This window comes from Thamnophis elegans, chromosome 11 (assembly GCF_009769535.1).
Source record: "Thamnophis elegans isolate rThaEle1 chromosome 11, rThaEle1.pri, whole genome shotgun sequence".
In the NCBI taxonomy this organism is placed as follows: Eukaryota; Metazoa; Chordata; class Lepidosauria; order Squamata; family Colubridae; genus Thamnophis; species Thamnophis elegans.
The window spans coordinates 11,247,883-11,536,240 of NC_045551.1; the positions used below are offsets into that span (position 1 = coordinate 11,247,883).

The window sequence follows — 288,358 nt, forward strand, 5'->3', positions numbered from 1 at the left end:
GCCGCTGGTGGGCTCCGCGTCGACGGGGCGGCTACTGGGAGCGGCTGCACCTCTCGCCCAACCGCCGGTGCCGGGAACGTGGGCGGGCTCCCCAACTGCCGCGGCGCTGGAACGATCTTAACCAATACATTTTTATGTTTGTTTATTAGTCATATGCGTAGAATTTCTCCTTATTTTCGGTTCAGTGTTTTAGTGTTCACTGTTTTTAGAATAGTGTAATTTTAATTTTGCTAACAATTTGAATGTAGGCCCCTCTTGATCTTGAGGCCCTAGGCTGAAGCCCTGTTAGCCTATAGGAAAATCCGGCCCTGTGCACATGCCCTCCCACTGCACATGTGTGCCCCCTGCATGCGTGCCACCCCCTGTGCATGTGCACATGGCCATCTTGCATGTGCCCCTCCCCCCCACATGCATGGCAGAGACCCAAAGATGAGCAGGCCGGTGGGAGGTGCGCGCATGCGTGGCAGAACTGAACTGGGGTGATGGCTCATGTGCCATCAGAGATGATGCTGGCACGTATGGCACACGTGCCATAGGTTCGCCATCAGAGGTCTATAGAATAGAATGGATTAATCTCTGGAATTAAATCTAGATGAGACAATAGCACTGACAGTGTTAGCCTAGTCATGGTTCTACCCTGAAGAATGTATAAAATAGCAGACAGGAATCCGATTTTTACACTACAGAAAGTTGCATGAGATAATCAGAATCCAGTTTTACTATTCAAGGTGTCTTCATTGTATTGTTTTTCTGACTGGTTTAGCTGAAGCGCCAGAGCTGAAGGAGGGGAAGCAGGGCTGTTGGGGAGAGGGAATACCCTTTCAACAAATGTGCAAGCAATTAAAAAAAGTTCATTCTCTCACTTCTTGTTCAGGAATGACTGAAGAATTTTCCTCCTTTCCCAGTCCAATAGCAAATTAAAAGCTTCGGATTTTTCCATCCTTAGACTTTCCGATTGCACTTCTCAGTTTCAAAGATACATTAACATTTATTTAAAGCTTCTCAGTTTAAAATACTATGTTTGGTAATACCTAGATGTAGTGAAAATTCATTTGTCATTTGTGGAAATAAATATTTCAACTATAAATCTTTCTGGCTGAATTTTTAGTGCACAATAGCATGCAAATAGGACAGAGCAGAGCAGACATATGTGAAATCCACATGGCCATGTAGAAACAGCTCAATCCATACAGCCTGCTTAGTTACAGATTCCTTTGGAAGTTACAGTTTGGCTTTGATTGCTCCTGCCTTGCTTTGTAGGCGAATGTGGAGAACGTGTGATTCCACCAATTTAGCTGCTGCCACTCTCATAACCACTTGACCTTTGACGGGCTTACATTCCAACCTTTTCCCCCCTCCCTTTTACCAAGGTTTCTTGCAGTTTAAAAATGCTGGGATCTGAAGACTCATGTAAATCGGATTCATGTTAGTCTCACAGAATTACACACACACACACCAGAGGTGGGTTCCTACCAGTTCGCACCTGTTCAGTAGAACTGGTTCGTCAAATCTACCGAACCGGTTAGAAGAGGTTCCACCAGTGGACCCGGAAAGCAGGCCACACCTACAGAAGAGGTTCCAACATTTTTTGAAACCCACCATTCACACACACACACACACACACACACACACACACACAGACTCACACAGAGAGAGAAAGAGAAAGGAAGGAAGAAAGAAAGAAATAAAAAAGTGAGAGAGAGATGAAAGAAAAAAAGGAAAAAGGGACAGAGAGACAAAAGGAAGGAGAGAGAGAGAGAGAGAGAGAGAGAGAGAATACATGGCCAGCAAGCCACTCCCACTAGGTCACATGGCCGTCAAGCCACTCCCACAAAGGAGGCCACACCCACAGAGTAGGTTCAAAAAAAATTGAAACCCACCACACACACACACACACACACACACACACACTGCTTTGTGAAGAAATAAAAAACCAAGACATGGTAAAACTGTGATAGCCGTTATTTTTGTAGTTATTTTTTTTTAATTACACTAGACATCATACATAACCTTTTATCTCGTTCCTGGTGCAGAGTTCAAAAAAAGAAAGCACCTTCAATAACCAATGTGCAAAGATAAAGTTTAATTAGTTAATCATTACGCTTTGGGGGAGGGGTTCAAATTCTTAAGTTGAGAATGAAGGATACTAATTGAATCTGAATCTGAACTCCATGCTATGGCAGAGTTAATTGTGGCAATCATACGAGTGGTGGGTTGCCAATTTCTTTACTACCGGTTCAGGCATGCTCCCATGCGCACGCAACGCTTCTGTGCATGCACAGAGCCTCCCACCACCGCTACTATCGGTTTGCCCAATCCGGGCCAAACAGGGAGCAACCCACCTCTGAATCACACCAACATATTTCCATGTCAGATTTGCACTAAGCTAGCTGCTGGATTTGCAATTTAATGCCTGACTGTAACATAATATCATAAAAAGACTGTTTCAGTTGCAGGAATTGCTGATTTTTCTCACATATTCATGCCACATTTACTTTGCTAGTTTTTACCTGTATTGTCCTATAAATAAGTGATTAAGGATCTCCAGAACATCTTTGAGGCTATATCAGAAAGCCAAACAACTGGCTGTGTGTTAATTGCAGATTTCTTAAATCTGAAGCATTCCCTGGAAAAACTGGAGCTCTACTGTTAAAAAAAAAAAATTAATCCCCTTGAGGGGATCCATAAAACCAGGGGTAAGGTTGTATAAAATTGATCAATATGTCTAACATAGAGAAAGACGCTTATCAGGAAAGCCAGACAGGATGCAGTTACACATATGTGCTTATAAAAAGGATACTTTTTTTTAAAGTATCTATATGATATCTTTAAGTATCTATATGATATATACAATGAAAAATAGAAGCTACCATATATGAATGAAGTTCTTTAAGAACAAAATAATAATTTAGCATGTGTTGTTGAAATGAGCCAAGCAAATGGAAACAGAAGAGAATAGAAAGTTGGATCAACTGGGAATGAGAACAAATGATAACGGATTTAAGCTAAAGCAAGAACTGTGACTTTAGCAATAGCAATAGCAGTTAGACTTATATACCGCTTCATAGGGCTTTCAGCCCTCTCTAAGCGGTTTACAGAGTCAGCATATCGCCCCCACAGTCTGGGTCCTCATTTCACCCACCTAGGAAGGTTGGAAGGCTGAGTCAACCTTGAGCCGGTGAGATTAGAACTGCTGTGTGGGAATCTACCCCATAATTGGCTGGGTGAAATTAGCTGGGATCAATAGGATAGGATAGAATATCTGGATCAATTCTATCTGGATCAGAAGGATCCCAGTGAACATTTGCCAAAGAGCCATATGGAAAGAACAGTCCTGGGAAAGCTTTAGATAAGGAAGCCGAATTCATTTCGGGTGTCTATGTGAATAGCAATACACAGATACACACAGAGATGAGAGGCCTCTATTATCTGAGATATAAACACACAGAATTAGCCTTGCATCCTCTTGCCGCCTCGTGTAACAAATCAGTCATTCCCATATGCTTAATGTAGCTCTCTGTATACAATTCCATACTTCCTACCTCCCTTATCAAAGAGTACCTTTTGTCCCTCCTCCCTGCCCTTTCTGCCAGAATGTGTAATCAAGAAGTGATTTGTAACATACTGTGAGATGCTTTGTTTGTATTAAACTGCTGACTAGCTTTCTTTGAACTTTCCTAATAAAGGGGCGCTCTAAAAGAATAGAGACTTGCCATTTTCACCCAGTCTGCAGTGTGTGTGTGTCTCATTGCCAAAGCAGCCTAGGAATTAGAGATTCGTGAAGTGGTCCATCGGATTGTGAGAATGCTTGTACTGCTGTAGATAACAGTCAGTTGAAGCGGCCTGCAGTACTGCACCCTAACCACTGCACCACCTCGGCTCTTTGACTATTTAGTGGAGGGGGAGCCATCCCAGATAGAACTCCACAAAAGAAAGCCACGGCAAAATAAAATGTGATTGCAGTAACAATTATACAGTCTATGATCGTCATCTAATTTGCTGCTCAGTTCCATGAACTCTCTTCATGAGGTGGTGTTAATTTTTAGGTAGGGAAAAATCACCTTTTTTGGCCCATGCACCAATGTATACATTCATGGAATATTTTCTATCAGAAATAGAATAAGTTAGAGAAGGCCATCTGATTTAACTATTATACCAAAATTGACCCATGATGTGTCAGTTCTGAGCATCACTCCAGAACAGGGCATTTTTAAGCTAAAGAGAGTGAATCCCTATCTTTTCCATATGCACACACATTTTAAGAGAAAGTAATGGGAATACTTTTGATTCTTAGCAGTGGTGGGTTTCAAAAAATTTTGGAACCTCTTCTGTAGGTGTGGCCTGCTTTCCGGGTCCACTGGTGGAACCTCTTCTAACCGGTTCGGTAGATTTGACAAACCGGTTCTACCGAATAGGTGTGAACTGGTAGGAACCCACCTCTGGTTCTTAGTAAGAGTAACTACTAGTTTTCATAGATGATACTGAAAATGCATTTCTGAATTTCTTCATGTTTCAGCTGTCTATATGAAAGGAACAATAATATTTTTTTAATGTTGATGACACACCAACCTTATAAGATGCCAGTGGGGGAAAGAATCATTTTTCTTCCCAACTTGTTTCTTACTCTTCTAAGGAATAGGAAGTTGGGGTTCTGCTGCCTGGGCTCAGGGAGAGGGCCAAAGACATGGACAAGCATGGGTTTAGGATGCATGTCTGTGGATAATACTTAAGAGTTACAAGACCTGGCATGTGCAGGGGAAAGGAAAGTTTGAAAGAACTGGATCCTCTTGTTGCCAAAATCAAATCAAATGATCTTGGAGAATAGTGGTCAGGAAACAGAAAAGGGGCCAATTCCTATAACAACCTGTTGTGGCCCAGCAGGTGCCGTTGGAGCTGCCACCAGACTCCGACAGCGAGGGGCCCTTTGAGTCAGCCAACTCCGAGCAGGGCGCAGAGAGGCTGGTTGGCCACCAGGAGGCACCTGAGCCTTGGACCAGTGTGGAGGAGACAAGGGAGAATGAGCCGGAGGCCAGTAGTGAGTTGTTACTACTAGGTGTCAGGAACAATTACGCAATTACAGGAGGTGATCGTACTCAGCTGGTGGTCATTAGGCTCCTCTCCAGACTATAAAAAGCTACTTGTACACATGGTCCTCTTTGCAGAAGTCAATGCAGGATTGAATGTCGGAGGACATTACTGTGAGCTTGGCAGGCTGGATTGCTGCCAAGCCTTATCTGTGTTTATTGCTGCCTGAGTTTGTCTGAGTTGCTGCCAAGGTCCTTATCTGTTTGTTCTGCTTGGCTTTCAGCCACCGAGGTTTTGGTGTCTTGCTATTAAAGTACATTCCAGTTAAGCTTGTCTCGGCATTCATTACTGGATGGAGGAGGGGGTCAGAGCACAACCTAAAATAGCCAATAAGACATCTCAGCCTCAGTTTGAAGCTTGTTTTTTTTTGCTTTGTGCCACCCAAAATTGTCTTAGTTGGGATGGGCTGCTACACAAATTTGATTAATAAATAAATAAATTGCCAGTCCTCTTGATGAACTATCATAGGCTTATAGGATAAGCTTGTAAGGTAGGGAAAATTCTACTTTTAAGCCCAATGCAGTGCATTGGGGATAAGGCAAAAGCAACATCAGGAAGATATGTCTTAGCAGGACATCTTTGTGTTGAAGTAGCATAATATGAAGGTAAATCCTGAAGCTACCAGATATGGAACAAATCTGAGTAGCTTGTATAAGGCAGAAAAATCTATACCTTTGCTGCCATCTGGTGGTGGTTCAGATTTTTGTAGCCCACATTTGGTTTCTTGCTTTTAAATAGCCATGTCTATGTAAATAAATACTTCTTTCCCTTGTAAACTACTATGTACATAAAATGAATTATATTTTCTATCACTGATAAAACCTATATTAGGATAATAATGTTGCTTCCTACCACCACTGCTCCAATAGTGCCTATTTTTACATAAGCACGGGGCAGTTAGTAGTAAATAAATGGTTATAGCAGTAGTAGACAGAAAAGACATATATAAAAGATAGAAGTTAGGCTGATAGGAGTTAGAATTTTAAAATGGGGCTTAGAGTAAGAGTTCCTATTTTCAACTGGGAAATGAAAAGAGACATAAAATGAAAATATGAGACTGTTGTGACTCAGCAGATGTCTGCTGTGAGTCTTTTCGGGATACAAGATTCATTATGCAGCTGGGGCTTGTTAGGGGCAGGTTTGGAGATAAAAGGACGGATGCTGCCACATCCTAGTCACAGGAGTCAACGTTCATTCGTGCGTTCCTTGTTTGGTACAACATTGCTTGATCATCAATCGTGATTTATGGAAGATACACTTGGATAAGTGCTTTCTGTTTCTTGTAACCCTGATTCAAGGCTACACTTGGAGAAGTGCCTTGCTTGTAAGAGTTGTTTTGTATTCTGTTATCTCATTAGAGACTGTATTTATGTTATTTTTGGGCTCGAAGCCAGTTTGAACTGAGAACTGATAAAGAAAGTTCCTTTTAAGTTTATTCGTCTTGCCGTTTGCTAAGAGCCGTGAAGTGGGGACAGAACATGAGACTAAATATCCCTTACTGAATTCATGGAGGGAAGAATGAATAGCAAGTACTGGCTAAACTTGGATGTATGCTATCTGAATTATTCTTATTCCAATTTTGTGGAAGCATCTTATGACACTGCCACATGAGTAGTACAAAAATACATAAGTGTAAAAGAAAATTTTAATTTACATGCTATTCTCTCTCGCTCGGGGTGTGTGTGTGAGAGAGAGAGAGACAGAGACAGAGCGAGAGACAGAGAGAGACAGAGAGAGAATTATTGCAACTTAAATAGAAACATGTTATACAATGTATCATAATCGGGAGACTGAAATATTTGCTTAATCTCCTATCCATTGTTTATTGCTAGTGGACAATTTCACCTCAGCTCTTCCTTTGTAGGGTTATGTTATCATTAAAAATAAAAGGACTATAAATAAATAAAAAGAAGGATAGGTGGAGAAATTTCAGGGTGGCTCTGGATTGCTCCACAAAGGCTGTGGTCAAGACAAGAATAGTTTGGGGAGATGGCAAAAAATACTCTGAATTTTTAATTTTCAAACAAAAAGAAAAAAAAATACAAGAGTAATTATGACCAGGACCACAATACAGGTTTGTATAGTGTGTGTTAGTTATATCAATTTCTGGATTTCTGCTTGTCATTTGTATCCTAGTTACCTTCCAAGTGGACTACTGTAATGTGTTCTATATTAGGCTGCCCTTGAAGAATATCCAGAAGCTTCAGCTGGTGCAAAATACAGTGGTATGGGCAGTTGTGTGTATTTATAGATCAGCACACAAGTTGTGTTAGTCGCCAGCCTGCATCGGGATCCAATTCAGGGTGCTGGGTTTAATTTTTAAAGCTTGATGAAGGAGGAGGCAGGCCTTCTTTGTTGTGTCACTCACTTTATAAAACATCTTCCCCCACTCCCGAAATGAGACTGGCATCATCCCTCTTGATTTTTTTGGAAATCCCTCAGACTCTGGTTATGCCATGCCATCAGGCCTGGGAGCCTCAAGGAACCAGCAAGGTACTGAAGTGGCTCCATTGTTCTTAATATCTGCTGTCCTCTCTTAGCCTTTGTGTATTTTGATTTTTTAAATGCATTTCTTAACTGTTTTGTCATTTTATTCTATACCACCCTGAGTCTTTGAGAGATAGGCAACCATGTAAATTTGATGAATGAATGGATAACTGTTGTGGCCCAGCAGGAGCCGTTGAAGCTGCCACCAGACTCCGACAGCGAGGGGCCCTATGAGTCGGCTCTGGAGGATGTGGAGGACCCTGGACAGGGTTCCGACTCCAAGCAGGGTGCAGAGAGGCTGGTTGGCCACCAGGAGGCCCCTGAGCCTTGGACCAGTAGGGAGGAGACAAGGGAGAGTGAGCTGAACACCAGCAGTGAGTTGTTCCTGGATGCACGCCATCGAAGAGCTAATAGGCATCAGGAACAGTTGCGCAGTTACAGGAGGTAATTGCACTCAGCTGGTGGTCATTAGGCTCCTCTCCAGACTATAAAAAGACTGCTTGTGCATACGCCCTCTTGCAGAAGTCAACGCAGGAATTAATGTCGGATAACATTATTGTGAGCCTGGCAGGCTGGATTGCTCCCACGGCTCATCTGTGCTGGATTGCTGCCCAAGCTTGTCTGTGCCAGTTTGTTGCCAAGGACCTGTCTGTCTGTTAATTAAATGCCATAACTTATCTTTGGCTCGGAGTGTGTGTTGGTGTGGGACGAGGGGGGTCAGAACAGATAACTATACAAATAAAAATAAATAAACAGGCAGGCAAGGCTAGATTCAAATTGCACAGGTGTCCAGTGAAAATTAAATGCAAGACAAATTTTCCAGCAGCAGGGAAGCATGAGGCAGTCCCCTGATCCCAGTGCTGTGCTTGGAATAATGAGGCTCTTTTGGCCTGGATTCACAGCTTTGCCTGCAGAGGCTCTGCCACAATTCTTTAAAGCATCAGAGTGAAATGTTGATCAATGCGTAGCTTTCCCAGCCCCCATCTACCTAGCCTCAATCAACACCGACAACAAAGGAAAAACCCTGCTGAACAAAAGTATAGATTCATCCTAACTACTTTGAAGAAAATAGCTTTCCTTGCAGGATGAATCTGGCCCTTGGAATTTGGATTTAACACCCAGGGGCTGCAAATCAATGCCAAAATGGAAAGTTGCCCTGTTGTAGATAAAGACACTTTACGAAACCATTCTGTGTGGAAGTGGGAGGTGAAATGCCTGGGTGTCTTAAGCAGAAACATAAATAAACCAAATATTTTGCAGGGTTTTGTAATTATATTTAATGCAGCACCTTGAAACTAGCTCTGCATTTCTGGGCTACATGGACTTAGAAGAAGGCATGCTTGAAATAATCACTATCGGTATTTTAATACTTCATTCTTTTCCCCCCAATGCCAATCAATATGCACAGAATGAATGTTTTAGAGGGGTAAGGAAGTATTCCTCCTTCTGATGTGGACTGTACCCATCTCATTAGAACCAATCAGCCAAGCTGAAAAAGTACGAAATGTCTTTCCAAGATAGCTAAGGAAACTAATCAGATCCAATAGGCATAAATCAATGGGCTCCTTCCAAGGGCATTACATGGCCATGGAGAAAACAATCCTCAGCCAATTAATATTGCCACTCCAGATGCTCCTCCAGATTGTCACGGTACTTAACAATTATAATTATTGCCATCATTATTTTGAGCAATTAATTTTTAATTTTAAAGACTGAGAATCAAGCAACAGGTTGCTGGGCCAGACAGTTGACAGCCTAAAACTGAGCGTTCACAAAAGTTTGAAAATTACTAAAGTAAGGGCGAAATGGAAGAGCCTGCATTCGGAATGTAGTAGGGACTGAGAGATTGCGCTAGAGCAATGGCTGAGAGAATCTGGCACAGCTCACGCTCCTTTTCCACAGATGGTCTCAGATTCAGTTGCTGCTTGTCCTGACTGAAGAAAGGCGGGGCAAGAAAGCTACTCAGCATCAGCAGCAGCCTAGAGCCTGACCTCTGTATAAAGGCAGAGTGGCTGGTTTGACCCAGTGGTGGGCTTCAAAATTGTTCGAACCTACTCTTGTGGGAGTGGTTTGCCGCCCATGTGACCGGATGGGAGTGGCTTGCCACCCATGTGACCGGATATGAAGATGCCGGCGACACTTGTCAGACCCATCTTAAATTACCTCACACGCAGCACTGGTATGCATAAGAATATGATGTAAACTTGTTTTTTAAAAGGCATCTTTGGTTTGCATTAAAACAACGTCAACACACGCAATGTTCTGATTGGACCACAAACGCAGTAGTCATCCTTACCTTTCACAGAGGCACTGAGTTTTATAAATATGAGCATGATAGCGTAGAATAATCATATCCAAGGACCAGTGATGGGTTTCAAAAAATTTTGGAACCTCTTCTGTAGGTGTGGCCTGCTTTCCGGGTCCACTGGTGGAACCTCTTCTAACCGGTTCGGTAGATTTGACGAACCGGTTCTACCGAATGGGTGCGAACTGGTAGGAACCCACCTCTGGTTTGACCAGATGGGAAGCTTCTGCGCAGTTTTAAGATTATGAAGCACTTTGAAAATGGGAAAAGTCACAAATAGTAGTGGCTGCAAGAGTTCAGTCACCTTTGTTTTACTGCGGATTAGAAAAATCTTTTGTACGGACAGACGTTGTTAAATTTACATGTTTTCACATGCTCACGGGGGATTGGTTGCCCAAACCCCGGGAAGTTTAAACTACTGTCATTGGCCAGCTGGGCTTCCAGAGTTCCTTAATTTACATGTTTTCACATGCTCACCAGGATTGGTTGCCCAAACCCCGGGAAGTTAAACTAGTATCATTGGCCAGCTGGTCTGCTAGAGCTCCTTAAAAGGCAAGCTCCAGCAGCCCAGCCGGCAGAGCACAGTCACTTACTCTTGCAATAAAAAGTGCTAAAACTCACTCGTGCCTCACGCCTGCTGCTTCTCGCCGATCTAACACTGGTGACAAAGGACAAAGGGACCTGAAAACCCTCGTTGGACAAGCAACCATTTCGCACAAGGACTAAGACGCCACACCACAGCACAAGATGGCATTGCAAGCATCCCCTGCACCAGCGATCTTCAACCCGCAGACGGAGGACTGGCACACATACATGAGGTGATTCCGGATGTTCCTAGAAGCCAACGACTACCAGGACTGGCCGGACAATAGGAAGCGGGCATTATTCCTAACTTACTGCGGAACGAAAATCTATAAGATGGCACAGATGTTGATTGCCCCAGCAGACGTAGAGATTGTCTCATGGACAATCCTGCAATGTGCCATGGAAGACCACTACGCACCATTTGTCACCCCCATGGTGAGCCAGAATGAGTTTTACCACCGGCGCCAATGGGAAGGAGAGACGGTGAATGATTTCGTGGCCAGCCTCAGAGAAATCGCGACCTGGTGTGAATTAATCAACCCAGAAGAAATGATGAAGGACCGGATCATCTTAGGAATGAGAGGCCTCTCTTTGCAAAAGAAACTGCTAATCAGAAGGGAAGTCTCATTCAAGGACGTGGTAGAGGAAGCCCAGGCAGCTGAGTTATCAGATAACTCGGCAGCGAACATAAGGAAAACCAGTGGGGTATACCAAACATTCAGGGAACCCAACTGGGCATCTGAAGTTCTGGAGTACGATGATGAAGGGGATGATGCCGACGCCATCCCAGAGAGGAGACAAAGTGCAAGGGACATAGAGGGCAGACAGCCATGTTGCCTGGGCTGCATGGGATTCCATTCAAGAGCAGCGTGCCATTTCCGGGAAGTAATCTGCCACAGATGCCAGCGGAAAGGACACATTGCCAAGGTGTGTAGAGCATCCCAGCCCACCCCATCCCATCCAAGACCCACGGCTCCACAGGGGAGACAAAACAAGCCATGACCCGGCCAACAGCGGAATAGGTGGAGAGAGGAACAGTACCAAGCCAAGAGGGAGATCCATCATATCACTGTGGGTCACTCAGATGCCTACGAAGGGGAAAAGTTCCATGCCACAGTGACCATTGAAGGGGGCCATGCAGGATGGAGCTGGACACAGGATCAAATTTTACAATCATGTCCTTACAGACCATTAAGAAATTGAACCCAACAACCAGCAAGAATCTCCTTAAGCCACCAAACGTCCAGCTTAACGACTACCAGGGGAACAGGATCCAAGTCCTAGGAAGAATGGAGGTCAAGATGATGTTCCATGAATTCCAGGGCCATCTACCCCTCACGGTCATCGCCAGCCACTGACCATCCCTACTGGGAGTGGAATGGTTCAAGCCCTGAGGCTAGACATCACCGGCCTGCATCAAATCTCAATCCACAACCTGGATCGGCTACTGGCAGAGTTCATGGATGTCTTCAATGGGGGCCTAGGTAAAGATACGGGGAAACCCATTTCATTTAACCTAGATCCCCATGTAACCCCCATCAGACTCAAACCCCAAAGGGTCCCCATGCTCTACAGCCCAAGGTGGATGAGCAATTGGACAACTAATTGCCCAAGGAATCCTCATGCCGTCCGACCACGCGGTATGGGAAACCCCAATAATCACCCCTGTGAAGCCAGATGGTTCCGTCCACCTCTGCGCAGATTACAAGTGTATGCTGAGCAAAGTGCGTACCAGTGCCAGTTATGCAACATCAGTTGCATTTCCTAGAAAGCGGGAAAATATTCGCCAAACTGGACCTGGCTCAGGCATACCAAAGATTGCCTGTGGATGAAGCCACTCCAGAAGCACAGGCAATTGTGACCCACAGGGGACCTTTCAAATGCACCAGACTTTAATTTGGAGTCAGCGTAGTCCCGGGACTGTTTCAGTGTTTAATGGAGCGGCTACTGCAAGGAATCCTGGGGGTGGTGCCATACTTTGATGAGGTATTCATCTCAGGATACTCCATAGAGCAGCTGATGGAACGTGTGTGGAGGTTCAAGTAGGGACTTAAAGTGAACCCAAAGAAATGTAAAAATTGGTGTGATCTCAGAGTTCCTGAGATACCTCATAGATGGGTCTGGCATCCATCCCACCAACAGCAAAATAAAGGTCATTAGAAATACCCCCACCCAAGGAACAAGACAGATCTCCAAGCCTTCTTAGGACTATTGAACTTTTATAGTATTTTTTACAACAGAAGGCCACCGTTGCTGAGTCGCTGCACAAGCTCCTGGGAAAGACAGTGCATGGACCTGGGGACAGAAGGAATACCAGCCTTCACAGCGGTAAAAGAGTTCCTATCCTCCAGTTCAACCATACTTTGCCAGTTTGGATCAGCTGTGATGCCTCCCCCTTCGGATTCAGAGTTGGTTCTCAGCTATCGCCTACCAGATGGATTAGAGGCTCCCATAGCCTATTACTCCAAGACCTTGTCCTCGGCTGAACGCAACTACAACCAGATTGACAAGGAAGCCTTCGCTACACATCACAGAGATCAAGAGTTTCCATGAGTATGTGTATGGCAGACATTTCAAACTCATCACAGACCATAAGCCACTGCGGGGGCTCTTCACCGAGAATCAACAAACTCCGCCATACATGTCCCCAAGGATGACCAAATGGCCATTTTCCTCATGGCGTATGACTATGAGCTGATCCACTGCCCAGGGAAGGACATCAGCCATGGTGATGCACTCAGGCGTTGCCCGTTACCAGAGCTGATGGAAGAGCCCACCCCCACTGCCATGGTACTGCTAATCGATGTTGACCCAGCCAGCCCAGTCACTGCCATGGACATCACCAAGCACACCAAAGGAAAAGAGGTTGCAAAAGGTTCTGAACTGGGGTGTTGAGGGGTGGCCACAGGAGAAGCTGAGTGAGGAGTTCCAGAGCTACCAGAGTAAGCAAGCACAACTATCAACTGTCAAGGGTTGCTTGTTGTGGGGGAGAGAGTCATCGTACCCCAGAGGCTGCGGAGGCGAGCCATGGAAGCCCTCCACGAGGGTCACCCGGGGATAGAACAGATGAAGGCACTAGCCCAGAGCTACATCTGGTGGCCCAATATGGATAAGGACATCACGGAGTAGGTACCACTTGCAGATCCTGCCAGGAGACACAACCATCCCCACCCCAGGCTCCTGTGTGAGAGTGGGAAGCAGCCAAGGGACCGTAGTCACACATCCATATCGACTTCGTGGGACCAGTGGAAGGGCAGACATTCCTGATTGTGGTGGATGCTTATTCCAAATGGTTAGAGGTTGTTATCATGCAATCAACCATGGCAGAAGCCACCATCAGAGCTCTCTGGAAACTTTTCATGACCCACAACCTACCTGACACCCTGGTCTCCGACAATGGCCCACAACTGACTGCCAAGACGATGGAGGCATTCCTCTCAGAGCAAGGGATCCAACATGTTCTCATTGCCACATTCAATCCAGCGAGCAATGGACAGGCTGAGCGAATGGTGAGGCTCACAAAAGAAACCCTCATCCAAATGGGACGAGGAAGCTGGCAGGAAAAGGTCGACCAATTCCTTTCACCCAACATATCACCCCCCCATGCAACCACCAATAAAAACCCAGCAGAGCTGTTGATGGGGAGAAGACTGAGGTCCAGACTCAATCAATACACCCAGACTACCTTCCAGAGAACCTCCTGGATTCCGCTCGACCAACCTGGGAGTTCACCATAAACGACCAGGCATTCACCCACAACTACGCCTGGTACCCGACTTGGCTGGCAGGCCGAATCGTGGCCATTACCGGGCTGAAGTCATACCGAGTGAGCTAGAGGACAGACGAATCAGGAGGAGGCACATTGAACAGCTCCAACACTGCCTGGGGATGCTGAACTGAGGAACCAGGGTGATTGGACCGCACCTGCCAGCTCAGATCTCCTGGAGAACTTCAGATCTCCACCTCACGGAGCATGCTCAACTGCCATCCGGGAAGCAGATGGGCAGGAACCGGCCCCACCAAGCCAAGAGATCGAGAGATGACCGTCCAACCCGAGCCGCAAACATGTAGCTTGCGTCCGAAGCCATCCCGCGAAGAAATGGCATCTCGTGAGCCGAAGGAACCAGGTCGGAGCTCGACTCACGGGCTGAGGAGCTCCAGAAGATTCCTTCCCAGGCAGCCGGAGCAACAGCAGGCTCGACCGCACTGGCCGAGCTCCCAGGACAAATGATCTATGCAGGTCAAGTAGGAGACCGGTGCGCCCCACCTACCTGAAAGACTATGTCACCTATTTAGGTGGGGATTGGACATTGTTCATTCTAGGAGGGGAGGGTTGTATGTGCGGATGTACGTTGTTAATATTTACATGTTTTCACATACTCATCGGAGATTGGTTGCTCAAACCCCGGAAGTTTAAACTACTGTCATTGGCCAGCTGGTCTGCCGGAGCTCCTTAAAAGGTGAGCTCCAGCAATCCAGCCGCCAGAGCGCAGTCACTTACTCTTGCAATAAAAAGTGGTGAAAACTCACTCGCGCCTCGTGCCTGCTGCTTCTCGACGATCTAACAACTGGCATGGATTACAAATGGATCCCTGTTGCAGGCTTACTTGTACCTTTCCACTTTATGCAATGTTACTCCCATGCATAGAAACACTGTCTTGATCTTTGTCATAAGATTTTCTTAGGAGCTGCTTGTAACAATATGTTGCTGTGCTTTATTGCAGGTCTTCCTAAAACATTGCTTCCCAAGGCTGGTGTAGAAGTTCCCACTCCTTCTCAAGAAAATGAGGGCGGATGGTGAAAATGTGATGCTAAGAAATGTTTTGGTTAGCCTCAATGTACTGCTGTTGGCGTCCATCTTCAGACCCTTTGAATGCCACCTGGAAGTGATGACAGAGAGAGTTAAAAAACAGGTGACTGATGAAGAAGGCAGCTTTGCCAACTCCACATCCCCTATGAAAGAGCAACCCATGGTCTTCAGCCATATATACAACATTAATGTGCCTCTGGACAGCCTCTGCTCCTCATCTCTAGAGGCCTCATCTGACCCAGAGGTGAGTTCGGAAGATGACCGGATGACGGAATACACCGAGCAGACCTCAGACAGTGAGAGCCAGGTCACCTTCACCCACAAGATAAACCTCCCAAACAGACTTGCAAGTGTGCCGCCTCCTCCCGGGACATACAGGAGCTGCTGAGCAGGATTGAGATGCTGGAAAGGGAGGTGTCTATACTCCGAGACCAATGCAACTCCAATTGCTGTCAAGAAAATGCAGCCACAGGTAGTAACTAATCCCATGAGGTCCTCCTAGCAGCTAAGAAATGTCAAAGGTGAAAGAATGAACTTGGAGTCATTTGCTTGAAGCTCGAACCACCAAATACTCCTGCTGCTTCCAAATTTCAGAGTTTCACGTTTGGCAGTCTTGATATTCTTTTTAGCTTTACTCTTTACTAGTAGGATTAGGTTCATGTTTAAGTTTTACTGTGTCCAACTCTGTTGTTCTTTCCTTACACTTTATTTTTTCTTTCTATAAAAAATAATTGGTTCACTGACAAATGCGCGCTTGACAAAAGCGCGCCGACGAAACCACGGCGAGAAACCACAAGGTCGAAATCACGTCAATCAATGCGTGCAGAAGTGCGCTGACAACAGCGCGCCGGACAAAAGCGCACCTTCAACAAACAACTAATAACAACCTAATAACCCTAACCCTAATCCTAACCCTAATCCTAACCCTAATCCTAACCCTAATCCTAACCTAATCCTAACCCTAATCCTAACCTAAACGTAACCCTAAACTAACGCTAAACCTAACCCTAAACCTAACCTGAACCTAACCCTAAACCTAACCTGAACCTAACCCTAAACTAACCCTGCACCTAACCTAAACCTAACCCTGAACCTAACCCTGAACCTAACCCCTGAACCTGAACCTGAACCTAACCCTGAACCTAACCCTGAACTAACCCTGACCTAACCCTGAACCTAACCCTGAACCTAACTCTGAACCTAACCCTGAACCTAACCCTGAACCTAACCCTGAACCTAACCCTCACCCTAACCCTAACCCTAACCCTAACCCTAACCCTAACCCTAACCCTAACCCTAACCCTAACCCTAACCCTAACCTAACCCTAACCCTAACCCTGAACCTAACCCTAAACCTAACCCTAAACCTAACCCTGAACCTAACCCTAACCCTGAACCTAACCCTGAACCTAACCCTAACCCTAACCCTGAACCTAACCCTAAACCTAACCCTGAACCTAACCCTAAACCTAACCCTGAACCTAACCCTAACCCTGAACCTAACCCTGAACCTAACCCTGAACCTAACCCTGAACCTAACCCTGAACCTAACCCGAACCTAACCCTGAACCTCCCTAACCCTAACCTAAACCCTGAACCTAACCCTAACCTAACCCTAACCCTAACCCTAACCCTAACCCTAACCCTAACCCTAACCCTAACCCTAACCCTAACCCTAACCCTAACCCCCCTAACCCTAACCCTAACTAACCCTAACCCTAACCCTAACCCTAACCCTAACCCTAACCCTAACCCTAACCCTAACCCTAACCCTAACCCTAACCCTAACCCTAACCTAACCCTAACCCTGAACCTAACCCTAACCTAACCCTAAACCTAACCCTGAACCTAACCCTAACCCTGAACCTAACCCTGAACCTAACCCTGAACCTAACCCTAAACCTAACCCTGAACCTAACCCTAACCCTAACCCTAACCCTGAACCTAACCCTGAACCTAACCCTGAACCTAACCCTGACCTAACCCTAACCCTAACCCTAACCCTAACCCTAACCCTAACCCTAACCCTTACCTTAACTTAAATCACGCTTTTGTGGGCGTGGTTTTGTTGGCGCATTGTTGTGGGCACGTTTATGACATCGCGGTTTTCTCAGCGCAATTTTGTCGGTGCACTTTTGTCGTGCACGCATTTGTCAGGTCACGAAAATAATTATCTGTCTCTGTTCCACTCCTTTTACTACTAGGCGCACAGGTTAATGAACCTTTTTTTCAGAGGGTACAGGTTCACTTCAAAAGGTTTGTGGGAAGAGGTTTGCCTCTGGTAGCATCCCTGTCCAAAATTGCTGTTGATAGGCAGGCATCATTCCTCTGAGAATGCCCCTGAAGTATTGCTTGAAAGTATCCAATGGTTACCATTCTGTGCCTTCCCCAACCCATCTCAAATAAAGCTATTTCCTGATTATTCTAAGGAAAAGTTTACATCGTCAAGAAAATCTGCACTATGGCTGCATCTCCCGTGACAAAATTAAGTAATAAAGACTTCACCAAATCCTTTCCTATTCCTAAGTGTGAGCTTCTATTTTAAAAAGACAAGGAGAAAAAGAAAGTTTAAGAGAATCATCCCCAGAGTTTGAGAAAGTACATTAAAATGTTGATGCATAAGCAACCTAACAATTTTGAAACAAGGAGTCAATTACTCCCAAATTTTAAGGAAACCAAAGTTAGAACAGGAAATATAATCAAAATAACAAGTTGTATACTGCCATCTCTGTGGCATCATAAAAGGAGACTAAGCCGCTTTATGGCTTCCAAAAAATGAAAGTAGTATAAATAAGAGCCCTTTTCTCCCTCATGCAACTATGTATACAAAGCATCAAGTGAAGGGAATTCATTCAATCTTACCCTTTTCTTATGGTTACTATACCTGAACTGAAAAAATCCAGATGACCACTAGAAAGCAGGGAAGAGATGCAGAAACTCTTTACTGCCATCTAGTGGTTTTCTAGATTTTTCAACCTAGCTATGATATCATTCATTCATTCATTCATTCATTCATTCATTCATTCATTCATTCATTGTGCTAATTTACGCTACCTAAGCATTAAAAACATAAGCATACATACGAAAGTAATACAAAGATGCTGGACTCCATTATCATCCAATTACCTCCCAAAGACCCATTAGATCACACAGGGTCGGCCTCCTCCGGGTTCCGTCTACCAGCCAATGCCACCTGGCTACTACCCGGAGGAGGGCCTTCTCTGTGGCAGCTCCGGCCCTCTGGAATGAACTCCCCGCAGAGATTCGGACCCTCACCTCTCTCCAGGCCTTCCGAAAAGCCGTCAAAACCTGGCTTTGCCGGCAGGACCTGGGGTTGATGAGTTCCCCTCCCCCCTCTCGACCTGTGTGGTTGTGTGATTCTTGGCTATTTTAATTACTTGTATTGTGTTCTATGTTTCCCTTTTCCCCCTTTGAGTTGTTCGCCGCCGTGAGTCCCTCCCAGAGAAGGGCGGCATGCAAATAAAATAAATCTAAATCTAAATCATCCTGACTTTAGAGATTGAAGGAAGAATCAGATTTTTAAAGGCTTCTAGAAAGCCAACCAAGTCAGGGCAATTCAAATCTCAGAGAGAAGCTGTTCTTCAGTGACAGAAAGCCACTTTTTCCAAGGTCCAGTGGTGGGATTCAGCCAGTTCGCACCTATTCGGGAGAACCGGTTGGTAACTTTCTAAGCAGTTCGGAGAACCAGTTGTTGGAAGAAATCTTTTGTTTTTCCCCACTTTACAGGGCTAATCCTGTAAGGAAGGCAGGAAGGAAACATTCTGGTGTTGTTTCTAGCCTAATCTTTATTGCCCTGCTTACAGAAACTGCCTCTCCAGTTAACCCTTATTACCATTGTAACAACTAAGGCGAAGTGCCCATCGACCTGAGTGACAGTGACTTGGCCACACCCACATTATGAGAGATCGCCTCCTGCCAGTCACCTCCCAGAGACCTATAAGATCGCACAGACTAGGCCTCCTCCGGATTCCATCTGCCGGTCAATGTCAGCTGGCGACCCCCCGGGGAAGGGCCTTCTCTGTTGCTGCTCCGGCCCTATGGACGATCTTCCCGTTGAGATCCGGACCCTTACTACCCTTCCGGCCTTCCGCAAAGCGACTAAGACCGGGCTGTTCCGGCAGGCCGGGGGCTGTTGATGTATCCAGCCCCATACTAAGTTATGAATGTTGTTCAATTTTTAATGTTTTTTATTTTTTTGTATGTCCCCCCCTCCCTTTTTTACTTGTAAGCTGCCCTGAGTCTCTTTGAGAGCGGGCGGCATACAAATTAAATAAATAAATAAATAAATAAATAAATAATCACATGACCACCAATCCCCGCCTATCCAGCTGGTCATTAGGGCAGAGAACTGGTTGGTAAATTATTTGAATCCCACCACTGTCCAGGTCCAATGGGATGGCACTGTTTTCCGAAGGGATCTTGCCAGATCTGATGGGATAGACAGAAACTAGCATTCATTTTTTTGTGGCTTCCTTAAATTGAAATGAGAAGATAGATGGGCAGCTCTTCTCAAAAGTAGGGTCCTCTATGAGTATGTGTTCTCTGTGCAATATAAAATCCTGGATAAATGTAAAAAATAGGTGTATAATGGTGAACGATGGGCAGGAAACCTAGCCTCATTCTCCCCTTTCATGTGATGAAAATGAACTTCTGAAAAGAGCCAAGGAATGCAGCAATTTTCACATCTGTGCCATTGAGACACACAATCATGTATCTGATTACTAACAGCCTTCCATCATTTGTGATAATGTAACAAGGAAGGCACATATTTAAAATCCCTGTGACATTCCATCATGCAAACTAAAATGCAATCAACAGCAACAACTTTTTCAATGGAAGCAAAACTGTTCATGTGGGTTCTTTCTGAATTGCAAATGGCAAAGCTTTGTGGAATTCATTGGAAACCTATCCGTTTAGTCATTCAAAAGACATAGTTCACTTGGTGAACTCTACAAATCTGTTCTTCAAAACCAAATAAAAAGCAGGCCATTGTGCTAAGATGTTATTGAGAAGAGCTGTTGGCATAATGAATCTCAGTACCAAAAAGAAAATATGCTAGATAGGAGAAAATGTCATCAAAGAAAGAAGATATATATATAGATTTAGATGATATAGAGATAGAGATGGAGATGGAGATGGAGATGGAGATGGAGATGGAGATGGAGATGGAGATGGAGATGGAGATAGAGATAGAGATAGAGATAGAGATAGAGATAGAGATAGAGATAGAGATAGAGATAGAGATAGAAATAGAAATAGAAATAGAGATAGATGGATGGATGGATGGATGGATGGATGGATGGATGGATGGATGGATGGATGATAGATGGATGGATGATAGGTAGGTAGGTAGGTAGGTAGGTATTGTGTCACAATCCCTGGTATGCCCAAATATGGGAGGAAGTATACTGTTTCCTTTCTCTGTCTATCGGCTCATCACAAGAGACCATCCAGACAGAAAGCCATTATTTTTACTGTTGCCTTTGTTACATTTGTGTTGCATCCCTTTATTTATTTATCAGCACAAATGCAACACACACACACACACACACACACACACATATACATATAAATGAGTAAGAAGAAAGAAAATAGAAAAGAAACAAAAATGAAACATTTATAAAGTGGCTTCTGTTCTTTTTGACAGAAAGTATAAATGCATTTATATTTTACCCCCTCTCTTTAAGGTTACATCATAATTTCCTTTTTTTCCCATAAGCTACCCTTTCTAATCTTTAAATCCATAAATCACAAGTTCCATTTTCTCTTTTTTTCAGCAAAAGGTCCAAGATGTTTCACATCACTGATAAATGCACTTGTTGATCTTTTTTAATCAAATAAGTTTACATTGCCCTCTCTGCTAGTTCTGTCATCTTCACCAACCATTCCTCCCTTGTGTGTATTTCAAAGTCTTTCCATTTTGCTGGTATAATAATCTTGCAGCAGTAATTGTATTTAAGAATAAACTTCCATGGCTCTTTTCTAATTGACTGTCCCTTAATCCCAGCAAGAAAAATTCTTTCATTTTCCATTTCCGTTCTTTGTTAACATCTTTTTCTTTTGTTTGTTAATTTTAAAACCAACTAACATCACTAAATCCTTTAATTTTTCCATTTCTTCTAGAGCAGTGTTTCTCAACCTTGGCGACTTTAAGTCCTGTTCTAGAGGATCTTCCAATATTATTACCAGGTCATCAGTAAATGCCCTTAAAAGGTTTCTCTTTAAATATTGACTCCAGCAATTTTCTCGTATTCAATGCTTCCAGCTTTCATTTAGATTGGGAAATTGAGTCTTTTCCAGTGCACTGAGGGAAGAAAGGAATAATAATGGACATCTGGATTCTAAAAATGAGCCATGTGGCAGAAGCTGTGATTCTGACACTGAACACAGCTGAGACAAGAGAGGACGGACAGTACCTCTCTTGTTAGAATATTAGAAGAATATACCTGAAAGTAACTGGGTCAAGGAAGGTTAAGACTTCAACTGAAAACACAGGGGAAATGGAGATGGAGTGAAGAACCTGGGCTGATCAAGCCTCTTAGTAATTTATAGTAATATCCTGAAGGTTCTGTAGGTGTGGCCTGCTTTCTGGATCCACTGGTGGAACTTCTTCTAACCGGTTCAGTAGATTTGACGAACCGGTTCTACCGAATAGGTGCGAACTGGTAGGAACACACTCTGCCTGAAGAGAGCATCTATGCAATATGACTATAGAGCTATCCTTCCTATATTTAGAAAGGGTAGCTCAAAAGGGAGGCAACAATGGGTGAGATACTCCAGAGACCCATCTCCTCCCAAACCTGCATTGATCTTAAAGGGTTAAATTTAGGAATCCCAAACTGAACACTCAGGAATATTTATCTACAGGCAAAGGCCTCTGGGCAATAGGAGGTTGGCAGGGAAAACCAACAAAAGAGAAGTTATATTTCCAGTTCTATTACATTTGTTTAATTTTCCCCATGAGGAGTAGCGGTACAACTGAGCTGGCTCCAATCAATCATATACATAGCTATAGCCTGAACTTAACAATCAAAGTGTAAGATCTATAAAATCATTTTATATGCACATTAGTATGAATGGCAAATGCAAAAACACAACTCTTTAAAAGACTAAAAAAAAAAAACCAGTAAAAGTCGATAAACAAAGATATCTAAAACTATCATTCAAAAATATAGCCCCAGAGTGTTAATTTATAACTGACACAATGTGTACCAGTGATGGGATTCAAATAATTTACCAACCAGTTCTCTGCCATAATGACCAGCTGGGTAGGCGGGGCTCGGTGGTCATGTGATCATGTGGGCATGGCCAAGTCAATGTCACTCAGGTCGATGGGTGCTTCGACTTAGTTGTTACAATGGTAATAAGGGTTAACGGAGAGGCAGTTTCTGTAAGCAGGGAAATAAAGATTAGGCTAGAAACAACACCAGAATGTTTCCTTCCTGCCTTCCTTACAGGATTAGCCCTGTAAAATGGGAAAAAACAAAATAAGATTTCTTCCAACAACCAGTTCTCTGAACTACTTAGAAAGTTACCAACCGAATAGGTGCGAACTGGCTGAATCCCACCACTGATGTGGAGGCACATATATTAAAACATTTGAATGAATAAATATGGTTTGGTTGGGCCCTGAAAGAGCAAGAAGGGAAGACTAAGTGAACTTTCCTAAGAGGACATTTCACAATATGGAACCACCACTGAAAATGCCTGTCATCTCAAAATATAGGCTCAAAATATAGACACATTCAGAGCAAGGCCTTTAATGAAGTCCTTGGAGTTATTTTCCTTACCAGGAAGTGATTGATAAGAAAAAAAAACTAGTGTTTTAATTGAGTTGTTTATGTTGCAATCTTCTATTTCAAACCCCATTTGTTCCTTCAAAAGCTAAACAGGACTCAAATTTGTGGAGATTTAGTTTCTTTTTAATATAAATTCAGATTATCCAGGAAAAAAATATTTAAAGCAAATCAAATTTAAAAAAAAACAACTGAATGTAATCTATAAAGTGTATAAAATGCAAGGGGAGTTATTAGGTGAAAGTATGGACTACCTTTGAAAAGCCAGTGTCGAAATGTCTCAGCTAGAGACTCTGCTGTTCGAATTTCACACTGACAATTTTTTTCTGAATGGAGATGTTTTATGCTTTCCTTCCAGGGCTACCAATGGTAGAGCATTAAAGCAAGCAAGGGAGAAAGTTCTATAATGGGAGTGAAGAAACTTCCTTGTAGTAGGGAAGAAAAACAAGATAGCAGTTTTGCAATTCCAGAGGATTCCTGGTACACAGGGATGTGTTTGTGAGGAGAAAAAAAGATTTAAGAAAATTAGATTGTAAAACAAATCACTCAAAGATCAATTAACCTTGAAGTCCACAGAAATATTGGAGTAATTGAACTATGAAAATGAAAGGTAAAAAAAAAAATAGCTGACAGCAGAAAGAAAGAAGGAAAATTGTGGGGAGAGGCAATTGTACCACAAAAGCAAGATACGAGGACTACTTACCTGCAGATGGATATTGAGGAAGAGAGGGTGCACCAAGAGATTAGGGCTCATCCTACTGAATATGGACTACAAAAATGTAGGTGACAACTAAAAAGTAACAACAAAGATAGTTTCCCTACTATCTAATGTCATCCAGAGTTTTGAATTTTTGCAACCCCGATAAGGAAGTTCTATTAAAACTGTTCTCTATTGTTCAGTATGCAGTGCAGTGGTGGGATTCAGCCAGTTCGCACCTATTCGGGAGAACTGGTTGGTAACTTTCTAAGCAGTTCTAAGAACCAGTTGTTGGAAGAAACCTCCTTTTGTTTTTTCCCACTTTATAGGGCTAATCCTGTAAGGAAGGCAGGAAGGAAACATTCTGGTGTTGTTTCTAGCCTCATCTTTATTGCCCTGCTTACAGAAACTGTCCTCTCCGGTTAACCCTCATTACCATTGTAACAACTAAGGCGAAGCGCCCATCGACCTGAGTGACATTGACTTGGCCATGATCACATGATCACATGACCACCGAGCCCCACCTACCCAGCTGGTCATTAGGGCAGAGAACTGGCTGGTAAATTATTTGAAACCCACCACTGATGTACTGGGATTAGGAAGAAGGAGATAAAAGAGACTCCTTTCTCTCCATCCACTTACACTTCACCCCCAAAACACATAGTACAGTAAAGGAATCAGCAGTATTTAGTTGTGAACCTGTTAGGAAGAAGAAAGGGGGATAATGTATGTTTCCTTCCCACACAGCATCTTCTCCTTCCTTCCACGTGGGAGGAGAATATTTGTTAAGGGATGACACAATACTGTCCTATGTCATCAGCTGTCAACCTTTTTTTTCTCTCCGTCTCACCATGTAATACAAAGTTGAGAAGCTGGATCCAACCATTGCATCTTTTCTTTATCACAGGTAGATTCTTGCTGCTTGCCAGAATTGATTGAGCAGCAGGAAGCCATTTGCCATGAGTAGCATTTCAATTGTGCAAATTCTCAGATTAGAAACCCTGGGGAGTCTGATAAATCAAGATGTGCTCACAGTTTGGCAGTATGTTCCATCTCTTTTAAGGACAATTCTTCTACCTATCTTTGGCAAATGACTTTTCCAATTTTGTTGAAAGTTACCATTTGCAATAGTTTCACTTTTATGCGCTCATAGATATATACCAAATAGTAAATGGTGGTTTTGAAACAGTGGTGGGATTCAAATAATTTAACAACCGGTTCTCTGCCCTAATGACCAGCAGAGTAGGTGGGGCTTGGTGGTCCTGATACTAGGTGGGCATGGCCAACTCAACATCACTCACGTTGATGGGCACTTCACCTTAGCTGTTAGAATGTAATAAGGGTTAACAGGAGAGGCATTTTCTGTAAGCAGGGCAATAAAGATTAGGCTAGAAACAACACAGAATGTTTCCTTCCTGCCTTCCTTATAGGATTAGCCCTGTAAAGTGGAAAAAAAACAAAATGAGATTTCTTCTAACAACCGGTTCTCCGAACTGCTTAGAAAGTTACCAACTGGTTCTCCCGAATAGGTGCGAACTGGCTGAATCCCACCACTGTTTTGAAAGTATGAAGAAGAAGTACATTTTTTTATTATTTTGCAGAGTATTACTGCTGTTTAATGATGACATTATAGCATTAGCACTTAGATTTATATACCGCTCCATAGTGCTTTACAGCCTTCTCTGAACATCTTACAGTGTCAGCATATTACCCCCACAATCTGGCTCCTCATTTTACCAATCTTGGAAGGATGGAAGGCTGAGTCAACCTTGAGAATCAAACTCCTGGCAGTCAGCAGAATTAGCTTGCAATACTTCATTCTAACCACTGTGCCATAGGATTCTTATGTGGTAGGCATTATGTAATACACAAAGACTGTACAGGTGCAATAAAACCCTTAGGCTCTAAGTCTTGAGTAGTTGCCAGAATCACGTTGGTTAGAAGAGCGACCATAGAAATTGAAATAAATACATAAACCAAAAAAAAACGCTTTAATAATATAGACAGCATTTCCATTGCAAAATTGGACATTGCATCATTAAATGTTTATAGTGAGATTGTACATACAGACCAGGATATGCATGCTGAGTAGAGTTAAGCCATTGGAATGACAATGAATATGCTGTGCATAAGAATGGATTGCTCCAGCAATGGTTCTTAGAAGGAGGATGTTCTTTGAAATATTAGAGAGTGTGCAAACTCAGCTTAAAAATCTATCCAAAAACATATTAGGATGCTTTCATGTTTTTTCCCCCCTTTTTCTATGTAAAATTCTTTCAGATGTTCTTTTCCTGCTGGCAGTAAAAAGTGGGAGGACCTCCTTAAGGCTCAACAGGTTACACAAAAGATCATGGTGGGCCACCGCAGAACCAGAGACTTGTCTACTTGGGATTTATTCTAAATGTTTGGGGATAGTTTTAATCTTGATTAAGTATGGGATTGAGGATTTAGATTTGAGCCTAAATTTGGGGGGGGGGAAGATGGAGGATTTTAATGAAACCTTTGATAACTCCCCCCCCAAAGTACAAGTTTGTTCTGATGGAGTACTTATGCAAAGTATCTGTCAAGGCGGCCTCCCTCAGTAACCAAGAAAGAAACCACTCAACTCCATTTTGCAGAATTAAGAGTACTTTTACTGGTCGTGAGTAGATAGCAGCTAAGCAAAGCAAGATCTAGGCAAAAGCGTGCGTAATCATAGATATCAATAGGTGACCCAACCCCCTCCCCTTGGTAACCCCATCCCATGGTCCAATCCAGCACATCCCTCAGGTGTCATGTGGGAGACATCTTCAAAAAGCATCATCAGGTTGGTATGCCGGACAGTTGGCTTTGGCGGCAAATCCTTATCTGCAGCATAGCGAGTAGATGGTGAGAACAAACTCCCCTTTAACAAGTCACTCCTGTACTGAATACTTCCCCACCCAAATACCATGCCCCCCCTCCCCGTTTCAATGGCAGCCGAAAGCAAGCAGCAAAACAGAGGCTGACAGTATCCATTAAGAGTGACAATTGATCTATAGCTATCCAAAGTTAGAAGGAAAACAATTGCAATTTTACTAAAAGATCTCCCACACCTCGGGAGACTGGGGGGATAGTATTCATAATAAAATCTCAAAAATACAGGTAGTTCTCGACTTACAACCGTTTGTTCAGTGCCCATACAGAGTTGCAATGGCACTGAAGAAAGTGACTTATGACCATTTTCCACCCTTATGACGATTGCAGCATCCCCGTGGTCACGTGATTTACATTCAGATGCTTGACAACTTGGCTTATACCTACGACCTTTTGCAGTGCCCCGGGGAGTCATGTGACCTTTCGCAACTTCCGACGAGCAAACTCAAGGGGGAAACCAGATTCACTTCCCAACCATGTTACTAATTTAACAATTGCACTGATTGGCTTAACCAATGTGGAAGAAAAGTTGTAAAATGGGTGGGGGGGGAACTCATTTAACAAATTTCTCACTTGGCAACCTAAATTTTGGGCTCAATCGTGGTCATAAGTCGAGGACTATCTGTATACATTTTACTGCCACCCCCTTCCACCCCCATCCCAAATTATCACGTATAAACTTGATATTAATACCACCAATATATGGTTTTGGAGGAGGAACCTCTGTTATCACAACTGTGGATTGGATTTAACAGAGCTGCAGTTTGCTGGGAACGGGGAAAAATCTCTTTGGCTTTTGGTGTAGAAGAAATACTTTTCACCCGCCAGGATTTTCCCAATCTCCCTGTAGCCAATTCCTTAACTTCTCTTTTCCCATTTATTTGATGCAGCAGCACTGTTAAATGTTGCCATCCTGCAAACACCAGGACATTAAGTGGCCTGTAATTGCATGTCTCGGGGCCACTTTTCCCTCTGATGGATGCTATTCAGTGTGCCCACGAGTGACCATCTGGTGGCCGAAACACCCGCTGGATATGGAGTTTCTAGGCCACCTGGATTCCATTCGAAGAACACAAACATCATGATGAATCACATTTCTTGGGCTTCTTAGCACCCGAGATGATGCTGCTCAAACAAAGAAAAACTGTGAGATATGCTCGGAAAATTAATACCAGGAGGAAAAACTTTCAATAAATAGTTTCAGAACATTTCCCAAACTCCATGGAATTTAAAACACAGCATCTGCAAAGGCCACAAAGCAAGAAGGGGTTTCAAGTGTTGCAAAATACTTTGCAGATTGCTCATGCTCTGATCTCTCTCTCTCTCTCTCTCTCTCTCTCTCCTCTCTCCTCTCTCCCTCTCCCTCTCCCGCTCCCTCCCTCCCTCCCTCCCTCCCCCAATAAATAGTTGAAAGTTTTAATGCAACAGAGTTGTAAGCTAGACAGGTTTATATTTTAGCCCAGGTAATACTTAATCTTGGAGTATCACAAAGAGAAAGTAGATAATATATACAGCAGTGGTGGGATTCAGCCAGTTCGAACCGGTGGGGTAACTTTCTAAGGAGTTCGGAGAACCGGTTGTTGGAAGAAATCTTATTAGTTTTTTTTCCCACTTTACAGGGCTACTCCTGTAAGGAAGGCAGGAAGGAAACATTCTGGTGTTGTTTCCAGCTAATCTTTATTGACCTGCTTACAGAAACTGCCTCTCCGGTTAACCCTTATTAGATTGTAACAGCTAAGGCGAAGTGTCCATCGACCTGAGTGACCTTGAGTTGGCCACACCCACCCAGTCACATGACCACCAAGCCCCGACCTACCCAGATGGTCATTAGGGCAGAGAACCGGTTGTTAAATTATTTGAAGCCCACCACTGATATATGGTATATATGGCAGAGCATGTTTTGATATTTTTAAGGCTTTTCTGTTATCTACTTTCTCTTTATGATGCTCCAAGCTCAGATTATAAACCTGTCTAGCTTACACCTCTGTTGCATTAAAACTTTCAACTATTTATTGGGGGAGGGAGGGAGGGAGGGTGAGATAGAGAAAGAGATCAGAGCATGCGCAATCTGCAAAGTATTTATGCAGCACTTGAAACCCTTCTTGCTTTGTGGCCTTTGCAGATGCTGTGTTTTAAATTCCATGGAGTTTGGGAAATATTCTGGAAGGTCCATAGCATGACATGATAACATCTGAATAACTTTATTTCCCAAGACCCTCTAGCACCTAAGTATTGTCAGGGACAATAGTGTTCCATACTTATTTGTAATGTTTCATTAAATGGTTTCCAGGACTCGCAACTTTACCTAATCAACCCAGATGTTCTTAGGAACCTCAAAGCCTTAGTCCAGTGATGGCTGGGTCAGCATCATTGCAGGCATCTGTCATCCTCTCATTTTCTTTCTCATTCCTTGCCTTTATTAAGGAAACTCCTTCCTCCATTAATGCCAGGAAAATGTAGAATTATTTGCCATGTTTATTCCTTACTGCAACGCTTCATTAGAATCACTGTGGGGGATTCTAAATGGAGAGAAGTAGCCAATCACATTTTGGGAGCCTGAGGTGGTGCAGTGGTTAAATGCAGCACTGCAGGCTACTTCAGCTGACTGCAGTTCAGCAGTTCGGCTGTTCAAATCTCACCGGCTCAGGGTTGACTCAGCCTTCCATCCTTCCGAGGTGGGTAAAATGAGGACCCGGCTTGTTGTTGGGGGCAATATGCTAGACTCTGTAAACCGCTTAGAGAGGGCTGAAAGCCCTATGAAGCGGTATATAAGTCTAACTGCTATTGCTATTGCTATTGGGGGGGGCAAAGGGGAGGAGGGACTATGAATTTAATAGAGGCATCAATTGCAGTTGTTGAAGATACCCCAATATATCCCGCTTTGAGCTGAGTTGATATGGTCTTTATTCATTATTAAGAAGGTATGAAGTGTGCCAAGGATATAGCACTAATAATTGTTTTTACAATTCCAGGGCAGCTGGATTACATCCCCCATTGTGGGAGTCACGGTAACTTTAGCCTGAAACCTGTGGGTGCATCTGCGATGAAGGCTGGGCTGGGAAGAATTGCTCTGAGCCTCTCTGTCCCCTCGGCTGTTCTAGCCGGGTGGTGTGCATTGATGGCCAGTGTCTTTGCGACAGCGATTATAGTGGGGAGGATTGCTCCGAGGCACGTTGCCCAACGGACTGCAGCTCCCGGGACTCTGCGTGGATGGAGAATGTATCTGTGAAGAAGGCTTTGCCGGAGAGACTGTAACGAGCTCAGATGCCCGGAGGACTGCTCAGGGAAGGGAGTCTGTGCCAATGGGACTTGCATCTGCCAAGAGGGCTACGTAGGGGAAGACTGCGGCAGTTGAGGTGCCTCAACGCTTGCAGTGGGCGTGGATTCTGCCAGAAGGCCTGTGCTCTTGCGAGGAAGGTTACCAAGGACGGGATTGTTCAGCAGGTACGTTAGAATGTAAGATAATGGATAAATGTGGACCTCAAAGGACCCCTTAGCAAATTTCAAGCCTTTGTCATTTTAGAACATGATGAGTAGATAGATAGATAGATAGATAGATAGATAGATAGATAGATAGATAGATATATATATTAATATAGATAGATATATAAGATAGGATATAGATATAGTATAGATATAGATATAGATATAGATATAGATATAGATATAGATATAGATATAGATAGATATAGGATATAGATATAGATATAGATATGATATAGATATAGATATAGATATAGATATAGATATAGATAGATATAGAGAGATTAGATAGAGAGAAAGAGAGAAAGAGAAAGAGAAAGAGAATAGAGATGGATGATGGATGGATGGATGGATGGATGGATATAGATATAAGTAGATATAGATATAGAGAAAGAGATAGAGAAGAGATGATAGATGATAGATAGATAGAGTATAATAGATAGATATATAGATAGAGATAGAAGATAGATAGATAGATAGATAGATATAGAGATAAGATGATAGAGATAGAGATAGAGATAGAGACAGAGACAGAGACAGAGACAGAGACAGAGACAGAGACAGAGACAAAAATAGCTAGATAGCTAGAAAGCTAGAAAGCTAGAAAGCTAGAAAGCTAGCTAGCTAGACAGACAGACAGACAGACAGACAGACAGATTTAAAGGAGCATAAAAATTACTAATGCAGAATTATGCAAATATGCCCAATTCTTCCCCCAATAAAATAGTGGAGCCTGCTGTTCTCAAATACTGTCAATAAAATATGTAAATACTATTATTACACCCTTCTTCTTTTCTACATAAAATAGTAAATTTCTACTCTTGTTTAAAAAAGAATCAAGCTGACCTTGTGTATGAAGGTGTCATTAGGTGGTGGAAGGAAGAAGTGAGCCATTAAGGAGAGACTTGGACAAGGGTTTAATACTCTAGGGATAGAAGGAAGCAGGTAACTCCAATAATCCATCATGGATTTGTTTAGTATGACTTGCAACTATTTCTTGACCTAGCCTATCTCAAAGGGCTGACGGCTTTGCTCTTCTCTGTTCTACTTTATTGAAAGTCTGGAAAGAAGTGGCTAGCAAAACCAGAGGAGGGGAGAGATGGAGGGTAGGAAAGGAAGCCAGAAACAAATGTTAATCAAGAGTGCAAGCCATGGCAATAACAAGGACTTCAGGAGATGCTGGCAGGTGACCAGAGGAAAGAGCAGCGATCCATGATTCCCACAACTTCCAGCAATCTCTAATCATATTTGCAGCAAGTCACTGGATCTTACCATCAAGATAATCTAGTTGTCTTTGAAACCACTTGAATATCGTAGCTGGTGCAAAATGCTTGTTAACCTGCTTGCTAACTGGCACTTGTTGCCATGACCTGTGAAACTTGCATTAGTTGCCAGTGCGTTTTTGGATACAATCCAAATGCTTTCATCTATAAAGTCCTACATGCAGTTACTAGCCAAAACACCTTTTCCCAAAATCAATCTCTCTGATTCATTTCTTCCCAGGAAAAACTGCTAGTATTTCCCATTTCAGGAAGCAATTGGGTGTAAAAACACAGAAATGCTGTTTTTTTTTTTAGTTATGGCCTCAGTCCCGTGGAATAACTCCCTTTAGAAATTAGACTAGCAGTTTTTTGAACATCTTCCAGAAACTAATGAAAACAGAGTCCCTTCTGGAGGATAGGATGTTTATTGTTTTAATTGTTGTTGCTTCATTTTTAATTTTTATTAACTTAATTAGTTTGTTTTGTGGACATTATAATCATTATCTCTCTTTAATTGTTAATCACCAAGAAACCCTGTAGATTACAGTAATATGACATGTAATAAATAAATGAATCATAAATATCTATGATAGAACAGTTGTAGAAGAACAAAGGATTTTTATTCCAACTTTTAAAAGCATCAAATCAGAGGTGGGTTCCTACCATTTCGCACCTATTCGGTAGAACCGGTTCGTCAAATCTACCGAACCGGTTAGAAGAGGTTCCACCAGTGGACCCGGAAAGCAGGCCACACCTACAGAAGAGGCTCCAAAAAATTTTGAAACCCACCACTTGGTCCTTGGATATGATTATTCTACACTATCATGCTCATATTTATAAAACTCAGTGCCTCTGTGAAAGGTAAGGGATGACTACTGCGTTTGTGGTGCAATCAGAACATTGCGTGTGTTGAAGTTGTTTTAACGCAAACCAAAGATGCCTTTTAAAAAACAAGTTTACATCATATCCTTATGCATGCCAGTGCTGTGTGTGAGGTAATCTAAGGTGGTTCTGACAAGTGTCGTCGGCATCTTCATATCCGGTCACATGGGCGGCAAGCCACTCCCATCCAGTCACATGGGTGGCAAGCCACTCCCACAAAGGAGGCCACACCCACAGAGTAGGTTCAAACAATTTTTGAAACCCACCACTGCATCAAATCCACTTATAATCTGTCCCTGTATTTCTGATAATCAGCAAGGATTACTCAGTGGGTCAGAGGTACTAAGACTGAACAGGCATTTTTGGAAGAGTCCTACATGTTCTAGCTTCCTGTAGAGATGCCATGGGAAGTAGCACACCTTTTGGTTTCAGAAGACCACTCAGATCTGGGATGCATTTTCCTTAGTTTGTTTTTGTTTTAGAACTTGCAGTAACTGCATGGCCAACTCATGGCATTTGGTATGATAAGCTTAGGTCAAGCGCAGGACTGAACACTTCGCTTGTGGATAATTTCTTGCCATTCTTCAGTTAAGTAATACAGTGCCCTCCCCTCCCTTTCTCCCTCCTTCCCTCTCTCTCTCTTTCTCTCTCCCTCCCTCCTGCAGTGGTGGGTTGCATTTTTTTAGAACCTCTTCAATAGGTGTGGCCTGCTTTGTGGGAGTGGTTTGCCAGCCATGTGACTGAATGGGAGTGGCTTGGCAGTCGGTGCGACTGGGTGGGCGTGGGCAACTTATAAAATGTGGTGAAACTCACTTAACAACGCTCTTGCTTAGCAACCAAAATGTTGGCTCAGAAACTCTGGCATTGAAGCACGCAAGTCTTAAGCTGTCAAGTTACAAGACCCCTTGCACCCCTAACCCTTTAGAAAAAAAACTCCCAGGGGTGTTCAAACTTGACAGCTTTAAGACTTGTGGACTTCAACTCCCAGAATTCCTCCTCCAGTCATGTTGGCTCAGGAACTCTGGCACTGAAGTGTGCAAGTCTTAAAGCTCCCAAGTTACAAGACCCTTGCACCCCTAACCCTTTAGAAAAATACGCCAGGGGTTTTCAAACTTGACAGCTTTAAGACTTGTGGAATTCAACTCCCAGAATTCCTCCTCCAGTTCATGTTGGCTCAGGAACTCTGGCACTGAAGTGTGCAAGTCTTAAAGCTGCCAAGTTACAGACCCTTGCACACCCTAACCCTTTAGGAAAAACCCCAGGGATGTTCAAACTTGACAGCTTTAAGACTTTAAGGTTAGATAGGACTCTTAGGGTGGCGTGGCAATTGGTGAGCCAGCCAATCAGTGGGAAGTGGGCGGGGCAAACGTGGTGCAGACGGGTGAGGGAGGGAGCTGGAACCGGTTCTACATGGCACGGTAGATTTGTGAACCTCCTCTATAGAAGAGGTTAGAACTGGCAGAAACCCATCTCTGCCCCTCCCCGCTCTCTCTCTTCTTTTTCCCAAAAGAGCAGGAGGGCTGTTATCCAATGTGTTTTTCTACTTTTGCTTCGAGGAGAAGGCTATTTAAACAATAGGAGAAAAGTGCTGTTTCACATTTCTCATTTCAAATAGTAAGCTTAATAAGGATGAGAAGAGTCCTTGAGAGATCACTCCTTCCTAACCCAAGGCAATTTCATCTTGCTAAATAAATTGTCCAAAGGGAGTGAAGCAGAAGAGGCATGTCCAGAACAGCATCTTCCTGCTAACATTTTCCAGAAGTCTGCCTCTTCCCTTTTTGCAGAGGAAGATAACAGGTTGGAAGGGACCTAGAAGGTCTTCTAGTCCAACCATCTTCAAGCAGAAGACTTATATATCATTCAGACAATGGCAGTCCAGTCTTTTCATGAAAACATCCAGTGGGGAGCACATCTATAATTTCGGAAGGCAAGCCACTGCACTGATAATTTCTCCTGTCAGGTTGGAACTCTCTTTGATGATCTTTCATCCATTACTCCTTGCCCTACCTTCAGGTGCTTTGGATTATGGGTTCTCCTCCTGTTCTTTGTGACAACCCCTCAAGTGTTGGAAAACAGCTATCATGTCACCCCTAGTCTTTCTCTTTCTTAGACTAGACATACCCAGTTCCATTAACTGCTCATCATAGGATTTACCCTGGAACCCCCTTATCATCTTTGTTGCTCTTCACTGCAGGCTTTCTAGGGCCTCAGCATCATGTTTATATGGTGGTGACCAGAACTGGAAGAAATATTCCAAATGTGGGTTCATTGATGCAGTATAGAGAGATATTTCCTGTGATCTTGGGCTATCCAGTGGTTGGGGTTTCAAAAAATTTCGAACTACTCTGTGGGTGTGGCCTCCTTTGTGGGAGTGGCTTGCCGGCCATGTGTTCTCTCTCTGTCTCTCTGTCTCTGTCTTGTCTTGCTCTGTCCTGTCTCTGTCTCTGTCTCTCTCTCTCTCTCTCTATCTCTCTCTCTCTCTCTCCTTCTTTGTCTCTCTGTCCCTTTTTCCTTTTTTTTTCTCTCTCTCTCATTTTTCTTGTCTTTTTTCTTTTTCTTTATTTTCTTTCTTCCTTTCTCTCTCCATCTCCCCCCCTCTCTCTTCGCTCTCTCTCCTCTTCCTTCCTTTGTCTCTCTGTCCCCTTTTCTTTTTTTCTTACATCTCTCTCACTTCTTTTTTTTTTTCTTTTCTTTTTTTCTTTCGTCCTTTCTCTCTCTCTCTTCTTCTTTCTCTCTCTCTCTTTCCTTCCTTTTGTCTCTCTGTCCTCTGTTTTCCTTTTTTCCTTTCATCTCACTCACTTTTTCTTTCTTTTTTTCTTTATTTCCTTCTTCCTTTCTCTCTCTCTCTCTCGTTCTCTCTCTCTCTTTCCTTCTTTTGTCTCTCTGTCCCTTTTCCTTTTTTTCTTTCTTTCATCTCTCTCTAACTTTTTCTTTCTTTTTTTCTTTTTTTTTCTTCTTTTCTTCATTTCTCTTCTCTCTCTATGTGAGTCTGTGAGATAGAGATAGAGGAGAGAGAGAGAGAGAGAGAGATTGAGAGGGTGGTGGGTTTCAAAACATTTTGGAACCTCTTCTGTAGGTGTGGCCTGCTTTCCGGGTCCACTGGTGGAACCTCTTCTAACAGGTTCGGTAAATTTGACGAACCGGTTCTACCGAATAGGTGCAAACTGGTAGGAACCACCTCTGGTGCTATCCTTGAAACAGCCTAGACCTGCATTGGTTTTTTCGACAGCTGCAGCAGACTGCTGACTCATTTTTAAATGGTCCATCAGGACCTCTAGATCCCTTTCACAGACACAACTGTTTAGTTATGTACCCCCTTTCTATACCTGTGCATTTGGTTTTTCTTGCCAAGACCTTACTTTTCTCACCACTGAATTGCCCTTGTTGGATAAGACCCAGTGTTCAAGCTGTCAAGATCCTTCTGTATCTTGAAGCTATCTTGAGGCTATTCCTCCCACTTGGTATCATCTGCAAATGTGATGAGTTCCCTTGATCTTGTTAGCATTAGTGTATAAGCATCTGACTCCTTCTTGATGACCCTGCATTGCTTCCTAGGTCTCCTGCTTTCTATATGGGTTCCTCTTCTTTCTCACTACACAATATTTTGAGATTTATGCTTGGGATTAGGTCCTAAAGATTGGTCTCCCTCCCCTTCCAGATTTACTTTAAAGACATTTGGATAAGCTGAGTCATTTGTTTGTTTTCCAAACATGTTCTTCCTGAGTCCTGATTCTTGTGAGGTGTAGCGCAGTGGGCCGAGGTGGCGCAGTGGTTAGGGTGCAGTACTGCAGGCCACTTCAGCTGACTGTTATCTGCAGTTCAGCGATTCTAACTCACCGGCTCAAGGTTGACTCAGCCTTCCATTCTTCGAGGTGGGTGAAATGAGGACCCAGACTATGTGGGCAATATGCTGACTTTGTAAACCGCTTAGAGAGGGCTGAAAGCCCTATGAAGCGTATATAAGTCTAACTGCTATTGCTATTGCTATTGCTAGCCCATCATCTGCCAGAAGCTCTACATATAAGTAATTTAAATCATGATCTATGAATCTAAGGATCATGTCCCTGATCATTCCACAAATCATACAATCTTTTACATTGTGACATGTTTGAGGCATCTCTCTTGTTTCACATAGGCTGGCTGGAGAACTGCTATCCCTTATTGGCGGCAAGGAACAGTGGCCCCATTCATTCAATATATTTTTTTGTTGTTTGTTCCCAAAGGGAATTCTCCGATGAGTGGCTTGATATTCTCAGTGAACGGTTCAATGTTTGAGATGCTTGTGGCACTCACATGATGGATAAGTGTTCTTACAAGTACACCTTTTATGCATAGAAGATTAGCATGTCAAAATGGGCTAAGTCCCCCTTTCTACCATCCAATATTCTGGAGAGTTTGGAATAATTGTGCGGAGTGGACCGTTAAGTCCATTTTACTCAATCCATGCTTGCTGCAGAAGTCCCAAGGCTAGATGCATTATGAAAGCAAAGACGTGGGAGTTCAGTTTCTGGTTTCTTCCTTTTAAGGGCAGTAGTACAGCTATCTACTAATTATACAGTAACAACAAGCTTCACAACCTGATTTTGGCAAATCGGGTTGCTACAACAAAACAGCTGTTTGGTTTCCAAGCAAGTTATTACCTGTATATAAAGAATACTGAGAAACCTATTGTTATTATTGGAACAGAGGTAGGGCTATAAGTATAATAATATGTCTGTTAGTCTAAGCAATGTCCATTGAGTTTACCACTAGACTTTACTACTAAGCAAATGGGCATAGGATTGCTACAGTACTTAAGAAACAGAGTGGAAAGTTCCTTCCTATCCCTTTACTCCATGTTTCATTGCATTCACTCCAGTTGAAGCCAAGGCTGCTATCACAGCCTTATGATGCCAGCAAGAGCTTCAAAGGCTTCCAAAAAATCTCATCCCTATCCATATTGATGTTAGTTACCTGTTGTGGCCCAGCAGGAGCCGTTGGAGCTGCCACCAGACTCCGACAGCGAGGGTCCTATGAGCTGGCTCTGGAGGATGTGGAGGACTCTGGACAGGGTTCCGACTCTGAGCAGGGTGCAGAGAGACTGGTTGGGCACCAGGTGGCCTGAGCCTTGGACCAGTGGGGAGGAGACAAGGGAGAGTGATCCAGAAGCTAGCAGTGAGTTGTTCCTGGATGCCCGGAATCGACGAGCTAATAGGCTTCAGGAACAGTTATGCAAGTACAGGAGGTAATTGCACTCAGCTGGTGGTCATTAGGCTCCTCTCCAGACTATAAAAAGACTGTTGTGCACACGCTCCTCTGCAGAAGTCAATGCATTGACTAAAGAGGACTTTTGTAACTAGCTTGGCAGGCTGGATTGCTGCCAAGGTCCTTATGTGTTTGTTATGCTTGGCTTTCAGCAACGAGGTTTTGGTTTCTTGCTATTAAAGTACATCCAGTTAAGCTTGTCTCGGCTTTCGTTACGGGACGGAGGAGGAGGTTTAGAACAGTTACCCTAGATGGGTTTCTTTCCTTATGAACTAAATTTGCCTTATTGTTCCCAGTGCCTCACCCCAAAGGGAAATAAGAATATACTAAACCATGCCATCATCCAACAAAGAGCACAGTCAAGGTTAAGAGCTAATGTGATAGAAGTAATTTCCTCTGGCTAATTAAAAGGCTTGGGTGTATTTCTATATTGACTCTGACATGTTGATATTTTACTTCCTTCACCAGTGAGGTAGAATCATGAAAGGCAACCTCTCTGTATTATTGTTTGCAGCAGGAACGTATTCTTCTCAAATGCCCTCTGCTTATTAAAGTTAATTCTTATTGTACTAAATGATTTCTAAAATAAAGAGGACTTACATATATTTGCATATCTCCTAAATATAGAGACAAAGCCTTTTTGGCTTAGCAAGCTTTTTTTTTCTGTATCAATTTTACAGCCTCAGCCATGCGTTTGAACTGTTCCATTTAAGTGAAAATAAAGCCTCAACACACTTCATGTATAAACTGGCAAGTTAAATAATACAAAGGCATGGAAATTTCAATTCTACTTATTCCACATCCTAGCAAACAGCCTTCGCAATATGCTATCTGATCTCTCTCTTAGCACTGGGACTTTCACACACAAGATACTCGATGTAGAAGGCTTCTTACTTAATTCCAAAGATCTTCCTTCCTTCACTGAGCCGAGGTGGTGCAGTGGTTAAATGCAGCACTGCAGGCTACTTCAGCTGACTGCAGTTCTGCAGTTCGGCTGTTCAAATCTCACCGGCTCAGGGTTGACTCAGCCTTCCATCCTTCCGAGGTGGGTAAAATGAGGACCCGGATTGTTGTTGGGGCAATATGCTGACTCTGTAAACCACTTAGAGAGGGCTGAAAGCCCTATGAAGCGGTATATAGTCTAACTGCTATTGCTATTGCTTCTAGTGATACTGTATTTTATACTGTTAGCCTTCACTTAATTACCATTCATTAGCAACTGTTTGAAATTATGATAGCACTGAAAAAGATACTTAGACCCAGTGGTGGGTTTCAAAAATTGTTCGAACCTACTCTGTGGGTGTGGCCTCCTTTGTGGGAGTAGCTTACTGCCCATGTGACCGGATGGGAGTGGCTTGCCGCCCATGTGACCAGATATGAAGATGCCAATGACACTTGTCAGAACCACCTTAAATTACCTCACACACAGCACTGGCATGCATAAGAATATGATGTAAACTTGTTTTTTAAAAGGCATCTTTGGTTTGCGTTAAAACAACTTCAACACACGCAATGTTCTGATTGCATTACAAACGCAGTAGTCATCCTTACCTTTCACAGAGGCACTGAGTTGTATAAATATGAGCATGATAGTGTAGAATAATCATATCCAAGGACCAGTGGTGGGTTTCAAAAAATTTTGGAACCTCTTCTGTAGGTGTGGCCTGCTTTCCGGGTCCATTGGTGAACCTCTTCTAACCCATTCGGTAGATTTGATGAACCGGTTCTACCGAACTGGTGCAAACTGGTAGGAACCCACCTCTGTTATGACCACACTTACAGTTGTCACAGCATGCCTGAAATCATGTTATTGTGATTGGGGGCTGGCAACTGTCCCACATTTACATTTAGATTCCCAAAATTCTGAACTTTCACTTTAAAAAAGCATGCTTCTGATCTTCATAGCTACCAAAGATAGCTTTAAAAGATCAGTTATTATCATTCTATTTGAATCTGATTCTGGATGGGGAATTGTGTGTGCAAGCACATCTTACCATATGAAGCTGCCTTGCACCCTTAACAAATAATTGAAAGATGTGAACAAGGACTGCAAAGGCAGCATAGCTCGCTTTCCAAAGTGTCACAAACAATGAAAGACAGAGACAGAAACAAAGCTAGTCATAAACTGATGCAGCTGTAATATTTTGAAATCCTGGAATGTTTATATATTATACTATGTAAAAGAAAATATGCGTGTAAAATACTGCACATATGCATATAACAATGGAATGCTGGAAAGAGCATGGCAATGGAGAATGGCATTGTTGGTTAAACTCAAAGCCACCCCAAAAGAATACTGTGCAAAGAAGAAACACAATTTATGGGACTTTTATTTGGACCTAAATGGATTGTCTGTTAGAAGAAATTTCTATGGCAAGATACAATATAAGCTATGAATTAAAATAGGATTTCCCAAGTCCCAAATCTACCTGAAAAGTCCTCCCATGAGCAGGACATACAAACACATAACACTGATACTTAACTTTAACTAAGCTTAAACCTGCTTTGTGCAATGCATTTGTTTAATCGATATCTGTTGTGGCTCGCAGGAGCATTTGGAGCTACTATAGACTCTGACAGCGAGGGGCCCTATGAGTCAGGCCTGGAAGAGGCGGAGGGCCCTGGACAGGGTTCTGACTCCAAGCAGGCTCAGAGAGACTAGTTGGCCCCCAGGTAATGACTGAGCCTTGGATCAGTGGGGAGGAGACAAGAGAGGCTGACACAGAAACCTCCTGTGAGTTGTTTCGGGATGCACGCAGGAGAAGGGCTGACTGACGTAAGGAACAATTGAGGACTCACAGGAGATGTAATGAGCAGCTGTTGCGTTAGGGTCTCCTCCTGCAGATAAAAGTGACTGATGGTGCCACGCCCTGGTTGCAGAAGTCAACGTTCTCCGTTCGTGTGCAACCATCGAGAAAAAGCATTTGGATAAGTGACATGATTTATATAATCCTGTTTTGTAGTAGTTTATGAGTGAGGACTTTTGCCAGAGCATTTATCTGTGTTTAATTTGGCCTCGCAGCCAGCAAGAGCCGGGACTGATAAAAAAAACATTCCTTTGAACGTTCTGTTTGGCTTTCGTTTCTGAACGGACAAGGTGGGGGTCAGAACAGATATCTAAGTGAATTTAATAAAATAAAATGCCCTTGCAAAGACCTTGCATCAAGAGATTTCATCAGAGAAGAGGAATTGGTGGCTCCATTAAAATATATAGATGAAGGCAAATCCATATTGATTGTAGGAACATGTACAAATAATGGTTCACTGACAAAAGGGCGAACGACAAAACCGCGCTGACTAAACCGCTGTGACAAAACCACGTGTTCTAAAGCGCTCCGACGAATGAGCGCTGAATCGCGCCCACAACAGCGCAGCGACAGAAGCGCACTGTAAAACTAAACCTAACCCTAACCCTAAACCTAACCCTAAACGTAACGCTAAATGTAACGTTAAACCTAACCCTAAACCTAACCCTAAACCTAACCCTAACCCTAAACGTAACGCTAAACCTAACCCTAAACCTAACCCTAACCCTAACCCTAACCCTAACCCTAACCCTAACCCTAACCCTAACCCTAACCCTAAACCTAAACCTAAACCTAAACCTAAACCTAAACCTAACCTAAACCTAAACCTAACCTAAACCTAAACCTAAACCTAACCTTAAACCTAACCCTAAACCTAACCCTTACCTTAAGTTAAATCGGCTTTCTGCCAATGCACTGTTGTAAAGCGCCCTTCTGTCTCCGCGCTGTTGTCGCCGCGCTGATGATGTCGCGGTTTTAGCAATGCGGTTTAGTCAGGCGCGGTTTTGTCGTTCGCCCTTTTGTCGGGTCACGCAAATAATGTTGCCATTGTGCCATTTGACTTAGAAATATTTTCCATTGAATTCAAGAGATATACTCCCAAAGTAAGGTGCTCAGTATCGGAATCTCAGTGAGTTGGACAAAAGGGGAAACAGATGTCGAAGAGGAGTTTGAGGAGATTGGTGAATCACATTTGAAAATTGTCTCCTTCTGTCTCTCCTCCCCACCTCCAGTTGCTCCTCCCGAGAGTCTGCAAGTGGCTGCAGTCAGAGACCAATCAATTGACCTGGAATGGGATGGCCCAATGGCTGTGACTGAATATGTCATTTCCTACCAGCCAGCTGTGCCAGGGGCTTGCAGCTCCAGCAACGGGTACCGGGTGACTGGAGCACTGTCACTCTGAAGGAGTTGGAGCCAGGCCTGACATACAACATCAGCATCTATGCTGTTATCAGTGAAGTGCTCAGTGCCCCGGTTGGAGTCAAGGTAGCCACCCGTAAGTATTCTCCACCCTAATTCTGCAGCCTGGATTGCCATTTCAGATTTCACAGTCACTCACGCCCTTGTGACCTCAAGACTGGACTACTGTAATGCGCTCTACATGGGGCAGCCCTTGAAGAGCATTCGGAGACTTCAGCTTGTCCAGAATGCAGCCGCGCGAGCGATTGTGGGTGCACCTCGGTACACCCACGTTACACCTATCCTCGCGAGCTGCACTGGCTGCCTATTGGTCTCCAGACACACTTCAATGTGCTAGTCGTTACTTATAAAGCCCTACATGGTATTGGACCTGGGTACTTGAGAGACCGCCTCCTGCCAATCACCTCCCAAAGACCTATTAGATCCCACAGACTAGGCCTCCTCCGAATTCCATCCACCGGCCAGTGTCGACTGTCGACCACCCGGAGGAGGGCCTTCTCTGTGGCTGTTCCGGCCCTCTGGAACAATCTCCCCGTGGAGATTCGGACCCTCACCATCCTTCAGACTTTCCGCAAAGCTGTCAAGACCTGGCTGTTCCGGCAGGCCTGGGGCTGATGAGTTCCCATCCCACTCGAATTGTTGTGGCGGTTGAGAGTTTTAAACTGTCTTCTGTATTTTGTCCTCTGTCTTTTTGTTTTTTCTGTATTGTTCCCATTCCCTTCTGGTTTGTTAGCCACCCTGAGTCCCTCCAGGAATAGGGTGGCATACAAGTTTAATAAACCTATAACCAACCTACAATTGAGAGAAGTTTTTAAAAAGAGATTTTAAGGACATGCCTTTTCCTGGGTTTAAAAAGGTTGAAGATTAAAGCACAAAAAACGTCTCTGTTTGAAGGTGATGGTTGCAGATATGATGCGCCCCTATGGAATGATTGTTGAGGAAACCTGTAGCAAAGGATCAATTGTTCTGTTTTGCTTTGAGAGAATGAAACGCATTCTAGGTAGTTCTGTTTATTAATTATAGCTGAAGATTATAATAAATTTAGGGATTTGAAGTCAGTTTCAACATATCTTCACCAAATCAATATGGAAAAATTTCATTTGGAAAACACATCTGTAAGAATACCAAAGAAATTAAAAGAGCTTGGTAAAATGACCAATGAAGTCAACCATCTCCGTTATTATTGGGGTCCCTGGGATTTCCAAATTTCTATATCACATTTCCAAACAGAATTTTGGTTTTCTTCCCTTATTACAACTGCTTGCCCTAGTTCCTTGCTATACATTGCTTGGTAGATATGTTGAATAAGCCCAAGGGGGCTGGTCCCATAAAATCTGTCAGAGATATGTTGTATGATGTGGTTCACCGACAAATGCACGCTCAACAAAAGCGCACCGACGAAACCGCAGGGAGAAAACCGCAAGTTCAAAATCGTGCTGACGAATAAGCGCAGAAGTGCACCAACAACAGTGAGCCGACAGAAGCGCGCTCTAAACCTAACCCTAAAGGTAACCCTAAACCTAACCCTAACTCTAACCCTAACCCTAACCCTAAACAACCTAAACCTAAACCTAACCCTAAACCTAACCCTAAACCTAACCCTAAACCTAACCCTTACCCTAACCTTTACCTTAACTGTAATCGTGCTTCTGTCAGTGCTCTTTTGTCCGCGCGCCTTTGTGGGCACGCTGTCGACGTCGCGGTTTTATCGCCACGGTTTTGTCGGCGCACTGTTGTTGGGCGCGCATTTGTCAGATCACGGTATGATGCTGACATACTGGAAAAATTGGTTTCACAAATTCTTTGGTTCCAGAAAATATTCATGCATCCTTGCTCATGCTGAGTATTTATATGTTTCCTCACAAAATGATTTATATAAATCCAAGTGGAACCTGGACAGTACAAACTTGGAACAGTCATGCTCTACCTATTAAAGTGGACTGATTGAGATATTTTGCTGCCTGGCAAAAATGATAGCTTACAGAATCCAACCAACAAGGCTTTAAACTTTCCTGCAGCTGACAACAGCAAGCTCATTTAGGATGGCCAAACCAGGCCAGGCTGCTTGCTGCACATAGCTTTGTCCTCCAAGTCTTCTGCTGGTGTTGTATCCTAACCCACACATTTGTTGGTTGAAACAGCTGCCACTCTCCCTAATTATAGGCTGACTTTGTTGTGTAGTGTTTGCGGGACAGATTATGCTCTGATTCCAATCAACCAGTTAAGGCCAAACTAATATAAATTCACGTCACAGAACTGCAATGCTCGCTTGACTATAAGAAAGTCACTTTAAGATGGTGGGGAGGAATGTGGAGCAAATATAAGCTTCAGAATGCCAGGTCACAGACTGAGTCAATCAAATTCTGTGATGTTACACTATGTAAGGTGTTTTGACCTCCCTCGTCCCACACCAACACACACTCTGAGCCAAAGATAAGTTACGGCATTTAATTAACAGACAGACAGGTCCTTGGCAGCAAGCCGGCACAGACAAGCTTGGGCAGCAATCCAGCACAGATAACCTGTGGCAGCAATCCTGCCTGCCAAGCTCACAATACTGTTCTCCAACATTAGTTAATGCATTGACTTCTGCAAAAGGGTGTGTGCACAAGCATTCCTTTTATAGTCTGGAGAGGAGCCTAATTACCACCAGCTGAGTGCAATTACCTCCTGTAATTGCGTAATTGTTCCTGATGCCTATTAGCTCTTCGATGGCATGCATCCAGGAACAACTCCCTTGGCTCCTCCCCACTGCTGACGTCCAGATCACTCTCCCTTGTCTCCTCCCCACTGGTCCAAGGCTCAGGTGCCTCCTGGTGGCCAACCAGCCTCTCTGCGCCCTGCTCAGAGTCGGAACCCTGTCCAGGGTCCTCCACATCCTCCAAAGCCAACTCATAGGGCCCCTCGCTGTCAGAGTCTGGTGGCAGCTCCAACGGCTCCTGCTGGGCCACAACAGTAAGGTATCCATTGAGCCCTTCCCCAATTTATAATAAACTTGGGTTTTTTTCTACCTGCAGCAACAGGTACGACTTCAAGGGTATCCCACAGCAGGCAGTGTGAATCAAAGGAAACAACACTCAAGAGAATATGCCACAACTCTTATATGGCTAGCTACATTGGGAAGGGTATATGGAGTTATATAGCTCCAGGAATTTACTATGTAGCAAACTTCATTATAGGTGTATGAATAGGTGGTTGGCTTCCCTTGAACCCATAAGCTTCATGAAGACAAAACAGCAGAATTCTGTGCAAACAATGAAATGCTCTGTTTGGAAGAAAAATTAGTTGATGGATATGACTGATATCCAAAAAGGGGAGTTGAGAAAGGCAAATAATATTATCAAACCAATCTGAATCTTAGCAGAGAGGTATCACATTATAAAACACAAATCAAGGTATGGCAACCTTTCAAGGTTCTATTTATCAGGATTAACTGAAAAGTTTCAACTCTGAGAGACAACACCAATATTCATGGATTTCAAAATCATTGAAATCCAAGTCCCTTTACAATCGTTTCATTCCCCAGGAATACTGAGTTAGTAATTAAAAAGTCAATCAGATGTTGGAAACCTATTGGAAACAACATTAGCATCCTTGCATAATTAGGTCTGTTTCATCTCAGATCATATCTGCTCACAAATTTTGGGTTACTGCAGTGCTTGGGAATTAAAGTCCATTAAGATTGCGGCGGCGTCAAGGGGGGTAACCTGGCCTGCTTCTATGACATAGGTGGGTTGCTCCTGTTTCGGCTCAGTTTGGCCTCGTTTGGCCGAACCAGTAGTGGTGGCGGCAGGAGGGCTCCACCCACCTGCCCGGACTCTTCTGTGCATGCACAGAAGCTTCTGCACATGCGCAGAAACATCACACGCGTGAAGAGGAGAGAGAGCACCCACAAGCAAACTGGTAGTAAAACCAGTACAAACCCACCACTGTTATATGAGTATAGTAGCAGCTTGAATTAGAGGGATTGAAGTTTTCATATCACAGAGATAATCTCAGTCGTTTTTGCTGTCAACACATCAAGTTATTGCTAAGGATATAGTTTGGGGGGGGGTGATTAAAAAGTTTGCAACCTTCAGCTAACATATGTTTTTAAAATTATGCCATTGTATGGAAAGGGAGATGATTTAAGATAGTTGTAAATCAATCGATCTTAAATATCATGATGAAATTCATCTTTCAGTGGTGAACCACAAAGAAAGTAGTGCACACATACACATAGACACAGTTTTATTGGTGCTGCCTGCGGCATTCATAAAGCCTTTCCAATGTTTTTCTCACTGAGTTTCTTGCATTCAACGAGGAATAGGCAAGAGAAAAAATGTCTCAACTGACATCTATTCAATTCACTTGATTAAAACCAAATAGCTCCCATTTCTACATATAGATTAACACTTTCTGGCTATGATATCATCAAGATACAACTGAAAATTTAGAAGTATGAATTACAGGCAATTGCAGCTTGGAGCTGACAATTATGAATATTCTGAGCTTTCGGTCAGGAAGGGTTGTGGCACTCTGCCAAATGGATTTGTCATTAGCAATTGGTAAAGAAACATATGGAGAACAGTTAGCCTCTTTCGTCTTCATTATCTTGATTATGCAACTAACTTTGCATTAGTGCATCCTGACCCATAGAGCTTGTTCGGGATATCATTGTGGACATAATTAATCTTCTGCAAATATCCTTGCTTCATGCTGGAGTGTTACCCCTGGGGAAAAATCTCCCTACTGTTCACAAAACTGCTCCATTTGCAATAACTTGGATTCTTTCAATTAGTAGGGTGCTTTCAAGAAGCAGAGAGATACTTTTCTTTGTCTTATTTCCACCAGTCCCTCCCCAGGGTTATGAGTACACAGTATAAGTGTTCTATTTGCTTATTGAAGCAGGATGTCTCCCAATTATGTACTTTGGACAATGGAAATAGACATTTGAAATAGGTGGTGAGGAAGAGAGTTAAGCCTGAACTACAGAAAGATTGTATTCCCCATCTCTTATCTGCATCTCTGTATTTCAGAACTCTCTACTCCACGAGGACTGCAGTTCAAAACTATCACAGAGACCACTGTTGAGATGGAATGGGAGCCCTTCTCTTTCTCCTTTGATGGCTGGGAGATCAGCTTCATCCCCAAGGTAGCTGTCTTGACTTTGGAAATATCCTTTTATTAGAAGTAATTGTTTTTTCTTAATAAGTTTTTTTTAATTTTTAACTTTCAAAACAAACACAATACATACAATCTTCTTTTCTTACATACTGTAGAAAGTGTATCAGTTGGTTATAAAAGACTTCCGTGCATCTCTTCCACAGTCATCAAGCATAATTCATATTAACTCAAGTATTTTAACTCAGATATTTATACATGTTACCATCATCACACCTCCATTTTCATTTGACTATAGTTGTTTAAACGTCCATCATCATAAAATATATCAAGATTTAATACATAACCACATACTGGCATTTCATTTACTATTTCTAAAATCCTCCAATGACACTAAATCCTTATGTCCTATTCTATCTAAACATCCATAATGTTTAATAACAAAGTTTTCTATCCTTCTTTCCAAATCACTGTTTACAAATTTACATCTCATTTCCTTATATTGTACCCCGTACATATAAGTACAAGTATCCAAACATGGGAGAAATCTCATGTTATGTTATCTTTGGTACATAGGCTGGGGAAATATATGTACAGCACTAGAGGAAAAACAAAAAATAAAAAAGTGAACAAAGACCCAGGAGAAACTTTCATTTTAATATGCAATTTATTGAGGGTGGGCATACATTAGCAGGAAAGGAGCAGCCTTATTCAACTTACATTCAGTTGACACTGAAATAGTTAAGCTTTCAAGGTTCAGCAGTAACATTTAAGCTTGAACACAGGTTCAAAGGGGCATTTAGAAGGCTTAGAGTACAGATTAGAAGTGATAGAGAGCCATGATCCTATCAGAGAAAATGTTACTGAACTGGTAGAAGTGAGAGATTTTCCCAACTTCAATCAGGTAGTGATGCCTTAATGCTTTTCTCCTCCCTGCGTGCATGATGGGATATTGCTCAGGGACAGCCTATCATTAGGGAAATAAACCAATTACAATGTGATGCTGAAAATCATTAGAGTTATGTCTTACCTAGTTACAATCTGTTCAGACCATAAGGATGTTTTTGCCAAAGTAACATCCAAAACGCCTGTGAAATCGATCCCCAATTGGTTCCAACAGTAGAATTTAGAGTTAAGTTTTCTGATTGAGGGGAAAACATCTGCTTTGGAAAAGAGAAATCTGCTAAATCTGCATACAAGAGCTATAAGGGTTAATTCTTCAAAAGTCCCGTATAGGTAACTTGCTTAGGAAAAGAGACTGAAGGACACTAAACCATCAAATTGAAATGCCTTATAAAGAGCAAGATAAGGAATAAGTTGCAACAGAAAGCTTCATAGAGTAGTGATTCTTAATAATGTATATTGGAAGCAACACTGTTTAGTTTTGGAGTTCTTAATGTCACTGGGATTTTCTTGATTATCATCTTGGAACTTCCCTTTATTGATACATTTACCCCAATTATATTCCTTTCCACTGATGTCTGTATTATCAACTTATTCACACGTTCCTGAATTAAAGCAGAAATTTGACTTGGTTGTTTGTTAATAGATCCTTCTTTCTAGAATTATCCTCAATAGAGCTAGCCTTGGTTCTGTCTTTGGACAGGATTAATACAGTAGAGCAGGATGTCAAACGTCCAGCCTGCAGCCCGGATACGTCACATATGCCCAATATGTCACGTGACGATGCAGTGATGACATGAGTTTGACACCCGTTTCAGTAGAGCATCTCCTTAGAATGGATTCATCTGGCTTATGTGACTTTTCCTCTGCTTGGATCCTGTATCCAACTCTCATCTTTTTTTTCTCTTTGTTCTTCTTCACATGAGATATTGCTTTGTTATATACCCTTCTCTGGACCAAAGGCTCTTTAGAGCCTTAAAGAGATAGGCAATAGCATTTGAGTTGAAATACTTGGCTGACAAAGTTAAGAGAGAGTGAGTCAAAGTCAGTGTTTTTCAAATCAACCAAAGGCAGAAGAAATAAAAAAAAATCAGCAAGTAATGGAAGAAGCTGTATGCATAAAGCAGGCCACCTTTTGCTGATGTCACACTATAGAGTGAAGATCACAGGATTGATGTTCTGGATGTAGTTTGCTGCCAACTGTAGTTATAAATTCCCTACTCTATGAAACAGACAGAAGCTTTTTTTGATCATTACATTATTGCATGTATAGTATAGTGAAAGTCAGAATTACTCTGCTTCCTAATTCATAATATATTTGCAAAGAAACAACTATACGTATCATTATGTATAATTATTTTATACCACTACATTGTTGAAGAGCCGAGGTGGCGCAGTGGTTAGGGTGCAGTACTGCAGGCCACTTCAGCTGACTGTTATCTGCAGTTCAGCGGTTCTAATCTCACCGGCTCAAGGTTGACTCAGCCTTCCATCCTTCCGAGGTGGGTGAAATGAGGACCCAGACTGTGGGGGCAATATGCTGACTCTGTAAACCGCTTAGAGAGGGCTGAAAGCCCTATGAAGCGGTATATAAGTCTAATGCTATTGCTATTGTCACTCATAGCTGAATAGATATTTTGAATTGAATACTTTAAGTGGCGAAGTGTGATTAGACACACAAGGAATTTTTCACCTAAATATGTTACGAAAGGACTGAACCTGCAGGTCACCAGCCACTAATTTTCTGGAACTTACGGAGCAGGTGCTACTTTTATTTCTTTAATAGTTTGCTATGTCATTTTAATGAAATCATATTTAAAATGATTAATAAAAGTTACATGGTAACAGCGTTCTCCTGCCTCCACTCTGTTTCATGGATTGAAGGTAATTTATAGAAATTGTTTTAGTTTCTACTTCTGTAACAGTCTTCACCATTGAAGTATTAAGTTTGGATAACAAAAGTATAACATTATTCATGTAAATCTTGGTTATCGGGGATTGGAATATACTAACAATCACTTTTATATGTTTTAAGAAGATTACCTGTTTTTAAATGTTAGTGGAGGCGGGAAAACATTGAGCATATACTGTAAGCATGCTGCAGGAAATACTGAAAATTCAGCCAGATATATATTGCATTTACAATAGCATAAACATACCTATAAGCACAACAATTCATCCATCAATCCCAGGGACAGTAATTCATTCTCAAACACAGACAAAATATCAGCAAAAGATTTCTCAGTCACACAAAAATTATTCATTTTCTCAGTTTTCTATTTCTCCTTCCCTCTCTTTTTTCTTTTCTTTTTCACACCTAGGCTCCCTTACAGTTTCTATTGTATATTCCTCCATCCTGCATATATACTGTATATATTTATCCCATAGATAGGCAATTTGGTCCAACTCTGAAGTAAATACTCACTTTATGATTTATTTAAATTGGGACAATTGTTTTTTCCCTCAGAATTGAAAGGAAATCCATTCTTATTATACTTTTATTTATTAGCAAAAGTATACAATTTCCTATACATATTGTCCACTTTTTAGATTTATTCATATATGCTCTTTTGTGTTTTAAAAAGTGAGGAAAGAACACTGGAAGGTTGTAGATGCCATACATTATTAGAATCTATATTGCTACAGATTGCCATTTCATCACTGCCAATCTTTCACTGCACTACAGTAAATTCACTATAGCTCCCAATTTGCTGGGGTATAGATGTTTCTCTTTCTTTGCAGAGAAGGGAAGTAAATTTTAGGGCACAGCAACATGATGTTCAGTAATGCCCAAGGAGACAATTCAAAGTTTATTTAACTTTGAATCAGTTTTTTTAATGTCTGTAGGACAATGAAGGAGGTGTGATTGCTCACTTCCCAGTAGTATGACAACCTTCAATCAGACTGGCCTGAAACCAGGTGAAGAGTACACAGTGAATGTGGTAGCTCTCAAGGAACAAGCCCGAAGTTCACCCACTTCAGCCAGTGTTTCAACCTGTAAGTAACCCTAACCAACTTTTTTTATGTAAGCTTGTGAATTAATACCAGCCTTCTTTCCTGATGGGATAAGACTATTTAAAAAGTAATTTGCTCCAAGAAGAATCATCATGTTTAGGAATAATATACTTTTAAATAATAAATGCGGTGATAAAAAAAGACTTTTGCTTTCTCCTTCATCAGTGGTGGGTTTCAAAAAAATTGGAACCTCTTCTGTAGGTTCTTTCTGGGTCCACTGGTGAAACCTCTTCGAACGGTTCGGTAGATTTGACGAACTGGTAGGAACCCACCTCTGTCCTTCATGCTCTATTTGTGGGACACAAGAAACACCTCTATAAGTATTGTTGGAACCGTTTTACTGGAATGGATAGATCAACAATGTTAAACAGCTTCTCACCTAAGATGCAAGGATTTCATTTGTCTCGAAATGTTCCTTGTCAACTTATTACATATCTTCACTTAGCAATATCTATTTTGGGGAGTGGGAGAAGAAAACCATGCAAATGCTCCAACACAGGATGCATCGACAAAGCTAATTATAAAGAGTTAATGAACTCTTGATCGGGCAAAAATATGTATGCCAACTATTGCACAACACAAGGAGGTCTTCCTTGAAAGAAAAGAGAACGTGCTAAATATTAATTTGCAATTCTGATGGACACCTTAGTTATTCTTTCATCATGTCAGCAAGTACCGTGGCACGACAAAACCGCGCTCGTCAAAATAGCGGTGATAAAACCACGTCGCTAAAGCCGCGATGTCATCACCGCCGCGACAACAGCGCGGAGACAGAAGGGCGCTTTAAAACAGCGCGGCGGCAGAAAGCCAATTTAAATTAAGGTAAGGGTTAGATTAGGTTTATGGGTTTGCTTTAGGGTTAGGTTTAGGTTTAGGGTTAGGGTTAGGGTTAGGGTTAGGGTTAGGGTTAGGGTTAGGGTTAGGTTTAGGGTTAGGTTTAGGGTTAGGTTTAGGTTAGGTTAGGGTTAGGTTTAGGGTTAGGTTTAGGGTTAGGTTTAGGGTGCTGAGTGCTTCGGAAGGCACGGATTTGCTCTCCGCGGTTATGTCATCGCTGTAAGGTCGCGTTTTTCCTTAGCGCTTCGGACTGCGCGGATTTGCCCTCCGCACTTATGTTGTCGCAGATAAGGGCTTCACGGTTTTGTGGTGGAACCAGCAAGTACATATAGACATTTATTGCACACAAACATTTTTCCCCTTTACAGATCTAGCAGATAACTGCTTGTAGGATGTAGCTTACCAATGACATCTATAGGCCATGTGAAGCAATTATCCATTTTAACTGGTTTAAGAGACTTTTCTCCCTAATGGTCCAGAAACAAAGCCATCCCTTGCTATGACAATAGAAAAGCTGATAGAGTACCATTGGTCTCCTTCCTTTTATTTTCCTTTGGGATTTGACCCTGATTTGTGTTTTGCAGTATGAGTAAGAATAAAGGAGCTTAAAGCATGCTTGTTGTCAAGACAAAACCAGCAACATGTCATCAGGAGTTGACGGGACCTTCCAGGGATACTGTACAACTTGAGTGAAAAAGACTCATCGAAACTAATTTTTTTAGAGGAATGCCTCATATTGACATCTCAGTGTCTTTAGTGTTAGAGTTAGTAAGGGTTACAACCTTAAATGAAATTCACAGCTTTTCATGTAAAGTTGCTTTTCAAATTGTATCTCCAACTTGAAAAGATTCTAATCCAAGGTTCAAGGTTCGAGGTTCATTTTATTTATATGCCGCCCTATTCCCGGCGGGACTCAGGGCGGCGCACAAACCCAAAGGAGGGGAAGGGAAACACAAAAACTACAGCAAAAAGTACAAGGCATTTAAAAGACAACCAACAGCCACACGATTCGAGAGGGGAAGGGAACTCATCGACCCCAGGCCTGCCGACACAGCCAGGTTTTAACGGCTTTTCGGAAGGCCTGGAGAGAGGTGAGGGTCCGAATCTCTGCGGGGAGCTCGTTCCAAAGGGCCGGAGCCGCCACAGAGAAGGCCCTCCCCCGGGTAGTAGCCAGATGACATTGGCTAGTAGACGGAACCCGGAGGAGGCCCAACCTGTGTGATCTAATGGGTCTTTGGGAGGTAATCGGCAGCCGAAACCAGTGGTTCATACACTGCAATGAGTAATTCTGCTATGTCTCTATATTCTCAATGAAAAATGATTACAGAGAAATAAAAACAGTGGAATGAATCTTAAGTTATTTATTTATTTATTTATTTATTTTTATTCGTATCCCACCTCTATTATTTTTAGAAACAACATTGAACATACATTATCCAACACATCTTCCTCCTCCTATTTTCCCTACAGCACAGGGGTCAAACTCGCCGCATCGCATTGCCATCACATGATGTCTTGCAATGTGTTTTCTATTCGCAGAGCTAGGGTGGGCGTGGCCTGCACGTGACGCATCTGTCCCGCACGCCGCCAGTTTGACACCCCTAACCTACAACAACAATCCTGCAAGGTGGATTGGGCGAGAAAGAATGACTGGCCCAAAGTCACTCAGTTGTTTTTCATAGCTAAGGCAGGATTTGAACTCATAGTCTCCTGCTTTCTAGCCTGGTGCCTTAACCACTAGACAAACTGGGTCTTTCTATATATAGGTTGGCCTCCTTATTGTATGTGAAATTCTAAGTTGTAATGGATACATCTAACAAATAGTTGGTGACATTTGCCTCAACCTCAATCTACACAGAGTTGTTTTTTTAAAAAAAATAATCCCTTGTAACTATTAGAAGAATGTAACAATTTCACAAGGGATTCTTTAACTTCCATGTCTTTACCTGGTTTTAATCTTTCTTGGCACCTTTGACCACTTTTTTCCCCTTATGTTTCATACACAAAATTTAGCATCACCAACCACACCTGAAAGTCCTTAGTTTTCAAGTGAGTTCCTTGAACTCACTTGAGGCATAGTTCTCGGCAATATTTTGCTTCTGCATTTATACATTATGGAACACTAGAGTGAATATATGCAGTAAGGATATGCCAATACTGTACTGATTACTGTAATGCGCTTTACTTGGGGCTGCCCCTGAAGAGTGTTTGGAGACTACAATTGGTCCAGAATGCGGCCGCGCGAGCGATATCGGGTGTACCTAGGTACACCCATATTACACCTATCCTCTGCGAGCTGCACTGGCTTCCCATCGGTCTCCTAACGCACTTCAAGGTGCTGGTCGTTACCTTTAAAGCCCTACATGGCTTAGGACCCGGATATCTGCGGGACCGCCTCCTGCCACATACCTCCCAACGACCCATAAGATCTCATAGGCTGGGCCTCCTCCAGGTACCGTCGACCAGGCAATGCCGTTTGGCGACTACTCGGGGGAGGTCTTTCTCTGTAGCTGCCCTGGCCCTGTGGAATGATCTACCCGCAGAGATCCGGACCCCTTCCCACTCTCTCGGCCTTCCGTAAAGCCATTTAAAGCCTGGCTGTTCCGGCAGGCCTGGGGCTGTTGACCCCAAAATACGGTCCAGCCCCATTCAGAACGGAGTGCATGATGTGTTGTATTTTAAATCTATCTTTCCTTTCCCTGTATCTTATTTTCTTTTTTGATTATTTCTGTACTGTAAGCCGCCCGAAGTCCTTCGGGATTGGGCGGCATATAAATGTTATTAAACTAAACTAAACTAAACAATCAGCATCAATCCAATCTATTTCCCTGCTTACTTTAAATGCAGTGTTCGGGGCCCATGAAGATTTTTGAATAAAAAACTAAATAATAATAATAATAATAATAATAATAATAATAATAATAATAAATAAATCTATCTGGATATACATTCTCTGAACCATTTAAACACAAAAGTAAAAATGTGCAAGATTGTCACTGCTCATTTTTTTCCTTTTATCCTAGTGAGGTTCCTCTGGAAATAAACTTGTCAATGAATATAGATTGCTTCTTCTAATATTCAAAACCCCTTATTTCAACTGTAATTTATATATTTAATATATAATTTATATTAAAACTATCCTATATATACAGTTTTAAAAAATTAATAGATATTAATAAAGAGCAGAAGTAGGAAAGAAAGAAAAAAGCAAAAGTGAAGAAAGGAAAGAAAGAAGGAAGGAAGGAAAGAAAGAAAGAGAAAAAGAAACAGAAAGAGAAAGAGAGAAAGAAAGAAAGAAAGAGAAAAAAGGAAAGAAAGAAGGAAGGAAGGAAAGAAAGAAAGAGAGAAAGAAAAAGAAAGAGAAAGAAGAAAGAAAGAAAGAAAGAAAGAAAGAAAGAAAGAAAGAGAAAGAAAGAAAGAATACAAAAGATAAAAACAGAAGAAACTTCTGATTTCCTTTGTGGCATGCATAAGTACAATTACAAAATTATCTCTTACTCTATGATTACCACAAACAGCTACTGGTAATAGCTTTTCCGTTATCTTTTCTTTCTAATCATCAAAACCACAAATTATAAATGCATTTTTCTGTTTCATGCAAAATGTTTATAAGGGGTTTTCACTCAGCCACAAATGTAGATATTTTTTTTTGTCCCTGTGATCAAAGTAATTACTTTCTTCTTTTCTATTTATTCACGTACTTACTGTCTCCAGTAATTGATGGGCCAACCCAGATTTTGGTTCGCGATGTCTCTGACACTGTGGCCTTTGTTGAATGGTCTCCACCCCGGGCTAAAGTGGACTATATTCTACTGAAATATGGCCTAGAGAATGAAGAAGGGGGGAAATCCACTTTCCGATTGCAGCCCCCACTGAGGCAGTATTCCATGCAAGCTTTACGACCTGGCTCCCGATATGAAGTCTCTATCTCTGCTGTCCGTGGTGCTAATGAGAGTGATGCTGCAATAACCCATTTTGTAACAGGTAAGACCAAGCATTAGTTGAATATTTCATTGCTGCAATGCTGGCCCTATGCTTTCTCTCTCAGTACGGTAGAAGAGTCATCGCTTGGTGTTATGGTATATTCAATTCAATTCAATTCAATTTATTAAATTTATATGCTGCCCTTTTCCCCCGAAGGGGACTCAGGGCGGCGCACAACTCGAACCGGGGAGGGGAATACAGACAAAAAGATTTAAAAGCAACAAGATAACAATATATAATTTAAAAACTCACAACAGTCATACCATTCGAGACGGGGGCAACAGCTCTTTAGCCCCAGGCCTGTCGGAACAACCAGGTTTTGAGGGCTTTGCGGAAGGCCTGGAGGGTGGTGAGAGTTCGAATCTCCATGGGGAGTTCGTTCCAGAGAGTCGGAGCAGCCACAGAGAAGGCTCTCCTCCGGGTAGTCGCCAGTCGACACTGGCCGGCGGATGGGATTTGGAGGAGGCCTAATCTGTGGGATCTAATCAGTCTAGTGGAGGTAATTGGCAGCAGGCGGTCTCTCAAGTACCCAGGTCCAATACCAAGAATGATATTCTTTGCATTTAGAAGAATCTGAGAAAAAATGCTAGCATTTCTACCTAAAAAATCTTCAGGCTTATCAAAATCAACCTCTGCCTGAGATCTTGGAAAACTATCTATTGAAATAAATAGATTAAAATAATAAAAACATGTCCTTAAGAAGGTAGGCTGTCACAGGATAGGCCTATGGCTCCAAAGCTTTTGCCTTAAAGAGCCAGTGTGAAACAGCATTCCAGATTTTCTCCCCCTTTATTCCAACTATGGATAAGAAAAAGCAGTTTTGCTTTCTTACATGAAATTGCTCCCTTAATTTAATAGCTCACTTAAATTGCTTGCTTTGCAAGTACATTTGCAAGTGTAAGTAAGAATATTTTTTCTTTTTTTTATTAATTTTTTTAATTTTTAATTTAAAACAAATACAACATCTTTACATGCTATAGAAAGTGTATCAGTTGGTTACAAATAGACTTTTATGCATCTCTTCCACAGTCAACAAACACAATTCATGTTAATTCGAGCATTTTAACTCAAATATTTATACATATCACCATCATCATATATCCATTTTCATTTGACTATAATTATTATTTTTTTAAAAAAGGAAAAATAATAATAATAATAATAATTTTTGTTTCTTAAACAATACATGCCCACACCAGTGTGAAAAGAAAAAATCAAAAGAGAAACCCCCCAAAAAAAAGGGGGGAACACAGGTATATATTATAAAAAAAAGTATATCAGCTGGTTACAACATATTTTGGTGCATCTCTTCCATTAATTCATATTAATTCAAATATCTTAACTCAAATGTTTACCATATTAACATCATTATACCTCCACTTTTAGTTGACTACAGTTATTTAAATATCCTTCATCCTTAAATATGCCAAAGATTTAATCCATAACCATATGCTGACATTTCATTTACTTGTTTGTAAAATCAAAGAATATTTTTTTCTGAATTCTAACTTTCACCTCTACTCAACTTTATATGTATATATCTGTGTGTGGCATACAAGTAATGATACAAGCTTAACATTTGTTAATTTCATTTTTGTCCCTGCCTACTCTTAATTCTAGGTTCAGAAATAACTTACAATATTATTTGCAATTGGCTTTGGTCCAGTGGATGATCTTTTGAGAATTATAACTTTAGAGTTCATTTCTTTTCTCATTTTTCAACCTCGTCCTCTTCCTGGAAAAAACTAATGAGCTTTGAACAGTGCAAATATTGCCTGATCCGGTTTACCGACAAATGCGCGCTCGACAAAAGCGTGCCGATGAAACCGCGGCAAGAAAACCGCGAGCTCAAAATCGTGCCGACGAATGAGCGAAGAAGCGCGCTGACAACAGCGTGCCGACAAAAGCGCTCCTTCAACGAACAACTAATAACAACCTAATAACCCTAACCCTAACCCTAAACCTAAACCTAAACCTAAGCCTAAGCCTAAGCCTAAGCCTAAACCTAAACCTAAACCTAAACCTAAACCTAAACCTAAACCTAAACCTAAACCTAAACCTAACTCTAAACTGAACCCTGAACCTAACCTAACCCTTACCTTAACTGAAATCGCGCTTTTGTGGGCGCGGCTTTGTCGGCGTATTCTTGTGGGCGCGTGTATGATGTCGCGGTTTTCTCGCCGTGGTTTTGTCGGCACGCTTTTGTCGTGTGTGTATTTGTCAGGTCACGGCCTGATCGTTGTAAGGATCACTAACCTGTTTCTAGACTGAAACCAACCATCCATCTTAACATGTTGTCTAAATCTACATTATCTTCCATCTTTCAACTCCATTTCCAACTTTCTTTTTTCCGCTTTCTTGTCACTGAACATTTTTAGGGCTATCTCCTTTGCCAACCCATCTGCAGCCTTCTCTTTCTTCTATGGGAATCTAATGGAACCTTTGCTCTTACCAGAAAAGTGAGCACAGTTTGTTCAGTTTGAAGTTTGCATCAATGAATGGCTCTATAGTGAGCCAATGAGAAACTGTAGGCAAAAGCAGGCTCAGCTCGCAGGCATGTGGCATCATTATTCTACAGGCATGCTAAGACTTTGGCACTTACTGAATAGACTTCTTTTGGTCCTCCCTCCTTCATCATAGCAGCAGAGAAACACCATCCTGTCAGCCTTTTCAGTTAGGAAAATAACGTGAAATTAAAAATCATTTAATTCCAAAAGAAACCAGCTAACAAAGCAATCATAAGGAGAGAGGGTAGAATATTGAGTTGAAAGAGAAGTTTAAGTTTTAAGTTTAAGTTTAATAACATTTGTATGCCGCCCAATCCCGTAGGATTCCGGGCGGCTTACAATATAAAATAAATCAAAAAAGAATAGAAGAAAAGAAAAGATAGATTTAAAAGACACACCATACACTCCATTCTAAGTGGGGCTGGACCGTATTTTGGGGTCAACAGCCCCAGGCCTGCCAGAACAGCCAGGTTTTAATGGCTTTACGGAAGGCCGCGAGAGTGGGAAGGGTCCGGATCTCTGCGGGTAGATCATTCCACAGGGCCGTGGCAGCCACAGAGAAAGACCTCCCCCGAGTAGTCGCCAACCAGCATAGCCCGGTCGACGGTACCCGAAGGAGGCCCAGCCTGTGGGATCTTATAGGTCGTTGGGAGGTATGTGGCAGGAGGCGGTCCCGTAGCATTACACTGGGAACTCTAACCAACTTCATAATAAATGTATTGTACATTCTAGTATCATATTCAAGAACTTAAAACAGGTTTGTTTTTTTAGTCAAAACCATAGTCAGCTAGCAGGTTTAATTTACAGCTCCATAAAGGAGGAAATGGAAAGCAGAGCTTGGAACTGTTTTATGGCTTAGATATTGCCTGTCATAAAGATTTCAGATGGATACTAGAGCTTTGTATCATCTCTATGATAATATTGTGCTGACTGTACTTAAGAGAAAGGGGGATGTGCATTTATCGATTTGCTGAGTTTTTCATTCCTAGACTTTCTTCGGTGAGATGACATAATCAAAGCAATAAATAAAGTAGCAAAACCCTTGTATGATGTATTTGCTGCCCTTGCTTCACACGGTGCAAAATGTTCTTATTTTGCTTTCAATATCCAGAATGTGGCATGGCAGCCATCAGAATGTTAGGGAAGGATACCACAAAATGATACATTTGGGTCAAATATTCTTCCACAAGGATGGCTGTGATTAATTTCTTTCAAAGATATCTACAACTCTTCCAGACCGCTAACTTTTCCATCTTCAAACCACAGTGAATTCGATTTAAAATATACCTGAGGATGAGCCAAGCTTTTTTTTTTATCCATGACTATTTTTAGATTTATTTGGATATCAGGATGTTTTAAGCATGCAATATGTTTCCAAGTCAAATTTCACAGAGAACTGCTGGTCAATGAGCATTTGCACTTCTTGGTCAATAACAGTGCATAAAGAACTATCAATCGGTGCTTGTATATTAGCTAGCAATGCCTAGTCCATCCCCTCTTATATGCAGGCCTAAATGCAGATCTTTTTCCTTTCCACGTTTTGTTTAAAAAATGCTAGTATTTCCACATGATTCTGTGCATAGCCTTTTAACTTCTAACCTGGCATTCCAGTATTTTTGCATTTCTGCTTTTTATCAGTTCATGGCAGCATGCTGCGATGACTGGATCCTATGATTTGGGAGGTGGGACAAGCCATGAGGTGGGTGGGACAAGCCAGGACATACAAGGTGGTAAGAGGTTGCTATTTTTGAAATATTTTGTACCTTGAGGGGATGTTTTTCTCACCGCAGACTGAAGGCAATAACACTGGGAGCAGAGGTGGGTTTCTACCAGTTTGCACCTACTCGGTAGAACCGGTTCGTCAAATCTACCGAACCGATTAGAAGAGGTTCCACCAGTGGACCCAGAAAGCAATGCTATCGGAGAAAGTGAATAACAAATTTCTCAATACTCTATTAATTCAATAAAGCCAGTTCATACCTCTTGTAGTAGACAAGATCATTATTTATACTCATCATTGGACAATAAATTCATTTGAATTGTTGGCTGTTGGGTAGTTAGCTGCTTTGCATTCTGTGAGCAAATACAGAAGAGGTTCCCAAAATTTTTGAAACCCACCACTGCCACACAAAGAGAGAGAGAGACAGAGAGACAGAGAGACAGAGAGAGAGAGAGAGAGAGACAGACAGACAGACACAGACAGTCTGACACAGAGAGAGAGAAAGAGAAGGAAAGGAAGAAAGGAAGGAAGAAAGAAAGAAAGAAAGAAAGAAAGAAAGAAAGAAAGAAAGAAAGAAAGAAAGGTTCGAGGTTTGAGGTTCATTTTATTTATATGCTGCCCTATTCCCAGTGGGACTCAGGGCAGCGCACAAACCCAAGGGAGGGGAAGGGAAACACAAAAACTACAGCAAAAAGTACAGGGCATTTAAAACAACCAACAGCCACACGATTCGAGGGGGGAAGGGAACTCATCGACCCCAGGCCTGCTGACACAGCCAGGTTTTAACGGCTTTTCGGAAGGCCTGGAGAGAGGTGAGGGTCCGAATCTCTGCGGGGAGCTCGTTCCAAAGGGCCGGAGCCGCCACAGAGAAGGCCCTCCCCCGGGTAGTGGCCTGATGACATTGGCTAGTAGACGGAACCCGGAGGAGGCCTAATCTGTGTGATCTAATGGGTCTTTGGGAGGTAATCGGCAGCAGGCGGTCTCTCAAGTACCCAGGTCCAATACCATGAAGGGCTTTATAAGTGAGAAAGAAAGAAAGAAAGAAAGAAAGAAAGAAAGAAAGAAAGAAAGAAAGAAAGAAAGAAAGAAAGAAAGAGAGTGAGAGAGAGATGAAAGAAAAAAGAAAAAAGGGACAGAGAGACAAACAGAAGGAGAGAGAGAGAGAGAAAGAGAGAGAGAGAGAAAACACATGGCCGGCTAGCCACTCCCACAAAGAAGGCCACACCCACAGAGTAGGTTCCAAAAAATTTTGAAACCCACCACTGACTGAGATGTACTGAAATTCCTTATCTTTGTAAATCCCTGATTATGTCATGGGAAACTCATACCACACCAACTTCAACAGGAAGACCTCGACACTTTAACTCACTTTTCTTAAAATTACTGGAGACTTTTCTTTTGGTGTGGACTAAGACAAGTCAAACGAAATGCAGCTACCACATCATACTCCAATCCATATCATCTTAGGTGTAAATCTCACCCAGGAATGTTTCCCTCTAGATGCCTGGATGTAGAATTTCACCTGTAACTTTCATCTGTAACTTTTTTCTGTGCATCTTTAAAGCCTCTTGACCTTTTTATTCCTGCTTCTGTTTCTCTTCTTTCTGCTATTTGCAATTCAGATTGGGCTCAAATTTATACAGTTCTGATACTGACCCTGCATATCATTTACTGAGGTCCCAGGAATACTTGTCAAATCCACAATGCAAATGTACACAGATGGAAAAGGAACCCAAACCTACACCAATATTTATGTATGCAATTTGCATTTGGTTTTCCTGGCTATAGTTAGGTGATAATTGGGGCATATCCTGCAGCAATTTGTAATTGCTTGTTTGTGAATCAACAATCCAATTTGGGACTGCCACTGCTTAAGACACTTATGTAAAACCACAGTTTGTTTTTTTGTGTACGCAAGTGGGCAGGCTAATGACATTATTTGAGGCCAGAAAAAGGGTAATTGGATCAAACAGTTTAAGAACCACTGTTAGAGGCAAAGCATGCTTGGCTGATGCTTTCAACCAGGTGCATATTTAAATGGGAAATGTCATTGTTTCAGGTTCCCTTGTGTATTTATATGAGATAGAAGGACATATCTCTGTGTTAGGAGAGCCCTGAGCCAAACAATAGTATTTCTTTTTTAAAATGTCAAAATGCAAAAGTAGGAGCCACTATCTGTCCCAGCACATAGTCCTGCACTGGCTCCCAATCAGTCTCCGGATACGCTTCAAGGTGCTAGTTATCACTTATAAAGCCCTTCATGGTATTGGACCTGGGTACTTGAGAGACTGCCTGCTGCCAATTACCTCCCAAAGACCCATTAGATCGCACAGGGTCAGCCTCCTCCGGGTTCCATCCACTAGCCAATGCCATCTGGCTACCACCCGGGGGAGGGCCTTCTCTGTTGCAGCTCCGGCCTTTTGGAACGAACTCCCCGCGGAGATTCGGACCCTCACCTCTCTCCCTGCTTTCCGAAAAGCCGTTAAAACCTGGCTGTGTCGGCAGGTTGATGAGTTCCCTTCCCCTCTCGACAGGTGTGGTTGTTGGTAATTTTAAATGTCTATTTTGTACTTGTATGTTTCCCTTGCCCGTTTAAGTTGTTCGCCGCCCTGAGTCCCTTTTTGGGAATAGGGTGGCATATAAATAAACTTAAACTTAAACTTAAACTTAAACCAAAGAAGCTAAAGGGAATATCCAGCTTTAGTGCAGCTTCATATATAGTATTATGCTCCTTTTAAATGTAACAGAAAGAACAAACTCAGAGAGATAAGAATGCTGTTCACATAGCCGCATTCAGATTCAATTTTTAAATTTAAAAGCGAAGAAAGATTTCTTGTTCCTTAAGACTGTACAGGATCATTTCTAATAACAGAGTCCTTTGTTTCATAAAATTAAACTAGACTTTAATTTGAAGCAAACTGATCTCATTTTAAACTCTGACTCCTTGGATTTTCCATATTTGACTTCATTTTAAATGTAGCAGATTTTTACAACAATTGAAACATATATCTATAACTGCACATAAATTAGGTGATTGGCTGAACAATGTTCTCCAAATTCTAATTAGACACGATCATGAAATTCTTTGCCTGCTTTAATGTGTTACACAATTACATAGTTCTTATTGTTACCATTGTTGATATTTTATAATTAGCAATTCCTTTGTGTTTATGGTTCAAATTCTCTCTTCCTAGAGTAAGAGCATGAAGCATAAACAACCTGCCCACCTGAATAGCTTTTGAAATGCATTTCCAAACACATCTTAATAATATGAGATACATTTGGTATGATTATAAAGGAATTGTATCATTTGCTTTCTTTTTCTAATGCAGAAATTGATGCTCCAAAGAATTTGCGCATACTCTCTCGGACATCAGACAGCCTAGACCTTGAATGGGACAATAGTGAGGCAGAAGTGGAAAACTTCAAAGTGGTATACAGCACTCTGGCTGGTGAGCAGTACCATGAAGTTTTGGTGCCACGCAAGGCAGGTGCCACATCGAAAGCCACCCTCACTGGTAAGACTAGTTGTAAGGACATTTTCTTTTTATTGCAGAGACCCTAATGGAAAAAAACCTCGTAATTGCTTTTAAGTGCAAACATGCATGTGTCGTTGCGGTATAATCCCTTCATTCTAGAAGAGGGGTATCAAACTTGTGGCCCGTGGGCCAGATACATCACGTGCTGGCCACGCCCACACCCAGTTTAGTGAAGGGGTGGGAAAGACACGATATATCACGTGACAATGTGAGTTTGACACCTCTGTTCTAGAAGATTAGTATTGCATTTGATTAAATGCAAGAGCCAAGGTGGCGCAGTGGGTAGAGTGCAGTACTGCACGCTACTTCAGCTGACTGTTATCTGCAGTTCGGCGGTTCAAATCTCACCGGCTCAGGGTTGACTCAGCCTTCCATCCTTCTGAGGTAGATAAAATGAGGACCCAGACTGTTGGGGGCAATATGCTGACTCTGTAAACCGCTTAGAGAAGGCTGAAAGCCCTATGAAGCGGTATATAAGTCTAACTGCTATTGCTATTGCTAAATTGTTAGATTTATATTATACTTTTTTTCTAGGAACATAAGGAAATATATATTGCATTTTTTAGATTTAAGTATAAGTCAAGGGTAACAATCAGAGAAGAGAGAGATAATGACTGGACCAAAAGCACCCAGAATGCTGAGATTCGGGTTTCAGTCAGGCTTATCCAACAGATCAACCATTTATATTTGAACTTTATTGTTATTGTAATGGCCTCAGGATGTGAAAAGCAGTTTGGGATGAAAGCCCATTGTTATTCTTATTGCCTTTGCAAACATAATGCCACTTTAAAGATTAGCACAGCATTTGGATGCTAACCAACCTGCACACCTTTTTATATTTTAAAATAAACTACTATTACACAACTCTTCTAAGGCTGCAGGAGGAAATAAAAAAACAAAAAATACTGTAGCATAGTATTTTAAATATGAATGATTACCTTAAGATGTTCTTTCTGTATTGTGTTCCATCTATAGTGGCTCTTTTGTGCCTCAAAATCTTCATGAAGCTTATTCAAAAGTTGAAAAAGTGTCTCCCTTTAACAAAGTTTCTTATAAGAAGTATTTTCAATTGGTCAGTTTATTTGTAAACTCCTTGGCCCTCCCAAAGGCTCCTGTTTTTCTCCTTTACCTTGGTCTCTTTAGTAAAACAGGTTTTCTTCTGTGCACCCTGAAGCAGAAAATGATACTCCTGTTTCTCACCTCTTTCCAGTTTTTCCTCCAAATATAGTTTTATGAAGCACAAATGAGTCTAAGAACATAAAATAAATTTTCTTTATTGCCTCCTTAAATCCAAAATGTGAATTTACCCTACTGGGCAGGTTTTAAATTTTATTTTGTCTATCTTTGCTTCTTTTCCTACACAAATGCAGTATTTTAAATAGACCGCAGTCTCTGTACCTGTACTTGAAACATCCAAGTAGTTTTTACGTGTTGCTGCCTTAAATAGATTTTGATGAAAATTAACATCCATGTATCTGTTGAAGTTAATATTTGTGACAGAGATGTCTCATAACCAAGGAAACGACTTGTTGTATGTCATTACAGTGTCATCTAAATATTTATGAACTAAATGATTGTCCATGGTGCTAGTCCCCCAATGTCAAGATCCCACCCCCTCAATCCATTGCTTTTGGTACACTTTTGTCTAAAAAATGCTCTTGGAAATTAAGGGTACAGGCCAGGGGTGGGTTTCTCGCCCCATTCCAACCGGTGCACGCATGCGTACTAGCATCTGCGCGATGCTCCAGCTGCTCCTGGACGATCGCGCAAGCGCTGTATGCGTCCTGCGCATGCGTGGAAGCGCAGAACTCGTCAAAACCGGGTAAGGACCCCGGGCGGGCGCGCCCTTCGCCGTTCCCGGAAGTTACTTATTTCCGAGTTCAGTGACCAACCGGTTCGCAGGGACCGCCACGAACCGGTTGAAACCCACCCCTGGTACAGGCAGAGGTGGGTTCCTACCAGTTCACACCTATTCGGCAGAACCGGTTCGTCAAATCTACCGAACCGGTTATAAGAGGTTCCACCAGTGGACCCGGAAAGCAGGCCACACCTACAGAAGAGGTTCCAAAAATTTTTGAAACCCACCACTGGGTACAGGTCAGTGGTGGGTTTCAAAATTTTTTGGAACCTCTTCTGTAGGTGTGGCCTGCTTTACGGGTCCACTGGTGGAAGCTCTTCTAACTGGTTCAGTAGATTTGACGAACCAGTTCTACCAAATAGGTGCGAACTGGTAGGAACCCACCTCTGGTACAGGTGAGGGGAAAGGTACATAGGTCCACCACTGACAAGGAGGGGGTGGCTTTTAAGGGAAGATTCCAGATTGTGCCTTTATTGGCCAGTTACCTTTTTCATTCACAGAACTTCATCAAGAGTCCAGGGAGTAATCTTCTTGGCTTTGTAGCCCTCTTATGCTCTTCACATTCCTTTTCCTGTCCTACCATAAAAAATCTTTTTTTAAAGAAATAAAAGCTTGGCCTTTTGATTGATAGCATGGTGGGAAGCTTATTTGTCTGGAAATAGCTGTGATGGGAGACCTACCACATACCTGAATAGCTTCAGTTGAAATCAATAGGACTTCAAATGAAATCAATAGGACACTTGACTTTGAATTCTAGCTAGGGGAAAGAATGGATATGTTGTTCTTGTTCTCATTAAAATGCCCTTGGATGTCTTCTGGTCAGACTAATGGCCATCTATTCTATCGCACCCCAAGAGTAACCCCCCTGATCACCACTCTCCCAAGCAGGGCGGGGTGATAACAGCCCTCCCATGTTTTTAGCTTTTGCCTTCTACACTGAAAAATGTATAGCCTCCAAAGAGGGAGGGGTAGGCATTATAATCTGTTCTGTACAATCCTTGCCTAAAAGAAGCTGATGAAAGAAATGCCCTGCTGGGTTCGGCTCCAAGTGGGGAAAAAGACACTGGAGACATGGAGACTGCTTGGAAAGATGGTTTATTGGTGAAAAAATCAAGGGCTTCAAGCTCAATTATTACTGCCCAACCAGAACCTATTGGAATCTGTTACAGAGAAAGGGAAAAACCACCATAAAACTTTGTTCTTCATTTCCACTTCTGCAATCATCCAGTAGGATGGCAGTGAATTGCAAGCTGCTGGGCAATCAAAGAGGGCCAGGATAGTAGCATCACCCCTATCCAAGCTCTGTCAAACGTCATCATTAACCATAGGTAATGTCCCCTCCATACCAAGTAGTCCCAACCTGAAATGCATTCAAATATAGCATACATCTCGTGTCCTTACATACATTTTACATATACATAAAATCTCACTTAACATTGAACAAAAATGGTTTGTTTCAATGGTGGGTTTCAAAAATTGTTCGAACCTACTCTGTGGGTGTGGCCTTCTTTGTGGGAGTGGCTTGCCGCCATGTGACTGGATGGGAGTGGCTTGCCACCCATGTGACCGGATATGAAGATGCCGATGACATTTGTCAGAACCACCTTAAATTACCTCACACACAGCACTGGCATGCATAAGAATATGATGTAAACTTGTTTTTTAAAAGGCATCTTTGGTTTGCGTTAAAACAACTTCAACACACGCAATGTTCTGATTGTACCACAAACGCAGTAGTCATCCTTACCTTTCACAGAGGCACTGAGTTTTATAAATATGAGCATGATAGTGTAGAATAATCATATCCAAGGACCAGTGGTGGGTTTCAAAAAAGTTTGGGACCTCTTCTGTAGGTGTGGCCTGCTTTCCAGGTCCACTGGTGGAACCTCTTCTAACCGGTTTGGTAGATTTGACGAACCGGTTCTACCAAATAGGTGCGAACTGGTAGGAGCCCACCTCTGGTTTGTTTGTATGTGTGCATGCACATCCATGCAAAACCATCTGTATTAAAGTCCAACATCCCCAAAGCAATCTTTTAAAACTGCAATACCTAACCTTCCTGGAAGTCAGGCAATGTTCTGAAGCAGCAAGTCATCTTCTCTTTGTGTGTGTGTATGTATGTGTGTGTGTGTGTGTGTGTTTGTTTGTTTGTTTACAAAATTTGTATGGACACCAACTCACTTTCAGGGTCTCTAAGTTGTTTAGAAAAAGCAAAATATCTCTTTTAAGATCTTGGCTGTGGTTTGCTTGTTGCTCCACCTCATCCATAGAGTTCAATTCAGCATCAGTCCACTCTGTCTCCCAGTCAAATTGAAAACTGGGACCCACCAGTATCATTCCTGTCTATGTGGGAAGATGAGTGGAGCATGGAAGGAGGTTGTGGGGGAGCATATGAGGACTGTAACTGATTCTCACAGCAGTTACAAAGTTTAGTAGAGAGATCTGTAAGCAAACCATATGGATTTCTATACAGTGTGAACAACACACAAGCCTCCATAGATAGTCATTTCCATGACTTAGGTGACATGGACTAGACATTTGCCCTGACATTGTTCATTCCAGTGAGCCAATGATTGGCTATGTGTTACACAGGCAAGTTTGTGCTTAAGGGACAGCATTCAATTCTTACCATCAGCCATATCTGGATATTGGTAGCAGCAGGCAAAGGCTAATAGTCTGGAGCTCTAAGTAAGAGTGCTAAGCCTTAGTCTCCATCCAGTAGCAGGCAGGGAATGTCCAACCAAGAAGCTTTGTCCTATAGAATGTGAATTGCTCCAACAATTCATCATTTCCCTGTCGATGAAGAATCTCAGCCGGTTCCACCACAAATCCGCAAAGCCCTTATCCGCGGAGACATAAGCGCAAAGACTAATCCACGCCGTTCAAAGCGCTAAGGAAAAACGCGACCCTACCACGATGACATAATCGCGGAGGGCAAATCCGCGCATTTCCAAGCACTCAGTACCCTAAACCTAACCCTAAACCTAACCCTAAACCTAACCCTAAACCTAACCCTAACCCTAAACCTAACTCTAAACCTAACCCTAAACCTAACCCTAACCCTAAACCTAAACCTAATCCTAAACCTAACCCTAAACCTAACCCTAAACCTAACCCTAAACCTAACCCTAAACCTAACCCTAAACCTAACCCTAAAACAAACCCCTAAACCTAATCCTAACCCTTACCTTAATTGAAATCGGCTTTCTGCCGCGGCGCCGTTTTAAAACGCCCTTCTGTTGCCGCGCTGTTGTCGCGGCGGTGATGACGCGTGGTGATGACGTCGCGGCTTTAGCGATGCGCTTATGTCTCCGCAGATAAGGGCTTCGCGGTTTTGTCGTGCCACGATCTCAGCCATCCAAGTAGAGTTACCTAGAAGTTGACTCGTGGCAACTGGACTCGAAACATTTCACTGCATATCCAATTAGCTTCTTCAGTCTGGCTGAAGAAGCTACTTGGACAAGCAGTGAAATATCGTGAACCAACAAGAACAGAAGTCCAGTTGCCATGATTCGACTTCCAGTCAATTCCCTGACTTTAAGGATGCTGGTTAATGGGAAAATTAACAGTTGAACCAACCACTGCCATTTTTTAAAAATAATACGTCATGATTCAGAGAACAGATAATCTTCTAACCACCACTACTTGAAATAATTGCAGATTGAATTGATTCCTGAGCAAAACAAACTCTCAAGACACATTTTTTTCTCCAGAATGTAATGTTCAAATGGGCTCTTTTGAGCATAAAATAACTTGTACTCAAATTGTACTGCATACGTTTTATTTAATGTACATTGGCCATTCTCTCTTTACTCAAATTTTATAGAATATGCAGATAAAATTGCTATCTTTATGCCTTTAGATTTTGATTTCTCAATAATTATACCATATGTTCCTCATGCAGAAAATCCAATTTCTTAAAAGAAGAAAGTCTGCAGGCGTAGATAATCTTTTTTTAAAAAAACTGTTTTCTCTTTTCAAGGTTCCTCCTGCTGCTTTTGGCCTGATTAATTACCTCTTCTCTCCACTGCAACTAATGTGATTGGTCTCTAATTATTTCCAAAGGTTTCTTTAGAATGGAAGTGGGAGAACGGAGGTGGGGGGGGGAACATTCAATTCTACGTTTCTTCATTGTATTTTTCCTCCAAAATTTCTCCAAATAATTGCAGCAGGAAGCCCCTGCTACTTGTTGTGAAACCACAAAGGAAATCGTGTTTTGAACTGCAGTATTCTTCTGGCTTGGTTTATTTTCAGCACTGGAGCAAGCAAGGGAAAAAAGAAAACATTGTTCAAAGCAGCAAGAATAAAGTGAAAAAAATAGAAAGGGGATAGCACAGAAATTAAGTATCTTGCCATGCATTTTTTTAATTGACTAATAAACAGGATAACTGGATGTTGAAAACTATCCGAGAAAGTGGCAATAGCAATAGCACTTACTTATATATTCCTCCATAGAGCTTTACAGCAAGGATCCCTAACTCCTGGGCCATGGACTGGTACTGCTCCACAGTCTGTTGGGAACTGGGCCAGACAAGTGGCATGTGAGCGATGAAGCTTCATTTGAGCCGAGGTGGCGCAGTGGGTAGAGTGCAGTACTGCAGCCACTTCAGCTGACTGCTAAGCTGCAGTTCGGCGGTTCAAATCTCACCGGCTCAGGGTTGACACAGCCTTTCATCCTTCCGAGGTGGGTAAAATGAGGACCCGGATTGTTGTTGGGGGCAATATGCTGACTCTGTAAACCGCTTAGAGAGGGCTGAAAGCCCTATGAAGCGGTATATAAGTCTAACTGCTATTGCTATTGCTATTTGCACATGTGCAGGAGCTACAGGTTGTACATGCAAAGCAGGGGTGGGTTTCTCGCCCCGTTCCAACCGGTTCGGTTGGAACGGGGCCGGCGGCGTCCTCGTGCATGCGTGCAGTGCACGCATGCGTACTAGCGTCTGTGCGATGCTCCAGCTGCTCCTGGAGGATCACGCAGGCGCTGTATGCGTCCTGCGCATGCGTGGAAGCGCAGAACTCATCAAAATCGGGTAAGAAACGCGGGCGGGCGGGTGGACGCTTCGGCGTTCCCGGAAGTTACTTGCTTTCGGGTTCGCCGACCAACCAGTTCACGGGGACCACCGCGAACCGCCTGAAACCCACCCCTGATGCAAAGCCATCGCCTCCCCACCATTGCCGTCGCCACTGCTGCTGCAGTTCTGTGGCGCCAGAAAGGAACCACTGCTTTACAGCACTCTCTGAACAGTTTGCAAATGTCAGCATATTGCCCCCAACAATCTGGGTCCCCACTTTGACAACCTTGGAAGAATGGAAAGCTGAGTCAACCTTGTGCCCCAGGCTGGTTTTTTTTTGTTTTTGTGGTACAACTTCACTGTATTAGTAAAGCACTGATATTCTGACAACTCACTAATAAACTAACTGTTGCCTACCCTGTTTCCCTGAAAATAAGACCTACCCAGATAATAAGCCCAATTGGGCTTTTGAGCTCATGGGCTAAAATAAGCCCTCCCAAAAAAATAAGCCCTCCCAAAAAATATTGCAACACAGCACCAGCCATGAGGTGACCACACTCACTTCCTCCTGCACGTGACCCGACAAAAGCGCTAACGTCATAAGCGCGCCGACAACACCGCTGCGCTAAAACCGCGATGTCAAAAGTGCGCCGACAACAGCGCGCCGACAGAAGCGTGATTTAATTTAAGGTAAGGTTTAGGGTTAGGTTTAGGGTTACGTTTAGGGTTAGGTTTAGGGTTAGGTTTAGGGGTAGGTTTAGGGTTAGGTTTAGGGTTAGGTTTAGGGTTAGGTTTAGGGTTAGGTTTAGGGGTAGGTTTAGGGGTAGGTTTAGGGTTACGTTACAGCGCGCTTCTGTCGGCACGCTTTTGTCGGTGCGCTTTAGGGCTAATTTGTCACTCATTCGTAGTGCTTTAGTCACCGCAGTTTAGTCAGGTGCGCTTTTGTTGTGCGCGCATTTGTGGTGGAACCCCTCCTGCACTTCAAAAATAATAAGACCTCCCCGAAAATAAAGCCAAGCGCTTATTTCGGGGGTCAAAAGATAATAAGACCCTGTCTTATTTTCGGGAAAACACAGTACTGAACTGGACTAGGTGAAGCTTGATTTGATCTTAGGACCAAAATACAGATAAGTATACAATAAAAGGTGCTAGGAGCTGCTCAAATATTTTTCCAACCTTAATAACAGCTGTGATGGTAGGATAAGAGCCATGATCAAAGGGGAAGAAATGTTCCCTTTTGTGGCAACTGTTCTTTTGTTTCATTTTCAGCTGCTGTTTAACTCTAGTGAAAAGCTCCAATTGATGCCAGACCTCATCCACCATCTTACCTGTTTCTCTATGCTAAATTCTTTATTTGGCAGATTTTTTAAATTATTTTTTCCCTTCTACAACACCTTCCAGTCATTACATCAACATTATTATGTCATGATACCTGTACATGTATATAATATTTCGCTTCTATATTTACACACTTTATACACAGTTCTATATATATATTTATATATATTGTTTTTTGGCTTAATTAATTTTGTTCCTGTTTTGCAGCCATTTGTACCAATTGTTCCAAATTTCATAATATTCCGACTCTTCTTTATCTTTTAATTTCAGTGTTAATTTGTCCATCTCTGCACAATCCAAAGGTTTTTTTTATCACTAATTCATCCGAAGGGGTATTATTTTGTTTCCAGCATTGGGCAAATGCTATTCTAGCTGTAGTTAGCAGATGTGTTAATATGTACTTAATTTTCTTTGTATATTTCCCTTTGATTATTCCCAGTAGAAAGATTTCGGGTTTGTATTTTATCTGTTCTCCTGTAATTTCTTGCACCCATTTCCAAATTTTTGTCCAATATTTTTGTGTTTCCGGGCAGGTCTACCATATGTGATAATAGGTCCCTTGTACTTTTTTACACTTCCATCTAGGCTAAATTCTTTATGTTGTTTAAGGACTGAAAAGGTTTTTAATTTACTGGGAATTTTTTGAAAAAACATATTCATGTAGTGTCCTATCTTTATATTTTTAAAATCAGAATAGATGCCGGAATAATTTTGTGTAACTTATTTAAGAGACAAGGTGTTTATCTGAAGTAATTTAAAACACTGGTATATCACTCTATGAAGCTGTAAACAATACGGACAGACATCAACAGCACTGCATTAATTCATCCATCCATGCTTTCATAGAAAAATCCATTGAATCTTTTCCCAATTCTGTAATCTTAAAAATTGGGCAGTCAGTGAAATCGAGCAAAGGCAAATAAGTAGAACTCAAGGAGACAAGACTGAAATGCCAGCTGGCCTCATTCAGATGGAAAAGCAACCTGTGTGAGAAATCACATTCAGCATATAAGCCTCCATTCCTAACTGCAATGCGTTACATAGTTTGTGACTTGCCAATTGCTCTGCAGGCACCTGTGGTTTAGCAGACATCAACCCATCCTCTCTCTAATTTCCATGGGTTCAGCAGGGACATTTACAGCAAGTTTACAGCATGATTTTAATGTGCATAAAACCCTCTGTGCGATTCAGAAGCCTGACAAAGCAAAATTCCTGACTACATAGATATTTCTATCTACCTTTAAGATGTGGGAAGTTATCATCCAGCCCTCTCCCAGAAAAATGAAATATCCTAGGAAATATTGAAAAGGCAGAATATTTCTCTGGATGTGAAAAGAAAGAAACATGTTTTCATGTATACAAGTGTTTTATTTCCATTTCATTCCATACAATCACATGTATACTGTGCATAACCGGGGCATATAACATTGAATAAAAAACACAGCCCTCGCTTTTATAGACAATACGCCCCACAATACAAACCCAATATACCACCTTGACCCACCATGCACTCTCTTTCACCCCCCTCCAACTTTCATTCTTCCTTCCTACCTACCCCTCTACTTCCTACTTCCCCTCCCCCTCTATCACTCCTCTCTCTTACATTCCCTCCCTTCCTTCTCCTCCTACCTCCGATCCTCTCTCCCACCCTCTCCACCCCTCCTTCTTCTTTCACTCTACTCCTCCCTTCGGTGTACCTCTATTGAGAAAGAAACATGTTTTAAAAGACAGAATAGTTGCCTGTAGCTTTCTGCCCATCCCCAGTTAATGGGCCATTGAGATGGCCAGGCTAGCCCACTTTACATAATAAAGACTTCACCAGCAGCTACAGAAAGGCATGATAATATGCTCAACTGGCCACAAGGCATCTGAGAACTCATCACAACCTAGAGAGTAGCCCCCTGCATGGCACCATGGGAGTCTGACAACCAATCAGAATACATTTCTTACACAGGAACAGGAAACAGAGAGGTGGGACTGAACACGTTATAAAAAGCCTAGCAAGCCCCTCCCTCGGCCCTTCTCTTCTTCTCCACCAACATTGAAGCATGTGATCCACCTTTTCTGTTCAGGGCTCAAGCCATGTGGTCCTGTCCAACAATAAACCATCTTTCCAAGCAGCCTCCATGTCTCCAGTGTCTTTTTCCCCACTTGGAGCTGAACCCAGAAGGACATTTCTTTCAACAAAGTAATACAAAACAAAAACACAAATCCTCCCCACTCAAGAAAGAGATTTTTAGCAACCTACCCACTAGTTTAGCAGAGGCAACGCTGTCCTTCCCACTTGTATTGATCTATCCTATTCATCCATAGCATATTGTATTTAATATACAATATAATACAATACAGTATGTAAATATAATGCAATATGTATTTAATTTTAAAATACATGCGTGCTGCTTTTCATTTCTGGGGAAAACATTGTCCACACTCTTATGTCTTCTGTACTTCCAAGAAATTGCCAACATCCATTCAGTAAACAAATACTTTTTTTAAAAAAGCGGACAAAGAGCCAGTGGGATCTGCTTTGATCCAATAATGATAATAGATGATGGATTGGTTGGAAATTAACTAAATTGCTGTCTCCCCTGATGTGCCAAAAACCACAGGGCAAGCTTCCTGCAGGCTGCTGGATACTTATAGCTCCGCCGCACGCAGGGAGAAGCTGGCTCCTATCATTAATTATTGAGTGTTTCATTTATGCCTCATAAATAAGAAACTCAAGTGAAAATGTTAGATGTCAAATCAGTTTGGTAACAAATAAAGCCATGCTGGATGTTCTCTCTCTCTCTCTCTTAATTTCAGCATTATAAAAGACAACTGCAGCAGTTCTGAATAATAATCAAGAATTAGTTATTCTTTTCCAACACACCCAATTTTATCAACCTAAAATGGACAAAATTTTATTTATTTATCAAATTTAGATACCATCTCGCTCCCAAACTCTTAAAATGGTATCCAGAATCAACAAATCTCCTAACAATGAATCTGTACACCAGGGGTGGGTTTCTCGCCCCGTTCCAACCGGTTCGGTGGGAACGAGGCCGGTGGCGTCCTCACGCACGCACGCGGCGTCCTCGCGCACGCACGCGGCGTCCTCGCTCACGCACACGGCGTGCGCGCATGCGTACTAGCGTCTGCGCGATGCTCCAGCTGCTCCTGGAGGATCGCGCAGGCGCTGTATGCGTTCTGCGCATGCGTGGAAGCGCAGAATTCGTAAAAACCGGGTAAGGAGCGGGCGCGGGTGTGCGGGCGGGCGCGGGCGCGGGGGGGGGGCTTCGCCGTTCCCGGAAGTTACTTACTTCCGGGTTCGGCGACCAACCGGATCGCAGGGACCGGTGCGAACCGGTCGAAACCCACCCCTGCTGTACACTGGGTAAAACTGTCATGTTTATCTGTTTGTAACCACATCAGTGCGTCATAGGGCAACAATTTTTGAACTAAGTATCTTCAATGGGCTAATATACAGAATCCCAGGACCAGTGGTGGGTTTCAAAAAATTTTGGAACCTCTTCTGTAGGTGTGGCCTGCTTTCCGGGTCCACTGGTGGAACCTCTTCTAACCGGTTCGGTAGATTTGGTGAACCGGTTCTACCAAACTGGTGCGAACTGGTAGGAACCCACCTCTGCCCAGGACCCATTACTTCCATGGGAATGAAATTTGGGGAAGTTGTAGTGGCTTCAGCACCAGTTAACATGCCACCGATGCAGTGGTGGGTTTCAAAAATTGTTGGAACCTAATCTGTGGGTGTGGCCTCCTTTGTGGGAGGGGCTTGCCACCCATGTGACCAGATGGGAGTGGCTTGCCACCCATGTGACCGGATATGAAATTATGAATTAGTACTTAGGTCGGTCCAAGTAGCTATTCAGAAACTCTGGCATTGAAGCATGCAAGTCTTAAAGCTGTCAAGTTACAAGATCCTTGCCAGTGGTGGGTTTCAAAACATTTTGGAACCTCTTCCGTAGGTGTGGCCTGCTTTCCGGGTCCACTGGTGGAACCTCTTCTAATTGGTTCGGTAGATTTGACGAACCGGTTCTACAGAATAGGTGCGAACTGGTAGGAACCCACCTCTGCACCGATGGTTATTTCCTTTGTGCCCTGACTTTCCACAAGTCATCAGGAAGTGTAAACTCAGTCATGATTGCCATCACTCTTCCAGCTTTGCTTGTGGGAACCTGGCAGGAAACATCATCAATGGGGAAGCAGACAGGGAAGGTTGCAAGTTGCCTGGATAAATCTCTCTCACCACCCAGCTTTCGCAACCTCTCTATGCTCAGGCTGGGCCAGTCACTCACACTTCCCAGCATGCTCTCTTCAATCTGTGCAACATCTCTTGTGCACCTCGCATACCCTGACCCGTGTGGCATCCTTACATGCCCTCCCAAATCCATGTGGCAACTTTTATGCACCCTTCCTACCCTTCCTGAACTGCACACCACCCCTGCATGCCCTCCCATGGGAGATATGCCAGGAAAGAGAATGGGAGGGGGTACAGTTTTCCTTGTGATCCACAACTCCCTTTATTAGAGAAGGGAAAGTGAAGCTACCTTACTGCATTCTTAGTCAGAAAATGGATATTGGAATGAATTGGTAGACAGTATTTAATACCATTGATAAGCTCTAACTAATTGCCCTTTATTCTTTATCTCCATATGTCAGGTTGAAAGAGATTTTAGATCCAACTCTTTGATATAGACCCATTTATTCAGAACCACTCCCAACATAAGAGTTTTCTTCATAAATACCCACAGTTATCTGTTCTGACCCCCTCCTCCGTCCAGTAATGAAAGCCATGACAAGCTTAACTAGAATGTACTTTTAATAGCAAGAAGCCAAAATCTCGGTGGCTGAAAGCCAAGCAAACAAACAGATAAGGACCTTGGCAGCAAGTCCGACAAACCTTGACAGCAATTCAGACAAACCTTGGCAGTAATCCAGCCTGCCAAGTTAGTTATGTTCTCTTTAGTCAATGCGTTGACTTCTGCAAGAGGGGTGTGTCACAAGCAGTCTTTTTTATAGTCTGGAGAGGAGTCTAATGACCACCAGCTGAGCGCAATTACGTTCTGTAATTGCGTAATTGTTCTTGACGCCAAGTAGCTCTTCGATGGCGTGCATCCAGGAACAATTCACTGCTGATTTATGGATCACTCTCCCTTGTCTCCTCCCCACTGGTCCAAGGCTCAAGCGCCACCTGGTGGCCAACCAGTCTCTCTGCACCCTGCTCACAGTCGGAACCCTGTCCAGGGTCCTCCACATCCTCCAGAGCCGATTCATAGGGCCCCTCGCTGTTGGAGTCTGGTGGCAGCTCCAATGGCTCCTGCTGGGCCACAACAGTTATTGTTATCAGGTCAGGGATTCTACAGAGTGTGGTTTTTAAATAAAATCAGGATGGTGGCAGCAAAGGCTGCAATGCACATACAAATCAGATACAGCTGCCAACTTCTCCGTTCTATTATATCCTGTGAATCTATATTACTGTAGATGGTGATGCAGAAAATAATCTAACACACTGAAAAAAAAACATGTGAACTGATAATACGGTACAGTTACTGTGCTATACGTGACTCTAATTTACAGAGGACAATTTCCTCTTCAAAAATAGTATGAATCCAAGTAAGGCTTTAAGAAATGTTTAAAAATACAAGACAAGAAGGGGAAACGTAGTGTAATTGTAGAGCGTGACCCGTCAAAACCGCGGTCGACAAAAGCGCGCTCGGCGAAAGTGCGTACGTGACGTCATCACAGCGCAACGAAAAAAATTAAAAATTGAAATAAAAATAAAATTAAAGCAAGCCGATTCACATCAAGGTAAGTGTTAGGTTTAGGGTTAGGGTTAGGTTAAGGGTTAGGGTTAGGTTTAGGGTTACGTTAAGCGTTAGGGTTACGTTTAGTGTTAGGTTAAGGGTTAGCGTTAGGTTTAGCGTTAGGTTAAGGGTTAGGGTTAGGGTTAGGTTTAGGGTTAGGTTTAGGGTTAGGTTTAGGGTTAGGGTTAGGGTTAGGTTTAGGGTTAGGTTTAGGGTTATGTTAAGCGTTAGGGTTAGGTTAAGGGTTAGCATTAGGTTTAGCGTTAGGTTAAGGGTTAGGTTTAGGGTTAGGTTAAGGGTTAGGTTTAGGGTTAGGTTTAGGGTTAGGTTTGGGGGGGTTAGGGTAAGGTTTTCGCTTTAATTTTACATTTACCGATCACAGCGTTACCCTCCAAGTTGTTGAAACTGATTCTGCAAATGTCTTCACTTCACTGCCAAAATCCAGAGCCTGGGACCACGCAGAGATCATTACAAGTCAATCAATATCCCCTCCAACTGCCTAATGGGAGCCTGAAGAGAACATCGTACAATTGTCACTCTGCCCTCTGAGTTGCTGCTAGTCCCAGGAAACGAATATAATTCTTTCTCACCCATTCTATGCAAAAATAAACAAAATAAATTTTGTTGACCATATTATGATAAGATATTACGTGAGGACATGCTCAGGGTGATCAGGGTGACACGCTATTGTTCTCCCACTGCATTTAGCAATAGCAGTTAGACTTATATACCGCTTCATAGGGCTTTCAGCCCTCTCTAAGCGGTTTACAGAGTCAGCATATTGCCCCCCAACAACAATCCGGGTCCTCATTTTACCCACCTCGGAAGGATGGAAGGCTGAGTCAACCCTGAGCCGGTGAGATTTGAACAGCCGAACTGCAGAACTGCAGTCAGCTGAAGTAGCCTGCATTGCTGCATTTAACCACTGCGCCACTGCGCTCTTATGGATTCTGGATTCTGAAAACCCTCTGAAAGTGATATGTTACCAACAGGAAAGAGATAGTCCAGGAGCCTGGAGGTGAGTTACTCATCAGTTACCAGGAGGAAATGGACCATCAGCAAACTTTGCAGAACTGAGTAGAAACCCCCAACTCTTCTCCAGGTTCAAATGAACTGCAGCAAATCCAGAAAACCTTCAATTTTCAAAATCCGTCAACATTCTGCAATCACACAGGTTCCAGACCAAAACTTACAAAGGTGCTTTTAGTCATGAAAAACTCACTGGGTAATTTTGGTCCAATTTCTACCTTATTGGTTTATTCGAAGAATAAAATTGGGACTGGTCAACATCTGGTCTATGGAAATCTGGTTCTTCATACGATAACAGCTATAAGAATCAGAAAACTCATCACTCTTTGGTAGGATCTAGTGATCCTCCAAATCTTTGCAACCATTGTTGGTAACCCTAATAAAAACAGAAATGAGAGTACTATCAAAAAGGAAAGATACTCATGCAGCAAATAAATGTGTAAATAAAAAAAAAGCAGAAGCTTGAACAAGCCAATTAAGACTCAGCACCTGAATAGCAGATTCAGCAGGCACAGAGCCCAGAGTTCTAGGCTCATTTGCAAGAATTTCTCCAGCGTGAGGCAAAGCTGCAATAAAATATAGGATTATAAATCACATGCATTTGTTGTTACGCCTCTGCTAAGAATGTTTTACAATTTCTTTTTGACAGCAATACCTATTGCAAAAAATTGACCAGTTTGCAAAGCATTTGTCAAGAAAACAATATTCTGTTTGAACTAGAAGGTCCTACAAACCAGGGTTCCCCAAAGTGCCATTATCAATCCCCAAGGATCAACGGTACTATCCAAGGGATTGTTGTTGTCATTGACAGCACCAGTAGTGTGTGTGTGTGTGTTTGTGTGTGTGTGTGTGTGTGTGCTATTATATAAAAGTATATAATGAACAATCTAAAACTCCATGATGCTATCAATGAGCTGAAGAATTTGGCAACCCCTGCTGTAAACAGATAAGCCCTTTTATACCATCTATCTAACCACTTTGTCACGAATCGAGGTAGATATAGCAATAACTATAGGAGTTAGACTTATATACCACTTCATAGGGCTTTCAGCCCTCTCTAAGCGGTTTACAGAGTCAGCATATTGCCCCCAACAACAATCCGGGTCCTCATTTTACCCACCTCGGAAGGATGGAAGGCTGAGTCAACCCTGAGCCGGTGAGATTTGAACCGCCGAACTGCCGAACTAGCAGTCAGCTGAAGTAGCCTGCAGTGCTGCATTTAACCACTGCGCCACCTTGGCTAGATATGTTTACTGATGGGTTGAATAACAAACAATTACACCAATTGAGTCAAAAGTCACCATTGTATAGAATCTGCACCATCTTTCTCCAGGAAGTGAGTAGCATTTCATGAGTCTTGAGCAAGAGAGTACCAGCAAGACTCATGACATCACTGTGGACATCCAGTTTGTGGGAGGGCTGTTCTTCTAGCAAGTTCCCGATATGGCAAGGTTTGCTTTTACAGCTGCAATTTCTCTCCAGCTCTTCTTTATAGACAAGGCTTGGGTGCCTGTTACAGGAGTTACTTTAATCCTGTAGGAGTTAACCAGGTCAACAGACCCTTGCTGATATTCTTCCAAATCTCTCCTACTAGCTTTAGATACAGGTCAGGGGTGGGTTTCTCGCCCCGTTCCAACCGGTTCGGTTGGAACGTGGATGGCGGCATCCTCGTGCACGCATGCGGCACGTGCGTGCACGCGCGCGGCACATGTATGCGTACTAGTGTCTGTGCGATGCTCCAGCTGCTCCTGGAGGATCGCGCAGGCGCTTTATGCATTCTGCGCATGCGTGGAAGGGCAGAACTCTTCAAAACCGGGTAAGGAGCGCGGGCGCGCGGGTGGGCCCTTCGCCGTTCCCGGAAGTTACTTACTTCCGGGTTCGCCGACCAACCGGTTCGCAGGGACCACCGCGAACCGGTTGAAACCCACCCCTGATACAGGTCCATTGCACTGACTGATAGCAATTATCCCGATTGCCAGTTGGAACATGTTTTTCCCACTGTTGGAGGAAACAGGGCATGAAAAATAGAAGCTCTGCCACAAAGTTAAAGCCGTCCCTTCATTTTGGGTGCATTGATGAACATTTTGCAGAATTAGCAACAAACGTTTTGTTGTGAAAACAGCGGCCAAAAAATGTATATATTGTGTTGGGAGATCGTACTGCCATTCATACTGTCTTTCAGCCATTTTTTCAGCTAAATAATAAACATTTACATGTAATAAGGTATATATTTTATAATTAAATTTTAACTGCATTGTAATAAAACTATGAACTGTATGGTTTTATAATGGCATCCAGAACTATTATAATAACAATAATAAAAGTGTCAGGGCTGCTTCACTTAATAACCAAGAAAGAAACCACTCAACTCCATTTTGCAGAATTAAGAGTACTTTTACTGGTTATAAGTAAATAGAAGCTAAGCAAAGCTGGATCTGAGCAAAAGCGCGCGAAAGCATTAGATATCAATACATGACCCATTCCCCTCCCCTTGGTACTCCAGCCCATAGTACAATCCAATATCTCCACAGCTGTCATGTGGGAGACATCTTCAAAAATCATCATCAGGTTGGAATGCCGGACAGTTGGCCTTGGCGGGAAACTCCCCTCCTTTCCACATGCGCAGTAGATGGTGAGAACAACTCCCAATTAACAGTCCTCCTGTACAGAATATTTCCCACTCCCAAATACCATGCCCCCCTTCCCATTTCAATGGCAGCCGTAAAGCAAGCAGCAAAACAGAGGCTGACAAAAAGCTTGATAGACTACCAGATCTTCCAAGATCTAACCATTGATTTATTAGATTATATACTTCTTTTTATATTGATTAACCAGAACTCTAGGCAATATCTTTTCACCCGTAGATAAAATTCTCCAGAGTTCAAATCCAATAAAATTGTTTAAATCCAGAAAAAATATAATATTGTTTCTGGAGTGGAGGAAGGGAAATATGTATTGTTTAATACAAAGAAGACAAACGCTTGTAATCAGACCAAAAAAAAAAAAAGGCAAGGATTTACTAGCAGTGTTGAGTGGCTTTTTTGCAGGGAACAAAAGGATATGCATCTTCTAAATCAGCAAATACTACATTTAGCTTACTTCAGCTATCATTTTGGTCTAGCCTGAGGAAAATGTTTTCAGAGTGAATTTCTAAAATCAGTGGCATCTTTTTCCCCTTTTTCTTTTCTTTTCTTTTTGAGGCCTATCCAGAAGTCTGAAAAAAGAGGGGCTATTTTAATAAACAGATTGAACCTTTTCTGAAATTTGAAGACTGCACTGCTTTAATATATAATATAAACTCTTCCGGTCATTTATAATTTCCTGGCAACTGCCATGGTGGGTTGAAGATGGTTTCAAAGAGCAGAGCCAATAAATGCAATCGTGAATGGATCAGTTCCCGGAACCTCTCTTCACATCAAGGAGAGACCTAGGATTACTCACAAGTGCTTTAAAAAAATTCTAAAAGATCTCCTATCTTTATCCTTTACATAATCACTTTGCCATTTGTTCACAATTGCCGCAAAGGCTTTATCATTAATTACATTTTTATAAGACAAATCCTGGAGTCTGTTGTCTGAATATGCATATGTTGGTCTATCTCTGTGTTTAGCTTGCTCCAATGAACCCGGTTTGTTGATGGTAAGAAGATAACTTAGTTTTGATGTGGATGCTTATTTACAGTGCTGGAAATAAATGCTAGGACTGAGCATTGTTCATAAATGCTTTTTTAAATAAATGAAGTCCCTTGTTGCACCTGGAGCAACATTTTACCTGGCTTGAAAAACCTGAAATTCCTATCAAAAAACCCAATATGGACTCCAGAGAGGCCTAAAAGTATTCAGTTCTGTTTTACAATAGATTTGCTAAGAGCACTTTGCTTTGCTATCCAAGGCAAGAGAGAGAGAGAGAGAGAGATAATCTCTCTGGACATGCTCCATGTCATCAAGATCCTTCTGAGCATTGATCCTGGATAACAATTTTTTGTACAAGAAAGAAAAGAAGAATGATGTGGTGACAGCGTTTAAAGTTATTTAGTCTTTAAAATACTGATATTTTTCAGACGTCTTAACTGAATTGCTTTACTTTGAAAGAATGAATGAATGTTGAATGTTTATTTTATTTATATGCTGCCGTTTTCCCCCGAAGGGGTCTCAGGGTGGCTCACAACTCAAACCAGGGAAGGGGTGATACAGACAAAATTAAAACAACACAAAAAAAGAAAATGGATGGTGCACAATCATTCCATTATTTGCTATATTCTTCCATTATTTGTTTCTCACCTGCAAACCTTAGCAAAATATTCAAATAATGGTTTTATAATAACGGCTTTGGCCAGGCAAACTGTGACTGCTATGTGGGAAAAGTATCAGGCATGAAGTCAGACAAAAAAGAAAATATTACATATATGGAAATCATTACAGCTTATTGAGTCACTTATATTTTATTGCATGTTTCCTTGGGCAGACTTGGTGCCAGGAACAGAATACGGAATTGGGATTTCAGCTATAATGAATAATAAGCAGAGTGTTCCAGCCACCATGAATGCAAGAACTGGTAAGTGACATATTGCATACTGGTAGTCCTCAGCCTGTGACCACAATTGGGATCAAAATTTATGTTGCTAAGCCAGGCTGTTGTTAAGCGAGTCACAGCAGATTTACAACTTTTTTCCACAGTTATTAAATGAATCTGCAATCATTAAGTGAATAATAAATAAATATATACTGGTTGCCAAGTGTCTGGATTTTGATCATGTGACCATGGGGATCCTGCAATAGTCATAAGTGCAAAGACCCATCATAAGTCACTTTTTTCAGGGCTATCGTAACTTTGAATGGTCACTAAACAAATGATTGTAAGTTGAGAGCAACCTGTATATGAAACCTGACATTCCAGCTAAGGAGGGACATAGGGTTACTGTTCTGACCCCCCTCGTTCCACACCAAAGCACTCCAAGCTAAAGATACTTTACGGAATTTATTAATAGACAGACAGGTCCTTGGCAGAAATCCAACACAGATAAGCCTTGGCAGCAATCCAGCCTGCCAAGCTCACCATACTGTTCTCCAACATTAGTTAATGCATTGACTTCTGCAAAAGGGGTGTGTGCACAAGCATTCCTTTTATAGTCTGGAGAGGAGCCTAATGACCACCAGCTGAGTGCAATTACCTCCTGTAACTGCGTAATTGTTCCTTACGCCTATTAGCTCTCTGGTGCCGGGCATCTAGGAACAACTCCCTTGGCTCCTCCCCACTGCTGACGTCCGGATCACCCTCCCTTGTCTCCTCCCCACTGGTCCAAGGCTCAGGTGCCTCCTGGTGGCCAACCAGCCTCTCTGCGCCCTGCTCGGAGTCGGAACCCTGTCCAGGGTCCTCCACATCCCCCAGAGCCGACTCAAAGGGCCCCTCGCTGTCGGAGTCTGGTGGCAACGGCTCCTGCTGGGCCACAACAGGTTACCTTCCATTGCCATTAGAGCACGTCTTTCTCTACTGGAGCATTAAAAGAAACTAGAAATCTTTGAAGAGCAAATCTTGCTAGTTTTGCTATTGGGAATCAATGGACCAAACCTAGGTTGCCTAGGCTACAAAAGTATCCTCAAACCTCCTTGGAGGAATTTAACTCTTGGAACAAAGAAAGATCAGGTTTTTTGAAAGGGGTGCCAATAAACATACTATTGCAGTACAGTCATTTAATTTTTCATCCTGGTATCATTATTACAAAAAACTTTAAAGTGGCTGTTACATCTTTCTGCAGACCATGCCTTTGGTATATCTTGAAGGGAGATTTTGTAAGTGCCCTGTTGAAAAGCATCTCTGACTGTAATCAGCAGAGAACATATCTCACCGTGTCTTCCATTGTCCCATTTATGGTCGGGCAAATGTATGGTGCTAAGTGTCCATAAGGTCTTGGACCAGTGGTGGGATTCAAATAATTGAACAACTGGTTCTCTGCCATAATGACCAGCTGGGTAGGCATAGCTCAGTGGTCATGTGACAATGTGGCCTTGGCCAACTCACGTCGATGGGGGCTTCGCCTTAGCTGTTACAATGTAATAAGGGTTAACCGGAGAGGCAGTTTCTGTAAGCAGGGCAATAAAGATGAGGCTAGAAACAACACCAGAATTTTTCCTTCCTGCCTTCCTTATAGGATTAGCCCTGTAAAGTGGGAAAAAAATAAAATAAGATTTCTTCCAACAACCGGCTCTCCGAAGTGCTTAGAAAGTTACAAACAGTTTCTCCCGAATAGGTGCGAACCGGCTGAATCCCATTACTGTTTTCGACACTTATAATGTTTACTGTAATTACATTCTTGCAGATGTGTTTCCAACTGTTATTAGTCGGGTTGGTGTTTTATCTTGTCATTTAAGCAAACAGAATTTTAAGTTCTTAAGTATAGCCCTGAGTTTATCCTATTTTCCTATATCCAGCACTTTTTTTAAAATCATCTTCTACTTTTTTTACTGTCCTTTTGCTTTATAGTATTATACCTTATGCTCTGCTATATTGTTATTACCTGTGATTACAATAAGGAATCTATTTACTTACCATATTAAAAATGAAACAAAATGTGACAATATTCATGCGTTCCAGCCAGCTAACAATGTCTTCTTTGGGGAAGTACATTCCCCTGCAGAACATGCACACAGAATTACATGCTATGTTTATTGAACATTCTTACTCCTTATTGAGCTATTTGGATCTCCTCCCTTGGGTGTTTCTTTTTATTTTTTTCCTTTTCCTTTCTAACATTTTGTACATTTCTGAAAAGCGGCTAATGTCTTCATTTTATAGGAGGATATTGTTTTAGCCTCACAAGGATCTATTCTTAGCTGAGTTCTCTATTTAGCGTGTTCCCTCAAATGAAAGAAATTTACTGGTGCAACAGGCTGAGGTAATGCATTAAAAGAAGATAAAATATTGCTGCAGTGGTCGAGGTCACCGGTTTATTCATTAGATACTATCTCAAGATGGACAGTTTTCTTCCTACAGCTCAAAAATAAAAATTGGAATTTTTAATTTGCCAAACTCTGACCATATTCCTGTTTTTTAGATTTTTTTCAAGCCTTATATTAAGATTAGTAAAGGTTCCCCTTGCACATATGTGCTAGTCGTTCCTGACTCTAGGGGGCAGTGCTCATCTCCATTTCAAAGGCGAAGAGCCAGCGCTGTCCAAAGATGTCTCGATGGTCATGTGGCCTGCATGACTAAACACTAAAGGCGCATGGAACGCTGTTACCTTCCCACCAAAGTGGCCCCTATTTTTCTACTTGCATTTTTGCATTCTTTCGAACTGCTAGGTTGGCAGTAGCTGGGACAATGAACAGGAGCTCACCCATTACATGGCATTAGGGATTCAAACATAAAATGAAAATGAAAATAAAGAGGCGGTAGAAAAATGGAAAGGAGGAAGAAAGGAGAATGAGAATATAGGGGAAAGGGGGAAAGAAAAAAGAATCCAACTTTTTTTAGTACGGTAAAATATAGAATTACTGCTTAATTTTGTATTTTACCGGAACTATAATGGCACAGTGATTAGAGTGCAGTACTGCAGGCTACTTCTGCTGCTTGCTAGCTGCCAGTAGTTTGGTAGTTTGAATCTCACCAGGCTCAAGGTTGATTCAGCCTTCCACCCTTCCGACTTTGGTAAAATGAGGACCCAGATTGTTGGGGGCAATATGCTGACTCTATAAACCCAGAGATGGGTTCCTACCAGTTTGCACCTATTTGGTAGAACCGGTTCATCAAATCTACCGAACCAATTAGAAGAGGTTCCACCAGTGGACCCGGAAAGCAGGCCACACCTACAGAAGAGGTTCCCAAAATTTTTGAAACCCACCACTGGTCCTTGGATATGATTATTCTATACTATCATGCTCATATTTATAAAACTCAGTGCCTCTGTGAAAGGTAAGCATGAATACTGCGTTTGTGGTGCAATCAGAACATTGCTTGTGTTAGCAATAGCAATAGCAGCTAGACTTATATACCGCTTCATAGGGCTTTCAGCCCTCTCTAAGCGGCTTACAGAGTCAGCATATCACCCCCACAGTCTGGGTCCTCATTTCACCCACCTCGGAAGGATGGAAGGCTGAGTCAACCTTGAGCCGGTGAGATTTGAACAGCCAAACTGCAGATAGCAGTCAGCTGAAGTGGCCTGCCGTACTGCACTCTAACCACTGTGCCACCTTGGCTCTTTTGTTGAAGTTGTTTTAGCGCAGGCCAAAGATGCCTTTTAAAAAACAAGTTTACATCATATTCTTATGTATGCCAGTGCTGTGTGATGGGTGACAAGCCACTCCCATCCAGTCACATGGGTGGCAAGCCACTCCCACAAAGGAGGCCACACCCACAGAGTAGGTTCGAACAATTTTTGAAACCCACCACTGTATAAACCTCTCAGAGAGGGCTGTAAAGCACTGTAAAGCGGTATATAAGTCTGAGTGCTCTTGCCATTAATGTTTTTACTTTACCACAAATACTATTCATTTCTAGAACAACGAACTAAATTAATCAGCAAAACCCAAAGTCAGGAGTGCACTTTTTTCTATCTCGAGCACAAAGTCCAGAAGCAGCTTCCAAGTAGAAACAAAGCTAAATGTGGTCTTTTTTTCCTAATTAAAACAGTCAATTTTGCCATCTCTGCTAGTTCCATCCATTTTCCATCTATTCTTCCATTGTGGAGATGGATGTATCTTTCCATTTCTGTGTATATCGAATTCTCACTGCAGTCAACATATATAGTAACAGATCTTTTTTCCATCTGCTTATCCAGTAATCCTAAAAGGTTTTAACCGTATATTAGTTTTAAGAAGCTTCTGCATTCTAATATGGATTTGTGCACAATATTACTTTGCTTCGTCATAACTCCACCAAAAATAATAAAAGGCAACCCCCTTAGATTCTATTTTAGATTTTTTTTTAATTAAATCAGGGGTGGGTTTCTCGCCCCGTTCCAACCGGTTCGGTTGGAACGGGGCCGGCGGCGTCCTCGTGCACGCGCGTGGCGCACACATGTGTACTAGCGTCTGTGCGATGCTCCAGCTGCTCCTGGAGGATCGCGCAGGCGCTGTATGCGTCCTGCGCATGCGTGGAAGCGCAGAACTCGTCAAAACCGGGTAAGGAGCGCGGGCGGGCAGGTGGACCCTTCGGCGTTCCCGGAAGTTACTTACTTCCAGGTTCGCCGACCAACCGGTTCGCAGGGACCACCACGAACTGGTTGAAACCCACCCCTGAATTAACTCCATCTCTGCATTATTTTTATACCTAATACTCCTTTCTCTTCCTAATTTTACCCACACTAACCAACCTGTGTGTTCATTTGGGCTGAGAGCGTCACCCAGCTGGCTTTCATGTCTAAGACAAGAGTGGAATTAGCAATAGCAATAGCAGTTAGACTTATATACCGCTTCATATGGCTTTCAGCCCTCTCTAAGCGGTTTTACAGAGTCAGCATATTGCCCCCAACAACAATCCAGGTCCTCATTTTACTCACCTCAGAAGGATGGAAGGCTGAGTCAACCCTGAGCCGGTGAAATTTGAACAGCTGAACTGCAGAACTGCAGTCAGCTGAAGTAGCCTGCAGTGCTGCATTTAACCACTGCGCCACCTCGGCTCCTGTTTCTATCCTGGTGCAAGAGCAAACTGGCTTGGAATGGTTTTAGTGCTCACCCAAAGGGCATTTTTTCATTTCTCCATTATATGCCAGTTTCCTATCTGGCCATTGGGCTCTGCTTCTCCATGACTATGTGTGCTGTGGAAATTAAATACCTGTGTTGCGCTGCTATTTTATTTGGGGGGGGGGCAGGAATGTTATCGGAAATGGAAATAGTGACTGAATAAAGGTTTGAATAAAGGAAATCAATAATTTAAAAAGTAGCATTGTAAGGCAACGGCAACATTTCTTCTGAATACAAAGTCCAAATTGCTGTTGCCTTTTGCAAAAATAAAACCTTTCACAAACATCAGGAAGAAAAGACTAAGCATATTTAGTAAATGCTAAACTTGTTTAATCTGCGACAATTTATAACGGGAGGTGATCAGTTGCTGTTGATGGAGCTCTGCAAACAATCTGACCTCATTACCAAGGATCTCTCCTTGGCTTTTTTTGACAGACACTTTTCTCCAATGCCAGACATGGATTTACCGATCCGCAGGATAATCTCTTCATTTCTTTCTTTGCTTGCTAAACAGAAACCAGTCTTCAATAAAGTGAATCTTTGCAGTTAATTCCAGAAAGCTACAGCCTAACCTGTTTGCCCAACCATCCCTCCTCTCTTGCAATCACATGGAGGGAAATTATCCTGCAGTGGAATGGTTAATCAATATTTAACTCATACGTGAAGTTAAGGCCGCTGCAACGAGGAAAAACACTCTTTTCCCGTGCTGAAGATCATTCAAGCTTTCAAATCTGCTAAATTCCAAGTGGCAGGCATCATTGTAACTTCATTTTCCTATTAAGGTCAAAACCCTTCAAAACATGTTCAAAGTTTGAAGAATAGTGTATGGTTCTTTTTTTATGAGGATTACCTTTGACGTAAAGATAGCAGCCATGTTTATCTTCATTTTTTTTCCATCATAAAAAGTTTTTATTTTCCATTTTCATAGCATATAATCACATATATACTATTACATAGTCAATATCAAGTTGCATTATTAAGTACTTACATCAATTCATCTTACCATCAACTACCAAAGAAAAGAAAGAAAAAAAAGAAAAACCCAGTTATTGGCTCTTCTGCTCTCCATACACCATATTTATACCTTATCCGACACTTTCTTCCCCTTCTCTCCTCCCCCTTTCTACATTCTGTCTTCCCTCCATCATTTTCTACTCTACTTCCCCTTCCTTTCTCCTTCTACTCTCTCCCCTTACCACTCTTCCTTATACACCTCATCTTCCCCCTTCACCCTCTCTGCTATCCCTCTCTTCCTATCTTTCTTCTCTCCTCTGCTTCCCACTCTTCTACATCCTGTCTTCCCTCCATCATTTTCTACTCTACTTCCCCTTCCTTTCTCCTTCTCCTCTCTCCCCTTACCACTCCTCCTTATACACCTCATCTTCCCCTTCACCCTCTCTCCTATCCCTCTCTTCCTATCTTTCTTCTCTCCTCTGCTTCCCATTCTTCCTCTAATTCACTTGGTGTATTTCAACTTCTGAGCAAACTCCCTTTTGTGTTGATGGTATTTATAATTCCATTTCAATATACATAAAAAAGAAAAAATAGCAGTATATATGTACAATCATAATACCTTAAAATCCAACACCCCTCCTCCAACTTAGTAAACTCCGCTCCCTCCCACCCTCCCCCCCAACCCCCCCCAACCTTCCCCCACTCTGACTTCCCAGAACCAATACAAGGTATAAATCTTTAACAAAAACAGTTTAAGATATACTTAAAGAAAACGTAGAAAGTTAATAACATCTTTGAATTGAGCTTAGCTCCTCCTTGCTAGGCTAACTATAAACAATTCGTATCATTTCTGATCTTAATCATAAGCTATCTGAAATTTCCTAAACCCATATTTAGTCAATCCATTTTTCCCAGTCTCGTTTATATCTCTCGTTTGAATTATCCTTGATATATGCAAATATTTTAGCCATCTCTGCTAAGTTTGTGATTTTCAATGTCCATTCCTAGATAGTAAACAAATCTTCCTTCTTCCAGTATTGCGCCACCAACAATCTAGCTGCAGTTATCAAGTGCAAAGTCAAGTTAATCTCTACTGCTGTACAGTCAGTAATTATACATAACAAAAAATATGTGGGGGGTAAACTTTATCCCCCCCCCCTTTTTTTTAGAATATTTTGCATAATCCATCATATAGCAGCCATGTTTAGATGCCTTCAGTCTACAGTGCAGTGATGATGTAATTGCTGGGTCAATAGCTGTTTATGAAGCAGGACCATAGATTAGGCAACTGGGAGAAAATATGCTAGAAAAAAGGCAGCATCAAACAATATCCATTCAGCTCCAAGAAAATAGCATGGCTGATTACACATAATCAATTCAGCAAAGAAAACATTGCCTTTAACACAGAACCAAATGTTTGCAACTTTTTATCTCCCACGTTGAGTCGTGTGTACTTTTGAATGTGCCAAAATAGTAACATGCATTCTCCCAGATTCTTCTCATAAACAAAAATAAGCAAAACTAAGCAAAAATAAAATATGTAAGCATTAATACAAATGGGAAGAAGACGTTGAAGGGTTTAAAGAGGAATAGTTTAGTTTAGTTTAGTTTAGTTTAATAAGATTTGTATGCCGCCCACTCCCCTGGGACTCTGGGCGGCTTACAGGCAAGGTAAAAAGAAACATATTAAAAATTAAGACTAAAAAGATACAATTATTAAAATTCCACATCATGCATTCCGTCTAAGTGGGGCTGGATATTAATCAACAGCCCCAGGCCTGCCAGAACAGCCAGGTCTTGGTGGCTTTACAGAAGGCCGGGAGAGTGGTAAGGGTCCGGATCTCAACGGGTAGATCGTTCCACAGGGCCGGAGCAGCTACAGAGAAGGCCCTCCCCCGGGGGGTCACCAGCCGGCATTGTCCGGTCAACGACACCCGGAGGAGGCCCAACCTGTGCGATCGTGTTGGCCGTTGGGAGGTAAATAATATATAACGGCAAAGCTTCTGTCATTCATATTTATGCTTTTTAAAAACGCTTTATCTCTTTGAATTAATGGCAGATGTACATAATAAAATGCTGCAGATGTGGGAAGAGCTCTGATTTAGCCTCTGTTTCTGTGTATGATGGGAAGAATAGAGTTAAAGATGTTCTATTTTTATACACCCAAGAGCAAGCTGACATTTTACACATGGGGAAAGTATTTTCAGCTGGAAATTCAATGCAAACAGCTTTTGCCTTTATTTGATATTTATATAGTGATTAGTGTGGCAAATATCAAAGTCTGCCTTAGAAACTCAAAATATTGATTTTTAGATCAAACTGCTCTATCAGTGTTATTCTACTTCTTTCCCATATTAGGTTTGGCTGACTGCTTTGCATGCTTGTATCATTACAGTTGCCAATCTGTATTTTAGGGACCTGTGCTTTTAAGAATGCAGTTTCAGATTAGGGAGAAGGGAAATTGATTGATTAACCAATGAGGCAGAAAAACTCAGGTCACACCATTTGAACCTCAAGCCTGCATTGAGTAAATCATTTTCAGCTAGAATTCAAAGGACTTTCTCTGTTCCCCTAATTTTGCAAATGCTCTGTAAGGGTTCCTCTCCTAACTTAAGATAGTGAAGACTCTTAAAACGGAGTATTTCAAAAGGAACCTTTTGTTAAGAAGAATGGAAACCATTAAATTCAAAGCAACATCTGAATCCACTTAGGCAATGCAAGTAGAATTAAAGTAGTAGAGACCCTCCCATTAGTTAGCATACAGATTTTTGTCAATACACAAGTGTGAAGATGTCTCCTTTATCAACTGCCCTGAGAGCTGAATAAGCATACATTCCCATGGCTAAATTCCGTTAGACATTAAAGTGAAACTTCCCACATGGCCATCATAAACATTCCCCCCAAAGGTGAGAGGATCTCAAGGCACTTTGGCGCCAGGAAACCAGATGTAAAATATCAGTTGTCACAGGCACTGCCCCCCTCCTCCCAACTGAATGGCAGTGTCACTTTTAGGGTGAAATGGCAATGGTATTACTTGCATTTTGGCATCAAGTGAAACATTAGTATTCCCCTTTCTTATTTAGATTTAATACTCACAACCTGTCTTTTGGCCCCCTAAGTGCCTCCCTGTCAGTGTCCCATGCATAATTATTGTGTTTTAAATTAATATATTTTTCCTAAGAGCCAGGTTGGGGCAATGATAAGACACTAGGCTAGAAACTGGGAAACTGTGTGTTCTAGTCCACCCTTAAACATGAAGCCAGATGGATGACTTCGGGTGCCTCTCTACCCTAGGAAGAAGCAGGGGTAAACCATTCCCAAAAATGTTGTCAAGGAAATTGCACTTATTTGTCCAAGAGTCAAGACTGACTTGAAGGGATACCTGTCATTCTATCATTGGTTTTATGGAGGTGTGGTGGTGCAATGTGTTAATGATGCTGGAGATGGTCTCTGTGCCAGCCGTTTGAGTTCTAGCACTGTGAGGCAGGGTGAGCTCAAGTCACTCACATCAGGTTCTGTCTACCTAATAGTTCAAAAGCATGTTCTACATGAGTAAATAAATAGGTACCATTCTGATGGGGAGACAAGCTTGTGTTCCATGCAGGGAGTCAGATGTCTGCTGACTCTGGTTGCAGTGCCTATTTATAAAAGGCTCTGGGGAAGAGGCCTAGGATGATGCCGCAGGAAGAACCGTTCATCTTTCTTTTGGGTGCAAAGCCAGCCCGTCCTCCAACTTTGGGAACCACATGAGCATATCCTACAACAGAACTGGTAAATTGGTAGCCCAACTACTACTCTGCAATAGCATTGTGGTCTCCTGGCTAATGTAACAATGCCATACACAACAATAACGACAGGTTTCATTGAGCCAAGGTGGCGCAGTGGTTAAATGCAGCACTGCAGGCTACTGCTAGATCAGCAGGTCAGCGGTTCAAATCTCACCGGCTCAGGGTTGACTCAGCCTTCCATCCTTCCGAGGTGGGTAAAATGAGGACCCAGATTGTTGGGGGCAATATGCTGACTCTCTGTAAACCGCTTAGAGAGGCCTGAAAGGCCTATGAAGCGGTATATAAGTCTACTGCTATTGCTATTGATTTATTTTATTTATGGCTATAACCCACTATAAGATCCTATAAATTGTTTTGAAAATCAAACAAGGTCAATGAAGTTTTCATTTGCGTTGCATAACAGTCTTTGCAACTCAAAGGCATCTCACTTATGTTTACGGAGGACATGTCCTCAGAACACAGCCATAATCTCATAGGCAGCCTGCTCCTGAGATGGGCTGTAGCTGGTCCAAGGCGTTTTATATTCCCTGTTATTTTGGCAGACAATTTCCCAGGTAGACCTACATGGAAGAAAAGTCTTCAGAGTTAGAAATCTGTTGGGTGGGCTTCAACCAGCCCTTTGCAAGACTTCTCCTTCCCATCTACCTGAAAGGGTTCAATGCATGAGGGCTCTTATATGGTACAGTGGAGACTGGAGCCATAGAATTAAAGCCTACGACCCACTAACAGCAGCTGTCAGTCTCTTTATCCATGGAAAGCTTTCAACAAGGAAGGCATATGTCGAAGGGAAGTAGGACTTTGACACAAGAGCCAAGCTGCACCAGCTCCTTCCCTTCTTCACTGGCAAGGCTCCATCTTTCTTCACTGGCAGATGTTTCCATCTTTCATCTCCCTTTTTCACTACAGTGTATAGGATATTTGTGGTGGGCGATTGGGATGGTTCCACCACAAAACCACGTTCGACTAAAGTGCGCTCGACGAAACCGCGTAGCTGACGTCATCACAGCGCGACAAAAAAAGCACACTGTAAACGCTAAAGCTAAAATTAACCCCTAAACCTAAACCTAACCCCCCTAAACCTAATCCTAAACCTAACCCTAAACCTAACCCTTAACCTAACCCTAACCCTAAACCTAACCCTAACCCTTAACCTAATGCTAAACCTAACCCTAACCCTTAACCTAACCCTAAACCTAACCCTAACCCTTAACCTAACCCTAAACCTAACCCTAAACCTAACCCTTACCTTAACTTGAATCGGCTTGCTTTCAAAGCACTATTTAAAGCGCCCTTTTTTCTCCGCGGTCGCTGTTGTCGCCCTGCTGATGACATCAGCGACTCGGTTTAATCGGGCGCGCTTTAGTGGAGCGCAGTTTTGTCATGCCACGGATTGGGATTGCCCCGGACCCTCCAATCCCATTGAATAAAAAGACAAACTGTCCCATTCCCACGAAGGGAAGTGATTTTAAAGGTGAGAAATGTTGCAGGATAAAGCAGAACAAAGGAGAAATGGGCATTTGTAACAAAGCACTACAAGAGCCATTGGCAATTATCCCTCCCCATTTATCAGAGAGACAGGAAAAGAATACATTCATCCCAACCACATTATATGTTCAGGACAATTGTTAAGAGATTTATTTAGCTACCAGGAGGTAATGCTAGATGGGAGGGGAAAGGTCAGCCAGGAAGCTATCACTGACCTGAAAGTGTCCATCACAGCATTCTGTAAGAAAAGCAACATGCTCGCCATCAGATGTGGGATCTTTTTCTTCTCAAAAATGGAAGAAAAGCACTTTTTAGTTGCAGTGTGTATGTGGTTTTCTTCTAATATTTTGTGCAAACTCACCCTTTTTAATAGATCTGAGAGACAATTAAAGGACAGTTGACTGATAGCAACTTGTCTACCTCCCAAAGACCCATTAGATCACATAGGGCTGGCCTCCTCCGGGTTCCGTCTACTAGCCAATGTCATCTGGCTATTACCCGGGGGAGTGCCTTCTCTGTGGCAGCTCCGGCCCTTTGGAACGAACTCCCCGCAGAGATTCAGACCCTCACCTCTCTCCAGGCCTTCTGAAAAGCCATTAAGACCTGGCTGTGTCGGCAGGCCTGGGGTTGATGAGTTCCCTTCCCCCCTCGATCTGTGTGGCTGTTGGTTGTTTTTAAATCCCTGTATTTGTAGTTTTTTGTGTTCCGCTTTCCCTCCTTGGGTTTGTGCGCCGCCCTGAGTCCCGCTGGGAATCGGGTGGCATATAAATAAAACGAAACCTACACCTAAACCTAAACCTAATTTAATATTTTATTATTTATAGCTGCGAGGGAAAAATGTCACTGGTTGTGGTCACAAATTGCTGAGGACCAAGTAGGAAAGTGGTGTAGCTGTTGATCTTTTCAAGCCAGAAGAATTGAATGGACACACTTGAGAAGAGCCTAATGGTGGGGAAGATTGAAGGAGGGGATGACAGAGAACGAGGTGGCTGGATGGAGTAGTTGTGAGCTTAAATGGACTCCAGAGGATGGTAGAGGACATGAAGGCCTTGAGGAGCATTGTCCATGGGGGTCGCGATGGGTCAAACATGACTTTGCAACCAACAACATTGAATGACAGCTAATGGCTACTATGGAGGGTCTCAACTGTGTTTTCTGTATACAAAATGTATAGAGACCGACATACCTATCCTACTTCTCAAGACAAATTCAAATAGATTTTTCAGGGGGAATGTTCTTATGAAACAATCTTCATGACAAACGTTTTAGTGTAATCTGTTGTTCTAGAGTCTATGTATCTGACCATTTATCATTTCACATTCCAGCTGTGTTCTTCAAATAGCTCAGAGCGGTTTAAATTAACATTTAGATAAATGTAACAGACATGAAAACACAATAAAATTCAGCATAAAGCTCAAAATTTAAGCTAGTTCCTATCCTGCAGGTTAATGCATTTCATGCCCTTGTTACTTTCTGTCTTTTTACATATCCTGCTGCTGCCGTAGAGTTGGACAGCCCTCATGACCTGATTGTGACAGCTTCCACAGAAACATCCATCTCTGTGTCCTGGACCAAAGTCAAGGGTCCCATTGATCATTATCGGGTCATCTTCATGCAAGCTTCAGGAATGGCATCAGAGGTTACTGTCTCTAAAGATAAATCTGCGCTTACGCTCACCGACTTAGAACCTGGGACTGAATACACTATCTCGGTCATTGCTGAAAGGGGCCGTCAGCAAAGCTTGGAAAGCACAGTGGATGCCTTCACAGGTACTAAAGAACTATCAGATTACATTAATCAGGTACTCAAAGATCTTGCATGGCTATTTTATGACTGTCTATGCATTCCATGTCAAATTTGGTCGGTATTGGTGCTTTGCCCTCTAATATATAGAAGATTTCTCTCATGACCTGGGCATCTGAATGGCCATTTACATGTATACACACAAACACACACATACACTTATTTTCCCACCTCCCTGTTCCTCAGGAATTCCAGCCCACCTTGATGAACCTTTGTGTATAGAATTATTGATTCCAGAACAGTTTTTCATTTCTCAAAACAGAGAGCTAAAATTCAAGAGTGCTCATGAGATCCATTCCAAAGACAAATTCCCAAAATCTTCACCGTAACAGTAAGCTTTCTTAGCTGAGAGGCACATTTGATCCTATTTTAAGTTAATTAATGAATTATCCTAAATGTATAAGGGTAAATTATGCAAAATTTCACAGACACACACTCAAGGTTTTATGGGATGCTTATAGCCTTGAGGTTTTAGCCTTAGCTTATGTCTATGTTAATGAAAACTACCTGTGATTATTTGATGAGCACACCTCAAATTTATCATTTCACATTTCACATCCTGGGGCTGAATAAACTCCAGCCTGCCATTTTCACAATTACAGGTCTGTTCTCTGCTCTTATTTTTAGGATTCCGACCAATCACACAACTTCACTTTTCTCATGTAACTTCCTCCAGCGTGAACATCACTTGGAATGACCCCTCACCTCCAGCAGATAGGCTGATACTGACCTACAGCCCCAAAGATAAGAAGGACACCAAGGAAGTGATGCTGGACCCTACAAAGAGGCATGCTGCTTTGTCAGGTCTACAACCATCCACAGAATATATCATGTCCCTGGTGGCTGTACATGGCCTTGTCAGCTCTGAGCCAATAGTTGGTTCAGTCACAACAGGTAAAAGAGCAGAGGGTTCTCTCTTCTGGTGTGATGCCTGTTTTTTTAATCTCTTCTACAAGAGAGTTGATTACAAGGTCCTTTAGGAAGAAGGCCTTTTGAGTAGTTGCCCTTGTAAGTATATCTCTACCCAGACACATAAACCACACACATATACACAATCGCCACCAAAATTACTGACACCTTCAGGAAAACTGTCAAGATCTAACTTTTCCACCAGTTGTTTGGGACCAATTGAGTGGAGTCCCCTTTTGGATGTTTTTATTATTGTGCTGGGTTGCCACCTCATATTTTGTATTTTATATTTATATTTTGTTTGCTTTATAGCTTCATTTTTGGGAGTGGAAGCCCTGATTTATTGTTTGTTTTTCTTTTTATGTTGCCCAAGTCACCTTGTTTGAATCGGGCAGCTTTATAAATCTAATAAATATATAAGTACATATTAAAGGCAAAGAGAGAATGCTCTTTGATTTAAACTAAACTCTTTTGGGATATTAAAAATCACATTTAGCTCAAGGTAGACTAGCTTACATTGCCTACTTAATATAAGCTGTCCAGTTTTCTGAAATATCTAAAACATAAATAAAGGGTATGCTTAGTCCTCAATACTGCTTGAAGAAGCCACATTAGGATACATGTGCTTTACTATTTCAGCTCTTTTAAATAGCCCCATCTGTTTTCAATAATGCCCCAAAATGGGAGGGGGGATGTGACTGTTTTAAAGAACTGTTTGCTTTCATTATATTCCAAAACATCTCTTTAAATCATGTTTGAAACATAGAGTGTTTCAGTATAATAGAGGAATAATACAGGTTATTTCTAGTCTAAGAATGCTATGTGAGGCCATGAAGATTGTTATGAAAATTATAACATGATGTAAACCAAATTTTGGATCTATTAAGTGGGGCATGAATTAACCAAAAATCAATGTTCCATCTCAATTTATTTATCTTAGTACTGTAATTCCTAAACTTTTGGAGAGCTAATAGTCTGTTCCAAGAAATACATTTATAATATTAACAATTCTGGTAAGCCATACAGGATCCTGCAGCCAATACATATCACAAAAACATCTGCCAGCTCAATCTTGGTGTAAGTCTAGTTCAGGATTTATCATTTTCTGATGAGGGGCAATGACTGGAACAGAAACTAATACAGAATGCAAGAGTTGGGGGCTCCTCTCAGGGAAATCATTAAGACTGTATCCTGCAGATTCCAACATTATTCTTTAGGAGGTAAGAATGAAGAGAGCTTCCAAATTTTAATTTAGAAAATAGTCTCTGTAGCTCTCTGATGTTTAAGGACCCTTCCTGCATTCTCACTATCAGCTGTATTTTGGTTTCCAAGTTTAAATTTAATTTGTATATTTAAATCCAAATACAAGTAGCTACAACGCAACTGGCCATAACTTCAGATTGGAGTAAGGAGCAATAAAATAATTGAGGCAGACAGAACATGGATTTTATGTAATGACAAGGACAACCAGATCCCTATTTCATGTTTTCTCACAAATTTCCATTACTAGTGCTATAAATACCACTTGGCTAGACTACAGAAATAACTGGTATCAGAGAAAACCATTTTCAATATATAGCATCACACAACCAAACTTTGGTTGATAAAATTACTAGTATTTTTTGTGTTGTTTCCTTGAAAGTATGAGTGGAAATAGAAGAGACAGGCTTCTGGGAAGCAAACTGATCCAATTTCTCCTTAATTACCTTGACACAACAAACACAGCACACTCCTGTCCCAAATTGGTTGCTTTAATAGGAACAGAGCGCTTTCAAAAATGAAAATGAAATTGCTTGCTTCTCAATCACACTCCTCTCCATTAGCATGTCCGTGGTTGGAGGTTCTCACAAGCCCTGCTGATCCTTAGCTGCTATGATAGTTATGGGTGGTTTGGGTTTGGGAGTTTTTTAAGAACCAAGAGGCCCTGGTTACGGTAACCACATCCTCATCAGCTCATAGTTAAACCACTGCAACAAATGGGCTGCCTTTGGAGAGGATTTGAAATTGGTCCAAAATGCAGTGGCCAGTTGCTAACTGGAGGTATAGATAAGATCATATAATACTGGGGCTCAACTTGTTGTGCTGCTGCTACTTTGCTTCAAGATCCAATTCAGAGTTTTAGGGTTCATAGACCAGATCAAGAATCCGACTTCACAGGAAGGCCTTTTATTGAGATTGGCTCAGAATTGCGCAAGACTGATTATGATTCCCTTTCTTATACTCCAGAGAATCAAGGAAGCCCATGCCTGAGGCATTTCTGAATTTTATTTGGTTTCTCGGTGTGTTTTTTTTAATCAGCCTCTTTTGTCTGGATAACAGTTCTTGCACGTGTCTATCAAGGTCATCTCTTGTACTCTCTATATCAGCTTCCAGGTACCTGCAGATAGGGTGGTGGCTCTGGACATTTTGGTGCCCTAGGCAAAGTCATTTTCCAGTGCCTCATATGATTCGGTTCATCTTCTGACTTTGTTAATAATGTGTCCTCTTCTTGTTGTTGTTTTTTCGTAAGTTTTTGGGATTTATACTTATGATTTTCAGTCCTGGATATATACTTTTTCTTTTATTGGACATTTTCATCCTTGAGTGTGTTGGCTCATGAAGTACATCTAATGCCTTTTGATTTTTATGGGTTTTTTTTATTTTGCCCTCTCCTAAAATTTGGGTCCCCTAGATGAAAGCCTATTTTGCCTTAGCCTGGAATTGGTCCTAGTCCCTCTCGGGTAGTTTCAATCCATCCGGTATATCTTTTCAAAGAAGGGATGATATGGTGAAGGAGTTGGGAGGCTTGACAGCATTCAGCATACAGCATTATGTATATACTATATAATTGCTACCCAAAGCTACTCACTATATTCCCACTAGAATGTGAATTTTGGAATTTTTAACTGTTGCCCCTTGTTTCATATAGGGATTGATCCACCGAAGAACTTGACAATTGTCAATGTGACTACAGAATCTGTGGCTCTCCGTTGGGCACCTCCAATGGCACCTTTTGACCACTATAAGATTTCCTGCAAATCTGCCCAAGGTAATTCTTCCCCATCTCCAAAGTTTGTGAATGGAGTTCAGGGCCCCCAATAGAATATATATAAATGAATTTATATAGCAGGATAACCTGGGCTAAAGCTGGGCTACTTTCACCCAACATTATTAAGAGTCTTACTGACTGTATGAACAATTTTTCCTTTGAAAGCAAACTAACATTGTCCCATACGCACACCTTTATGCTCAGGCTTAAGATCCAGTTGATTGGATACAGTTTATTCCCAGTTATGTTTTCCCAGAACTGCAGTCTTAATGTGCTTAAAAAGATTATTTCATTCTAGTTCCATAAAATGATGCACCAGACTTCCAAAGATTTTAATTTTAAAAGACAGATGGGCACTCAAAATAAAATAGGGGTAAATGTTTTGGCAAGAGACTTTCATTGCATTTGACAAGCACCTTGAATAAGCTACTTCTATATGAAAAGTCATCTGCTAATTACTTGAACTACACATTCCCCAGAAGTAATTCACTGCATATGTAATTCAGTCACCTGCCTTGCCTTCTGACATTCTGCTGTAAACATGCTTCCATGTTTACATAGTGCAACTGCACATTTAAAAAATAGGGAACAAATAGCATTATATGTTTACAGAGAATTTAGAGTTGAGTAGATGCATATATGTTTATTTATTGTATAGAATATATTATAGTAGTTAAAGTATTAAACTAGGATCAGAGAGATGTTCAAATCCATCCTCAGCCATAGAAATATACAAGATACTTAGGAGTCACTTGTTATCTCTCAGCTCAGCCTAATTCACAGGTTTTTATATATGTTTCCCCAAATAAGTATAAAATGAGTTAATACAGTGTGATAAGCCACCCTAGTCTTAACCATGGCTTATTGAATAAGGTCCAATTAGCTTAGTTCACATAATATACTAAGCTATAAACTGTAGCTTACAAACCACAATGGATGAATTAACATATTTTGAACCAAAACCAAAGAAAGATAAACATCTTTCCAAAAATATTAGGTATTACTGTATATACTATATTTATTGAATACTGATAATACTGAAATACACTGTATTTCAAGAATTTTGACATGAGATAAATTATGATGGAGAACCCTCTTCTTCAGATAATGTGTTAAATACAAATGCCGTATTTTTGGAGTATAAAATGCACCTTTTTCCCTCAAAAAAGAGGCTGGGTGTGTCTTATACAGCAAATACAGCATTTTTGCTTCCCTAAGCCCCGCCCCTTCACTAAAATGGCCATGCATACCCTTATGAAGGCTTTCAGAGAGCTCCTGGGGGCTGCAGAGGGCAGAAATGAGCAAAAAACGGACCATTTTTGCCCCCCCCCAAACCCTCAGCAGCACTCTATAAGCCTCCATAAGGCTGTGCATGCAATTTTTTTGACAAAAAACAGGCCCGTTTTCACAAAGAACTGCCATTTTTTTTGCTTGTTTTGCCCCTCCAGGAGCACTCTGCAAGCCCCACCCCCAAGGCTATTCATGCCTTTTTTAAAAAAAATAGGCTCGTTTTTGTGAAAAATGGGCTGTTTTGGGGAGGGTTTTTTTCACCTTTTGGAAAGCTCTTTAACTGATTGATGAGAATTACATTGATCAGTGCTGTGCCAGCAGAAACAAAGTCTTAGGTGCTGCAGATTGTCAGCGATTTCCTTCTCCAGCACATGAATAAATGCACCTGGAAACATCTACCTGCCTACCTACTCTCTCTCTCTCTCCCTACCTATCTACTGTATTTCTCTCTCTTTCTTTCCCTCTATCTACTACCTACTTTTTTTTAATTTGCCTCTTCAAAGCCTTAGTGCATCTTAAACTCCAGTGCATCTTATACTACGAAAAATACGGTACATGTTTGATTGCAATGCACAGTGCCAAGAATTTATTCTGTACATTTCTGGATTACATTTTAATTAAGTCCACCAAGTCTGAACTGAAACAATACCAGAGATTTTCTGTAAATGACTGCCAATTCGTATACTTCCAATGGGTTAGAAGATTTCTTTTGCCCACTTTCCCCAGATTTTAGATGCTGAACAAGTAGTCCTCAAATTATGACCACAATTAAGACCCAAAGTTCCATAGCTAAGGAAGGTAGTTGTTAAGTGAACTGCACCCGATTTTAAGATCTTTTTTGCTATGGATCTTAATTGAACCCCAGCAGATGTTAAGCGAATCAAGCAGTTGTTAAGTAAATCCAATTCCCTCCCTGACTCTGCTTGTTGGAAGGCAGCTAGGAAGGTCACAAATGGAGATCAGGTGACCTCGGGATATCGTGGCTGTTGTAAATTCACTGCCACGCATTCAAATTTTGATCACCTGACCCAGGGGAATGCTGCAACAATTGTAACTGCAAGGACTAATTGTAAGTCACTTTTTTCAATGTTGTTGTAACTTGGAATGGTTGCTAAACAAATAGTAGTAAGTCAAGAGCTACCTGTACTTGCGTCCAGAAAAGAAAGAAGCATCATAAGGGCTATGTTTTTTTTTTAGGTTTTTCCATGGAACTAAGAATGTAAACTCTGTCTGGATACTACCTCACATTTGTCAGGTTGTTTTTGGAACACCTACATTAGCTGAAAATAACAAGGTCATTTTCTCAATCCATACAGGACGAGTTGACAATATAGTTGTTGCAAAAGGTATCACTGAATATACTCTCAACTACTTGCAGCCTTCAACGGAATATGAAATCACCCTAAAGAGTATCAGGGGCAGAGAGGAGAGTGAATCACTTTCACATACCATGTATACAGGTATGAGATGCGTCTTTGAAAACATACTGGAAGCGTAGCAAGTTTATTTGGAGAAAAGATAACTCATGATGGACAAGCATTATTAACTAATTATAGGATGACCCTGTATCCCATTGATCCCACTGAACTAGGCCTTTCGATGAAAACAAATTTGGGGAAGCTAAAGAATGTTCAATCTAATTATATCAATGAATTCCTGCTGTGGTCTACTTAGAAGTCCGAGCCTCAGACTATATTGGCCATATTGAACTACTAGTCAAATTCAAATATTCCACTAAATAGCCATTTGATGCATTGGCCCTGACAAAGTAAAGAGACAAATGTTAATCTGGGAAATAAATTTTGAATTCTTCCTTTGGGACAAAGCTCCACTACTACCCACTGAGAAATAAGTTATAAAGAAAGGAGCAATAGTAAACAATGCATAAAACATTCTACCCCAATAGAATCCACTTGTATTATTCTAAATCAGAGATAACTTCATCTGGACTTGAGCCTACAGCTAACCCTTTCAAATTGCCTAAGGTTGAAAAATGTTAGCCAATTTGGGAATCATTTGTTTGTATTTATATCTTTATATTAATGTTGACCCGAAAAATTATACTATCGAAATTTGGGCTTAAGGATAATTTAAGAGCAGTAGAGAAATGCTAAGACTAAAATGTGGACCACAAATTGAATATTTAATCCAACTATTTCTATAATTCATATCTTCAGATATTATCACAGAATATATCTTGATCGAGCAATAATAATGATATGCCTAGTTACAGTTATATATAACAAACAATGTTTTTCCAAAGTTTCAGATATATGCTGAAAATTTATAGGCTTCATTAGTTTACATCATTTCCTTCTATCTTCCTTTTTTGAGAGAGGGAAGGGAAGTGATAAAATATCTCTGGTCATGTATGAATGATGTGTTATTGCCGAAGAGATAATCCAAACAAGTTTTAAACCTGTTATTTCATAGTCCAATAAAATCTAAGCTTGAAGTACAGCAGCTTCAAGAGAGGCTGCTCCAAAGAAACAATTAAGTGCTTCACGGACAATGCATTTTAGTTGAGAATGTGTTGATAATGATTATTCTAAAACATTTATTTATGGAGACATCCGTTCATCCATCATGTCTATTGAGATTTTCAGTCATCCAGGTCATGGTTGTTCCAACGCTGCTTTTTCAAGAGGCAACTGGAGTTTCTGGTTTTTCTTTGAAGAAGTTTCACTTCTCATCTAAGAAGGTTCAAGAAATTCCAGTTGCCTCTTCAAAAAACACCATCGGAACATTCATCCATCAGATCAATGATTCTGAATGGCTTACAAAGCTTCAATAAGGTGTTTTGCTGTCATAAGCCATCCAAAGTCACCCTACTGGGGAGATGGGTGGCACATAAATTTAAGAAATAAATTTAAGAAATAGATAATATTATTCTCCTGCCTAAATTTTGCATACATAAACAGAAATCTTTACTATGTTTTCTATTGTCTTGGTCTTATTTTTTCATTATTACTAGTTGCTGAAATGACTACATAATTCTGATGACTACCCCATCTTGCTTTTTGCCTCTTTTGCAGCCATGGATCATCCAAAGAATTTGATTGCCATAAACATTACTCCAACAGAAACCTTGCTGAAATGGGATCCACCTGGGGTTGAAGCTGAAAACTATGTCATTGTGCTTACCCATGACAGTGGTATGTGTTTACGTAATGATCAGGATTCAGCATGGAATTGAGGCAACCATCACCAATCAGCTAAGCTAAACACAAGCGGCTGGGGCTGATGGTGAAAGTTGATATTAATCATTAAATGCTGAAGGAAGTTTGGCATTAATTTCATTATATTTTACAACAATATTTTTATTCTCACACTTTTATCACTTTGACTACTGCAATGCGCTCTACAGGGGCCAGCCCTTGAAGAGCATTCGGAGACTTCAGCTTGTCCAGAATGCAGCCGCGCGAGCGATTGTGGGTGCACCCTGGTACACCCACATTACACCTATCCTCCGCGAGCTGCACTGGCTGCCTATCGGTCTCCGGATACGCTTCAAGGTACCAGTCGTCACTTATAAAGCCCTTCATGGTATTGGACCTGGGTACTTGAGAGACCACCTGCTGCGAATCACCTCCCAAAGACCCATCAGATCCCACAGACTTGGCCTCCTCCGAATTCCATCTGCCGGCCAATGCCGGTTGTCGACCACCCGGAGGAGGGCCTTCTCTGTGGCTGCTCCTGCCCTTTGGAATGAGCTCCCCACAGAGATCCGGACCCTCACCACCATCCAGGCTTTCTGTAAAGCCGTTAAAACCTGGCTGTTCCAACAGGCCTGGGGTTGATGAGTTCCCTTCCCCGCTCGAATTGGGTGACTGTTGATTGTTTTTAAACCCTCTCTGTATCTTGTTTGTTGATTGCTTTTTGTTTTGTATTACTCCCTCCCTTGGGTTTGTTAGCCGCTTTGAGTCCCTCCGGGGAATAGGGCTGCATATAAATGTAATAAACCTATAACCTATCACTCGCACTTTAACTATCAGACTTGGGACAGGCCCTCCATCTTTCTCAGTAACAGATGAGTGAAGGACAGCTATTCTTAATTTTTCTCAGTTGTTATGCTTTCAGACCTTTCCGTCTCCACACTGTGCTATATCTCAAAGAAGCAGAAATTTGTTTAACATTTGTGATGCAAGTATAACCATATTTTTTTAGAAGCGTTAACTGTTGGTTAATAAGACAGTTTTTGAGACTTGCTGAATTTGTATCTGATTGTGGTCTTGCTAAAGTCTGAATTATTAATATACCTGGACTATTGCTATCTGAAAACTGACTTGTGTGGTTCTACCTTTCTTTCCTTTGTAAGATTGAATGAGCTATCTGATAATTAATTCTAAGTCTTGTTTCCATTTGGATCCCACCCAGCCTCATGTTCTGTTCAATCCTTTTGCCTCTGATTTCAGTTGCAGGAGAAACTATTTTGGTGGACAGGACCCAACAAGAATATAAACTTATTGATTTACTTCCCAGTACCAGCTATAAAGTCACCATGTATGCCATCAATGGGCCTGTCACAAGTAGAACCATTTTCACCAACTTTACTACTCGTAAGTATTATATATTCCTCCCTCTGGTAGGAATTTACAAATTGATTTGAAATACTAGGAGGAAATGAAAGGGAAGTATTGCTTGATACAGATAAAACACAATTGCATCTATATTTCCTGGGTTAAGCTCAGTAGTTTATTGTATATTGTTCATTTTCTGCTCCTCCTCTTGCTCAGAATTGTTTTTAAAAACATAAAGAATAACATAGAGATGGGCAGTTTCTTCTGTTAGGGAGTGGAAATTTGTTAGTCCCATTGAATCCTAAGAACCTGGCTGGCATTTTTCCCCCTGGAAAACTATAACTTCTGCATGGCTCATCTTTTAAAATCCATATCACCTCCACATAGATATGTAGGCCTCTTCCTCAATTTCTTTCCTATCTTAGAGCTGAGGTGGTGCAGTGGTTAGTGTGCAGTACTGCAGGCCACTTCAGCTGACTGTTATCTGCAGTTCAGCGGGGTTCCACCACAAATGCGTGAACGACAAAAGTGCGCCTGACTAAACCGCGGTGACAAAACCGTGCCGACAAAACCGCGCCGATGAATGAGCGCTGAAGCGCGCCGACAACAGCGCACCGACAGAAGCGCGCTGTAACCCTAACCCTAAACCAAACCCTAAACCTAACCCTAACCCTAACCCTAAACCTAACCCTAAACCTAACCCTAACCCTAACCCTAAACCAAACCCTAAACCTAACCCTAACCCTAACCCTAAACCTAACCCTAAACCTAACCCTAACCCTAACCCTAACCCTAAACCAAACCCTAAACCTAACCCTAAACCTAACCCTAAACCTAACCCTGAACCTAACCCTAAACCTTATCTTACCTTAAATTGTGCTTCTGTTGGCGCACTGTTGTCGGCGCGCTTTTGACATCACGGTTTTAGCGCCGCGGTTTTGTCGGCACGCTTTTGACGTTCGCGCATTTGTCGGGTCACAGTTCAGCGGTTCTAATCTCACCGGCTAAAGGTTGACTCAGCCTTCCATCCTTCCGAGGTGGGTGAAATGAGGACCCAGACTGTGGGGGCGATATGCTGACTCTGTAAACCGCTTAGAGAGGGCTGAAAGCCCTATGAAGCGATATATAAGTCTAACTGCTATTGCTATTGCTATTACAGTTTTGGATCCACCATCAAATCTTACAGCAAGTGAAGTGACTCGGCGAAGTGCTCTTCTTTCATGGCTTCCTCCTGTCGCTGAGATTGAGAATTACATCATGACCTACAGATCCCCTGATGGGAGCCGCAAGGTGAGGCTTTCATCTCTTAGCTCCATTATGAGGGATGGCAACATTCTGTGGTTGTATCAAAGAATTTGGGAGCATCTATGTTAAGTCTATTTTCAGGTTTCCTGTACACTTACACTACAATTCTCATGAGTTTTCTGTCTCATAATGGTAGGAATCGATACTGCTGGTTTTTGGAAAGTGGCCAGGTCTGGCCACTTGTGGCCTATAATGATAAGTGACTGAATCAAACAAAATGCCACTTTGAGATTTTTCTTTTTGTGCTTGCATGTAATGACCCTAGGGCAGGGGTGTCAAATTTGCATCATCACAGCGGTATCGTGTGGCTTATTGTGACTTTTCCCCCCTTCGCTAAACCAGGTGTGGGCATGGCCAGCACCTGACACATCCAGCCCGCAGGCCACAAGTTTTTCAGCCATGTCCTAAGGAGTCTCAAATCACTTTCATAGTAAAACAATTGTTTGCAGTCATTTCTCCTCCCTGGTTTATTCTGAAGTGGTTTCCATTGTTTCATTACTATTCCTAATGCACCTACAAATCAAGAATCCTATATTTAATATGATGTTGTTACAATACAGAACAATAAACATGGCTATGCATGGCTAAAAGCAAGGGCAGTATGATGGTTCACCAACAAATGCGAGCTCGACAAAAGCGCGCCGACGAAACCGCAGCGAAAAAAACGCGAGTTCTAAATCACGCCGACGAATGAGCGCAGAAGCGCACCGACAACAGCGTGCCGACAAAAGCGAGCCTTCAACAAACAAGTAATAACCGCGAGTTCTAAACCTAACTCTAAACCTAACCCTAAACCTAAGCCTAACCCTAAACCTAACCCTAAACCTAACCCTAAACCTAACCCTAACCCTAAACCTAAACCTAAACCTAACCCTAAACCTAACCCTAAACCTAACCCTAAACCTAACCCTAAACCTAACCCTAAACCTAACCCTAACCTAACCCTAAACCTAACCCTAAACCTAACCCTAAAGCAAACCCCTAAACCTAACCCTAAACCTAACCCTAAACCTAACCCTAAGCCTAACCCTAAACCTAACCCTAAACCTAACCCTAAACCTAACCCTAAGCCTAACCCTAAACCTAACCCTAAACCTAACCCTAAACCTAACCCTAAACCTAACCCTTACCTTAACTGAAATCGCGCTTTTGTGGGCGCGGTTTTGTCGGCGCATTTTTGTGGGCGTGTTTATGACGTCGCGGTTTTCTCAGCGCGGTTTCGTTGGCGCGCTTTTGTCGTGCGCACATTTGTCGAGTCACGCGGTATAATAAGGGTAAATGGCTATGAGGTCACAGGAGCAATCTAGACAATCAGGAATAACAAAGCCAACTCTTACAATTCTTTTAAAAAACGCATTAGTTTAAAGGAAGGACTTCCTTCCCTTCTGGCACACAAAATAACTCGGTGCTCCTGTTTGGCTGTGTGTTACTTAAAGCTTTAAAGTACAGAGCCCTTCATCACGGGCTGGAGAAGAAAACAGTGTTTCTTAAATGGAAGGTTCTGTTTATTTGTTTTTGCTGAAGAAAGTTGTAAACACTGATTATCTGCATAGACATACATCTAACCTCTTGTTCCGAGTAACCAATCATGAAACCAATCACTCATTCCAGAACTGTACATGAGACTGAAAACTTGAAATATCACAGGAGGCACTAGCAAGCCATTACTATATTATTACCAAAAACACTAAATTGACCATTTTAAATAGTTACTGAGAGTAGATCTCAAATTGAAGGAACATTTATCGTTTTATTTATGGTATACTATAGTAGTTTTACAGCATTATTGTTATTATTTCAGTAAGATAGTACTCATAGTACTCATGCCTGCACAGTATGAAAAACTAATGGAAGGAAGCAACAGGCAAGCAAGCCGGCTAGTATCTTCCCTTACAGATGAGAATCCTTTCACACTGTTATTCAGAGCATTTCCCCACTTCTATTCAACCCATTCTGCACTGTAACCGCTGAAGAAAAATACAATTAGAAATAGCATTATATCTTGGCCAACCGTAGGGGAATTGTAGAAGAGATAAGATACTTCTGCCTCCATATTTTTAAAGACACGGTTTATTAAATAGATTTATGCACTATTTTTATCCAAAAAAAACCTCCTATAAACTTCACTTAACTAAAAACATCCTACACTTTCACAGAAGCAATTTCCATCAGTTGACCTGCCAACTACTGCAGAGAGTGAAGGAAGCAATGGTGGGCTTCAAAATTTTTTAGAACCTCTTCTGTAGGTGTAGCCTGCTTTGTGGGAGTGGCTTATTGGCCATGTGACTGGGTGGGAGTGGCTTGTCGGCCATGTGACTGGGTGGGAGTGGCTTGTCAGCCATGTGACTGGGTGGGCGTGGCCACCTTGTAAAATGTGGTGAAACTCACTTAACAATGCTCTTGCTTAGCAACCAAAATATTGGCTCAGAAACTCTGGCATTTGAAGCACACAAGTCTTAAAGTTACAAGACCCTTGCACCCCTAACCCTTTAGAAAAAAAACCCAGGGGTGTTCAAACTTGACAGCTTTAAGACTTGTGGACTTCAACTCCCAGAATTCCTCCTCTTGCTCTTCATCTTGATGATATCCGGATGGGTGGGGGAGGGAGCTGGAACCGGTTCTAAATGGCACTGTAGATTTGTGGAACCTCTTCTATAGAAGAGGTTAGAACTGGCAGGAACCCAGCCCTGGAAGGAAGCTAATATCACTTCTATCCAAACTTGCATGCAAATTTTTAAAGGCTTTTTTGCAACATTTTTGTATAGCTTTCTTATTGATTTGATTTAATGCTGCCCAAGGCAAAAAACTTTGTGTGCCCCACATATACTAAAACAATATAAAAACAGTACAGGTAGTCTTTAATTTACAACAGTTCATTCAGTTTCAAGACCATTGAAAAAAGTGATTTATGACGGTTGCAGTGTCCCAGAGTCTTGTGATCACCTTTTGCGACCTTCGGACAAGCAAAGTGAATGGGGAAGCCAAATTCACTTAACAAGAGCGTTATTAACTTAACAACTGCAGTGATTCACTTAATAACTATAAAGTGGCAAAATTCACAACTATTTGTTTGATCAAAAAATGGGTGGGGACAGGGCAGAAATAAAATAATATATTGGTACATCAACACCAGGTCTGGGACCAAAGCCAGATTTTAAGAGTTTTTCAGAACCCCAGGAAAGAGGATGTTACCCTTATCTCCAAGAGGATGCTGTCTGATGGGGGACAGCTGTGACAGAAAATGGACCCTTTCTTGATACTATAATAAATAGGGCTGCTGGGCGGCTATCAGAAAAAGCCATACAATAAGGGCAGAAAAATAACCGGTTCAAGTTTGTTTCCTGTTTGCCTGGTTGATTACTTGATTGATTTGTGTTGTTTATAAGATCAATTTAATCTAGACTGTCTGTATGGTTTGATTGTTTTATCTGCTTTTATTGGGTTTGTGGGTTTGTACGCTGCATATAATCCATTGAAGTTGGGCTAATAAATTCAAACAAATAATTATATAAAATCCCTGTCTATACAACTCCAAGTTTTAGTATCAGCCAGGAAATTCACACATAATAGACAAATAGAATACTCTTATCTCACACTGCAGTTGTTCTTAGATGTAAGAACAAGTCCTCAAGTCAGATACAAGCTGATAAGAATAGATACAGACTTTTTATCTTTGTCCAATAATCAAGAAGTGACGTAGAGATCCCTCTCCAATTTTTGGAGCAAGATGCTTCTTAAACATCAGTCACTGAAAAACGCTTGTAGAAAAGGGATATTTGTCCTCTAGTTCTGTTTGAGGTCTTGTCATAGAGATTTGGAAAACTGGATATACGATTACAGTAGATAGCAAAGGTTTTCCGACACCTGAATCTCAGAAAATAGAAGCAGAATATTAATATATTTTTTCTGGAATTTTATGTTTCTTTTCTGTTTCTGGATATTTATTTTGTAAATAATTTTATTTGGAGTTTTAACCCTCTGTATGCCATCTAGACTTACTCTGGTGAGATGAGCTGCTATACAAATTGGATTGGATTGTTTATTTATATGCCGCCCTTTTCCCTGGGGGGACTCAGGGCGGCTCACAATCAAAAGGAAAGGGGGGACAGACTTTTACATATAAGACAATACATGATTAAAACGCAACATTCATACCATTCGGGCGGGTTACAATCTTTAGCCCCAGGCCTGACGGGATAGCCAGATTCTAAGGGCTGTGCGGAAGGTCTGGAGGGTGGTGAGGGTACGAAGCTCCACGGGGAGATCGTTCCATTGGGTCGTGGCTACCACCGAGAAGGCTCTCCTCCGCGTGGTGGCCAGTCGGCATTGGCCAGTGGATGGAACTCGGAGGAGGCCTAAACGATGAGATCTAATGGGTCGTGTGGAGGTGATCGGCAGTAGGCGGTCTCTCAGGTACCTAGATCCACTACCATGAAGGGCTTTATAGGTGGCAAGTAGCACCTTGAAGCGTATCCGGAGATCGACAGGTAGCCAGCGCAGCTCGCGGAGGATAGTAAAGTAAGTAAAGTAAAGTAAGCAAGCGACAGTGAAACTTAGAAGTTTGTCATGGAAATTTTTATCATGAGAAATTCCCAGTTTAGCAGAAATGAATTATCCCGAATGGCTCACCGGTACTTTGTTTCCAATCTAATTGGTCTAATTGGATTATAGAGATCTTTTCCATTTCCTCAGCACACTAATTCCTCCCAGCTCCCCTGCATGAAATCCCTTCTCAAATCAATCTTCCGTGTTTTTCATGTCAATTTTGTGCAATTGGCTATTCTCTGGCAGCTCAAACAAGAGGATAAGCCTAAACTACAACTTTGACAGTAGTAGTAGTAGTAGTAGTAGTAGTAGTATCAGCAGAAGAAGTAGTAGTAGTAGTGGTAGTAGTAGAATCTAGCATATTCTGTTCTATTACATTTAAGACCCATCCATGTTGGTATAATTGATTTTCCGTATACTCCTATCAGTGGTGGGTTTCAAAAAATTTTGGAACCTACTCTGTGGGTGTGGCCTCCTTTGTGGAAGTGGCTTGCTGGCCATGTGACTGGGTGGGAGTGGCTTGCCTGCCACTGCCCCCCACCCCACCCCGTGCTTAGATGCAGCTTACGTACCTCCTCGGAGTCGGCAGTCAGCAATAGAGAGCCAAGCAGGAAAAAAGGTAAGTGGGTTTAGATAGGGTTCTTAGAGGCGGGTGGGGCAATTGGTGAGCCAGCCATTCAGTGAGCGGTGGGTGGGGCTAGGATAGTGCAGACGGGTAGGGGGAGCGAGCAATGGAGTGGCTTCCAGACGGGTGGGGGGTGAGCGAATGAGTGAGCGACAGGACCAGGGGTGACGCAGGCGTTCCGGAACTTACTTCCGGGTCTGGTTTGCAAGAACTGGAGAGGACCGGCAGCAACTCACCCCTGAGTCCTATATTTTTGATCAGGTCTTGGTTGATGTCCACAGCCAGGAGTCAAAGGTTCAAGATAACAATCTTGGCGTTGGGGGAGTTCCAAATACCTTTTCCTCACTTGCTATTCATTCTCATTTCTTACCCAAGCTCTGCAAATTTCATCTCTGTTATATTTGTGTTCCCATTTTGTTGACGATACACCCAAAGGAGTTGAAAGTGGAGGCAGAAGATACTTGGATCCGCCTAGAAGGCCTTTCTGAAAACACAGAGTACAATGTGCGCCTGCAAGCAGCTCAAGATGCCGTGAGGAGTGGATTTATCTCCACCATCTTCACTACAGGTAAGAGCAGTACATCATATGTTATCTTATTTTGCATGGCCACCATAGCTACTATAGTTTTGTTAAGAGAGGGATTGTTAAAATGAACTCTGTCTGATTTGCATCATTCCTTATAATATAACTGCTCAGGTTCAGAATAAATGCAGAGCAATTTTCATAACTACTCCATGCACTGTCAGTTACTATTACTAAGCTTAAACCTCTTAGCAAAAATTAATTCTCCTTCCTCTCCTACGCACAAAACAGTGAAAGTAAAATGCATTGTGGAGTCTGTTTACATAATATCATGGAAGTAGGAAGTAGCATTGCCATGACCACAAGAAAGACAAGCCAACAAAAACAAACACTTGGTCTCTAAATGTTTGAGTTTTCACACATGCATTCATGTAGTCAGGGACGTGCAGTCAGGGGAGGCAGGGGAGGCAGAGCCTCACCACTGTCATCATGAAAAGAAAAAAATGTAAAAGGAAAAAGGCAAGAGCTGAGGTCAGGCTGAGCTAGTTGCTGCCAGAGTCACTGTGGATCATGACAGGCAAGAGCAGAGTTGAAATCCTCTCTGAAACAGCTGGAAAAGGTACGTGTGGGTCAGAGGGAGGGGGAGGAATTCAAACTTCATCCTCAAGTGGAGATCCCTCCCCAAGTGTAGTTTGATTGCAGGCAGAGCCACGTTACCTTTTCAAACACACACACACACACACATACACACACAGAGAGAGCTGGATAAAACTATATAAGCCCAGCTTCACTGATTACAAGTTTGAAAAGGCAATGTGGCTCTGCCTGCAATCAAAGGCTCGGATTGGCTCCAATCCAACTTCTGTGTTTGTGTTTGTTTGAGAGAGAGTGGGTGAGAGAGGGAAGGGGGTAGGAGAGATAGTCAAATCCAACTTCTCGTGTCTGTTTGAGAGAGGGTGGAGGGAGGGAGAGAGGGAGGAAGAAGGGGGAGGGAGAAGAAAAAGAATGAAGGAAACTTTTTCGCAAAGGAGAAAAATAAATGCTGTCGCTTTAAATCGGAACTGATCATGCCTGGCTGTGGAATTCTGGGAGCTGAAGTCCACAAGTATAAAAAAATTTGAAACCCACCACTGTGTCAGTGCCTCACTAGCCATAAACCTCACTGCACGTCACTGCATGTAGTCATATGGAGATATTGATAAAGGACAGGAAAAGGTTGGGATGGGCTCTTTCTCTGATATCTCCACCATAGTTTGTCATTTCCTGATCTAGCACAGAAGGAAAAAAATGGGAAATGGGAATGGATCTCCCAGCCTGCTTTACATAATCCGAACGACTAGAAATGGCAGATATATGATTGTCCCAGTCATCCCAATTTATGGATTGCTGGTGTGAACAGAGTGACTGGACCTGTTGAGTGAGGAGATCAGTCCCACCATGCAACTCTTTCCACAGGAGTTCAAGATAAGAGATTTTCCAAACTAGTCATCTGTTTCCAAAGCTAGCAATGAAATAAGGACATGAATAGATGGCACAAGGGAAAAACAAATCTACTTCTTCAGAAAATAATGTATTCCTTTTTAATTTTCTTCCAATAACACTGAACTTCCTCTCCTGTTTATTATTTGACTTCTGTGCGGAATTGCAAAATGAAACATAACAAAATCACAGTAGCAAATATAAACCCAGCGCAGAATAATTTAAGGCAAGGGAAATTTAAAGAAAAAAAAAGGGTTTTGACTGGTACTAGGAAAAGAATAGAAGTAATGCCAGAAAATATGTCTGAAAGAAAGAATCCCAAAGAGAGGATGCATCATTAAAAAGATACTGCTGCCAGTTGATTTACTTCGGATGATAGGGAGCCCATTTTAGCAGATTCTTCTGTGGATAGGCTTTTACACAAGGTAATTTCATTGCAATTCCAACATACCTGGAGGGTTTCCAGCTCCTCAAAGTGGTCCACACAGGGAAGCAGAAGCATTGAGTTTTAACACTAACTTTTTTGTTAGGTTACTGTTCTGACCCCCTCCTCCATCCAGTAACGAATGCCGAGACAAGCTTAACTGGAATGTACTTTAATTAGCAAAACACCAAAACCTCGGTGGTTGAAAGCCAAGCAAACAAACAGATAAGGACCTTAGCAGCAACTCAGACAAACTCAGGCAGCAATAAACACAGATAAGGCTTGGCAGCAATCCAGCCTGCCAAGCTCACAGTACTGTCCTCCAACATTCAATTCCTGCGTTGACTTCTACAAAGAGGGCCATGTACACAAGTAGCTTTTATAGTCTGGAGAGGAGCCTAATGGCCACCAGCTGAGTACAATCACCTCCTGTAATTGCATAATTGTTCCTGACGCCTAGTAGCTCTTCGATGGCGTGCATCCAGGAACAACTCACTGCTGGCTTCTGTATCACTCTCCTCCCCACTGGTCCAAGGCTCAGGCGCCATCTGGTGGCCAACCAGCCTCTCTGCACCCTGCTCGGAGTCGGAACCCTGTCCAGGGTCCTCCACATCCTCCAGAGCATAGGGCCCCTCGCTGTCAGAGTCTGGTGGCAGCTCCAATGGCTCCTGCCGGGCCACAACAGGTTACAGTATCAGAATCTTGTAGATCTGAAAGCACTTCTCCTCTCCTTTACTTTTATGGTCCAGAAAACTAGGGAAGGTCCCTTCTAAGATGCTTCCCATGCCCCTTTTCCTTCTGTGGACTGAGGTACCCTTTGCATTGTGGTTGTCTAGGCTGTGGCTCTTCCTCCTGTCTCCCAAGGTCATTCCCACATGCCATTTACAATAGTGCCACCAAGGCTGACAAGCCAGCATAGATGTCTTTCAAAATAACATAATACGTTACATATATTCATTTCAAAGTTGTGGCAAAAAAAATCAGATTTACTAACTGGAGTTTCCAAAGGGCTTTCAAAAATTCACCTGGACTGTAAAGAGTTACAGTGATTTTTTTCCATGAGCTAGCAGAAAACTATGTTAAAATGCACTGCCCACTGTTCCAATCACTAGACAGAATGAGCTTTTGCCCCCAAAAAGAATAAAGAGAAATGAGAGATGTAGGGTGCAAATGTCTCATTTGGTCTAATTATTAGCAGTGGAAGACCCCCCCTCCCCATTTCTTCCACATGCGTGCAAAAATATACTTTTTTTGCCACCCACTGCAATAGTTCCACTTCTCTTGCAATCCAGGGCAAGAGAAGGTGGGAAGCAGATCTTTTGGTGCCAGTTCTCTTTCTCTTCAGCTGCCACCTCCCACAGAAAAGCTGTTCAGTACACTCCCTGAAGATTACATACTATAGTGTTCTGAGCCCCCTCGTCCTACACCAAAGCACACTGAGACAAAGATACTGCAAGGATTTATGGACACACAGACAGGACCTTGGCAGCAATCCAGCACAGTCCAGGCCTTGGCAGCAATCCAGCACAGGCAATACGGTGGCAGCAATCCAGCACAGACTAACCTTGGCAGCAATCCAGCCTGCCAAGGTAGCCACGAAAAGTTATCCAACTTTAGTGAATATGTTGGCTCCTGCAAAGGGGCGTGTGCACAATCATTCCTTTTATAGTCTTCAGAGGAGCCTAATTACCACCGGCTGAGTGCAATTATCTCCTGTAACTGCGTAACTGTTCCTTACGCCTATTAGCTCTCCGGTGTCATGCATCTAAGAACAACTCCCTTGTCTCCTCCCCACTGCTCCAATGCATGACATCACGATCACACTCCCTTGTTTCCTCCCCACTGGTCCAAGGCTCAGGTGCCTCCTGGTGGCCAACCAGCCTCTCTGCGCCCTGCTTGGTCGGAACCCTGTCCAGGGTCCTCCATATCCTCCAGAGCCGACTCATAGGGCCCCTTGCTGTCGGAGTCTGGTGGCAGCTCCAACGGCTCCTGCTGGGCCACAACACCATAGCACCTAATCTGAACATGGGCAGCATTTTCCAACATGTGTCTTATGGAAGCCCATTGCTGTGCTGGAGTGTGGGCTGTAATCCCAGTTGCTATAGTTTTTATATTTCTGTGTATGTTTCTGTTACTTTTCATATTGTGAACCTCCTGGTATATGAGATTGGCAGCCATATAAATCCATTAAATATATACATATGAAAGCCCACATTCATGCATGCATGAACATACACGCCAGTGGTGGGATTCAAATAATTTAACAACCGGTTCTCTGCCCTAATGACCATCTGGGTAGGTGGGGCTCGGTGGTCATGTGACTGGGTGGGCGTGGCCAACTCAAGGTCACTCAGGTCGATGGACATAATAAGGGTTAACCGGAGAGGCAGTTTCTGTAAGCAGGGCAATAAAGATTAGGCTAGAAACAACACCAGAATGTTCCCTTCCTGCCTTCCTCACAGGATTAGCCCTGTAAAGTGGAAAAAAACAAAAGGCGATTTCTTCCAACAACCGGTTCTCTGAACTACTTAGAAAGTTACAACCAGTTCTCCTGAATGGGTGCGAACTGGCTGAATCCCATCAGTGATACACGCACCTGTAAATCAGATACTGTTGTGTACAGTTTACTGTGATCACCTTCTCACCTTGCCTTCCTGGGGCAGTTTCTTGGTCCTCCTCAATATCTCTGCAGGATAAGATAAGAGCCATTCCTTCCCCACATTTCTCTTGCTATTCTTTTGCCCCTTCTGCATCACTCTCAGGAAGCCCATTCAGGGTAGAGAAAAAGAATAGTTTTACCCAACTGTTTTAATGTCTAACGTTAATTTATTCGCTATGCAGCAAGATTTTTTAAAAAATGAATATCTAACTCCACAATCTGAATGTTTCCTTTGTGTTGAAGTGTCCGTTTATGAAACACATTGTTATAATCCAGGTGCTACTGAGAAATCTTGCCTTAGCAGAATACTATTCTGTAAACACGTTGTGAATAAGAGCAGAACAAAAGGATAGCTGTGTGAAATTACTTCTTTAGAAAGTCACGTTCAAAAATGGTCAAACCCAATTTCATTTGTATTAAAGTGTTCAGAAGAGATGACAAAAGGGAAAAGAGCTGTCCACTCATTCGCACTGCCTGTGTTTATATCTAGTAACCTAAAAGCAATTCCTTGTACCTATTGCAGAACTATGCTTCACTGAGACAAATAAAAAGGCTTTTGAAGTGTCACTTAACAACAGTAGCTATCAACAGATACAAACCCCACTTGCTTTAAATAGCTAGAGATCAGTGGCTGCTACATTATTTTTCCTTCCGCTTCAGTTAGGATAAAGGATTAGAGCAAGTTTTTTTTTTTGCAAAGGATAAAAGAGTTTTCGAAATGATCCATCCAGCTTAGTTAAAGCTGATCAAATTGGTTGGTGTAATTTGATATAGCATGCTTCTCTTACATCTTGGTCACTTTTCGTAGAATCATAGTGTTGGAAGGGTCCTAGGAAGTCTTCTAATTCAACCCCCTGCCCAATGCAGAAATCCTCATTACATCCTGGATATATGGTTGTCCAATTCTTTTCTTGAAATCTTCCAGTAATGGAGCACCCATGATTTCGGGAAGTAGGTTGTTCCACTGCTTAATAGCTCTTACATTTAGGAAATTCCTCCTTATTTCAAATTTGAATGTATCACTGTAAAGCTTCCATACATTGTGTTCTACCTGTAAATGTTCTAGAGAATAAATGCACACTCCCTTCCCTAGAACATCTCTTCATCTACCAGATGAGCGGTGTCATGTGTCCCCTTAGCCTTCTCTTCTGTAAGCTAAACACATCACGTTCCTTTAAACAAGCTTTGAAGAATTTCATTTACAAGGGGTCTTCCCCCCCCCCCTTAGCATCTTTGTGGCTTTTCTCTGCATTCTTTTCACTTCTCAATGCCTTTGATTTACACCACAACAACCAACTTCTAAACTTTTAAGAGTTTTTCTGTTTAGTAATGAAATGCTATGAATGGGCCAGATTTTAGAACCATCTTCAACCCTAGATGCATGGGTTTTACTAACAGGGATTCCACTATAGGTATCTGTTCTGACCCCCTCCTCCATCCAGTAACAAATGCCGAGACAAGCTTAACTGGAATGTACTTTAATAGCAAGGCACCAAAACCTCAGTGGCTGAAAGCCAAGCAGAACAAACAGATAAGGACCTTGGCAGCAACTCAGACAAACTCAGGCAGCAATAAACACAGATAAGGCTTGGCAGCAATCCAGCCTGCCAAGCTCACAGTACTGTCCTCCGACATTCAATCCTGCATTGACTTCTGCAAAGAGGGCCGTGTGCACAAGTAGCTTTTTATAGTCTGGAGAGGAGCCTAATGACCATCAGCTGAGTACAATCACCTCCTGTAATTGCGTAATTGTTCCTGATGCCTAGTAGCTCTTCAATGGCGTGCATCCAGGAACAACTCACTACTGGCTCACTCTCCCTTGTCTCCTCCCCACTGGTTCAAGGCTCAGGTGCCTCCTGGTGGCCAACCAGCCTGTCTGCGCCCTGCTCGGAGTCAGAACCCTGTCCAGGGTCCTCCACCTCCTCCAGAGCCGATTCAGAGGGCCCCTCACTGTCGGAGTCTGGTGGCAGCTCCAACAGCACCTGCTGGGCCACAACAGGTATCTAGGATCAAGAGCCAATCCAGTGCAGATTTGGCAATCCTCACATCCTCTCAGTCAGCCTTCCAAGGGCACTACAGAGGTGGATCGACTGAACACCCCTTAGAATCTCCTTCTCCAATCTGGGCTTCTAGATGTATGGACCAACTTACAGAATACACAATATAATGTGTGTAGTCTGACAAAAAGCAAAAACAAAAAAGTCTCAAGACACCAGTCTGATTAAATTCTAGTAATGCTTTCCAGAACAATAAGATATGATTAACAAAAAGTAAATTCCCTGGTTGTACACTGAAAGTGTTATTCCTGCTCATGTTTATTGGAAACATTACAAAGAGGCCTTCCATTCCTTGCATCTTGTTAATAACTATCTGTCTTTGTTGTTCATATGTATAGAAACCTTTAGGGGAAACACATTACAAGTTACACAAAGGAAACATTATTTTGAATGCCACCCATTTCTTCCAAGGTCTGTTGAAAGTTTTAAAGATATTAATATAAATGGAAAATAAATAAACCCTGTCAGGACTGCTTCACTCAGTAACCAAGAAAGAAACCACTCAACTCCATTTTGCAGAATTAAGAGTACTTTTACTGGTCATGAGTGGATAGCAGCTAGGCAAAGCAGGATCTGAGGCAAAAGCGCGCGTAATCGTAGATATCAATATGTGGCCCATTCCCCTCCCCTTGGTAACCCTATCCCATAGTCCAATCCAAACACTCCACAGATGTCATGTGGGGGACATCTTCAAAAATCATCATCAGGTTGGTATGCCGGACAGTTGGCCTTGGCGGGAACTCCTCTCCCTGCCACACGCGCAGTAGATGGTAAGAACACCTCCCTTCTTACCATCACTCCTGCACATAATACTTCCCTCACCCAATTACCATGCCCCCCCCTCCCCGTTTCAATGGCAGCCAAAAAGCAAGCAGCAAAACAGAGGCTGAGAAACCCCATGAAGTGAGTTGGGGGAGTACAAGCGGTTTAAATATTGTAAAAAGTAAATGTCTCAAGACTTGGAAATATCTATGTACCTAAAAAAAGGAAATCATATAAGCAATATTAGTCCCAAAGGCAAAATTGTATGTGTTCATTGCCATTAAAGCAATTAAGAGCTGTTTGCCGTGCCCTGCAAAACTCTCGCTCCATTTCTTGAGAAGCAGAGGTAAACAAAATATGTGCAAAACAACCCAAATTAGCTATTAGTACTAAATTACCTAGTTTGGATAATGAAATGTCCACAAGAAATCTACCAAGCTCAGAGAGCCCCAGGAACCCCTCACAACCCAAATTATTTGATACAGTTCAGTCATTTACTGGTACAGAAATTATACATAAGTGTATGCAGTATTCTTCATGGTACTTAAGAATAGTGTAACCATTGTTTTCTATTTACAAAATCTTAGTCATCTGTAGAAGTACAACAACTGATCTGATGTTTTGAACCAGGTCACGCCCTCGTGACCTCAAGACTGGACTACTGCAATGCGCTCTACATGGGGCAGCCTTTGAAGAGTATTCGGAGACTACAACTCGTCCAGAATGCAGCCGCGCGAGCGATTGTGGGTGCACCTCGGTACACCCACGTTACACCTATCCTCCGCGAGCTGCACTGGCTACCGATCGGTCTCTGGATACGCTTCAAAGTGCTAGTCGTAACTTATAAAGCCCTTCATGGTATTGGACCTGGGTACTTGAGAGACCGCCTGCTGCCAATTACCTCCCATAGACCCGTTAGATCGCACAGGGTCGGCCTCCTCCGGGTTCCGTCTACCAGCCAATGCCATCTGGCTACCACCCGGGGGAGGGCCTTCTCTGTAGCAGCTACGGCCCTTTGGAATGAACTCCCCGCAGAGATTCGGACCCTCACCTCTCTCTAGGCCTTCCGGAAAGCCGTCAAAATCTGGCTGTGCCGGCAGGCCTGGGGTTGATGAGTTCCCCTCCCCTCTCGACTTGTATGGTTGTATGACTCTTGTGTATTTTAATTACGTGTATTGTGTTTGTATCCCCTTTTCCCCTTTTGAGTTGTTCGCCGCCCTGAGTCCCTCCCGGAGAAGGGCAGCATACAAATAAACTAAATAAAAAAATAAAAAAAATAACATCCCAAGTTAAGTCTAGGTCTGTGGCTAGAATTTTTATGTCATTTATTTTCCCCTCACTCTAAACTGTACCCCTTATTTGGGCCAAGGTTTGTGCAAACTCAACACCACAGTCAAAAGTCAGAAGGTCAAAAAGACTGATAGCAGTGAACAGTTCTCTTCCAAGGTACACCTCAGGGTATCATGCACTAGAAGGAATCTAAATTCCTTCTAAAGAGCCGAGGTGGCGCAGTGGTTAGAGTGCATCACTGCAGGCTACTTCAGCTGACTGCAGTTCTGCAGTTCGGCTGTTCAAATCTCACCGGCTCAGGGTTGACTCAGCCTTCCATCCTTCCGAGGTGGGTAAAATGAGGACCCGGATTGTTGTTGGGGGGGGCAATATGCTGACTCTATAAACCGCTTAGAGAGGGCTGAAAGCCCTATGAAGCGGTATATCAGTCTAACTGCTATTGCTATTGCTAAATGGGAAAGGGGTCCCTATTTGCAAGAAAGAGGGGTGTCTTCAACGGTTGCCTCCAGACGTGCCCTTTGTACAGCAATTCCAGCTAACCTTCTCAAAGGAAGGTTGCACGGAAAACCCTCTCAGCAATTCCCATTTACATTGCTGATTGCTGGGACTCATGGCAAAACAATTGCTAATGTGGCAAAAAAAAGTACTTGTCTAAGATCATACAGCCAGAGTTCTCATGGCCCATGTCTTTTGCTAGTCAGAGGTTTGCCATCATCATTGTTGTTACCTCAAAACCAGCCTGAGCTTGCTTGATGCCCAGTTTTCCGGTGCAGTTGTTCCTTCAAATAGTTGTTAAAAGAATGGTTGTAAATCAAGGACTGCCTGTAACCTCCCATGGATCAAGTTCCTCCAAAGTTCTGAATAATTTCTTGTTGTCAAATTGGAACTGACCTTTAGGTCACATCCCGGGGGAGGACCTTCTCTGTCGCAGCTCCAGCCCTTTGGAACGATCTCCCCGTGGAGATCCGGACCCTTACTACCCTCCCGGCCTTCCGCAAAGCCGTTAAGTTCTGGCTGCTCCAGCAGGCCGGGGGACTCTCGAAATATCCGGCCCCTCGGAAACTGTGACTGTTGTGTATTTTAAAGTGTTGTTTTGTGTATTTATCCCCTTCCCTTGTTTATTGTAAGCCGCCCGGAGTCCCTCGGGAGTGGGCGGCATGTGGGCGGCATACAAGATCAATAAACTCAACTCAACTCAACATCCCTAGTTATCAGCAAAAAATACTAGTGATATTCACATTAAGGAGCGTATTTTCTTTTCTTTGAAGTAAACTCATAGGATGTGACTTACTTCATTGATCTTAATTAATTATGAATGATATCCCTGGTAGTGCAATATGTAAACAATCCTGAAATCTCTCTTCTGCTGCTATTGCCCTCATCTACAGGAGGCCGTGTATTTATGAATCCTCAGGACTGTGCCCAGCATTTGATCAACGGCGACAATCTGAGTGGCGTTTACACCATTTCCCTTAATGGGGATCTGAGCCAGAGAGTGCAAGTATACTGTGATATGACTACAGATGGCGGTGGATGGATTGTAAGTGAATAAATGATGCCACATGTTACCAAGTTCAGTTATCAGAAGAAAATGAATACATCTAGTCCAGCATATAAACGATACAACTTTTGTATAGTGCAACTTTTCGTTTTACAAATACCAACTTACGTTTTGAATGTTTGCCAAAATAACTATCTTTGTTCATTTTTTTCAAAATTCTTTCATCTCATCTCTTCACTTTTAAATTAGAGGTAGCAGAGCAGAGGTTTCTGAACAGAATCTTAAATCATGAAAAAAACATTTAAGTCCATCGGAGGCTCCGAGGTTATTAGCGTGAAACTCTAAGGGTTGTTGTTATAGAACAAGTAGATGGGAAAAATATATATTGAGGCCCATTTTAAATGGCCAATCTTCAAAAGAAAATTTATTTTGGAAAGCAAATGTTGGGTGGGATTTTACAGGTGCTTATTGAATATTTTACCTGAAAGTTCTTAGATAAAGGATGTAAAGCAGGAACGAAAAATATGAATCAAACATCAGAACGTCTTGCTGAGATATTCTATTTCCCATGCCCTGAGGACTAAGTTAATAATAGTTACAATCAGGTTCCTTGTGATTGGTTTTACACTGAAACTTCTTTTGGGAGTGAAGCTGCAACTGATTCATGGTTCTATCAAGGAAATTAATCAACAGTGAAATTTCCATGTTCACTGCTCGATATATTGCAGCTAGAGGGAATGTGTGGACCCAGGATAGCCTACCGAAGACCTGTGAGGTGATTTAATCTCAAAAGGAAATGTGTTTCGTTTTTAATCAAGGTATGGGCAAAAGGCCTTATTGCTGATATTTTCATTTCTTATGTAGGAGATAGGAGACTACACACACACAAACACACTCACGCATAAACACAAGCACACATAACAGGATTAGATTGCAGTCAATACTGTGTATTAGCCATCCTCAAAAGGTAGATCAGAGGTAGCAAAAGTAACTCTCACATACTGTAAAGCCAAGTAAGGCCATGAAATCCAAACATTTCTTACATAATCTGCATGAATTCTTGAAGAAAAATGTATTCCTACTCCATCCACTTCAAAGCTTGCTTATTCAATTTCATATTCAAATTTTCCAAGATAAAGCTGCCCATGTTCCAGGTTGGAGTGAATTTCACAATTGGCTTAAAATAAAATAAAAAATCTTGCTTTTGCTGTTTTCACAGCTGAGCAGAAATAGTTTTGGTTCCATCTACGATAGCACATCATGTTGATTTACTTGAGAAGTTGTCCAACAACATATTCTGTCAACCAGAAATCATCCTTGATTTCCTGAAAGAGCCGGGGAAGAAATCATATTCAGATGTTTATAGAACTGCTGATATAGCAATAAATATTAAAAAGAGATAAGAATCAGCATTCAGTATTGAATATTCATATCTTCAGGACTACCTCATTCTGTCCAATACAAACTATATTGGGGAGGGATCATAGCTCCCTCTATGATCCCTTGGAATGACTGAGGCTAGGAAGAGATACTTCTCTCTTGGGACAAGCCACAAGAAGACAGCTTGCCCCAACCGTGCAGATCTTCTAGACCAGGGATGGGTTCCTGCCAGTTCTAACCTCTTCTATAGAAGAGGTTCCACAAATCTACCGTGCTGTTTAGAACCGGTTCCAGCTCCCTCCCCCTGCCCATGACATCATCAAGATGAAGAGCGAGAGGAGGGATTCTGGGAGTTGAAGTCCCCAAGTCTTAAAGCTGTCAAGTTTGAACACCCCTGGGGGGGGGGGTTCTTAAGGGGTAGGGGTGCAAGTGTCTTGTAACTTGACAGCTTTAAGACTTGCGTGCTTCAAATGCCAGAGTTTCTGAGCCAACACTTTGGCTGCTAAGCAAGAGAGTTGTTAAGTGAGTTTCACCACATTTTACAAGTTGGCCATGCCCACCCAGGCACATGGCTGACAAGCCACTCCCACCCAGTCACATGGCCAGCTGGCCACTCCCACAAAGCAGGCCATACCTTCAGAAGAGGTTCTAAAAATTTTTGAAACCCACCACTGTTCTAGACGTTGGTCAAAATCAAACTGTTCCAGAAATTTTTTGGGTAATTAATTAATATAGTTTCAGTAAAGTGTTTTTAAATAGTTTTTATTAAAAGATTTTAAACAGAAAAAAAGAAGAGAGTTGTGTGTGAGAGAGAGGGGGAGAGAGGGAGGGAAGGAGGAAGGGAGGGAGAGAGAGAGGGGGGACGACTTAAATCATCTTCTCAGCAGTTGTACATAGAAATCTAACCAAACCTCTACCCATAAGATTTCATCCTAACTTCCTTCTTTCTATAGCCTTTTTAATCATCAAACCCATAAGCCACAAAATCATTTTCTTTCTTCCACAAAAAGTCTATTGGGGGGGGGGGGTTTCCCAGGCTATTGATTAATGTCAATAATTAAAGAAGCCAGTTTGTCCATCCCAGTAAATTCTTTCACTTCCACCACTTATTCCTCCATAGTTGGTAATGTCAAATCTTTCCACACAGAATTGCTTTTTTTATTGAAATCAATGGTAATGGTTTTTATGATTTTACCTTTTTAATTTGTTTTGTTGTATTGCTGATATTTTTAGGTATGTAAACTGTCTTTAAAAAGTTTTTAAAAATGCAGTGGTTTAAAAATGTGTTAAATAATTTTTTGCACTGAGTGTAAGGAAAGAATACAACCAGTTCAGAAACTCCCTGAAATTTCTTATGTCTATTTTAAACTCATCAACTTTTTCCCTTTGAAGTTTTCTCTTATTCTCTACACATCTTCCTGCCAGACATATTGCAAGTCTTCTCATTTCTTACAGTATCTTCCACCTTCATCTTTCCTTGCAGGTCTTCCAGAGAAGACAGAATGGGTTGACTGATTTCTTTCGTAAATGGGCAGACTATCGCATTGGCTTTGGAAACATGGAGGATGAGTTCTGGCTGGGTAACAAATCACTAACTTTGTTTGCCATTTACAATGCCTGTGGAGAAATTAGATATCTGTTCATCATAGTCTCTGAAAACATGGACACATCTTCTCTCTGTGCCCTCTTCCAATTGTCTTTTTTAATCATTGTTCTCTCTGCCTCAACAAATAATCTTGTTGATTTGCCAGATTTATTCATTTTTTTGTTTTTATTTTTATTAATGACAAACCACATGCTATGAAAACACATTTTTCAGGTAATGTGGCAATCCAAATTGCCCTTTTGCTTCCATAGAATGTGTTCATCAAATTCTTTGTTCAGATGACATGGAATCATTGTCTTATGCACGTATACTTTTCATTATATCACATGCGGTCACACAGCATTATAGTATCTGTTGAAAGAAAAAGCCTACGCCAAGGCATTATTGTGCATTGTGTTTATATTCCTTCCAACCGGCAATGTATAGGAAACACAATATATTTCCTAGCCCTAGGTAAAAGGTTCCCCTCACACTTATGTGCTAGTCGTTCCCGACTCTAGGGTGCGGTGCTCATCTCCGTTTCAAAACCGAAGAGCCAGCGCTGTCCGAAGACGTCTCTGTGGTCACGGGACCGGCATGATTAGATGCCGAAGGTGCACGGAATGGTGTTACCTTCCCACCAAAGGTGGTCCCTATTTTTCTACTTGCATTTTTATGTGCTTTCAGAATGCTAGGTTGGCAGAATTCCTAGCCTTACCTTAGTGTATTATAAGGAAATATCAAAGAGCATAATTAAATGAATTCTATTCTTCTGTGACAGACTTTGTACTACATTAAACACATGCCCCCAAAAAAATCTGTGTTGAGAAGATTCTAATCCCTAATCTAGCTCACTCTGTAAAAGTAAAGATTTTCTCAAACTGAGTCTGACTCAAGGTAGTTACACAAATATGACTATATAAATTTCTGGTCAGTAATGCACAAGCGTCCCCCGCCTTCCCAAATTCCCAGTCTACCCTGCAGCCTTTGGATGTCCTAGTGATTTCCTTTTCAGGTCTTAACCAACTGCCTTAGAAACAATCAAGATCAAGTAGATGCTGCCATCTACTGCACACAAATGTTCAGTTTCAATTTAGCCTAATACATATGCCTGGATGTACAGAGGAGAATTTAAGACTATTCCTCTTCCATAAAACAAAAGAATCAATTTGGGAAACTTATTGAATCATGAAAGGTAGCCCTAACTCTTCTTTTTACCAACAATCATAATTTTTAAATTACAACTACTGTATTCTGGATGGGCATTTTGGTAAAAAATTGAACTTCATTTTTCATTTCATTGTCTCCTTTAGACCTGTAGAAGGAAATTATTAAGGAGTTGAATTATTCCTTTTCTATGCCTAGAACAGCAGAAAAGAGATTTTGCTGATTGTGTTTCTACCTTTAGTTGAGGTAGCAGGGTTTTGGTCTTTAACTTACTGTCAAATTTCTTTGTTTCTCCCTAGAAGATTAAAACACATGGCTCCTTGACCTCTCCCTCACCATATCTCATCCATTCCCATAAAAAAAAAACATCATCTGGAAATCCATCTGAGAGGGAAAACATTGGGACAGAGATTAATAGCTCTGTCTATTCCTTTAAGGTGCTTAAAGGGGCAGGATGCGAGAATCCCTTCGGGGGAGTCCCCTTCGGGGGGAAAGGGCGGCATACAAATATAATAAATCAAATCAAATAAATCAAATCACGAAATATTTTTTCAGGATAGTCGTGAATTTTAGTGAGGGAAACATACAAAACAGATTATTGGAATAAAATGATTCAAGATAAGTGTGATGATGTTCATTAAATAGTCCCTGCACCCAGTGGTGGGATTCAGCCAGTTCGCACCACTTCAGGAGTTTTTTATTTTTTCATTTTCATAACATATAACCACATGCATACTATTACATAGCCAACATCGTATTATATTATTAAATGTTTACATCAATTCGTCTTACCATCAACTCCCCAAAACAATTAAACAATTGTTGGCTCTTCTGCTCTCCACACACATTTGTACCTTATCCATCACTTTCTTCTCCCTCTCTCCTCTCCCTCCCTACCTCCTTTCTTCCCTTTGTCACCCTTCTCTTCTCTACTTCCCCTTCCTCTCTCCTTCTCCTCTCTCCCCTTTCCACTCCTTCTTTCTCTCCTCCTCTTCCCCCCCTCTCCTATCCCTCTCTTCTTCCCTTACCTCTCGCCTCTACTTCGCACTCTTCATCTCATTTACTTGGTATATTTCAGCTTCTGAGCGAGCTCTATTTTATGTTGATGGTATTTATAAATCCTTTTCAATATACATATTTAATTTTAACATTTATCTTCCTCCTTTTTTTAAAAGAGAAGAAAAAAAGTACATATATAGTAATTGTGTTTTTAAACCACCACTCCCAGCATATTTTTGGCCGAGATGTAGACCTGGTTACAATTCCCAGCTATTCTCATCATTATATTTGTATAATTATGCATCCTTACACGCCCCAAATTTGTGATTCTGTCTTTAAATCTCAATAATTTCCCATTGTAAGTATATCTCATGTTCCCTCTCCATTTTTCCATATCTTGGCTTAGGTTACCCTTAATTGTCTCTAAATAACAATCCTTACTGTTCAATGTTCATTACAATTCCCTTAATCTACTATATAGAATAATAAGCGGTACACATCTCACTTTGTTCATCATCTTAGAAGTTGTACATATGTCCATGTTTCGTAGATTTTAACCCTTGCTTAATTGTCCTTCCATTGTCATGGTCAATCAATTAGCAACTTAGTTTAATTATCATGTATAAAAGTGCATCACAAACCTCTGCCTTACAATCTCCCCATAACAGTTTCATATTTATCCATATTCCATATATTTTAACCTTTATTTAATTATCTTTCCATTATCATATTCAAACCATTAGCAACTCAATTTTATTGTCATGTTTCGGAGTAAACCACATATCTCAGCTTTATATTTCTCCATATAATAATTTCTAATTGTCTGATTTTTCCCTAGTAAGTCTTTTGTCCCACTTCTCTATTACTGACTTCTCCCTTTTCTTTGTTTTGACATATCCACCCTCTTCAATTTTCCCCAAGCCATTGTCAGACCCAAATAAATTTTTTATATTTTCCTTTGTTGTGGTGAAACCCCCTTCTTCAGTTTTCCCTATGCCACTGTCATCCTCTGTAAGATCTTTTGTCTGCTTTTTATTTCGTTTTGATGGGACACATCCCCCCTTTTCAATTTTCCCTGTTGAACCCAATGAAGTTTTTTGTCTGCTTTTTCTTTCCCACCATTTCTACCCCTTCATTATCCCTCCCCACTTCTTCCTTCACTTCTTCCTTCAGTTCCTGCTACTCTGAGTTCAGAATATTATTTAGACTTGATTTCTCCATATTTTTTATAATTTCACGTAGTTCTTCAAATTCCCACCTTTTCATAATGTCCAGTTCCAAATTTACAGTTAATTATACAGTTCTTATTTCAGAGTTCTGGTCTACCTTAAATTTAGCTAGTTCAACTGATGTGGAGAAGAGCAGCGGGAGCCATCTTAGTCTTTTGTTTTTTCTTAATGTCCAGTTCCAAAATTGCAGTTAGTTATACAGTTCTTATTTCAAAGTTCTGGTCCACCTTAAATTTAGCTAATTTAGCTAATGTGAAGCGGAAGAGAAGTGAGAGCCATCTTAGTCTTTTGCAAAGAAAAAAAAACTTCGTATTTTCCCAGATCTTGATTTTATTATTTTTCTCCCTTGTTACCTCTCGTTGGTTATAGTTTCTCAAAATATATTAATTGGAACAAACTTGCATACATTCAAACACGGGTATGTTTCTCTTCGCCTTCTTTTCCAAGTTCTGATTTATAGCAATTGGTTAATTAAAACTTCTCACACTGGCAAGATTAGGTTAACAATTATGAATGAGAAAATAGTGCTTTTTTCTTGATTTTTTCCCCTTGTTACATTCCACCTCTCATTAATTGGAGTTGCTTAAGATATATTAGAAGAAATTCGGACAAAGCAAATCTCCTCGATATGTTTCTATTTCAAATCCAAAACCAAATTTAGAGTTTGTATTTGAGTGGGTTTGTCACTTCTCTACTTTCTCCTTTTCTGTCCAAAATGTTTTAAGCAAATGGCTTTTTTGAGGCTAGTGATTCAACCCTCCATTTTTTCCTTTCTTTCTTTCTTTTTGCCAAAATCCAGATCTGTCCATTAATATTATTTATACTCTCAAGATTCTTTGCCTTTTCCAAGTTTTGATTTATGACTGTGGGTTAATTAGATCTTCTTACCAGTCTTTCATCTCATCCCTGTATGCTCCTGCTCAGTTGCTTTGGCTGAAAGCCAGCTTCTTGTGCAGCCATGTTGCCATTCTGCTGCCGTTACTCTGATTCAGAGGGCAAATCTCCAACCTGCGAGGGACCTGTTGCCTCCCTCTGGGTCTGATGAGATGCTGCCCCTTCTTCGCCCCCCCCCCTCCAGGGGGGTCTGATCCAAAAAGGATCTCGGAATAGGTTTGTCAGACAGGGTTCATGTGAGGCTCTTCAGAGCTCAACCCCCCATGTCTGTTCAGCTGGAAAATTTCTGGTCGACTCCGGTTGTTGGAAGAAGTTATTAGGGCAGAGAACCGGTTGTTAAATTGTTTGAATCCCACCACTGCCTGCACCCCAAGGATTTCATGATCTTGGAAAATTCCTGGATATGCATGCTGATGAGTTCCCCATATAAGATGAGGATACCAATAGTAGTTGGGTGAAAACAGCTTGACAGCCAGCATAAAGCGCTTTCCATAATCATCGTAAAAGGTTTTCTGGCTAAAGAAATATCCTATCCCTTCCTCAAAAGGCTAGGACAATGGATCAGTGTTGTTGTTTTTAATAGTCATTCTATTGTAAATGCAGCCTTCACACCCATACAGCAAATTCATCAAGTTGTCTTTGGGAGAAAAGGCTTCCAAATCAGATAGTCAATATAGTAGCCTGCTATAAAAATATTGTAGAGACTTATTTGGATCTTTCAAAGGAAACTAGCATCTTTAGCACAACCAATGAAATATGTTTACATTTTATTGGTTTTTGTTTTTATAAATTCTTTCCTGAATACAATATAATAAATGGGTAAGATGAGCCGAGGTGGCGCAGTGGTTAGAGTGCATCACTGCAGGCTACTTCAGCTGACTGCAGTTCTGCAGTTCGGCTGTTCAAATCTCACTGGCTCAAGGTTGACTCAGCCTTCCATCCTCCCGAGGTGGGTAAAATGAGGACCCAGATTGTTGTTGGGGGCAATATGCCGACTCTGTAAACCGCTTAGAGAGGGCTGAAAGCCCTATGAAGCGGTATATAAGTCTAACTGCTATTGCTATTGCTATAAAATATAGCCAAATAGACAGAAATAACTGTAGTGAAAAGCCAAGACTACATTTGAGGATGTTTCAAAGGGGAGGAATAATTTCTGAGGTCCATTATTTAGAACCTTCCATCATATGGCTATAATCACCCAAAATTGGAACAGTGGAGAATGGAGTGATTTCTTTTTTACAAGTAGGCCTAGGGTAGATATCCATTCTACTCTCAATCCAAATTCCATGCCACCTGAAATATGAATTCCATTATTCATTGTTTGAAGAGACACGGTGGCTCAGTAGCTAAAATGCTGAGCTTGTTGATCAGAAAGGTCAGCAGTTCAGCGGTTCGAATCCCTAGGGCCACATAATGGAGTGAGCTCCTGTTACTTGTCCCAGCTTCTGCCAACCTAGCAGTTCGAAAGCATGTAAAAATACAAGTAGAAAAATAGGGACCACTTTGGTGGGAAGGTAACATTGTTCCGTGCACCTTCGGGATTTAGTCATGCCGGCCACATGACCACAGAGACATCTTCAGACAGCACTGGCTCTTCAGCTTTGAAACGGAGATGAGCACCGCCCCCTAGAGTCAGGAATGACTAGCACATATGTGCGAGGGGAACAGTCACCTTGTTATTCATTATTTACAGATTTCTAGATACAAGGTCTTATAAAATCTCTGTTTATGTTCTGTTTGTATTCCCTGCAGGGCTAGATAATATGCACAAGATTACATCACAAGGGCGCTATGAACTGCGGATAGATATGAAAGATGGTCAAGTAGCCACATATGCCTATTATGACAAGTTTTCCATTGGAGATGCCAGGAGTCTCTACAAGCTCCGGATAGGGGACTATAATGGCACTGCTGGTATGCTTTTAAGAATTATTCCTCCCCTCCCAGGCTATCTCAACAGATCTTCTTCTCATAGAGCAGGGAGAATGAAGACTGGTGGAGAGATGATGAAACTAATCCATGTGCTTTCACCCTTAGAACCATTTCCTTGACATCCCTCCCAGTTATTCTCCCCTTCGGAATAACAGAATGACACAGTTGGAATGGACTTTGGAAGTCTTCTGGTCCAATCCCCTACTCAAGCAGGAAACCCTATAGCAGTGTTTCTCAACCTTGGCTACTTGAAGATGTCTGGACTTCAATTCCCAGAATTCCCCAGCCAGCATTCCCAGAATTCTGGGAATTGAAGTCCAGACATCTTCAAGTGGCCAAGGTTGAGAAACACTGCCCTATAGCATTTCAAACAAAGGCTATCCAATCTCCTCTTTAAAATCTCTAGTGTTTGAAGCACCCAAAACTTATGGAGGCAAATCGTTCCACTGATTAATTGTCCTATCTATCAGGAAATTTAGGTTTTAGTTCCCATCCATTGCTTTTCCTCCTCCCTTAAGGTGCTTTGGAGAATAGGTTGAACCCCCGTCTTCTATGTGGCAGCCCCTTAGTTATTGGAACACTGATATCATGTCACCCTTAGTTCTTCTTTTCTCTAGACTATGCATACCCAATTCCTGCAACTGTTCTTCATATGTTCTAGTCTCCCTTAGTCATCTTTGTTGCTCTTCTCTTAAAAAAAAACAGGCTTGGGGGGAAAGGGGAAGGGCAGATTTGGAGCTGAGACTGAGAGAGGGGGGAAGTGGGGAATTGGGGAGAGGAAAAGCAGATGCACTGGTGGTCACCCTGAAGGATGCTGCTGTCAACCCCCTTTTTTTTTCCTGCTTTCAACTCCTTATGGTGGAGTGGGAGCAAATGGGCCGATCCCAGGAATCCCCGAGGAATCCTTCATTGACTGGGCAGGAAAATGCCGCTAGACCAACTAGGAATTCTTTCTGGCTGAGTAAATATCCCTAGATAAATTTGCAACCCCTTTTAAAATGAAGCCACCAAAGAGCCTCAAGCCCATCAAGTCTCCTTCCAGCCCATTTGACAAGGCCGGAGGTGCAGGACCAGTACCTGGATGTCAGTAGAGCAACTGGTCCTTGCAATGCGCATGTCTGGAAGAAATGGCAGCGGTGGCAGGCCTTCTCTCATCCCGCTTTGGCCTGGATCCATGAAGGGAGTACCAGGTGTGTCAGGTTGCTGCTCAGTTCAGCCTCAAGGACTTCTAATTTGAGAAGATTCAAACTGTTTAGTCCTCGCGGCTACGACTGACAGCCAGCAACAGCCAGTCCGCACCTGATTGGCTAAGGCGCAGCATGGCTGTGCGCGGGCTGTCAGACACGTACCTATTGGCCTCCCTGCTTGACACTCCGTATAAATAGCTGTCAAGCAGGGCGGAGTCCCGATCTACCGCTAGCCTGTCTACTGTTCGGAACTGTTTAATAAAGAGCTGTTAACTTTACCTCAGGAGCCTCCTGCCTCGTTCTTCCTCGGTCCACTTCACAAACTTAAAGCCTTTTGCAGTAAGGCCCGCTGCAATTCTCTTGTCCCTCGGTTGTCCCGTGTTGAACTGTCCTGCAGCAAGTTGTCCTGGGATAGCCAATAGTTGTACTGGATAGCCAGGCTGCAGAAGTTGTCTGCATATAAAATTGATTCCACAATCAATTTCTATAAAACAAATTCTATAGAAACTAATAGAGAATTTTTTAGTTTTCAAAAGTTTAATCAGTTGTTCTAGTATCTCAGTTGTCTCAAAAGCTGAAAATGCTATTCATTTAACAGTGCAGTCCTTCGGGATTCTGAAAACCAGCATAAAATATGCATACGTATTGGAGCAAGGCGTGTATGGGAGGATGTAGCCACCAACTCTGAAAACTACTTGTCAGAACCTCTCCATTAGATAATTAGGAAAGAAGACCACGAGACTCCGTGGGTAGAAATCAAGTGTACTTTTACTAATTATAAATAATTAAAGGCATAGCGAAGCGAAGACTGATTATTTAGGCGCGAAAGCGATTGATATATAGAATAACCCATTCCCCACCCCTTGGCATCACAGTTACAGTCCAATCATAATTCTCCCAAGTGTCAGGTGTGAGATAACTTCAAAAGGCATCACGAAGATGGAATGTCGGTGCCATTAGTCCTGGCGGGAATCTCCTACGCATCCGTAGTCCGACAGGCAGCTGAGCTCCAGAACCTTCCTCCAGCACAATGAGTAACCCCTCCCAAATACCATGCCCTCCCTCCCCGTTTCATGGCAGCCGAAGCAACAGCAAAGCAGAGGCTGACACTACTGTTTTATGTCAAAATGTTCAGCTGTCCTCTCTTCCTACAAAAATAAATAGCCAAGTGCTTTCTGTTTACAGTACAACTCTTTTTACATGCAACAGTTCATTCTTAAGATCCTGATCAGGATCAATTTCCACAGCTGCACAGAGGATCAACCCTGTTTATATGGGCTGATACTCTGTTCATCATAGTACAATACCTGAGCCATATAACAATCTTGTTTCAGCTGCCAAGAGGCAGAAAAACTATTTAGCATAGAAATAGTTGTGACACAGAACGATAAGAAAGGTATAGAGTTAGAGTAGGTTCCCAGGAGATTTAAGAAGCTCCATTTTGTCTTCTTTGGTGTAAATGTTTTGTAAAACTTGGCAGTCATTTCTAACTGTGTTATGTCACCCTTCAAAATATTACAGTCATCTCTAGTCTTCTTAAGACTTATATGCATACAGAAAATGATAAAAATATATTAGCTGTACTTACTATTGTATGATTCGCACATATAAGTACATCACTTAGCAAACATGTTTGATGAAACAAAACAGTGCAGTGAAGACATTTAAATTCTTAGCTCCGGAATCAGAGCTTCCTTATCGTGACCCGACAAAATCGCGAACGTCAAAAGCGTGCCGACAAAACCGCGGCGCTAAAACCGCGATGTCAAAAGCCCACCGACAACAGCGCACCGACAGAAGCGTGATTTAAGTTAAGGTAAGGTTTAGGGTTAGGTTTAGGGTTAGGTTTAGGGTTAGGTTTAGGGTTAGGTTTAGGGTTATTTTTAGGGTTAGGTTACAGCGCGCTTCTGTCGGCGCGCTGTTGTCGGCACGCTTCAGCGCTCATTTGTCGGCGCGGTTTTGTCAGCGCGGTTTTGTCACCGCGGTTTAGTCAGGCGCGCTTTTGTCATTCGCGCATTTGTGGTGGAACCCTTCCTTATAGTTCTTGGATATTATTGTAGTTCTCAGGAAACCAGCATGAGTATATCGATCTTTTGTTGTCTCTTAAAGAAAAAGATGGGAAAAATTAAGGTAATGCCTTATTTTGCAGGGGATTCACTCAGCTATCATCAGGGACGTCCATTTTCCACCAAAGACAGGGACAATGATGTTGCCGTTACAAACTGTGCTATGTCATACAAAGGGGCCTGGTGGTACAAAAACTGTCATCGAACTAACCTCAATGGTAAATATGGTGAATCCCGACACAGCCAGGTAAGAGCAGGATCGATACAGTACTGTTTGCAAGAAATCGCCTATTCTTCTGGAAAGAGTATACAAGTCAGTGAGAAGCCAGATAATTTGTCATATAGATATGACTAGTTCCAGGGATCAACTAGTAGCCAAACTAGTAGTTACCTAGTTTGGGTAATGAAACATCAGCAAGAAAACAAGCTCAGAGATCACCAAGAACCCCACATAACTAATAACAAATGGCAGTTTACATTTTCACCAAATGCCAAAAGCTTTTTTAAAAAACAACAACAACAACAATAATAGCAGATAATATCTATGGGGAAGAGAGAGACACATCTGCATCTCACCCCAGTCTACATAATTTTCTTCCAGCCCAAATATCTACTGATGGTGCCACTGAAGCAAAGTATACTTTTATAGGCTACTTAACAGTTTGAAAGCAACATGGCATAAAGTTCAAACCCCAGTATGGAAAAAAATGCTTAGTATGGTCAGGGTTCATCTTTTCCCCATGCTTGGGATTTGTTACTAATACTATTGTTGTTGCTATACTTATTCCCTAAACGTTACATAAGGTTTTATATTTAGAGCTTTTGGAAACTATTTTAAAATAAAACAGAAAAGATTATACTTTAAAAACAAAGAATGAGGCAACAGTTTGGAAGAGTTAGAATTCTGCACTACATTAAACCAGAGTCCAGGTAAAATATAAACTTGAATATTCAAAACCTTTTTGCCATAAAAGGATATCCCTTGTAGAAAATTAAACACAGCAGGGGGGGAAAGTCTCACTGTTTTAAATGCAGCAGTAGTCTGCATGTTGATGAGATTTATATGGAGATAAAAATTAAAAAGTTTAGTGTTTCAAGATTAAATGTGATTACGGATAGAATGTTTATAACTTGTTTTGCTTACTTAATTCCGGTTCTTGCAAAATAATACAATTATATTCATTCTGGAGTGCAACTAAAGTATCAAGCCCAAATTATATTTTATCCACCTCAGATAGCTATCCTTATTTTCTACTCACAGAGAGATTATATACAATAAATGAAAATATAATCTCTTTATCTGCAGCTTTTGTTTAACACCTCATTGTTCACAATATTTATGTCCAAATGTTAGATACTACATAAGTGGTGCTACCACAGCCATAAGGTTAAGGATGGCTAGACAAGTTTGATAAAAGTTTTGTTATTATTATAAACTGTTCCCACTCAAATTATTGGGACATTTTGGCTTGAAAGTGTGTGATTGATTGATTGATTGATTTATTACATTTATATGCCGCCTTTTTCCCTGAAGGGGACTCAGGGCGGCTCACAATTCAATCAGGGAAGGGGGTACAGACAGGGGGATAAAAAAGATGAGACATAACAATACAAAATTTAAAAACACACAACAACCATACCATTCGAGAAGGGGGGCAAAAACTCTTCAGCCCCAGGCCTGTCGGAACAGCCAGGTTTTAAGGGCTTTGCGGAAGGCCTGGAGGGTGGTGAGGGTTCGAATCTCCATGGGGAGCTCGTTCCAGAGGGTCGGAGCAGCCACAGAGAAGGCTCTCCTCCGGGTAGTCGCCAGTCGGCATTGGCCGGCGGATGGAATTCGGAGGAGGCCTAATCTGTGGGATCTGATCGGTCTATTGGAGGTAATTGGCAGCAATATTTGCATCTCATAATTGGAAAGAAATGCTGTGCAAATGGTTCCAAGCATATTGATCCCTTTTATTCTCTTTGGCCTTCAGGGTATTAACTGGTACCATTGGAAAGGACATGAGTTCTCCATCCCTTTTGTGGAAATGAAGATGCGGCCGTATAACCATCGCAACTCCCTGGGGAGGAAACGTCGATCAGTACAACTGTGAAATGGCAGGAATCCTTGTGGACATGCCGTCCTTTTTCTGTCACGCATTTGCATTTTATAATATGAAAAGAGCAAAAGTAAAACTGAGGTAGAAGCCCGCTCCATGCTGAGGGCTGAGGAAGACCATGATACCCCAGAGGGCTGACTAACTTTGATAAAAAGAACAACCATAATGCTTGCTATCATTCCTAGGAACCTACTGGGCTCCTGCCCAGCCCCACTTCTTTGGGTTTTCATTCCATTCCTTCTTGAAATTATTACTCAATGGCTTCATTTAAGGTCTTTGTCTTAACCCAATTTCTGCTGTTGGTTATGGCCACTAGTTCTGAGCAGCAAAAATCCAAGTGACCGCTAGATGGCAGAAAGAATTAGCATTTTCTCTCCGTCTTTTTTTTTTTTTTTTGTCACCCAGATTTTTGCAATCTAGATCTGTTGGCCCAGTTCAGCCCTGTTATAGATGCTTTCTTTTATATGCCAACCTGCTTTACTGGAGGATACTGAGGGGGAGGAGCTCAAAGAGCTACTTTTAAAGATATTTGGACCCATGCAGCTATATGATTGAAGCCTGTAGAGTCAGAATAAGACCATCTGCCAGGAAGAGAAGACAAATTATAGCTATTTATTTCAACTCTTATCGATCCCATCTTGCACTGAGCAGGTAACAAGGCAGTGGTGGGTTTCAAAAGTTGTTCAAACCGACTCTGTGGGTGTGGCCTCCTTTGTGGGAGTGGCTTGCCACCCATGTGACCGGATGGGGGTGGCTTGCCGCTCATGTGACCGGATATGAAGATGCCGACGACACTTGTCAGAACCACCTTAAATTACCTCACACACAGCATTGGCATGCATAAGAATATGATGTAAACTTGTTTTTTAAAAGGCATCTTTGGTTTGCCTTAAAACAACTTCAACACACGCAATGTTCTGATTGCACCACAAACGCAGTAGTCATCCTTACCTTTCACAGAGGCACTGAGTTTTATAAATAGGAGCATGATAGTGTAGAATAATCATTTCCAAGGACCAGTGATGGGTTTCAAAAAAATTTGGAACCTCTTCTGTAGGTGTGGCCTGCTTTCCAGGTCCACTGGTGGAACCTCTTCTAACTGGTTTGGTAGATTTGACGAACCGGTTCTACCGAATAGGTGCGAACTGGTAGGAACCCACCTCTGCAACAAGGATATGCATACAGCCCCATACACACACTTACATACTCAAACAAACATATACATATACACAAACATATATATACATACACATAAACAAACATATATAATTCCTAAAACAGTAGATTCAAGGGGGAAAGTCTGTAATGTATCCAGTGGTGACCATTGCTAGCAAAAATCTGTTTCCCACTTTATGCTGATCTTCTATGCGGCAGGCACAGGACTAATTTTCACCCAAGAGACCCATGCTATAAACGAGGTTCAGCACACTTGCAGATAAGCACCAAACCATATTTACACAGCAGCCTATAATGATTAGTAGGGGTTGGAGTGATCCCATCTCTTGATCTCAGTAACCAAATGGTCAGTGAAGGATGCCAGTGGGTACCCATGACAGAAACTGTTAGGAGAACAGAGAGGTCTACTTTAATACCAGACGGGCAAAATAAAGCTAAGGTATGTCCATGTGATGACTAGGAGGAAATAGCAATAGCAATAGCAGTTAGACTTATATACCGCTTCATGGGGCTTTCAGCCCTCTCTAAGCGGTTTACAGAGTCGGCATATCGCCCCCAACAATCCGGGTCCTCATTTTACCCACCTCGGAAGGATGGAAGGCTGAGTCAACCCTGAGCCGGTGAGATTTGAACCGCCGAGCTGCAGAACTAGAAGTCAGCTGAAGTGGCTGCAGTACTGCACCCTAACCACTGCGCCACCTCGGATGGCAGGACTTAAGAAGGCAAATTCTTTATATAATTACTTCCAACTATATAATTACACCACATGATCATGATCACCAAAAGAGAAATGTTGTCCTCCTTTGTTGGGGAATATTGTTCACCCTTGAGAATAATCTCTGGAACCCAAATGTGGTTCCACCACAAAACCGCAGTAGAATAAAGCGCGCTCGACGAAAGCGCGTACGTGACGTCATCACAGCGCGACACAAACATCGCGCTGTGAGCGGTAAATTTAAAATTAAAGCGAAAACCTTACCCTAACCCCCCGAAACCTAACCATAAACCTAACCATAAACTTAACCCTTAACCTAACCCTAAACCTAACCCTAAACCTAACCCTTAACCTAACACTAAACCTAACGCTAACCCTTAACCTAACCCTAAACCTAACCCTAACGCTTAACGTAACCCTAACCCTTAACCTAACCCTAACCCTAACCCTAAACCTAACCCTTACCTTTATGTGAATCGGCTTGCTTTAATTTTATTTTAATTTAATTTATTTTTATTTTTTTTCATCGCGCTGCTGATGACGTCACGTACGGGCTTTAATCAGGCACGCTTTAGTCTACCGCGGTTTTGACGGGTCACGCCCAAATGTAGTTCTTTTTTTTTTCTTTAAGAAAGATCAGCAAGTGGAAATAGGAGTTAAGAGTTTATCGGAACCAGCTTTCCAAGTCAAACGTTTCCAAGTCAAGTCTCTCTAGGTTTCATTCAGCCCATGGCAGTTGCAGCCTCAGTCACAAAAAAACCCCCTCCATTTTGTGTTTTTCTAAAAAATAATAATAATAATTCCCATATTATAAATAATAAAAATCTTAACATAGATGTTCTATATTTTCTATCATGGTCCCCAACCTGTCTTCCTTCATAATACCAAGTTGGGGCAGGGGGGAGAATCCACACATGTATGTGTTACACATAGAAAACAAGCATGATGAATTGGAGCTTATCTTGCCCCAGAGCCTTGGGTATGTATAAGTTCTGTGGGTTGGTTAGGCATGAAGGCACATTCAAGTGAACCCATGTTTGTAGGTTGTACAAGTTTCAATAAAACATAAGTCTAATTAGATGGGCAGACCTTACCGGTAATCTACTTACTCTTCTATCTGCATGTGTTGACCAGTTCCCTGAATTGGTTCTTGCCCCTACACTTAACAGGTTACTGTATCTCCTCCATAACTACAAAAGTGATCCATTAGCTCACAAACCATTGTATAAATCACTGTGTATGTAAACCCAAACAGAAGTATCTGATCCCTCTTAACAGGAGTTTGTACTAAAGATCGTAACTGCAGAGTGAACCAACACAAGTTAGTGACATTTTCAGGAAAAAAATTAACAGAATATGCATCTATAGATGATCTTTAGAAATCAAATAACAGGATTTTAATTAAATAAATAAGCAGGGACATGGGAAACATTTAAATTAACAGCAAAGACACTGAAGGTTAGTGAATGGATATGTTATTTTGATTTGACTGTGAGTTTATTACTGTTGGGAAACAGCAGAGCAGGTAAAAAAAGTCTCTATTGGGGAAGGAAGGAAGGAAGGAAGGAAGGAAGGAAGGAAGGAAGGAAGGAAGGAAGGAAGGAAGGAAGGAAGGAAGGAGTGGTGGGTTTCAAAAATTGTTGGAACCTACTTTGTGGGAGTGGCTTGCCGCTCATGTGACCGGATATGAAATTATGAATTAGTACTTAGATCGGTCCAAGTAGCTATTCAGAAACTCTGGCATTGAAGCATGCAAGTCTTAAAGCTGTCAAGTTACAAGATCCTTGCCAGTGGTGGGTTTCAAAAAATGTTTGGAACCTCTTCTGTAGGTGTGGCCTGCTTTCTGGGTCCACTGGTGGAACCTCTTCTAACTGGTTCAGTAGATTTGACGAACCGGTTTTACCGAACAGGTGCGAACTGGTAGGAACCTACCTCTGGAAGGAAGGATCTTTTAAAAGAATAGAATAACACACAACAACTATCTAGTGATACAATCAAGGATATGGCATGGAATCAAGGAAGGAACTTTAGATTAGCCAAACTACTTTATGAGTCACTAGGTTTGCATAACTGACAATAAACAAGGAAGAACAGTGAATCTATCATACACATTGTTTTAGGGACATTTGTTCTAAAGTGAAGAAAAAATGTAGAAACATAATCTAATTTACAGAAAGTTTTTAAGTATCCTGTCTGCCCAGCAAGTTTTAGATTTCGATGGAATATTGTATTCCTTTGGGGTATGTTGTCACATTCTTCTTCCTCCTCCTCCTCTTCCTCCTCTATTAAATCAATAAATATGATTAGACTGGATTCTTTCCAATGGTTAGGTTTTACCAAGAGCTAGAAATCTTAGAAGTGTAGTCATAGTATGTAGAAAGTTCCCAGCAAGGGTTTTTGTTTGTTCGTTTGTTTTGCCAAAGTCAATACTTTTAAGTCTTATAAATTTAAAACTTTCACATATTTGGTGAAATCTTTAATACGGCTCCAACACGTTGGTGTTAAAGGATTTTTTTTTCCTTCCAAAGCCATTCACTGTAATTTGCAAATTATAATATTTTGCTACTTTTTCCATTTGTTTTTCAAATTTGTTCAACTATCTCCTTGGATTGCTACATTTATAGAGTATTTATTCTTCTTAATAATAATAGTGTGCTGCCTTTCAAGAATGTACTGGTCCGTATTTTCAAATTCACACAATCCTGTCTTCATTTTCTAAGGCTTTTTCAAGTTTTTGATCCCATAGCTTTTGTGAAACCAAATGCTTTACCTGAATTCCAATGCCAATTTTTTTGCCACTAATAAGGTATTCTTTGGTCTTACATAGTTAGTATTTGTTACCATTTGAAATATGTTCAGTTTTGGCATTAGTGTTTGCTTGCATACTTCGTTTTTGAGCTGCCATGATTATTGTTCAATTTCTTTTTAAGGATTTCAGGCACTCCCAAATCAAATGTTGGTTTTATTTTCTTTCAATATCATATTGAGTATGAAGAGGTTTACATTTCCAGGCATTAATTAGGTTTTACAAACTTCTACTAGTAGTGCTTTCTTTTTGTGCCTATTATAGTCATTCAGGCCGTATTTCTCTTCTATCCTTGTATGCTTGACTTGGAATAATTCTCTCCCACTTTTACTTCTAGTGAAGTAGAACCTACCAATTTCACCTCCTGGGTGGAAAGCATGGTTGTTAATTTCTTGGTTTGTTTTTTTTATCAAGTATGTCTAATTCAGCTTGGGCCCAATCAATGATACCCACGCTATATTGAATAGCCGGAACAGCCCAAGTGTTTATGGCTTTAATTATATTCCCCACGCTTAATTTTGTTTTCCATTTTTAAAATTGGTTTGATATAATCAAAATTGGTATTCTTTTTTAACTTGCTCATGTAGTAAGTCGGAAGCTTCCCATTAATCCTTAATAAACCTTCTTCTGGTATCAATTGTTCCATGGCATTTCATTCATTAGCTGTAATCAGTCTTCTTTAACTATTTTGCCACAATACTGGGGAAGGTGAGAATAATAAGAAAAGAAGAACCAGCAGCAAGATGAATGGACTTGATTTCAGTGACAGTGTGTGAGACCTTGAAAGGCTAAACTGGGTCCATCTATGTGGTTGCTAATAATTGGCACTAAGTTCATGGTACATTATCAATTATTCAGTTTTAACTTTGCCAGTAAACTTCGCTGTTGGCTACTCAATTTATTTCATGCATTCATCAAGATTTTAATGTTTTACTAATCCCAAAAATTTCTAGGCATTTTCTAGTCCACGTACATAGAAGTGAGCCAAGTGCTTTTTCATAGTCTAACCAAGCAATAAAAAAACTTCTTCTCTTTTAAGTTTTTAATTAATCATCTTGTCAATTAATCTTTGGTCTTGCATGCCTTATGAATTTTTAAAAGTCCCATTTTGCTCAAAAGATAAAGCGCAACTTAAATCTCCTGGAAGCAAGTGATAGGCCTGTAGTGGTCAGATTTAGTGCCTTTCACTTTAGTTTCTCTCACATTAGAAAGATTCTTCTCACTGTCATCTATTCTTCATTCTTTACAGAAGCTTATTTAGTTAGCTATGTTGCTAATCTGGAATGTAAATTTGCAAGGTATTTAATCCCAAAACTGTATTTATCCCTCCCTGGATTCACTCTGAATTTTTATTATTTTAGTTTGCCGTTAAAGAATTCAGTTGCCATCTTTCAGTTGTTTTCCTTCAAATGTGTTCTTCATTTTTTATTACTCATTCTGCCTTATTATATTCTGCTGTGTTTCCCCATGAAACTTTCCTAAACAAAATAGCTTTCCAGCTGAACCAGTCTTGTAGTTGTTTCAAACTTTTGCCCAATCACTATCAAGATTTTTTTTCAAAATAAATGAAAATTCTTTCAAACAAAACATTTTGCTTGAACTGTTTAATTCTATTTTATAATGCTCACTTTTCTGGGCTATTGCCACAATTTGTTTCTTCACTTCTAAAACTTCTATAATGGTCTCAAGACCAATATTATACTGCTCTAGAGGATTATGTGTTTTTTTTAAGGCTGCACTATTTCAAATTCGTCAAGTGACTTAAATCTCTCTTTTTTTTTGTATATGTTTTATTTGAAGTTTTCCTTTAACAACCAACATATTTTGTGGACAGTGTAATGACTGGGTCAATATATTTCTACACCAGTGGTGGGATTCAGCCAGTTCGCACCTATTCGGGAGAACTGGTTCTTAACTTTCTAAGAAGTTCAGAGAACCAGTTTTTGGAAGAAATCTTCTTTTGGTTTTTTTCCACTTTATAGGGCTAATCCTGTAAGGAAGGAATGAAGGAAACATTCTGGTGTTGTTTCTAGCCTAATCTTTATTCCCCTGCTTACAGAAACTGCCTCTCTGGTTAACCCTTATTACATTGTCACAGCTAAGGAGAAGCACCCATCAACCTGAGTAATGTTGAGTTAGCTACGCCCACACGGTCACATGACCACTAAGCCCCGCCTACCCACCTGGTCATTAGGACAGAGAACCAGTTGTTAAATTATTTGAATCCTACCACTGTTCTACACAGTGCTAACCATAATAATACATTTGCATATACATAGCTTTTATCTTCCAATTTCTAACCTTAATATGCTCATTATAATTATAATATATTCTTTTATTTATCAATATGTATAATACTATTTTCCCAATTTGTACTCCCCCTCCCCACTTGTTGGGGTTCTTCCATATCTCTCAATTTCAAATAGCCTTCAAGGTGTTGTTTGCTTTCTCTCCTTTCATCCCTTTCACTCAGATTTCCTACATTGCATTAATCTTCTTCCTCCAGTAGATGGCTCCCCTGCTTCCAATTGCGGCATTTAACAAACTGTAAAAGTCAAAACAGCTGACTGTCAACCATTCAGGGAAGTTAAAAATAGAGTTTAGAAAAGCAATTTCTCCCAATAATCACTTTTTACAATGCTATTCAACTTTTTCCAGCTTTTCTGTGTTTTAAAACATCCTTTAATTATTTATTTTGGTCTGAATCTTTAATCGTTCGTCTTTCTCTTTAATTTTTAGTCCTTAATCCTTCTCCATAAATCCAATCACCGCTTTCTTACTATTTGGAGATTGTTTTTTTGTTATTTTTAATTTGGGTTAAATCTTTGGGGTAAAAGTTGGAAGCTATCTCACCCAGTTTCACTGCTCTGTCTATGCACTACTCCAGCACAAGATCTTAGTGTCCCAGTTGTCCCAGCTTGTGACAGACCAAAATGGCCGTCATCCCTGCTGCCATTCGGGAGAGCTTTCTTCAGATCAACAAGGAAATTGTGGTTTCCTCGTGATCGATGAACCACCTCTCCTTTTTTCACCACCCCTCCAGAGCAGCTTGATCCTGTAGGACCTCCCAGCAAGCAGTTGTCAGCTGCATTTCACAGAAACCGATGAAACTCCACTATTTTCCAGCTTTTCCCGCCGCTACGTCAACCGGAGGTCCCCAAGTGATTTAAATCTTCTGAAATTTTGTTTTCTTTTTCTTTACTTTTTGTTCAAGTCAGATTTTCCTTTTTAATTTCCTTCACTAAATATCCTGGTTTATGGAATTCTGGGATAATGTCAGTTTATTTTTCTCTGTCATACTTTATGCTTGAATCATATTGCTTACCATTATCTTATAAAATAAAGTGAAATCATTCCTTTTTATTTGCATTCAATGTGAAAATTGATTTTTTTATTATTCTCATCAATTCATTCAGTTAAGTAAAATCCTTCCAATTGTTCAATTATTTAGTGTACTTCTTGGTCAAAGGATTCGTCTAAATTTTCTTCAGCTGTATTTTCTATCATGCCTTCGGAGAATAAATTTGCCACTCTTTGGTTTTCATTCCGTTCCACAAAAATTTTCTTTATTATCTGCTCAATTGCTCAGCCTAGTTCTACTTCTGAGACAAGTTTGCTCTAAAAGTTTGCTTTTAATAAATGATCACCTAATGGTATTGATCCATTGTTTTTGTTCCGTTTTATTTGAATTCAGGAATCATTGCTTCCACAGTTCAACTATTCACTTTAGGAATGTTTAATAGTTAACTTTGAAAAGTAATAATATTCCATGATGAACTGGTATTCCCATTTATCTCTGTTTTTCTTTTGCCATCCAATTGCATTCCATTCCCGTATTTTAATAGCAATAGCAATAGCAGTTAGACTTATATACCGCTTCATAGGACTTTCAGCCCTCTCTAAGCGGTTTACAGAGTCAGCATATCGCCCCCACAGTCTGGGTCCTCATTTCACCCACCTCGGAAGGATGGAAGGCTGAGTCAACCTTGAGCCGGTGAGATTAGAACTGCTGAACTGCAGATAACAGTCAGCTGAAGTGGCCTACAGTACTGCACCCTAACCACTGCGCCACCTCGGCTCCTCCTAATGCCCTAGAAGAGTGGACAAGTCCCCTAGCACATTTAACACTGGACTCCCAAGAGTCTTAATGGCCAGCACAGTCTGTTTTGACCTGGGTGATGACAAACTAGCACAGAAATCAGTTTCTCTTGTTTTTAACTTTATTAATGGGTTTTGAAGATACTTAGTCAGGTTTCTTAAATCATAACTCTCTGGCTAGTTTGAAAATTATGGCAGCACAGCTACCTTTAGCATAGTCTTCAGCATCAAAGCATGTAACATCCCCACTGTGAGAAGGTGACTTCCAGGGGGGCTTACTACTACTACTACTACTACTACTACTACTACTACTACTACTACTACTGCTACTACTACTACTACTTACAGACTATGCATAGAACATCGAGAGGAATCACTAGAGCAACGAGGATTAATAATTTCACCCATCTTCCCCTAAAAGTACCCAATGACAAAAGACGACCAAAGCTTTGTATCCTTAATAGTTGTGTAAAACTAGGAATTACAGCAGTGCTCAATTTATCTAAAATTCCATCTTCAGCACAATTCTTTAAGGTCCAGGGAGTCAGTTCATGTCTTGCATCAGACCCCTCTCACTTCAGTTGTTTCTTGAAGTTAGACATACTTCTATTATTTCAGCTGTGGCAGATTTTGGATATAACATCAAATTCCACACAAAGGAAAACATGTATGACACAAAGGAGATGAGACACAATGCTTTAGGTTGTTTGTACTAATTTTGCTTGCGATAGTACATGAAACTGGCATCCACTAGTATCCTAAGGCCGTGGTCTCCAACCTTGGCAACTTTAAGACCCGTGGACTTCAACTCCCAGAGTTCATCAGCCAGCAGCTGGCTGAGGAACTCTGGGAGTTGAAGTCCACAGGGCTTAAAGATGCCAAGGTTGGAGACCACTGTCCTAAGGCGCACCCATAATATCACTCCATAGTCCATACAGATGACTTTCCTCTTAAAGACACAAGTTTGCTTAATTGATCCTTCTTTGTACACGTTAATCCGGTAGCACTGGCTTGGATAAGGAGGATTTTTTTATAAAGAAAAAAAAAAAAACCTTCTAAATGCATGTTTATGTATAAAATGAAGGAGGGTGACTTTTATAAAAGTCCTTGCAATAAGCTCTAGGTGGATCGTATCTTTTCCTATTCTTTATTCCTCAACCTCCTAACAGGCAGAATGGGCCAAAATTATTAAATTAAGAAATGCCCTCTTCTAGCCAAAAGGAACTCTTTGTGATAAACCACTGTGGCTTTGGAGTTTTCTGAGAATGCTGAAAACGATACCCCCCTTTTCATTTTTGTGTCCCTGCCTTGGCATTTCCCCTTTTTTTTCCTCCTGTTCAGGGATTCCATTAGGTGTTCTGCTGGTGATTTTCTTTCACCCTTAGATCCACATGCCATGTAATCCAGTAATACTGCCTAAAAGGAGGATAAGTGCTACATTGGTTCAAGTATTGTTGTGTCTGCAAGGAAAGATAGATGGGATGGGAGGAAGATGGGGGAACTAGGATTGGATCCGGCTGAGATACTGAACTGTCTAACGGTTCTTATATTTGGGCTAGCACCTCTTGCCAGAAGAGTTTTAAAAAGATTTTTAAAACATGGGCTCTCTCCTCGTGACCCATCAAAACCATGGACCACAAAAGCGCGATCGACAAAATCGCGCATTTGACGTCATCACAGCGCGACGAAAAAGATCGAAAAATTGAAATAAAAATTAATAAAAATTAAATTACAGCAAGCCGATTCACATAAAGGTAAGGGTTAGGTTTAGGGTTAGGGTTAGGTTAAGAGTTAGGGTTACCTTTAGAGCGTTAGCGTTACGTTTAGCGTTAGGTTTAGGGTTAGGTTTAGGGTTAGGTTAAGTGTTAGGTTTAGGGTTAGGTTTAGGGTTAGGTTTGGGGGGGTTAGGGTAAGGTTTTCGCTTTATTTTTACATTTTTCGATCTTTTTCGTCGCGCTGTGATGACGTCACATACGCACTTTTGTCGACCGCGATTTTGTCATCCGCGGTTTTGTGGTGGAACCCCTCTCCTTGGTATATGTGTAATTCTAGAACTGAACTTATTCTCTGACAGAAGAAGAAAATGAGGTGAAAGCTCCTTCAGAAACATCACAATGTTCAAAAAAAATGATAATAAAGGTTATCTTATATTGCAATCTGGAAAATAAAAAGAGTAAGATCAAAATGTCACAAACCTCACGCTTTGCCGGATGCTTTTACAACAATATTATGAGTGGCTTGGAGTCAAACGGAGTCACAGGATAGTACGCAAAGACTACAAATAAATCAGAAAAGCATTGGAGATGTGGGGAGGGGGGGGGACAATGCCACTTTTAAAATCCTAAATAACCTACAGAAAATAATAATTTCAGAAGTAGACAAGATCAGGTAAATTAGAGAGGAACCGACTAGCCCAACTAAATTGTCTTGGTTAAATGTTCATGATTTTTTTTTACTTTTTAACTTTGTTCTGAGATACTGAACTATCTAACAGTTCTTATATTTGGGCTAGCACCTCTTGCCAGAAGAGTTTTAAAAAGATTTTTAAAACATGGGCCCTCTCCTTGGTATATATGTGTAATTCTAAAACTGAACTTATTCTCTGACAGAAGAAGAAATTGAGGTGAAAAGCTCCCTCAGAAAGACTCCAAAGACTAAACCTTACCTGTGAAAAAGAATGAGGGGGAGAGGGGAAAAAAGCAATTGCCGTCCCAATGATCCCATAACGGAACCGTAGCTTACAGAATGGGATATATACGCTTGTTAACCACTGTTAACTAGTATTTTTAGTCCTGATTGCTCTTAGGCTCTGTATAGTTCCTTTTTTAATGCATTTTCTATTCGTTAATAAAAGATTCCAAAGGAGAAACTTTGGCGTGTTCTCATCAATGTGTTTGGTCTGATGGTGGGAAAGGGTGGTCCTCTGAGCTTGCTCAATTTTAATTCAGGTCACTTCAGTAAGTGTAGTCAGTGCTGAGGGACGTAAGTTGCAGTCACAGCTTCTAGAGAGCTGCACACTAGCAACCTATTTCTATATGAAATTAGTTTGCTCACAATCGCTAGACCATAGCAAAAAGTTAGGGACTTCTACATCTCTCTGCTGCCATCTTGTAGTTAGCTAGATTTTTGCAATCCAGATCTGGTAGCAAGAGCTCATACAACACCTCACTTTCTTTCTCATCACTACTATCACTACTTGTGGTGGGAGTCAAATAATTTAACAACCGGTTCTCTCCCCTAATGACTATTTGGGTAGGTGGCGCTCGGTGGTCATGTGACTGGGTGGGCGTGGCCAACTCAAGGTCACTCAGGTCGATGGGCGCTTCGCCTTAGCTGTTACAATGTCATAAGGCTTAACCGGAGAGGCAGTTTCTGTAAGCAGGACAATAAAGATGAGGCTAGAAACAACACCAGAATGTTTCCTTCCTGCCTTCCTTACAGGATTAGCCCTGTAAAGTGGAAAAAAACAAAAGGAGATTTCTTCCAACAATCGGTTCTCTGAACTACCTAGAAAGTTACCAACCGGTTCTCCCGAATAGGTGCGAACTGGCTTAATCCCACCACTGTTGTGACCAAAGAAAACTCAGTATACATCAAGAGCATAGTCTTGCATGGAAGATGACCAGTGTGTGAGCCTCAATATATCAATCAAACTTAAGAAATTTACCGTGTTACTTGACCACAAATCTTTATGAGAAGAAAGCACCAGTAAAATAAAATATGAAGATATTGTCCATATTTTTGAGATACTGAAGACCCAGTGTACTCTGTAAATCAAGATACAACAAAGAAAATAGGAAAGTTAGAGCAAACAAATTCAAAGTAAGAGCAAATTCAGAACAATAGCAAAATCAGAACCAAGCTTTACAAATTTTCAGCAGGGAAGAGAACCAAAAGATTTTAATTCTTACTTGTTCATCATAATGTTCAAAAAAATGATAATAAAGGTTATCTTACATTACAATCTGGGAAACAAAAAGAGTAAGATCAGAATGCCACAAACCTCACACTTTGCCCGATGCTTTTGCAACAATATTATGAGTGGCTTGGAGTCAACTGGAGTCACAGGATACTACACAAAGGCTACAAATAAATCAGAAAAGCATTGGAGATGTGGGGAGGGGGGGGAACAATGCCACTTTTAAAATCCTAAATAACCTACAGAAAATAATAATTTCAGAAGTAGACAAGATCAGGAAAATTAGAGGGCCCAACTAAATTGTCTTGGTTAAAAAGTGATTTTTCACTTTTTAACTTTGTTCTGAGACCAAAGAGCCAGAAATATTTGCAAAGAATATGGCTAAAGAAGCAGCATTTGTCATATATCTAAAATAATTGTAGGCAGAGATAATTCTGGGGGTGGAACATACCCTGTGAAATGGAAATTGCCTAAAAAACTACAATAGTTGCTTCTGGGAATTTCGCAGATCTCTCTGTGAAATATGGCAGCAAAGGTAAGGATTTGACCTAAAATGTAGCTTTGAGCCATAGGGAGGACTTGGATTCAGAAAGAGTTATGCCAGCTAGCACACTATGCTAGGCATACCTCGCTGCAGCTGGTGCAGCCAGAGCATGTTTGCAGTAGCGCCTCTCGGTTTTATTTTATTTTATCAATTTTTAGTACTCCCATTGGATCCATTTTTTTATTTATTTAACATTTTTCGGTGGAGATAACAGCGTAGACCATAACACAGACAAAAGTTTTCGTTGCTGCTGAGGATTATAAAGGCATGGGAAAAAGAAAGAAACGCCATGGCACCAGCTGAGGATCTTTCCCTCCGGTGAAAACAGCAAAACAACCAAGAATTGAGGAGCACTTTGTTGGCAAGAGATCTGTAAGTAAAACTAACCCCCCCGCCCCTCCCCGATTCCCAACAATCTGGGGAGATTAGAATGAGACCTGCAAAAAGATTTGGCAAAAGAGCAGATACTAGACTTTCCCGATCTGGTGTGGGAGGCGGGGGGAGAACAAACTGAAAGCCAGCTCTTCTCACAAACAACTAGTCCAATTACATCATAAATGGAGTCTGAGTTAAAGGCTAAAAAGGTAAAGAACAACAGATAATTCAGAGTACAGAGAGTTTACCTTGGGAAAATTCAACGGAGTAACAGCACACCTCAGAAGAAGCACAGATCAACCCAACAAACACTCAAGCCCAGAAGCTGAATTCAAGTAAATATAGGGCACCATTTAAGTACCAACATAAAATAATAGATGCAGCAACTAGATACATACTTGTTGTGGCCCAGCAGGAGCCGTTGGAGATGCCACCAGACTCCGACAGCGAGGGGCCCTATGAGTCGGCTCTGGAGGATGTGGAGGACCCTGGATAGGGTTCCAACTCCAAGCAGGGCGCAGAGAGGCTGGTTGGCCACCAGGAGGGGCCTGAGCCTTGGACCAATGGAGAGGAGACAAGGGAGAGTGAGCCCGACGTCATGCATTGGAGTAGTGGGGAGGAGACAAGGGAATTGTTTCTGGATGCCCAGCACTGAAGAGCTAATAGGCTTAAGGAACAGTTGCGCAGTTACGGGAGATAATTGCACTCAGCTGGTGGTAATTAGGCTCCTCTCAAGATTATAAAAGGAATGATTGTGCACACGCCCTTTTGCAGGAGTCAACGTATTCACTTGAGCTGGAGAACTCTTGGGGCTAGCTTGACAGGCTGGATTGCTGCCAACGTATTGTCTGTGCTGGATTGCTGCCAACGTCTAGCTGTGCTGGCTTGCTGCCAAGGTCCTGTCTGTGTGTCAATAAATCCTTGCAGTATCTTTGTCTCGCCGTGCTTTGGTGTAGGACGAGGGGGGTCAGAACACATACTGTACACATGTGTAACTGGACTGTGATTGTTTCATTGAAAGCAGTGGAGAACCTTATCTCCATGCAACAAGGTGTTATGAAATGGGATCTAATCCAGGAGTAGCAAGTCAATGAGCCAACACTTTACATGGCAAGGAGAGGCCTACGAAAAGAAGCAGGAATTAGCAAAGAGAAGAGATGATGGACTATCACCTCTTCAAGGACTATAAACAAATGGGTTTCTATAAATAACCATTACTGTTTAACTGAATGTCTCCACTCAGTTTGTACTGAATAAACAGTATAACATTATAAGCATCACCCAGCTTGGAGTTTTGGAACTACTTAAATGTAAAATATAAGCCAAACTCCATTCTGAAGCGTACAGTTTTGAGCTTAAGATGCTTCCACAACTCACCAAAAATATTTCTAAAGCCAACTTTTAGCAAGTCTGTTGAATGGCTTTCTAATATAGAATAGGATGGTTATAATGCAGTAGGACAGCTGAGATTGTCAAGCTGGTACCTCCTCTCTTAGAACAGTGGTCTCCAACCTTGGCAACTTTAAGACTTGTGGACTTCAACTCCCAGAGTTCCTCAGCCAGCTTAAAGTTGCTAAGGTTGGAGACCACTGTCTTAGAAGACTCTGTGTCTTCATACCTTGGCCTGCCTCCTGCTTTGGGTTAGTGCAGTGGTGGGTTTCAAAAATTGTTTGAACCTACTCTGTGGGTGTGGCCTCCTTTGTGGGAGTGGCTTGCCACCCATGTGACTGGATGGGAGTGGCTTGCCGCCCATGTGACCGGATATGAAGATGCCGATGACACTTGTCAGAACCACCTTAAATTACCTCACATACAGCACTGGCATGCATGAGAATATGATGTAAACTTGTTTTTTTTAAAGGCATCTTTGGTTTGCGTTAAAACAACTTCAACACCTGCAATGTTCTGATTGCACCACAAACGCAGTAGTCATCCTTACCTTTCACAGAGGCACTGGGTTTTATAAATATGAGCATGATAGTGTAGAATAATCATATCCAAGGACCAGTGGTGGGTTTCAAAAAAGTTTGGAACCTCTTCTGTAGGTGTGTCCTGCTTTCCGGGTCCACTGGTGGAAACTCTTCTAACTGGTTCGGTAGATTTGACGAACCGGTTCTACCGAATAGGTGCGAACTGGTAGGAACCCACCTCTGCCATAATTATAACCACAATTCCGTGTTCAATTAGAATCATAAATTGAGGATTATCTGTACAGAAAAGTACAGTATTTTATTCCCAATACTAGTTTTTCTAGTTTTTTGCTGTTTGAAGTTGGTAACTCTAATTTTAAAGGAAGCAACCATAGAAATCAGTGGAAGCTTTTATTTTAGAGCTAATATCAGATTTGAAGGAATAAGAAAGAAAGGGTTTAACCTCAATTGGGATTGGATGGTTTTCTTTTCTCCCTTTCCCCTTAATCAGCTGGGAGGTAAACAATGATTATTTCGCAGGACTTTGAAATCTCCAGAAGTTGGCACAGTCTGGTTTCAGAATGCTTTCTGAGGAGATTGGGGCAGAGAAACATTGTGGTCTGGAAATATCTTTACTACACATATCTAAATCAGTGTGTACGCTGTTGGGTGGTCCTATAACAATATCATTTGGGATCATTCTTAGCAAGTTGTACAGATACCATCAATTATTTAGAATAACTCTCACAATAAATAAATCAGTGAATCCCATTTCCAGCAGAGTTAAAGATGTAGGTTGTGTGGATTTGACATAGCACCTCTTCACTAAACTTTTATTGATAATCTTGGATGACATAAACATATTGAAGGCCAATGGCTAAGCACAACTGTAGAACCATTTGGCTATTACACAAATGAGGTTTTGTGAAGGCCTCTCATAGCCTTCACAGACTCGACTGTGGAGCATCTGTTAAACAGACATTTTTTGGGAGCAGTATGAAACACTGAAAAATGAGAATTTAATTGTGTGCATACTTGAAGTTGCCTTACTTTTACTGCAAAGAGGAGCTGAACATATTGCTAAAGTCCTAATTGGCTTCCCTATTTCCCAGAGGAGTTGTAAATTCTAGGAACATCTTTCCTTGTTGAGAGGTAGCTTTAACAATATACAGTATTTGGCTCAAGTTGTCCTGATTGTCAGAAGAATAAGTAAACTTCGGGTTTCTTCTTCATAATTTCTCCTCCTTGCACCATGGTTTGAAATGGAAAAGTGAAATTCCCATCTGCTAATTAAACTCTTTTCTTAAAAAAAATCTGGGTGTATGTGAGAGAAATGTGGGCAAATGGCCCAGAGATCTCCTGAAATAGGGACAGCACAAGATAGCTTTGCAATGAGCCAATCTTTTAAGCAATCTCTTGTGGTTTTATTTATGTCTTATTGTTTTTAATTGTGATTTAATATGTGTTTTATTGTCTTGTTTTATTGCATGCTACCCAGAGTTGCAATTGGGAGATAGGCAGCTAAATAAATTTGATAAATAAATACATGGGAATTTCTTGGGAGGATGCTCAGAAGGATTGGTGTGGAACAACCACTTTGATGAGTGGACATTATGATGCTTTGATGAAAGAAATGTCCTTCTGGGTTCGGCTCCAAGTGGGGAAAAAGACACTGGAGACATGGAGGCTGCTTGGAAAGATGGTTTATTGGTGGACAGGACCACATGGCTTGAGCCTTGAACAGAAAAGGGGATCACATGCTTCAATGTTGGTGGAGAAGAGAAGAGAAGGGCTGAAGGAGGGGCTTGCTAGGCTTTTTATACCCTGTTTAGTCCACCTCTCTGTTTCCTGTTCCTGTGTAAGAAATGTATTCTGATTGGTTGTCAGACTCCCAGAGGCTACTCTCTAGGCTGTAATGAGTTCTTAGATGCCTTGTGGTCAGTTGAGTAAAGTTCCAATATTATCATGCCTTTCTGCTGTAGCTGCTGGTGAAGTCTTTATTATGTAAAGTGACTAGCCTGGCCGTGTCAATGGCCCATTAACAAAGTGGGGATGGGCAGGAAGCTACAGGGAACTATTCTGTCTTTTAAAACATGCTTCTTTTCACATCCAGAGAAACATTCTGCCTTTTCAATATTTCCTAGGATATTTCATTTTTCTGGGAGTGGGCTGGATGATAACTTCCCATAGCTTATTGGGGCAGTCATTTTGTGAATGAACAAGCCCAGCCCTTCGACCACGCTAGGAGTGTGCTTATGACATACTCTTAAAATAGAAAAACTTCTGTTGTTTAAAAGGATGCCTGGTTTCTGCAAAAAAAGAAAAAAAAGGATTCCACTCTTCAGTGTCATCTTATCTTTTTGTATGTATACATATATACATGTGTGTGTGTGTGTGTGTGTGTGTGTGTATAAACCAACATGTTTGAATCACAGTATTACTTTATATTTTGCATGTTGATTGGGGAACCTGTAGCGGAAAATTTGAGTAGTTCGGAGAAGCGGAAAATACCACCTCTGGACTGGCCCCAGAGTGAGGTGGGAATGGAGATTTTGCAGTATCCTTCCCCTACTATGCCCACCAAGCCACGCCCACAGAACTGGTAGTAAAAAAAAAAATTGAATTTCACCTCTGGTCTTGATCAACAAACATGTTTCCAATACCTATTCTGAAAGTTAAGTTGCTATGCTGTCCATTTGCTTCAGCGAGTAGGCAGGAACAAGAAGTAAAGAGGAGTAGCACCAAACAGTGAAAAGCAGGAGCTTGAAGTACACACTCTGAAGACAACATTCACCAAACAGTTGCCATCCAAATAGGTTCAGGTCTAAGGGCACCAGATCAGGATTGGCTTGAGTAGTGGCGTTATAGTCTGCTGTTCCCTCTAAGTTATAAAGGACATGGTTCTTTTTGCTACTAGGGAAAAAAACCCCAGAGATAAATTGGTAAACTCCTGGTGCCAGATAAAAAAATATTCTAATATTACTCAATATTTATATACCACTTTCAGGCAACCTTCTGGTCTTTTCTCAAAGGTCAACACAATTTTTCTTAATAATCACTGCAAGAAAAAGTTTGGTATACATAACGTCACTGGTGTTAATTATTTTTGTCTTTTGCCTCTTGAGTCCTGGAAATGGCTGAAAAGTCCCTGCAGTTTTCTTGGTAAAAATCTTACCAAGAAAACTGCAGGTAAGATTTTGCCTTCTTTCTAGGACTGAGAGAGTAACTGGCTCTAGTTTATCTAGCTGGCTTTGTGCCTGTCTGTCTCTGTCTCTGTCTCTCCACCACCACCACCACCCCGCCCCTTCTGTGTAAATTGGAAAGAAGTACCTGCTTGCCTGAATGGCTGGATGAAGACCAAGAAACTAAACAATAGCAATAGCAATAGCAGTTAGACTGATGTACCGCTTCATAGGGCTTTCAGCCCTCTCTAAGCGGTTTACAGAGTCAGCATATTGCCCCCAACAGCATGCCAGTGCTGTGTGTGAGGTAATTTAAGGTGGTTCTGACAAGTGTCGTCGGCATCTTCATATCCGCGGCAAGCTACTCCCATCCGGTCACATGGGCGGCAAGCCACTCCCACAAAGGAGGCCACACCCACAGAGTAGGTTCGAACAATTTTTGAAACCCACCACTGAATTATGGACATACGTTGAAGCATCATGTGACCAGACCCAATTTGTAAATATTTTTTACAGCAGTCATTAAGTGATTGCCATGGTCTTTAAGTGAATCAATTTTCCCCAACTGGAATTTTTTTTGGCAAGAACTAGAAGTAAAAGCAAAAGCAAAAAAGTCACAAATCACAGTTACATGACCGTGGAACATTGCAAATCACCGTAACGGTAAGCTGGTTACCGAATGCCCAAAATGCTATCAAGAATCCACAGCGGAGCGGATGGCTATCATAACTTTGAAAATAGATCATAAATAGCTTGTGGGGGATCACATAACTTTGAATAATCATTAAGCTGATTCTCACAAGGTCTAAAACCCTCAAATCTCATGAGTTCCATCCATAAATTTGCCCCAATTCAAACATTTTAAGTAAAACAAACCACCTGTATTCTGTATTTCTATACTGCAATGTGTGTGTGTGTGTGTGTGTGTGTTTGTCTGTATGTTTGTGTGTGTGTGTGTGTGTGTGTGTGTGTGTGTGTGTCCTGCTTTTCCTTTTTTTTTTAACTAAACTCCCAACTCCCAGTATTTTCTTTCTTGTTTGAAAAAATAGCACTGGGGAAAGTTATTCAGAACCGCAGTTCTTTATAATAATATCATGTTAGTTTACATGATTTAAAAAATTGTTTCTCTGTGGTATTTTCTGCCATGACTTCAAAGAGAAAGACAGGAAGCAGTTTTCATACTTTATAAGGAATTGTATCCTGTATTTTGTAATGGTTACTCTTGGTTGCTAGCTGCAGTATTTGTTTTTGTTCTTCTGAAAAGTTACGTTAACTTTCCCCGGAAATATCTTCCTTTTCTGTGACCAGAAGCTGCCCTTTATTTAAAGGAAGAGCATGTGTGAATACTTTTCTGCAACAAGGAAGCCTGAAGCCATAGCATAGCCATAGCAGTTAGACTTATATACCGCTTCATAGGGCTTTCAGCCCTCTCTAAGCGGTTTACAGAGACAGCATATTGCCCCCAACAACAATCCGGGTCCTCATTTTACCCACCTCGGAAGGATGGAAGGCTGAGTCAACCCTGAGCCGGTGAGATTTGAACAGCCGAACTGCAGTTAGCTGAAGTAGCCTGCAGTGCTGCATTTAACCACTGCGCTACCTTGGCTCTTGCCAAGGGAAGCAACTCCCGGGGATGCTTTCTCCTTTCCCACTTACTACAGGGTGATTCCTAATCACCCTTCCTCACTTCCACTTCTGCTTCTCCAGAAGTTCTTTGCCTACAGGCCTTTTTTTGCCAGCCCTGATATCCTCATCAAAAAAGCAGGGCCTGGAGGATTTCCTCAGGAAGGAATTATGTAGCTGAGCCAAGAAATTATAAAGAGAAGATTACACCATAGAAGCTACTGAAAGTAACTCCAGTCTCCTAAAGCACCAAGATTGCTCAGGCAAAATAAATACTAAGAGCAAGAGAAAAGAAAGCAAATGACAGCAATGGGGGCCACTACTTGGATCTCCTTTCCACCAAGTGTCAGTCACATCCCCCATCTAGAGTTCGGCCCTGGTGTCTTGACTGAAGATCCAGTTGCCAAAAATTTCTAAGGAATTGGAAAATTGAGGAGGAGGAGGAACAAGATAGAAACCTGTTCTGACCCCCCTCGTCCCACACCAAAGCACGCCGAGACAAAGATACTTCAAGGATTTATTAACACACAGACAGGACCTTGGCCGCAAGCCAGCACAGACAAGACATTGGCAGCAATCCAGCACAGACAAGACGGTGGCAGCAATCCAGCACAGACTAACCTTGGCAGCAATCCAGACTGCCAAGCTAGCCACGAGAGTTCTCCAACTTGAGTGAATATGTTGACTCCTGCAAAGGGCATGTGCACAACCATTCCTTTTATAGTCTTGAGAAGAGCCTAATTACCACCAGCTGAGTGCAATTATCTCCTGTAACTGCGTAACTGCTCCTTACGCCTATTAGCTCTTTGTTGCCGGGCATCCAGGAACAACTCCCTTGGCTCCTTCCCACTGCTCCAATGCAGGACATCAGGATCACACTCCCTTGTCTCCCCAAAAATGGGCTGGTTTTTGCTAGTTTTTGGGAACCAGCTGCAACCAGAGTCACTGGACAACTTTGCACCTGTTGTAATTTCAAAATTAAATTTATTTATTTAAAATAGGTCCTATTAATTTTGATGAAGCTTAATTCAGAGAAGACTTATTTGGATTGCAACCTTAATTAATAAATGAAGCGGTTACTAAATCTCACACAATAAATGAAGTTTTCTTTAAGGGTGTGTGTGATATCCGAGTCCTGTGAGAATAAGGTTCCCCAGCAATTTAACAGCTATGTTCATTTCATTACTCAACATCACCTCAGTGCTAAAAAAAAAACATATTGGATCATATTTTGAACAAGGAATCAGGCTTTCTGTCCATGACAACAGTTCTTTCAGACCAAGTTCAATATGTTATAATAACTGGCCTGATAAATTAGTGGACCCTAGCCATTATCAGAACTTTATACTTGATCTCCAACACTACAGAGTGAAGCTACTGCTTTCTTTTTACAGTAATAAGCAACCTCCAAGAAAGTTTCTCAATAAAAAAAAGCAAAAAGCCACCTATTCCCATCTTTTGTTTAAGTAATAGAGAAAGCTAAAAAGAGCCGAGGTGGCGCAGTGGTTAGGGTGCAGTACCGCAGGCCACTTCAGCTGACTGTTATCTGCAGTTCGGCGGTTCAAATCTCACCGGCTCAGGGTTGACTCAGCCTTCCATCCTTCCGAGGTGGGGGAAATGAGGACCCAGACTGTGGGGGCAATGTGCTGACTCTGCAAACCGCTTAGAGAGGGCTGAAAGCCCTATGAAGTGTTATATAAGTCTAACTGCTATTGCTATTGCTATAAAATCAAATAGGGCAATTTTAGTGGACCTTTCACACTGCAGTTAGTGAGAACTTGAATCTTAAAATTTAGGAAAGAGGAGAGAAGGATTTTAAGTTCCTCCTCCATCCCCTTCACTTTCCATAGAAATTCCAAGCCTCCAAATCAATGGTTCCCAACCTTTTTTTTTTGACAATGTCCCACCTAAGCATCTCTAAAATCCTGCCCCCCCACCCACATATAATTCTTACTTTACTCAAAAAGTGAACTCTACTCATGCGGAGGAAGCCTAAAAGGCCATTGACTTGGTTTAAACAAGGTTGAAATTGCCTCCATTAACAACCAAATTGCCCCCTTGTGGGGTCTGAGCCCCACGTTGGGAACACTGCTATATATCCTTTGCAGAGGTGGGTTCCTACCAGTTTGCACCTATTCAGTAGAACCGGTTCGTCAAATCTACCGGACCGGTTAGAAGAGGTTCCACCAGTGGACCCGGAAAGCAGGCCACACCTACAGAAGAGGTTCCAAATTTTTTTGAAACCCACCACTACTAAAGGGTTAGGGGTGCAAGGATCTTGTAACTTGACAGCTTTAAGACTTGCATGCTTCAATGCCAGAGTTTCTGAATAGCTACGTGGACCGACCTAAGTACTAATTCATAATTTCATATCCGGTCACATAGGCGGCAAGCCACTCCCACAAAGGAGGCCACACCCACAGAGTAGGTTCGAACAATTTTTGAAACCCACCACTGATCCTTTGGCACAAACGACATCCTTTTTGCTTTCTGTCTCTCCCACACCCCCACCCGTGCAAAAAAGAAAAAAAACCCTATCCACAGGAATCCCACATATTCCCATATTCCCTATTTGGAATGAGACTTTATGATAGCAGAATGGGCTCCAGCTGCCTGGTATTCTTCTGACTTTCTTCCCTCCAGAGTGTGTAATAGCAATAGCAGTTAGACTTATATACCGCTTCATAGGGCTTTCAGCCCTCTCTAAGCGGTTTACAGAGTCAGCATATCGCCCCCAACAACAATCCGGGTCCTCATTTCACCCACCCCGGAAGGATGGAAGGCTGAGTCAACCCTGAGCCGGTGAGATTAGAACCGCTGAACTGCAGATAACAGTCAGCTGAAGTGGCCTGCAGTACTGCACCCTAACCACTGCGCCACCTCGGCTCAGCTCTGTACACTTTACACTTTACAGATCTTGGGGGGAAAAACTGAATGCCCGTAGCTAGCTGTGGCTCAGAGTCTAAATATATTAGGGCATTGAGGGTTATTTTTTCTGTTGCTGTTCTTGTCAAGGCACATTCTTTTTTTATTTCTCTGGGCTCTCAGCCCGGCCTGTCATTTTGTGCCAGCTGCAGCTGGCAGATGTGTGCTGTGCCTTCCAATAGTGGCCTCATATGCAGCCAGTGGCCAAGACGGGGAGTTCCATAGGAAGTTGGGAATTCTGGGAAGTCAAAATTTCAACACACTTGATGAGTCTCTAAAGAGTTTAGAAAAGCAGGTCTAGACTTAGCAAAGGGCTCCTAATATTATTACAATTCCTTACCCAAATTCTAGGGATAGCAGGGAAATTGTTAATCGGACACAGCTCCGTTTACATTTGCTAGTCCCAAATTAGAGTATTCTGCCCAGTCAGACTAATCGATATTTCTTATGCTTTAAATAAACAGCAATACTACTTAAAATAAAACTAGCATTTTTGTCTATGTAATGTAGGAATTTATCACCCAGCCCTCTCCCAGAAAAAATGAAATATCCTAGGAAATATTGAAAAGGCAGAATATTTCTCTGGATGTGAAAAGAAAGAAACATGTTTTAAAAGACAGAATAGCTGCCTGTAGCTTCCTGCCCATCCCCACTTTGTTAATGGGCCATTAAGAAGACCAAGCTAGTCCACTTTACATAATAAAGACTTCTCCACTTCAGCTACAGGAAAGCATGATGATATTGGCCCCAACGGACTACATGGCATCTGAGAACTCAACCAAACCTGGATTCAAAACGCAGCCTAGAGAGTTGCCCCTACATGGCCCCATGGGAGTCTGACAACCAATCAGAATACATTTCTTACACAGGAACAGGAAACAGAGAGGTGGGACTGAACAGGTTATAAAAAGCCTAGCAAGCCCCTCCCTCAGCCCTTCTCTTCTTCTCCACCAACATTGAAGCATGTGATCCCCTTTTCTGTTCAGGGCTCAAGCCATGTGGTCCTGTCCACCAATAAACCATCTTTCCAAGCAGCCTCCATGTCTCCAGTGTCTTCTTCCCCACTTGGAGCCGAACCCAGAAGGACATTTCTTTCATCAGTAAGAAGCTACACATTCAATTTAGCTGCTGGGAGGATGGGGGGTGTTGGGGGGGGGGATTGGGAATATTACAACAGCAAACATCCCTTTCTATGAAAATGTGATTATCATTTACATTTATTTCCTGCCTTTCCTTTGAAATTTTGATTATAAATTTATTAAAAATATTTATAAGGCCACCCCTCTCACAATTTGTGTCTCTGGGAAGCATGCAAAAAATCAAAAGGGAATATACAATCTCTAGTTGGAAGGGGCTGCAGCAGAGTGCATGTGCAGAGAGCAGGAGGCCTGCAGAGGCACAGAGAATAGCAGTTAGACTTATATAGCAGTTAGACTTATATACCGCTTCATAGGGCTTTCAGCCCTCTCTAAGCGGTTTACAGAGTCAGCATATTGCCCCCAACAACAATCCGGGTCCTAATTTTACCCACCTCGGAAGGATGGAAGGCTGAGTCAACCTTGAGCCGGTGAGATTTGAACAGCCGAACTGCAGAACTGCAGTCAGCTGAAGTAGCCTGCAGTGCTGCATTTAACCACTGCGCCACCTCGGCCTGAAGTTGGACTGGAGCAGGCCAGAAGCTGGTGTGATCCAGAGGCACGAACTGCCCCAGAGACCTAGGCAGAGAAGTAGGTGGCCCAGATCAGAAACCAGTGGGAAGGAGTGCAAGGCTCAGAAACCAGAGACAGGTTTGGAGACCTCCAATAAGGCAAACCAAGGCCGGTAATGGCAGAAGACCTAACAGAGCCAGGGTTAGGCTAAGCCAGGTTTGGGGCTGCCTGCAAACTCTTAAATTCCAACACACATGGGGCCCAGCAATAACTTGAAAGATGAGGTCAGACTCTCTGAAGAAGAACCCTGGTGGCATAAAAGCCTCCTCTAGGACTGAAAGAGAGAAGCTTCTAAGGGAGTTAGGGTGGGTGGGTACAGGATAGAGATGGAATTCTGAGAGCAAGTGATAATGGTTTGTTTTTTTTAATGTGATATCCAGTGGAGGAGGAATGATATTATCTGTGATTTGATCATATTTGCATGTTGCAGCTACCATTTAAGTTACATGTTTACTGCATGCTGGGATAAGATGCTGCGCAATGGAAACTACCAAGCCACTAACCCAGAGGTGGGTTCCTACCAGTTCGCACCATTTCGGTAGAACCAGTTCGTCAAATCTACTGTTAGAAGAGGTTCCACCAGTGGACCCGGAAAGCAGGCCACACCTACAGAAGAGGTTCCAAAAATATTTGAAACCCACCACTTTCTCTCTCTCTCTCACACACACACACAGAGAGAGAGAGAGAGGGGCAGGGAGGGAGGGAGGGAGGGAGGAAGGAAGGAAGGAAGGAAGGAAAATAAAAAGTGAGAGAGATGTAAGAAAAAAAGGAAAAGGGGACAGAGAGACAAAAGGAAGGAGAGAGAGAGAGCGAAAGAGAGAGGGGGGAGATGGAGAGAGAGAGAAAGGAAGAAAGAAATAAAAAAGAAAAAAGAAAGAAAAATGAGAGAGATGAAAGGAAAAAAGGAAAAAGGGACAAAAGGAAGGAAAGAGAGAGAGAGAGAGAGAGAGAGAGAGAGAGAACACATGGCCTGCAAGCCACTCCCACAAAGGAGGCCACACGCACAGAGTAGGTTCGAAAATTTTTTGAAACCCACCACTGGTACAGGAGCCCAGGGATCTCAAGGTGGCACTGGGTTGATCCCTAGATTGAGCATAGAGGTCACCCAGGTACTTGATTATTGTGTGTTTCCTTCCCTTTTGCCTGGGTGTAAGACAGGCAGGGTGGGAGTATAAGTGTGGTTCCCTCACTGACTGGAAGTGGAAGAAACCGTCTTGTGGGGAGAGGGTATATTTCGTAACTGTGGGAGTGGTAGAGAGGGAGGAATCTGGGTGGCACCGAAAGCTACTTCAGCTTGGTGAGTCACTGGCATCCTGCCATCAACTGCTGGGGCTAGAAGAGGAAATAGGCAATTGGCATATACAGGATAGAGATGACTGGGGAGGGAGGATATTTGACAGAAACTAGAGGTGTGACAACCAGCCTGTTCTAGTCTTCAAGACCACGAAGCCTGAGAAAGGAATATGGATTGCACCAAATGTCCAAGCAGTTCGCAAAACACCTAAACAGCACATAATTAATCGAAGACAAATCAGTCAAGGGAAGAGGGCTGGGATGAAGGAGAAAGGTTTGTAACCTTTTGCACGGGAACTTTAATTCTAGCCTACTTTTGCTCCAACCACTGATTTTTAGTAAAATAACAAATGGAATTGAGAGTCTTTCTTCCCAGGAACCTAGCTGGAGCAAGCATGACAGCTACAGCTGAAGTGCCATAGGAGTATTCCTCCTCCCATTACCCATTGAATGGTTAAATAAATTGGTATTACTGATAGAATGGCAGGGTCTACTGGTGTGTATGGGGGAGATCAGAATTGAGGGTAAAATTCCACCTTATTGGATGTGGGGATAAACCAATTAATGTGGTTATAGGTAGGGGTAGAAACAGGAGCAAGAGGGTAGGTCCCAGATACTTAATACTGGTGGTATTGAGCTCATGTTCATACCTTGCACAGCAGACACTCAGAGACCTGGGCCTTTGACTGCTGCTAATGAATACCAGGTTGGTCAACAAGGCACTCCTCAGTTGTGGCCCAGCAGGAGCCGTTGGAGCTGCAAACAGACTCCGCCAGCGAGGGGCCTTATGAGTTGGCTCTAGAAGAGGTGGAGGACCCTGGGCAGGGTTCCGACTCTGAGCAGGGTGCAGAGAGGCTGGTTGGCCACCAGGAGGTGCCTGAGGCATGGAGCAGCGGTGAGAGCCGAAGGGAGTGTGCTCCTGACGCCATGCCTTGGAGTAGTGATGAGAAGACAAGGGAGATGGTCCTGGATGCCCGGCAATGCCAGGCAGATCGACGTAGAGAGCAGCTATGCAGTTACAAAAGATAATTGGACCCAGGTGATTATAATTAGGCTCCTCTCAAAATTGTATTTAAGGAGAGACTGGGAGGAGTCTGGTTTTGCAGGATTCAACGTCATTCCTAACGCTGGAGAAGCTGTTATCTGTCGAAGTCTGAGTTGCTGCCAAGGTTCTTATCTGTTTGTTATGCTTGGCTTTCAGCCACCGAGGTTTGGGTTTCTTGCTAATAAAGTGCTGTGAAATTCCAGTTAAGCTTGTCTCGGCATTCGCTACTGGACGGAGGAGGGGGGTCAGAATACTCCTCATTTGTGACCTTATTGGAGAAGAACAAGTGTACTTGTTCATCATCACTGATACCTGACTGACACCAGGGGAGGGGTGTTCCCCTCAGAAATGTATCTGACTGGATTTAGGGTTTGGCACCAGCCAGGCCCCAGAATAAGGTAGCAGGGTATAGCAATAATCATTTGGCAATGTCTTTGGGCCTAGGGACTATACTCCCCAAGTTTCCAGATGTTAGATTCTGTTCCTGAAGTTTGGTTTGGAGGATCAGTTGGGTTGTATTCCTCCTGCATAGTATCTGAGTGCCTGAATTACTGGAGGTCATCTTAGGGTTGGTAGTGGAGCTCCACAGGCTTAGATCCTGGGGAACGTCCATCTTTCCAAACTTATTGGTCTATAGTTCCTAGGTCCATTTTTTCCCCTTTTTTTTGAAGATTAGAACCACATCAGTTCTTTTCCAGTTGTCTTAATAGTTTCCTGATGCCCCAGGAATTTTGAAAGATATGGTCCAGTGGTTCTGAAATCACATCTGCCAGCTCCTTCAAAACCCCAGAAAATAATCCATCTGGTCCTGGTGATTTAAATTCATCTAGATTGGATAGGTGTTGTAGTGACATTTTCTTGTCTATTTTGAGTTGTATTCATAATATGCTTTTAGAGCCGAGGTGGTGCAGTGGTTAGGGTGGAGTACTGCAGGCCACTTCAGCTGACTGTTATCTGCAGTTCAGCGGTTCTAATCTCACCGACTCAAGGTTGACTCAGCCTTCCATCCTTCCGAGGTGGGTGAAATGAGGACCCAGACTGTGGAGGTGATATGCTGACTCCGTAAACCGCTTAGAGAGGGCTGAAAGCCCTACAAAGCGGTATATAAGTCTAACTGCTATTGCTATTGCTATTTTATAGTACTATTTTTGTTAGCTTGGACAATTTTTCCTTTTGCATAAAGAAAGATGCAAAGAATGAGTTCAATTTTCTCTTTGCTGTCCGTTACCTGTTTACTATTTTCTCCCATTAGTAGACCGGTTAATTCCTTGATTTTTTTTCCTTGTTCTTTTTTTTTTATTATTTTCTTTGTGTTTTCTTTCTTTGTTTGTTTTTTAGAAAAAAATATAGCCATTTTTCCACCCACATATTTCTAGTCCACTTCTCTTATTGATGTCTTTCAAATTTTTCTCCATTTATCGGGTGTTGCTCTGAGGCAGTGTTTTCAAACATGGCAACTTTAAAATGTGTGGACTTCAACTCACAGAATTCCCCAGCCAGCCTCTCCATTATTTCTAAACATTGAGTTACAACCTATACAGGAAATACTACATAACGCAACTTTTAAAAACCGCAAAAACAAGGAACTGTGCTTATTGCCTGAAGATGTATACTGTGGAGCAAGAACTTGGGGGCATGAAAATAGGTTCCATTTTGACGCAAAAGGCATGTGGCAGAACCAGTTATTTGGCATACTATTCACAGGATGTAAAAGTAACCAAAGGATTAACTTCTCAATTCAAATGTTTGAGTTGTAAGTTGTTGCTATATGTATGATAATGGTTTGATTCCACTTTACAGCATTATTTGAAAATCCTTTATTTAACAGCTATCAAGTCTTGAATGTGAGCATGCTCATGTGCTTTCAAGTCAGTGTTGACTATTAGACAAGCCCTGCAGTTTTATTGTTTGTATATTACAGCATTTTTTTTTTCAAATAACTCAAGGCAGTGAACATATCCAACACACTTGCTTCCTCCTATTTTTCCCACAACAACAACCCTGTGAGGTGGGTTGGGCTGAGAGAGAGTAACTGGTCCAATATCATCCAACTGGATTTCATGGCTAAGGCAAATCTAGAACTCAGGTCCTCAGCTTTCCAGCTTGGTGCCTTAACCACTGAGCAAACTGACTCTCATCTATTAGTATATAGTATGACTTAGGGATTCAAGATATACACCTGAGCAGCTCTGGGTACACTATAAACGTCATGTGTCATAAATCAATTCATGTCAGCTTGATTTATCAAAATCAGGGGTGGGATTCAGCCTGTTCGGACTGGTTCAGGCAAACCGGTTGTTCCGACAATCAGCTGTTGAGCGAACCGGTTCACTCCAACATCCAGGTGAGCCTGCCCTCCCCACCCCCCGCGCTTTACTTACCTATATCCTGACAAATGATTGATATCTTGAATAGCTTTGCATTTCCATTTACCCATAGGCATGGGGAGAATAGCATGATATTTTGGTTTTGGAATACACTGTAATGTACTAATACTCAAAGGATTACAATTATTGCATCCTAGCAAAACTTTGATTCGACAGAGGACCATAATCAGAACAGAGTTACATCAAGAACAAAAAGCTGCATGAACAAGACAATTGCAGAAAACCATATACTGTATCTAGCTACCTTTGTATAAGAATTAAAACAGTGGTCAGTTTAATACATGTATGTTACTGAAACACATTGCCTGTACTTTAATTTTTTTTTACACTGTAGATTCTCCTTATCAGTCCAATTACGGTATGTGTCATAATGGTAATATAGTAACCATATACACAGTGAAACTATTTCATGCATGAAAGATTTTGATAGCAGTACGTTTCCAAAACGTAATTGGTGGCCAGTAAATAAACTACAATAAACTACTCTGCAAACGAACATATCTTGAAACTATACAGAAGTAGTAAAAGAATATCAGATAAATCTGAAAGCAACACGGTCCAATTACCACCCTGTATGTTTTCTTAATATCCATATCCTCTCTGTTTTTTTAATTTGTTTAATGTTTGTATTTATTAATCAACCTATTAATTTAGTTTATTAATTAATCAAGTTTATTAAATTAATAAATACAACTTTATTAATTATTAATTTATTAATCACATTCTGCAGCAATCCCAGGATTCTTTGCCATACACAAAACAAGAATATACATAAAATATAAAATCTACACACGGAACAAATAAAACCTCCAAACACAGGGCATGGCATCCAGCCCCCAAAGTATTTTTTAGAATGCAGACTACGCTGGTAATCCTTCGCATGTATTTCCACACAAGTTGGAGCCCCACATTAGGATGTAGGAGCACAAAGAATTGAATGTACATACTATACAACCATATATCGAAAGGTTCTGCTCCTGTGTTGAATCACTCTGTGCACATAACTGCACTCAGGAGGATGTCATTTGAATGATATTAAGGAGGGGCAGAAATTTTACCCAGAGTTCAAAGAAGATCAATTGCATTGCACATGTTTGCACTTTGAAGGGAAAATAAATTATCTATAAAGGACCCTTTGCAGTTTTTGTAATAGTCAAGAAAAAATAATCTTGGACTGAAGCTGAAAAATCTTGAATAACTCCTAGCTTATAAAATGTCATGGTGAATGATTCCATTGGAAATGTTTGCTCGTTTCTCTGTTTTGCCAAATATTGGTTCAGAACACGGTAGATTTACACCAGTTCAGAAAGAATGAGCTGTATTTCTTGAAAGGGTAAAGTTGTCCACACCCAATTTGCCTCTTTCGTTTTTAAGTACACAACGGAGCTGCAGTGATAAATTTTAAAAGGACAACTTAAATAAATTTTTTGGTCTATTTTTAGCCAATCTACATCTGGCCAAGTTTATTTTTAGAATTTAACTGGACTAATTGGAGGAGGTGGAGATAGGGATGGGAATGCGAAGGAGGCATTTCTAGAAAATATTCTAAAGGAATGCTTTTAAGAGAAAATATTTTCCATTACATATTTTAACTTCAGTTAAAAAGGCGAGAGTGGAAAAGAACACTGGTATGAAAACATGAGAATGCCTTTTCCCATCCTTTCTAGCATAGATTTTAAAATCTTCAGAATAAAAAATATTTTTCTTAAGAATAATTTTATGCTACAAAAATAGAGTAGAATAGAATAATGGCAGCAAGACTGTTGGTGGCGCAATACTGGAAGAAGGAAGACTTGCCTACAACTCAAGAATGGGCATTGAAAGTTACAAACTTAGCCGAGATGGCTAAAATATCGGCATATCTTAAAGATCACTCAAATGAGAGATATAAACGAGACTGGAAAAAATGGATTGACTATATACAAAATAAATACGGGACCAAGAAATTCCAGTTAGCCTATGCTTAAGATCAGAAATGATTTTAATTGTTTAAAGTTAGCTCAGCAAGAAGAAGCTAAGATCAATGTAGAGATGTCATTAATTTCTTTATTTCGTTTTTCTCAATAGATTTTAGACTGTGTTTGTTAAAAATCCATACCGTGTACGGGTTCTGGGAAGTCGGGGGGGGGGAGGAGGAGGGGGGTTGGGGGGGAGGGTGGAGGGAGGGAGGGGTATACATTAGGCTAGACAAGAATTTGGTGGTACTATTTTGACACACAAAAAATTGTACTTCGATGTCTTACTGATTGAGGAATGATGAAATGTTTGTTTTAAAAGAAATAAAACTTTTGAACCACAAAAAAAAAAAATAGAGTTTTGTGTCAGACAAAACTTAGCACAACAGCTGAACTTAGAAATTGTACTTATGATCTGGCAGAAAGGCCACTTTATAAGGAGCTTGTTCTACTTGCATAATATAAAGGATCATTTCAAATTAGGACATTATATTGAAGGAATATGTTAACTATATATAGCTCTATTAAGTAATTAACCATGTATCAAAGTATTAATGTAAGTATATTGCCAAATATATAATCCAATTATCATTTAATGCCATGATAAAATGATGTATAGTTTTGTGTCATATATTTGTGTCTGAAAAGTGCAGTTTGAGAAATAGGCCTAAAGATTCAGGAAGATCTTCAAGAAAGCAGTGTGTAAAAATAGCAGAAAGAATGTTATTAATAGGCTGTCAGATGGTTCTCAAAGTATGTGAAATCATTGAGGTTAATGGTACTTTGATAGAAATACATGTATCAGGTGCATGAAAACTGGCCTGGTGGAATTGGACAAGCTTCTGTTACTCATGAAACGTATGGGAACAATTATTCTTGGGAATTATCAGAGAGATTGACCTGCAGCTTAGGTTTTCTAAAATATAAAACTAGCTAATTCATGACAGTGGCTGCCACAACACTGACAGGGTCAACAGATTCCACCCACCCTATGTTTTTGTGCTTTCTCAAAAGTATAACCATGATAGTTATTTCACCACCAAATAATTCCAGAGGGTTCAGTGGTTTATTTAAGATTGTTTTTTTCCCCTGGGATGGGTGAAGTGAAGGCAATATTGTGTGGCCAAAGGGGAAAATTAGGAATGTTCGGGTATGATGGGGCTGTTGCAAGCTACAAGTGAGATTTGGGCTAGAGTTCTGTTCAGAGACCAAAGCCTCTTTAAACTAACACAAAGATTAAAAAGACTTTGCCTTTAGCCAAAGCACATGTGCTATAATTAATCTCACAGTTATAGCAAAGGAAGCCACTAGTAAGGTATACTCCTTCCCCTATTTCCTGTTTTCTTTCAGAATCATTTGGTATCATTCTTATTATACACTATATAGTCACTGTTTTAGACCACGTGTGAAAAAATCTCTCTCTTTTCTCTGCTCTTTCTTTTTCATCCAGCTTCTGATCTCCAACTCCCTTTGTCAGGTTTCTACTCTCTACGATTCCACTCTGAATGTTCTTCCAACCCAGATTTCTTCCCTTAGATTTATCTTTCTGCCCTTCCTCAAATTTAACCAAACATATACTTTTGCCTATGTCTAAGAAAGTCTTTGGTGATGTATCAAACAGAAGAGAAAATCAAACTCAGACTCTACTGCGGATCCATTCATTCCAAGGAACCCGACTATCCATAAATTAGACAGCAGATCACAAAAACAATTCTAGAGGATAAGTTGATCACAGACACAGTCTGACTTTCTCATTAGGTAAAACCCTCCCATTTCTGGGTGGATCATTATTACCAAAATGAAAAAAAAATATTGATAACTTCATAATCCAGAGAAAATTTTATTTTGCAAACAGCTCTAACATTTGTACTGGATATCTTACTGATAAATCAGCGTGACCTGACAAATGCGCGCCCGACAACAGCGTGCCCAACAAAACCGCGGCGTCGACAGCACGCCCACAAAGGCGCGTCGACAAAAGAGCGCCGACAGAAGCGCGATTACAGTTAAGGTAAGGGTTAGGGTTAGGGTTAGGGTTAGGGTTAGGGTTAGGGTTAGGGTTAGGGTTAGATTTAGAGCGCGCTTCTGTCGGCGCGCTGTTGTCGGCGCTCTTCTGCGGTCATTCGTCGGCACGATTTCGAACTCACGGTTTTTTCCCAGTGGTTTTGTCGGCACGCTTTTGTCGAGCGCGCATTTGTCGGTGGACCATAAATCAGAACATAAAGAGGCAAATGCTGTTCAAAGAATCCATTTCCTTTAAAGTAAATATAGAGGTTTTAGGAGGGGAAATGGAAAGCTTTCTCTGCTTTCCATTTTGATCACCCCCAGGTGCAGAAAAAACTTACATTGGGGCAAGAGTATACATGTTGTATGGATCTCTTTGTATTTTTATCAGGAACAAAAAAAAGTGCTCAAGAAGTAATTAGATTCTGGGAAATGGGGAGAGGAGAATATTACCAGGGAAAAAATAGCTCCAGGTCTCTACAAATGTTAGCATCATAAAAGTATGCACTGAATATCAAAAGATTAGATATTCTTAGCTGCCTTCAGTGAAAACCTTCTTAAATAACAATTACCACATTCATAGTAACCAAAATCCAGCAGGAGAATTTTTGCAGGACCCCTTAAGCGTGACTAAGTTGATAGTAATCTTGAAACTTTCCCTTTTGATCTGTGTATCAGGTAATTCAAGGACATGGAAACAAGTGAGTCACACAGGTGGAGTTCGGAGTACAGTCTAGACTAGCATCTACCACAAATGTCCTTTTAGCCAGAGATGTTCTAAAAAATATGTTTTCTTGTTGCCATTACATGCCCCTACCACACTACGATGGGTGAAGTAGTTCCGGGTGGAGCCTGGCCAGATGCAAAAGAAGATCAGCATTCTATAAATTAAATGAGATTCTGATCAGATCCTAGGTCGTTCTCAAACGTGACCCGTCAAAACCACGGTCCACAAAAGCGCGCTCGACGAAAGCGCGCATTTCACGTCATCACAGCACGACGAAAAAAATTAAAAATTGAAATAAAAATAAAATTAAAGCAAGCCGATTCACATAATGGTAAGGGTTAGGTTTAGGGTTAGGGTTAGGTTAAGGGTTAGGGTTAGGTTTAGAGCGTTAGGGTTACGTTTAGCGTTAGGTTAAGGGTTAGCGTTAGGTTTAGCGTTAGGTTAACGGTTAGGTTTAGGGTTAGATTTAGGGTTAGGTTAAGGGTTAGGTTTAGGGTTAGGTTTGGGGGGGTTAGGGTAAGGTTTTCGCTTTATTTTTACATTTATCGATCACAGCGCGATGTTTTCGTCGCGCTGTGATGACGTCACGTACGCGCTTTCTTCGAGCGCGCTTTTGTCTACCGCGGTTTTGTGGTGGAACCGTTCTCAAAGCATCAGGTTTGAAGCAACTGTTATAAACCCCCAAACCCTTGTCCTTTCACATAGGCCAAATCCTAGTCCCACAATCCCTACATTTGTGCATGCACGCACGTAAAATTGTGAAGCTTGCAAACTCAGGATGTTCTAGATGTGCGAGCCTAAATACAAACGCATTGCATTTAAGCCAGTGTTTCTCAACCTTGGCAACTTGAAGATGTCCGGACTTCAACTCCCAGAATTCCCCAGCCAGCGAATGCCTCTACCCTCCAACTCAATCTAGCACAGTGTTTCTCAACCTTGGCAACTTGAAGATGTCCGGACTTCAACTCCCAGAATTCCCCAGCCAGCGAATACCTCTACCCTCCAACTCAATCTAGCACAGTGTTTCTCAACCTTGGCAACTTGAAGATGTCCGGACTTCAACTCCCAGAATTCCCCAGCCAGCGAATGCCTCTACCCTCCAACTCAATCTAGCACAGTGTTTCTCAACCTTGGCAACTTGAAGATGTCCGGACTTCAACTCCCAGAATTCCCCAGCCAGCGAATGCCTCTACCCTCCAACTCAATCTAGCACAGTGTTTCTCAACCTTGGCAACTTGAAGATGTCCGGACTTCAACTCCCAGAATTCCCCAGCCAGCGAATGCCTCTACCCTCCAACTCAATCTAGCACAGTGTTTCTCAACCTTGGCAACTTGAAGATGTCCGGACTTCAACTCCCAGAATTCCCCAGCCAGCGAATGCCTCTACCCTCCAACTCAATCTAGCACAGTGTTTCTCAACCTTGGCAACTTGAAGATGTCCGGACTTCAACTCCCAGAATTCCCCAGCCAGCGAATGCCTCTACCCTCCAACTCAATCTAGCACAGTGTTTCTCAACCTTGGCAACTTGAAGATGTCCGGACTTCAACTCCCAGAATTCCCCAGCCAGCGAATGCCTCTACCCTCCAACTCAATCTAGCACAGTGTTTCTCAACCTTGGCAACTTGAAGATGTCCGGACTTCAACTCCCAGAATTCCCCAGCCAGCGAATGCTGGCTGGGGAATTCTGGGAGTTGAAGTCCGGACATCTTCAAGTTGCCAAGGTTGAGAAACCCTGATTTAAGCACTCCATCCTTACTTTTCAGAAGTGAGCCTTTTACGAGGGTTTTTTGGGGGGGGGAAGGGGAATGCCTTTAGTTTTGGGAACGCGCTCTTCACGACTAGTTCGCCTTCCCCTTCATAACCGGGCTGCTGAGTGGGGGTAATGGGGAAACGGATGGCAGGAGGGGGGGGCAAAGCACATTTGCGAGCACCCGAGCCTGGGCATCCTGCTCGGCTGAAAGGCGGCCACGCCACCCTGCGCCAGGCACGAGGAAGGAAGGCGCTGCTCTCTTCGGGGACGGGCTCCAGAGCCGGGAGGGGAGGAAGCGTCGCCCCAGGAGCCCCGGTCCCGCCCAGGTACAGCCAACCAAAGGGGCGTGGAGGGGCCCAGGCGGCTGACAGCCCGCGGAAATGCGGAGGCTCCCGTGGCCGTGGTATGCGGAGCAGCTTCCCCCATTGCTTTTTGCCGGAAGATTAGAAGTGTATTAGCCGGCTGGAGAAATGGAGACGCCGCTCAGCGTGAGCTAAGAGGGTAGCCGGTAAGTTTTGCTTGCCGTTCTGGCCCGCTTTCCTTTGCCCTCCTTAAACTAAAGTTAAAATCCGTAGGAATCTGGACTTCAGCCGGTTCAAGCAGACCAATCTCTCCTTTCTTTCTCTTAGGCACTTTCTCCCCGTTCAATCCGACCGAAGAGTCTAGCGGGACGCTCCTAAAACGTAACTTATTTGGAAACAACTCCGACTTGCTCGATTTACGCGAACTAAATTCGTTTTGTAAAAGTCCAATCCGTGCATTCGGATCGGAGGAGCCGCTGGCACGTCTGAACCGGTTGGGGTTTCGCCTGCCTAGTGGCGCTGCCCGCAGCTGGATTCGGGTTCCCGGAAATCCCGCGCGCCTCGGCGGCAGAGAGAGTCCTTTACTGGATGTCGATTTCTCCACAGCGGAAGGAGGAGGAAATCTTGTGCCGGTAATTAATTACCAAACAAGGTCACTATGATCCCTTGAGGTAAGTGGATTTAATTTTAATAGCAATAGCAGTTAGACTTATATACCGCTTCATAGGGCTTTCAACCCTCTCTAAGCGGTTTACAGAGAGTCAGCATATTGCCCCCAACAACAATCTGGGTCCTCATTTTAAGCACTCATTTAAAGAATCAAAAACGTTGCCAACCCAGCTGGTAGATGCCACCTTCCACGAACAGACAGTTTGCTACTGAGCAGAGAGAAGTGTTGCCTTCACCCCAACTGTTGGGTCTTCTATCAGTTCACTTGTTTAGCAGCTGTTGGAAAGCAGATGCTGGATAAGTGAGCTGTTAGCGCTGTTAAGCAAAGCAATAGCAATAGCAATAGTTAGGCTTATATACCGCTTCATAGGGCTTTCAGCCCTCTCTAAGCGGTTTACAGAGTCAGCATATTGCCCCCAACAACAATCCGGGTCCTCATTTTACCCACCTCGGAAGGATGGAAGGCTGAGTCAACCCTGAACCGGTGAGATTTGAACAGCTGAACTGCAGAACTGCAGTCAGCTGAAGTAGCCTGCAGTGCTGCATTTAACCACTGCGCCACCTTGGCGCAAGGTCACTATGATCCCCTGAGGTAAGTGGATTTAATTTTAAAACATCAAAAACCCAGCTGGTAGAAGCCACCCTCCACGAACAGAGAGTTTGCTACCGAGCAGAGAGAAGTGTTGCCTTCACCCCAATGGTTGGGTCTTCTATCAGTTCACTTGTTTAGCAGCTGTTGGAAAGCAGATGCTGGACAAGTGAGCTGTTAGCGCTGTTAAGCAAAGCGGTTCTTGTGGCTTTGAAAAGTTATATAGCTTTAAGCAATGGTATTGAAATCTCAAGGCGAGGACAAGGAAAGAAGACCATCTGCGACTATTTCTGGGTAGAAAGCAAACATGCGCTGCAGAGGTCCACTTAGCTAGGCTGTGCCAGGCCCAGAAAGAGCAAGAATTCCCAGGGCTTTTCCTGGAGTCCTGAAACAAAGTCTACTTGACTTGGTGACTACAGTAAACAAGGTTAAAATGTAAATATTAAAATAAAATAGTGTATTGTTTTTCCATGGTTAGGAAGCGAGACTGGTCCTTTTTTTAATCCTAGGCAATATCAGTTTGTCCTGCCTTAGTTGCAAATCCCCTTTTTATCAAGAAATGTATTTTCTTTGTAAACCTACAATAAATGAAAAAGCACCAACATTACTTTTGTTTCATCCCCACTGCATTTGTAATAGATTATAATGCAATAGCAATAGCAGTTAGACTTATATACCGCTTCATAGGGCTTTCAGCCCTCTCTAAGCGGTTTACAGAGTCAGCATATTGCCCCCAACAACAATCCGGGTCCTCATTTTACCCACCTCGGAAGGATGGAAAGCTGAGTCAACCCTGAGCCGGTGAGATTTGAACAGCCGAACTGCAGAACTGCAGTCAGCTGAAGTAGCCTGCAGTGCTGCATTTAACCACTGCGCCACCTCGGCTCCAAATTATTTCTGATAACCTGGGCAAGGTGTGACAGGTTCCCCACTCAGAATCTTTTTGGTGGCAACAGGACAGATATGAGATGTTGTTGAGTTCTGGCAGTGGTGGGTTTCAAAAAAGTTTCAAAAAATTTTAGAACCTCTTCTGTAGGTGTGGCCTACTTTGTGGGAGTGGCTTGCTGGCCATGTGACTGGGTGGGAGTGGCTTGCCAACCATGTGACTGGGTGGGCATGGCCAACTTGTGAAATGTGGTGAGAACTCACTTAACAATGCTCTTGCTTAGCAACCAAAATGTTGGCTCAGAAACTCTGGCATTTGAAGCACGCAAGTCTTAAAGCTGTCAAGTTACAAGACCCTTGCACCCCTAACCCTTTAGAAAAAAAATCTCCAGGGGTGTTCAAACTTGACCGCTTTAAGACTTGTGGACTTCAACTCCCAGAATTCCTCTTCCCGCTCTTCATCTTGATGATGTGCGGACGGGCAGGGGGAGGGAGCTGGAACCCTTGAAAAGTGTTCAGAGACTGCAACTAGTCCAGCCGCGCAAGCGATATTGGGTGTACCTAGGTACACCCACGTCACACCGATCCACCGCAAGCTGCACTGGCTACCTATTGGTCTCCGGACGCAATTCAAGATGTTGGTTATTACCTTTAAAGCCCTACATGGCTTAGGGCCAGCATACCTCCAAGACCGCCTACTGCCACATTCCTCCCAACGGCCGGTGAGATCCCACAGGGTGGGCCTCCTTCAGATGCCGTCAGCCAGACAATGCCGGCTGGCGGCTCCCCGGAGGAAAGTCTTCTCTGTAGCTGCTCCGACCCTTTGGAATGAGCTACCCCCAGAAATCCGGACCTTGCCCCCTCTCATGGACTTCAGAAAAGCTGTTAAAACCTGGCTATTCCGGCAGGCCTAGGGCGGTTGACCTCATTGTTGAGGTCCAGTCCCAATCGTAACGAATGTATGTGTTTTGTTTTTAACATGTTTTTATTGTCATTTTTTTAATTATTCTTCTTTCTTTGATGTAAGCCGCCCGGAGTCCTCCAGGATTGGGCGGCCTATAAATTGATTTAATAAATAATAAATAAATAAATAAACCGGTTCTAAACGGCACTGTAGATGTGTGGAACCTCTTCTATAGAAGAGGTTAGAACTGGCAGGAACCCACCCCTGAGTTCTAGAAACTAAAGACGCACAAACTGAATAGGAACTGGGAAACTGTGAATAGGATGAAGAGACACCCAGATCATGCGCACTGAGTGTACACACATCTGATCTTCTAGGTCTGAATTTGCCAGAGTATAACTTTGCAACCTGTGTCCTTCTTGAATATGTTATGTTTATGCCTTCAAGTTCACTCCTGGAAAAGTCTCTGAATTTTCTTGGCAGGAATTTAAAAGTGATTTGCCATTGCCTCCTCCTAGGGCTTAAAGAATGTGTCTGGCCTCCAGTCACCCAGCTGGCTTTGGGTCTAAAATGGAACTAGACTTCCCAGTCTCCCAATTTCTATCCTGTTGTCTTCACCACCACTGTACACCAAATTTGCTTACTGGCTAGATGATTTCAAAATCTTGTGTCACCAATACAAATGGGTGGAGTTTTGATCTCATGATTGTAGCTATCATCTTGATATATTTTACCCTTCCTCTGCAAACATTCCTGGAAGGAAGAAGTGTTAAAGCATAGAGGAAAGGATGGCCTATGATTTGGCTGTAATTGCTGTTTCATCAATTTGTTCATTTGGAATGTTGCTCTGTTTCCCTGCGGGAAAATTAACCCAACCTGATGCAGAACTCAGAGGAAATACGCTGAAGTTTCCTTGATCATCTGAGAATCCAACAAATTTCCCCATGCCTGGGAATTGGGCTGGTTATTTATTTTCCGGGCATCCATGGCTTGGATGCACCAACTTTTATATAAACATTAAATGCATACATGTTTTAAATTGGGACCCATCATACTTTGGAAATTATTCAGAAATTTGTTGGAAGTTGTATAAGAATAGCGTTTCCCTGCTATTCAAGCAGGCCAAATATGAAGCCCAACTTCTGACTCTTCGTAACTGGATTTCCTAGTCTCTATTTCCTCTCGTAATCATAGCTAACATACAAATGCTAATTTGACTGGAGCAATAGTAGTTATAATGTGTTACTTTTTACCATTAAGAATAGGGAGAAACACTCCCATTTTGTCAAACTACTAAACATGCACCAAAAAAAAAGGATTAGGGAAAAATGCAGATTTGTGCTCTTATTTCCCCCTCCTCTCACTTCATTTTCCTGGTGGATCTAATAGCTTCAGGTGTAGAACATTCATTTGGAAAAAGATGCAGAGGGCATAGGGTTAATTTCTTCCTCATAGCTGTTGCCACCAGACAGCTCAAGGGTTCTTAAGTGTTTAAAAAAGGCATCTGAAATCCAATCCAATAGTGTTTAATTTGAGATATTTCAGGGGTGTTCAACAGAAGGGCTCCATCAAAAGATTTTTATTGCTTTTCACATCAGTGGGGAGGAAGGGAAGGGGAAGCCTTCCTCTTGATGCAAATGAATGGAGGTAATACATTGGTCCATGCTTACCTAAACGTACTGTCAGTCTGGATCTTCTGGAGCTATAATGACAAGGTCAGGGTAATTCTGCAGCCACCCCTTCACAAAGGAACTGGAGAATATGAAGCTCACTTGTTGAGGTTAAGCCAAAGGAAAAGGCTTTGAGTGCTCTGATGTTGTTGAGGGGATATTGTCATTTTTTTTCTGCTGCAATTTGGAACATGGACAGTAAACAATTCCATTGAAAAATAAAGTTGAAATTAGGAATTAAAGAAGAGCTTGCAAAAGAAGCTTACAAGAAAATGCCAACTTGAGTGGGTTAATATAGGACCTTGATTTTGGATTTTATATTTCTCTAGTTACAGTTCTTTTTAACAAACTGTTCCATTTGTGTTTGGCCTTGGAAGCAAGGGCATGTTTTAAAATCCCTCTTATAAAGGCTGCCATTGGTCTTCTGTTATCTTTGCCCTTTTTTGAACCATATCCTTTTAACACAATCTCATCTCAAGCCACATTCTTCTTTAAAACGATAAGCAGAAGAGTTAAACTAGATATTTGCATGCAAATAAAATGCACCACACATTTTAGAATATGTTCCTTTTGAATAGTTTCTCCCCTCAACCCCACACTCACATCCCAGGAAACAAAACCACCTCCTTGTTATTGTATTTTTGGAGAACAATGATCACATGTCTCTTCCGAAAGGCATTTGGAAATGAAATCATGCTAACTCGAATTGATTGATTGTCGGATCCTATGAATGACAGACAAGGAGTTGGAAAGCGTGTTTTTGTTTTGATAAAGTTTATGATCTTAGCTCTGTCTTTTAGTTCAGTCTATCTCTTAAGATGTAATTATCTGCCCCTACCGAGTATCACTACTGTAAGCTCAGTCTTGCCTACAGTGCTTTTAAAGTATGAATTCAGGTACAATATTATGTATAGAATTAAGGGATCGTGTTTTCTGGATGCTCTTCTATAAAACATAATCTTGATTCCTGTCCCTGCTGGAAACATAAATATTATGCACACATTTTGTACCAGTTGAGAATATTGGTCAATAACCTAGAGGTTTAGGATAGTTCTCTGCCATTAAAGCTAATACTTAATAAGGTAGATTACTAATTTGCAGAGAGAAGACCCAAGTGTCTACCCCTTAGAGCCTTGGCTATAGAGTTTGTTTGCCTTATGGCAGTCAGCCATGACAAATAGTTCACTGAAGGGTGTAAGCTGTAAATCCTTTCCAACAAAACAATGATAAAAACACCTTTCTGAAAGATAAATATTAAACATTGGCTTTGAGAAATTATTTCAGTTTTCCATTGTTTAAACAAGATTCTGAAGCAAGTGGTATTTTGTCAACTTTTAGCTGTTCTGGAGGTCAGCTAATTATTTCGATTCAAGATGAGCTGACTTTTTTTTTTCTGCTGCAAACTTTTTCAGCTTCTGATGGGCTGAAGGAAGCAACAGAAATAGAAAAATGGAAATAGAATCGTAGGCCTGGAAGGGACCTTGGAAGTCTTTTAGCCGAGGTGGCGCAGTGGTTAAACGCAGCACTGCAGGCTATTTCAGCTGACTGCAGTTCTGCAGTTCAGCTGTTCAAATCTCACCGGCTCAGGGTTGACTCAGCCTTCCATCCTTCCGAGGTGGGTGAAATGAGGACCCAGACTGTGGGGGTGATATGCTGACTCTGTAAACCGCTTAGAGAGGGCTCAAAGCCCTATGAAGCGGTATATAAGTCTAACTGCTATTGCTATTGCTATTGCTATTTTAATTCAACCCCTTGCCCAAGGCAGGAGACCTTATTCATCCTTGACAAATAGTTGTCCAGACTTTTTCTCCACCGATAGAGCACCCGCATCAAGCTGTTCCACTGAATAATTGTTCTCACTGTTAAGACAGATCCAACTTGGGTCTTCCTCTGATGAGCTTCCAACCATTCCTTCTTGTCATGCTTTGGAGAATAAATTGACCCCTCCTCTTCCCTGCGACAGCCCTTAAGTATTGGAAGATAGCAATGTGTCACCCAATTAGGCTAGACTTATCTAGTTTGTTTGTTTTTTGCCATACCTCATTCGGTTTAGCTTCCAGACCTTTTATCATCTTTGTTGCTCTCCTGTTTTCTAGCCCTTCAGCATCTTTTTTGTATTGTGGTGACCACAACTGGATGTAGTATTCCCAGTGTGGCCTCACTAGTGCAGTATATAGTGGTCCTATTGCTTCTCATGATCTCGATACGGTTCACCGACAAAAGGGCGAACGACAAAAGCATGCCCAACTAAACCGCGGTGACAAAACCGCGAGTTCTAAAGCGCACCGACGAATGAGCGGTGAATTGTGCCGACAACACCGCGCCGACAGAAGCACGCTGTAAACCTAACCCTAAACCTAACCCTAAACCTAACCCTTACCTTAACTTAAATCACTCTTCTGTCTTCGCGCTGTTGTCGCCGCGTTGATGACGTCACGGTTTTAGCGCCGCGGTTTTGTCGGCACGCTTTTGTCGTGCACGCATTTGTTGGGTCACGTCTCGATACTACCCCTCTGTTGTTGCAGCCTAGGAATGCATTGGCTCTTTTGGCAGCCGCAGGACACTGGTGGCTTATAATTAAGCGGTGGTCCAGGAGACACCCCCTCACAGACACAACTATTGAGCCAGATGCTGCCTATTCGGTACCTGTGCGTTTGGTTTTTCCTGCCTAAGTGCAGGACCTTACTTTTCTTACCACTAAACCATTGGATATGCTTGATATGAATGATTTCAGCCCCTGAGTTAAAGCCAAAAATGTGTTGGGACCCCTATTTAAAAAAAAAATCCCCCCCCAATAGCTTGTTTCCCTCCTAAAAGTGAAAGTAACACAGGAAGGTGACAAACAACTTTTATCAGAAATCTAAAGTATTTTCTTACAAAAGGATTTTGAAACTAAGGAAAAAGCTACCTTGTTCAGGTACCACCTATTGCCTATCCCTATTTAGATCCATTCCAATAGATCTAAAACAGGGAATACTTAAAAACAAAATATTTATAGTTGAAGCCAGACAATTTAAAACACGATCAGCCACAGTTATGTATCCTTTATATAAATAGATTCTTTGGATGCAACTTGGCTTGGTAATTTTCTAAAATGAGATAAATAAAAAAAGGAGTTAAAAGGAAAATCAAGCAGATCACAAACCCTTTGCAGACTGCTCATGGGTTAAATCCACTTTTTTTTTTAAAAAAATGTACAAATCCCACCAAGGTCAAAAACATAATCAAGCCAAGGCCCTTCTAAACCTTGGCAAATTCACTGTTATACTGTAGATTTGATCATTTCTGTGTGAGAAATGATACCCATAAACACAATTTAAGAAAAGTTGAAAAGTTACAAGCTCAAATAGGACGGTTGAGGAGGGCCTATTGGTCTCAGGAAACGTCTACCGTTGGGTGAAAAAAATCATTCAGGCATATCCAGCTATATTCAAATCTTGCCAATGTGACTAGATCACTTCTCCAAACTTGACAACACCTGGGTTTAACTATATCATTAAGCGCAGTGCTTATTCAATCCTCTGCCCTGCATTTCATCTGGCACAAGTACATTCCCACATACAAAGTTTACTTCTCCTTTAGTAGAAGTATAGAAGATTGCAACATAAATCATCAAGAGCAGTTCAAAAATTGGAAATTGTTAAGTTTTTAGGTGGTAGAGCTTTGAGATTGTAGCAGATATTTGGAACAGATAACAGAAAGTCCTCAAATTCCATGAGCAGAATAAGTTATGTAAGCTATGCAATTTTATTTTGCCAAACATATAAAACAACTTAGATCATTGTACAATTCTGAGCCAAGAAAAAAAATGGAGTATTAGGAGCAAAACAATTTGGAGCAATAAAATTTCCTGCCTGTTCCATTGAATATGGACATAGCTGGCAGCTATCATTGTCACTCTGAAATACCAACTTCCACCTAAATCAGCTTCTTGGTTTCTCAGGATACTAGTACAAAAATCAGGTAAATAGAAGGCTAGACTGCAAGAGGAGGAATTCTTGAACATAATAAGTTGGATATAGTATGAGGGATTTTTTAAGATGCATGAGAAATCCTATTTCATGTCAGTAGATGCAGTGAAAACAGTCACTTCGTTGTATATGCACATGATAGCGTGGCATTAATTTTCTACACTGTGCAACATCTATACCAAAAACAGCCAAACAATGAACAGCATTACAAAATATTCTTTGGCACAGAAATACATTATCACGTAATTTTGCCCATTGTTTACTATTTGTGGTGTTTTAAATTCTTTATGCGTAGCAAAACTATGCAACTCAGAGTTGATTGATGATTCTACAGCATGGAAAATAAAAATAAAAATACGTTGCAGGATTGAAATAGGAACAAATAAGTAACTTGATATGAGCACTTTTATCAAACCTTTCGAACAAAGTTGACTGGATTCACTTGACTTGAATTCTACTGCTGGGGCAAATTATAGGGAACTAACTTTGACAAACTGTCATGTTTATATGAATTATTTCAGATCGGATGAAGGCCACCATCTTCTCATATAACCTGCATCCTCAATATTAAGCTGAAAATAATTCATATAAACATGACAGTTTGTCAAAGTTAGTTCCCTATAAGGAAAAGGAAAATTGGCGAAATTGATCTGGCCTTAGATTAAAGTAAATGAACAGAGTTGAGTTTAGAATGTGGTCCTGTTTAAAGAGGTCAGTTATAAAGCTTTTTGGGGGTGGGGGTGGGGGGGCTGAACATGGAAGTCTTCTATGAGCCAAGGTGGCGCAGTGGTTAAATGCAGCACTGCAGGCTACTTCAGCTGACTGCAGTTCGGCTGTTCAAATCTCACCGGCTCAGGGTTGACTCAGCCTTCCATCCTTCTGAGGTGGGTAAAATGAGGACCCGGATTGTTGTTGGGGGCGATATGCTGACTCTGTAAACCGCTTAGAGAGGGCTGAAAGCCCTATGAAGCGGTATATAAGTCTAACTGCTATTGCTATTGCTATTCTATAATTACATGTATCTGAAATGCTCCATTTTCCTGTTATCGTAGAGATAGCAGCCAGACTGGGTATGCTCCGTCCGTTAACCAATCGGACTTAGTCTACACTTACGATGTCATCGGGCCCTTGTGGCTCCTCCCCAGTTTCAGACTCAGTCCAACCTGGACTGGCTGTGAGAATTGATCTCGCCTCCAAATTATTTAATTATATCTTTAATTGGTGAATTTTGCCGAAAAAAAATTGTTGTTCCTTTAAATTGGTTCCTTAAATAATCCTTTATTCTACAAATTGGAGGGAAATTCGAAACTGATCTCTGGCTGCCTCTCCTCAGCCGTCTGATTGCCTGCAGCCACGAATTCACTCAGGAAGCCTGCCTTGCAATCATATCGTCCAGCTCACGAGCTACGGCTCCACAGCTGTTTCCCCGCGGCGCTCCTGGTTTCTGGGCACTCGGAGGGACGCGCGACCGGCCATTTTGCACGCAGCGGTTCCAGGCAAGTCCGGTAGCCATTCTGCCATTCTGGCCACACTTAGTATCAGCAGCCATTTTGTGAGTCAGAAAAGCCCGCGAAGATAGCGGTGGCCATTTTGAGACTCGGAAAAGCCTCAGAGGAAAAAAGTCGGCCATTTTGGGCACTCTAAAAAAGGCACGAACTCTACAGCAGCCGTTTGGAGTGCCCAGCAATGCGGGATCACCCCAGGTGGACCGGATCAGGAGCGCCTGGCCAGCAAACGGGTGAGACCGTTGCCTATCTTATTGGGGTATTGATTTATGTTTGGGGAAATCCAGATCCAGATATGGATGCGAATGCTGGATTAGAGGAGGCAGGTCCATCAGGGGCAAAGATCTCCACCTGTCTTGCCTCCCATGGGCCCTGACCACCCCACCCCCATGGCCTATTCAGAAGGGGAATTGTCTTCTTCGGAGTCCTCGTCTTCGATGGAACCTGACAACAGAGGCAATTTCTTTGATGTCCCTCTCAATAAGGAGCGCACCTTTGAACAGGCTTCCCTCCTGGTTACACATGGTTCTAGGGGGCTCCACACCATATACACCTCTCCTGCTGATATGGCAACCATCATTGCTGAAACCATTAAACAGGTCATGGCTGCTGGCCTACAACAGCAACCTCAACCTGCTCCATCACATGGCCATAAGCATAAATCTTCTTCTGCAGCTCAGCAACCTGATCCCTCTGCCTCTACTTCTCAGGCTTCAATTGGCGGGGAGAAAGATAACCTACAGGACTCAGACCTGTCTGATGACGAGGTGGTCACCCCAGACACCCCTGTCTTTATCGGATTATTCAAAACTGGTCGATTCAAGTCCCTTCTACTTAAGACCATTAAAGCTGCTAACTTACCATCTTCTGCTTCAGCTTCTACTTCACAGGATAAACCAGCAGAACCGGCTTCAACTGAGGGTCCCAGTACCCCATTCATCTAACCCACGGTGTGAAAAGAGGTGATCCCTGTTCCCAAGATATTCCTGAACATCATCCAGAAGCAGTGGGAGTCTCCAGGCATGGGCCCACAGCCGACCAATCTTGACAAACGTCTCTACAACATTGCACCAGACCTCACCAAGTTCTTTGAGACTCCCCCAGTGGACGCACCGATTGCAGCCCTGTCTTCACCTACTGTGGTCTCTGGAGCCACTGAGGAGGTTCTCAAGCCTGAGGAGAAAAGGTCTGGGCTGTTAGGACCTCTACGGCCACTTCCTTTTTCTGCAGGGCGGCCCTGGTTTGGATTGAACAGCTTCAGGAGCGCATCGCTCCTACTGACCCTAGATCACATAGGGATCTCAACAAGATCAGGGCAGCGGTTGAATTTGCGGCTGATTCTTCCCTTAATGCTGCTAGATTTGCTTCTAAAGCCATGGCCTCTTCAGTCATGGCCAGGCGTCTGCTTTGGCTCAAGCCATGGCAGGTGGATGTCCATACCAAGTGGTGCCTAGCAGCCTCCCCATTCAGTGGCACCCAATTATTTGGTAATCCCTTAGACCCGTACTTCACGGAATCTAAAGACAAGCGCAAAGTCCTTTCATCCATCTACAAGAAACAGGACAGTCGGCCCACTCCCTTCTATAGGAGGTCGCCCTTTCAGCCGGCGGACAAGGGACCTTCCTTCCTCCGTCCACAATGCCAACCCGGTACTCCCAGACAGGGATCTCACCAGGACAGGTCCAATAGAAACAGACAGCGTTTCCCCTCCAAGAAATCTTACTGTGGAGGAGGCAACTGCCATTTTTCACATAGGAAATGACTATCTGGACTCTCTTCCAATCGGAGTCTGCCTGGCGTTCTTTGCCCACCACTGGGAGGAGACCACAACAGACAATTCGGTACTCAAAAACTGTCAAATTTGGTCTCATGCTAGAATTCCTCTCCATCCCCCAGGAACACTTCATGCCATGCCTGGTCTCTCAATGCCCTTGCAAGAGGACACTGATGGAACAGGCCATTCAGCATCTGTTGGAGATCCGAGCCATCCAACCGGTTCCTCCCCATCAGGAAGGGCAGGGTTTTTATTCCTGCTTGTTCGTGGTACTGAAGAATTCTGGGGGATGGAGAGCAATATTAGATCTAAAAACATTGAACCGCCACATTGTCTATCGGCGGTTCAAAATGCATTCTCTGCACACCATCCTCCAGGTGTCAGGAAAGGCAACTTCCTCACGTCGGTAGACTTGACCGAAGCTTACCTTCATATCCCCATCTTCATAGACCACCAAAAATATCTCCACTTCTCCTGTGGGGGGGGAGGCACTTCCAGTACCGAGCTCTTCCGTTCGGTCTATCCTCTGCTCCCAGGGTATTCACAAAAGTACTGGCTGCCCACATCAGGTCATCCCCAGTTTGGATTCTCTGTTACCTGGACGACATCCTCTTGTTGTCCAGGTCTCCGGTTCAGGCAGAAAGAGATCTCGCCCTCACCATTCATACCTTACAGAATCAAGGATTGGGAATGAATCTGCGTCCCCCTGCCATACATAGATATCTGACTTGGGACTTACCTCGTGTCCTAGAGGCTTTGACTTCTGCGCCCTTTGAATCTATGAGATCCACTTCTTTGAAACTGTTGTCCTTTAAAATGCTGGTTTTGGTGGCTGTAACTTCAGCCAGACGTATTTCTGATTTGGCTGCTCTTTCAGTCAGGCATGACTTGTGGGTGTTCCATCCAGACCGAGTTGTCTTAAGACTGGACCCAACATTCATACCAAAGGTCAATAGCTGTTTCCACCAAGGTCAGGAGTTGACCTTACCTGATTTCTGTTCGTCTCCCCGTCACAAGAGGAAGCGCAAGTGGCACACTCTTGACGTACGTCGTGCCCTCAAGATCTACATTGACTGCACAGCCTCGTTCCGCCACTCGGAAGTTCTCTTCATCTCCTTTCACCAAGCCTCCTTGGGTACCAAGGCTTCATCGTCTAGTCTGGGGCGCTGGATGAGAGCCTGAATTAAACTGTCCTACGAACTTCAATCCATACAGATCCCTGCAAACATTACAGCTCACTCTACACGCAGCACTGCGACATCTGCGACTTGGTCCACTCAAGCCACCTTGGAAGAGGTCTGCCAGGCGGCCACCTGGGCATCTCCCACGGTCTTCATACATCATTACGCGGCCTTTGGGCGCAGGGTGCTGCAACAAGTGCTTGTGCCCTAACAGACCTTTTTTACAATTTCCCACCCTAGTGGACATCCCAGTCTTTGGTATGTCCCAGTCTGGTTGCTGTCTCTGTGATAACAGGAAAATGGGCATTGGTCCTTACCTGATTCGCTCATTTTCTGGTAGAGACAGCAGCCAGCCCCGCCCTGGTATGGGTCATGCGAGGGGATTCCTTGTGCGGAGGAGAGAGCGAGAGCGAGAGACACAGTGACTATGGACTTTCACTTTTTGCTCACAATTCTCACTTGAGTCTACAGTTTTCCTTCATCTAAAACTGGGGAGGAGCCACAAGGGCCTGATGACATCATAAGTTTAAACTCAGTCCGATTGGTTAATGGACGGAGCATACCCAGTCTGGCTGCTGTCTCTCCTCCACCAGAAAATGAGCGTATCAGGTAAGGACCAACGTCCATTCTGGGTAAGGTTATCCTGGTAGCTTTCCTGCTATAGATGCATTTAAATGAAAGTGGTTATCTGGAGCCATTTCAATTTAGAGTTTCATCTTGGATACACTCCTGAGACAGCTTGAGCTAACTTAAGACTTATGCTGGAAATTAGAAGAGGGGAGTATATAATTGTTATTCTTCCAGATCTTTCCCAGATCTTTCATTGGTTTTCAGTATCACTGTTCATTATATTGTTCTGGATCACCTGGAGGAGTTGGTTCTTGAAGGCAATTTTTCAAGGTTTCCCTTCTTCTATTCAGGGTGTGCCTAGAAGGTTGCTGACCTGTGTGTCTCAGAGGGTTCTACCCTATCATCCAGTAATTTGATAGTTTACATGGAACAAATTGAAATTAATATTTACTGTTTATGGGCAATTGTTTACAGATTCAGAATTAAAAAAAATGTTTGTATCTGTATATTACAATTCTACAGTTTTCCTTTTATTGTAAAGTCATTAGTAAGGTGATTGACACATCAGATCTACAGCAAACTAGGTAGGTAAATGCATGCTGTGATCCAACTGTGAGAAATATTGGTCAGAATATTTCCTTAAATTAAGATTTAAATGTTTGGCTGTGAGATATCTGGTGAGAGGAAAGAAATAGAATGAAGCTAACATTTGGCTGAACAAGGATAACTAGAAGGAAGTCAGAATGCTCCTTCTCCATATTCTTTGAATGATTTTCCCAACTTTCCCTTCTAAGCAACCGTTTCTAAACTTGTTTTGCCTTGGCAAGAGATATAAGAAACATAAGGACTTCTCGACCCCCACTTTATTTTTCCTTTGGCATTTCCGAATGAGCTGAAGAAGCAATTTAGGTTAGAGAAGGAGGCTGTTGTGCTTCAGGCAAAGAAAACATTCAAGACACAACGGGAAGAGGTTCCGTTCTTGGCTTTGCCTAAAACTTCCTGAGCAACCTCAAGAAACTCACATGTTCTCTATGCCTTGATTCCCAGCTGCATTGGGTGGGGGGGGGGGGTTAGTATTGACTGGATGCGATGAGGCTTCCTTTGTCTATTTAGATAGTCATGCAATTCTTAATGACCTCAAGTAACATCGAGTTTCAGAACAGGATGATCAGGCCAGTGATTTAGGCTAACATTGGCTATGCTAGACTCTTCTCCTCTCTCCTGATTGCCCCCAACAATTGTCCTAAAGGAACTTCCTAGAATGATTTTTTTTAAATGATTTGTTGTCATTTTTGTGTTGCTCCTTAGCTGTTTTGATGGAGTTTGTATCCTAAACACTGAAAAACACATGAAAGCCACCGTATGTGGCTGGCCACACTGTTGTTCAAAAACCAAAGAAACCTCCAAACCATTTCTAATCCAAATATCAGTATATGGTATAGTGACACCTACTTTAGGGCTTTCAATTCCTTTAAAATATTGAATATAGCACTTTACAAGCCAAAGGCCATATCTGTCTGTCTCAATTTTGTTTTTCAGCTTTAAGCATGCAGAAAACTATCCTGTATATTTTGCAGGGGAAGCTGGCTATACATAGTACTGTCTTGAGAACTATTGGTGTACATGTTTTTGCTCTTCCTGAATATGCTTTTCCAGGATTTTTAGGATTTACTCTGCTTTTTAAAAGGGGGGGGATGGAAATGGTGAAAGAATAAAATGCTGTTCTTAGAGCAGCAGGCAAATAAATTAAATTTAAATGTGATAAGACTGCCGAAAGCAAGAAGACTCTAAAACAGTGTTTCTCAACCTTGGCAACTTGAAGATGTCCGGACTTCAACTCCCAGAATTCCCCAGCCAGGGAATTCTGGGAGTTGAAGTCCGGACATCTTCAAGTTGCCAAGGTTGAGAAACACTGCTCTAAAAGCATAGTTTGAATCGCTAGACCCACCAATGTATTGTGGAGTTAGGGGCTCTAAGGTTCGGCTGCAGTTGGGAGGATAAAGAAAGACTGGTGTATTTCTATTTCTTATAAGTCGAACCATACTCTAAAAAGAGAAAAAAAAAGGAAAAGCTTCCCTTATTCCATAATTTAGCATTTCCAAGCCTATTCTGCCTTCCTTTTTGCCCATCTCAAGTTACTGGCTTGTAGAACTGCATATATTAAACATTAATCAAGGAAGTTTCAATTCCCCTGAGAGAGAAACCCACTTTTTCTAAATTGTAAATTGTGGCCCATTTTACTCCTGCGTGCCAAAATATTTGTTCTATTATACACAGTCAGATAAACCTTCCTTTCATACTTCAGCCTGGCTTGTATGAGGCATGTCCAAGAGTTAAATCATGGAACAGCTGCCATCTCTGAGGCTGACTAATTATTTAATTTCCCTCCTCCTTTTCATTGCTAGCATCTCCAATGCAGCTAATAGTTGGAGGGAAATTAAACAAAGCACAATAGAAGTAATTATTGTTCCTTTGACAAACAATAAGGCCACTAAACTTGAAGTAGAGCCCAGATATTTTCTTCAAGTACAGCAGATTTCAACTGTTTCTCAGCTCCTTTCTACTACCTGGAAGATACCAGTTTTCTAAATTGTACCAGGCATCACTTCATGGATTGCCAGCTACAGTTAAACCATCTCCTGTCTTTAGATCCTTTTAACAAAACATTTGATTATCACCTTAACTGTCAATATTGAGAATAGCATGGACTTGCTATTCTAAACTAGCTCATTTTTAGCAAGTTTAAATCTTAATTCTGACGGGTTATAACAGCACTGCCAATGATACCTATGTAAATACTGCAGCTAAGTTTCTGATAAGCTGGTGCTGGACTATCAGGAAGATCATCATATTTCACAAGATTGACATTATCATTGTGGTTGGACTATCAATGAAGATTAGAGGGGAAATATTCTTGTGTCCTGAATGAGGTGATTAAAAAAAGATAAGTAAAATCAGAGACTTGTTTGCTGACGAGGTGGAGCAGTCAGTATCATCAATAGATATCCAGGAGTTTGCTTTAGAATTACCTTAGAAAAAAACTTTGGATTGTGCAGAGATGGACAAATTAGCACTGAAATTAAAAGATAAAGAAGAGTCGGAATATTATGAAATTTGGAACAATTGGTACAAATGGCTGCAAAACAGGAACAAAATTAATTAAGCCAAAAAACTATATATAAATATATATAGAACTGTGTATAAAAGTGTGTAAATATAGAAGCGAAATATTATATACATGTACAGGTATGATGGCATAACAATGTTGATGTAATGACTGTAAGGTGTTGTAGAAGGGAAAAAATAATTTAAAAATCTGCTAAAAAAAGAATCACCTTAGATCAGGGGTGAAATTCAGCAGGTTCTGAAATTTTGAGTAGTTCGGAGAACTGGCAAATACCACCTCTGGCTGGCCCCAGAGTGGGGTCGGAATGGAGATTTTGCAGTATCCTTCCGCTGCCATGCCCACAGAACCAGTAGTAAAAAACAATTGATTGCCATCTTTAAACATATTGCCATTTTAAAAAGAAAAATAGAGGCTTTGCACACTGGATGAACTAGCAACCAAACATCAATTTCAGCATTCTTCAATAACTTTTTTTTTGACAAGAGTAGATTTAAACTACTGAATGTTTATGCCAGATGCTTAACCTATCCATTTCAGTCTTTCGCCTCTGTAGATCTGCTGATGTGCTAGATTGATATTGACTATTGATTTGATATTGACAAACAAGGGCCAAATAAAAAGAAATGCCTCTACCTCCACAACTTTATTTTAAATAAGATAGTTTAATGTTCTGACCCCGTCCTCCGTCCAGTAACGAATGCCGAGACAAGCTTAACTGGAATGTCCTTTAATAGCAAGACACCAAAACCTCGGTGGCTGAAAGCCAAGCAAAACAAACAGATAAGGACCTTGGCAGCAACTCAGACAAACTCAGGCAGCAATAAACACAGATAAGGCTTGGCAGCAATCCAGCCTGCCAAGCTCACAGTACTGTCCTCTGACATTCAATCCTGCGTTGACTTCTGCAAAGAGGGCCGTGTGCACAAGTAGCTTTTTATAGTCTGGAGAGGAGCCTAATGACCACCAGCTGAGTACAATCACCTCCTGTAATTGCGTAATTGTTCCTGACGCCTAGTAGCTCTTTGATGGTGTGCATCCAGGAACAACTCACTACTGGCCTCTGGCTTACTCTCCCTTGTCTCCTCCCCACTAGTCCAAGGCTCAGGTGCCTCCTGGTAGCCAACCAGCCTCTCTGCGCCCTGCTCAGAGTCGGAACCCTGTCCAAGGTCCTCCACATCCTCCAGAGCTGACTCATTGTTCCCCTCGCTGTCGGAGTCTGGTGGCAGCTCCAACGGCACCTGCTGGGCCACAACAGTTTAATATATGAGAAAGGAAAATAATCTTTGAATAGAACATTTTTGTTACCTATATAATTATCACTATTCATCACACATTTCCGCCAGCAGTGAATGAACTTCTTAAAACCATCATGAAAAAAGTACTATACTTTGTCTGCTCAAGCAGGTCATTTCCACGTGTTCCAAATCTGTTACTTGAAACAGCAGTTAAGAGTTCAGAAGCAGTTAAGAGTTCAGAAGCACAATAAGGAACTTCTGCTTCTTCTGAGGGGCCCTATGAGTCAGCTGTGGAGGAGGTGGAGGACCTTGGACAGGGTTCTGACTCTGAGCAGGGTGCAGAGAGGCTGGTTGGCCACCAGGAGGCACCTGAGCCTTGGACCAGTGGGGAGGAGACAAGGGAGAGTGAGCAGAGGCCAGTATTGAGTTGTTCCTGGATGCACACCATCGAAGAGCTACTAGGCGTCAGGAACAATTACGCAATAACTTTTCTAACATCCTCATGAACATTTCATTGTTAATAATATGATGGTTAGAATGTTGATTGGGGACAACGTGGATTCAAGGATGGATGGGTTCACATTCAGTTGTAAGTATCTCTTGATCTCTTCTATCCTACTTCATTAGAATATTGAGAGAATAATATGGAAAAGCTTAAGGTCTTTAGCAAATAAATAATTTGGATCACAGATCATATATTTTGTCTTTACCAGCAGGTGCATTAACTGAAACATTTGACCTTACTCATTTGACCCATTTTCATGTTTCATCTTCCACCTTTGCAGAGATTGAAAACTGAAGACATTTGCATAACTTCAAAGACAAAATCCACAGAATTCCCATCTAAGGCGGAGGAGGGAAAGGTCAAGGAAAGAAACTTTAATATTCTATCAGACCTGTTTCCAGTCTACAAAAGTTGCTATGGAGCAGATCAGCAATTTTTTCCATTCCATCTGGTCTTTTATCTTCTTAAAACACCAGGAGGGCATCTATAACACAATCTGTCTTGCTGTTTTAATGGGGTTACCTGTTCTTGTCCTCCTTGTTGGAATCTTCATCTGTTGCCATTGTTGTTTTTGTGGCCAGCAGCAAAGGGACAAAAATAGCCACAGCAGCAGTGTTCCAATCCAAAGGAAAAGAAGGCATAATATTATGAAGAAGAAGAAAAAGAAAGAAGAAGATCTGTGGATTTCAGCCCAGCCCAAAGTGTTCCTGCTGGCAAAAAGGCCATCATCATTGGTTTAGAGGATTGCAGGCGGACAAGAGTTACTTTCCTTTTGTATACAGGAGTATTCCTATTCCTATCTCATAATGTGTTCAGCTCCATGTCATAAATCTGAGAACATGCCATTCTGTCTTACTTCCACATGAAGGAAGCTACTTTTTCCGTGGCACGACAAAACCGTGGTCCACTAAAGCGCGCCCGATTAAAGCGCGTACCTGACGTCATCAGCGCGACAAATACGACCGCTGAGAAAAAAGGGCGCTTTAAAAAGAGCTTTTAAAGCAAGCCGATTCACGTTAAGGTAAGGGTTAGGGTTAGGGTTAGGGTTAGGTTAAGGGTTAGGTTTAGGGTTAGGTTAAGCGTTAGGGTTAGGTTTAGGGTTAGGTTAAGGGTTAGCGTTAGGTTTAGCGTTAGGTTAAGGGTTAGGTTTAGGGTTAGGTTAAGGGTTAGGGTTAGGGTTAGGTTTCGGGGGGTTAGGTTTAGGTTTACGCATTAATTTTAGCTTTACCGCTCACAGCTTGCTTTTTTTGTCGCGCTGTGATGACGTCAGGTAAGCGGTTTCGTCGAGCGTGCTTTAGTCGACCGCGGTTTTGTGGTGGAACCACTTTTTCAGCTTAGGAATGTAGCAGTGGTGGGATTCAGCCAGTTCGCACCACTTTGGGAGAACCGGTTGTTAACTTTCTGAGCAATTTGGTTAACTGGCTGTTGGAAAAAATCATTAGAGCAGAGAAGCGGTTGTTAAATTATTTGAATCCCACCACTGGAATGTAGCTACATTTTCAAGTTGAACAGCTGCAACCTTACACCAATGCAGAATGAATGAGTGTTGTGCATCCACTGAATGCATATCATTTCAGTGTACACCAAAGGTATATGCTTACATGAACTCAGTAGCAAATTGTATTCTACAGATAGGCACTTGTGCCCTTGGGATGCAGAATTCAAACTAGAACTTTTGCTTAGCCTAGAATAGCTTGCACTGAAAACTTATGTGCACTAGCAAGTAAGAAAGTAAGCAAACACTGCTATATATATATCATATAATTACCGTACACATTTACTTCTACAATCTAATTGCACTGATATGTAAGCCAAGGTATTGAATTGGGTGATTTTAAAAAGAAATATCATCATGAAGGATCAGACTATGACTAATGATTATTTGCTAGTTTTGGAAGAAAATTGCTGAGTTAGTTCAGCCTTTGGTCTGAATATTTGGGCACAAGAAATTGTCTTATTAACAAATGTCTCACATTCTTCTCCATGTTTGAACTAGTCAGAATTTTACAGGTTTTGCATACCAATAATCTCTACTTTCATTCTTTAAAGGGACTTCCGGCTATGCTGACAGCTTTGAATGTACCAAATTGGGAAATGGGGTAGGCTGAAGATCAGAAAGATGAGACATTTAGTATTCCACAAGTAGTAGGAAAATAAACAGCAATATCATATCTATCAACCTGGTGAAAAAATTGGTGTGGGAGGGAACCCTCCAATCTTGGAACAACATATTATGACGGGAATAATAAATCTCTTGGTCAAGGCAATTGCAAATATATTTTTGCATTTTCACTAAAACATCTATTACTCTGTGCTTAGATTAAGCAATGGGGTGATATAACAACTCGTTACCAATATGCATTATATTCTTTATTTTTAGACTTGCTTTCTAGGGTTACTCCAGAGATAATTAAAAGAAACCCACAACCTTTTTATTTAAAAATAAATTTATTTTAATAAATTGTGCTTCATTACATTTTGTGTTCCAATTTCTACTGTCTATTTACTAATTAAAAAAGAAAATGATTTGTTGTGTTATTTTTCTGACCACGGGGGTGTAATTGGTTCAAAAATAAAAACATAATCAAGTGGATTGTTGTCTTAAATAATAAGACAACTACAAGTAAAAAAAATAATAATCCTCTATTCTCACAAGAGTTGTATCTGTGTAACACGCCAAGGACCGCCAGATACTTTCCTTCACTCTGGACTTTATCCAGTTTTCATGCTCTATCTAATTCATCTCTCTCTCACACACAAACTGAGATTCTGCTCCCATAACCTACTTGTGTTGTAAAAGTTCAAAAGGGGAACTGTTGGCCCAGTTAGTAACCACTACAAAAACAATCATCCAGGAGCTTACACAAATTCCACCCAGTCATACAGCGTGACCCGACAAATACGCGCCCGACAGCAGCGTGCCCACAAAACCACGGTGATAAAACCACAACGTCGACAGCGCGCCCACAAAGGCGTGCCGACAAAAGAGCGGCGACAGAAGTGCGATTACGTTTAAGGTAAGGGTTAGGGTTAGGTTCAGGGTTAGATTTAGGGTTAGGGTTAGGTTCAGGGTTAGGTTTAGGGTTAGATTTAGGGTTAGGTTCGGGGTTAGATTTAGGGTTAGGTTTAGGGTTAGATTTAGGGTTAGGTTTAGGGTTACTTTTAGGGTTAGGTTTAGAGCGCACTTCTGTTGGCGCACTTGTCGGCGCGCTTCTGCGCTCATTCTTTGGTGCGATTTTGCACTTGCGGTTTTTTTCCCGCGGTTTTGTCAGTGCACTTTTGTCCAGCGCGCATTTGTCAGTGAACCGTCATACAGTACCTAAACCAAGTCATCAGACCCATTTTATATATCTAGTCCTCCAATAAAACTTAATAAGCAAGCCTCTCAGTTAACAGAATTTACTGCTGAAGACAGCAGCAGATAATACACCTCCTATACCCTGACTGGTATCCCTAGCAAAGTCATGCTTTATTGCTCTGCATCTGGACAATGGGAAGACTAGTAAATTCATGAAGCTTGCCAACACTCCTGTTGCAAGGATTCGATAATGTTATCTGAAAAAATAAGAGTATCTATAATCTATATATAGATAGTGTATCTGATAATAGAATTGAAATAGAACAGAATAGAAGAATAGAATAGAATAGAATAATTTATTGGCCAAATGTGATTGTATACACAAGGAATTTGTCTTTGGCGCATATGTTCTCTGTAACATAAGACAATATACATTCATCAAGAATCAAGGTACAGCACTTAATGATAGTCATAGGGTACAAATAAGCAATCAGGAAACAATATAAATCGTAAGGATACAAGCAGCAAAGTTAACAGTCCTGCAGTCATAAGTAGGAGGAGATGGGTGATAGGAACGATGAGAAGACTAATAGTAACGCAGCCTTAGTGAATAGTTTGACAATGGTGACAGAATTATTTGTTTAGCAGAGTGATGGCGTTTGGGGAAAAACTGTACTTGTGTCTAGTTGTTTTGATGTGCAGTGCTCTGTAGCGTGGTTTTGAGGGTAGGAGTTGAAACAATTTATGTCCAGGATGTGAGGGGTCTGTAGATATTTTCACAGCCCTCTTTTTGACTCGTGCAGTATACAGGTCCTTAATGGAAGGCAAGTTGGTAGCAATTGTTTTTTCTGCAGTTCTAATTATCCGTTGAAGTCTGTGTTTGTCTTGTTTGGTTGAAGAGCCAAACCAGACAGTTATAGAGGTGCAGATGACAGACTCAATAATCCCTCTGTAGAACTGAATCAGCAGCTTCTTGGACAGTTTGAGCTTCCTGAGTTGGTGCGGTTTGTTGTGGTTTTTTGATGGTGTTTTTGATGTGTCCATTTTAGATCTTGAGATGTGAACATCTCTACTGTTGATACTATGTTGTCTAGTATCGTAAGAGGTGGTAGTATGGGAAAGTCTACTGCTAGCTGCCAGGTCGTATGTCGAGGACTTTCCGTGTCCTCAACATCTACCACCATTTCTATGGTTTTGTGTTCAGTTCCAGATTGTCCTGATCGCACCACAAGGCTAGTTGTTCAACCTCCCGTCTGTATGCAGTTTCATCGTCTCAAATGAGACCAATCACTGTTGTATCATCTGCAAATTTCAGTAGTTTAACAGATGGATCGTTTGAGATGCAGTCATTGATATATAGAGAGAAGTGGAGAGAGCACACAGCCCTGGAAAGGGAGGGGGGTACAGGTATCTGATGTGATTTTGCCTAGCTTCACCTGCTGCTTCCTGTCTGTTAGGAAACTTGTGATCCACTTACAAGTCTGTTCAGGTACCCCTAGCTGATTTAGTTTAGTTAGAATGTCCGGTATGATAGTATTGAATGCTGAACTAAAGTCTACAAAGAGGACCCTTGCGTACGTCTTTGGAGATGCACTACATCCCAGAAGATGTTGTAGGATGTAGTGCAAGATGTTGTAGGATGTAGTGCAGAGTCATATTAACAGCATCATCTCTTGATCTATTTGCTCAGTAATGCAAATTGCAAGGGGTCTAACAGCGGATGGTTTTCAAGTGGGACATCACTAGCCTTTCATAACTACAGGTTTTCCTAACTACAGATGTTGGAGCAACTGGTCTGTAGTCATTCAGTTCCTTGATGAAGGGCTTCTTCGGCACTGGGATATAGTGGAGCGTTTGAAGCAAGAAGGAACATGGCACATCTCTAGTGATTTGTTTAAGATTCGGGTGAAGATGGGAGTCAATTGGTCAGCACAGACTTTTAAGCAAGAAGGAGTTATCTTGTCTGGGCCTGGTGCTCTTCCTGGCTTCTGTCTGTGAAATAGATCTTGCACTTCCTTTTTTGTGATAACCAGGGTTTGTGGATCCAATGTGGGTCAGTTGTAGGATGTTTGGCTGTTGTTGATGTGTCTGGGATGGGGGTTGTGGAGATAGGTGGCTGTAGTTTCCTTTCAAACTTGCAGTAAAACATGTTCAGGCATTCTGCAAGTTGTTGGTTTCCTTCAGCTTGGGAAGGAGGTTTGCCGTAACCGGGGATATTTTCAAGAGTTTTCCACATGTTTGCTGGTTCATTTGTTGAGAACTGATTCCTTGGCTTTTTAGAATCGCTTAATTTGGCTGCTCTGATTAAGATTAAGATTAAGATACTTTATTTGTATGCCGCCCTTTTCCCTGGGGGGACTCAGGGCGGCTCACAGTTCAGGGAGAGGGGAGGACAAACCAAGTTACATATAAGACAATACATCGTTAAAAGCACAACATTCATACTATTCGGGTAGGGTTAAGGTCTTTAGCCCCAGGCCTGTCGGGACAGCCAGGTTTTAAGGGCTATGCGGAAGGTCTGGAGGGTGGTGAGGGTACGAATCTCCACGGGGAGTTCGTTCCAGAGGGTCGGAGCTGCCACAGAGAAGGCTCTCCTCCGCGTGGTTGCCAGTCGACATTGACTGGCTGATGGAACTCGGAGGAGGCCTAATCTGTGGGATCTAATTGGTCGAGTGGAGGTAATTGGCAGTAGGCGGTCTCTCAAGTACCCAGAATCTTCCCTGATCTTCCCTGTTAATACGTTTCTGGACTGATTGTACAGCATTCTATCATCTTTTCTGTAGCTTCCTCTTTGGAACGACGTAGCTGCTTAAGTTTAGCTGTGAACCAAGGTTTATTGTTACTGTATATTCGCAAGTTCTTGGTCGGTACACATAGGTCTTCACAGAAGCTGACATATGATGTTACAGTATCTGTAAGTTCATCCAGATCTGCAGAGGCTTCTTCAAAAATATTCCCGTCAGTGCAGTCACAGCTAGCCTGTAGCTTTAACTTTGCCTCTTCAAATGTATCTGTATTCCCCAAGTAGTATTCTTGTCAGGAGTGTGTACTGTGAAAACCATTGGAATTGGATTTGCAGTTGCCTAGTTGTGAGAATTTGTATGTTGTGAGAATGGCCTTGCAATGCATTAATCGAGTATATATTAATATGCTATGAATTACTATCATATTGCCCCCAAGAACAGCATATTAAGTCAACTGGCCAAATAATTGATTTTGATATTGTACTTATAACTAATACCTTTTTACATAAAACGTAGCTTCAAAAGTATAAGGTAAAAAATATTGCCCTTCAATATTTCTTACAATTTTTCTAATGTTAAGAGTGGAAAGAACTCTGAATGACAACTATAGGTTCCATTCTAAAAAATTAGAAATTTCCCTTGTTTGATTCAGTAGGTTTCCCCTATTTGGGGTGCAGAAATCGAGGCCATAATTAAATGGTAGCAAAGAGTTACAGAAGACTTGGCTGTCAATGGATTTTACACACAGCCCAGGTCTGGTAACCCTATTTTTACTTTTAAGTGTCACATATGTGAATTGTCCCCCACGCTCACTTATTATGTTATCTCCTCTCTTTCTCTGAAACTTAGCTACTCACACACAATATTGTTATTTCTCATGAAATATGTCTAATAATGCCAACACAGTATTGCCACAATAATCTGTGCCACTAATTTAATGTAACACTTCGTGTGCCTGATATGTCCCTTTTCTAGCTCAGATCTCTGTTCAAGCTTTAATCTGGAATAGTTGTGTAGGTAAGCAATGACCATCTCTTTTGGAATGTATTTTTTAATGACATATGACTGTATGAATTTTAGTCTTCTACATAAGAAATTTAAGACATGCAAGGATATTGTGGTTTAAACTGATTGAATGATGTGTATCCAATTGTTGTGAATCAGAGTGGAAGCCTTGGATGTACCGATAATTGATAATTCCACATTACTAGTAATAGATCTATTACTACTGGAAAAAAAAAAATTCCATCAGTTTAATGATAAATCTAGATAAATTACAATAGGATTGCTGTAAGGTAGGTCGCATGTTGTAATGATTGTTAGGTGAAACATTTCACCTAGTGACCCTGCCATACCTTCTCTCCCCAGGGAGTCATTAAATTGTATTGTATTGTATTTATTTGTCTTGTATGCCGCCCACTCCCGAAGGACTCCGGGCGGCTCACAATAGACAAGGGAAGGGGGAAACTAGACAAAGACAACACTTTAAAAAACAAAACCGCAACATTCACAATTTCCGCGGGGCTGGACGTTTCACAGCCCCCCCGGCCTGCTGGAGCAACCAGGACTTGGTGGCTTTGCGGAAAGCCGGGAGGGTCGTAAGGGTCCGGATCTCGACAGGGAGCTCGTTCCAGAGGGCCGGAGCTGCAACAGAGAAGGCTCTCCCCCGGGGGGTCGCCAGCCGACATTGGCTGGCGGATGGAATCCGGAGGAGACCTAACCTGTGAGATCTGATCGGTCTATGGGAGGTAATCAGCAGGAGGCGGTCTCTCAGGTACCCAGGTCCGATGCCATGTAGGGCTTTATAGGTAGCGACCAGCACCTTGAAGCGGATTCGGAGACTAATGGGTAGCCAGTGCAGCTCACGGAGGATAGGTGTGACATGGGTGTACCTGGGTGCACCCACAATCGCTCACGCGGCTGCGTTCTGGACTAACTGAAGTCTTCGAACACTCTTCAAGGGCAGCCCCATGTAGAGCGCATTACAATAATCCAGTCTTGAGGTCACAAGGGCGTGAGTGACTGAATAAATAAATAAATAAACTTCAGGGTGTTTAAGTGAAAAATGGGGTGCCTCAGGAGTCCCGTAGGCCCTTGGAGATCTAGTACAGGCCTAGGCCCACCTGTCCTAGCCTCCGAAAGCCGCCTCCACTTTCCAAGACACTGTGCTCCAGCTCCTGCCCCTTGGGTCCCACTCCCATCAGATCTCCCCCACCCCCAAGCTTTAGATCTGATTCTTACCTCACCAGGCCAAACACCCTCCTCACCTCTGGATGGCACTGAGGCCATCCAGAGCACTAAAATGTATTACTACTTTGTGCCACTGCATGCCATGGTTCCAGAAGGAGCCACCATTTTGACCTATCCACAATGGCAGGTGCATTTGGGTCACTACCAGTGGTGGGATACAAGCAGTATGCCCCAGAATGCTCCGGAGGGCCCACCCACCCGCCTGCGCTTGTTATGTGTATTTGAGCTGTTTGGAGCTTCTGCGCACGTGCACAGAGTGTACGGCACCCGCGCCACGCTCCGCCAAGCAGCCGGAGCATTGCAGAGGCGTCACGGAGTGTCAAGGGCGGTAAATACGCATGCACGTGCTGCATGTGTGTGCCCCCATGCTGCATGTGTTCATGTGGTGGACGCCCAGCCCCGTTGCACTGTATCGGTTGCAACGGGATCCGGAACCCACCACTGGTCACTATTATATGGCCTGGGGGAAAACTGCTTTGTTCTGCTGCCTTAACCAAGTCTACTCTCAGCGCTTCAGAAACGTTTTGCAGTGTCCAGAAACTTCTCCAACACTGTGCAGACCCTGGTAAGTAGCAAAACACAACAGTTTGTCTGGCAACAATCAATAGCAATAGCAATAGCAGTTAGACTTATATACCGCTTCATAGGGCTTTCAGCCCTCTCTAAGCGGTTTACAGAGTCAGCATATTGACCCCAACAACAATCCGGGTCCTCATTTTACCCACCTCGGAAGGATGGAAGGCTGAGTCAACCCTGAGCCGGTGAGATTTGAACAGCCGAACTGCAGAACTGCAGTCAGCTGAAGTAGCCTGCAGTGCTGCATTTAACCACTGCGCCACCTCGGCTCTTAATCATTCTGGCACTGCCCACAAACGGTTGCCGCATTAGGTCTTTGCACAAAGAGTCAGCATTAAATGGTAGAGTGTTATTCTTCCTTCATATCTCTGATAGTTCTTTCTGGATTGAAAAACTCAAGCTTTTCATGCCATTTCTCACCACATTGTCACACATATGCTGTCCAATGGGTTCTAATGTGGCAAAAGCAGCCAGCAAAATTGGAAGAGCAGTGTGTTTTATAACACACAATATAGTTTTACCTATAAATTAAAGTATAACATCTTCTAAGGTCAACACTGTATCTCTTAGTGCTAATAGCATATGAAATAAAAAGTACCTGAAGAGCATCCAATTTAAGAGTTGGCATTTAATTAATTAATTTTAAAATGTATTGGCCACCCATCTTACCTTGAGGTAATTCTGGACCAATAATATTTTAGTAGTGATAATAAGGAGACCTCTGAGAAAAATTCTATAGATAAAATATTTCAAGAGGGCATTTTTGTACAGGGGAAATAATATTTTATGACATATGTTCTAGTTGAAATAAGTTTCAGGGTTAAACCTATGTTTTGTAATGGTAGAAAGGCGGATTCACCAATGAAAGGGCAAAAAAAATGATCTTCCAAACAATATTTGCATGATTTTATTCCTGTTAGAAATGGAAACAACTCAGATGAATTATTTTTTACTGGATTTCAACTCCCAGAATTCTCTAACCAGCATGCTGGGTGGGAATACTGGAGTTCCTCATTTCAACTTGCTGATGAACAGATAAAAAGCAAAGAGGGTGGGATTTTTTGTTCTCGTTGTTGTTTGGTCTCATACTGAAACTTTATTTTCCTGGAAGACAATCTCAAATAGGACCCGAGACTCTGAAAATGTTAATATTCAGGTTAAATCACAATATATCCCTTATTGAAAACACAACTGATAGAACATTATTTCTTAAATTACCCCTCTGATTTTGCAAAGCTGAATCACCCAATGAGGCGGACAAGCTGACTTAATGCCTACCAAGCCTTGGGTTCTCAAAACCTGTGTAGGCAACTGAGTAGCATAAGTCACCTTGCTCTCAAGTACAGAGGGATAATGAAGACTGGAAGAGGGCTCTCAACCTTAGTAGTTTCAAGCAGCCATTATAGTCACAGGCAGCTTTAATGATCACAGGCAACTTAAACACCACCAGCACCTCCACCACTTGAGAATATACGAGAATCTGGGGCTTTTTTCTATAAGTAATACAGACACATAATGCGAGTAATACAGATGTAGTGTGTATTTTGTGGTGTTCCCAACAAATCAAACAAGAACATATTTCTAAGGAAGGCTTGGATTAACTGATATGACTATATTTATATTAAAATGTGCACAAAAGCCCTGACACATTATTACATGATCGTGCATTGCTGTTTGTGGTTGGCAAACACAGCACTTCCGGAATACTTTTAAACTTTAGTCTCCTTCCTCTTCACAGCCAGAGATCTCCGTTTTCTACTCAAGACTGCCTCAAAGCTATGGGAACGTGGACGGATCTTCATTTCGGCGTACGGGATAGAATATAAGTGGCCTTTCCATGGCTCCCAGTTAATTCCCTGGAAAGAAAAAATAGGATATTAGTGAGCTTGTTAGAGCAAGTTTTTCAATCTATAAACAAATGTGCACAATTTTATCGTGATCATACAAATATATACATATATCAATATTCAACTATTATTAGGGGTTTTTAGGTTTTGCAAATGTATTTTGTGTATAAAAATCTTTTAAGGCAGACTGATAAATTGTCTCATTTGATCTAGTAATAACTATAATTACATGGTATTCTACATAAATTACTTTGCGATTAGGGATGTGCAGCCGTTCTACTATATCTCTCAGTATCTCTTAGTGAAGCAGCATCTTTGCTTGGGCTCATAGTCATATAGTCCCAGGAAAGTGCGTATTTGAAATAGGTGGGTAAAAATGGCAAATCCAGTCCAAACATCTGGTTTACTGTGCAATGAACCATAATAGTAACACTTGGTGCATATGAAAGCCACCACCTGCTAAAGAACCGGGAGCTGTGATTTCATTTTGGGGTACATAATAATAGGACCTTCACAGTCTGAGCATCTTAACCTTCAGGATCTTCTAACAAGTGACACGTAGGGATCAAACTGTAGTTGACTGTCAACTACAATATATCTTGTATGATATTGCAGGCCTCTTTTTGACTTTGAGGGATAAAATTCATGACTGAAATACAGCAAAGAAAGGCAATGTAGTTTAGTGGCTAAAATGTTAGACTGTGATTGGAAATGCCAAGTTTAAAAATTGAACAAGCAAAATGATTGTACATTCAGAAATATTTCAAAAAACTGAAGCATTTGAAGCAAATGAAGATCAGTAGACTGGAAAATTCTGGCTTGAATGTAGTTAAACAGTGTGGTATAATAGCTAAACGCATTAATGTACTTCAGTTGAGATTAACAGAAGCGGAGTGTTCAAGTCACTCAGAATATTTATTTTTATTTGATTGTAATCAGGATATGTTTGAGGTGCTGTATCTACTTCTTTTAAAAAGAACATTCATAACTAGAATATTTCTCAAAAAAGCAACCAGGATGGTAAAAAAGCAGAAAATAAGGGAATGGAATTAAACCTATGATGAATAGATGAAACAACTGAAATAGTTTACAGAGTCCTATATTTTAGCAAAAAAATATAATTGCTAACAGATCCAATCTCTTGCTTCAGAAGAACAAGGTTTACAACAATAGAGAAAAAATCAAAAAGAGGTGGATTTGATAATGTTGTAATAAACTTTCTAACTGTAAAAGCTGCTCAAGATTGCAACAAGTACCCTAAAAATGGGATGAAGAGTTCCACTGCAGTATTTAAGTGAGAGGTTGGACAGCCATTGGAAACATTACAGTAGTAGATTTTACACTGAAAAGAGTTTGACAGGATCATGGTTTCTCAACCTTAGCAACTTTAAGATGTGCGGATTTCAACTCCCAGAATTCTCTAACCAGCATGCTGGGTGGGAAATTCTGAGAACTGAAGTCGAGATATCTTAAGTTGTCAAGGCTGAAAAACAATGGACTTGATGACTTTTAAGACACCTTATGAGTTTATGAGCTTCAATAATAGACGCTCATAAACTCTTTTTCCAATAGATGTGTTATCATGTATGCTAATCAAGAAACACTAGATCAGGGCTGCCAAACTTCTGGGCCAGGGGCTGGATGTGTCACATGCTGGCCATGCCCATATCTGGTTTAGCAAAGGTGGGGGGGGAGTTTCAATACGTCTCGTGATGACATGAGTTTGACACCCTTCCACTAGATCACTCTCCTTCCACAGTCTACGGGAAAAGTATTTTTCTTCTTTAAATATTTATAGAATGTTTATAATTATTACAGTTGATTTTAAAATTAAATTTGTATACATACCATCCATACAAATAAAAGTAGATCTGAAAAAATGTTTTATTTTTAAATATTAATTTATTAGCCATATCTTAAAAGAGGCACTCCCTCCTATCTAAAAAAAAAAAGTGGAGGAATGATCTTTAAGATATTGTTAGCTATTTACATATTTATTTTAATGGGGAAAAAACCCCATTTACAATATTTTTAGAATCTGCCACCAGATTAACTGGGATCAATATCAGCAATGAAGTTTATTAAACAGAGTCATTGATTCCATTTTTAAAAAAATGCATGAAGGCTGCAGCCTTAAAAATAAGGATCCTTTGTGTTATTTGAAAATCAAATAATAGTAGAAAAGTACTCTTCTCCTTTCATAATAATGATTAAGATGGTCTAAACCAGGGGTAGTCAACCTTTTTATACCTACCGCCCACTTTTGTATCTCTGTTAGTAGTAAAATTTTCTAACCACCCACCGCTTCCACAGTAATGGTGATTTTATGAAAACCTAATGAAAATGTTTTTAAATAATGCTATGACATTTTTTTAAAAAAAAGTCAATTAAATTTAAAAAAAGGAAAGTGCTTCAGTATCGGACAAAACCCTTACCGCCCACCATGAAAGCTGGAACACCCACTAGTGGGCGATAGGGACCAGATTGATTACCACTGGCCTAAACAGTGGCTATCACAAGGAGAAGTATTAACAGTAATTTGTGCATTCTTGAAATGTAATCTAGAAAGATAGGTATCAAACTCACCTCACTGTGCTTGTGTTCTCCATACTTCCCATTGAGATTGGCCAGGTGGCAGTTCTTATACCACCAGCCACCATGGTGAGTTATAGCGCAGTTGGTAATAGCTATATCGTTGTCCTTGTCTATGGTTGTAAATTTCCTACCATTATGGTAAGTCATGGCATCCCCTTAGGAGAGAAAGGGAGCATTAGAATCATGATATTCCTGACTTTAGAAATCCTCTGATTACTGACATGACTGGGCAGAAATGCAGTTAAATATCCTTCAATGACTTCACACCCAGAGACAGAAACACGCAGGAAATTAATCAAAGAGCAGATCTTGCCCGAGCATAATTTGAGTTAATAGCAATAGCAATAGCAGTTAGACTTATATACCGCTTCATAGGGCTTTCAGCCCTCTCTAAGCGGTTTACAGAGTCAGCATATTGCCCCCAACAACAATCCGGGTCCTCATTTCACCCACCTCAGAAGGATGGAAGGCTGAGTCAACCCTAAGCCGGTGAGATTTGAACAGCCGAACTGCAGAACTGCAGTCATCTGAAGTAGCCTGCAGTGCTGCATTTAACCACTGCGCCACCACCTGGGTTTCTCAGCGCATTATCCATAAGCAGGAATGTTCAGCAGTCACCACCCTTTTCTTGAACCAGAAAAGGGAATGGAGAAGAAGTGGGAGGAAGAGGTAGCCAAAAAGGATGTGTGCATGTTTGTGAGTAAAGGAATGTCAATATAATTCTTGTCCTTGGCTAAAGTACTTTATTTCTCAGTGAAAATATTATGGTTTCAAATACTTTTTTTTAATTTGCTTATTGTTGTTCAAACTCTGAAACTGTTTTTCAGGCAGACAAAAGATAAAAGTATAGATATTTCCCAGATAAATCAGTTCTGTGATTGACTATATTTTTTCTTAATTATATTAAATGGAACGGGAGATACCATTATACTATGTAAGCAGCATGAAAGGACATGCTGCTGACTGGTGAACGTTTATTGTATTTTTTTTTAATTTTGCTGCTGGGCTTTCTTATTTTTGCATGCATAATCCCCTTACAAAAGCAACTGGCTAAAGGATCCCTGATATACATATTTCCAAAGTGTCCTTAGCAATAGCAATAGCAATAGCAGTTAGACTTATATACCGCTTCATAGGGCTTTCAGCCCTCTCTAAGCGGTTTACAGAGTCAGCATATTGCCCCCAACAATCCGGGTCCTCATTTTACCCACCTCGGAAGGATGGAAGGCTGAGTCAACCTTGAGCCGGTGAGATTTGAACCGCTGAACTGCAGATAACAGTCAGCTGAAGTGGCCTGCAGTACTGCACCCTAACCACTGCACCACCTCGGCTCATATAATATAATAATAAGTATAATAAGTTCAGGAAGGACCCCAAGAATTGATTGCTGTGCAGATGGATGTGAGATTTTGCTTTTTCACTATCCATTCCCATTTTTCCCTCTAATATCTCACCCCCATTTTTTGGGGGTATTTTATTTTTTATTTGAAATGTAATAAAGTTTTATTTTAAAAAAATAAAATAAATATTTACCAGCAGTGCCTCTGTAGTTCCCCAAAGACAACTTGTATCGATCTCTGCTGGAGCCCACCTGGAAGAAGTCATAGGTGGCATAGGCTGATTCGTTGTGAGTCCGTAAATCCACTCTCAGTTCATAGGGAAGGCCGGCAGACCTGGTGAGATTATGCAATTTTTCTAGACCTGCAAGAAACATTCCCGAGTCAAACTTAAGGTAGGCTGCCAAACAAACTTGTCAGACTTGGCCCAGATTGGGCATTCAGGAAAGAAAGACCCTCGATTCCATTTGTAGTGAAAGATATACTTATGCCAAGTGGTTACAGGTGATTTCCTGGTTAGTCCTGGTAACTTTCCTTTCTCCCAAGTCCTCTCCACCTTGACCATCTTGGAGGAGTCCAATAAGGTTCAAATTGGGTGTTTTGGTAACAGCTCCACATTTTCACAACTCTTTAGCCGGGCATTCCATTCCCAAACTTGTGTCTATGAATCTCACAAATGCTGTTCTGGGCTGGCACCCAGTGACGTGCAGTCAGGGGAGGCAGGGGAGGCAGGGCCTCACCACTGTCATCATGAAAAGAAAAAAGATTGAAAGAAAAAAGACTGAGGTAGTTGCTGCCAGAGTCACAGTGGATGACTCTGCTTAGTGGTTAACTGTTTAAAAAAGCCTCTAAAAAAACGCCCTCTACAGGAGGAGGCGGGAGAACCACGTGCCTCATCTACATAAGGAATTTTTCGGCTTTTAACCCTTGCTTAACTCTGCTCAAATGATCATAAAGTCAGACTAAATGAGGCACTTTTTTTAAACAGTTAAGCAGAGTCATCCATTGGAGGCTCTCGCAGCAGCTAACCCAGCCTGACTTCAATAGCAATAGCAATAGCAGTTAGACTTATATACCGCTTCATAGGGCTTTCAGCCCTCTCTAAGCGGTTTACAGAGTCAGCATATCGCCCCCAACAACAATCCGGGTCCTCATTTTACCCACCTCGGAAGGATGGAAGGCTTAGTCAACCCTGAGCCGGTGAGATTTGAACCGCTGAACTGCTGAACTAGCAGTCAGCTGAAGTGGCCTGCAGTACTGCACTCTACCCACTGCACCACCTCGGCTCAGCAGCTCTTGCCTTTTTCTTTTTACATTTTCATCATGGCAGACAAGAGCAGAGTTGAAATCCTCTGTGAAACAGCTGGAAAAGGTATGTGGGTCGGAGGGAGGGGGGAGGAATTCAAAATTATTGTAATTTGTAAGTAATTGCAATTTGTATTATTGTAAGGTGTGTGCGCGTGTGTGTGTGTGTGTGTGTGTGTGTTTTACCCGCCTCGGCTGGAGCGCGGACTGGCACTTTATTTTTTATTTTTTAAAGCCCTGCCGCCGCGCCCGCCATAGAGCGAGACGCGTCGGGGCTTCGGGGGCGGCTTTCGGAAAGCCCCGCCAAAGCTCTGGCGCTGGCAGACATAGGGCGGCAGACATAGAGCAGCTTTTGCCCGCTTGCCTCACCGGCCATAAACCTCACCGCACATCACTGCTGGCACCTCTGGTTCCTCACATCTGTCACCCCTCTCCCCATATACCCCTGCTTCTCCCTGCTCCTTTTATGGCAGGATGCCATCGAAGCAAAACAGGGCTAACGTAATGCAATAACAGACCTGAGAGAGGGGGGTGGGATATTAATTCTTTCAAGGAGATAATAAAACTGATTTATCATTCATATATCCATTTATATGCTCTCTAGCAAAGTTTATGATTGAACTACAAATGCCATTTAGTAGTAAAAAAAACTTTAAAAACTATAAACTGAACATTAAAGCAATGTCAGGCCCAAGCCCAGAGCTGACACAGCATAATCCTATTAAGTTCAGTCCTTTATTTTCTTACTCCCAATGGACAGAGTTTTGCCAAACTAAAAAACTATAACCACCTAACCTACTAGATCAGTGTTTCTCAATGTTGGCAACTTGCAGATGTCCGGACTTCAACTCCCAGAATTCCCCAGCCAGCATTCGCTGGCTGGGGAATTCTGGGAGTTGAAGTCCAGACATCTGCAAGTTGCTAAGGTTGAGAAACACTGTACTAGATATATCCTGAGAAATTCTAGGCTGTGGCTACCCTGAACCTTTTCTCTCTGCATTCAAGCTGCACTGTCAAAACTCTTCCCCACTGCTCCTGCAGGTGCACATTCCATCACAGTCCACCACTACCACCACAACTCTATTCCCATTTAGCTAATGATGTTCAAGCAAAGTTATGACTCTCTATACCATAGCTGTCAAACTCCCGGCCTCTGGCCGGATGTGTCACGTGCTAGCCAGACCCACGCCTGGTTTAGCAAAGCGGGGAAAGTCCCGATGACACCACTGTGACATGAGTTTGACACCCTTGCTCTATAGCATTGCAAAGCATGATCTATGGTGCTGGGTCCTTACATATTGTATAGCCAGATAGTATTAAATGGGATAGGTTTTTTTTCAAGTAAATCTCTTAGAATCGGAGCCTACTTTGGCACACTATAGGTATTCTACCCAACCTTTTCATTATGATTCCCTTACAATCAGAATCAAGCTCGGGATTTTAGTCATAAGTCTTTGCAATTGTTAAGTTGGTCCCCACATAACCAGATTTGATTTTTCAACTGGTTTTACAAGAGTTGTTTAGTGAGCACATGGCTGTTAAGTGGACCACATCATTTTTAAGCAAATCCAGCATATCCAATAGGTGCTTTTTGCTGTCAAAAAATGGCATAACAAGTCACAAATTATGGTCACGTGGTCACAGAATGCAGGAACTGGTTGTAAATTTGAGCTGATTGAAATGTGCCTGAAATGCCATCATGTGATTTCAAGGGTGCATGCAACTGTCGTAATATCAATTTCAAAGGTCATAGGTCGTAATCTTTTTTGGGACCATCATAATGGATGTTAAGCAACTGGTTGAAGACTTCCTGAAGTAAGAACTTGGACTATGGAAGGAGCAGTGTGGAGATTTAATACCCATTATCAGAAATGTAGAATCCTTTAATTAGTATTTTTGCATTAATAGTGGTTCTTCTAAAAAGCCTATACATCCATCTTGAATGATGTTCAAAAAACAATAGTACCGAGCCAAAATTCTCCAGAAGGATTTCCAAAGCCTTCAATATAATTCTTCCATCTCTTAGAGAAATCCAGCTGCCCTGTGGACCTCCGCTGAATCATCTGTAAAAGCAGGCAGAAGCATATAAAAATTTATTTACTGAATGTTAATTCTACATATAGAGTATCAAACATAGAAGAAAAATTGAAGGTAAGTCAGTTCATAATCCAGAAGATATAAATAGACCAGAAGGAGCTATAGAACGTTACACATGAAATTATCCCTGAATTTGAGAGTTCCGGATAATGCTGTTTCATTTATGGAGCAATCATGGTATCAAGTAAACTATCCATTTTTATTTCTCCTTTGATATCCAACTCTTCAAACATTTTAAGTTACACAGCTTTAGATCCTATCTTTCCCCTCCTTTTTCATTTCCATGTTTCATGGCTATAAAAGCGCACACATACACTGACTCACAACAAGCAAGGTATTCTCATGTGGTCTCATTAAGATGATTTGTTTATGTAGATAACTAATTCAGTGTTTTTCAACCTTTTTTGTGCAAAGGCACACTTTTTTCATGAAAAAAATCACGAGGCACACCACCATTAGAAAATGTTAAAAAAATTTAACTCTGTGCCTATATTGACTATATATAAGGTGTTTTTCCCACGGCACACCTTACACTATGTCACGGCACACTAGTGTGCCACGGCACAGTGGTTGAAAAACACTGAACTAATTAATATGCTCTTTTGTGTATCAAAAGCTTTTAAAGTAAGGGGGGAAAAAGAACTGCACCGTTTCAAAATTCAAAGTATGTTGTTATGTGTGTATAATACACTCCCCCCAAACATACACACAGAGACTCCATATTAAACTATGAAACAGGAAGAATATGAAGTAAGACAGAAGGTCAGCAATGGAGGCCCCATGACTAACAGTGGATTGTCTGTAATTAAGTCAAAGTCTTCAGAAGTTTCAAGATTAGTTGGGTGCAATATCAGCACCGTGATAAACATGTAGGAAAAATGGCAAACTAAGTACAGGTATGCCTCGTTTAGTGACTACCTCAAACAGCAACCATTCACATTTATGACAGTGATAAAGAAATAACTTTACACCCAATCCTTGTGTCTATGACCTTTGCAGGTCTGTACAGCAAAGCAAAGCTGAAGTAAGATCATAAGCACAGTTGCAGTTTCACTTAGTAATTGCTTTGCTTAACAGCCAAGTTGCTGATCCCAATTGTGATTGCTAAACAAAGTGTCAGGCCTGCAATTATATTCCTTTTAGAATTTTGGCCTGCCACACTTTCTCTTATTTCATTATGCTGTTTCATTAGTATAGTTGATGGGAGGGGGGAATAGACAGGAGTAGGATAGTGGAATGTATTGTTGTCATTCTTTACTAGAAGCCAAGGTCATCTTTTGTCTCTGCACTTTTACACCTGACCGGAAGCAGCTGGGTGGAGACGCCAGCGTGGAAGAAGAAGATTGGACCATGTGATGGATTGTGGGTGTGGGGACAAGATCATGAACTTTTAACTGGGTGGAATTCTGATGTCATTTCCAGAATTGGGATTTACACAGATGTGCTAAGATGTCTGTTTTATTAAATTGGAACTTTAAGGATCGTTTTGCCTTGGACTCTGATTTAATTCTACATGATACTTGGAACGCTGACACAAAGACTATGCTGGGAATAGCTAAAATTAATAATATTTTGAAAGTAACGAAAACAACACTCACTATCCATCCCCCTCCATCAGTTGTCATATCACAATATACTTCAAGGGGTCTGTTGCTGTCACCATTCAGGTAGATGGTATATAGGCCGCTGATAGAATTGCCATTTTGCTGAGTTTGGCTGCAGTCCGCAGGGTAGGGATAATGCAAGCTGACTTTAGGAGCAAAGCAAATAAGAGATGACGTTATTAAATTTAAAGATGAAGATAAAAATGCAGAAAAGTCTTTCAACAGCCTAGTAGCAAAAGAAGGCTGAGGTCAAGCCATCTAAACCCACTAAGACATTTGGATAAATTTCATTAACAGCAGAGAAAAAGAAAAGAAACACTAAGATAGCAAGGGATGAATCTGTGCAAATGCAAGTCTAAAGTATTAAACACTGATAAGATTTATACTTCCCAGGCAACGTTTCGTTGCTTTTTTATCATATGCCACCCAAGTCCCAGCAACTTAGGAACATTTTTACATACAACTGTGTTGTGGCCCAGCAGGAGCCGTTGGAGCTGTCACCAGACTCCGACAGCGAGGGGCCCTATGAGTCGGTTCTGGAGGATGTGGAGGGCCCTGGACAGGGTTCTGACTCCGAGCAGGGCGCAGAGAGGCTGGTTGGCCACCAGGAGGCACCTGAGCCTTGGACCAGTGGGGAGGAGACAAGGGAGAGGGAGTTGGACACCAGCGGTGAGTTGTTCCTGGTTGCCCGGCACCGAAGAGCTAATAGGCGTCAGGAAGAGTTGCGCAGTTACAGGAGGTAATTGCACTCAGCTGGTGGTCATTAGGCTCCTCTCCAGACTATAAAAGGACTGCTTGTGCCCCTCTTGCAGAAGTCAACGCAGGAACTAATGTCGGAGAACATTATCGTAAGCTTGGCAGGCTGGATTTCTGCCACGCCTTATCTGTGCTGGATCGCTGCCCAAGCTTGTCTGTGCCGGTTTGCTGCCAAGGACCTGTCTGTCTGTTAATTAAATGCTGTAACTTATCTTTGGCTCGGAGTGTGTGTTGGTGTGGGACGAGGGGGGTCAGAACACAACTGCATTTTAGGACCGTGTCACTGTATTTGTCACCTGTCAATAATCTTGTATTTCTCCATCTCCTCCATTTTTTCCACTATTTTATAGATTAGGTAAGAAGAGAAGTCTAGCTTCCTTTGAGGGGAAAAAAGAAAGTAAAAGCAGGCCTCTGCCCTTAAGAAGTTTCCTAATAACATTCTGTAAAGTATACTTCAGAATCCTGCTGCCCCTTTTGAAATTCCCTTATCCGTTACTGAAACCCTGACAGCTTTCTGCACGTGGCCACCTGAATTGATTTCTCTAGTCTTCGTTGTCTAATATGTCTTCTGAACGACATGACTGCTTGAAAGCTATTACTTGGTCATTGAGAGCTGTATGTGCTTTCCTACTAATAAGTGTGCTATTTTTAAAAAATGTATCTTCTTTTAACTGTTTCCTTTTGATTCTCCAAACAGGGAGACACTTGGCTAAATTTCAAATAACAAAACTGTCATCTATTCAGTAATATTCCATTCCATTTAATTCCACTCTACTTCACACCACTACACTCCATTCCATTCTGAATTGGTAAACTGAACTGAACTCCCATTATATTTTCCTATATTTAGTGGCACAAATAGTGGCATTTAGTGGCAATGTGGTCTTTGCATCTCATGTGTTTTACAAAAAGAACTTTCAAAGTATAAATATGAAGAAATTAAAATACCTTTTTCTGATTATTGATTATTTACTATATGCTCTTTATTTGATCTATTTAAAACAATCAAAGTGTCAGGCCTGCAATTATATTCCTTTCAGAATTTTGGCCTGCCACACTTTCTCTTATTTCATTATGCTGTTTCATTAGTATAGTTGATGGGAGGGGGGAATAGACAGGAGTAGGATTGTGGAATGTATTGTTTTCATTCTTTTCTAGAAGACCAAGGTCATCTTTTGTCTCTGCCCTTTTACACCTGACCGGAAGCAGCTGGGTGGAGACGCCAGCGAGGAAGAAGAAGATTGGACCATGTGATGAATTGTGGGTGTGGGGACAAGATCATGAACTTTTAACTGGGTGGAATTCTGAGGTCATTTCTAGAAGTGGGATTAACACAGATGTGCTAAGATGTCTGCTTTATTAAATTGGAACTTTAAGGATTGTTTTGCCTTGGACTCCAATTTAATTCCACATGATACTTGGAATGCTGACATTATCCCAATTCTCCCTTAAGATAAGTTATCAGCATCCCAAGCTGGGAAGCTGTCAGGGGGTACTGAATCAAAGCTCACAATTGCCTTGAATCATTATTTACCAATTTAGGGACAGCAGCCACACTTACATTCCATAAAATTAAAACTGAATAATAGGAATATGGCATTTGGAATTACTACCAAATCTACAGAAATCTCCCAATGCTGACATTTTTGAAACTACTAACCTTCATCCTATTTCTGAATAGCTACTGCTCTTCAAATTTGACAATTATTTCTTTTATCAATTTTGGACTGTTTTCAGACTAGTTTAATAGATCGATAACATCCCCACATGAGAAACAGGAGTTCTAACTTACAAAATGAAAATGCAAATGTTGCTTAGTCTATTCTAAGCCCCAAAGTCTTTTTGCATTTTTTTATGATAGCATCAAATACTTGGTTATAAATATAAGTATTTTTTTTGTTATTATGGTTTTCCATGACCCGACAAAAGGGCGAACGTCAAAACCGCGCCTGACTAAACCGCGTCGCTAAAACCGCGACATCATCAACGCACCGACAACATCGTGGCGGCAACAGCGCGGAGACAGAAGGGTGCTTTACAACAGCGCAGCGACAACGATTTAACTTAAGGTAAGGGTTAGGGTTAGGGTTAGGTTTGGGGTTAGGTTTAGCGTTACGTTTAGTGTTATGTTTAGTGTTAGGTTTAGCATTACGTTTAGCGTTAGGTTTAGGGTTAGGTTTAGGGTTAGGTTTAACGTTACGTTTAGCGTTACATTTAGTGTTAGGGTTAGGGTTAGGTTTAGTTTTACAGCGCGCTTCTGTCGCCGCGCTGTTGTCGGCGCGATTCAGCGCTCATTTGTCGGAGCGCTTTAGAACACGCGGTTTTGTCACTGTGGTTTAGTCGGGAGCGGTTTTGTCGTTCGCCCTTTTGTCGGTGAACCGTGGTTTTCAGTTGCATATTTTCATACTAATATTTCATTTCCAAACCATCTTTTACCAAAACGTCTTGCTCCAGGCAAAACTCATCCCAGTTCAAGTTTATTCCAAGTTCCTTCTTCTTTTAAGGACAAGATACATATGCATAGCACCAAAATATTACAATATGAAAGTTCACAAGGCTTACTTGTAGAGAACGTGGTGGCCACTGTTTGACTCCTGCGGTCTCCCTTAAAGGCTGTAATGTATATGGTGTACTTAGTACCACGACTCAAGTTTTCTAGAGCAAACCTTTGATCATTTGCGCCAAGTTGCACTTCCTGCCACAAAGAAGAAAGAGACTGAAATTATATTTCACTAACACATTAACCCTCCATTCCTATGAGCTGCTTTCTCCCAAAGCTCAGTGATGAATAGGAAACTACCACGACTGGCTAAGATCACTGGGGATCTTAGCCAGGTGACAAAAGATCCATGCTGCTGTTTTAACTATGTGAATCATTAAAATGCAGACTATGTGAACAGAACAGGACGCATTTATATTCTCATTTACACAGGGGATTTTTTTTTTCCTGATTCACAAATGCTCTTCAACCATTTTGCAAAGCCTATCAATCTTTAGGGTTTTAGATCCCTGCTGCGGTTTTGAATGCACAGTTTTTATCACCATTACTTGTCTAATTTACTTTTATATTTTTAGGTGCCTTTTTGATAGTGTAATAAAACATTGTGTGTTTGCAGCATAATATTTAACACTGAATGTAAAGCAAAAACGTCCCCTCATACTTCGTGACAGTTTGATCTAGTGGTTAAGGCAGCAGCCCAGAAAGCCGGAGACTGTGAGTTCTAGTCCTGCCTCAGTCATGAAAGACAGCCAGGCAACCTTGAACCAGTTACTGTCTCCCAGCTCAACTCACTTCACAGGGTTTGTTATTGTAGGAAAAATAGGAAGAGAGAGGTGTAGGAAGTTATCACCCAGCCCTCTCCCAGAAAAATGAAATATCCTAGGAAATATTGAAAAGGCAGAATATTTCTCTGGATGTGAAAAGAAAGAAACGTGTTTTAAAAGACAGAATAGCTGCCTGTAGCTTCCTGCCCACCCCCACTTTGTCAATGGGCCATTAAGAAGGCCAAGCTAGTCCACTTTACATAACAAAGACTTCTCCACTTCTTCTCCAGGGGATGGGATTAAAGCATGATAATATTGGCCCTTTACTCAACTGACCACATGGCATCTGAGAACTCAACCAAACCTGGATTCAAAACACGTCCTAGAGAGTTGCCCCTGCATGGCCCCATGGGAGCCTGACAACCAATCCGCACCTACACATTTTTCTGTATCAGGGATATTGGCATCCTCCGCAGACACAACGTGACCTTCTGCAGAGAGGGCCCTGCAGCATATGTCTGTGAGATGGAATGTGCATCTGCAGGAGCAATGGTGGCGGGGTTAGCAGTTTTCCTAGAGAGATATCTGGATGAAGAGACAGCACAGTTGCAAACTGGATGGGGAGTGGGAAACAGATTCAGGATAGCCACACCCTATAAGGTTATAGCTTTAGTTGGCAAGATTCTGTCCATTCAGTGTAAATAAGTAAAGGATTGAACTTGATTGGATTTCACTTGGTTGCCTCTGATTTTGAATCTGACATCCATGCCTGAGTCTGTTTTTGGCTCTTGGAGATTAACTGGATGAATCCCTCGCAATTTTCCTGGGAAGGTTTTCAGAAGTGACTTGCCTGCTTCCTAGGGTTGAGAGAGAGGGACTGGCCGGGGCCCAATATGGGACTAGAATTTACAGTCTCCTTGTAGTCATATAACTTGCATTTAAGATCCTCCTTGCAGATTTTTGCAGCTGACATAAAAATCCAACTTGTTCCTCATTCCTTTCTTGCATTAGTGTCCAGGCCGGGAAGAAAAGTTGTGTTTTCCAATGTGCTGGGCCTCTTCATGAGACATCATTTTATTATGACGTACTTATAATAGTTGTAGTTGTGAATAATTATTGAACTAAACATATTATTTTATCAAGTTTTGGGCCACAGAATGTATTTTGTTTACTTAAACAAATTGTACCAGGTTAACTTGCGTGTTCTTTTGGTTTTAGTGTGAGTTGCCTAGAACTGCAGAAGAAGGTGGCATAAAAACAAACACCATGTACAAAAGAAGGCAAAATGAGACATTAGAATCAAACTCAATTTATGGCAAATCTAGATGTGTTGTTGTAACTGTTGTCTGAAATGATCTAAGTGAGTCTGCCATGTGCTAATAGCTGGGTTGACCAATTTCACATGTGGTGCATTTAGCAGGCTTACCTTACTGGTGCCACCAGGATGTTGATAGGTGAGAAGATAGCCACTGATTTGAGCATCTGGGGGCATCCAAGTGACTACTCCACTGGACTGTGTCACATCTGATACACGGATATTCTTTGGTGGATCAATATCTAGATAAAGCAGTGGCCAGTGTGAAAACACCCAGAAAGCTATTATGAGAACTCAAAAAAACTGTAATGCATATTCTATGTTGCCTGTGTTGCTGAGTGGAACAGATTCCTCTTTGTTCCATGTATCTTCCTCTTTTCCCTGAGCAGTTATATTTTAAAATACTTGTCGCTGCTGTCGTGGTTTGTCTCAGAAGAAGCAAACTATGGTACGGTAAAAATATTGTCTTTTGGAGGGTACATATCTGTGTCCATGTAGTTTTCTGAACAACAATGAAGCAGTGCTTTGTTACTGCCCATTGCCAGAATATTTTTTTTTCAGTTCCAAAATTTCCTGGCAACTCGTCTCACAAATCACTGTCTTAATTTGTCCCCACATTGAAACTATACAGGGGGCAACATTCAGTGGCCTTATTGCCAAGGCAGGATAAGGCTGAGTCGTCAACGGAATTTATATTGGCATTTTTTCCCTGCCATGTAGAGACTAGAAGTTAGCATATTAATACAGCTATTTGGATGTATGCTAAGAAACAGAGAAGTTAGGAAAGAATCGACCCCAGAATATGTAGTTGAGAAAATGTATGCACATGCCTAGGAGATACTGAAGGAGGTACTGAGAGCCAGCAGTAATAGAGCCGAGGTGGCGCAGTGGTTAGGGTGCAGTACTGCAGGCCACTTCAGCTGACTGTTATCTGCAGTTCAGCGGTTCTAATCTCACCGGCTCAAGGTTGACTCAGCCTTCCATCCTTCCGAGGTGGGTGAAATGAGGACCCAAACTGTGGGGGTGATATGCTGACTCCGTAAACCGCTTAGAGAGGGCTGAAAGCCCTATGAAGCGGTATATAAGTCTAACTGCTATTGCTATCTTGGAATCCAGCTATTACTTTTTTCTTTCATCCAAGATATAAGGGCTTGGAGTACATATTAGGGTACATATTCTATATATACTGGCATGGCCCTTTTCATATTGAAGAATGACCAACCAGCTCTATCACCCTGTAAGATACTGTACTCCTCAATTCTATGCATGTTATCTAAGAATTTCAGGAAATAGGGTGATATATAATTTACAGTAAGCGTATATTTTTGCACTATAAGGGGCCGAATCAAAGATCTCATGGATAAATGTCTTTGGAGTGACATAAACGAAAAGAGGCAGATATATATGCAAGGGAGATAGAGCACAGTTCTGTAAGAAAAATTCGAATGCCCCCAAATGATGAAGCTGAAAGCTGGAGAACTATGACACAAATCTAACAAGGGATCTTTTATTTCAATTCTACTATCATTCTCTACAAGCTTTCAAATTATCCATTTCCACTCGTACCCTCCTACCCTGCAAAGAGAGTAGAACCTAATTGGATATTGGATGTTCACTCCCTATTTAATTCCAATAACAGGGAGAAAGAAATACTTGTAGAATAATTGACTGTCAGTCAACAGAGGGTGCTACAGGACTCCTTATATATGTTAGGTTTGTCCCCAGCATTTCCAAAGCAGCCCTCTTCATGCAACCATGTAGCTGGAAAATATATAGTACAATTTATACTGGAATACATAAGGAAAACAGTCTAGAACTCATCACCTCTGGTAGCAATAATAGTATATCATTGTCATTTTCAAAGGACACCCAAGGTGCTTTTTCAAGAGGCAACTGGACTTTCTGTTTTTTCTTTGAAGATGTTTCGCTTCTCATCTAAGGGAAAGGGAAATCCAAGGGATGAGGAGCAAAACTTCTTCAAAGAAAAAAACAGAAAGTCCAGTTGCCTCTTGAAAAAACACCTTTGGATAAAAATATGGTGGATTAGCAATAGCAATAGCAGTTAGACTTATATACCGCTTCATAGGGCTTTCAGCCCTCTCTAAGCGGTTTACAGAGTCAGCATATCGCCCCCACAGTCTGGGTCCTCATTTCACCCACCTCGGAAGGATGGAAGGCTGAGTCAACCTTGAGCCGGTGAGATCTGAACCACTGCAGATAACAGTCAGCTGAAGTGGCCTGCAGTACTGCACTCTAACCACTGCGCCACCTCGGATTATGCAAAATATTTTTAAAAAGAGGATAAAGTCTAACCCTCAGTTATTCTTGTTAGGTATAACTACTGATTGTACTTTTATAGAGACTAATCTGATTTTGAACCTAACAACGGCAGCGAGACTGTTGGTGGCACAATACTGGAAGAAGGAAGATTTGCCTACTATTCAAGAATGGACACTAAAAGTAACAAACTTAGCAGAGATGGCTAAAATATCAGCATATCTTAAGGATCATTCAGATGGGAAATATAAACTGGAGTGGAGAAGATGGATTGACTATATTCAAAATAAATGCGGGACTAAAAAATTCCAGATAGATTACGATTGAAAAAGCAAGGAATGATTTAATTTGTTTATAGTTAGCTTAACCAAAGAGGAGTTAAAGCACAAATGAAAGATGAAGTTATTTTTAGTTTATTTTAGAATATGATTGTTAAAGATTTATACCCTGTATTTGCTCTGGGAAATCGCGGGGGGGGGAGGTTGGGGGGGAGAAGGGCTCGGGTGGGAGGGTGAAGGAGGGAGATAAATATTTGTAAAATCCTTTTTTTTTTTAGAATTTTCAATAAAAAAGAAAAAGAAAAAGCACCTTTGGGAGAACTATGAACCTGGATGACTAAGAATTCTCCATAGACATTCAAAGGGCACTGTTTCATTAAATTTAGGTTATTCAGAACCTCTGCAGGTTAAGAAATTCCTAATCCACTCCCTCCACCCTACTCAAGTTTACCTGTCATAGTTTTTGTGCTTGCCCTTTTGCTCTGCTGGCTTCCCTTCACTGCCCAGATGTGGAGAACATATTCCATGCCTGGTTTCAGGTTTGTCAAGGTAGTCTTGATGTTATCCTTCCCAACAGGTACCTCTCTCGTTTCTCCATCAGCAGACATATAGCTGAGGATGTTCTGTTCTACAGGTGCAGAGGCCTTGTTCCAAGATATAGTGGCTGAGTTCTCTGTCACTTGGTCTGTTTTCAGATTGGTGGGGCCATCGATCTCTGTGAACCAAGGTACAGTTTATTGCATTTTTTCCCTCAGTAACATTGGATTAAAGGTTCCACCACAAAACCGTTCTCGACTAAACCGCGCCCGACTAAACCACGTCGCTGACGTCATCAACAGGACGACAACAGCGCGGAGACAGAAGCACGCTGTAAACCCTAAACCTAAAATTAACCCCTAAACCTAACCCCCCTAAACCTAATCCTAAACCTAACCCTAAACCTAACCCTTAACCTAACCCTAAACCTAAACCTAATCCTAACCCTTAACCTAACCCTAAACCTAACCCTAACCCTTAACCTAACCCTAAACCTAACCCTAACCCTTAACCTAACCCTAAAGCTAACCCTAAACCTAACCCTAAACCTAACCCTTACCTTAAGTTGAATCGGCTTGCTTTCAAAGCGCTATTTAAAGCGCCCTTCTTTCTCCGCGCTCGCTGTTGTCGCCCTGTTGATGACGTCAGCGACGCAGTTTAATCGGGCGCGGCTTAGTCGAGCGCGGTTTTGACGGGTCACGGGATTATATATTCTTTTTTTAAGTTCTCCATTTTCTTAAAAGGATTTGTCGATCTTTACTGAAGTGACCATATGGCCACGTATGAATTTGAGCATAACTTTTAACAACTAAATATCAACATTATACATTATGTTTGTTTCTTGATGTCTGAAAATTTAAAATTAACAGATCACTAAAAAGGAAGCAATAATTTGGGGAGTTTATTATTGTTTCTGAATAGTTCTGTCAGAATTGTTGTCACATTCAGCTTCAGCAAAGGCAGGGAGTATCAGAAGCATTATACATATAACTCTGTCGTCTTGTTCTTAATGTGCCTGATATAACACTGAAAAGAGGAAAGTATGGTTCATTGATGTTGCTAAATCACATGATGCTGGGTTGAAAGAAAACAATTCAAAATACTGGGACTTGCAGATTGAAATAACGCTTATGGAAAAAGAAATCTATTATTATACCAATAATGGTTGGATACCTTGGAGTGGCACCTTAAGTACTTCTTCTATATCCAGAAATATATTGGATCTGAACGCACTAATTTACAAAAAGCCACCTTGCTTGGTAACGGCTAAATTCTTAAATGCCAGTTTAATAATTCTTAGTCCTAATTTAGGACTTGAATTAGTTTTCATCCCTCTTATACTGCGAATCTAACTGTAGATTACCCATATATAATATACAGACATGCATACATGCAGATATATAACAATATATGATTATCACATATTGGTAATTCTCTATAGTTCATTCTTTGACAATCAGCACTTCCTTGACATCTTTCAGGTTCTAAAGTCACAAACTGAATGTTACTTGTTTTGACACAACTGAGAGAGGAAAAGAAGATACATGATTCTTTCAGCAGACTGTAAATCTTCAATCTGCTGCCAGAGTTCTAATACTCCTTCACATATAACTTGTACAGTATGCATGTTAAAAAGAACTACACTGAATAGAATTAAAACACAGGAACTCATGAAGATTTCACGATTTCATATCTATGGAATACCTGTTTCAGCTGCTGTGCTTGCCCTTCTGCTCTGCTGTGTTCCCTTGACAGCCCAGATGTGGATAATGTACTCCTTGCCAGGCTTCAAGTCAACAAGAGTAGCGGTTCTTTTGTCCTTGTCAATGGATATTTGTCTGGTATCACCACCAACTAAGTTGTAGCTCACTACGTAGCCATCAATGGGAGCCTGGGCTCCATTCCAAGAAATGGTTGCTGTGTTTTCTGTTACTCGGTCGGTTACTAAATGTGTTGGGCCATCAATGTCTAGGAAGGAATCAAACATTTAAATTAGGACAGTGATTCTGACAAGTTTTCCATTGTCCACCATTTTTCAAGGGTAATTCAGAACGTTTTGATGCTTGGGGGTATACAATCCACATGGCACTCTTTCATCCCACCAGTGGGCCTAAGCAGAGGTGGGTTCCTACCAGTTCGCACCAGTTCGGTAGAACCGGTTCGTCAAATCTACCGAACCGGTTAGAAGAGGTTCCATCAGTGGACCCGGAAAGCAGGCCACACCTACAGAAGAGGTTCCAAAAAATTTTGGAAACCCACCACTGACACACACACACACACACACACACACACACACACAGAAAGACAGACAGACTCACACAGAGAAAGAGAAAGAAAGGAAGAAATAAATAAAGAAAAAAAAAGAAAAGTGAGAGAGAGATGAAAGAAAAAAAGGAAAAAGAGACAGAGACACAAAAGGAAGGAGAGAGAGAGAGAGAGAGAGAGAGAGAGAGAGAGAGAGAGAGAGAGAGAGAGAGAACACATGGCCGGAAAGCCACTCCCACCAGGTCACATGGCCGGCAAGCCACTCCCACAAAGGAGGCCACACCCACAGAGTAGGTTCGAAAAATTTTTGAAACCCACCACTGGGCCTAAGCCAGTGGTAGTCAACCTGGTCCCTACCGCCCACTAGTGGGCGTTCCAGCTTTCATGGTGGGCAGTAGGGGTTTGCTGTAACTTTGCTTTATAAATTTTATAAAGTAAAGTTACTTCCCTACTTTATAAATCACCATTACTGTGGAACCGGTGGGCGGTTAGAAAATTTTACTACTAACAGAGATACAAAAGTGGGCAGTAGGTATAAAAAGGTTGACTACCCCTGGCCTAAGCCAACCTGAGAAGATTTTATGCCTGGGACTAGCACAAAGAAACCTTCCCACAGATGGTGCTCACGTGGATCAATTCTGTCTCATCTGTTCTTTTAAGAGCAGTCAGAATTCACCACTTCTTTTGCAACCTGCTGGTTTCTTCACCTAATACAGATTTAAATGCTAATAACAACATCTGTCCACAAGCTCTTGTCAGAATCACACCCATCATATTTTGTTTTAGAAAATCTGTTTTGCCTTCTTCTGTGCCTTCTGTGGTGATTTGTAGCGGTATACATCTCTTTCCCCATTCAGATCTCTTCACTGAGAGTCATCGCCACCATAAGGCCATCCCTTATTGTTTCGTATCTTGTTTTATCTCTTTTGCAGTAGCAAAGAATCTTTGCCTGAAGCCCAGATTTTCCAAGAGACTAGGGGGTCGTACTTCTGGAACTGAGACGTATTTATTTGTATGCCGCCCAATCCCGAAGGACTCCAGGCGGCTTACAAAAGAAAAAGAGAAGGAAAAATAAGAAAAAGACAGTTTAAAATCACAAAACACATGCAATCATTCTATCCGGGAGCTGACAATGAGGTCAACAGCCCCAGGCTTGCTGGAACAGCCAGGTTTTAACAGCTTTCCTGAAGGCCATGAGAGTGGGTAAGGTCCGGATCTCTGGGGGTAGCTGATTCCAGAGAGTCGGAGCAGCCACAGAGAAGGCTCTCCTCCGGGGGCCCGCCAGCCGACACTGTCTGGCTGACGGCATCTGAAGGAGGCCCAATCTGTGGGATCTTACTGGCCGCTGGGAGGTATGTGGCAGTAGACGGTCTCAAAGGTATGTTGGCCCTAAGCCATGTAGGCCCTACATTGTAGGGCTTTAAAGGTAATAACCAACACCTTGAATTGTGTCTGGAGGCCAATTGGTAGCCAGTGCAGCTCACGGAGGATAGGTGTAACGTTGGTGTACCTCGGTACACCCAATATCGCTCGCGCGGACGCATTCTGTACTAGCTGCAGTCTCCGAACGCTTTTCAAGGGTAGCCCCATGTAGAGCGTGTTGCAATAATCCAGCCTTAGCTTTCTCTGCTTGCTCTTTCAAATATATACACCATTTATGATCGTGATTCCACCCCTCAGACAACCCATTCTTAAATTGAGTTCTAGCAAAACTAGTTCTCCTCCCATTTCTAGCATTGAAGTTGCTCCTTCAGGAGTTCACTTGCTTAAAAATAGATGTTATTACACAGGGGATTATATTCAGGGTCTTCAGCTGGACATCTTACTACAGCAAGACAGCTCTGGCACATTTAAAACTTCAAACTAGCCTAATTCCTGGGAATCCCCAAAGAATCACTGTTTTGTATTCCAGATATTTCAATCATGTTTGTTTCTGGCATAATTTCTCAAACACCCCCCCCCCCTTCCTCCTATGATGCATTCTTTTCTTCATAAAAACTGTTTTCTTTTCAGCTGTACCATTGATAACCACACTCCTTCCAAAGGGCTGAAAAACTCCACAGAAGTAGAAATGCTCTCCAACTTTTTCTTGGAAAGAGAGCCTGGTGCCCTGTGAAAGGGATTTAGAAAGCCTTATTACTTAGGTTAGCATGGAAGAAATATGCTTTTATTTGATAGCACATTTGTTAGATTTTTTCAATCAAATGGGTTGTGATGTGGTAAAGTTTAGTGTCTATGGACCAGGGGTGGGTCTCTCGCCCCATTCCAACCGGTTCGGTTGGAAAGGGGGCCGGCGGCGTCCTCGTGCACGCGCGTGGCGCACGCATGCGTACTAGCGTCTGTGCAATGCTCCAGCTGCTCCTGGAGGATCGCACAGGCGCTGTATGAGCCAAGGTAAGAGCCAAGGTGGCGCAGTGGTTAAATGCAGCACTGCAGGCTACTGCTAGATCAGCAGGTCAGCGGTTCAAATCTCACCGGCTCAGGGTTGACTCAGCCTTCCATCCTTCCGAGGTGGGTAAAATGAGGACCCAGATTGTTGGGGGCAATATGCTGACTCTCTGTAAACCGCTTAGAGAGGCCTGAAAGGCCTATGAAGCGGTATATAAGTCTACTGCTATTGCTATTGCTATTGTATGCGTCCTGCGCATGCGTGGAAGCGCAGAACTCGTCAAAACCAGGTAAGGAGCGCGGGCGGGCGGGTGAGCCCTTCGCCGTTCCCGGAAGTTACTTATTTCCACGTTCGCCGACCAACCGGTTCGCAGGGACCGCCGCGAACCGGTTGAAACCCACCCCTGCTATGGACAGTGTAAGAACTGTAAGTACTTCAAGGTAAACCAGACTAGGAAACCAAAGTCATCTAGGCTAATACCACTATTACTATAAAGATATAGTAACAGAAATGATACTTATATCTGAATGTACTTTCCTGCCCTCTCTACAACTTGGCAAGAACTAGGAAAAATTTTATCCGAGCCATTTTTTCATGTCACATTTCTTCCCCAGACACAGAGTATCTAACCATTGCCTTGGTAGCAACTTTTCTTCCTGTTCCTCAAGGTCATTCCCAATGACCTATAAAATCTCACAGGCTGGGCCTCCTCCGGGTGCCGTCGACCAGGCAATGCCGGTTGACGACCACTCGGGGGAGGGCTTTCTCTGTAGCTGCTCCGGCCCTGTGGAATGATCTGCCCGCCGAGATCCAGACCCTTCCCACTCTCTCGACCTTCCGAAAAGCCACCAAAACCTGGCTGTTCCGGCAGGCCTGGGGCTGTTGACCCCGAAATGAGGTCCAGTCCCATCTAGGACTGAGTATATTTTTAAATCTATCTTTTTTCCCCCCTATATTTTAGTTTTTGACTTTATTTTTGTACTTGTAAGCCGCCCGGAGTCCTACGGGATTGGGTGGCATATAAATTTTATTAAATTCAAATTCCTTCTTCAATTTACAAAAATAGGAGTGAAACTGCTGTGTTTATTCCAAACTGCTGTCACCTGCAAATAATTGACGGAGGGAGGGAGTAGAAATTCCAGCTGAATGTGAACAAGTATTCTGCCTCTTTCCCCCGGGAGCACCAATGTGGTTTACCATCACCACCATCTAGTTTCATGGTGAGTTCCCTCAAATTATAAATAATTACTTAGATTTCTGTATAATTTGGGGTCACTTTAGACAAGTTATGTGGAGTCTGCTTTTCTGAGAGCAACTCTTTTGTGCGGCTAGACTAACATTCAAATGACCTAACCACTTGGCAAAAGTTGCCTGTGTGGGTTTTTTTTCACAGAATTGGCCTAAAGCATCTTGTGGCGGGCCAATTCCATGATCAGAGCCTGCGCTGATCCCTTGCTCCTCAGGAGTTGGATCATATTTTCCTGTCTCGTATGTAAAATCATGCTTGGACAACTAGAGGTGTTTCCCACCACTGTGTTAGCATAGTATACCTGTGTGTGTTGGTAGAAAGCAATACTAACATAACATTTGGCAACCTGTCAGCCTCTGCTTTGCTGCTGCTTCGGCTGCCATTGAAACGGGGAGGGGGGGGCATGGTATTTGGGAGGGGATTACTAATTGTGCTGGAGGAAGATTCTCGAGTCTCTGCTGCCTGTCTTATTGCGCATGCGGAGGAGGTTCCCGCCAAGGCCAACGGCACCGACATTCCATCTTGGTGATGCTTTTCGAAGTTATCTCACACCTGACACTTGGAAGAATTATGATTGGACTGTAACTGGGAAGCCAAGGGGTGGGGAATGGGTTATTTTATATATCAATTGCTTTCGCGCCTAAATAATCAGTCTTCGCTTTGCTACGCTTCTAATCATTTATAATTAGTAAAAGTACACTTGATTTCTATCAATGGAGTCTCGCGGCTTTCTTTCCTAATTATTCAATGGAGGAGTGCTGACATAACCCCTATCATGCGTCTATCATGTCTCTTCTGAGTCACTGTCAAATAGTATTATCCTAATTTGTGAGGGTGCCATAATAAAGGCAAGGTGATTAGCTTTCTAATCGGAGAGGAGCAGACTTTTATCTCCCAACTCTCCCCAAACACATATAAGGCGTAGCTTTTAAAATATAAGGTCCCTTCCAAATCTGTTAATCTGTACATTGCTGACAAATCATAACAGAGTTTACCATCTTGAAGCTGTGGTGCAATGGTTCCAATAATCTCTTTTTCATACAGTGATATAGCTGTAGGTACTGAATGTGATGCTTTTCAGATTACCTTGCTGGTTTGCAGGAGTGTGTCCTCAGAGAACCTATTTCTTTTAAATAAAGGACTGGTTTTAGAGAAATCCTTCCTGGTTCTTACATGGTTGCAAATACCTCAAGAAAAAACTTTGTTTGCTTATGAAAACATTCCATTGGGAGCAAAACTGTTTCTTCAAATATATTAGCAATAGCAATAGCAGTTAGACATATACCGCTTCATAGGGCTTTCAGCCCTCTCTAAGCGGTTTACAGAGTCAGCATATTGCCCCCAACAACAATCCGGGTCCTCATTTTACCCACCTCGGAAGGATGGAAGGCTGAGTCAACCCTGAGCCGGTGAGATTTGAACAGCCGAACTGCAGAACTGCAGTCAGCTGAAGTAGCCTGCAGTGCTGCACTCTAACCACTGTGCCACCTCGGCTCAATATTTAAGACAGCATCAACTCCTTCCTCCGAGAAGCGTTCTGATCACTGAGGCAAATGGCAGGAGTTAAATGAGGTAATGGGTCTTCACATCATGTCTCTGTGCCTCCTTCTTGCTTGGCCGATGATGAAATTCTATTAACAGACAAAGGCAACTTCCTCTCTCTTGCTGATCTATACTAGTAAAGGTGAAAGTTTCCCCTGCCCAGTCATGGGGAAACTCTAGGGGAAAGTGCTCATCTCTGTTTCTTAGCTGAGGGAGGCAGTGTTGTCCGAAGATACTTCCATGGTCATGTAGCCAGCATGACTATACAACACCAAAATGCACAGAACATTGTTATCTTCCCACCAAAGTGTTGGGTTTTATCTATTTATCTATTCACATTTGCATGCTTTGGACCTGCTAAGTGGGCAGGAGCTGGGACAAATAATGGGAGTTCATCGTGGCATACATTGTTCAGATCTTGAACCCGGCTGCCAGCTGACAAGCCCAGCATCTTTAACTGCTGAACCATCTCACTCCCTGGCCTATATACCCAGGGCCGGATTTAGATGAAAAGAGGCCCTAGGCTATTCCACTTATGAGGCCCTTTCACCTCCCATTTTTAAGTTTGTAAATTACATGAGAGACAATAAAATACATAATTACTGTGATATATATCAATATATATCAATATATATAGCTGGCCTCCCGACGGAGGGTGGCTCTGCTCTGCAGCAAAGGCAGCGAGGCCAGCCGCCTCCCCTGCTGAGCTCAGCTGCCCGGCTCGGCCCCCTCACCCTCACCTGCCTGGCCGCTGGTGGGCTCCGCGTCGACGGGGCAGCTACTGGGAGCAGGGAACGTGGGCGGGCTCCCCAACTGCCGCGGTGCTGGAATGATCTTAACCAATACATTTTTATGTTTGTTTATTAGTCATATGCGTAGAATTTCTCCTTATTTTCGGTTCAGTGTTTTAGTGTTCACTGTTTTTAGAATAGTGTAATTTTAATTTTGCTAACAATTTGAATGTAGGCCCCTCTTGATCTTGAGGCCCTAGGCTGAAGCCTAGTTAGCCTATAGGAAAATCCGGCCCTGTATATACCGCATGACCTATAAGATGTTGCTTAGAGAGAAGCAAGGCTTTTCAATCCTATGTAGTTCTTAATAAATTAATCTTACTCTCTAAATATAGGGAATGTCAATTAACATTCAATGATAGCTGGGCAAGACTTAATCTGCAACCAAGATTTTTTGTATTTGTATTTTTTTGTATTTATTGCACATTTATAGGCCGCCCTTTTCCCCGAGGGGACTCAGGGCGGCTTACAATCAAAGGGGAAAGGGAATGAAGGACAAATACAAAAAGAGATGTGAACAAAAGTAAATTAAACAGTAAAACACAACATTCACTCAGCATTCAGGAGGGGCGAAAGTAGACTTATCCCCAGGCCTGACGGGCTAGCCAGTTCTTGAGGGCTGTGCGGAAGGCCTGGACGGTGGTGAGGGTACGAATCTCCACGGGGAGATTGTTCCATAGCGTCGGAGCCGCAACAGAGAAGGCTCTCCTCCGAGTAGTCGCCAGTCGGCACTGACTGGCGGATGGAATACGGAGGAGGCCAACTCTATGCGATCTGATGGGACGCAGAATTGGCAGAATGCGGTCTCTCAAATAGCCAGATCCACTACCATGGAGCGCTTTATAGGTGGTGAGTAGGACCTTGAAGTGTACCCGGAGATCGACAGGTAGCCAGTGCAGCTCACGGAGGATCGGTGTTATGTGGGTGAACCGTGGTGCGCCCACGATCACTCGCACGGCCGCATTCTGGACTAGCTGAAGTCTCCGGATACTCTTCAAGGGCAGCCCCATGTAGAGCACATTGCAGTATTCCAGCCTAGAGATCACAAGGGCTCAAGATGAATTAGAAAATGAATAACATTTTCTAATTGGGACCTAATGCTACTTAGTTATTTGGTATCCTTTTAGCATTCTGCATGTTCTTAGAAGCACATCTTCTAATAAGACTTCTGCCCAATTCAAATCTCCAGTCAAAGGGACATTTTCCGATCAAGCCATTTTCAATGTTCCAACCAACAATAACTAGCAAAGCTTCACTTACACCAATACCATCATTTGTTTGGGTTATACAATGAGAAACAAGACTGCATTGACATAACTTGCAACTCCAGCAACTTGCCCTCTAAATGATATCATGCCATGCAATTCATTCTTGGATGATTCTGAAGGCAAATTTGTGGTCTTCTTTACTCCAAAGCCAGGAGCTTGGTAGTAGCCATCCCACACAGAAGCAAAACATGAACCAACCAAAAGTTACAAATGTACAAACACATAACATCCTGATGTTTTAATCTGAAATAGTCAAAGCAACCTGGGTTAATCTCTGATACATTTTTACGCTTTACATGGGGCTGCCCTTGAAGAGTATTCGGAGACTTCAATTGGTCCAGAATGCAGCCGCGCGAGCGATACTGGGTGTACCTAGATACACCCATGTTACACCTATCTTCCGCGAGCTGCACTGGCTTCCCATCGGTCTCCGGGCACGCTTCAAGGTGCTGGTGATTACCTATAAAGCCCTACATGGCTTAGGGCCTGGATATCTTCGTGACCGCCTCCTGCAACATACCTCCCAGCACCCAGTAAGAACCCACAGGGTGAGCCTTCTCCGGGTACCGTCAGCCACGCAATGTTGACTGGCGACTCCCCGGGGGAGGGCCTTCTCTGTTGCTGCTCCGGCCCTCTGGAACGAGCTACCCCCTGAGATCCGGACCCTCCCCACTCTCTTGGCCTTCCGTAAGTCAATTAAGACCTGGCTGTTTCGGCAGGCCTGGGGCTGAACTCCAGCCCCTCCATAATTGAGTGCATGTTGTGTTTTTATCTCATATTGTATTTTATATGGTTTTTTTAAATTTTTTAATAGTAGTTATTGTATGTAAGCTGCCCAGAGTCCTTCGGGATTGGGCGGCATACAAATCAATTTATTAAATTAAATTAAATTAAATGGTTTCCAAAGGCTGAAAGGCCAAAAGGGTGGTCATCATGGCAACCCCATGCCCAAGTTTTCAGACTAATAACTGAAGATATAACAATAGGGAATTTGACCTGCTAACATAGATGCATTTTCCTCTTCATGCATTTATTTTAATTATTAGCATTGAGCAGGGGTGTCAAACTCAAGGTCCGGGGGCCGGATTTGGCCCACGGGATGCTTAGATCTGGCCTGTAGGTCCACCCTGGAAACAGCCAAAGATCAGCCAAAGATGCCTCTGCCAGTGAAAACAGAGCTCAGGGTGGGCATGGCCGGGTAGGCAAGCTCCATTTTCACTGGCAGAGGGTTGCAGGAGGCCATCCCAGGTGAAACGGGAGCTCAGGAGCCTGTTTTCACTGACAGAGCACTTGGGCTACCATAGTTGCCCCCGACATGAGTGACATTGAGCTGGCCATGCCCACCGCACCCACACCCACCCCACACCCCAGAGGTCAAACACAACCCTAATGCGGCCCTCAATGAAATTGAGTATGACACCCCTGAATATAATCCTACAATGTGGATTTCGGTATGTGGATTTCTTTGGGGAAGTTTCACTATAGAATTCAGGGCCAATGAACTTTGAAGTGGGGACGTTTCTCCCTAAAATGTATAACAGAAATTAAGGAGAAGATGATCAGAAAGCTTACAATAGTCCAATTAAGAAGTAACTGGGTCATGAATGACCATGTGAAGGCCATGCAGTCGAGGAAAAGACACCACAAGATGGATCTGTGCAAAAACTTTCCTGTTTGCACATCTTAATATCAAATGGTATCGTCCCAAAGCCCTTGCTACCTACACAGACACACACAGATACACACAGACAGACGTTCCATACATTTCAAGACTCTGCAGAGCAACCATACAACTCACAGAGGTTGGGACCAGAATTAACTGGGATAATCCCCTTCCTTTCTGGCATGCCTGTTGTTTCTTCCTGGACACTAGCTTTCATTAAAATGGGATTGGAAAGAATGGGAGGAGAGGCAGTCTCAGGATAATCCAACTGTATGGCCAATTGATGTGACAGCTGTGAAGAGCAATAGTGATTGTGCTGTGATATTGTGTGATGATGTCATTATGCTACAAAAAAGCTTTCAGTTTGTACCTGTCCAACCATGTACAGAAGATGGCTTCCCTTCAGCCTCATTCCTCACAGATATGACAGTGATCTTATATTTGGTTCCTGGCTTCAAGCCTATGGGCAGAAGAAACAGGGGGGGGAATGATAAAATGGTCTTTGACATCATTGTACTTTTATTTCCTTTTCTTTCAAAATTTAATGGGACAAGTTTTAAATTACATTTTTTACATTTCTTCGATAATACGTCCAGAGTAATACTTTGATGACATATTTGAGGAAGAATAAAATTTCACTTTGGTTCTACATTATTGCACTCAAAATAATTACATAATCTTTCAACTGTTTCTGAGCTCAAGGAAGCTGTTAATGTAATGCATTAATGTTTTGTATCAGATTTTATTAAAAAAAAATATTTTGTTAAGTCTAGGGCTGCAATCTGCAGTTTTCATCATAGGCCACACTTTATAGCCACACAAGACAGCCCTTTATTGTAGCAATACCAGAATTATTGAACTGTTTCCATTCTAGTGAATTTTAAATTGTCTAAGACTATTTGCAGTTTAATAGAGCATTGAGAGGTCTCTTAGGCTGTAGTATTTTCTCAAAGTCAGCTTCCTTTGAAGCAGATCATAAAAGGCATCTGGAATTTTATACAATATATGTTTTTTACTGATATACAGATTGAGTAGAACTGATACTCATAGGAACAAATCCTACAGATGGTATAAGAGACATATTAAGGACGGAAAATTGTGGGTTCCCTTAACTTTTCTTTCCTCCCCTTCCATCAGACATTACCAGCTAGCAAAAAAAAAAAAATCCATTGGTAATCCTGTTATCATGGCTTGGGTCTGGAGAAGCAACTTTTGACAATCGATTAGTCCAGTAGTTTAATGGAAATGTTGTCTAGGGGGTAGCCCAAATTTCAGATGATAAATTTCATTTGGAGACAGGTTTAGTGTACTTTGAAATAGTATTAAACTTATGTTCAAAAACAGCTTGGACAAAGAAAACAGGAATAGAGAGAGTTGTGTCTTTAGCAACAAAGACCAAAATGGCTCTTTCTCCCCATTTTATCCTGCACCTTCTGCAAGAATAAATCAACTAAGTCCAACAAGAATATCATCATCATCATCATCATCATCATCATCATCATCATCATCATCATCATCATCATCATCCCAGGTCCTTGTTAAGGATTAATAGGTAGACAAAAATATCAAACCTAGTCTGAATATCTGGCTGACTGTGAAATGGTTAATCATCATCATCATCATACATTTTAAGAAGATGCTTGGTTGATACCTAGGATGCTGGCATCAACCTGTATCTGTCAGCCTCTGCTTTGCTGCTGCTTCGGCTGCCATTGAAACGGGGAGGGGGGGCATGGTATTTGGGAGGGGATTGCTAATTGTGCTGGAGGAAGATTCTGGAGTTTCTGCTGCCTGTCTTACTGCGCATGCGGAGGAGGTTCCCACCAAGGCCAACGGCACCGACATTCCATCTTGGTGATGCCTTTCGAAGTTATCTCGCACCTGACACTTGGAAGAATTATGATTGGACTGTAACTGGGATGCCAAGGGGTGGGGAATGGGTTATTCTACATATCATTTGCTTTCGCGCCTAAATAATCAGTCTTCGCTATGCTACGCTTCTGATCATTTATAATTAGTAAAAGTACACTTGATTTCTATCAATGGAGTCTCGTGGGTTTCCTTTCCTAATTATCTAATGGAGGAGTGCTGACAGTATCAACCATTAGTGCCAGTCAATGATATTTGTGATACATTTTTATATGTTCAGTTGACTGAGTTTCATGTTTGATGAAAAGAGATAACACCAACAATAACATTAACAATAATATACTTGGAACAGCTTCCATCCTGTGACAAATATATGTAACACCATCCGACATCGATATTTGTCTACCCCAGGTCCTTGGTAGGGACTCAATAGGTGGACAGAGATGCCAAACCCAGGCTGAACATCTGGCTGACTGTGCGATGATTAATGATGATGATAATGATAATGATGATGATGATGAAAGTCATAGAAAATGAAGAAGTTAAATTGCTCTGGGACTTTAGAATTCAAATAGACAGGCACCTGCCACATAACACCTCAGACGTAACAATTGTTGATAAGAAAGAAAAAAAAGTTTGGGTAGTGGATGTGGCAGTGCCTGGAGACAGTAGAATAGAAAGAACTGGAGAAGATAACAAAATACAAAGACCTAAAAATAAAAATATAACCACCATGGTAAAAACAAGCAAATGTAGTACCACTAGTAATAGGTGCCTTGGGTGCAATTCCAAAACAACTGGAGCACCACTTGAACACTATTGGCATTGACAAATTTGCCATCAGTCAATTGCAAAAGGCAGCTTTACTTGGAACAGCTTCCAGTGTGCAATGATATCTGTAACACCATCAAACATCCAAATCTGCTTATCCCAGGTCCTTGGTAAGGACTCGATAGGTACACAAAAATGTCAAACCGAGTCTGAACATTTGGCTGACTGTGCGATGAACAATAATAGCAGAGGTGGGTTCCTACCAGCTCGCACCTATTCGGTAGAACCGGTTCATCAAATCTACCGAACTGGTTAGAAGAGGTTCCACCAGTGGACCCGGAAAGCAGGCCACACTTACAGAAGAGCTTCCAAAAAATTTTGAAACCCACCACTGGTCCTTGGATATGATTATTCTACACTATCATGCTCATATTTATAAAACTCAGGGCCTCTGTGAAAGGTAAGGATGACTACTGCGTTTGTGGTGCAATCAGAACATTGCGTGTGTTGAAGTTGTTTTAACGCAAACCAAAGATGCCTTTTAAAAAACAAGTTTACATCATATTCTTATGCATGCCAGTGCTGTGTGTGAGGTAATTTAAGGTGGTTCTGACAAGTGTCGTCGGCATCTTCATATCCAGTCACATGGGCGGCAAGCCACTCACATGCGGTCACATGGGTGGCAAGCCACTCCCACAAAGGAGGCCACACCCACAGAGTAGGTTCGAACAATTTTTGAAACCCACCACTGAATAATAATAGTAACAACAACAACAACGATACTGGAGAGACCAAAAGGCCTGCAAGAAAGACCAATGAAAAACAGAAAAGAAGAATCGGAAGACAAAACAGTACAGGGGCAGTACATTTTAAAAACTAGCATGGAAAGCAGATAATATCAATACCTGGCAATGACTAAGAGCAGGAATGTTGAAGAAAGAGACAGAATGACTAATTCTGGCCAGAACTGAGAAGTCAATAGTGCATAGAAAGGCTGCCTCTGCAAAGAAGCTGTAGAAATAGTGGATCATTGTATGTAGCTGCTGCAAGAAGATAGCATAGACTTGACTACAAACAACAGCATTACAAAGTAGCAACAATGGGGCACTGGAAGATCTGCAAGAATTGATTTATTGTATTTCTATGCCGCCCTATTCCCAGAGGGACTCAGGGCGGCTCACAAACCAAGTAAGGGGGGTAGATACAAACAGGAAGAAAGACAACAGACAAACAACAACAGCAATTTAAGAACAGTCAACAGCCACACAATTCGAGCGGGGACGGGAACTCATCAGCCCCAGGCCTGTCGGAACAGCCAGGTTTTAAGGGCTTTGCGGAAAGCCTGAAGGGTGGTGAGGGTCCGAATCTCCACGGGGAGCTTGGACTAATACTTGCAAGCAAGAATTAGGGGGGGCGCATAAAAAAGAAGAAAAAACTATAGAAAATGAAAAGCTAAAGTGCTCTGGGACTTTAGCATTCAACCAGACACATAACATGCCAAACTTAACAATTGTCAATAAGAAAAACAAAAATGTTGGTTAGTGGACATGGCATTACCTGGAGACAGCAGAATAAAAGAGAACAAACAGGGAAGATAATAAAATAGAAAGACCTGCAAATAGGAATAGAATGTTTGTAGCAAAAACAAAGGGAGTACCAACAATAATAGGGTGCAAAACAATTGGAGCACCACTTGCATACCCATTGGCATTGACAAATTCACCATCAGTCAATTGCAAAAGACAGCTTTACTCAGGACAGCTTACATCCTATGACAATACCTTCAACATCATAAAATATCGACATCTGCCTATCCCAGATCCTTGGGAAGGCCTTGGTAGGTAGGGAAAAAATCCCAAATCCAGTCTGAACACTTTGCTGACTGTGCGACAAACCATAATAAGATTAAAACCATTAACACCATAATAAGATTAACACCAGACCAACAATCAAGAAATAGACAATGCCCCAATCAACGGACTAACCACACAGACAAACAAGCTAATAGTAAACAGTCTAACCAAGGTTTAGGTTAGGTTTAGGTTTATTAGATTTATATGCCGCCCTTCTCCCAAGGACTCAGGGCGGCGTACAACATTAAAAGAAACACATAATACAAAAGTTTTTTTAAAAAGTTTTAAAAAGTTTTAAAAAGTTTTTTAAAAGTTAAAAAAAGTTTTTTAAATTTTTTTTAAAAAAGGAACCATCAAGACCATTCCCACCAATACTGACAGGGCAAACTCCCTTCTAGCACTGATGATGTTAGCTAATCATTACCTAATAATCATTTGGTAATGAAACATCTCTAAGAAAACAAACTTGAGGGGAATCAAGGAGCATCTAACAGTTAGATGCTGTTCAGACAGATCCAGATCTCCAAGCTGGCAGAGACCAGATGGTCAGTGAAGCCCTTCGTATTGAGCTGGTAGAAAAACTGTTGCAGATTGTTGTTTGCTTAAAAGGAAAAAAAGGACATAAGAACTGGAATAGTTAAGAAGGATTCTAAGCTTTCTGAGATACAGGAAGATGACACGAAGACATCATGAGTATATGGAGGAAAAAAAGAGGCTGTCAGAGTATGTTTGCGGTTGCAAACTGAATGTTATAACAGCCATCATTGTGCCAACGTATCAATGTTAACAAAGACAGGTTTTGCATGTCCATAATTATCTTACATTTTAAAAATACATTAGCAATCATTAGGGGAGAAATTCTGCAGTTATCCTTCGGTTCTAAAATAAAGTAAAAGAGAAAATAATATTTTTGAATTGGACAGAAAGGAGGAAACAGAGACTTTGATTCTTATAAGCATTTTTGAAACTGCTTCTTTGGAAACCAATTATGTGTCAGGGCTTCTGGTTGCCTCCTGCAGTGTCCATCTATGTTCTGTGTTTTAACCTATATAAAATATTGTAAGCTTCAAATGTAGGAGTAGGCAAATTGAAGCACATGTTTTAGATGTGCCTCCCTACCATATGTGGACTTCAACTCCTAGTATTGCCCAGCCAACCATCTTCAAACTTCAAACTTTAATGGTATTTGTATGCCGCCCACTCCCTAGGGACTCCGGGCGGCTCACAGCAAATAAAACAACAATAAACACATTTAAAACATTTAAAATTACAAAACTAAAATCAACACAGCATCCATTACATCAAATGGGGCCGGAATACTCAACAGCCCCAGGCCTGAAGTTGCCAAGGTGGAGAAACACTAGTCTAAAGCCCTTGTTGGAGGCTTCTTCTCCAAAGAAATTGACCTCTATCCCAGAAATGGAAAGCAGATAACAAGACAGTAAAATAGAGACAAGAACTCTAACTCTGAAAACAAAAACTGTTTTTCATTCCTGCAATTGCTCAGCCAAGCTTTTGGTACCAAATGAACAGATTAATTGCCCTTATTCTGGATAAGCACACGTTGATTGCTTACCTGTGATGATGTATCTGCTCTTCACATCATTACTTTTAGGAACCACTACTTCCTCCTCCTCTCCAGACAAAGAACCGAACCTCAGTTTGTAGTAATCCACTTCTGCTGCCGGATTTTCCCATTCCACTTCTAATGAGTTCTCCGTCTCGTCCGTCACCCAGATATGCCCAATTGTAGAAACATCTAAAATGAACATTGACAAAGAAGACTCCAAGGCTACAATTACCAAGCTTTTCTGTGCGGAATGTTGATTGTAAGGACATTTTTAATATGGAGAATTATGTAATCAAAGGGGTGAATTTATACGTGCAGCTTTCCCAAAATCTACTATTAGCAATAGCAGTTAGACTTATATACCACTTCATAGGGCTATCAGCCCTCTCTAAGCGGTTTACAGAGTCAGCATATCGCCCCCACAGTCTGGGTCCTCATTTCACCCACCTCGGAAGGATGGAAGGATGAGTCAACCTTGAGCCGGTGAGATTAGAACCGCTGAACTGCAGATAGCAGTCAGCTGAAGTGGCCTGCAGTACTGCACCCTAACCACTGCACTACCTCGGCTCCTCAATTGAATTGATATTTGCACAAAGCAAAAATCTAATTTTTGTATTAGCCTACAACTAATGCAAATAAATTTTGGTATTTTGGCAGTCATTTTCTACAAATTCATAAGCACTTCGCATTGTTGTAGCAACCAAACAAACTTTTCCCCAAACCATGTTTACTCTCCTGAATATATTTCTATAAATATAATTATGTTTATTTCCATTTTCCCTCTTGGATACTTTTGGATATTGATAATATTCTACAAATAAATCTTTCTTCAGTATAAAAAAAGGTTCCACCACAAAACCGCGGACGACAAAATCGCGGTCGACGAAAGCGCGTATGTGACGTCATCACAGTGCGCCGAAAAAGATCGAAAAATGTAAAAATAAAGCGAAAACCTTACCCTAACCCCCCCAAACCTAACCCTAAACCTAACCCTAAACCTAACCCTTAACCTAACCCTAAACCTAACCCTAAACCTAACCCTTAACCTAACGAAAAACCTAACGCTAACCCTTAACCTAACGCTAAATGTAACGCTAACGCTCTAAACCTAACCCTAACCCTTAACCTAACCCTAACCCTAAACCTTAACCTAACCCTTACCTTTATGTGAATCGGTTTGCTGTAATTTAATTTTTATTTCAATTTTTCGATCTTTTTCGTTGCGTTGTGATGACGTCACATACGCGATTTCGTCGACCGCGCTTTTGTGGAACGCGGTTTTGACGGGTCACGTAAAAAACACATGCAGTTTTAGGATAAACTTATTTTAGGATAAATTAGGGTCATGTCAGGATTTGAGTTAGTCCTCCTTCTTAGGAAGATCACAACACTATAGATAATTGAGGACCAAAGACCATCTGAAGGTAGCATCAGTTTATAGACAGACAAAAAATGCTTTATTACAGGCCAGAGCTTAAAATAAAATAGAGAAACAAAAAGCAGTAATACAGTATAAAATAAAATAAAAACACACATTTTTATAGGCTTAAAAGAAAATATGGTATAATATGAAACTTTTCTTAAAAAGGAAATTTGGTATCAATACAGTAATTAAATGATTGGGTTATATTATGCTTCTTACCCATAATATTAGAAAGTTTTAATATTTAATTCTTAGAGACTTAGGTATCTGAAGAGAGTTAAGATAGTGGCCACAACTATGTGATCAAAGCCTTGACCCTTTTTTATGTCCATTGCTCCTCACTCATTTACCCCCCTGACTTAAGTCAAAGGGATACAACCTACTAATGGCAATGGTGGGATTCAACCAGTTCGCACCTATTCGGGAGAACCGGTTGGTAACTTTCTAAGCAGTTTGGAGAACCGGTTGTTGGAAGAAATCTCCTTTTGTTTTTTTCCACTTTACAGGGCTAATCCTGTAAGGAAGGCAGGAAGGAAACATTCTGGTGTTGTTTCTAGCCTCATCTTTATTGCCGTGCTTACAGAAACTGCCTCTCTGGTTGACCCTTATTACATTGTAACAGCTAAGGTGAAGCGCCCATCAACGTGAGTGATGTTGAGTTGGCCACGCCCACCCAGTAACATGACCACCAAGTCCCACCTCCCCTGCTGGTCATTAGGGCAGAGAACCGGTTGTTAAATTATTTGAATCCCACCACTGACTAGTGGCAAATAGTTGGACTGGAAGAGTTTCAAGGTCCCTTCCAATTCTATTATTCTGTAAATTTAGCTAAGTCTGCCTACCATCAAAGATAGTCTTTCATGCAGGAGCATCCACAGGAAGGGATATCAAGTCTGAAGTAGTATTAATATTTTATATATGCAAACAAACACATCTCACTGAATGCATCCTATTGAACTGATTAGGATTAATATTCATTAATCATATGTGCATTTTATGATTAGAGAAAGGGGATGAGGCTTTGATGATGTGGACATGAACACCATCTTATTTTTTTTTTTTAACTATCACTCCTTTCAGACACACAATCTATAGGTAAAGTAGACAGAACCGCTTCACTGTGAGCGTATAGCTTCCCCAAACCTTATTCAGAACCATACACACACATGACATTCACACAAATGGAAATACTGCGCATATTATCCCAAATCCTTCTAATTAAATGTTTTATTCATTTTCATTTTCAATTTTTTGTACATTCACTTATATACTGGATATTTGCAATAATAATAATATAATCGTAAGAAAAAAGACAAAAAAAAAACCCCAACCTACACACAACTCATAAACCCAACCTATCACTTTCACACACCCCTTCTTCTCCCCCTCCAACTTTCCTTTCTCCCTCCAACGATCACCCCTCCTACTTCCCTTTCCCCTCCTATCTTCCTTTCTCGCCTTCCTCACCCTCCTTCCCCTCTCATCCTCCTTACATTCCCCTCTTCCTCCCTCCTTACTTCTCCCTCTTCTTTTCCCCTACTTCTCACTATGGTGCATTTCTGTATTCCTTACACCAAAAAGAAAAGAAAAAAAAAAAAAGGAAAGAAAAAAGCAATAAGGAAAAAAAAAGAGAAAAATAAAAAGAAAAGATAAGGAACAACAGTATACAAGTGTATTCTTCTTGTTCTATATATTGAAGCTATATCTCCACCCACCCACCCACCCCCAATGAACCCCCCTCCCTAACCCCCTCCGACTTCCCAGGTCACACACCCGGCACAGTTCAATACCCTTCACCTTCAAAATATCTTATTAACAATAATAATGAAAATAAAATAAAAAGAACACTCCGAAAAAGAAAACAAAAACAAAAAAGTAAATAAAAAAAAATTGAAAACTCTTTTGCATTATGCTCAGCCTCCCATCATTCTTAAAATTTAAACAGTGTGAATCATTCCATTTATATTTTGTCCTCGTCCCTTACTTCTTTGATATTTACCCCCATCTTCCTGTAGAATCTCCAGATAGCCTTTCTTAACCTTATATTCAAATATTAGTTTATACAAAAATCAATTTATCTTCATAGTTTCGCTACTCATCTTCCTATCCTTCGTTTCACGTCTCCATTCCTCCCAAGCCCAAGTTGCATAAGATTAGGATCTCGCTCTTCACTTTAAAATCCTGAGCTTTTTATATTATACTTCAAACATGTAAATTCGTAAAATATATGCCCCAAATTCATACCAGTTCGTTCAATCCCAAGATCCCTTCATCAATATCCCGCTCCACCTTCCTTTCTGCCCCACACTCCATTCATCCCAAACCGCAATTCAAATAAATCTTAGTCCCCGCTTTCCTCACAGAAAACATTTCATGCACAGTTTGTATTGAAATTCAAATAAGTCTTGTAAAAGTCCCGTATCAGTACACAACTTTACCATTTCATACCAAACAGAAATCCTAAAGTTTTAATCAGTCCAAAAGCTTAGAAAGTATTTCAAAGACGTCGCTGGGTCTATATTCTTTACTCTTCTGTCCTTCCGGAAAGAAAAGGCAACCCTCTGCCTTATAACCACGTGTCCCGCTGCTTTGAAGATATAACTGAATCCTCAGTTTCCGCTCTTCTGCCTCTCCAGTAGGGGGAGAACAACTCCCTCCTTCTTGTAGCCAAGTGACTTACTGCTTGTCTTTCCTTCACCTTTTCCTTCCGCGTTTCCGAGTGAGTCAAGAAGCCCCGCCTTCAGAGTTTTATAATAAAAGTCCCGAGCTTCCGAAACAGAATTAATACGGAATCTTTGATTTTCAAATGTAACTGTGATTCCAACTGGAGCTTCCCATTTATACTTTATTTGACGATTTCTAAGTTCTTGGGTTAAAAAAGTATAACTTCTCCTTGCTTGCAGCATCTGAAGCGGGATATCTTTAAAGACGAACAAATCGTTGCCATCGATTCGAAGCCTGCTATTATAAAGCTTTTGTGAGATCGCATTTCTGGATTCTCTTGTGAAAAAATATATAATTATGTCTCTTGGAAGCTGTCGTTGCTCTGCTACATGCGAATTTTGGCGATAGATTTTTCGAATATTCCAATCAAAATTAAGTCCTGGGCCTCCCACCACTTGGCTGAAAGCTTCTACAAAAGTCTGTTTCAAATTTTCTCCTTTCTTTTCAGGCAGCCCTCTGACTCTTATTGCAAACGCCTTTGTATTATAATTTATCATTGTAAGTTGTGTTTGATTATTAATAATCTCTTGTTGTAAAGCTTGAATATTAGAAGTCAAATTAAAATTGGCCCTCTCCAAAGTTTCCAATTTCGTCTCCATTTCTTCAACATAATCTGTTAAAGTAGATGTGACTTCAAACGTATTCGCATTTATCTGGGCAATTTTGGTATGTATTTTATCGCATAAATCCAACACAAATTCTTGAATTTCTTTTCTAAAGTCATTAATTATTTGAAAGAGAAGCTCCTGTGTCAAGAAATCTCCAGTAGATGGCGTAGGAGACAAAGGCAGCGATTTGGTAGCAAGTTCTTTAAGCACGAGGGGGGAGGATTTTTTTGCCTGTTTAGACCTGGGAGACATTATAGATAAAATCTGAGAATAGACAGATAAACAGTGTCTTCAGCTGGCCAGTTTTCAATAAATTATTTGTAGATTTTGCTCATTAATGAGTAGCGGTCTCCGGGGAAATAAAGCCAGTTAATTACGTCATCAATCACCAACACAGTAAAAACGCCATTTTGTATCCCAATTGCGCAGAGAAGTTCAAAGGAAAAACAAGGCTGGTGTTTAGATAGTTAAAAAAAAAAACACATCACAGAAGTGCGACCCGCTCGTATTATCTTAAAAACAATTTATCATTGTCCTGAGTGCGGGAGTCGGCTGTCTAGGGCTGCAAAAAGGCAGCTGCAAAGAACTGGTTGGAGATAAGAGCTCAGTTACGCTGGATCCATTTCTCTGTTCGCAGCCCCAAAAAAAAAGAAGAGGGCTGTGAACTACGAATAAATCCTAACACCTGAGCTTCTGCCTGTCCCTTTCTGCCAGAAAGGGATGATATCTATTGATCTTAATTAGATATACAGACCAGAACTTTAAGAGGGGCTCCGTTGAGCTCCTCGGCGACAGGCTCCTCCCACAGGAAGCAAATCCACACACTCTATCCCAAATCCTCACTATGACAAGTAGGTTTTAAAATAGTACAGTATTCACTAATACTAATGATTTAATAAATCAATATTCACAATATTAATTATTTTAATACCTGGTTGCAGCACAAGAGGATCCTAGAGTGAGAATTGATCCTTTCTTCCTCAAAAGCACCCAGTAGGATTATATTTTATGAGACAATAAAGAAGCCTGCATTCAGTACATGACAAATTCACTTCTTAAAACACCGATTTGACTGAAAACATGAGTTTTGGGCAGGGGAAGTTCCATCCCTCCTGTTTCCTGAGAGTCTCCCCTCATCCCAAAAAATATGTTTCCATACCAGAGGTGGGTTCCTACCAGTCCGCACCGGTTCGGTAGAACCAGTTCGTCAAATCTACCGAACCAGTTAGAAGAGGTTCCACCAGTGGACCCGGAAAGCAGGCCACACCTACAGAAGAGGTTCCAAAAAATTTTGAAACCCACCACTGATACACAGACACACACACACACACACACACACAGACTCACACAGAGAGAGAAAGAGAAAGAAAGAAAGGAATAAATAAAAAAAGAAAAAGTAAGAGAGAGATGAAAGAAAAAAAGGAAAAAGGGACAGAGAGACAAAAGGAAGGAAGGAAGGAGAGAGGGAGAGAGAGAAAGAAAGAAAACACATGGCCGGCAAGCTACTCCCACCAGGTCACATGGTCAGCAAGCCACTCCCCCCAAAGGAGTCCACACCCACAGAGTAGGTTCAAAAAAAATTTGAAACCCACCACTGTTCCATACATACAACAGGTATCAAAACAATCCATGATTATCAGTGGGGACTTTGTCTAAATGTTATTGGATGGAAGGAAAGGCTTCATTTTGATCTTTACTTGTGAGTTTTTGCCTTTTTCCAAACCCCGAGATAGGAGAAGGGACCTTGGAAAACATGCAGTTGGAAAACAGTTTTCAAACCCTCAGGGAAACTAATTTAGACCATGGATATTTACTCCTCATGAAATTCTTGGCTGTGGCTGTGGTCATGAAAAAAAATCTACCACAAACTCTGGAGAAATCTTGAGGGAACTGGATTCAGACAGAATATTAGCACCATCTGCTACAGTATTCAATCAGTGATCATTCTTGTCTTTAATTCTTGTCTTTAAACAGTTACTTTTCAGAGGGAACCTCCCACTGACATGTCATAGATATGCACATGATTCCTCCCCATCATAGTGGGATGAAATGTGACTCCATTTAGAGGGGCTGCAGCAGGGGTGGGTTTCTCGCCCCGTTCCAACCAAACCGGTTGGAACGGGGCCGGCGGCATCCTCGTGCACGCGCACAGTGCACGCATGCATACTAGTGTCTGTGCAATGCTCCAGCTGCTCCTGGAGGATTGCGCAGGCGCTGTATGTGTCCTGCGCATGCGTGGAAGCGCAGAACTCGTCAAAACCGGGTAAGAAACGCGGGCGGGCGGGTGGACCCTTCGGAGTTCCCAGAAGTTACTTACTTCCCGGGTTCGCCGACCAACCGGTTCACGGGGACCGCCGCAAACCACCTGAAACCCACCCCTGGGCTGCACCCTCTGGCCTCACTTTGGGTAAGGAGGTAACCAAGGAAAGAAACAAATGAAGAAGATAAATTAAGTTAGCAGATAAAAACATTGCAAAGAGAGTTACAGTTAAGCTGATCCCTATCAGTTACTTTCCTTTTTCTGTAGGACACTGGAATCCAACTTGGGTCAAAATGTTAGAAATAGCTACCATTCAGACATTTCTTCATTCAAAGAACCATCATTCATATAGGGTACCATTTTCTTAAGAAGCAATGTTTGTATTATTACTTTTTCAAAGACTTAGCCTTTTTCAAAGACTTAGCCTTAGCCTGCAGGTTCAAAGATAGTGGAAAGGTAATTGGAGTGTCCTACCTGTGCTACCTTGCAGGAGTTCTGGTTCGCTGTAGAGTTCCTTCTTTACATTGCGAAGTGTGATTACATATTCTGTGCCAGGAATCAGACCCCGAATCTCATAATTTGTCTGATCTTTGGGCACCTGTATTTGTTTCATCAAGGCCTTTTCCCCGACAGGAAAGTAGCTGATGAGATAGTAGTCGACATCTGTTATCTTATCCCAGCCAATAGTTAGGGAATTTTCAGTGGTTTTAAGGAGATGGATATTCCATGGGGGAAGCACTGTCGGGAAATAATGGGAAGATTTTAAAATAATGCAGCCTGTGAGTTGAGCGAGGCATATCACGTTTCATTTTATCTGCATAATCTGCTTAGCAATAGGTAGGCCACAGCATCTCATCTTTTAAATAATTAGTGGCACAAGTGTTGACAATAAATATTTGCTGACATTATTTTTCATGCATTAAGCAGCAGCAGTGTCCAATTCCTTCAGAACTGGAATATTTTCATCAGATGGTAAAGTGCAGATCTAGGACCTAATAAAATATATCCATTTTAAGTTGCATTATCTTAAGTTGACTTTCTTTTTTTCAAGCAAAATGTTTGATCAACTGCAAGGAGGTCAGAGGTAACTTACAGTAACTGTAGAAAACAAAAAGAAATATTGTAGATTACTGTTATCTTTCTTCAAGGATATACGAACTGTATCTTTCTTTGCATTTTGCCTTTGTGTGACTATCCAAGTAAAGACAACAAACACTCTTTCATCAGAATGGCAGTTAAAATCCTTGACAGTTCAATAAATATTGATATGTAGCATAAGAGTCCATTATGTTACTTCATTCATCATTAGAGAATTTAGAAAAGTAAGTAGATTAGAAATGGATCAACCTCCCTGGAAGAGAAACTGGCACTCTTGAAGTACTCAGCTGCATTCCTTGAAATGAGGGATAATGTAGTTCGTATTCACAAATCCTATGGCAAATTAAACAGAGCTCCCAATTCAATGCAAAAGAAATTGGAGAGCACTTTCTGGTAGATTATATTCCTAGGAAATAATAGCAGCAGTAATAAATATTCTGTTCAATATATAAGAGTTGCTTCAGGTCCCTTGGAAACAAAATTTCAAGAGCATACAAAATGTGCCTTTCCGGTTATAGTGCCACATGTACAGTGCTGCCTGAGTTAGAGCAAAACAATGTGTCAGGCCTGCAGTGGTTCCTTTAAGAATCTTTGGCCTGCCACACTCTCATTAAGGGGGAGGGGGAATAGCAAGGGGTAGAATGTGTTGTTTTCAAAATAAAAAATCCCTTTCTAGAAGCTCAAGGTCATCTTTTGTCTCCGCACCTTTGCACCTGACCGGAAGCAGCTGGGTGTGGGTGCTAGCGTGGAAGAAGAAGATTGGACCATGTGAGGGATTGTGGGTGTGGGGACAAGATCATGAACTTTTAACTGGGTGGGATTCTGATGTAATTTCCAGAATTGGGATTTCATAGCATAATGCCAAGATGTCTGATCTATTAAATTGGAACTTAGCAAAAGCAATAGCAGTTAGACTTATATACCGCTTCATAGGGCTTTCAGCCCTCTCTAAGCGGTTTACAGAGTCAGCATATCGCCCCCACAGTCTGGGTCCTCATTTCACCCACCTCGGAAGGATGGAAGGCTGAGTCAACCTTGAGCCGTTGAGATTAGAACCGCTGAACTGCAGATAACAGTCAGCTGAAGTGGCCTGCAGTACTGCACCCTAACCACTGCGCCACTTTAAGTATCGTTTTGCTTTGGACTCTGATTTAATTCTACATGATACTTGGAACGCTGACACAATGAGCCACAAATTAGCAAACCCTGTAGCCTTAACAATGTGCATGAATAAGTCAGAATAAGTTCAGACAGCTCTCAATATGTATCCTCGGACTTATTGTATGCTACTCATACATACAACATACCACAATGGTTAAGTTATAATATTTTAAAAAGATGGAAAGATTTCTGGAAAACAGGTTTTTTTTTTCAAAACCTTCCCATATTTGGCTAAAAAACTAATTAAGGCTGAGAGGCGATAACAGGAGCAATTGCTTGAGGCCCAAGCCAGTCTTTGAAATAATACAATGAATTCAAGATGCTAATCCGTGAAATATCCCAAAGGTTATTCCGTATTTTGAACTTCTCTAGGCATTCTCATATCGACTTACAGTAAAAAGAAAAGCAAAAAGCCAAAAGATGCCCTGGCCTTGCATGCAACGAGGATGAAGATGTGTATAAATGCGATTCCTCCCGCCCCCAACCCCGTTCCAGACGGGGTGTGTTGAAAAAGCAATGGCAGAATGGCCTTTCTACGGAATCTTCATTTGGAGGTCCCTCAACATTGCGGGGACAGCAAGTGGGTTCAAAATATTGAAGAACCAATAATGTTGGATACATGGGAAAGAATATGGGTAACAAATGTGAAATTCACACAAGCTCAAAATCTGAGAGAAAAATTTTATAAGATGTTCTATAGATGGCATTTAGATCCTAAAAAGCTGGCTTCTATGTATCCGAATGTACAGCCTAAATGTTGGAGGTGTGGTTCTCTCGATGCTACATATTATCATATATGGTGGACCTGCCAAAAGGTTAAGGCATTCTGGATAAAAATATGGTGGATTATGCAAAATATCTTTAAAAGAAGGATAAAGTTTACTCCTCAGTTATTCTTACTAGGTATATGTACTGACTTTACAGTGGTAGAGACTACCTTGATTCTGCACCTAATAACGGCAGCAAGACTGTTGGTGGCGCAATACTGGAAGAAGGAAGACTTGCCTACAACTCAAGAATGGACATTGAAAGTCACAAACTTAGCCGAGATGGCTAAAATATCGGCATATCTTAAAGATCACTCAAATGAGAGATATAAACGAGACTGGAAAAAATGGATTGACTATATACAAAATAAATATGGGACCAAGAAATTCCAGTTAGCCTATGCTTAAGATCAGAAATGATTTAAATTGTTTAAAGTTAGCTCAGCAAGAAGAAGCTAAGGTCAACGTAGAGATGTCATTAATTTCTTTATTTCTTTTTTCTCAATAGATTTTAGACTGTGTTTGTTAAAAATCCATACCGTGTGTGTACGGGTTCTGGGAAGTCGGGGGGGGGGGAAGGAGGAGGGGATTGGGGGGTAGGGTGGAGGGAGGGAGGGGTATACATTAGGCTAGACAAGAATTTGGTGGTAAACTAGAACTGTTTTGACACACACAAAAATTGTACTCCGATGTCTTACTGATTGAGGAATGATGAAATGTTTGTTTTAAAAGAAATAAAACTTTTGAACCGGGGGAAAAAAAAACATTGCGGGGACAGCCAGGGAAAGCCTCTTACCTTTAGAGCAGTCTAGCTCTATGAAACCATCCTTACAGTAACACTCGCCACTGTCACAGTATCCATTGCCACTGCAGTCATTGGGGCACCTCTTCTCACTGCAGTCATCTCCAGTGAACTCCTGGTAACACTGGCACACCCCATGGACACAGACCCCATTTCCACTGCAGTTCTCAGGACACAGGAGTTGACTGCAGTCGTCACCAGCGTAGCGGGCGTTGCAAACACACCGGCCATCAATGCAGCGCCCGTTACCGCTGCAATTTCCTGGGCACGTGGGTTGGGAACAGTCCTGCCCTTCCCAGCCTTCCTCGCAGCTGCAGCTGCAGATCTCTTGGATGAAAGTGCCATGGCCACTGCAGGATGACACGCCTGTTCAGCAAGGGGTCCAGAACATAGGGGGGGAAAAATGGAAGAAAAAAGACACATGGGCACCGAGATCCCAGCTCACTTGAAAAGAATAATGAACACTGACACCTTGTTTACATGCCTGAGTTCCAGTTTTAAGCAAAAAGCATCTTGAACTAGATCTAGATCTTTTACCCCTAAGCCAACATGTGCAAAACTATTGCTTTGCTTTTAAGGATAATAATAAGATGATGAATGGATTTCTATTGGGTATAGGGCAGAGCTGGATTCCTACCAATTCGCACCTATTCGGTAGAACCGGTTCGTCAAATCTACTGAACCGGTTAGAAGAGGTTCTACCAGTGGACCCGGAAAGCAGGCCACACCTACAGAAGAGGTTCCAAAGTTTTTTGAAACCCACCACTGGTCCTTGGATATGATTATTCTACACTATCATGCTCATATTTATAAAACTCAGTGCCTCTGTGAAAGGAAAGGATGACTACTGCGTTTGTGGTGCAAGCAGAACATTGCGTGTGTTGAAGTTGTTTTAACGCAAACCAAAGATGCCTTTTAAAAAACAAGTTTACATCATATTCTTATGCATTCCAGTGCTGTGTGTGAGGTAATTTAAGGTGGTTCTGACAAGTGTCGTCGGCATCTTCATATCCGGTGACATGGGCGGCAAGCTACTCCCATCCGGTCACATGGGTGGCAAGCCACTCCCACAAAGGAGGCCACACCCACGGAGTAGGTTTGAACAATTTTTGAAACCCACCACTGGTATAGGGTGAATCCGCATAAGAACTCCCCGTGGAGATTCGGACCCTCACCACCCTCCAGGCCTTCCGCAAAGCCCTTAAAACCTGGCTGTTCCGACAGGCCTGGGGCTAATGTGTTTTTTCTCCCCCCTCGAATGGTATGGTTGTTGAGTGTTTTAAATTGTGGTATTGTTTTGTTCGTGCTCTTTTTCTTATTTGTACACACACACCCCCCTGACTTGGTTGTGAGCTGCCCTGAGTCCCCTTCGGGGAATAGGGCAGCATAGAAATATAATAAACTCAACTCAACTCAACTCAACTCAAAACCCGGTGAAATTGTTTACAAAATTTCAAATAGTCTTGAAATCCACTATGCTAAATCTGGGTCCCCCCTTATGGATGACAAGCAAGCCAGTGTTTGGTGGGTGATATAAGGCAAGCGTCAGGCACATGATAGGGCACAATATACAGCCAACAGGCTACACAACTCGCTTCCTCACCTTGTCCTCTTCCACAACACGTTTGAGGGTTACAGATCCTTTTTAGATGTACCACTTCTAGTTCTAAATTTTCCAGTCTTTCCAGCAAAGCTTTAACCTTTTCAAGGACTTCACAGTCTCTCTTAGGAGTTTGCAGCCGAATGTTATGCCTGAATATAATGTTTTGCTCCTCATCCCCATCTACTTCACCATTCGTGAACATCATGTGATTGTTGTCTTGGAGAGGCCCCGGATCTGGTTCCACTTTGAACTGAAAGGATTCAGGCGCATTAATCTTGTACGAGTGACTAAAGCTGATCTTCTGGGTTTGGTCAGAGCAGTTTTCGGGCTGAGCAGGGAGTTGTGCCAGGACCTCCAGGAAGGAGCAGTGCATCAGAATCCCCAGGAAAATAATCCACATGGCCATTGTGCTTCTGTAAATACAAGAAGAGAAAGGCTCAACTGGGGAAATGAGAAGGAAAGATGAGGTAAGCCATACAAAAGCTATTTTCTAGATATTATTAAGAGTGCAGGAAAAAATATTTCTGGCAATCTTGACTGGGGAATTGATCAAGAGCTGATCTAGACATAGAAGAGACTTGTTGGGCATTGGTTATCCCTGCAGAATACACTCTGGCAACCCCTCGCTTCTTGCATAATAAATTCATACATAAATACATACCCATTCCTTTACACCATGTAAACTATGTTTCTCTGTGATTTGGAAAAATAGATTACTGTTGTGGCCCAGCAGGTGCCATTGGAGCTGCCACCAGACTCCGACAGTGAGGGGCCCTATGAGTCGGCTCTGGAGGATGTGGAGGACCCTGGACAAGGTTCCGACTCCGAGCAGGGCGCAGAGAGGCTGGTTGGCCACCAGGTGGCGCCTGACCCATGGACCAGTGGGGAGGAGATAAGGGAGTGTGATCGTGACGTCATGCATTGGAGCAGTGGGGAGGACACAAGGGAGTTGTTCCTGGATGCCCGGCAATGGAGAGCTAATAGGCATAAGGAACAATTAAGCAGTTACAGGAGATAATTGCCCTCAACTGGTGGTAATTAGGCTCCTCTCAAGACTATAAAAGGAATGATTGTGCACACGCCCTTTGCAGAAGTCAACGTATTCACTTGAGCTGGAGAACTCTTGTGGCTAGCTTGGCAGGCTGGATTGCTGCCAAGGTTAGTCTGTGCTGGATTGCTGCCAACGTCTTGTCCATGCTGGATTGCTGCCAAGGCCCTGTCTGTGTGTTAATAAATCCTTGACGTATCTTTGTCTTGGCGTGCTTTGGTGTAGGACAAGTGGGGTCAGAACAGATTACTATGTGTAGGAAGTAGGTATGGGAAGAAGTATTTTAAATGCTTTCAAGGGAGTATTTAATCATGCATGTGCCACTGAGCTTGAATTATAGTTTGGCTCAACGTTCAAGTTTTTTCTGTTTGCCAATAGTATGAAAAGTGACCGTTAAACCATCAGAAGGTTCCTAAATTAATTAAGACCCCTCTGAGCAAGGCTTTCTGACTTGTAGGGCAAGATTTATGAGGTGAAGCCTTACCAGGCAAAGTAGTTTTGTGTTTATGCTATGAGTTTCTGCATGGATGGGAGCTGCAATATACACATCAAGGAGCAAGAATTAAACCTTGTGGAGGAATCAGGCAACCAAGTTAGAAAAAGGAACTCAGGAGGAAGGACGGACGTATGAGTGAGGAGCATGCAAATGAGGAAGAAGGATCTGTAGAATGGAGTGCCTAGACAAACCGCTGTAGCTACCTTGGAAAAGACAGATCAGGAGTAACAACATAAAGAAGCATGGCCAAGGAGATAGCTTTCCAAGAAGCTTAGGGCTTCTTTTCACCCTCCTCCCTAAGCCTCAAGCAGAAGTCAAAGTACAGGTGGTCCTTGTGTTATAACATCAATTGAGACCAGAATTTCCATTGCCAAGTGATGCTGTCATAAAGCACAATATCACATGACCACATCAATTAGCCATGGCAATCCTGGCAGTGCCGCTTGCTGTTATAACCCTAGGTCAATAAGCGGGAAGATGTGGAAGTCCCAGGCAAGCAGGCCATGCTACAGACAGGACCTGCAGAATGTGGATGTGTGCATAGGTAGTGTGTGTGTGTGCCCTATGCGCATGCGCTATGGGCAAGTGTTACAGAGTGTGGAAAGACGAAAAAGTGAACAATTTCTGACTCTCTGTTGGCTTCCTTGTTGACTTTGCTTGTCCGAAGCTCACAAAGAATATCAGAAATTGCAATCACACTGCAAGGTCATAATCGCAAGATGAGCACCGACCACTTGCTATCACGAGACCTTGGAGACCCTGCAGCAACTGGAACTCTGAGGAACTTTGAATAGTTGCTGAAGGAGGGTTTGTAATCCGAAGACTATCTGTAAGGTACAGGTGTTTAAAGAGGAAAATTGTCAGCCTCTGCTTTGCTGCTGCTTCGGCTGCCATGAAACGGGGAGGGAGGGCATGGTATTTGGGAGTGGTTACTTATTGTGCTGGAGGAAGATTCTGGAGTTCTACTGCCTGTCGGACTACGCATGCGGAGGAGGTTCCCGCCAAGGCTAACGGCACCGACATTCCATCTTGGTGATGCCTTTCGAAGTTATCTCACACCTGACACTTAGGAGAATTATGATTGGACTGCAACTGGGATGCCAAGGGGTGGGGAATGGGTTATTTTATATATCACTCACTTTCGCGCCTAAATAATCAGTCTTCGCTTTGCTACGCCTTTAATCATTTATAATTAGTAAAAGTACACTCGATTTCTACCTATGGAGTCTCCTGGTCTTCTTTCCTAATTACTCAATGAAGAGGTGCTGACCAAAATAATGCAACAAAGCAGTGATTCAGTTTAGCCAATGTGTGAGATAAGAGAGGGTAATTCGAAGCAGTTAAGAAGCTCCATAGATAAATATATGTTTGTTTACGAAAACCATTAAATATTTCATTTATTTGCCTTGTTACAATAAAAAAAATCATTTGAGTTGGTTAAAAAAAAACCTCAGATTTGTTTGTGGTGTTTAATTTTTGTTGATAACACAGATCTCTAGTACCTGGATTGCTAAAGTTCATCAAAGCTGCATCCACATCTCAGTTCAAACAAAGCAAATTCCATGGTGTGGTCTGGGGTCAGTGCAAAATTGATTATTCGTTGTTTAAATCTACCCGCAAAGTTTGAAGTATAACTACCATAATTTCATTTCCTGGACAGAAGAATGAGAAAAGTGTTACCCAGTGGTGGGATTCAAATAATTTAACAACCGGTTCTCTGCCCTAATGACCAGCTGGGTAGGTGTGGCTCGGTCATGTGACCGTGTGGGCGTGGCCAATTCAATGTCACTCAAGTCGATGGGCGCTTCACCTTAGCTGTTACAATGTAATTAAGGTTAACCAGAGAGGCAGTTACTGTAAGCAGAGCAATAAAGATGAGGCTAGAAACAACACCAGAATGTTTCCTTCCTGCCTTCCTTACAGGATTAGCCCTGTAAAGTGGGGAAAAACAAAAGGAGATTTCTTCCAACAACCGGTTCTCCAAACTGCTTAGAAAGTTAACAACTGGTTCTCCCGAATAGGTGCGAACTGGCTGAATCCCACCACTGGTGTTACCTAATCATTTCTAAAATGGAAATTTCCTTTGGGCTCAAAGAACATACCCTGAAAGAGGCTTACAATTTCATTAGCAGATTTTTTTTATTATTTTTTCCCTTTTACAACACCTTACAGTCATTACATCAACATTGTTATATCACCATACCTGTACATGTATATAATATTTCGCTTCTATATTTACAGATCTTTATACATAGTTCTATATATATTTATATATAGTTTTTTGGCTTAATTAATTTTATTCTTGTTTTGCAGCCATTTGTACCAATTGTTCCAAATTTCATAATATTCCGACTCTTCTTTATCTTTTAATTTCAGTGTTAATTTGTCCATCTCTGCACAATCCAAAGTTTTTTTATCACTAATTCATCCGAGGGGGTATTATTTTGTTTCCAGCATTGGGCAAATGCTATTCTAGCTGTAGTTAGCAGATGTGTTAATATGTACTTAATTTTCTTTGTATATTTCCCTTTGATTATTCCCAGTAGAAAGATTTCGGGTTGGTATTTTATCTGTTCTCCTGTAATTTCTTGCACCCATTTCCAAATTTTTGTCCAATATTTTTGTGTAAGAGGCTTACAATTTCATGTGTACAGTATAATTTATTTTTCTGCTGTGTTTTGATTGCACTGGTAATACAAATGATTTCAACGAGATGTTGGCATATATAAGAATAAGCGATTAGTTTCTACTCCAACTTTGTTGATCAGAAGTGTAGCTAGAATCGTTCTGATGAAGCAAGCACTGAGTTTTTTTAAGTTTGAGCAGTTCTGCAAAGTTTATTCTTCAAAATATGGGCCAAATTTGCTCAACATTTTTATGCTTCAAATAATGACTCTGTATCTGTATCTGCTGTCATCTAATGACATCCTAATGTTTGCAATCCACATCCTGTAGAAAGATGTGCTTAATTAGCTGCAGTTTGCAATATTAGTTAATTAAAAAATGTTTCTGGCATAGAGCTTGAGATCTACAGATGTGTAAATGACAACATACGTGGAAGGCAGTAAGCTGGATGCTAAAAATGATGCTAACTCTTAGGTATCATTTTAATCTGTTCTTATCCATTGACATCCAGGTGAAATGGTGGCTACAATGAACACAGCATCATATCTTTTCTAAACCTGTATCTGCACACACGCATGTAGTTTTGAAGTTAGTGTGGACTCCCGGTGATTACGTTCTTGCAGTTTCCTTGGCAAGAATCGCTTGCCTAGGGCTGAGAGAAAGTGAGTAATCCAAGGTCACCTTTCTGGCTTGGCATGTAGGTGAGACTAGAACACTCCTAGTTTTTAGCCTGGTGCCTTAATTATTAAAACAATCTGTCTTAGATTATTTTCCTAACACGTGTGTGTGTGTGTGTGTGTGTGTGTGTGTGTGTGTGTATGTGTGTGTGTGTGTGTGTGTGTGTATATATATATATATATATATATATATATATATATATATATATATATATATATATATATATATATATATTTTGCATTTGTGCTGATAAATAAAGGGAGACCAGTATAGATCTATTTCAAGCTATTTAGCTCTCATCAGCTAGCCATACCCTTACTGGGAATTGAACCTGGGCTGTATTACATATCAGGCAGTTATATTAGCCACTAAGCCACAGGCTCTCTTCCTTTATCAGCTAGGCCAGGGAAATAGGTATGTATTGTGTCACAACCCCTGGTATGCCCAAATATGGGAGGAAGCACACTGCTTCCTTTCTCTGTCTATCGGCTCATCACAAGAGACCATCACGACAGAAAGCCATTATTTTTACTGTTGCCTTTGTTACATTTGTACATTTGTGTTGCATTTGTGCTGATAGATAGATAGATAGATGATAGATGATAGATGATAGATGATAGATGATAGATGATGATAGATGGATGGATGGATGGATGGATGGATGGATGGATGGATGGATGGATATGGATATGGATATGGATATGGATATGGATATGGATATGGATATGGATATGGATATGGATATGGATATGGATATGGATATGGATATGGAGATAGATAGATAGATAGATAGATAGATAGAGATTCAAATTTTCTTTCTTAATTCTATATTGTGGTTCCACAATTACATTAGTAAAACTTTTTTTTAATAAAGCTGTTGGAAGGTATGAACTGACAGAGTCCAGAATAAAATCAATGTGCAATTGTTTAAAAACCGCCAATGCAAATGCTAAAATGACACTATCTTACCTTAAAATGATTTAATCCGAAACAATGTTTAGATTTCTCCCATAAATTTTCCAGCCAGAAGCACTGCTTGAGGGAAGCTCTAAAAAACAATTATTAGGATGACCAAATATGCTCCTTTCTCTTCCCTTCTCATCTCACAACATACCATTCTTCTGAAATAGCTTCTCCTCAAAGCTATCCTGTGGTTTGGCTGACTACCTGTCATCAAGGACATTGCTAAAAATGTGCTATTTTATTTTCCAAACTTTCTCTCTCACCACAGAAATTATCTATCTCAGGGTGCCTAGTTTATTCTGAAAAACATTATGCCAAAACTTTGGATTAAAACTGCTTAAATGATAGCAATAAAGTGTAGTAAGGATGATCCATGATCTTATTTGGCAGTGTTTTTTATCCAAACCTGCCAATTACAACAAGTCATTCATTTTTTTAAAATAAACCTCCTTCCCTCAGTTTTGCCACATGACATTCTCAGCCACAAGCGTGACTTTGTAATTAGAGTTTGTCAGGGCCACAAATTGATTCCAGCTTTGCTTGTTGCCAATCCAGAGTAAAATTCATCTTTTAAGTAGCCTAAAAATTGGCCTGACTTTCTTCTTGGGACAAAGGCTTATTATATAATGAATTCATTGAATCACTAGGCATGAATTAAGGTAGAACCAAGAAATCTCTGATTAAAGGGATGTGTTGCAGTGAATAATAGCAGAAAAATTGTCTCTTAATAAGGAGGTCTAATGGGTTATATGTTGACTAGCCTCAGCAAAGATTCTTCCAGATACCAAAGAAAATTAGTTGTTAGGATGGCTGTACATTGGTTGATGTGAATATCACAATTATAACTTATATTATAATTTTATGTAAGGGCCACTCTGAAGAGAGCAACTTTGGATGGCAATGAAAATGACAGGAATCTTTGCCAACATCTGTATTATTTTCTTTTAAACTAAATTGTGACCATATGTATTCCCTGCTTACCTGTGTGCACATATGGGCCTCAATCTAATTTGCAAATTTCAATCCTTAGGAGTGGTACTAAAAATGGAAACTGAATAATCTTTCAGCCAATCAAAATAAAATATTGTTTTTACTAAAATCCTGTTTCGAGGTTATAATTATCAGTAAATTTATGCCACAGCCCATTTTATTTGTGAAGCACTAGTGAGCCAATAGTTCTCTGTTCTGACCCCCTCCTCCGGCCAGTAACAAATGCCGAGACAAGCTTAACTGGAATGTACTTTAATAGCAAGACACCAAGACCTCGGTGGCTGAAAGCCAAGCATAACAAACAGCAGCAAGTCAGACAAACTCAGGCAGCAATAAACACAGATAAGGCTTGGCAGCAATCCAGCCTGCCAAGCTCACAGTAATGTCCTCCGACATTCAATCCTGCGTTGACTTCTGCAAAGAGGGGCGTGTGCACCAGTAGCTTTTTATAGTCTGGAGAGGAGCCTAATGACCACCACCTGAGTACAATCACCTCCTGTAATTGCATAATTGTTCCTGATGCCTATTAGCTCTTCGATGGCATGCATCCAGGAACAACTCACTACTGGCCTCCGGCTCACTCTCCCTTGTCTCCTCCCCACTGGTCCAAGGCTCAGGTGCCTCCTGGTGGCCAACCAGCCTCTCTGCGGCCTGCTCGGAGTCAGAACCCTGTCCAGGGTCCTCCACATCTCCAGAGCCAACTCAGAGGGCCCCTTGCTGTCGGAGTCCGGTGGCAGCTCCAACAGCATCTGCTGGGCCACAACAGTTCTCCATATGAAACTTTATTATTGGATCATCTGTAATTATCCAAGCTTTACTCTTGGATAAAAGAAAGCATCAGACATGGGAGAAATTATTTGTCCTCTATCTTTTACGCGTACTTCAGCGGTACCTGGTTCAAACTACACTTATAATATAGTGCTGCAGTTATGACAGGAGAGAAAGTGATATGTACTATTTTCAAGTTTCTGGAAAACCATCTCTGAATTAGTAGCCAAAGTGACATATTAGCCAGAGAATTTATATTTAATAGGATACCATTTTTGGAGTAAGTCCTATAGAATCTCATCTGCTATTCCCTCTGCCTCATTTGAAATATGGAGTTTACTGCAGTCGTTTTATTTTATAAGATTATGCACAAATTGCAGATAGCAAATTCTTTTAAATACTGTATAAATATAAAAATCATCTGAAAATGAGCCTTACACTATGCTGGAGCCAATACATAAGAATTCTAACTATTACAGTGGTAGAAAGTGTATATGTGCCAAACTTATGATAAATTAGGAAAATTACATTATTAATTGAAATTAGCAAATTGGAAAGTAATGAATCTGGAACTATTAGAAGATGAATATTCCAAACAGGTTCAAAGTTGTTGTTTTAGACTTAAATTTAACATACTAAAGTGTACTATGTTTGAGGCTACTTTGAATAATAAATATATTTTTGATGTGATCTACTTTTATCTTTACTACATACAAGCATACAATGTGCCAATGAAGATTTTAAAAATGTTTCATTTGTATAACAATAGCGCACACCAAGGCCCCACACCGATATAGAATTCTGAACCTGGCCTTATGCGTGTTTATTTAGAAACAATCCTACCTTGTTCAACAAGAATAACTTTTGATATATTAGGCCAAAAAAAAAAAAAAAAAGAAGAAACAAGACAATCTCTCTTTTTTTTTTTGAGACAACCACTTTCAATCAAATGTCTTCATGTTTAAATCAGAATCAAACTGCTACTTTTCAAAAACAACAACCTAAGGATTTATTGCTTGAAGGCTGCATATTTATTCCAATATGATTGATTTTATACTAATTTTAATGGAACTTTAATACCTGCAAGATATGCATGGCAAGATACTAATGAAAAGAAATAGCAATGGAGTGAAAAAAGAATTGTAGACCATTGTGTATGTATGTTGGCCAGGATGCTGTTATTAAAGTATATTCCTCCGTTGGTACCTACAACCAAACCCCAGATGATCACACAATTACTATCTCAGAAGAAAGGAGGGAAGGAAGGTGGAAGGAAGGAGGGAAGGAAGGAGGGAAGGAAGTAGAGAAGGAGAGAAGAAAGGAGGGAAGGAGGGAGGGAGGGAAGGAAGAAGAAGTAGGATTGTTATAAAATAAGATGGGTGTATGGGATGGTAAGAAAGCAAGCTCAATTATATTGTCAACTGAAGGGGAGAAAAATTGTTATAAATGCATATTATTAACAACAGTTATGAGATTATGTAATTGTGAATGTATATATGAGAAATAATTTTTTTAAAAAAAATACTATCTCGGATGTTTTTATGCTGTTCCAATCAAAGTACAACTCCCTTTACACCTGGCAGTTTGTCCTTAGATCTGCAAAAAGAATAGATGCAGAATAACCAGATTATAAACTTTCAAAAGACGATGTAAGGTTGCTTACATCGATGCTGACCCTCAAAAATAAGGAACCAGATTTGAATGTGAGTGTGGGCTCAATCTTGCAAGGTAGAAGGAAGAGAAAGTCCTGAGAAAGAAAGAGACTAGTAGTTCCCTCAAATTCTGCAGACCCAAGAAAAGCCTTCCTTACCTTGGAGGTGTACCTTTCTTCCAGGTGAGTATCAAGAGCCGTCTGGGGTGACCCCAAACTTGCCACAAGGAGAAGCAAGCAACGGGCCAGAGAGGGCTGCCTTTTCTCTTCTCTCCGCTGAAGGTTTAAATTTCTTTGGGAACAGATCAAAGAACCAATAGAGTTACTGGGTGGTTCCCTTCTGGGGTTTTTTCTTTCTTTCTGAGATGGATGGAGGTGGTTTGAGGGATGGAAAAAGGAATTAATGTTTCTGTTTTCCTTGTTAGAGCTGAAAAAACTGGGCTGTGGAGTGTAAATGGATTCAAACAGAGAAATACAAGTATGAGTTTGCCCATTTAGGGTTTGAGCTGACTCTGCCAAGAGGGAACCTGGAATCATATCTCTACTAAGCCTGGGCTTTCTGGGCAAAATCCTGCTTCTCATCCCATTTCATGGAATAGTGACTCTAGCAGCCTAGCTGAAAAATCAGTTCTGAAGACACATAACTCAGCTATTGGGGTTCTTCTGGCTCCTGAATCTAAGCCATGAAACTAGGGCAACCTTTACTTCTAAATTAAACATACCATTTCTTCCTCAAGAAATCGGTGCCTTAAGCTAAATAATTCTAACATGGCAGAGATCACTTTTAAAATATCCAGGTTTCTTGCTTCTCAAGGCCAGGATGGAAGTCATGTTAAGACATTATAAAATGAAGACATGAATAATGTACTTTACAGTCCTTATGAAAAGGAAAAGAAATAATAAAACTCCTAAAGTTGTATATGGTCACCTGTTCTGTCCCCCCTTCTCCGCTCGTTAACAAACGGCAGGCAAACAAACTTAAAAGGAACTTTCTTTATCAGTTCTCGGCTCAGACTGGCTTCGAACCCAAAAATAACATAAATACAGTCTCTGACAAGATAACAGAATACAAAACAAATCTCTCGTATGGCAACACAAGTTGAACAAAATGAAAGCAAAGCACTTCTTCCAAAGTCTCTACGAATCAAGGTTACAGAAATCAAAGCACTTCTCCAAGTGTATCTTACATAAACCACGACTGATGATCAATCAATGTTGAACGAACCAAGGAACGTTGACTCCTGCAACCAGGGCATGGCAGCATCCGTCCTTTTATCTCCAAAACCCCACTAATGAGCCCCAATCTTGCATTCCGAAAAGACTCACAGAAGACTGCTGCTGAGTCACAACAGTCACCTAAAGGACAACACTGCAGGAGGATCAGTTCTAGGAGTAGGTTTAAACTCTGGCTATGTACACTGACCAATTACTTGCTTTATATAACTTGCTCCTCCATAACTTTCTACTCAATAAATGACTGATGGGGCTTTTGGAAGTCCAAGCTTCAGTTTTGTGAGACAAAAATGGATATGGACAACTAGCCAACAATTTCAGTATTCACTGATTGGTAAGGTGCAAAAACTCTTTTGCTTATATTTTTCACTACAAAGAGGAATATTTTACTACAATTCACCAGCCTCGCAGTCAATGCACATGACGTGAGGAGGGGAAGAGTGAGGTGTTCCAACAACTTGGTGATAGTCATGTTTTTCTCCCACATCTTAGACGGCATCTGTGGTGGGGTTTTTTACTACCGGTTCTGTGAGCATGGCTTGGTGGGCATGGCAGGGGAAGGATGTGTTTATGTTTGTTGTTTATGTTTAATATACTATTCCCGAGGGACTCAGGGCGGCTAACAAACAAATGGGGAAGGGGGAATACAAGAAACAAACAAGACAAAACAAGATACAAGAAACAGATTAAAAGCTACACAACTATCGCAACAATTCAAGTGGGGCTTGGAACTCATCAGCCCCAGGCCTGCCGGAACAGCCAGGTCTTGATGGCTTTGCGGAAAGCCTGAAGGGTGGTGAGGGTCCGAATCTCCACGGGGAGATTGTTCCAGAGGGCCGGAGCAGCCACAGTGAAGGCCCTCCCCCGGGGGGCCAACAGTCGACATTGGCTAGCTGATGGTATCCGGAGGAGGCCTAATCTGTGGGATCTAATTGGTCGTAGGGAGGTAATTGGCAGGAGGCGGTCTCTCAAGTACCCAGGTCCGATACCATGTAGGGCTTTAAAAGTAACGACTAGCACCTTGAAGCGCATCCGGAGTCCAACAGGCAGCCAGTGCAGCTCGCAGAGGATAGGTGTAACATGGGTGTACCGGGGTGCACCCACAATCGCTCGTGCGGCTGCATTCTGGACAAGTTGAAGTCTCCGAACGCTCTTCAAGGGCTGCCCCATGTAGAGCGCAAAAATTTTACAGGATACTGTAAAATCTCCATTCCCACCCCACTCCAGGGGAAGGATATTGTAAAATCTCCATTCCTTCCCCTCTCCAGGGGAAGGATATTGTAAAATCTCCATTCCTTCCCCTCTCCAGGGGAAGGATATTGTAAAATCTCCATTCCCACCCCACTCCAGGGGAAGGATATTGTAAAATCTCCATTCCTTCCCCTCTCCAGGGGAAGGATACTGTAAAATCTCCATTCCCACCCCACTCCAGGGGAAGGATATTGTAAAATCTCCATTCCTTCCCCTCTCCAGGGGAAGGATATTGTAAAATCTCCATTCCCTCCCTTCTCCAAGGGAAGGATACTGCAAAACTCCCATTTCCTCCCGATCAGCTGGGACTCGGGAGGCAGATAATAGATGGGGACGGGGCCAGTCAGAGATGGTATTTACTGGTTCTCTGAACTACTCTGAACTATTTCTAAGCATGCACGGACACCGGAAGTTGACATCATCAAATTTTCCAAAATGATTGTGGTGTAAGAAATCAACTTGTAGAGATTCTAAGTGGAACAAGGCTTTTTTTTTTGGCAGTCTTTTCTTTAAAGTGTGGATTATATCCTTGGAATTCAGCAAAATGTTTTTTTATTATACAAGTATATCCGAACTGCAGTCCACAAGATTTTTTGTTATATACATTAACCATATTATGTTTGGTTAAGGCATTTTGGATAAAAATATGGTGGATTATGCAAAATATCTTTAAAAGAAGGATAAAGTTTACTCCTCAGTTATTTTTACTAGGTATATGTACTGACTTTACAGTGGTAGAGACTAACTTGGTTCTGCACCTAATAACAGGGGCAAGACTGTTGGTGGCGCAATACTGGAAGAAGGAAGACTTGCCTACAACTCAAGAATGGACATTGAAAGTCACAAACTTAGCCGAGATGGCTAAAATATCGGCATATCTTACAGATCACTCAAATGAGAGATATAAACGAGACTGGAAAAAATGGGTTGACTATATACAAAACAAATATGGGACTAAGAAATTCCAGATAGCCTATGCTTAAGATCAGGAATGATTTAAATTGTTCAAAGTTAGTGTAACAGGAAGAAGCTAAGACCAATGTAGAGATGTTATTAACCCTTTTTCTTATTTCTTTTGTCTCAAGATATTTTAGACTGTGTTTGTTAAAAATCTATACCGTGTACGGGCTCTGGGAAGTCGGGGGGGGGAGGGAGGTGGGGTGTTTGGGGGGAGGGTAGGGTAGGGGGGGACATATACTATATGTTAGATTTCAATGTAATGCGATTTCACATATATACCGTTTCTCTTTAATTTCTCCGTAAAAATAGAACAAGCTGAAAAAAAATAAAAATAAAAATAAAGATTTTTTGTTATATACATTAACCATATTATGTATTTCATATGTGACTCAATTCCTCTTCACTCAGGACAAAAGTTTGAACCACCATGTTATATACTCACCTGCCTTATAAGACCAATATGATAGAAGGTGAGAGTTGTAACTCCTGCCATATTCTGCCCATGTGGGGTTTATGTACTGAACTTGTGATGGCTCACCAGTTGTCTGATTTATGCTGTTTCCTACATTCAGCCTTCCAGAATGGCCAAGGCAGGAGCCAATGAGATGGCAGCTTTCCTTAATTTTTTTTTTTTTTATAATTGGTAAATATGGCTTTTGGGAACTTCTTGGTGCCATTTTCACGTAATGTTTAAGTTTGTAATCCCCCCCCCCGCTTAATTTGATCTATTTGCTGTACCTTTGTGATTGGCGCTGCTTTGTAAATAAATCATTACCCATTTATCATTTTGTAGAAAAACCATGAATGTTTTTAAGACTAAGTACCGCATGCACCAGAGGTGGGTTCCTACCAGTTCGCACCTATTCGGTAGAACCGGTTCGTCTAATCTACCGAACCGGTTAGAAGAGGTTCCACCAGTAGACCCAGAAAGCAGGCCACACCTACAGAAGAGGTTCCAAAAAATTTTGAAACCCACCACTGGTCCTTGGATATGATTATTCTACACTATCATGCTCATATTTATAAAACTCAGTGCCTCTGTGAAAGGTAAGGATGACTACTGCGTTTGTGGTGCAATCAGAACATTGCTTGTGGTGAAGTTGTTTTAACACAAACCAAAGATGCCTTTTAAAAAACAAGTTTACATCATATTCTTCTGCATGCCAGTGCTATGTGTGAGGTAATTTAAGGTGGTTCTGACAAGTGTCATCGGCATCTTCATATCCGGTCACATGGGCGGCAAGCCACTCCCATCCAGTCACATGGGCGGCAAGCCACTCCCACAAAGGAGGCCACACCCACAGAGTAGGTTCGAACAATTTTTGAAACCCACCACTGGTGTGCACAATCATGATCATGAAGGACTGAGAACTATGAAATGCTGTTATTTGTAAACTGAGTCGTGGGCATCCAGAAAGGGATCGAGAACAGAGGGAGGCTAATGGAGAAAGCAAATGTGCTGTAATTATAGAACTGGAGGAGACATCGATGTCAAGGAGGGGAATGACCACATTTCTGCTTTATTGTGAACATTCCATAGTATCATATTTTCCACTTGGAAGTCCATCCCACACGGTTTTTATGAAAACTCTCGTCCCAACCACCAGACCGCTGTGGTGTTTAGAAACCCTTACTTGAGGCTTTCGCAATTTCCACTAGCAACTGACTTCAATATAAAGCCATTTATTTGCACTGACATCAGCACTGGGATGAAATCCCTGTACATCGTAACCTATCATAATAAGCATTTTTTCTCTCTCTCATTCCATGGAGATGCTTCAAAGATTTATGTATGTAAAGGATAAATAATACATAATCATTTATTTTGGAATTTAATGTGTCTAGTGAGAGGGATACAGATTTCACATATTTTCCAAGTTAAATCAGGTTTACTCAAGTCTGGAGATGGATTTAGAACTGATTTTAGAATCCCAAGTTTGTAACCTTGTTCTTTCAGTTTGTAAGTGTCTTCTTTCTCACTGATTTAGCTATTCTTTTCAAATTAAAATTTGCTTTATTTAAAGAATTTATATGGCGATTTATCCCACAAAATGATCCTAGACAGCTGGCAACTAATAAAAATAATAATAATAATAGAGTTATAATACAATAAGTACAGAGAAGTTCTGGTTGGTGGGGCCAGAAGAGCATTCTCTGCCATGGCTCCTGCCCTTTGAAACTTCTTGCCCTGAGGTATGATCAGTTCTCCACTCTTCTGACTTTCAATAAGACCTTCCTGAAAACTGGCTCTGCCAGATGGCTTGGGGCCCCAGTGGTGGAGCATCACATTGGACTTGGTTGATGAGTGAAGAGGCAATCCCGCCTCTTCCTTCCTGTACATCCTACTGACTCACTCTCTATCTTTAACTATAATTCCATTTTGATTGTAATTTTCATTCTCATTGTTTTAAAATCTGTTGTAATTTTAATGATTTTAATACTATAAGCTACCCAAAGTCATTTTGAAACATGATAGACTGCAAATAAATTTAATTAAATGGACAGCAATTCTTCTTATCCGGCGCAGTGGCGCAGTGGTTAAATGCAGCACTGCTGGCTACTTCAGCTGACTGCAGTTCTGCAGTTCGGCTGTTCAAATCTCACCGGCTCAGGGTTGACTCAGCCTTCCATCCTTCCGAGGTGGGTAAAATGAGGACCCGGATTGTTGTTGGGGGCAATATGCTGACTCTGTAAACCGCTTAGAGAGGGCTGAAAGCCCTATGAAGCAGTATATAAGTCTAACTGCTATTGCTATTATCAAATACTAAAAGAACCAAAGTATTAACCTTCTGACTAAATTCTTATCCTAGCTCAGTGTTTAGGGAAGAGTCAGGTCTTTATGGTTCTCCATAAATAGTAAGTACACAATGTGTTCAGAACTGATAGCATTAGAAGGGTCCCACCTGGAAACATCTAGAGATGTTTTTTTTATAAACCCTGTGTCTCAAAGTCAAGAAGGCTACTAAATCAAATTAAAAGGAAAAAATAAAGGTTTTGATCCTTACATTAGTATTGGGTGAAGAGAGGATATTTTACAATTTGGAAGAGGGTGTGTAACAAGACTTAAAGCAATTTTTCAAAGCCCATTTTGAAAATTGTCTTCTTTAACCTCTCCCAGTTAACATGGCCATTAATAAAGAGAGGTCCTAGGAATCAATTTTAGGTGAAGCTCAGAGGAGATGATAGGCCATGGCTAAATGTTTAATACTGAAATGAAGAGTTCATAGAAGGAATTCTGTATTACAAAGGGAAATAAGAAAGTTTTGTAGAAGAACCCATGAAACCATGATGAAAATCAGGACAAATATGTGGCTCAGACAGTTTAGGAGTTCTGTTGGCTATGCATACTCAAAGTATTGAAAATAAATAAAATCATTTTAACGTCTTATACTAAAATGATTTTGTAAGTATAATTGAGGTATGATGGCAATACAGCAACTGAAGTATGCAACTGGTTCAAAAGGAACAGAGCAATGCAGAAGAAAGTTGCAAAATATCTACACCTGCTTAAAAATACAAAGGAATTATTGTATTTTACAAAAGTTGAAAGCATCTAGGTTAAAGTATGGAAAGGAATCTATAATAGTAATCCTATTGCTGGTGTCACACTACCCAATGTTATTTGCTAATCATCCAAAGATAAATAAAGTAGTAGCCACAAATTACACTGCCATTTGGTGGAAGTTCCAGTGCATTTCTTCACCTGTATGTATCTAACTATGGTACACACGTATCAGGGGTGGGTTTCAAAATTTTTAGAACCTAAAGGTGTGGCCTGTTTTGTGGGAGTGGCTCGCTAGTCATGTGACTGGTGGGTATGGCTTGGTGGGCGTGTGACCAGGTGGGTGTGGCCAACTTGGAAAATGTGGTGAAACTCACTTAACAATGCTCTTGCTTAGCAACCAAAATTTTGGGCTCAATTGTGGTCATAAGTGTTCTCTCTCTCTCTCTCTCTCTCTCTCTCTCTCCCTCCCTCCCTCCCTCTCTCACTCACTTTCTTTCCTTCCTTTTGTCTCTCTCCACCTCTTTCTTCTCTCTCTCCCACTTCCTTTTTCTTTCTTTTTTCTTTCTCTTTGTCTTTGTCTCTCTTTTTTCCTCTCACTCTCCCTCCATTCCTTCCTTCCTTCCTTCCTTTCTTGTGTGAATCTCTTCTTTTCCTGTGTGTATCTCTTCCCCTTCCTTCCTTTTGGAACAGGTTCCAAAAGGTACACTAAATTTCACGAACCGGTTCTGGTGTACCGGTGCGAACTGGGAGAAACCCACCCCTGACACGTATGCCAGCAACCTCTTTTATTTATAAAATGTATTTGCTCTCCATCTTGTATCCAACGTCTTTGGGTGGAGTCCAGAGTCTTTATCTACCTTGTCTTCATTGTGAGCATTTCTCCTTTATCACACTTCACTAATTATTTTCCATCTTTCCATGGAAGAATCCATCACGCTTCACCAACTATTATGCCAGAGCTGCAATCAAGTGACCTAATGTTATCTATTAGCCACTTTAGGATGGTGTATGTCCCTTAGCTCAGCTCTTATCCCTCATTTGGATAGAAGGAAGATGCCACATGATTCTACCCTGGGAATAGACCATTTTTATTAATGATCTAAGCAGTAGATGGAAGAGATGCTTATCAGCTCTGCCAGTAGAGATGGAATTCGGGGAAACAGTAACAACCCAAACAACAAAACAACATGAATCAAACTCCCAGATATTGAATGGCAGCTATCTATCTTAGTAATATTATGTGTGAAAAGATCCTGGAATATAAATGGATCACTAATTGAATCTCAGCCACGTGACATACCTGCAAAGGAACAAACACAATTTTAAGATGAATCAACATAAGTATTGTTTCCAAATGACAAGAGAGGTAAAAGCTGAACATCTATCTGTTGCAGATTCTTTAATCTAAATTCCTGAACTGAATTGGTTGGGCCTTATGACCTAAATAGTCCCCCTAACTCATATGATTTTGCGATTTTATGATTTTATTTTTGGCAGGAATAGAATTGAAATGATTGCACCAACCCTCCAAAAACTCTCTTACATGTGAATAAGCACTACTCCAGCTATGGGAAATCTAAAAGTCAGAAAACCGAGATGATTAGTTATAGTATATAAGGAGAAGGCTGATATAACAGTACTATTTTTCAGTCACTAGCACCCCCTAAAGTACATTTTGATATTAGTGCCACAAGACTTAACTAATTTGAGTTAAGTCCTCTAATCATCTGTATTCTTTGGAAAGAAGCAAATGTTCTGCATTGGAAAAACTTGATATATTGCAAATATAATTAGCTGAAAGGGGAAGGAAGTAAAATTTTAGATTTAAATGTAGGTGGCTGAATAGACACCACCTTGACAGCAGAATAACAAGGTTAATCACTTCTCTGAATACTCACAGGCATAGTATCTGTTTCATTCAAATGACTGCAGTTATATCGCTAGAAGTTTTTCTTCCTTTCAAAACAATGGGGTGCTGCTGTTGCAATCTTAAGTAGCTCATGGTCTCTGACAGTCTCTGCAGAAATCAAGGCTTTCTCAGCCTCCTGAGCTGATCCTAAGGATGTCACTTCATCTTCTACTTTCCAGAGAAACTGCAGTTAATACAACAAAGATTTTTACTGACATGTAAAAGCTACTCAATTATGATCATATCCATTTTTGTGGAACATAGTCCAGACCCCTGAAATTTAATCTGAGAAATACACTCAACAAGTACAAGTGGTAGGAAGGAAATGGAAAAGAGAATAGTGAAAAATAACAAAAACAAAAAAGCAGTTAAATGTGACATAGATACTTACACCGAATATAAGAATTGTGAAGTTTCAGACTTAGTTTTGTCTATAGGAAACAGTATCCTGAAAAACTCAAATCAAATTAAAAACAAGAACCTCTAATCCAGAATTCCATTTATGTATTCTATTATCTATTCTATGTATTATGTATTCTATTATTCTATTATCTATATTAGTACATCGTATTAACTCACAATTATATGACTCTAGATTTGCTTAATAAATCTAGATGCCTGGGTTAATATAACATATTTGGCATGAAAAAACACCCTGGGTGGTTCTTGAAAAGTAGCCACCCTCATTTAGTTTACCAGTACGGTTGAATTTTGTGAATTCAGCGGCACTGAGATTTGTTATGGATTGGTCTCTCAATAAAAGCTTCCAAAGAAACAAGCCTTTTGGCCTGCTGCAACGAAAATAGTCCTGTAACATCTGAACCACCAGGCAGCAATCTTAACACGCAAATATTTGCGAACGCAAAGTGGGCTCAATCTAGTTTTAAGGATATAACTTAATCCAATCTACTCAGGGGTGGATTCCTGCCAGTTCTAGCCTCTTCTATAAAAGAGGTTCCACAAATCTACAGTGCCGTTTAGAACCGGTTCCGGCTCTCTCCACCCGCCCGTCCACACATCATCAACATGAAAAGCGAGAGGAGGAATTCTGGGAGTTGAAATCCACAAGTCTTAAAGCTGTCAGGTTTGAACACCCCTGGGGTTTTTTTCCTAAAGGGTTAGGGGTACAAGGGTCTTGTAATTTGACAGCTTTAAGACTTGCACACTTCAATGCCAGAGTTCCTGAGCCAACATGACTGGAGGAGGAATTCTGGGAGTTGAAATCCACAAGTCTTAAAGCTGTCAAGTTTGAACACCCCTAGGGCTATTTTTCTAAAGAGTTAGGGGTGCAAGGGTCTTGTAACTTGACAGCTTTAAGACTTGCACACTTCAATGCCAGAGTTCCTGAGCCAACATTTTGGTTGCTAAGCAAGAGCGTTGCTAAGTGAGTTCCACCACATTTTACAAGTTGCCCATGCCCACCCAGTCACATGATCGGCAAGCCACCCCCACAAAGCAGGCCACACCTACAGAAGAGGTTCTAAAAAATTTTGAAACCCACCACTGAATCTTCTGTACGTGTTTGTGCAAGTTGTGTGTGGATAGAATAATATATATATATATAATATAATATTGTTGTATTTGTGCTGATAAATAAATAAAGGGAGACTAGTATAGATCTATTTCAAGCTATTTAGCTCTCATCAGCTAGCCATACCCTTACTGGGATTCGAACCTGGGCTGTATTACATGCTAGGCAGACATCTTAGCCATTAGGCCACAGGCTCTTATCTGTTATCAGCAAAGCCAGGGTGAAAGGTATCTATTAGATTTTACAACCCCCGGTATGCCCAAATATATATATATACATACACATGCACATACATACACATACATACATACACACGCACACACATGCATATAGATAGATATAGATATATACGTGTGCGTATGTATGTATGTGCATGTGTGTGTATATGTGTATGTGTGTGTGTGTAGTAGTAGTAGTAGTAGTATTTGTGCTGATAAATAAATAAAGGGAGACTAGTATAGATCGATGGTCTCTTGTGACGAGCCGATGGACAGAGCATGGAAGCAGTTAGCTTCCTCCCATAATTGGGGCATACCAGGGGTTGTGACTTTAAATATATATATATATGAGTGTAGGAGCTTTTGCTATTTCCATAGAATCTCTCCGCGTATGTATGTATGCATGCGCCCTCACCTTTAAAAAAAAAGCTCAATTCATAACATCCACATTTTGTTAAATTTTGCCGCTCCTTCCCACAAACCTCGCTCGCTGCTTCCGCCCGCCCACCTTCCTCCCCTTCGGCTTCCCTTCCCTCCACCCCTTTCCCGCATTTCCACGCCCTTGGCGGTCGTTCTGTCCCGTTGCCAGCAGCGCATGCGCACTTCAAATAGCATCGCTCTAAAGGAAGATGGCGGCGATATCTTCCACGCCCTTGGCGGTCGTTCTGTCCCGTTGCCAGCAGCGCATGCGCACTTCAAATAGCCTCGCTCTAGGGAGGAAGATGGCGGCGATATCTTCGGCGCTCCGTTCCGCTCTTCGGCAGGTTAGAGTCGCAGCCGCCAACGGCTGCTTTCCCTCTCGGTTCCTCCCCTCAGCCTGCTGTGCTCGTTACGTCACCTTCGGCTTCTACCCACTGCTCCTCTACCCCCCCCCAACAGTAGATAAACCCAACCTTAAAGTCTGAAATGTGTGTGGGGGGGAGTCGACAGGGCAAGCGTAACGTGAGAGTCCCGTGCCGGATTCGTGTTTCCTGCCCCTTTTCGGCCTTTCTCAAGTTCTTCTGTCTTCCTCATATTATGGCATTCTGGTAGAACGAACGGAAGGGGCAGCGGACAGGCTAAAACGAAGCGCTTTTTCCGTAGATTTTTAGACGTTGCTGAAGTCTTCACATCACTTTTTTGTGGATGAAGAAATTGTGGCAAATCGTTCCGTAAAACTCATTAGAACAGAATAAGAGTTGGAAGGGACCTTGGAGGTCTTCTAGTCCAACCCCCTGCTCTAGCAGGAGACCCCTAAGATCAGTGGTCTCCAACCTTGGCAACTTTAAGACTTGTGGACTTCAATTCCCAGAGTTCCTCAGCCAGCAAAGCTGGCTGAGGACCTCTGGGAGTTGAAGTCCACAGGTCTTAAAAGTTACCAAGGTTGGAGACCACTGGGCTGAGGACCTCTGGGAGTTGAAGTCCACAGGTCTTAAAGTTGCCAAGGTTGGAGACCACTGGGCTGAGGACCTCTGGGAGTTGAAGTCCACAGGTCTTAAAAGTTACCAAGGTTGGAGACCACTGGGCTGAGGACCTCTGGGAGTTGAAGTCCACAGGTCTTAAAGTTGCCAAGGTTGGAGACCACTGGGCTGAGGACCTCTGGGAGTTGAAGTCCACAGGTCTTAAAGTGGCCAAGGTTGGCGACCACTGGGCTGAGGACCTCTGGGAGTTGAAGTCCACAGGTCTTAAAGTGGCCAAGGTTGGCGACCACTGGATCATTCCAGACAAATCCAGTCTCCTCTTAAAAGCTTTCAGTCAATGAGCCCACAATTTCTGAAAGCAAGCCAGTTAATTGTTCTCACTGTTAGGGATTTTTTTTTTCCTTAGTTCTAGGTTGCTTCTCTCTCTGATTAGTTTCCATCCATTGTTTCTTGTCTTGCCTTCTTACGTTTTGAAAAAAATAGGCTGGCCAGTATGATTGCTTTGCTTTTTTTTTTTAAGATTTCAAACATTAATACTTGGCATCAGTCTAGGTCCTTCCGACGCACCCTAAAACGTTGGCTTTTCCAGCAAGCCGGCCTGGCCTGAATAGAATAAAAATATAGGATTAATTTGGTTGTTAATTTTAATTTAGTTTTTAAATTTTTATTGTAAATATCAATTGGGGTTTTTTTTAATGTCCCTTTTAATTTTTGTAATGTGTGTTTTCTTTTATGTTGTACCCCGCCCTGAGTACTTGGGAGAAGGGCAGCATATAAATCCAAAAAACTAAACCTAAACCTAAACCTAGATTTAGACAGGCATATCCATTTGTCTGAACAAAAGCTGATTGTAATTTCTTTTTTTATTAGTTCTTCCCCACGCCATGCACTGGTCAAATAAGAGGTTATTATGTCGACTGGAGGATGGTACGTGATGTTAAGAGACGGAAAATGGCTTTTGATTATGCAGATCAGAGATTACGGCTGAATTGCATTAGGAAAAATAGAATTTTGCCCAAAGAACTCCAGGTAAGAAGCACATTATTTTTGTCAAGGTATTATGAAGCGGAATAACAAGAAAACGTGTTTGAAAATCTATTTCATATGCTTGACTTTGGGCAATTAATAGTGAAAAACTAAAATTAAAAACAGCATTAACACCACCAAGTGTTATTTAATATTTAATATAACAATGATCAAGAAACAGGCTACATCAGAGCCCCAGGCTTCATGGTAAATCTAAGTTTGTAATGTTTTGTGAAAGGCCAGCATGGTTGAGGGAAATTTAAACTCTAGTGGGATATTGTTCCGGAGGCTAGGGACCACAGCAGCATCTCTTCCTGGGCCCCACCAGATGACAGTCCTTTGCAGATAGGTTTCAGAGCATGTCTCTTTTGCTGGATCCAACATGACGGGGTAGACCGTGGCACGACAAAACCGCGCTCGTCAAAATCGCGGTGATAAAATCGCGGCGCTAAAGCCGCGACGTCATCACCGCTGCGACAACAGCGCGGCAACAGAAGGGCGCTTTAAAACGGCGCCGCGGCAGAAAGCCGACTTCAATTAAGGTAAGGGTTGGGATTAGGTTTAGGGGTTTGCTTTAGGGTTAGGGTTAGGTTTAGGGTACTGAGTGCTTGGGAATGCACAAATTTGCCCTCCGCGATTATGTCATCACGGTAGGGTCGCGTTTTTCCTTAGCGCTTAGAATGGCGCAAATTAGTCTTCGCGCTTATGTCTCCGCGGATAAGGGCTTCGCGGATTTGTGGTGGAACCGGGGTAGACACCTGTGCATCTTAACACTAAACATATTTTCTATAATAATAATTTATAATATATAAACACTACACTAATTGTATTTATTGGGAATGTTATACTGTGCCTTTCTGTTAAAGAATCTCAAATGTTATAAAGATAGATTGCTGTGTTCAGACAGTTAAATTGTAATTCTTTTTAAATTTTAAACTTATTTTCATGCTTTAATTTTAATTAGTGGTATCTTTTTAATAATAAATAAGCACTGGAAAATTTATGCTTTCGAGTTGTGCTGGAGAAGACTCTTGAGAGTCCCTGGGACTGCAAGGAGATCAAATTAGTCAATCCTAAAAGACGTTAACCCTGACTGTTCTTTGGAAGGGCAGAGACTGAAGCTGAAACTCAAATACTTGGCCACCTAATGAGAAAAGTTGGGATGTTGGGAAAGATCGAAGGCAAAAGGAGAAGGGGATGACAGAAGATGAGATTGTTAGATAGTGTCATCAATGCAATGAATATGAATTTGAGCAAATTCCAGGAGACAATGGAAGACAGGGGGGCCTGGTGTGCAAGATCCATGGGATTGCAAGAAATCAGACATGATTTAGCAACTGAACAAAAGTATCCTTTTTAATGTGTTTTTCTATTTATGACACTTTAAAAGTTTGTATGTGTAGGCTTTGAAAAATGCAAAATGTATTTTTGTTGAGTAAGCTATCTGTATATGTAATTAGAAAATTCCATGAAAAAAAATTAATTATTCAGAAATATCTTGGATATTTTACTTGATAACAATAGTTCCACTTCCAATCTAATTCCTATTGGACTGGTTAACCAGTAGAAGGATTACAGGCCCTCATATGAGGAGAATAAATTCAGATAAAAATCCTGTGATCCCAAATTCCCTACCATGTCAGTTTAGGATTGGCAGTTCCAGTTGAAAACAGCCTTTGAGATTCTTCACTCTCACACCATCTGACATAATTGTATACATCTTTGGTTAAGTATAGGAGGGGAATTTTATATTTTTTAAAAACTTGTTCCAGGAAATTACCGATAAGGAGATTGCTGATCTGCCCCGAGATAGTTGCCCTGTGCGAATCCACAATCGATGTGTTTTGACATCCCGACCTAGAGGTTTGAAAAGTAGATGGAGGCTCAGCCGAATTGTCTTCCGCGATCTGGCTGACCATGCTAAGCTCTCTGGGATACAGAGGGCAATGTGGTAACCTACAAGCAAGTAATCTCTTCAAACATGACAAAACTGAGTGCTAATTGAAAACTCCTAAACATGAAATGCAAGAATGAGAGATGGTGAATGTTAAGGATATTGACAAGGATGTCAGTCTGATGTTATGAAGATGTGAATCTACTCTTGAAGCTAAGGAGAAGACATGAAAAATAAACTGTCACAGATTTGACTCTGGTTCATTTCTTGCATTTGAAGTGTTGTTTTTTTTTACTTTATCATTACATTTTTTAAAAATAACACTGCAGGTTCTAGTCTAGTTTATATATCATAACTACTTACAATAATTTCCTTACTTTTATAACATAAATAATAAGACTTCAGAAAAGATAGGAGAGTTCTAGACAGAGTAGAATAGTATATACATGGCCCAAAATAAGCATTTAGAAAAATTGGGATTTAAGTCGAGAGTACCAGTTGAAAATAATGTATACCATATTTTTCGGAGTATAAGATGCACTGGAGTGTAAGATGCACCAAGATTTTGAAGAGGCAAATTAGAAAAAAAAGTTTTTGCACTTTGCAGACCTCCCAAAAACAGACTATTTTTTTATCAAAAAAAGGGCATGCATAGCCTTTAGGAGGCTTGTAGAGTGCTCCTGGGGGCTGGGGGGGGGGCAAAAATGACCAAAAAAATGGCCCATTTTTCACTAAAACAGACCCAGTTTTGTCCAAAAAAGGGGCATGATTAGCCTTAGGAGGCTTATAGAGTGCTCCTGGAGGCTGGTATGGTAAAAACGAGCCAAAAACAGCCCATTTTTGCTTGTTTTTGCCCGCCTCCCCTCAGGCCCCCAGGAGCACTCTGGAAGCCTCCTAAAGGCTATGCATGGCCATTTTTGCAAAGAGGACGGCATTTTGGGAGGCCAAAAATGCTGTATTCAGTATATAAGACCCACCCAGATTTTCACCCTTTTTTGAGGGTGCGTCTTATACTCTGAAAAATATGGTATTTCATCCATTGCCTGCTCCTGCTCTTTTGGTGTACATCCCCACTGAACAGACATCTAGTCCATTTGAACTTCTCCCCCAGCAAGGGAGAATCCCCATTGGTTTTAGGCAGACTGTTTTGATATACTAAAGTAATTATCACAAGAGAGAGTACCATGATGGCAAACATTAGGCACGCGTGCCACAAGCGGCACCCAAGCTGTTGCCCAACCCAGCTTCACTATGTGTAGTGCCTCCCACCGGCCAGCTGGTTTTGGGGTCTCTTCTGCGAATGCGTGGGGGGGGGGCATGCATGGGGGGTTGTGTACGTATATGGGGGTTGTGCATGCATGCCTGGGGGGTAGGACGCATGCAGGGGGCCATGCGTGCATTGGCAAGGGAGCATGGAAGGGTCATGCATGCCTGGGGGAGCACAAGGGAGATGCACGCATTGGAGAAGCGCAGTTGCATTATGGGTGCGTGCGCAAGCTCTCGGCATACAACAAAAACCTTAGCCATCGCTGGTCTAGTAGAACTTGTAACAAGCCCATGCTGGTTCCTCTTCCCCTATCTAACCAAGCTCATAAACATGCTGCTTGGATCATCTGTTCAAAGACCTTTCCAGTATAGATGTCAAGCTGGCAGGTTTAATTTATTGAGTTCTCCTTCACCCTGCATGTCCTTTTAGAGAGTTCTGCATGTATCAGTGGTGGCTTCAGATTTTTCTTGTTTTTTCCTCATAGGAATTGTTTGCAAATTATCTTTATAATCTCATTTCAGAGCTTTTCCCATTCTTCCTGAATACATCATAGGGATTTTAAAGCATTAAGAGGAGCCAACCTAGCTTCCCTCCATGTTTGTCAAAATTGGTTCTTTTGAAGACGGGTGCTATAGATGTGACATTTCTCAGCTCCCTCCTACCCAACTCGCCCTCTTCCCAGCCACTGGTACTGGTATATGCAGTAGGTCAAAATGAAAGCCTACATATGGATATTCTTGTCAGATAGGAAATCAATTATATATATAATATAGCTAATGTTTGTGTAGCAACAATCAAAATTTGTAGACAGATAATGAGCAAATACACTGAAAAAATCTTTATTAATCATTACTGTCATTAAGCTGAACTCTTTTCCTCTAATTAAAACCACCCATTAGTTTCTCAGCCTAATAACATTGCAGTAATTTCCCCCTATTTGTTGACAAGAGTCAAAGTACTAGTTTTAGTCTTCGTCTTTAAGAATAAACTTTTATATTACATTTGTAGTATAGTATACTGGATCCAAATGTTCAAGAGCTGTCATAAATTTGGTATTAACTAGTTTGTATGTGTTTTTCTATTGCATTGTTTTTGTCTGGTTGCCGTTTGAATCTAGTGATTGACTAAATAAAGGAACACGTGACAGAATTTTATATTTATCATAAATGTACATCATTTATGATAAATATAAGTAAACCTGATCCAAAATTCAAATCTATTGTTTTCAGTAAAGCAACTCTTAGGTTTAGTGTTTCCTGAAAAGAAATCTGGTAGCCTTAATGAATTCATCATCTCTGAATTTGAAGAATGGGCAGCTACTACTGTTTGTTTTGCTCAGCAGTTTCCTTGACAATAACTTTGAGAATTTGTACCCTTCCTACAGAAATTAATGTTTTTCTTTAGATATTCTATTACCTGCTAGTCAATCACTATTCAATAATACTGCTTTCAGAACATAAACGTCAACATCTGAGAAAGATCAACTGATCACCTGGCTTCGCATCTAAGCATACCACTTAATTGTGATACAATACAATTGTATTGTATAAGCTTAGTTCTCAAAAAACTGAAGGTTTCCTTTCTAGGCTAACGTCATCTAAGGAATCAGTATTTGACTGGAACCATTTACTTATGGCTATTCATCATTGAATATACCAGTCTGGGAATTGCCAAGATGTTTTTGGAAGGACAAACATTTAAGGAGACAGAGAAGTTTTACAGCATATTTTATTTCCCATCTCCAATCCGAAACATAAATTTCGTAGTCTTTGCTTTGAAGATGCTTATATAAAAAGCACATCCTCTGTGAACAGAATATTGCAGCAGAACCTCCATACATGAAATGTAGATTAAATTAGCAAGCGCAGTCTTCAACACTTGTTTAAATGTCTAATGGCAAACCATCTTTGGATTGTTTTTCTCGGCTCTCCACCCAAGCTTTGTTAAGTGTTCTCTTCATATCATCATCTCCAGCTGCGTACATCTTTTTCAGTAGATGCATCAGTCCTTCACTGGGGTCAGATGTATCATAGGAAGCTTTCCTAAAGGATGTACGTGGACAAGAAATTATGCTGTTATGTATTGAGTTTGGTACATTCCATAACAAGAGCCGAATGCCCAAATATTTAACATTGTAATCTTCTGGTCTGTGATTTATTTATCTATCATCTCTATCTCTGTGTCTGTGTGTGTGCCTGTGTGCGCGTGTATTCTTTTGAGAGCGGGCATCAGAATTTCATTTTTTAATGTGTGCCAATGTGTTCGCAGAAAAAAGTGACAATAAAGCTTATTTAAAGCACCTTTGCCTGATACTGATTTTGATATTTGAAAAAATAATTTGATTAAAACAACATCATGGAGTAAAATACAAAGCCTATATTATTTTTCAATCCCGAACTTGTTTTTTCTCACAAATCTTTCTCACAAATCTTGTTTTTCTCACAAAACTAATGCAATAGCTCTGGAGATCTAGTAATATACATTCATGCAATATACATTTGGTAAGATTAAAAAGCTAAGTTCATTAAACCGTGTTCTGTACATTGTAATATACCAAAAACTGCAAAAATACAACAAATGAGAATTTAAATAATATCTAATTATAGTTTTCATTTGGGAGCAGAGTTCCAAGATGTCATCATGTATGACTCTGATATAGTATTCAGTATAAAAATTGCCTGGTATAAAAAATTTGGGCTTTTTAGTGAACACGTTACAGCAACTGGCCATAAAATACAATTTCTATAGAAATCTGGATTAGTTTCTTAAGATCCATAGTGAGCAAGAACAGAATAAGTATAAATACTTTAAATCTGTTCAACCTCCATGTACTACATGGATTAAAGGAATTTTGGTTTACTGGATTTTAGCTTGCAAACCTTTTTCCAATAGCAACAGCAATATCATACCGTTGGAACAAGCAAATGATATACACTTACTCTTTTTCCTTAGTCTCTTTTTCAACCTGTGTTAGACACTCCCATTTTTCTCCTTGCTGCTTTTTACATAATATCAAGATCATATCCGTTTTGATCTGTAGGGAGGAAGAAAGCAGAGTTCAAAATAATGCAAGAAGCCAGAATTACCAGAAAGGAACAGATTTGGATTATTTTCAAAACCTAATGTATAAATATTAAAATTATTTAAGTAACAAACTTCCTTTTGTAATCTAATCTTATAGAATATTTTTTATAAACCCAGAATTTAAGAAGTTTAAATGCTGTTCATGAAATTCAAAACCACAGATTACTTATCTTCCTAAGATTCCCTTCTGTGCCTGTCACTGGATTTAATAATTGCAACATGAAAGAATTAGCTATGAGTCTCCATATGTGATGTCACTGGATAAAGTTGTTCTAGGCCCATGATGGCGAACCTATGACACGCGTGCTAGAGGTGGCACACAGAGCCCTCTCGTGGGCATATGTGCCATCACCAGCTTCTCTTCTGGTTTCCCATGCTAGCTAGTCTTTGCGGGCACCAGAGCACTGGAAAACGGCCCGGAAAAGGGCCAAAAAATAGGCATGCGTGCACCAGTCTGCTGGTCTTTGGGTTTCCGGTGCACGCAAAGACCAGCTGGCCATGCATGCACATACCAGAAAGAAGTTGGTCTTTGGGTTTCCAGCGCGCACACATGTACCTGCATTCCAGAAATTTCCTATTTCCAAATCTCAGACTACGTTTTCTAAGAACTTTGAACCTGAATGTGACATGAACAATTTTAGATGTATTTATTTTACACCTTCGGAAGGTGAAGAAAAGTCTGCCAAGGGAAGCAATGCTCCAAGATTCACCAATTCACTCAGAATTAGGCTTACGATATTTAGTAGCTAGTTCCCCTCTTACTCAGGACTCAGAAAATAAAAATGTTCTTTGGGAATAATAATTGCAAGAACAATTGCCTATCAATCTACCAAAGTAAAAGACCATCTAGTGATAAAGCTAATTTATAGGAAGACACCAGAAAGCAGAAACCAACTTAAAAGCAGGATTTTGCCTCATTATAAAACTTGGGTTTCTTTAACCACTAATCATTGTATAAAGCACAAATGCCAAGCTCATACACCATATTAAGCCAAAACCAAACAAGATATTTTATGAATAAATGTAATGAGTAGAAAGCCAGCCAAAGCATTTGTATGAACAGTATTAAGATTGACTACATCAGATATACTGACCTTCCATGAACTGCTTTTAGCTAAGATTGGTTTCAGAAGGTTGTTGAACGTCATTGTATAATTTTTGTTATTTAAATTTTTCACCAGCAGATGAAATGAACTAAGAGGATAAGAAATTGAATCAGAATTCTCTAATAAACAACCACATCAAATAAACATCAACAAGAAGCCACACTAACAGGGAAAAGGGAGAAAAAGCTATTAGGTTCATTTGGATCTAAAATTTAATATAGCTGAGTGTTTGAAAACATTTTGTTAAATATGAATGGGTAAGACCCTGGCAATGATTACATTGCTTTAAGATGTCAACACGAGTGACAGCCACACATTCAAGCTGTTTAATAGTATTTAAGCTATTTAAACAGCTTAAATATGATAAATAATATCTATCATATTATCTGATAGATAATGGATCTATCAGAAATAAACTAAAAACAGTTTTGAGATAACCTAGTATCTAAGGGGACACCATCCTGGTCTTGAACAGAATTAGCTCATTCTGATCTTGTATATTATATAACTGTTGTGGCCCAGCAGGTGCCGTTGGAGCTGCCACTAAACTCCAACAGCGAGGGGCCCTCTGAGTCGGCTCTGGAGGACCCTGGACAGGGTTCTGACTCGGAGCAGGGCGCAGAGAGACTGGTTGGCCACCAGGTGACGCCTGAGCCTTGGACCAGTGGGGAGGAGACAAGGGAGAGTGATCCAGAAGCCAACAGTGAGTTGTTCCTGGATGCAAGCCATCGAAGAGCTACTAGGCGTCAGGAACAATTACGCAATTACAGGAGGTAATTGCGCTCAGCTGGTGGTCATTAGGCTCCTCTCCAGACTATAAAAAAGACTGCTTGTGCACACGCCCCTCTTGCAGAAGTCAACACATTGACTAAAGAGAACGGTTGTAACTAACTTGGCAGGCTGGATTGCTGCCAAGGTTTGTCTGAGTTGCTGCCAAGGTCCTTATCTGTTTGTTTGCTTGGCTTTCAGCCATCGAGAGTTTGGTCTTGCTATTAAAGTACATTCTAGTTAAGTTTATCTCGGCAGTCATTACTGGACGGAGGAGGGGGGTCAGAACATGTAACCAACAATGATCAGGATTTTAACTAAATAGTGGAACAAAAATAAAAAAATGGTCATTTAGCTAAGCTACTAGGATAGTTGATTGGTTGCTGATAGTAGGATTCCTTTATCATTTTGCACTTTGTTGGCATCTTAGTCATGATTATAACTCTTCTGGCATTATGGCCAAATATCTTAACCATGGTTATCACTAAATTAAGAGAAAAATGATCTTTTTCTCTTTTTTATAAAGGTTGGAAGTAGCAGCAGGTATAACATGCTATCATTTCTGTAAAACCATAACTTGGGAACAGAAGTGATCTTTCTATATAAGAAGGATCATTTTCCTCATCTCTTTGAGACTCTGTGAAAGCCAGCAGCAGTAGCAACAGCACCAGATGCTGCTTACACCTATCAAAAACAAAACCTACCTTTCCGTAAAGTGCACCTGAACATTCTCAGTTGGCAGATGTTGAACACCACTTAATGTGACGTAGATTTTCACAAATTTATCAGACTGATCCCATGCTAAAGGAATGAAAAGAAAGCATTTTGGATATTAAAAAGTGAATACCAATTTTAAATAAATAATAACATTTCAATATGTTTATGTATAATTTGATTTGTGTGCCACCCATCCCATCTAGATCTTGTGTTTAAATCAAGTTCTTCATTTTAATTTTGAAACAAGCTTTAAAAATCCTATTAGGAATGAAAGTAAAGATTAAGAGCCGAGGTGGCGCAGTGGTTAAATGCAGCACTGCAGGCTACTTCAGCTGACTGCAGTTCGGCTGTTCAAATCTCACCGGCTCAGGGTTGACTCAGCCTTCCATCCTTCCGAGGTGGGTAAAATGAGGACCTGGATTGTTGTTGGGGGCAATATGCTGACTCTGTAAACCGCTTAGAGAGGGCTGAAAGCCCTATGAAGCGGTATATAAGTCTGCTATTGCTATTGCTATTGCTATTAAAAAAATAACATCTACCCTACCCACAGAAATAGGATGATGTAAAACTTAGAAGAGATTAGTTTTTTTTTAATTAAGGTCCTTTCAAGTTTACTCTACAAAATGAATCACAGCCCACAACCTATAAAAAATAAAAAAGAATAGTTCCTTCCGTCACATTTAAACAGACTGTGGATCTATCCTGTTCCTTGCATATCTATCAGAAATGTTTTTATATACCTGCATTTAACAATTTTCACAAGCCATATAGTGCTTTGTTAGCTGCACTGGCTTGCAGGAGATTTCAAGGTTCAATTCAAAGAATTTAACATTTAGCATTTCTAAGGACAAAGTATCAAAAAGAATAAATTCCTCATGATTATTTTTCTGTAGGACATTTTCATTTTGGAAGACCTTCCAATTATCTGCCTTTTCCCACACTGAAAAAGCAGACTCGTGGATGGGTCACAGTACTGACAATTCATACACTTCACTCTTTACAAATCTTCACAAACTAGAAAAGGACAATTTCAGGTTAATTTACAAGAAAGATAAAATGGATCTAGCAAATTATTATACAACTGGTCACCTAAGCATAATAAGATCATAATCAAGTCATCTTTATTGGATATAATTCAATTGGCTGATGTAGAACAACATTCAGCCACTGTATTGTATCGTCCGTCCGTCCCCCCTCCCTACTGAAACATCATTTTTATCAATTTAAAAGCAGTATTTGATTCAATACCTAGAAATAGGGTATGGATAAAACTGACATCTATAGTTATTGATACTGTTTCTCCCTTTGATTGTGAAGACAGCATATCTCAATGCAGGTTAGATATGCCTCTAGTATTTCAGTTACTTTTCTGTCCTAAATCCTATTTTAAAAGGGATTTTTAAGATTACTAGCTTGCTTCAAAATTTTTGTATTTCAAGCTCTGACAAAAACAGAATTCCATTCTCAAAAGCTTATTTCAGTTCTCTTTTATAGTGATAAAACAACCCTATCTGCCACACATATAGACTTATATGGAGCCTCCAAACCCTTTCCTCATACAGGTAATTATAAAGCCTTATCATCAGCTTTGCCCAAACAAAAGTAGTGGTTGTCATTTACAAGATTTGCAAGTTGGACCACTGATGGAATATTTTTTTAATACAGAACACATCGGCATTTAAATATTTGGAAGTATATCCTAAACGCCTTGGGAGGAAAGCCAATAATTCTATCATACATTTGGCTTTTAGGATTACCAAACTAGCTTGTGATCTTCTTCTTCCTAGCGTATTCCCACAAGTGCAGAGTCCGCTTACTAACTTGTGATACATGGGTGAAATAAATGCTGGATACTGGAAGTTATAAATAGATGTTCTTTATGCAGCTTTTTGTAGTACTGTGATGGCTACACTATTGCCTTCTACTGCATTCTGTAATGAGGGAAAATAAATCCATTTCTACCATAATTGTTGATTTTCACTGTGTATCCAGTGACTGTTGGTTTTTCTTCTTCAGGTCCTTCAGCTTTTAGCTTCAGCGGCTGCCAGTTCTTGATTTCCCTCTCTATTTTGTTTTTTTCTGCCAGTAGGAAGTCATTGACTCTCTTTCTTGTTGCCCTTTTCAAAAGCTCCTTCACTTCTTCCAAATCTTTCTGTAGCTGCAGAGAATACATGAATTATACCAATTAATTAGCATTTCTATCAAATGTTCTATCGACATCTGCTTGAGGGGCAAGCTTATAAAAAGTTAATAAAGATAAAAAAAATCAGAGACAAACTGACAAAGGATAAAAACTAGGCTGCTAATATTTAGAAAGAGTTACAAGAGCATTCTAGTTGCTTAAATGGAGCATAGCAACCTTGACCATTGTCTTGTAAGAAGATAATGTACGCACAGAATGGAGAGACTATGGCAAGGAGATGAAGTGGTTTAAGCTCACCTAAAATCTGAACCACAGCGCCACTTTGGTGTAGTAGTTAAGGCACCAGGCTGACTTAGAGGAAGCCAGCAGGGTGACTCTTTTCAGCCCCAGGAAGGAGGTTTTTCAGAAAAACCTTGCCAAGGAAACTGCAGGGCAGTAGCCAGGAGTCAAGACTGACTGAAAGGGGGAGTTAATAAATAATTCTGAACTAGAAACATTCTGATTCTATCATCTATATCAATGGTCTCCAACCTTGGCCACTTTAAGACTTGTGGACTTCAACTCCCAGAGTTCCTCAGCCAGCAAAGAGAAAGTATGTTAGATAACTAGCATTATTTTGTAAACATTTTATCCCATTAATAGTAGGGACATGAATAAAATTCTAAAATAGAATTCATATTAACAAACCAAAAAGAATGGAGAATTAAGCTTTAAAGCCATATGAACATTGCTTTTTTTCAGTACATTATCGGTACTGCTAATGAGTCGAATGATGTAGAATCCATGCTATTAATTTAAGACTGAAATCATTATACTATCATGAATTAATCCAGTGTTTTTCAACCACTGTGCCGTGGCACACTAGTGTGCCGTGACATAGTGTAAGGTGTGCCGTGGGAAAAACACTTTATATATAGTCAATATAGGCACAGAGTTAAAAATTTTTAACATTTTCTAATGGTAGTGTGCCTCGTGATTTTTTTCATGAAAAAAGTGTGCCTTTGCACAAAAACGGTTGAAAAACACTGAATTAATCTATATATTTCATTTAAAATTCTGACACCACAGATAAATATATACCTCTCAAACTATGCAAAAAGAGTTACTGGATTGGATTAAAATCTGCTAGTTCCCCTGTGAATAGAAAATGCCAGAATCCCTAGAGAGACAGTTCATTAGACAATGTGATTAGGATGATGTTACTACCAATTCCTTCTTCCCATTTTGGTACCCAACATCAACTCTCCCTTTACAGCAGTGTTTCTCAACCTTGGCAACTTGAAGACGTCTGGACTTCAACTCCCAGAATTCCCCAGCCAGCATTTGCTAATGTGAAGGATGCTATTGTTTCAAGTCCTGACAGTGATATATTCATGTTCACTGTTTCTTTAGAGGTCAAAGAAGATGATGGTAAAGGAAATTTCAGGTAAATGAAATAAATGACAAAAATTGAAGGGGGGAAAAAAACCTAAATAATTTAAACTTATGAAAGTAAATTAATTTTGCCTATTTGTTCAGATAGCTTCATACCATCCTCTAAGGCAGTGTTTCTCAACCTTGACAACTTGAAGACGTCTGGACTTCAACTCCCAGAATCCCCCAGCCAGCATTCGCTGGCTGGGGAATTCTGGGAGTTGAAGTCCAGACGTCTTCAAGTTGCCAAGGTTGAGAAACACTGCTTTACAGCATCTGTCATGGCTACTGTGTGAAGGTAAAAATTGGCTGAGGAATTCTGGGAGTTGAAGTCCACAAGTCTTAAAGTAGCCAAGGTTGGAGACCACGGATTCTACATAAATCGATATAAATTCTCGTGGTCCAGCATCCCCTCCGCTGACTTCTCCTGCATCCCCAAGCCCTGTGGCCGTCCCTAAACCCAATCACCAAGACAACCGGCCCCCGCCACGCCAAACCGGGCCAGGCCAGCGGAGGATTGCTGCTGCTGCTCGCCACCCCACCAGCTCGGATCTGGGTCTCCCTGCAGTGAGAGAAACGGCTTCCCTTTCTCCGCCGCCGCCACCACCCTTCCACTGTTCACCTCCTCCATGTCTCCGCCGAGCCCCGGCTTATTTGATGGTGAACGTTTTATTCCGGGTCAGGAGTTGGCGCAGGCGCAGAGATGGCCCTCTCGAACTTTCCCGACGGTTCCAACCGGGCCTCCCCGATTCGTCAGGATTTGTCTGCTCGCCCAGCCAATGAATGGGGCGGCTTCCTAACGCGAATTTAGCAACATAGAGCTAGGAATATAAAAACATAAAATCTCTCTCTTTCTTGTACGGATTCCGGGTGGATTGAAAGGTAGAGCTATTCAAACGGATGATAGAGAGATGACGTTCTGAAGGTTTCGGTCGATCGAGAGATGAAAGGCAAATATTATCAGCCATTGGGATAATATTGGTCGCCAGGATTTTTGGACTTCACACCGTTAGCCTTGTGCAGTGTGTATTCCTATTGGATTTTGCATTTCAGCCTTGGACTACCGTGCCTGGGCTCAAGAAGTTAAGCAGACCAAGGTTGTTCTTTTGAAGGGTTTGCAAGACAAGATCAATTGTGGATTCATTGCCCTCTAAATCAAGTAACTTCTTATTCTGAAGATTCACCCACTCTTTTAGCCAGGCCAAAGGGCAAGCATCAAAGTCTAATTTCAAATCTGTTAAACCCAAATCTCTTTTTTTCCTTAGCATCTGACAGTAATTTATATCCAATTCTTGGGAGTTTTCCATTGCCATTTGGGTTTGTAGGAAGTTTATCACCCAGCCCTCTCCCAGAAAAATGAAATACCCTAAGAGATATTGAAAAGGCAGAATATTTCTCTGGATGTGAAAAGAAAGAAACATGTTTTAAAAGACAGAAAGCTGCCTGTAGCTTCCTGCCCAGGCATGGGGTTGAAATCCTGGCCTGTTGCTACTCTAAAAGCGGTGAAACCAGTGCCTGGCTATTTCCTCCCAGGGTTGTGATGATTCAGTAACTTGCTGTAACAATCCTGGGTTTTTTCCAGGTCTTTTTTTCATCATTGCCTGTAGCTTCCTGCCCATCCCCACTTTGTCAATGGGCCATTAAGAAGGCCAAGCTAGTCCACTTTACATAATAAAGACTTCTCCACTTCAGCTACAGGAAAGCATGATAATATTGTCAATGGGCCATTAAGAAGGCCAAGCTAGTCCACTTTACATAATAAAGACTTCTCCACTTCAGCTACAGGAAAGTATGATAATATTGGCCCCAACTGACCACATGGCATCTTAGAACTCAACCAAACCTAGATTCAAAACGCAGCCTAGAGAATTGCCCCTGCATGGGTCCATGGGAGTCTCACAACCAATCAAAATATATTTCTTACACAAGGACAGGAAACAGAGAGGTGGGACTGAACAGATTATAAAAAGCCTCGCAAGCTGCTTCCTCAGCCCTTCTCTTCTTCTCCACCAACATTGAAGCATGTGATCACCTTTTCTGTTCAGGACTCAAGCCATGTGGTCCTGTCCACCAATAAACCATCTTTCCAAGCAGCCTCCATGTCTCCGGTGTCTTTTTCCCCACTTGGAGCTGAACCCAGAAGGACATTTCTTTCATCAGGTTTTGGCAGGTTTTAAAACAAACGGAAAACAACAAGGCTTATTACGAATATGACCTCGGGTGGTGACATATTAACTTTAAAAAAAAATAACCTGGTTTTAAGATTGAGAAAAATGGGAACTATTTGGAGGTTATATTGGCAAATACAAACACAAAACTGTTTCAAAATAACTACATGTCTCTTTGGAATCATACTCAAAGGATTTACTGAGATGGGATAAACTACAAGTATCATTACTGGATAGAATTTCTGTACAGGTAATCCCCAGATTAAGAGCGTTCCGTTAGTGAACTGTTCTGACACCCCTCGTCCCCTATCAAAGCACGTCGAGCCAAAGATACTTTATGGAATTTATTAACAGACAAGACAGGTCCTTGGCAGCAAACCAGCACAGACAAGCCTTGGCAGCAATCCAGCCTGCCAAGCTAGTTCTCCAACATTAGTTAATGCGTTGACTTCTGCAAGAGGGGTGTGTGCACAAGCATCTTTTATAGTCTTGAGAGGAGCCTAATTACCACCAGCTGAGTGCAATTACTTCCTGTAACTGCACAACTGTTCCTTACGCCTATTAGCTCTCCAGTGCAGGGCATCCAGGAACAATTCCCTTGGCTCCTCCCCACTGCTAACGTCCGGATCACACTCCCTTGTCTCCTTCCCACTGGTCCAAGGCTCAGGCGCCTCCTGGTGGGCAACCAGCCTCTCTGCGCCCTGCTTGGAGTCAGAACCCTGTCCAGGGTCCTCCACATCCTCCAGAGCTGACTCATAGGGCCCCTCGCTGTCGGAGTCTGGTGGCAGCTCCAACGGCTCCTGCTGGGCCACAACAGTGAACATTGAAAGTTATGCAATAAGCACCCCCTGGGGTGCCCCCCAAGGTGGCGCAGTGGTTAAATGCAGCACTGCAGGCTACTTCAGCTGACTGCAGTTCTGCAGTTCGGCTGTTCAAATCTCACCGGCTCAGGGTTGACTCAGCCTTCCATCCTTCCGAGGTGGGTAAAATGAGGACCCGGATTGTTGTTGGGGGCAATATGCTGACTCTGTAAACCGCTTAGAGAGGGCTGAAAGCGGTATATAAGTCTAACTGCTATTGCTATTGCTATTGCTAGTGTTGATGAACAAGTCCTGAAACTACGAATCTTGCAGCATCACAGTAGTTGTTTGCCCTTATGAATAACTGCAGAGG

At 41.6% G+C, this 288,358-nt stretch overlaps 5 protein-coding genes across 6 annotated transcripts; 3 read left to right on the forward strand and 2 right to left on the reverse strand.

Annotated features, from left to right (window-relative positions):
* Positions 1–15,246: 15,246 nt before the first annotated feature.
* On the forward strand, positions 15,247–137,580 carry TNR (tenascin R). Its single transcript, XM_032226715.1, is given in 29 exon segments — positions 15,247–15,601; positions 15,604–15,744; positions 29,654–29,698; positions 29,701–29,871; positions 29,874–29,924; positions 29,927–30,028; positions 30,031–30,069; positions 30,072–30,125; positions 41,592–41,705; positions 41,708–41,854; positions 46,797–46,912; positions 50,632–50,653; positions 50,656–50,781; positions 55,348–55,617; positions 63,177–63,362; positions 82,889–82,978; positions 95,834–96,097; positions 96,759–97,025; positions 99,949–100,068; positions 102,675–102,818; positions 104,394–104,513; positions 105,774–105,917; positions 107,038–107,168; positions 112,789–112,921; positions 122,936–123,087; positions 125,912–126,008; positions 132,055–132,216; positions 135,571–135,734; positions 137,461–137,580. Coding segments are annotated over 29 exon segments (4,047 nt in total).
* Positions 137,581–173,996: 36,416 nt separating this feature from the next.
* On the forward strand, positions 173,997–193,569 carry KIAA0040 (KIAA0040 ortholog). The gene is made up of 3 exons (XM_032227042.1): positions 173,997–174,238; positions 174,360–174,703; positions 192,898–193,569. Exon 3 carries the CDS (start codon positions 193,034–193,036, stop codon positions 193,355–193,357), a length of 324 nt encoding a protein of 107 aa, XP_032082933.1. The 5' UTR covers positions 173,997–174,238; positions 174,360–174,703; positions 192,898–193,033; the 3' UTR covers positions 193,358–193,569.
* Positions 193,570–203,180: 9,611 nt separating this feature from the next.
* On the reverse strand, positions 203,181–250,779 carry TNN (tenascin N). The gene is made up of 14 exons (XM_032226806.1): positions 250,374–250,779; positions 248,765–249,136; positions 245,417–245,680; positions 237,934–238,116; positions 232,235–232,324; positions 222,402–222,665; positions 220,612–220,875; positions 217,717–217,847; positions 215,589–215,721; positions 212,265–212,416; positions 210,536–210,632; positions 207,461–207,628; positions 205,919–206,082; positions 203,181–203,341 (listed from the first exon to the last, which is right to left on the reverse strand). Exons 1-14 carry the CDS (start codon positions 250,777–250,779, stop codon positions 203,195–203,197), a joined length of 2,835 nt encoding a protein of 944 aa, XP_032082697.1. The 3' UTR covers positions 203,181–203,194.
* A 20,027-nt stretch (positions 250,780–270,806) lies between these two features.
* Positions 270,807–274,777, forward strand: MRPS14 (mitochondrial ribosomal protein S14). Its single transcript, XM_032227021.1, has 3 exons — positions 270,807–270,963; positions 272,470–272,628; positions 274,398–274,777. The coding sequence occupies exons 1-3, from the start codon at positions 270,829–270,831 to the stop codon at positions 274,578–274,580; spliced, it is 477 nt and encodes a 158-aa protein (XP_032082912.1). The 5' UTR covers positions 270,807–270,828; the 3' UTR covers positions 274,581–274,777.
* Positions 274,778–277,494: 2,717 nt separating this feature from the next.
* Positions 277,495–285,746, reverse strand: CACYBP (calcyclin binding protein). Of its 2 annotated transcripts, XM_032226474.1 has the most exons (6): positions 285,640–285,746; positions 283,424–283,619; positions 281,449–281,545; positions 279,965–280,064; positions 278,726–278,820; positions 277,495–277,828 (listed from the first exon to the last, which is right to left on the reverse strand). In XM_032226474.1, the coding sequence occupies exons 1-6, from the start codon at positions 285,646–285,648 to the stop codon at positions 277,669–277,671; spliced, it is 657 nt and encodes a 218-aa protein (XP_032082365.1). In that variant the 5' UTR covers positions 285,649–285,746; the 3' UTR covers positions 277,495–277,668. The 2 variants fall into 2 exon arrangements, with proteins under 2 accessions (XP_032082365.1, XP_032082364.1); XM_032226473.1 differs by lacking the exon at positions 285,640–285,746 and having other exon boundaries at positions 283,424–283,884.
* Between the last annotated feature and the right edge of the window lie 2,612 nt (positions 285,747–288,358).

Coding starts and splice junctions, on each gene's coding strand:
- KIAA0040 (XM_032227042.1), top strand. CDS start 193,034: ATGGAGCAGATCAGCAATTTTTTCCATTCCATCTGGTCTTTTATCTTC.
- TNN (XM_032226806.1), bottom strand. CDS start 250,779: ATGGCCATGTGGATTATTTTCCTGGGGATTCTGATGCACTGCTCCTTC. Junction 249,137..250,373: donor GTGTTGTGGAAGAGGACAAG/GTGAGGAAGCGA, acceptor CTTGCTGAACAG/GCGTGTCATCCTGCAGTGGC. Junction 206,083..207,460: donor GAACTACAGAGGCACTGCTG/GTAAATATTTAT, acceptor TTCTCTCCTAAG/GGGATGCCATGACTTACCAT.
- MRPS14 (XM_032227021.1), top strand. CDS start 270,829: ATGGCGGCGATATCTTCCACGCCCTTGGCGGTCGTTCTGTCCCGTTGC. Junction 270,964..272,469: donor TCCGTTCCGCTCTTCGGCAG/GTTAGAGTCGCA, acceptor TTTTTTTATTAG/TTCTTCCCCACGCCATGCAC. Junction 272,629..274,397: donor TTTTGCCCAAAGAACTCCAG/GTAAGAAGCACA, acceptor AACTTGTTCCAG/GAAATTACCGATAAGGAGAT.
- CACYBP (XM_032226473.1), bottom strand. CDS start 283,634: ATGTATTCTCTGCAGCTACAGAAAGATTTGGAAGAAGTGAAGGAGCTT. Junction 281,546..283,423: donor AGTGAAAATCAACAATTATG/GTAGAAATGGAT, acceptor TCATTCCTTTAG/CATGGGATCAGTCTGATAAA. Junction 278,821..279,964: donor CTAAAAGCAGTTCATGGAAG/GTCAGTATATCT, acceptor TCCTCCCTACAG/ATCAAAACGGATATGATCTT.